Source organism: Cyrtonyx montezumae, unplaced genomic scaffold (assembly GCF_038088225.1).
Source record: "Cyrtonyx montezumae isolate F1298 unplaced genomic scaffold, pur_monq_1.0 scaffold_25, whole genome shotgun sequence".
Taxonomy (NCBI): Eukaryota; Metazoa; Chordata; class Aves; order Galliformes; family Odontophoridae; genus Cyrtonyx; species Cyrtonyx montezumae.
The window spans coordinates 11,243,969-11,532,326 of NW_027071992.1; positions in this window are offsets into that span (position 1 = coordinate 11,243,969).

Here is a 288,358-nt window from a genome sequence, read left to right on the forward strand (position 1 = left end):
GCACATTTTTAGAGCTTTTTTTTTTTTTTTTTTTAACTGTTTTTACTGTTCGTACCTGGAAGTTATGCAAGAACTTCCCAGAAATTAATCCACATAAACAGATTTCTAAAGTGGTATGTTTGGAAAACACTTGAAAATAATTGCTGTGACAACTTCAGGAGATCTGCTAAGAAACTTACCAGCATTATTCTGTAGCTGGCACTCTCTTCTGATTTATTGAAAATTCAAAAGCTCAAAATTTTGCTCAGAACAGGAACTAATCTCTTTCAGTTATTCCAACGTCTCTCTCTGAAGCATGACCATTACAAGGGCTGTGGGCAGTTTCGTCACATCTGCACTTAAGATTTTACCACCAATATCTCTATATTCTAATTTTATCTTTAGTGCCTAAAGAAATGTGGAAATAGAAGCAGATGTCTCTGGGAAAAAAATATTAGCAGGAGCTTAGGAACTAGTCCAGATTCTTCACAAATCCATGCTTTTCCCATTGAGTTGGGAAACTTTTTGCACAGTTTAGTGACAGGAAAATTACAATTGTTTTTTAACCAGAAAATGTAAATATATTTAGAACTTAATAAAAAATGATGTTGCCGTCATTAGATACATGCTTCTCCTTTAGGAAATTATATCTTGTCAGCCTCCAGGAGAAGCTGATGGCAGCTTTCTGCCACCTAGGAGAGGAACAGCTTGGAGCTGCCCTGCACCCAACCAGCAAGATGACTCGGGAATTTTGATGATGGGTTTGGGATAAAGTCATGTACATTCCTTGCTGGTAGGACAGCCCACATGATGTAGGAAACTGCAGAAGAAGGAACAAATATAATGGAAAGGGAAAGGCAGTTTAAAAGTGGCTTGACATAGAAGTATTCCTGTAAACATAAAAAAATTGTAAAGTGTCAGAAATTCCAAAAACTTGAGAGGACATTTAAGATGCCACTCCAAACGAGGAACGACATCTGCTTCTAAAATTAGTGTTTCCTTTCTTGGTGTGTATGGAGTTGGGCATACATACTTCCTCCCACACCATCTCACCTCTTTCTCGCTTCCTGACTGCATGTAAAGCCATTAAAAAGTAATGAATTAATGGAAATTACAGGGCACTGAATGAATGGAAGATCCTTCTCTGTCTCTATCACTGTATGCAAGCATGCCATGTTAGCAAGACATGAGCTATTTTGATTTTCAGTCTTCATTTTACCAATTAAAGTGAGTCCATTTAAATATAAGGATTTGCAAGTTGAGCTTCTCTGTTTATGGGTCAGAAAGTCAGTATTCCAGACAACCCTGTAAACTAGTGAGATAATGGAAAGGGATGAACTGTACAGATGAAAGATTTATCGCTAAAATGCCATTATAGTTTGTATAATTATTGAGTATAAATATTAGTTATTTTTATCTGTTTGGGTAGACAGCCCTTTCAGAGGATGCATTACTATGCTTATGTAAATTGCCAGTTTTTTCCTTCATTTGTTCTTTCCATTTCATATATAATGAGCTTTGTTCAAAACACTGCTAATCTTGCTCCCATTGGCTACAAAAATGAAGTTCTATGAGAGATTTTTAAAATCCCATTTTTGTGCAAATCATAATGAAATACAGATGTTTGTTTGTTCTCCATTTTTTATCAGTGGCTGCATTTCAGAAAGTCACATCTGCTAACAGAGCTGTTAAAAGTATAACTGTATTCCCAAGGGCAGCCACTTCCAAATGTAGCTGGTCTGAAACAATGTTTGTTTCCATTATTTGTGCACAAGAAGCACACAGTCAAAGGGCTGCTCATATTTATGTTGTATGATCATTTGACCTTTCCCCCTTGTGCTTAACTGAAGTATCATTTTAAAATTAAAAACATATTTACTCCATGTTACTAATTCCAGATGCAGCAAATAGAGTAATATATCAGTCCACCGTGTTGCCATGCATTTGCCATAAGATTTTAATTAGTAATATCCTCCTAGATAACTAAACCATCCCTAAAAATCCGCCAGCTCCCTCTTCAAGACTACATTCATCTAGACTATATTCATCTCTAATTGGCCTCAATTAAATTAGTAAGTGCCTTGTTAAAAGCTAGGCACCTGAACCTATTTCCATCATGCTGATGAGGATTTCACATCTAGCTGGGATAGGATTAGGACCAGCATGTTCCAGTCATGCATTTTCTGTTATAAAATATGTCTTAATAACAGCTTGGTTTGTAGGAAAAAGAACTTGCAGTTATTCCTGCACATCAGCTGAGTTATGGCTTTGTACACGTGTGTTATCCTTTCCTGCAGCGAGACACAGAAATGTATATTAATCATTGATTTGTTTCTCTGAAGGTGATGTACACTTACTGCAACTCAGCCAACAAATGGTAGCTTGTTGAAACCTGGTTGTCTGTGGCAACATTTCTATTTGTAGCTGTGCCTGGACTGAATTGGACTTTGAAGGGCTTGTGTCCAATCCCACGATTTATTTCTGAATCTGTAAGATAAGAGTTAAAACCTCATCACATTTCAGGCTTTGGTTGGGCTGCAGTGTCTCTGCACACAATGACTTCCCTTTCCAATACAAAATTGAAATAACTGCAACGTGTTAACCGCTCCTTGCTGTGATCAGGTGCTCCCAGCTGCAAAGTCCCGCAAGCACAGGGGCACTGTAGCAATGCCATTCCTCCACTCACTGCACAGTGGTTGGGAACAGTGCTACTGGAAAAGCACGTTCACTGCTCTTCATGAAAAATGGGAGCCTCATGCTTCAGGCAAAGAAAGTCAAGTTTACAAGACCTTGAGCCAGAAAGAATTGCAGCTATACATACTTAACACTCACACACACATATATGTATATTTAAGAGACTTTCATAACGTAAGACTGGTCCATGGTTCTACAGTGTATTAGCAAAGACAGCAACTGATTAATCTCATAACAAATCTGTAACAGATAAAACACAAAACAAATCAAAGTGACTTGCTATGTAAACCTGGGATTTTTCCATGCTTGTTGTTGGCCTCCTGTTACCCAGCTACTGCCTGATGAGAGAAACAATTACAGGTGAGTGTGATTTCATCCAGTACCTTAATTCACTATGCATATAATAAATATCACTCTTCACTTAGATACTGGCAAGCTAGCATGGTAATTGGAAGTTCTCAATGTTCTCCTATCACCCACACCTAGATACATATAATCCAGTCCAAACATATATGCTACTTCAGTGTTTTTTTGTCTTAAAAATTAATCCTTCCTAGTGCGCATCTGCTGGTGCCATCATTCTACTTATGTTCTACAAATCTGGAAACTGAACCATAAATTGTGCCTTTAAGTGCTTCTTTCTTGCCACAGTGGGTAGGAATAGGGAACTATGTTGTACACACACAGCAGGAAGCTTTGGGGTTTGCTGATGTTTATCTAATCAATAGCTGTTACCTAGGATTTATTTTCCTAGGTTTTAGGTTTTTATTTTTTTTTATTTTCCTAGGTTTCCTATATTTTATGTTTGGCTGTTACCTAGGATTTATTTTCCTTGTTGATTTTCCATGTTTCCTTGCCCTTGAAGTATTTCTGAACTTGCCAATGTTAGGTACTGTGAAGTCCCTCTGTAAAAAAAATAAAATCTACAGAATTTCAGATATTTCTGAAAGCATCCAGACATATTCCAACAGTTTTTAGATTTCTAAAGTGCAAATCAACATAAAAGCTGTAATAATTCCCTGGTGTAAGATGAAAAAAATATTAGGATATGATCTCACGTATTTTTTGTGTTCAGAGCTTGGTCTCAAAAACATTGGCAAGGTTTACTATGCTATATGCTTTTAGGTGTAGATTTTCACTGTTGATCCTCTCCCTGCTATTTTTCTTCCCCTCAATCCATTTAATTTTAAGACTCTGGATCCTCTCAATTCAGCCAAGTCAGTAAAATTTACTGCTGCTCTTCATCTATCATTGATGGACAAAACACTTAAAACATACCACATATCAGAGCTGTGTAGAATGATTTCATACATATGGCAATAATGTGATTACACTTTTAAAGCAGTTTGTTAAGAACTAGATCACTTCTATTTTGTTCCTGGACCAAACTTTAGGAAAAAAAAAAAAGTTATTCTGTATTGAAAATGAGTGGAATTCAAAATGGGAATGAAATTCCCACTCTGAAAGGCACTCTGGAAAATTTGTGGGATATACAGAGAGAGAAACCCAGGAATACATTCTGAGTCTGCACAAAATATTTCTTTTTTCCAAGAGGCAGTACAGACTCAGGCACTTGAGAAATGTTATATTGCTTGGTAATGCAAGCCTTGGAATGCCTTAATACAGTTAAAAAAAATGGACCAGTGCAGCTATAAAAAGAATAAGTAAAAAGAATAAAACCTCTTTGAATAATTACTAAGTCTGGATCACAATGAGAGTATGTAATTCCCTATGATTTCAAAGCCATAATCAAAGAATAATGATTCACCATTAGGCCATCAAGCTTGAGGTCAGAGGGTAGTTCACATGAGGAAAAAAGGATAAAGGGTAAAGAAAGTGACACACAATAAAAACAATAATCTTATTTAGTGTTTTGTGTCCTGGAGTGTGGAACACATGATACTTCAAAAATTTCAGAGTAGACAGATAAGGTGAAAGAACCCAACATATTAATTCCAGGTAATATTCTTCTTACTCAGGAAGTTCATTGCTGAGTAAAGCACCAGTCACTCTTTTTTTTCATCTTTTTTTTCAGAATGAGTCCTACTTGCTTCAGCAGAAAATTTCTTTGCCTGCAGAAAACATAGCAGGTTTGGCAGGTTTTGCATTGCCTGAAAGTTTATGACCTTTTCTGTACTTCTGAGCCTTTTCTGAATCATTGGTATACTCTGAAATCTCTCATCCCTTCTAGAACAAATATTGTTCCTGAAAAATCTGCCTGGTGTATATTCTGGCTTTTCTCTCAGGCCTCTCTTCAGGCTTGTTGAGGCTTTTTCTTTTCCCTTATGATCAACATTTCCCATTTCACAAAATCACAGAATCACAGAATTATAGGGGCTGGAAGGGACCTCCAGAGATCATGCAGTCCAACCCTCTGCCAAAGCAGCTCCCTAGCCCAGGTTGCACAGGTAGGTGTCCAGGCAGGTCTAGAACGTCTCCAGAGAAGGAGACTCCACCACCTCTCTGTGCAGCTGTGCCACTGCTCCGTCACTGCATTGTGAAGAAGTTCCCATGCACATCTGTTAGGCACTTCCTATGCTTCAGTTTGTGGCCATATCCCCTCATCCCTCCTTTATACTCTGCAGACTCTTTCTGAGTCTTCTCTTTTGAAGGCTGAACAGACTCAGGTCTCTGAGCCTCTCCTCATAAGGGAAGTGTTCTACATACTTTATCATCTTTGTCATCCTCCATTGGACACTTTAAAGATCCCTGTCTTCTGGCTCCCTGTCAGGGAGCCCAGAACTGGACACAGTACTCCAGATGAGGCCTCACCAGGGCAGAGTAGAGTGGGAGGATCACCTCCCTTGACCTGCTGGCCAAGCAGCTTTTAACGCACCCCAGGATTCCATTGGCTTTCTTGGCCACCAGGTCACACTGCAGACTCATGGCTAACTGGTTTACTTATTTCCAATGAATGCAATTAATTGGTTGAGTTTGAGGAATAAATATGTTCCTGACATGGCATTGCTGAAATCCTCTCATTATCTGTTGAATTTAATTGCAGATAACTTCTTCGATGCATGAAACATTATTTCCCATAGTTATACAGAAAGTATACAGAGTTTCAAGTCCGGACTGAAACATTTGGTACCTAACCCCTCTGTGTTACCTTAAACACAACAAATTCAAGCATTCAAATTTCTTGAAAATGATACCAATGGAAAGATACTCATAGGAAGGAAAATGTCTGAGAGTATTTGCCTGAAATTTGGCAGCAGAATGACAGTTTTTAGCAAACACTAATGGTTCATTGGAGTAATTTTATGTAGGAGTGTATTCTGGTTTCCTACATGCCTGAGCTGCAGGCTGAACTGCACAATCTGCAGAGTCCATTGGGAGGAATATGATGCCCCTGGGAGTCCTGCTCTGGTTTAGCTGAGAGCTGTGTGTAATGCAACATTTCATGCTAATATTTGAATTCTTCTTGTGTATTCAGCAGAATCCAGAACTGGGAGAATTTAATGAAAACACTAACAAGTTTGTTTTATACAATTTGGCCAGTGATTTGAAACATTTACATCTGTCAATGACAAGAGAGCACAGAGTGTGTGGAGAGGGAACATTTGTCAGGCTTGCATAACAGTCTGATATTAAGAAGAGAGGGAATGATTCAAGAGGCATTTGCAAAGGCAACCATATGCAAAGGTTTTTTTCTGTTACTGGTTACTTGTTCTCATACTAGTTTATACACCATTTATAACTTTGCCACATATAATTTGCTCCTAACAGGAAGGTGGAATATCCATTAGTAAGAATGCTACTTCTTCAGCCTATAGACACACTTCATCAGCATTCTGGAGTAAACTCTTCTCTTGTCCATTAAGACTGTTTAACTCTAATAGCAATATGTCAGCTGTCCCGTGTTGGAGGTATTTTTCTACTACCGATAAAGCACACAGTTTACCCAGTGGAAGTGGGTGTAATGAGAAGCATCTGTGATGCACTTTTGCTTGAAAAGAAGCATTCACTACTGAGAGTTACTCACTGATGCTCTGCAAAAGTGCTTTTTCTCCACAATCATGTTTTGTCACCATTTAACTACTGATTATGTTAAAGACTGGAGCTATCTTCTTTGATTGATACTGTTTAAAATGCAATGTTAACAGTTCTTAGTGGATTTAGCAAGCACGTGATGAAGATAAGAAATGAACACAATAGTTGGCTAATTGAAAATAATATGATCCATTATTGGATTTCCCAGTGGGCATCTCCTTCCAGTAAATGCACCCAGCTAAATGAGAAAGGATTTTGTCTGTGATGCCAAGCAATTGTAAGTGATTTAAAAATTCATATTTATTAAAAGAAAAAAAAAAAGGGGGTGATGATGGTATGGGAGTCAAATCTTCTGTCTGGAAGGGAACATATTTTGACCCTGCTGTCAAAGAAGTAGTTGAGAGAGAGATCAAACCATGAAGAAATCTTAATCAAGGAATTATGCTCCTTATAGGAGATTAGTAAAGACTCTTAAAAGAAGAAAAATCTCTGCAGTAATGGCTACAAATAATCATTATAAAAGCATGAGTTTTGCCAAATATTACATTTATTCCTGTATGTTAACATCATTGCTCTACTTCACAGCATGATATATTAGTTAAGTTTTTTGGAATGCGACTTCTCCCATTATGAGTAGATCCTGAGCAATGAATTCTTCTTATTTTTTTTTCCAGGGACTGAAATTATCAATTACTTATGGAGAAGCACAGGAATGAATTTCAAAACCTTCCTTTCTCTTGAGTTAATGCTAATAATCCACATGACTGGTCTCACAGACCCCAGACTGGGAGTTGATTGTCTGTTCCTTAAATGTTTCTAATGGTGTTATTCTACTCAAAGAAGCCAGCTAAAATCTACAAAATAATTGGACACATTTCTTCTATTTTTTCAATCCCATGATCTGTTAACAGAAATGACAGCTGGCCATGCTAATTTTATTTTCTAATTTTATTTTCCCTCTGAGAGAAGCCATCATGCCAGGAACAAGGATTCTATAAATCTTTTTGGGTGGGCATCTTTTTTGGTATGTTTAACACAGTGTCTGGCATGTGGGATTCTCTGTTCACATCTGTGACTCTAAAGTGTTATCATTACACCAAGTCCAAATAAGCTGAAAGGAAAGGTAATGCTCTCTGGCAGGAGAAGTGATGATGTTGGTGGTTAGAGGTGGAATCAGGGCAGTGTGAGAGGCTACTTTGCTGACCAGTTCACTCTGATTGAGACCACTGGAAGAAATGTAGTGTCATCTGTTGAGACTGTAGCTCCACATGCATCATCAGGAAGAAGTGAAGTGCAAGTAACAATATACATTCTGTTGTAGTTGTGCTGAAAACATACAGGAAAACAGGTAGCCATCCACATATAAGCAGATTTCAGGTATTCTTACAGATGACATTATAAAAGATCTGCTCTTAAAGTAATGTCTCCTTACGTTGGCCCACAGTGTAAGAGGTGGATGTTGCTGGTGTGGTAGTAGAGAATAAACCTCCCCAAGAATTTCACAGCACATTTTATTGCTGTGTGACAGATGGCAGTGGAGATATTTCACTGAACTGTACATCACTTGCAAAAATGCACAGATAATGATTGTGAGTATTCTGAGAAATAGTATTTTGTAGCTGAGAATTTGCTCTAACAATGGTCTTTGTCTCTGTTGTTTTCATGAAAATAAATAGGAAATATTCCTTTTGGAGCAACCCATATGTACGTATATGTCTGTGGATAAAAGAAAATATGGTGTTACATGTGATATGCTGAACACTCCCCCCAAAACTGCCAATTACCCTGTGAATTGGAATGCTACTATTTCAGTACTTCACATGTTAATTGCATACATCTCTTGAAACCGGTGTGACAGCCATAAACAGAATACGACAGGAAAATAAATTAAGAAATCAAGAGTTGACTGCAGCAGGTAGAATAATGAATAAACCATATGGGAAATCAAGGATATGAAATATTTGCCTGTACCTTACAGAGTTGCCTGGAAGGATAGCAATGAAACCTGAAACTATACTAAAATGATGTGTTTTTGTACCATTTAACATCTTTGAATATTTCAAATTTCTCAAAACGTGCCACAAAGAGCCTGAAGAAAATCTTGAGGTGCCATGACACTTTCAGCCAGCAGAGACCAGAAATTTAGGTTGAATGACTCAGTGCTAACTGAAGGCTGGTTAGTGTACAGTTGCATTTGCTGAGTCTGAGCTGTGAGACCTTGCTGACAGACCATGGTGCTATGTGCTCATTTCCAAAGAAGTCATGAGATATGAGCCTACAGATAGGGAAAAAAACAGAGGAATTAAATACTTGCATAAGTTTGGACATGTGGCAATAGGACAAGCTCAATGGTGGTTTTGTTCCTAGTCTAGTACACTGACATCTTTCAGTAACCTGCATTTATTGGCTTTCAGTTTTTGGCATGGCTTTCAGGCAGATTGAATTTCCTTTTCACTCATGAGGGACATTTGCTTTCTGTTGAGAGCAAAGACTACCTTTGATGGTATATTATAAATGGAAATAAAAGAAAACTCTTCTGGATAGTGAGAGCTGTCCTTACAATTCATTGTTTTCATCTTCTTATCATGTCTCTTTGAGACCTAAGTCTTACCTTTTTCAAAAGAACTCAGCAAGTGCTGCAAGGATGCAGAAAGTAGAATTCATTGTTCCTATGCTGGACTTAGAAAAGATGGAAGAAAACTTCTAAAGCTATTGTTTAGACTTTTTACTCAGAGGCAAACCAGGCACTTCCTGGGAACAATTCATTTCATACAAAAATAGGCAATCTGAAATAAGTCAAATGACTCACGGGCTGGAAGTGCCTCTTTCAATTGACTACAGAAGATATCCAATCCCAAGGGATTTTTGCAAATTAAACCCATAGCCTCTCAGTCTCTCTGATTGCATCTATACTACAAATGTAGAGAAACCTAAGCTGACTTCATGCAAACTACATTTGATTTGAAGTGTAATAGCTATACCTGTTCTTTGTTTGAAGATTTTATTTCTTCATACACAACATGTAGAGGAACAGCTGACAATGACTGACCAATGGCCTAGCTGAATGAGCTATACATTTGTATTATATGGAGACATCCTGCAGATTTTCTTTTTTTGTTTGATATTTTGGTCAAATTATCAATTTATCTTTTTTCATCTGTGTCAGTAGTTCGCAAAAATAAAATCTCAGACCTCAGTTCTCAGTTGCACTAGGTGTCCTATTAGTACTTTTCATTGGCTGATTTGATGACAAGGTTAGTCATGTAAAGAAGAGGTTACCACTATCTTCAATCATTGCTTGCTGCACTCCTAGACTGTACAGCTCTGACTCTAGCAAATTGCTTCACCTTTCCAAACATATTCCATAGAGTAGCTTTATCCTCTGGGAGCTGAGATGACAATCCAGCTGCTAGTATCCTGGATAGAGAGTTCTGAGAATGCAAGCATGATGTGTAGGGAACAGCCTAGAGTTTTCCCACCAGATCTTCAATACTATCTGCAGTGGGGGTGGAAGCAAATTGTTTGTGTGGCACCTCCATCACATGTTTCACTTAAGAGATGTGGTCCCTGAGTTATAAAATATAACTGCTTGAATGAGAGTATTACTCAGTTTACCTTACTATACTATTTACCTTGCTTTATTCTCTATATTTGCTCATTGTGAGTTTACAAAACTTCTAATTCACTCACATGAAAGCATGGAAATACCTTAAAATAGTACAATCATTTGTAGATTATTCACTTTCTGAACATCTGAGACTGAGTTACCTGAATTGGTACTTGCAATACTTTCTGCAGAAATTGTACAGATGTAGTCCCAGAAGGTCCAAACCATTCAATGTCAACATTAAAGACCCCAGCGTGGCCTTCTATAATGGAGTGACAGCATTGGTGGACAAAGGGAAGGTGACTGATGTCATTTATCTAGACTTGGGCAGGGCCTTTGACATGGACATCCACTATATCCTTATCTCCAAATTGTAGGGATGTGGATTTGATCGGTGGACAATCTAATGGATAAGAAATTGGCTGAAAGGCTGCAGACAGAAGGTGCAAATTAATGGTTTTGTGTCCAGGTGGAGGCTGGTAATGAGTGGCATCCCCCAGTGGGACCAGTGCTCTTTAAAATCTTTATCAATTACATCAACAATGGAATCGAGTACACTCTCAGCAAGTTTGCTGATGACACTAAGCTGAGTGTTTTGGTTGAGATGATGGAAGGAAGGGATGCATTCAGAGGGACCTCAACAGACTTGAAAGATGGGCCTGGGTGAACCTATAAAGTGCAAGGTTTTACGCTTGGACCAGAGGAATCTTAGGCATTTATACATACTGGAAGGAGCAGACATTGGGAGCAGCCTTTCAGAGAGGGACCTGGGGGTCGTGATGGATGGAAAACTTAACATGAGCCAGCAGTGTGCTCTTGCAGCTCAGAAAGCAAATGGTATCTTGGGCTCCATCAGAAGAGTGGTGGCCAGCAGGATTACCCCCATTTGTTACCCCATTTGTTAACCACCATTGGGTTACCCAATTGCAGTATCTTTCAGTACCTAAAGGGAGACTATAAACAGGAGGTGAGTCAACTCGTTGAGAAAGTAGATAACAGCAGGACAAGGGGAAATGTTTTTTTAAGTTGAAGGAGAGAAGATTTAGGTTGGATATTAGGGGGAAACTCTTTACTATAAGAGTGGTGAGGTACTGGAATGGGATGCCCAGAGAGGTTGTGGATGCCCCATCCCTGGAGGTGTTCAAGGCCAGATTGGATGGGACCCTGGGCAGCCTAGTCTAGTATTAAATGGTGAAGTTGGTGGCCCTGCATGTGTCAAGGGGATTGGAGATCATAGAATCATAGAATCATAGGGGTTGAAAGAGACCTCTAGAGATCATCGAGTCCAACCCCCAAGATTCATGATCCTTGAGGTCCCTTCCAACCTCTACATTCTGTGATTCTCAGAATACACTCTGTTGCTCTTTAGTTTGAGAAATAGATGTTAACAAATCTTGAAAATGTCCATCTTTTCTAAGTCCATTATGTCTTTAGTGTGACTTTAAGACCTCTGTCCCATATATAAAGGAAAGGAAATAAAAGTGAAATCTGTCCATCAGTAGTGCTCATCTATTTTCACACTTCATACAATAATACAACCAAGAAAAAATATTTTATATTTTGTGCACAACTGTTCCACACTATCATTAGAATATAAGCTTTCTACAATATCTGCTTAACAGTGCCCAAGTAGGTTCTATGTACAAATTTTATTATGTAGTATAGTTTCTATGACAGCTGATATGAGGAGGAAGAACAGCTCTGATCATGATTCCCAGTGTTCATCAGCTAATTAAAACTGCAAAAAAAAAAAATTAGCAACAGTTTATTTTGAGTGTTCTGGGTCAGATATTCTTGGTTTTGGTGATTCTTCAATTTCAAAAGGAACTTGTCTTTGAGTGTCCCTCTTTTTTTCAGAGAGAAATGAATCTTAAGACATTTTGAACAATTTTTGGCTGTAACATTCAACAAAACTTCTCAAACACTTTTTAGCCTGTGGAGTTTCACCCTTTGTTCACAACCACTGCTGTGAAGAATGGCTTGATACCAGCATCAGGAAGCATGAGATCATATGAAGTTTATATACCAGAATGGCAATAAGTGTAGGAAATTGCCTAGCTATTTCCTTTACAAAGTCCAAAACATTATATTTATTACTCATTTAATTATGATTTCTGAAATTAATTTGTAATGTTGGAGGGAGCGCAATGTTAGTTAATAATTGGGGAAGTGAAAGACCTGTGTTTATCCAAAGAAGTCCAGCACTTCTGCTTCCTGGATGACAAATATGATTTGATAAGGCATGCTATCTTATTGGGAAGTATGGGAATGTATTGTTTGAGTAGCTGTGAAAAAAAAAAATTAAAAAAAAGATTATTACATTCAGAGTTACATTGTTCTGCTTACACTGCTAACAGAAATACTGCAGCCTGGAAAGCATAGGTGTATTGATAGTGATACACTAGAGTACATGCTTATAATTTCAGCTGTAAGCATACATTACATACCCATAGCAAATGAAAGAAATGGGATAAAAACACAACTGCACCTTTTGTTCAATTGGACTTCTAGCTTCACACATTTTCTCATAAAATTTCACAGTGTTCTGGAGTGGTAAAGTTGCAGTTTTTGAGAATAAATAAATTTAATACTTTATATAGAACCTGTTGAAATTTAAAATGCCTTCTTAAACACTACCTTTTTTGACATTTACATTGTTTCTATATATGAGACATTAAAAATTACTATAGTTCAGCCACTGTTTTATGGGTGTTCTGCTTTATCCTTACTTGTTAAAATTGCTGTTTACTATCCTCGATTCTAAAAAAGTTATGCTTATCTCAATGTCTAAGTAAAGTTAACAAGAAAATAAATTTACATTTTTCTTGCTGATATGATAAAAGATACTATCAGTGACTGCATCACATCTCCGAGAAATTTAGTTCAGGTATGGAAGGTAGTTATAATTTTATACAAATACAAATCAGAAAAATCTATGTAACTAACTTGGTAACCACAAGAAAGAGTCCAGTGTATGAAGTCTCAAGAGCTTCATTATTTCTGCAGTGAATACAGGAACAGGAAATGAATGGCGTGGTTATATAAATGAATGTAATACTTTGGGAAAATGAAATTTGTATAATTAGGACAAACATTATACAAGAACTACTGACTTCATAAATGCCATACAGACGTAATTAGGATTTCCCAATCCTTGTTTATTAAACCGTCCACAAACTACAGAGCTGTAAATCAAAACTCCAAATGGTGAGATACAGTCTGGCAATATGTATTTGCAGCTTATATGTGTGTTGCAAAAACTCCTATTTAAATTTAGATTCTGAAATCAGTTTTTTTAGGAGTCGTAGGGGAAGTAAAAAAGTTTTAAAAACTTCCACATTATGTATAGTCATATCGTCTGTATATATTTTTTTTATAGCTTTATACAAAAATATAATTAATCAAATGTATATGAACACGAATCAAATGGCAACTAAACATTATTATTGCTGAAATATTTTTCTTTTCAATCTTCTGGAATTCTGTGTTTCTTTCTCTCTCTCTCTCTCTCTCTCTCTTTTTAATTAATTCAATTATGTAGTTTTTTAAATCCAATTCACAGAAGAATTTCTCCCACCTATGAGTCCATAGAAAGTACCCACTAAATAAATATATACACAATGGTATTCAGATTTTCTGTCATCTCAGGCTTGGGAACACACAGTACAAAGTGTTCATTAGATAGAACACGAGGATTCAATAAAAAAGTGGAGTTGGCCAGTGGGCAGCAGTTCCAGTACATAACAAAATGTTGCAGTTTCAAAATTTGTTTTCATTCTGGGTTAGAATTTAAAAAGAGGCTATCCAGGCATCTTGGAAGGGAACCATACTGAAACGCCCCTTTTTAAATGGGAAAGATCTGTTTTCTCAATTCCTTTTTCTTTTTCAATGAAAATGAGATTTGGATGCTGTTGAAAACTGTAGTGGACCAGTGACACCTCTGCAAAATGCAGGCATTGGCAAAAGTTTGTAATTCTATAAAAATAAAATAAAAACAACGTGCATATCATCAAGTTTTGTAGTGACTTCCAAGGCAAAGTAACCAGCAAAATCTCAGTTATTATCCTTATAAAATAACAACTGTATTACAGCATCTTGGGACAGGTCTTCAAATTAATGATGTGAAAATTAGAAACTTGGAATCCTTTTTCTGCTTTAAGGAAAGAGTAGACATATTTGAGCAATGCAAATATAATTCATAATTTCCATTTAATTATTTAGCCAAAATCTGAATGCTTTTACCATCAACTTTCCCCACACAGGGATAATACTGTTCAAATTTAGTGACAGTGTGATGAGAATAAGCTTATTTTATGACTTTCTCTAGCACTGCTAAAGTGCTTACTCTTTCTAATAGATCAAAAGCCATTAACTACACTTAGTCACCCAAATGTTCTCAGCACTAGGTATTTCTGTTCAGAATTTTCCTGTTAAGAGAACAGCTTTCTGCTAATATATGCCACCAGTCTAAATGCTCTTTATAGCATCAAAAAAATTTAGTTTGGCAGCAAATCAATTTTTTTTAAGTACTGGAGTACAGTGTCTGTGTGTACAGATTTGGCTCTAAAACCCCTGATTCTGGAGCCCTTGGTTTGTAGCAGAGATTTTCTGTATTTTCTGTGTATGATGATGCTCAGGGGTCAAATGTCAGAGTCAGGTTGTCATCATATAAATATCTCTGAGGCACCATACCAAAACTTTGAGCATGAAGTGAACACTGCACAAAGAGATGGCAAATGCCCCATCACTGGAGATGCTCAAGGTCAAGCTCAAAGGGGCTCTGAGTAATATGATCTAGCTGTAGCTATCCCTGTTCATTGCAGGAGAGTTGGACTATATGATTCTTCCAACTCAAATGATTCTGTAATTCAATGGTCTCGTGGCAAGGGCACTGTGGTTATTAGATACAATCTGATACCCATGAGCGGAGGAGGCCTCTCTTGGTGCTCCATGATCATGGGGGGATTCCCTTCAAACTTGGAACTGTAAATTAAATGCCTATACCTAACAAGTGTGACTATTTCCCTCTGCACATCCTAGCACTGAAAAAGAAAAGGGCTGCATTCTTCCTTTCTTGAAGAATTTCCTGTTGGCCACTTTATTTATTCCAAACATTTCTAAATAGAAGTGGGTTTCTATTCCCAAGCATGGGGATTAATGCTACTTTAAACTCTTTATTATTACTATTATTATTATTATCATTATTTCCAATAAATCTCCTCACTAGAATTTTTAGAATTGCCATTTTTTGTATCAGTCATGCTCTTTCTTTTAACACTGTTGTCCTTCTGACCTTGGTGACTGGCATGCAAGCATTTCAGTGTGATCACAGCTACAGCTTATGGCCTCAGAAGCTCTATGCAGCATTTAATAAGAACTGGAACTTCAGAATTATATCCTTTTCATCCTTTAGTTCAAAGAATTTAAGAGAATCAAACCTCAGCTGTTTTCTAATTTCTTTCTAATGTCATACTATTGTGGTCTACTTCCAGCATTAGTGTCTGTCTTTGAAATCAGTAGTCTCCTTAGCATGCATTTCTGTGATTAGTAACAATGACTAGATTTCATTTTTTTTTAAAACAGAAATACTTTGAAATGGTTCTTCATAGCATAAAATTGTATTGTTAACAAATTAGCATTTTTGTTGGATTGTGAAGTCCTTCTGGGACTCACCTGAGGAGGGGCACTGTAAGGTTGATTTATGGTGATTCTCTTTCAACAAAAATATTGCAGGTTTCATGCCCACACAAACCATACAAAGTACTTCATTCTGCCCATTCTACAGAACAGAAAGATATAATTTCCGTTTGTGTAGAGGTGAGGTGAGAAGTAGCCAGCACAAATGAAATTAAAATCTCAGTTTTAAACAGTGATTGAAGAACATATGGACATTCACAACTGTCACAGCATGGAGCCAACATGTAATATCAACTCTGACATAAACTCAGGTGAGTTAGGAGTATAATGGCCATACTCGCTCAGGCTGGGTTTGAAAGCAGAGTGGTTAAGATACTCCTAGAGAAATGTTTGTGGAGGGAAGGACACTGCCGGGTGTTGAAAGAGGATGAGGATAGGACCTCCTGGCTCTTCCTGGAATAATGCAATCAGCCCTTCTCCCTACTTCAAGCTGGAGCAAACAGTAAGAAAGACTGCTGGACATTCCTGGAACTGGACACATGGAATCCTCAAGAATATGTAAACTAGAAGATAATCATATAGAGAAGGTTCAGATTAAAATTAGGCATTTTTAATTTATGTGTTATTTCAGCTTTCACTTCCAATTACCACGTGATTAAGTCATTGCTAATATGACCAGATTTTTTATCTATTAAAAAAAAACAAACAACCCAAACCAACATGCATTATAAGTTCACTATGAATTCAGTTTACCCTTTTAATCCAAGTGACACTTCATTTAACTTCCCTTCATTTCTTGGTGTCACTAAATCATGGCAGGAAAAAAAAGTTTTGAAATAAAATACAGAATATAGAACTGCAAATTGTTCCCTCGTGTCTTTGTTCTATGGCTGCTTAGGATATTCGAGGAAGGAGAATTGTGCTGAAGTAGTAGTTGAGGATGACAGAGGTTGGAAGCAGCACAGACCAACAGCTCTCTGTGTGGTGGCTATCCTACTGTGCCGATTATGCACCTTAGCTCAGAGGAATTATCACTTCTGAGTCACAAGGGGCTGGTGAGCAGTTTGGCTTTGGCATTCACACCAGGTCTACATCACAAGACCAATGATAGTTCTGGCACAGATGCTGCTGAGAACTCTTGGCAATAGCAACAGATGATCCCATGAGATCTGCTGAGGCAAACACTGGTGGATTTCTCTGACTTTGGTCTATCTTTCAGGCCCCCTGCAGCTTCTGGCAGTGTATGAGTATTGCTGGATGGTACTGTCAGCAACACCAGAAGTATCTCTCCTCCTTTGCATATGGAAGGCAAAATCTGTTGTGGTTCATGGCCATTAAGTCATGTATGATGGGGCCAGAAAGGCTAGCTTTCTTGACCAAGCTTGGGTACATGTGATTCTTAGTCAGGAGCATCAAAAAAAGGGACAAAATTGTGTTAAGGAGCTACCTAAATATTACCATTAGAAGCAATAATATATATTTTTTCTAATACTCATTAAAAATTTGTGGTGCTTTAAGTCTGCAGTACATGACTAAATGACATCACAAGGTACTACCCACACAACTTGTAAAAGATCTTCCACATTATCAAAATTGCCATAAATAAGGTATAGAAATTACACTTCTATGAGTGTAAACCATATGAGAAAAATACACACGAAAAGATGAAAAAGGAAATGACACAAGGTCTTTGTTCAATCTATGCTGAATTCATGAATTTCACATATTTTGGAGCAACTAGTAGTTATATAAATAATTTTCATAGCTTAGTTTTGATGGTTTCATAATCAGTGAAGAATGAGCCAATTATAGTTATGTTAACAGACACACAAATGTCTGTTTAAGCACAGTTATTGCAGTCTTTTAGATAATAACATTAATTACACTCACTGTGAATGGAACCATGAGTGGGACTTGAAACGTGGTTAGACTCTAATAAGGCTATGTGTTCAGCTTCTCATCTGGAAGTGATACAAGCCTGTTGCTTTCTCAAAGGCATTTGGTTGAACAAGGCTTTTGGTTTTCTGCGTATGGAAAATACCAAGCTTTCCCTCAGCCTCTTTCATATTTATATTTTTCTTTAAATGCCCAAAAATGTTAGTCAAAGAATTTCCTATGTGAAAATTTCTTTTATTTCTTTTTCCAAGAAATTAAAAGTATACTTATTAAGCGCTTTTCCACTCATTTTTAATGACTAAATTAACTTGGACATTAAAAGTATACATTGTCAAAGAAAACACAGATTCTCAAAACAGGTCTAAAGCAGAATTAGATATCTACATACAGCACTGTGGCCTGGAAATCCTTCATTTAATTTCTATCTAAAGTATAATGTTTTAAACTAAGTTACCTTCATTTTAAACTTAACATTCTCCAGATGCTCAGAATTCTAAGTCTGTTCATTTCCAAGTCTACCTTTCTATCCACAGCACTAAGTACATGGACTTGAACATTTAACTGGCTTCTCTAAGTGAAGCAGTTCTCTGTGAGGCCCTGAATGGGTTTATGATCTAGGAGGTGTTTGGACATCAGCTGAACTGGACAGATGGCAAAAATATCAGAGATAGTTAACTTTATGCCTTATTGTGTTCAAAATTCAGCTCTTCTTCTGATCTTGAATGAAAGCTCTGCTAAACTAGACAGTCTCCTCCTCCCACATGTAGCAAGACATGCATTCCTTCTTACATTCAGCACTTCTATATAGAAATATATATATCTTTTCAGATTTGCACAGCTTCACCACCAGGTGTTCTTCATGCATGTTCCAGAAAAAATGATAATATTTGGTTAGGAAATATTCCTAGTCAGTGGAATAAATAGGGCTAGAGAGCCACAGGCAATGCTTGGGAATGTCAGACCTATATTTGATCTCCTACTAGGATACTCAGTAAAGGAAACAAGTGAGGATAAAGTTTTAACACTGCGAATCAGTGCAGTGCCACAGTCTTACATTAAGGTTGACAAGTCAACCATATTTTATCTGTCCAGTTTCATGGCCTGCATTTTTCTTTTTTTTTGGGGGGGGCATTTTGCCATCTGTGCCATCAATGTGGCCTTACTGGCAAAATACTGACAATTTATTTTACTATGAACAAAATCATATGTCATAATTTTTCTGAAAGTTCCACTAGAATATAACAGCAGAGATTAAATACTGCTTGATTTCTGGAAAAAAGCCTGTTTCTGCCTACACAAACAGTGCTTCTGAGTTATGAATATGCATGGATTTGGACACTTTCAAAAAACTCCAGTGAGTAGCATTCTGAGCACGGCCATTGTCATCATATGCTTGATTAGGGTGACTGCTATTTGAGAAAAAAAGTCAGTATGTTTCCTATTCTGAACACAAATCTGTACACTATCTGAGTCTCACTGAGAATTTCTATTTTAAAATTTTTATTTATTTTTTAATTAGATGGTTATGACACTTGCTCAATGTTGAGGGAGACAAAAGGAAAAATTCTTTTGTCTTACGGACACAGCATCATAAAAAAAATTAGGTTGGAAGGGACCTCTGGAGGCTGTCTGATGCATCATGCTTCTAAAATCTAACTTCAAAGTCAGATCAAACTGCTCAGGGCTATCTCCTGTAAAGTTTTGCATACCTCTGAGTGTTAAAAGCCCATGGGCTCTTAGGGAGGAATAAGGAAAGGAATACTAATCAAGATTTTTTTCTTTCATTATATTCTGCTGGCATTTTCCCAGATGCATGTTATAAAAGTTAAGACTTTTTTCTTTTTTTCTCTATCCTTTTGAGACAAATATGACTTCTCATTTCCTTAAAAACTTAATTTTATACAGCTGAATCCTTCCTTAATCTTCTGTAGAAAAGGGGTCTAAACTAAGTAAAATTCAGCACCTCCCTAACAGTGCTCCAGACTCTAATTATCCTAGTAGTCCTTTGCTGAACTTTCAGTCATTTATTCCTATCTGTCAGTATCTACTGGAGAAATCAAAGCTACACAGTGTACACCAGGTGTGACCTTAAAAATATTCCACAAAGAGGAGTAATCACTTCTCTTGATCTGCAGGCTGGATCCCTGATGATAAAGCTCAGTAAGCAGCTGACCTTCATTGCTCCAAGTGTGAACTGCTGTCTTATCTTCAACTTGCCTGTCAGGATTCAACTAGATCGTTTTTGGCAAAACTGCTTTCAATTCATATGTCCCTAAACTATGTTGTCTCTTGGGAGTGGTCTATCCCTCAGTGTAAGATTCAGCATTTCCTAATGAATGATGCCATGAATTTCTGATCAGCCCATTTCTGTATTGCTCTGATGTGTAGATTGCTCAGATGGCAAGATCTGTCCTCTTATGCATTGACCAGGCCATTCATTTTGGTGTCCTTTGCACCGTTGATAGGGTGTGTTCTGTCTTGAGGCCCAAGTGCATTATAGAAATCTTAAATGGTATTGAACTTACTGAAGCTTCTAAGCAATGCCACTCGAAACTATTGAGTCACCAGTTAAACTTTAAACCATTGAAACTACTTAAATACTTGCTGAGTTTCATAGTTCAGTTTTCAACATACTCTGTATTTCAATGAAAATGACATCTTCCCAGTCTATTTACAAGGATGTTACTGAAAAAAACTGCCAAAAGCCTTTTAAAACTTCAGATAACTGATGTGCATTGCTTTTCTCTTGTCTACAGAACCAAAGATAACTTATGGCTATCAGATTGTTGATGGTAATTAGATTACTCAGACATGGTTTGTCCTTGGGAAGTCCATGCTGGCTGTTAGTAATCGCTTTTTTCCTTTTGCTCTCACTTTAATGAGAGCAGGTTTTATATTCAAGTCATTAATATGAATATTTTGGGATGACCCTTGAAAACTCTTATTTGAAATTTTTTTTGCTATTATTTCTCTGTGTCAAGCTCAGGTAAGTTAACAAATCAGGCCTTTAGTGTGAAAAAGACATACATCAGATAGCTGTATAGACTGTTTACCAGCAGAAAATACGAGGTTCATGCTTCTGCTAGAGTCTCGCACATAAAAGGTTTTAATTCACTGTGATATAAGCAAGCATATAACGTAAGGGATAATTGAAAACCTGATTGCTCTGGCCATTCATTACTTTATGGGATGCTGGAAAAGTAAATATGAGAGAAGAAGCCCAATCAAGGTCAATATAATTACCTATTCACATTCACATATGCACAGATTTGAAAGCTGAAAAAAGAGGTTGGATGACCTTTCTGAGGGAAACTCTTGTGAGTTCATCTTTATTATGATAATTGATGTACAGAGTACTCTTCCAACGCAGGCCAGGCTGTGAAAAGATTAAGAATATCAGTAATGTAGTTTGGCTGCGAGTCAAACCATTTCATCACTCATTACCTTTAACAAATCACTGAGATATGTGCTAAGTAAATCTGCTGATAGCAGTAAGAGATTTATGGAATAGAGGGCAGAAATCTAATAGGACTTCCCCCCTTAGTACAACTATGTAGTTTAATCTATCACTGTATAAAGGAGGAGAAGCTGTGCAACTCCTTCCTTAATCAGCACTGAAATCATGCCCAGACCTCTCTGGCACCTTTCTTTAGACACCTCAGTTGTCTTTGGTCATGAAAGAAACAGTTTATTTCTGAAGGTTTTATTTTTTCACGTGGACAATTTGTATTCATGGGTCAATTTGCAGTCCCCCTCACCAATTAAGCCTTACATTAAGAGCAATACACTCTATACTATATATTTCCATTATCTGTTTCTGTTTGAGCCTCTTACCTTTGATAAGCTGTATTCTTCAGAGGAGTTCATTACAAATGCAAATATTACAAGATCTGTAGAAGTTAATATCTGAATGAAATAACAAACACCTAACTGTTGGCCTCCTGTAACTTCACATCTTTTCATCTGTCCTTCAGTTTGCTCAGCTATCTGTAGATGAAGAATTAGACAAAGGAGGGACTTATCTGTGTTGTCATTTTGGTATGCTATTTTGCCCCTTGGGAAGGTAGAAGTCAGAACATAGGGTTTGTTGAAAAAGTTTACTGCAGTCTCCCACAATAAGAACTGGCAAATACTGTTATTTTACTGCTAAGGAATGTAGAAAAGGTTGTTATTATTATTATTATTATTATTATTATTATTATTATTATTATTATTATTATTATTATTATTATTATTATTATTATTATTATTTAATTGTTCTTACTAGTAGAGGAGAATTCTATGCAATAGGACATGTGACCGTGTTGCGTTTTCTCTAATGGGATATTTTAACTCAACCTGTTTGTCATTAATTAAAGATTGCATTTGATTATATGCTCTTAAAAGTTCATCTAGGAGGGTTTGGATTTAAGACTACTTATATTGTACTCAGACTATATGCATGGGTGATCCACCTGCTTGGTGGATGCGGTATGGCTGTTGATGTACTGTACCTAGATATCAGCAGAGCCTTTGACACTGTCTTTCACAGTGTTCTCCTGCAGAAGCTGGCAACCTGTGGCTAGGAAAGGTACATTTTTTTCTGGGTAAGGAACTGGCTGGAGAGCCAGGCCCGGAGAGTGGTGGTGAATGGAGTTAAATCCAGCTGGTGACCAGTCACAAGTGGTGCTCCCAAGTGATTGGTGCTGGAGCCTGTGCTCTTCAATTATCTTTATTGATGACCTCGATGGGGGCATTGAGTGCACCCTCAGTAAGTTTACAGATGACACTAAGTTGGCTGGAAGTCTCGATCTGCCTGGGGCTAGCGCAGCTGTCCAGAGGGATCTGGACAGGCTGGATTTCTGGGCTGAAATCCAGCAATGGGATGAGGTTCAACAAGGCCAAATGCCGGGTCCTGCTCTTTGGCCACAACAACCTCAGTCAACGCTACAGGCTTGGGACAGAGTGGTTGGAAGACTGCGTAGAGGAAATGGACCTGGGGGTATTGGTTGATGATAGACTGAACATGAGCCAGCAGTGTGCCCAGGTGGCCAAGAAGGCCAATGGTATCCTGGCTTGTATCAGAAATAGTGTTGCCAACAGGAGCAGGGAAGTTATTGTCCCCCTGTACTCAGCACTGGTGAGGCTGCACCTCGAGTACTGTGTTCAGGTTTGGGTGCCTCACTGCCCAGGAAAGACACGGAGGCCCTGGAACATGTTCAGAGAAGGGCAATGAAGATGGTGAGGGGTCTGGAGCACAAGTCTTATGAAGAACAGCTGAGGGAGCTGGGGTTGTTCAGTCTGGATGAGAGGAGGCTGAGGGGAGACCTTATTGCTCTCTATAACTACCTGAAGGGAGGTTGTAGTGAGCAGGGATTGGCCTCTTCTCTCATGTAACTAGTGATAGGATGAGAGGGAGTGGCTTCAAGCTGTGCCAGGGGATGTTCAAGCTGGATTTTAGGAAATACTTCTCTAATGGAATTGTCAGGCACTGGAATGGGCTGCCCAGGGAGGTGGTGGAGTCACCGGCACTGGAGGTATTCAAGGAATGTTTAGATGTTGTGTTGAGGAACGTGGTTTAAGGAGAACTATTGGTGATAGGTGGAGAGTTGGACTGGATGATCTTATAGGTCTTTTCTAACTGTAGTGATTCTATGATTCTATGATTTACTCATAGGCAGAAGATACGTGAATTTAGGACTAAACCTATTTAAGGATTTACAAACTCATTACTTTGGTGGACTTGAGTCACATAATCAAAATATCAAGCTCAGTCTGTCTCTGATCAGAGAATGCTCAACAGCAGCAAGATCTGAGCTCACACACCACCTCCCTGTAATACTTGATCCTACCTGAAGTGCTCCAGTTCTGCTCTGGTGACTGTGCAGGACTTCCCACCCAGGGCAGCCTCATGCCTAAGCATAAATAGGATTCAAAATGCAGTGTAAAGGCGGTTTCCAAGATTCCTTCTGGGGAAGTGCCATTGATCAGAATGAGAAAGATAATATATAAAACACTGGACTGGCAGACAATGTACCAGTGGCTTCTGAATGCAGCAGAGATGGACATGGAGAAACAGGTAGTTGGATGTGAGAGAGATGTGTTTAAATCTTCCATGTCTGAATGGCAATTGGTTCATGCTTGCCAGTTTCCTCAGCTGATGCCTGGACTCAGCTATCACAGGAAAAACAAAACAAAACAAAAAACAAAACACAACAGGCTATTTCTCACTGTCTAGAAACAAAATGCATCATGTTTGTACTTTGAATGAAAATCATAATTACCAGCCTTCATAATGGGAATCAGAGCTGCTGATGCAAAGTGGGATGGGGCACTGGATGTACTCCTCAGCACTCAGTGGTTTCTGCTGCCAGCCCTGGGAGAGTTTGGCATAGTGCTCTGGACTTCGCATCACTTTGCCAAGGCTTCCATCTCTCTGTGCCCTGCAGCAGATGGGCAACTCACAGAGGTATTTACAGTCAATGTACTTAAAAGCTGCTCCACCTTTTTTTTTTTTTCGCTTCACTGGACAGTCTTTATAACCTTTGAGAATCTAAATTGCTCCATCCCGTAAATTACTCCTCACTTGAGAATGTTAATGACTTTTAATTTTAAATTGAAATTGCCACAGGTTAAGATGGAAGCGTGAGGACGCTTTGATGACTCTTGTGCCTGCTTTCCATATGCTGATAATTCTGATTCAGCAGCTGCTGGTGTCAAAGGCTTTATATGAAATTCAATTTATTAAACACCATTGTTGTAATTTTTCCTAAGATGATCTGAGCAACTCAGGAGGTTTGGATAGTTGTTTTCTCTGTATTTTTTAAAACTGAGTTTATTCTCTGACCATTAATAGGCATGTACATTTGTTTTAGGCATGCCTACACAGATGTACTAAAAGCCTTGTTTTCAGTGCTAGTCAGTCAAAACAGGTAAAAACTTAAGTAAAGACTTCTGTTATAGAGGAACAGACGTTGTTGTATTACAAGGTTACTACAGTCAATAGTTGTTTTTTTTTTTTTAAGTACTGTGACAGTGGACATAAATGATGAGTAACGATTACTTCAGTTACTTGGCACACATTGTAGCATGAATTTTAAATCTTAGAATGCTAAATACCTTATGCTGCTGTTAACTTTTACCTTGTAAATTTTTGGAACACAAAAAGTAGAAGACTGTTGTCCAAATTTATGAGGATTGTTCTGAAAGTGAAGCTCCTATTTAACTATTTTGACCCACAACATGACAGGTGGATGATGGTAGTATGGGAGTGGAGGATGAAGCTTCCTGCCAGTAGTTTGTTACTGTATGACAGACAGCAAGAGAAGGGCAGTGTGATAGAACGGCTTCTGACATCGAAGTGCGTATGAATCAAAGGTGTGTCATTGAATTCCTCCATGTGGAAAAGATGGCACTCACTGACATTCATTGACACTTACTGAATGTTTATGGAGACAAAACAGTGGAGGTGAGCACAGTGAGATGGTGAGTGGTGCATTTCAGCAGTGGTGACAGCAGCAGTGGGTCATCTCTGCTGGTGCAGGTTTTTATGAGCATGCAGGCTCTTGTACATCTCTGGTGAAAATCCATAGCTAATGGTGGTGACTACAATGAGAAAAAAGCATTTTGTATCTGAGAATTTGCTCTGCTAGATAGCATTATTGTGACCTTTTTATCTGATGCATTTTCCATGAAAATAAATAGGAGGCATTACATTCTGAGTGACACTTGTACATACTAAATTTTTCCAAGCAGATAGTGCTGCTGTGTTATAAAAAATGAGTTAGGCAATGCAGCTTTTAGTCTGAAGTTAGCAAAACACTACAGCACTCACAATCCCCTCAGAAAATACCAAAAAAGATAAAGAACATCATCAGGTTTCAAAAAATCACTTGCCAACACAGTTAACTTTATCCCTTTAAGCAGTGGTAAAATACAGTGTACTACAGATAGATCATTGAATATGCTCACATTCCCAGCTAATGGAACTGCAGTAGGCATTGGCTTTCTGTCAGCAGTTGTACAGCTTGTCTTCCAAGTCATAAGATTACCTACAGATCACAAGACCACTTTTTCTCTTGTTATTCTTCTTTCTGACTGACAGTGTCAAAAGACTAGCTCTAGCTACAGATAAACATTGTGCTATTTGTAGGTAAAAGCTGTGAAAGGAAATAGTGGTAGAGTTCTCTGTAGAGTCAGAGGTCAGGGTAAACAAATATTGCATTAATTTATTTAAGAAAAGTCCAAACTTAGTGAATCATTTCCCAGACAATACAATGCAATATTTCTCATGATAAGAAGTTGAGAAAATTTTTGTTTGATTTGAAAAGTGTAAAGCATGATAGGCATTCTCTGTGGACAGAGGTCAGGGGTTCATACACATGCATGAAACTGAGTACAAGAAAAATGCTAGGACTGCTCAGTTCAAATTAGGAGCAAATCAAGAGTCAGTGAAAGGAAGAAGGCATGATACACTGTGTATGAAGCCACGTACTGACAGAGGTGTGGATGACTCAGCCAAGTGTATCATGACTCAGGTGCTGGGAACTCTGACACTGTCTCTTCACCATGATCCTGGACAAGTCCCAGCTTTTCTTAGGGTCTTGTAACCTCTGAGTAGGCAGGCCGAACTCCCACTGCAGTCCATGCAGTTGTATTTAAATATATTGGCCTCATATTTCATGGAATCCTGGAATCCATCATTTTATACATCTGTGTTTTTATTTTTTTTTAAGAGGTGCCAGAAGACCAATTTTGAAAAGCTGGAAATACCAAGTCAAGAATGGTAGACTAACTCAAATATCACTGTCAGAAGTCATTACTCCTGATAGTAGACGTTTAGTTCTGGTTAAAAACGATGTTTAGTTCTGGTTAAAAACAGTAACTCAGTTTTCAAGTATACTGAGCTTCAATTCTCTCCTCTGAACTGAATGGGTGCTTCAGGCAGTTGATGCCTGAAGAGCACAGAGCGCACATTCTTTTCTGTTAGGTTATTAAACCACACTGTGTAGCCTCAGATCAACCAGCTACTCTGCTTTAACTATTTTCCTTGAAAAACGTGATTAGCTCAAGACCTAGCTTAAAAAAAGTGCACAGTACATCCTAAATAATACAAATAAGTCAATTTCTAGCTTTCTAGGCATAACTGAACCAGATGTAGACACATGCCAATCCAAGGCAATCCACTGGTATCTGAACTCATCTGCTTGCACGAATAGGAACAGATATATTATACTGAGGAAAGAGAATGTAAATCCACAAACTTGAAAAAAAAATCAAGAAAATAAAATCATACTGTAACAAGTTAGTATATTTTTCAGTTATCTGAGCAGCAGAGCAATTCCCAGAAACTAAGTTCACGTGGTTATAAGCAAGCCATCTCAGAAATGACTAAGCACTATCTCAGTGTGTGAATACTACAGGACAGTGATTCTCAAACCAACTATCAGGAAAAATGGATATCAGAAAGGAGTTAACTTGAAGAAACTGGAAAGCATATGTTGAACTGAACTGATATTCTTGAGGGAATGAAACACTAAACACAGCTGATTACTGTACCCAAGGGACAGCAGGAGTCTCGTCTATTCTGATGAGTCATTCACTATGTGTAAAAGGTCTACTTAGGTGGTGATTCAAGAATGTGAACATTTCTCCATCTTTTGGAAATTTTAGCATTTGCTATTTTTCATTGTCTGTTCTTTAGCACTGTGAAAACGATTCCAAACTCTAAACAGAATAGTAATCTGGCTTTTATCTCTTTAATATTTTGCCCATTCAATAAGCTTTCTAGTTTACATGAACACTACTATACACAGTATATTCAGTATATGCAATATATTCAATATATGCAGTTTATTCAGTAAACTGCTGGAATTTCAAATAATTGAAGATGACGAAAGTAAAAGATCTCATTTCCAAAATGCTAACTTCAAATAGAAATGAAGTTCATCTTCATTTTTGATAAAAACAGATCTTCAGTCCAGATGTTCTCAGATTTGAAGTTCTCATTCTTTGCAATGAATATACATTCCTCCTTGTCAAGCTCCATGTAGAACTGTGCTTCCAGGTTTAATAAACTAGTTAATGGTGCCTTTTTGTTTGTTTGTTTTTGTTCTTGTTTTTTTTCATAAATCAGCACATGAAACAACAGTTGCCCATTCTGAAATCAACAAAGATCTGTTTTTTTCCTGAGTTTTTAATTGAAAACATAAATTATTCAATCAGATTGACATTCTTTGATCAACCTAAAAAGCAACTACAATATTATGGAAGAAAGCATTATCCAAACCTGAGAGTTATTTGTGATGGATAATGCAATCCTGAATGAAACTGAGGGATATAAGGATCGAGCAGAGCCCTGCTGAAAACAGCTTGGTAGTGGGGGATGTAAAGCTGGACATGAGCCAGCAGTGTGCCCGCACAGCCCAGAAGGCCAAATGTGTCCTGGGCTGCATCAAAATAAGTGAGGCCAGCAGAGGAGGAGAGATGATCCTGTCCCTCTGCTATGCACTGGTGCGGTCTCACCTGGAGTACCACATCCAAATGTGGAGTCCTCAGTTCAGGAGTGACATGGACCTGTTTGAGCATGCCCACAGGAGAGCCACAAAAATGATCTGAAGAGTGGAACACCTCTCCTATGAGAAAAGGCCAAGGGAGCTAGGGTTGTTCTGCTTGGAGAAGAGAAAGCTCTGATGTGAGTTGAGAGTTGCCTTTCAGTATCTAAAAGGGAGTAATAAAGAAGGGGACAGATTTTGTAGCAGGATCAGTTATGACAAGGGGAAATGATCGCAAACTTAAAAAGGGGAGATTTAGATTGGATATAAGAAAGAAGTTTTTTACAGTAAGGGTAGTGAAGCACTTAAACAGGTTGCCCAGAGAAGTGGTGGATATCCTGTCCCTGGAGCCATTCAAGGTCAGGCCAGACAGGGCTCAGAGTAACCTGATGTAGCTGTAGATGTTCTTATTCATTGCAGGGGAGATGGGCCAGATGACCTTTACTGATCCATTCCAACTCAAAAGTTTCTATGATAGAATTATTCTTTATGACAGTGCTAACTTTAATCTTTTTTTCTTCTATGACCACCGATAGGGAGAGCAGACTGCTCAGAGTGTGTAGAAGACTGACTAGCATTATCAGACTATATTTATCACTGCTTGCTACATGTTGGAAATAGTCGTATGTTGTGAAAATCATATATATATATATGCATATAGATGTATTTATTTATTTATTTATTTATTTATTTTTGAGTCACTTTTACCAGGTCCACAGAGACGGACAAAGACATAGGTGAGATTTTCTGGAGTATATAAGATCCTGTCCTTGCTGCTTCACTGCGTTCATTGAAAGCCCTCTGACACCCAAAGACAGAGAAGTAGGACAGTTGTGCTCAGTATGCTAAAAATCTCACCCAGCTTTGTACATTTCTGTTCTTGATGTACTGACAGCAGCCCTCATAACAGAATGATTAAAAGAGAGGAGAGGTTGCCACTATGTTAGAAGTTTATTTGTGCAGATATTTGTTTTAAGAGGGTAAGAAATCCTGCTGGCACACTAGGAAATCACTTGCTTCATCTCACCTCATGAAATTCCCAATAGTAAACTGAAAGCTCTTTTTCTTCTGGAAGGAAGCACTTGAGGATCTGGTTTTTACACACATACACACACACACACATACACAAACATATATATTATATATACTTTTTTTTTTTTATTATTTTCTGGGACTCAGTGAAGATAATTGTTCAAATCCCAGCTGTTCTGGGTGCAGTGACTGTTCTGAGACTTTCTACTTTTATGATATTTATGAAGTGGTTTTAATATCAGATGTAAACAAGAACAACAAACCAGTCAACCAAATTAAGCCTTGAGTACTCAACTAATGTGATTCAGAAGAATTTCAGGTAGGTCGAGGTATTAGTTTGAAGACCACAGTTTGAAGTAATGTTGTTACTCAAGGGAATGTATTAGTCTGTGATAGCTAAGCTGCATTCATTTTTATGGTGTTTAATTAAAAAGAACTGAGATAATTAAATGGTGACAGAAATAGTTGCAGTCCAGGAGCAGCATCACCTTGCATATACACCACCTTGATCTCTCTCAAAACACTCAGCTAAAAGCTGAGTAAGAAGACAAAAAGAAGGTCTGGCACCTTGGCATTAAAGAAAAAATCACAGCTCTGGAAGAGGGAGTGAGCACTGATAAAGCAAACCGCAGAAGGGTCCCCAGCACTCTTACCCCCGGAGCCCTCACCTTCCCTCTCTACACCACATCCAGATCTGTAGTCAGCCCAGATCTGTAGTCAGCCCTGACAGGGATCATTTCCTGGTATTCAGCCTCTGAAAAATGGTGTCACCTTCAAAATGCCTTTAAAGAGTGATATTCTTCCTATTTACCACCTTGGATTCTAACCAGGATTTTCTGGGATATGAATTGGCTTGAGATGAAGCTGCTTCATATGTCACTGTAGTGATTTAACAGCACAGGAGTTGACAGGCCAGTGTTTTGGGTCACTTTCTAGTCTTAGAAATTCATTAGCGTAGGTATCCTAATACATCACATAGGCAGTACAGAACTTCATCAGAATTCTTTGTCAGAATAGCAAAGTGTATTCACAAAGCAGATGTGCTACATGGCTTAAGCTCTAGATTGTGCTCCCTTTACTGGACTCATTTCCATGTGAGTACTAATGGTCAATAATTCATTTTTAATAAGAAAATCAATTTAAGAGGCTAAGTCTTATTGGAAGCGGCACTTTGCAATATGCTGAGTGCCCACCACATTCTGGGTAATTCTGCAAAATTGGGAATTTAGGAAGAGGCTCTACTCTGCTTTTCTTTTTGAAAGTGACTGGAATACTGACAGGAGAATCACGCTGAAAGTCAGGGAATTCTTCAGCATTTTGGATGGTGGCAGCAACTGCAAACGTTTCTCCAACCCAGCTGGCAGAAGATCTGAATACATGTATGGAAAAAAGTGATATCCTGCATGGAAAGAAAAAGTATAGATTGCAACTGTTGAACTGGAAAAACAGTAAATGAACAGAGAAGAAAAGTTGTAAATATTTAATGTTTATTACTTGAAACAATATTATTACTAAATATAGGGGCAAAGTCAAGTAATTAATGGTTCAGTAATTGTAGCCAGAAAGCTGGGAAAAAGCTCTTATACTGAACGTGAATTAAAATGTTATACAGTGTTTTTGTTTTGTTTTGTTTTGTTTTTTAAATACAGCTAACATTACATAGATTCCAGGAATGAGAAATGTATTTTTTTTCAGTGAAAGTGAAATATAATTTTAAGATAATTTACTTGGTTATGTTACACCAAGTACAGCTCCTTCAGCATAGTAAGAGCTATTCCTCTAGCTCATTGCTGTAGAAATAGCTTAGAGCAGAGAAAAGTAAAGATACTCATCACAGGTTCTATGTAAAATAGAGAAGGTTATGGCAGGTGTTTCCCTACTTTAATTTTCTTCTTGTCTGGTGAAATAGGAAAGGGAGAACAGCTTAGTTCTGCTGAAAGTTTGCTGTTATCTTGCAGTTGGTTCAGCTCCTTATTTCCTCTTAAGACTGCTCTATGAAATTTCAGTCTGATTTTAAGTGAGAAAGCCCCATCATGTCCTGTGGTCAGGCTAACTCATAGTTCATATCCTATGGATTTTATTATTCGCATATTCAGTGTGGTTAAGGATAGGAGCTGACATTGTTCCAAACACATACACACAAATCTTGCAACAAATATGTCAAAACCATTTTAATTCAAGAGGTTTTTAAAGGAAAGTGCAGTAGAGGTGTAGGGAGGAAGCATTTTGGGAGAAAACATTTTAGTGAACACTTAGTATTTCATTATCTTTTGGCTTTTTTTTTTTTTTTACTTTGCTTTTTCTCTTCTTCTCTTTTCTCTATTCCGTTCTGAAAAAAATAAAATAAAAAATAAATGAAAGGGATCAAGCAGGCTAGAATATGAATAAAATTGAGCAAGTGAAAGAAAAATATATATCTGAAACAATCTAGCAACCTAGACCTACTGACTATATTTTCAATGGATCTATGCAGAGTGTGTTTTGTTTCTGGTAATTTGCCCTATGAAAATTTTAACTCTGTAATATTCCTGTGGATGCCTGTATGATGTACTACTCGTATGTAACTGACTCTCTAACTTTGGAAGACCTGGGGACTGCTAGCATAAAAGAACATTCTCCTTCTGAAGTATTTTCATTTATTTAATTAATTAATTTAAATTCAGTTTGTTTGTTTGTTTATTAATTTATTTTAATCTCTGTTCTCATGAGCGGAAATACATTTCAATTTTCAGAACAGGTAGTATTCAGACTCAAGTAACCTTTACCTTCAGTTTTGCAATACCTGTTAAAGAGCGGGCTTCTTGCTAGAAAACAGAGAATTTCCTCATTCTCATTCCTGATCATGGGCTTTTTTTCGATCTCACACTTATACTGGGACTACTGATGGTCAATATTCTACCATTTACAATGCCTGCAAGAGACGTCATTTATTTGTAAGATAGTTTGTGTTACTAGGCAGATTACTGAAAGCTTCAATACTATCTGAGTGCTATAAAATTTAATAGGGTGCCATTTCCTCTACATTTTCTCATGAATGTTTATGAAAGGAAGTTCCATCTTTTCAAAAGTGCAGAAAGATCACTAGACCACCTAGACGTGACACAAAGCTACAATAAACAGTTTGCAGGAACAAAATTACACAATTTTCATCCAGGTGTTGCCATAAATTACTTTATCTATTCTCTTTAGCTTACTAGAAGTTGAAAAAGACCAAAACAATAAAAATAAATCTAAGCATTACTTTACAATTATGACTGTGAATTGTTGTCCTCCTTTAATAATATCTAGGGTCAGAGTCATACTACACACATACATAAATATATGTGTTTATATACAAAAGGCTCTCCACTGAAATTAGTGGTAGCTCAGAAACAAGGCAAAATGAAGGCACTGGAAGCTCCCTTAGTTTGCATGGTGAAAACTATCTAAACAGATTTGATAAATATTTTGTATTTCTCTTGTGCTTCCTGGAAGTTAATGGCTGTTATATATTTTATATATAAGCAATCAGACTGTTGTCTTTCAAAAACAAACAAACAAACAAACAAACAAAAACAGCAATAATCTAGAAAGTCTTAGACTTTTAGTGGAGCAAAATCTGCCTGAGTTATCATCTCGATATGTTTGCCTTTCCAGAAATCTCACTGGGATGACAGTGAGACCATGAACTTAGCAGGTAAGCAGAGATTTTATCTCACAAAGGAACATAAAATCTGTGCAGGAGAGGCAGTGCGAGGCGATCAGATATGGCTATATAAGTGTAACTGGGTCAATGTGGCCATATAATGTGGCTGTAAATTAAATTCTAAAACAGGAAAAAAAACAACAACTCTTTGCACATTTTACTTTCTGACAGACTTATGAGCTTGTATTTCACTCACCCAGCCAGGCAGCTTTACTGCTTCCTTGACTCTTGCTGTGACATCTACCAGGCTGTCCATCATGCTGCTGCCAAACTAAACAAAGATAATTTATCTTCTTTGTGGTTAATGGAAATACCTTCTCTTGTTAGGGTTGCGGGAAGTCAGATGTCCAGTGAGAGCCAGCAGAGCTCTTGACCCTGCCACCTCTGGTATAGCCCTGACTGCTCCCCCACTGCTTTTGTTATTCCTAATTTCTCAAAAGAGCAATAGGTGACTTGTAAAGCAATCTGATGCCTCCAGATCCTTGGAATAGGAGAGAGCAAGAAAAGTGTGTCCTGCAGGACTGCAGAGAACAGCCAAGGAATTCCAGGTACATCACTGTCAGCACAAGATTATTTTCACATGCTATAACACTCTGTCTTAGATACTGTAACAACTCTTTTCCTACTAGCCATCCTCACAACTACTCACTCTGAATGATTTTTTAGAGGATGATCACTTTACAGTAATACATTTTTCATTGACTCACCTCCATGACAACCTTCAAAGGATTCCAGATTATTAAAAGTCAATATAAGAATCCAGTGAGACTCCCTAGTTCTGGAAGTACACGGTGCTTAAGACTGACAAAACAAGCACTGGATGAATAGAAGTGAGTAGTTAAAATTGTTACCTGTCATATCTGAATAGGTACAGAAGATTCACATTTACAACAATTCTCACTGCTCACATCATTTAACATGACCTGGGGTCTTTTACAAGAAGAAATGGAGTTCAACGCAAAAGAAACAGAGTAAAAAATTGTTTGTTGGATTCACCACATGTGGAGATGTTCAGGAAATGTGTAGATGTGTCACTGATGGATGTGGTTAGAGGGGATGGTGGGAATGGGTTGATGGTTAGACCAAGTGATCTTAGAGGTTTTCCTTAATCTGAGTGATGCTATGATTCTGTGATTCCAAATGGTGTGTTCAGGTTTCAGGAGGCTGCTAAAATTGCTTGTACACATCACCAAGTCTGTTCATCTGGAAGGGTGATAGAAATGAATCTACTAAAGAGTAAAGTTTGACAGTTCCTCTGGAGAGTGTCTGCAAATTGTTTTTGCTGCAAAAAAATATCTATGATATAGAGAAAAAAAACAAAAAAACAAAAAAACAACCAGCAACACTTCAAACTGACAGACTGTAGATATTTGTAAGATTTTGAATAACCCTGTAAATGTTAATGACTACTTAACAGGACCCAGAGTGATCTGATCTTGTGACAGCAGTTTCCAGAGATTCCTGACAATAATATGTCTATGGCTATGATTTTTTGCTCTTCCAAAGCAGATGAGAACTGTACGTCACTGTTAAATGCCAGATGTGGCAGCCATCCTACCTGTGAAAAAGAAATCAAACGTTTACTCACCTACCTTACAAGGGTATAGGGAGGAGGAGTATATTTACACAGCAGTAAGAAAATGTAAACTAGGTGTCACAGGACTATTGCTGAATAACAGCCTTTGCAGTTTGGAGGAGCTGTGGGTGAAGAAAATCATTCATCCATCCATTGCTCTTTAAAGGGTCCTTAGATAAATATAGTTAATTACTGAAGTCCAGTGAGCTATGGAGCTTCTTTGTTTGGGCAGAAACTTGTCTGGCAACCTGAAAAGCTGCTTAGGCACTTCTTTCCAGCTGTCCTAAGGCCAAACAGCAGATCACATGGAATAATGTGATATGTGAAGATTACTCATGACTGTTTTGAGCAAACAGAATTTGTATTTCTGTTCCCACAGAACCTCTCTTAGAAAAGGTTTTTCTAGGTGATTTCAAGGAGACCATAAAAGCCAGAGCACACAGCTATGATGCATTATGTTGCTGCACTTTGCTCAGCTCTCTGACATATATGTCATTTGGAGGATGGAAACAAAGTAGTTCTACACTGGAAACCAAAGAACAGGAGCACATTTCCATTTTGAAGCCTTGGACCTTGTTTACAGAGCTCTGAGCACCTCTGAGTCTGCTTCTCCCATAGCTTCTCAAAGTACTAAATAACTCTCTGAACTGACACAAACCATTGCCCTAGTTGTGTTACCACTTACAGATGAATGTTTCCCAGTGTTCACAAAGAGGATACAAGGATTGGCTCTACAGGATGTTTCCAGACAAGATGAGGAGATAATACAGGATGGTGTTGTAGAACAGATCTCCTTGTGTCCAACAAGGAAATAGAATGAGTATTCAGTGGAGGAAGGCTTATTACTGGGTATGAGGAAATACAGTTATAATAAATTCCAAATTTTAAACTCTCCTTGACTCTACCATTTCTCATGATTGTTTATTGCTTTTTAGACAAAAGGACAAATTGCTGCCATAAATATGTTTCTGAAGTGTTCTCACTATGAGAAAGTCCCTTATGTTTTTCTAATTCTCTCCGAAAGCAAGAGCTAACAAAGACTGTTAGTTCTCTGCACTAAGGCTGATTGAGGAAGTGTCGACATTAATACCTGCACTGGCTTTTTCTAGAAGGGGAGAAAATCAACTTCACATACAAAATGCCTTTCATTTCACTGCCTTTATTCTCATTTATTCATTTTGTACCAGCTCCCACAGGCCTTAACTGTGGAGAAGTCTCCATGGCACTAGACAGTGCACAAACACAGAGGAAGATACTGAAGAGCTTGCAATCAAATAAAGCAATATTATGGTGCCTTTCCTTCAGCTCCAGGAGAGATGGCTAAGGAATCAATTAAATTAAGATCATGCTTAGCCCAAATCTACCAGGTTGCACTTGCAGTCTCCTCCTGACACTCTGTCTCTTAAAGAGCGCTTGCATTAAATAAAACCATATTAGGAAGTATGAGACAATACCAACTGTGTTAATTCAACTGAAACAAACAAACAAACATACAAACAAACAAACAAAAATCCCCAATATGAGAACTAAACAAAATATTGTATACGTCTGATGATAGATCCAATTATTTGCTTAATCCTTTCAGAGAGTGAAGGTTTTTTTTTTGGGTTTTTTTTTTTTTGGTTTTTTTATCACAGGCTTTTCTTATGTAAATATTCCTTCAGAGAAAATAAAGTGAACCTGATATCAGGTAGAGGTATTCTTGACTCTGATGATGCTGGAATTACAGTGAATATTTTCAATGGTCTGCTAATCCATGTGACAGCTATTTTGATTGTATGCTAATTTGATCTGGTAATAATGTCATGAAAGCAATGCTTAATGGTGCATTTTTAACTTGAACCTTCATAATCAAAACAGGTTAGTGGGATATAGGATGTTCATCCATTTCAGAAATGTCACCACATATACTGTAATTTACAATACATCTGCCTTTGTACAGAGTATGAGAAAATCAGGGAAGCAGATTTTTGGCACAAATTACCTATTAAGCATTGCACTGTATGCATAAAAATAATCAAGTGTGGAGGAAATAGAATTAGTTATATTATCCCAGAAATCTAAATAAGAGGGAAGAATCTGTTCTGTGTAGGCCAAATAAAAGATGTGCCATAAGTGCATACAGATGAGGCTGGACATGTCACTGTCACTCTGCTGACTGATGTCCTCCCAGTTGTCAATGGGGTTCTGTGCTGTTCTTTTAACCTGTGAGGCTGGGAAGTACCAGTTACTCTTATAATCAGACCCAGCCTTTGTTCACACTGACATCCTCAGGTGCCTGTGGATAGTGAACGGGGGAAACAGCAGAGAAACATAGCAGTCATATTCTCAGTTTGGTCTCTGTCCTATTTTCTTCTCCTAAACATAATGCCATTGAGAAGGAGGCAGCTTGCAGACCTTCCAGCAAGTCTTTCATCCAACAAGTAGCAGATAAAACAGGAGGAATGACAAGCAGCCTATTTTGTGAAGTGGACAGAGCAGGGCTGACAATGCAGCAGGATTCTGACAGCCATGATGGGGAGCAGAAATACTACGAGCTATTTAGTTTTCCCTAGGAAATAGCAGTAATGTCTGGTGACTCCGAGAACAGCTGCCCGTGTGCAACCTTAATGACCCAGAGTAGGCAGGGCACATCACCTTCTTGGACATCTCCTGGAGCCTGCTTATCATTCTCTAACCTTTTGTAATGTTTGCAGCTGCTGCCACCATTGCTCAAATAGAAGGAACACAGGCAAGAAAAGTTGAGGAACAATAGACAGGTGAAGAGGTCATGATATAGTATATATAGAAACAGGCACAGTATACATTGTTGAAGCATAAGGACATGAAGCCCAAATATTCGTTTGGCCTCTTAGCTGAAGAAAGAACATGTTGATGTTGACTTGTGACTGTGTTGTGAGGCTGAAGGAGGAACTAGCTCACAAATTGCCTTGGTGGACTTAACATGTCCTACTGCTACCATTGTTTCCACGTTCCATTTCTAAATGTACCATCTTATTTTCCACCAGAACCTAAATTTTCTGCCTTTGGATGCTAAAGCTAAGTCTACGAAAGACTAGGATGACTTTACTTTGTGTTTCTATATAACAGCTGTCTTATATCTTGCTTTTGCAATGCTCCTTACTGGAATTTCTGGAGTGAATTGACTCAGCAAATACTTTTTTTTTTTTTTTTAATTGTGTTCACAAATAAACACAGCAGTATCAAGTTTCATTGGGGAGTGAACTTTCTGCTAAATCGGTAACATGGCTCTTTTGTTGCTTGATTCACTTTCTAGTTAAATCTTTGCAAAGATAAGTTGATGCTGTGAGACAGACTGTGAGCTAGGTGTCCAGATTAATCCTACTTGTTATATATTCCCCTGTAATTCTATCCCAAATTTCAAGGTTTGCTTTTTTAGCAGAATTTATTTGGAGTCAGGAGGTTTCAGTATAATGTCAAAGTGCCTATTTGATTAATGAATGCAGAAGACTCATCACGAGGTAATGATGAATTTCATTCATTTGCAGGTAAATGTCACATTTAGTTTTAATTAAACAGTAAATGAATAGCTGCTTATTCCCCCACTTTCCAATTCTTTTTTCAGTTCTCTGTGAACCTGATGTGGATATTGTAGGTCTTCAAAATATTTTATGATAGATTATGTGAATCGCAAAAATTATAGGAAACTTTATGAGTGGAATGTATACTACTCATGTAATTCTCAGCAACAGCTAAATCATCCTAAATTCAAAACATAGCAATATAGCAGCTAGTAAGAAGAAAATTAACTCTATTCTGTGATAATTAAGGGAGCAATCTGCCTACTTTTTTTTTTAAACAAATTAATTCCTTTGAAATTACTTGTTTTAAATGACACAGGTACCTTCATCTCTGTCCCTGTGATATGGAGTTGCCAACCTAGTAATTGCAAGAAAATGGTTGCTGATATCCAACATACAGAGGTTACCCAAAGCCACCAGAAGAACAGCATCAACTGGCACACCTCTTCCACAAGGATAAGAGATCCATCATCATTGAGGGGCAGTATGGAGAATTTTGCATAGAAGCTACCTCTCCTGCCTCCCTTCTGGAAACCAACAACAGAAATGTTCATAGGTTCATAGGTTCACTAGGTTGGAAAGGACCTGCAGGATCATATAACCATCAACCCATTATCTTTTCTGGAAAGTTCCCTCTTTCATTTTTTTTTTATATCTTCACCTTCTCCCATTCCAGATTACACTTTTCTGACTCAGCAGCATACATACCTAGATTCTTCCAGGGAAACTTCTAGATGTATTATTTCTTCATAATAATTGAAGAATGTTTCATTTTATATATAAAGTCCCTAAAATCCTGTAACTAAATTGTTAACTGAATTACTAAATTTACAACTGAATTATGGTGGCTGAACTTTACTACCACTCAGAAGTTTTAGGTTAACAGTGTCCCAGTGTTTCGAGAGGGATGCTTGCCTGGTGAAATCAATTGAGAACACAGCCAGAACAAGGAACAACAGCAGTTTTTGCAAATGTGTCCTTGCTTGTGAAACATAGTCTCTGCTCACCAGGTCCTAGCTCTGCTGCAATCCACGGAGCTTCATTTCCTGGCTGGAAGCACTTTGGAAATCCACTGGCTACCAAAACTTGCTTTAGTGTAAACTGAAGACAACCTATTAGGGATGGAGATATTTAGATAGTACAAAGCATTCAGTGCCTCCATACCTTATTGCCTTCCCTCCAAATCTGGCAGAATCTTTTCTAATTTCAAGAAAATACAGAGGTAAAAAATGAACAGTACTCATAAATACTGAACAGTAAGTATATTGCAAGAAAAAGAAGAAGTTGTAAGACAGAAAAAATTCTAGGTATCTTGCCACTGGTGAGTTCCCTTTCCCTTCTTGCCCTCTGCTCCCCACACACAAAACCCTTCTTACTGCTTTCCCCAGGAGAGGAATGGATCTTGCAACACTTCCTTGCTGTGGCTAGCACTTACTGACACAAAGATTTTCACTAACGTCTCACAGAGAAATTTTACTCAACCAGGGAAGCAGGAGAATAAAATCAGCTGAGCTAAGAAATGTTTGGGACGACTTCATTTCTTTGCTCTGAGCTCGTGTGGACTCCACTTTGCCAGCTGGCCATGTTTGCCCCATTTCCTAACAATTTTTTGAACAGAAGTTCAAATAATTCTCTATCCTATACTAGGTGAATACAAGTCTCCATAAGGTGAAGAGCCACCTGACAGGAATGCCACATGACAAGATGAGAATCACTAGATCAGCTGTATAATATGAGGTTAAAGCTTTGGAGGTTATGACCCAGACAACTGACAGGGGTCATAGACTGTCAGAAATGTCTATTTTCTCTTCTGATCTTCCATGCAGCATTGTGATACAGCAAAATTGTGCGGTGATTGCAGGGCTAGATGAGATCTGTCATTCATGTTCTGCACTTCGGTAAAGAATTTATGGAAGTTTTCCTCGTTAAAAACAACAGCAAACAAAACAAAACAAGGAAAACAAACAAATAAAATCACAAGACCTCAAATAAATGAAATCATTAAAGAGATTTGTCATGATTTTCTTGACATTGTTAACTACCGTTCAAAAACATGGAAAATGTCAAATAGATTGAACAGTGTACTAACCTGATAAATCTCCAGAAATTCAAAGAATTATAAGTACATTGGAGGCTACTGATAAAATTATAATCTCTTTCCTTCACTTTTCTTTCCTTATAATTCACTTTATTCAGTCAAGCACTTTGTTACCTAATGTTATATGCATATGGTCAATTTTCTGTGCATTACATTTTCCTGAGGGTACCTTGTTAAAGGCAGGACTGTTTGATTAATAGTTAGACTTCTCCAAACTATTTCTCAAAAATGTTGAAGGGTTACTGAAGTTTTGTTATAAGAAAAATAATGCAAAGAAATCTCATAGTCTGAACCAGTTAGTTTCCTATAGGCAAAACATTTAGCGAAGTGAAGGATTTTTTTGTTGTTATGAAGGAAGCTGGAAATGTTCACATGCTCTTCTCAGACATATAATAACTATCTCTTGCCAGAGAGGCTTGGCAGTGCAGCTTATGAGAATCTACAGTGGGATTTCCAGACGTTTAAATAATTAGTTTTCCCCAGTAAGCTCAACAAAGTCTTTCCCAAATTCTCTGAATTCTGATAAGTGGAAGTTATGTACTAATCTCATCATATCCAATCCCTAATTTTTTTTTATATTTCCTGTACTTAACTGGCCTGAAAATATTGTCACGAGAGATTCCATCAGAGTTTTCAACCACATCTGCACCCATCTCTTTCTGAAACAAAGAAAAGTAAGTTAGAATAGTGAGATTTTCCTCATTCTGAAGATTGTTATAATGCCCTCATTCTTGAAAGAGCAGATTTGTTGGGACTCATGAATTTTGGAAAGGTTTTATACAAAGCTGTGGTCACGCTTGGCCTTTTGCAGCTGAGTAAAGGTAAATCAGGCCAGGAAGAGAATAATGGGTGCTGCCTGGGGGCAGATGTGGACTGTGATCAGTGCCACTTCCAACATACAGTCCAGAGCAATGTCCTCTCCTTGAGCTGGAAAACTTCACATTATGGAAACATTTCTCCTGAGAGTACAGCACAGAGGACAACCACTTCCTAAGGTACAGCAGCTAGGAAAAGCAAATATATATATTTCAAAATCAGAACCTTGCCTCACTTTGTTTCATGGATTTATCACTATCTGATCAATAATGATTTGTAGGTAGTTTGGGTAGAAGTTATCTCCTGGGATTAAGAGCAAAAACAGGAAAATATCTTTTACAAAAATAACCTTTCTTCCCTCAAATTTTTATCCTCTTCAAGTCAGAGATTTTTCGTTAAACAATTCTATTAAATGCTTCTTTTATATCTCTACTTAGTTATATATTTTAAAGTGCAAGAGTCAATTCTTGAATTCTTATTACAGGTATAGTAGGTCTATTTTTAATTTCTCCATTGCAGCTAGTAACATCTAAATTATCCTCATCTTTCACCACTTGCCATGCAGTTGAAAGCGGATAATCTTCATACATCTTTGCTGCATGATATTAACTTGCAAGGAAACCACAAGATCCAACATGGACAGAAACCAGTCATTCTAAATTTAAGAGCTGATTTGTAACTTTCAGATCCAAATAATTATATTTCCTGTGCTAAAGCTTAGCCATTTTAGAGAGTTGGAAGTGTTTCTTCAGGCTAACTATAAATTTTTGAAATACCAGAAGAATTTTTCAGCCTACTTTGGTCTCACAAATGGATTTGCATTGTTCCACAGAACAGAAGAAAACCTAATAAATAGTAGTTGTAATCCACAAAGTTCTGACTCTTAAGAGGTTTTGTGGTTCCTATACACACAGGATGATAGGTGAATGGGCTGCTCCTGCACAGTGATACGTATATATGGCCTGAGTGATCATGGAGCCTCCCCTAACAACCTTCATTTGTTACATTCTAATTACATTTAGGTCTCAACTACTCTCATAATAAGAAGTGATGTTCCTCTCTGTTGAAGAAGCTATAGCCACTTCATTGTTTTGCAGTATTTCTGTATATACTGTCATCGCACATGAGAGTGCTGAAGTACTGCTGCAGTCCTTCAAGAACAAGCTGCAGTCCGGTTTCTGCTCACCCTGACTGCACAAGACAGGGAGCTGCAGGAGCACAGACAGCCTCAGGCTCTTCTCTTTGGCATTTTGAACCATCAGTTCATAGCATACTGCAGAACACCCTCAAGAAGAATGAGAGGTAAGGATTACTTCTTCCTGAGCAGTGCCCAGCATCCCACTGGGGTACGTGAATGATGGGCTACACCTCCCACAGACCAAGATCAGATCTGGAAGCTAGATCTTCCCTATTGTAAACAAAGGCCTCAAGGCTGTGCTCTGTTATAAAGTGTTAAAGGTATCACGAGCATTGTTTTTTAAATGAGAATATTTAATTTCAGTGCAAAGGTATTGCGCTGGGAGCAGATTTACAGCTGGTGATCCCAAATGAACAGGTCCCTTGGTCTCTCCTGGAACAGACAGATGTTCTCTGTGGCCACAAGCGAGAATATGCTGATTTATTGTGTCTTGATCTGCATGCCTGGAGTATACTTTGAGAGAAAAAAAGCCAAAGGTTTCTGTAAGAATTGTTTGAATCTAGGTTTTTTGGTTATTGTAGCTGAAGATATCTGCAATGTTATTTTTTTTCCATGACGTTTTCATATTAAAATCAATGCTGTATTTTGAGCCTATATTGACAATTTATCCCCGTTTTCTGTAATATTATTTTCTAGGAATAAAACAGCTTTTCAAAGTTTATTCGGGCACTTAGCACTAGGATAAATTTGTTCTGAGAGCATTTCAGATGACTGTTTCAAGCATTAGCATTAATAATATCACTCTTACACATAGCCCTGTGAAGTTCTGAAGGAAAGTGTGTCCAATCCCTTCCCTTTTTCTCCACTATCCCCTCCCCTCCCTTCCCCTTCTCTCCTGTTTTTTTTTTTTTTTCTCCCCTCCTGTTTGGTATCATTTCAAGTCTTCTACATTAAACAGTGTCTAATCCAAGAAACTTCAACAACAGGAAGCTGAAAACTTAAGGGACATATTTTGTTATTCATTGTGATGCCTTACCGTAAGTAATTAATGTCTTTTGAAAGCTTAAAATGAATGCAAAAGCATCATTTTTCATTCATCTAAAATAAAAAAAGAGGAGGAGTGAACTGACAGGAGGATATGAGATAGTATGAATTGAAGTTAATAAATAATTCTTATAGAGTTAGTCATCCCTTTACGCATGCATATCCCATATGCTGCATACTACTATGTCTTCAGACTCTTTTGAAATGATTTTATTTTATGTAGTAAAAACATGGAACAATTCATTTCAGATTAAATGGAGAGAAGGAGGTTTGAACATTATTTTCTCTCACAGTTTCTTTTTCTATTTTTATTTAATGTGATATGATTCATAAATATTTGATGAGCTATGGCCTAGTAAATGTCATTTTCTTGGCTCTGATGAGAATGTCAACTTTGAGTGTTGATCAAAATGATATATAGTCTCTCTGGAACAAGTATGACAAATACTACATTTCTGAAGGCTAGATTCTAGGACTATCAAAATAAATAAATAAATAAATAAATAAATATGGTCACTTTTATTCCAAGATTACAAGGGTCAAGCTGCCTGGGAAATTCAAGTCTAAATTTTGCATGTTGTGATACTAATAGACTATTCTGATTATTGCTTTTTTCTTCACTTGCTGATAGAAAAATAAGTTCAAGCAATAATTTCTGTAAATTATAAGAGAGTATTTTCCATTGCAGAAGACACTTAAAATGACTACATCATTTTTCGGTCATTTTAAAACTTCCGCTTGCCTAAGGCAAAAACTCTTCCTCTGAACTCAGTGATGCACTGACAATGAACTATGGTAAGCCTCCTTCATGGTTTCGTTCCCTATTCTGGACTACACTCAAAAGATGATAAAGAGCTCTAACCTTAAAGAGGAGATTGCAATGAATTGTGCATATTTTTCCAAACGTTGTTATTTCTGGTGGCCATGCAGCATGAATATAAGAGCAGCGACTGGAATTGAGAAGGTGGAGTCTGATGTAGTTCATTTCATGATATACATATCTCTACAGAGTTCAGTCAGACAAAGGAGGAAGATGAGAGAAAATGTATTCCCCTTTTTTGCTACCCTCTTTTGATTACTCTTCTCTCTCAAAAGATGCACAATCACTGTGCCAAGGGGACACACAGACTATCTGGGCAACAGGCAGTTGGCAGCTTTCCCTTATATAAATTTTTGTTTTTCAGTGCAAAAGTTTTTGACTCAGAGTTTTCTGTTTCTAAAATACCATAGCACTGATGAGGCATTTTCCCATGCAGTGACGATTGCCTCCCTATGGAAACAAGACCACTGTTCAGTAAAAGCATAGGAAGAAGAATATTAGTTATCAGCTACCATCCTCAACACAGAAATATTTTTTTCTTATATGACTTTTGTTAATATTCATTCTATGTGCTCTGAAAGCAGCTAGCGAAGGGAAAGATCTATATTTAAGAGATCTCATCTGTCACCTGAAGACATAAAGTGTTCCCTACATATAGATAACTATTACAAAAACATTTTGATTAATGCTTCCTATGAATTCTGGTTGATACTTTTGAAAGTGTTGCTGTTTTTCTTTTCTATCTACTAAGACATTCTTATGAAAATTGTCCTGTCATACTGAGAGAGGTGGATTTTAATTTATCCACCCTGAGGAAATGTTGAATCTAGGGCCCTCCATCCCTTCCTACACATTAATTACTAGACTATTATCTTAATGAAAATTAATTAGAGGAGGACACTGTGGGCACTTCCTCTTTTGCAAGTATTCTACAAAGGAAAGGAAAAGAAAAGAAAAGAAAAGAAAAGAAAAGAAAAGAAAAGAAAAGAAAAGAAAAGAAAAGAAAAGAAAAGAAAAGAAAAGAAAAGAAAAGAAAAGAAAAGAAAAGAAAAGAAAAGAAAAGAAAAGAAAAGAAAAGAAAAGAAAAGAAAAGAAAAGAAAAGAAAAGAAAAGAAAAGAAAAGAAAAGAAAAGAAAGAAAAGAAAAGAAAAGAAAAGAAAAGAAAAGAAAAGAAAAGAAAAGAAAAGAAAAGAAAAGAAAAGAAAAGAAAAGAAAAGAAAAGAAAAGAAAAGAAAAGAAAAGAAAAGAAAAGAAAAGAAAAGAAAAGAAAAGAAAAGAAAAGAAAAGAAAAGAAAAGAAAAGAAAAGAAAAGAAAAGAAAAGAAAAGAAAAGAAAAGAAAAGAAAAGAAAAAAAGAAAAGAAAAGAAAAGAAAGAAAAGAAAAATCCTACAAAACACACACGGAAAAAAGTGCCATCAGTATACTTTGTAGGGAACTTGATCCTACCATTGCACAAGGGTTGCTGTCTGGGAAAGCTGCCTGGGTTTGTGCCCTGAGGGAGCACGGAGGGAAGGAAGCCAAATTTGGGATGTGGCTGGGATTAGGCACAATGTTGGTGCCAGCCCTGTCAAGATGAAAAGCAATTCTGGACTTGCTCAGAGGCTCTACAGAAGCTGAGTGGGTTGGCTGTAAAACCATAGATTAGGGCTATGGCGCTGAAATTTTGCTGAAATCTCATTTTAATGCCCCAAAGCTTTCTGGGATCTATAGGGAAGCAGAAGAGGAAGATCTAAAACTGGATTTCTGCTACTTTTGGCTATCCCAAGACAAGACTACCTTACTGTATTAGTTGTTTTACTCGGCTTTACAAAACAATGCCCACTGGACTGGTATGTGCCTGTCAAATTCCTTACGAATGGGTGATGATATATGTTTATTAGGAGAGCATTGTATTAAATGAAACTAACTTTTCAGAATTAATGTCCTTGTGATCTGCTTATAGTACTTCACATATTTCTCAGTCCAAAGCCACTCATTCACTTTAATCCTGACATTTTTAAGCATCTATTGAGCACCGCAGTACATATCTACTGTCTATTTCAACAAGAGTTTAAACTGCAATGGTCTGCATCCAGCCTCTGGGACCTGCAAAAGACTATCTCCATCATTTTGCTTCCCTTAGTTATTAGACAAATAAATCAGTATTTCAGAATGTGATAGCTCCAGAAGTTGCTTTAGTTCTGTCTTTAATACCTCAGGAGAAAATTTTATCCCTGCAAGCCCAGAGGCAGATGGCTATAATTGAACTAAGGGGGATGTCATTAGTATTGATTAAGTGCACAATATTTCTTGAATTGTCTGTTTAGCTTTTGTACAATAGATCTTATGACAGAATGCACTTTGTGTCATTGGAGAACTGATAAACAGGACTGTCCTTTTGCACCTTCAGAATCTGTTTTGTGCCTCATTATCTGCTACTGTTTTAAGTAAATTAAATAATCCTTTCTTCTGGCTTAACCTGGAAGTCCCTGTGGCAGGCTTTGTTCTTTCCAGCGAGCGAAGCTCTAAGCTGTGGGTGGCATTATCAGAATGCAGATGGCAGAGTAATTTCAGTCCCCTTGCTCAACTCTGTGATGATACCAGCTCAACATTACCTTTAGAGCCAGGAACACGGAATGGAGAATGGCATTTTCCCCACCCCAGCCTTCTCACAACAGGTAAAAGAGTGAGAAAAAAAAGTTTCTAAAATCCCACCTCTCTAGAGAAATTTGTTAGTGCAAGCCATATGGAAGGCTGCCATGAGCCTCCCATTCAGTGAAGACATTTGAAGCTGGGCGAAGAATGTATACACTGTATCCTGGATACAGAGTATGCCAGAGGCAGGACCAATTCAAACAACACTGCAGAAATCCAGGACTGACTTGAAGCCTATAAGGCAATGTAAGGATACAGCATATTTCCATTTAGGAGAGAGACAAGTCAGTTAAAGCACACTGGCTATGCAAAATACATACAAAACTTTTCCAAAGAAGCACATTGGTGATAAGAACTAAGAGAGAAAAAATACTTGACTTGAAGAGCTATTGATGGCCTTCGAAGAGACTTGGATCAGATCATCCAAACATATTACATATTACAAGAGAAGGGATATTTATGAAAAACTTACACATAATTAATAATGTTAAGTTAAGACACAGATGTGTGAATTTTTGCTGGCTAGTGCTTTTCTGCTTGCTGGAAATTGTCAGGAAAAAAAAAATAGTTTGGCATAAAGGAGTTGTTTTGAAGTTACATTAAGTAGTTGCTGGTGATGGGAATAGTCAGAGGCACTGCTCTGGTTACTGACCAGGGATAGGTGAAACAGAGGGGCTTTGGGGATCTACTGAGATTAAGAGAAGCAGCAGCAATATCTCCAGAGCCCCAGAGTTTAGGCAGGCAAGCCACATGAGCAAGCAACTTACTCAGAGGCATATAAGGACACTGAAAGTTTACTGCTTATGAAGAAATACTAGAACAAACCTTCTAGTTCAGACCTGCTCCCAGATTGTGTATTCAAGCCTTAAGGTATTATTTAGTTTAATTATATAAATTGTTTTGTAAAACTGAACACAAAAATGGTATACACATGACTGACAGCACAGAGTATGAATGACCACGTTGTTCTGGTGGATTAGGAGTAAAGGAAAGTTTATTCTGGATAACACGTTCAAAAGAGCTATCTTTCAATTTCAGGTAAATAAGGAAGGATTGCATCTTATTTAAGTATTCTTTTAAAAAACAGTCTAAGCTTTATGGACTTGTTTCAGATCACAGGAAAGTTAATGCTATTATTTCTATTCTTATTCACGTGCTTACATAAGGTTTCCAAGTCAGCACTATGGAGCATGGTGGAGAAATATACAACAGTGTGCCAAATATTACTTTCCTACCATAAATAATAATTTTGCCTGGTGAATTGTCCTGAATTGAGAAGTGCTTTATCTCATCAGAGCTGCTAAATGCAACCCACACCCCCATTTTTTTTTCTGCTTTATTTTAATAAAATATGTTTAAAGGGAGTTTAAGGGGAGATCTGAAATGTCAAAATTTTAATTCCTCATCTTAATTCATATTATGTCATGTTTGTATGAAACTTTGAAGGTGCACTGCTTACAACTTTGGTTTGGTGATTAGCGTTTTGAAACCCTTTATCTACAGAACTTTTCAAAACAGAATTTTAAAGAGTAGAGAAGTTGACAAAAATAGTTATGCAGGCTGTCCCAAACCTCTCTCAAGAGGGGATGGTTATAGAAATGGTCTAACACCATATTTGGTTGAATCGTAAATTATATGCTGCAACTACCAGGAGAAATGAAGAAAAATGTAACCTCTCAACCCTTCCTTCTCCCCACAGCTAAAGTTCTCAAGAAAATATACAAACAGTTATAAATATTAATAATTCCCTTAGAGCCTAATTTGCTGCTGAAAATCTTATTATAAAACTTACTTTTCTGTGCATGAAAGACAGCATACGGCAAACTGAAATCAGGACTTGAAGGAATGTATCTGTTAATGTTTAAGACTTCTTGTAATAGACGATCACACGCAGACATAGGAAAGATGCATTAATTTTGATCATGGGTGTTGATTCAAAAAATGAAGAAGCGAGTTGTTATTGGTAATATTGAGAAATATATCCTCTTCCAACATCTGGATTTCATTCTGAGTTCATAAAACCAGTACAGTGGGAGGTGAGTCGAAGAGGGAAATATTAGTTTTTATGTAGTATTGTTTTGAATCAGCTAGAACCATAATGCACAGAACGCTTTTACAGCCAAGTTGAAGCCTCAAGTTAGAATTAATATTACTCTTAATAACCATTCTCAGACACACACAGTAAAATCAAAGAGCAAATTCACACTGGGCAGATGAGGGCCTGTGTTTTGATATGACACCTCTGATGACCTGACCACAGTGCTAGTAGATGACAACTAGATGCAGACAAACCCAGACAGATGGGGAAAGATTTTCTCTATGTGGGTGGCAGTAGCACAAGGGCAGTGATCTGAACTGCTGACATTTTGGAGGACATTTCTCAGAGCACTTGAACTGACAGCAAGTAGGTTGCCATTTTATGAACTACAGAACTTTGTAACAGGGAGGGACTTGGCTTAACACAGGGGTGGTAGAGTTTCTTCAAACAAAGCTAGCCATGTAAAACATGCCAGAGGGAAGATTATAAACACATATATACTTCATCAGGACCATTTTATAGCTTAAAAATGTATGTTACCCCCTAACATTTTGCTCTGTACAATCACACTCTGCATGTGCTTCCTCACACCATATTTTCCATCCATACTACTATGTTCCTTCCTTGTATCTGTGCAATACTTTATTCACTTCCAGGTTTAAAGTGTTATGCTAGTGCAGGTGACTATTTTTGTTCTTAGTATCTTACGGAATTATTTATTTCTAATGAATAGAGAAACTAACTTCTTATATCAACTATACTGCTTCATATGTATGTGAATCAAGTTACAACTATGGTACAGAAACTTGTTAACTGATATTCACATGCATTGAGATGCTTGTTTTCTCAATGAATTGATGTCTTCATTAACAGCAAGACAGAGTAGTAACTAAAGTGTCATATTTCTTGGTAGTATAGTCCTACATCTTGTAGAAGAGTTGATTATGTCATCTTACAGTCAGTTTCACCTAGAGTTTCTGAGCATTCTTAGAAAGAATGGGAAAAAATATGTAACTGGTCAGTCAACACAGAGTGGAAAGTTACAGGTATATATTTGTTATTGTTTGGGATAACTTAACTTGCAAAAGGAATTTTAGAGAATTCAAGCAATATTTATTCAGGGAGTAATGAATAATAAAGAAATTCCACATTTTTAATTGCTTGGATTTTTTTTTGAATTGGAAAAGATCAAATATAATCTTTCCATAAGATTAACTTTATTAAGCTGAGGCTGAGATAGACAAGAAATAGCTATATATGAACCCAGTAAGTGATATTGGAAATAATTTAATTTTGGATATTTTGAATCTGATATTGATGATTTATATCCTTGTTGTAGACCTAAAGTGATGATTATTAAATTAATTGAATTCAGTGTTGGGAAGAAACTATCCTATTATTTTACATTTCTTTTGTTTTAAATGACAGTGAACAAACCTCACTATTTTTCTCTCATTATGGAAAAACACTGCTTTCAAGTGTTAAAGTGTCAAGTACCAGGTATATAGATACCAGAAATTCTTGAATTCAGTCAGTGTACCCTAATGCTAATGATCCACAGGCATGTGGAAACCAGCTCGTAAAGCCTTGGCAAAAATATCCTGGAGCCTTTCTTAACTGATCTGCCCACAGATTAGAAATCATCTCTTCATAAAGCAATCCAGTCAAATTGGTCTAACTCATTGTAACAGAGAGGGACACAAGCCACATAATGAATTCGCAAGTATTTATAAGTTATCTTGAAAGGCCTTCTTTAGAGGGGTTTATTATACTGATCAGCCTGTTCTTATCTGGCAAGTTTCTCCCTTCAGCTGGCCACAGGTGGGAACATGCGACTGGACAATCTATTTGAGGGAATATGTGACTCATGGCTCTTCAATGTGTGTGGGAATCACACAATCATAGAATGGCTTGGGTTGGAAGGGACCTCAAGAATCATCAAGTTCCAACCTTCCTGCCACAAGCAGCGTTGCCAGCCACTAGATCACTAAAAAAGAACCATGTGGGCATATTCATTTTAATGTTTTTAGTATTTTAGCAAACTTCTACAATATTTACCTATAAGGAATTTAATCCCTTTTAAAAAATGTAAGTCATTCTTTTCTTAAAATTGCTTAAAATAAATAGGATGTTTCCAAAATGAAGTTAATTATATTCATCAGAAAGGAGATGAGGAAGGTAGCAAGGAACGACCATGTCATTTAAAGGCTCAGTGCAGAATTTTGGCTCATAATTTTTTTCAAAACTATCAACTAGGAGAAAAAAAATTACTTACAAATTAGTGTCACAGCAAGCTAATACCCTTAACAGTCTTACTGCGGGTTAATATTATCATTTAATCAAATCCCTCCAGCAAAATGATATACCAAGCTTTTTTGTACACTCAACTTTATTCTTGATTCTTAAAAATAGCAGTAAAAGAGAAAATATATGCCAAGTAGAAGCAACAACCATACCAACACTGAGCAATGCACTTACTACGCTGAATCAGCTGATACACACACCTACATGTAGTGACAGCATTTAAAGCTGGCCATGGCCAAAAATCAGTGAATTACTTTAATACAATAAATAAATAAATTCCAAACAAATAAAAAATAATAATAAAAAAAAGGAATAACCAAATTATTTTAGGAGTTGCAGTGATAATAACCTTAGAATTATCAAAGCACTGGAACAATATGAGAAGGACGGTAAGCAGTAGTGTTTCACACTTTTTAATGCAAAACAGTTTTTTCTTTCTGATTCAATGTGCAGACAATTGTAGATCCATATAAAATGTACTGGTAATACTTCTTGATATGCTGTCTTATCTGCAGAGGCTATTCATGCAAAATATACTAACACACCCAACACCTACTCTGAAGCAGAGACAGAAAGTTGTTCACTCCCATTCCCCAGCCTTTGAAAGGAACACCCTCACCCACCCCAGTGCACTGCTGAGCCAGGCGAGAACAAGATACCTGGCATGAGATTATTATTTATGGCTGTTGGAATCTAATTCTCATAATCCACATCTCTGTTTTTTTTTTTCTTTAGGGCCTGCAATACATTCTGGAGAAGTAAATAATGAAATAACACTAACATGACAAACCCTAACCCACTCCAGATCACTGACGAAGGGCAATGTTTTTCCCAGTTCTTCCAAAAGGCAACAAGACCAAGTCCCAGGGACAGGATTAATTACTGTCTGTAAGCATACAACAGCAATTGGTTTATCTAAAAATATATTGTCAAGCTGGCCGCTCCATTGCCTTTCTCTCTGCTTGCTGCTCCCAAGGGGGAGGATTCTTTAGATTTTCCTCCTCAGTTCAAACAAAACCCTCTGAAGCTCCAGGGCTGCATACTGCTCTTCTGAATACAGCTGAAGTGTCTTAGAGTGAAAGCACATGGGGAGGGAAGTACAAATGTTCTGCAGCACTGCATGTGCATATACACACAGTTCCTATTGGAGCAGCTGCTATGTAGAAATGAGATAGATATAAAGGGAAAAACACACTGGCAGTCTAGACTCGTACACATTTGTTTGGCTCCAACATTTTTGTGAGTGTATTAGCATAGAGCTGAAAAAAGTTTTCCACCACAAAATTGCCTAGAAAAAAATATAATTTTTTGTAAATATCAAATCACTTTTCCTTAACTGACTTCTGCAGGAGATAATTTTTTTTTATTATTATTTATTTATTTATTTATTTATTTTTATTGAGGGAAGAAAGGAAATGAAACTTCAGAGATACACTAGTTTGTCATTGTCAATGAGACACTGACAATATGCATTCCAGGAGTTCTGGGCCCAGCCTCCTTACAAATGAGCATTTCTTGTTGGGCCTACCAGATGCAAAATCTCAGGGAGGATGAACTGAATGTGTGAATGCACAAAGTACTGTTCCTCTTAGGTCTATGTCTTCATCCATAACATGGCATCTCATCACTGTACAGCAGAGAGTACCACCAGAGCTACCCAACAGAGATAACCACGTGAGAAGTTGCTACATGTAAGAGGTAAGAAAGGACACTGAAAATCCACCTCATCCCAACTCCAGAAGACAACAAGCCACAAAACACTCAACATAGTAGAAGGAAATATATGGTGCATTTCCACCCTCTCCCTAGACCTCAGCAGCTATATCAATCTACTAAAAACAAGCGGAGAGAAAACACTGCCTGAATCCTTGCAATGTCTGAGAAGACAAAACACTGATAAATCTGTAGATGGACTGTATTTGATATGATAGACAAAGTGAAAACAAACATAAACAGAACCCAGACTCAGTAATCCTTGGCATTTGGACCTGGGTAAAACATAGCAAATAAGAAAAAATCTGATTAACAAAGAAAACCAATATGGACTGAGAGGGCTTTGCATAAGTACCACTACAATCACAAATGTAACCCACACATTCTATACATATACAGCAACAGTTTTCCTATAATTCTACATGGATTAATTCCCCTTCCTCTCTGCATTTCCACTTGCTTGTAGCAAGGTCAACATGGATCTGGCAAAGGAGCTAAAGGATAATAAGAAAAGCTTTTTTAAGTAAGTCAACAGTAAAAGAAAGACTAGGGAAAATATGGATCCTCTACTAAATTAGAGGGATGTTCAGGTAGCAGGGGATACTGAAAAGGCAGTGATACTGAACGCTTTCTTTGCTTCTGTCTCTAATGTAGGATCTCCCCCATCAGGATTCCTGAACTCTAGAGGTAAGTGGGAGGGTCTGGGGAATGGAAGGCTCCCCTTTGTTGGGGAAGGAGATGGTCTGTGAATGTCTAGGCAACATCAGTGTACATAAATCCATGGGCACCAATGGGACACATCCACATGTGCTGAGGCAGTTGGAACCAGTGACTGCTGAACCTCTTTCTATCATCTTTGAAAGGTCTTGGAGAATAGGACAGGTGCCTGAGGACTGGATGATAGCACAGTGTAACAAGAAAGATCCGGGGAACTACAGGCCAGTCAGCCTCACCTCCATCCTTGGAAAGCTGATGAAACCATCTACAGGCAATTGGAAGAGAAGGTTATCAGGAATAATCAGCACGGTTTCACCAGGGGGAGGTCATACTCAACCAACCTTGTAGCCTTCTATAATGTCATAATTGGCTGGGTGGATGGGGGGAGAGCAGTGGACATAGTCTACCTTGGTTTCAGCAAGGCTTTTGACACTCTCTCCCACAGCATCCTTATAACAAAGCTGAGGAAGTGTGGAATAGATGAGTGGATGAGAGATCTGGACAGGCTAGAGGGTTGGGCAGAGGAACTAGATGAGGTATAACAAGATGCAAGTGTAGAGTCTTGCATCTACGGAGGAATAACCACATGCACCAGTACAGGTTGTAGGCTGGCTTGCTGGAGAGGAGCTCTGAGGAGAGGGACCTTGTGGTCCTGGTGTATGACAGGCTGGCCATGAGCCAGCAGTGTGCCCTAGTGGCCAAGAAGACCAATGGCATCCTGGGGTGCATTAAAATGTGTGGTCTCAAGGGAGGTGATCTTCTTGCTCTACTCTGCCCTGGTAGTACGTGGTGGTAGGATGAGAGGAAATGGACACAAACTGAAGCATAGGAAGTCCTGCACAAACGTGTGTGGAAACATCTTCACAGTAAGGGTGATGGAGTATTGAATAGGTTGCTCAGACAGGATGTGGAGTCTCCTCTTCTGGAGAACTTCAAGACCCGCCTGGACACCTGCCTGTGCAACCTGGGCTAGGGAGCTACTTTGGCAGGGGGTTGGACTAGATGATCTCTAAAGCTCTCTTCCAACCTCTACTATTCTGTGATTCTGTGATACTTGACAATGAGTAGTGAAAATTTATGCCTGTACTAACCAGATCAATTTTAGCTGCTACTACTCAGAAAAGAGATTTCTTTGTGCTGAGTCATTGGTTAAGCATCTTTCATTTGCTTGTACTTTCATATTTTGCAGAAGTTTGCAGGCATCTTCAGAGGTTTGCAAAAGTTTTCATGGCCATACTATCTGTAGACAAAAGATGAGACCAGAGGTTAAGAGAGCAATCTATATATGTTTTCTTTATTTCATTCAATTCAACAAATATGTGGTTAAAATATAGAAGCAAAAAACTCACTTGAGGCTAACCTATAATTAATTAGTTCCTTGTTCCTGTTCTATATATTATTACACACAGTTATTGTTGATTACAAACAATTAAAACAGGTTCCTGAGCACTTGCATTTTACTTGCTATGCTATCTATAGCTACATTGTTTAGATATCTCCCCCCCTTATTGCGTACTAATGTAGCTGTGGAGGTTTAGAATAGAAAAGAAAGCAGCATCCAATCAGTCTATCAAAACCAGCGTTCCAGATTAAAGTAAACTTTTCATGCCTCAGGTATCACTCACAATTCTCTTCAAGAATGTACTGAAACTTCTGTCTGTTTGGATGTTTTTTTCATTCTGAAAATAACAATAAACAAATGAAACATCACCTGGGAAACAAATCAAGCTTCCAATGTGCACTTCTGTGCACACGGCTGATTCTGCCCTACTGACTGCATTAAAGCATCTGCTAACACATATTTACTAGCACAATGAATTTGATGCATGGTTTGAGAATCTTACATGAAACTCAGTCTGGTTAAGAATCCTTTCTTGACTAGAGCATTTTATTCTCTTTTGCAAAGATTCCAAACCAGCCTCTGCAAAAGAATTCATGTGTGAGCAATAGCATGGAAGAAAGCAAAAAGGCCCATTATGACTTCTATTTTAATAATCACTTATTTCCTTTAAAATCTGAGTCACGCTTTTCATTATGTGAGTCTTATCTGATATGTTCCTATCTCCTTAATATTTTGCAGGTAAATAAGAGAAGTGGAGAGAAAACTGTTTTTCATTGGGAAAGAAATCAAAACAAATCTGTGAAAAAATGTCTTTAGATGAAAATAAAGACATACAAGCTTTAACAAAAAATCATGGTAGAATGGTTCTGAGAAAATAAAATATGAATTTGTTTGTCTGTCCCAAAATTTTTGATTCCCTAAACAACAAATAATCCAGTTATCTAGCAAGAGAAGTCAGACAGGGAAAGGGAAATTGGCCACTCAGCTAGTTGCCATGAATTGGCATTTAGACAGAATTTTTCAAAAGAAACAAGCCCACTAGTATGATCCACTCTGTTACATATTGAACACCTTTCTTTACTAGCCTTGAAAACAAACTCAGATGAAAAACAGTTTATTAACCAGTAAGAAGAAGGATATATCTATCCACTCTATTTTTTAGACCTGCTTCTAAGTTCCCTATCATTCAAACAAGTGCAAAACAGATCCTGAACTCAGTCAGGAATTCTGCCCTCTAAGAGTACCCTCTCGGTATGTGTATGCATGAGATATCTGAGTATACAGCATTACCTACATTTCATGTGGTTCCTAGAACTTTCCATACATTATGTAGATAACAATATTTTTCTCATTGTAACATCTGCTGAAAAGTACCTATTTCCTAAGGAAACCATTAGGGAACACTCAGAACAAAGTAGATTGCAGAGTATTCTAAACAAGTTCCAAGCAAGCTACAATATTCTAAAAAGCAGCATGTATGGAGAAAAGTATGTACATTTAGTATGCTTGGATGTCCCCTGAAGATGTAGTTAATTTAATGCTCATCCCATAGGTTTTGTTTGGATACTTGTGCTGCATTATTCTTTTGCTTTCCTTCTGCTTTCTCTAAGTTTTAATATCAAAGAATTACTTATGATGGTGAAGGAGGTGAAAGTCTGTCCAATTCTAGGAAATAACCAGTAGTTAGTTATCACCCACAGTTTGGATGTAAGTAGTTCTCCATTCTCCCACTGCATCTGTGGAACTGTACTGCCAACCACTTGAAGACTTTATTCTTGCTCTTACAGAATTGTAGAAGAACTGGGTTCTTCCAATCTCTCCTGATGAACTTGCTTCTTTTTCTATCTAGAATTTTGAACTGAGCCCAAACCAGAATGAATGATTATAACAATGGAAAGATTATTTCAGTTAGAGCCAAAAACATGAGAAGAAAGCAGTAGCCCAGTACTGTTGGGTATTGCTACTCTGTAATCCTAGGTGATCCCTCAGCAACAGAATTCTTCAGTTAGGTCTTCAGAAAGAAAAAATGTGTGGAAGAGGAATAAAATATTATCTAAGCAGACATCACTGAAAAGTCCTGCTGTTTTATTATTAATATAATAATATTATTAATATAATAATTATTATTATCACCTCTGTAATTATTATTATAATTATGGAGGTGAGGCATTTACAAATGCTTATTCAATACAATGTGCACAGGAAGCAAAATTTATCAGCGCTCCCATACAGCCGTGGAGAGTTGACACATGTGAGTACAGCTGGGAATATGCTGCTTTCTGCTGTCTATCACCTCTAAGAGTTTTTCAGTCATTTATTTCCATGTTTCTGTCCTTCATGAGGTACGCAAAGCATGAACAACTGCGATGTTCCATTACTCCTGGTTATAAAAGAAACTCCTGCTTTGTTGTGCATCGTACTCACCCTAGTCAAGTAATCTTTAACAAATACTGCGTTGCATACCCATGATAATTTCTAGGGAAAGTTGAGGGAAAAGTTTGAGACTTCCCAGACCTGACACAGTATCTGCTGTACTCTTATGCATAGTCAAGGTATCATGGTTGATGAATATTAATTTTTGAACCTACCGTTTGGCCTTGGGCACCGCAAGGACAGATGCTAAACATTTTTGTTAGCACACAGATATTTTTATTAAATGCTGACTTGTTCAGCCTGCCTATGTGTACTTACATGAGCTGAAATGTCCTAGAATAGGCTCCAGTACTAGAACTTGGATAAACAGAGCAGACCTCTGTCTCAAACAAAACAAGAAACAGCAGCACTAGAGATTACTGAACTACTCTGTTGATGCAAATGCAGTGTCAAAAGTTCATTCCCAATCTTGTACTTTTTACTCATTGATGAATGATTGGGCTCAAGGGAATGGAGAAATTTGCTATCCTTCAACTGACAAAGAGTAATGTAATCTTTCAGAAATAAGTAGCACATCTAGTAGGAACAACATACCCAATCAGATGCACTGGTGCATAAAATATTCTTTCTTACTGGCCCTGGGAATTCAGTGTTTTTTCCTCTTTACAGACTCTTCTGAGTGACTAAACACTGTATGGGCATACCAACATGTTGTACAGGCTTGGGATCAGTGACCCACTCAGCCTGAGAAGGGCTCATTATAATTTTCTGCCTATTTTTACCTGTTTTTAATTAATTCACACAGAAAAGATTTGGATCAGATTAAGCCTAAACAGTAATTGACTGCTTTACAGCAAAGGTAGTTAGGTAGACTTCTGCTTTACACTGCCAAATAGGATCACTTCTTATCTTAATGGCTCTTATTGTCAGACATGAGTGGTTAGCTTAGAGCCTGCATACAACAAAGACCATGACATCAGGTTCCAAATGTCAAATTTACTTCAGTTAGCTTTACCTGGCTGCTAACACTGGCAAAGTCAATACCAGTAAATTAAACAGAAAACCACGGGAGGTTCCCAGGCAGTGAAACTTGATTACCCAGACAATTACATTCTCCTCACACAGTTCTGGGTTGGGCTGAAGATTTCCCTCTCAGATGATCCCCAGATACTGTTCTGCTAAAACAGAGTCACTTCCAATACAGAGTTTGGATGCAGGTGACACATGCTGGAGTATAATTAATGTTGGGGTTGCCCAAGTCCCACATTTATTTACTTAATTTATTATAGATGACAAGAACTTTATCTAATGAACATAGAACCATGTTTTGCTTTATAAATTATTTTGCTGTTATTGAAATGTCATGAGGCCTAGAGCTAAATTGACATGTTCATAGTTGAGAGGGATGCTCAGTGCACTTAGGGACAGCATGAAAATGCAAAATAATCTTGGTATATTAGAGAAATGTATTCTGAGGAAAGAAAAAACAGAGGCAACCAACTTAGTCTAGAAGTCTCCTGTGAAGAACAATCAACTATACAAGTCAAAGGTCGAGTGCAATGGTCTAGAAAGCAATTTAGAAGAAAAGGATCTAGGCCTGACAAAAAGTGATAATCGGACATGATTCAACAGTGTCAACAGTGTGAAAAGGGCAAACAATGTCTTTATGAGCAGGAAGAAGCAAAAAGTAATTTTATTTGTCTTTGATACAACTTCACCTCAAATATTTTGCCTGTATTGGGGAAATTTAGGGATTTTCCTTCTTCGTCCTCCTTCTTCGTCTTTTCAAACAACTGTGGAGCAAGCGAACAAAGTCTGGAGGAGAAATAAAAAATGACTAGAAAATAAAAATGCCTAGAGAGATGACCTGTGTGCAATCGATAGTACTCAGCCTAGAAACACTGAACAACTAACAGTCTTCAGATATGGAAAAGCCAGCAGAAGTGGAGTAATTTATTTTACAGATTGAGTTTAAAAGGGACAAAGTGTCACAATCCTCCTGTACTGCCAAAGGAGGCTGTCCAAAGAGGATGAGTATTAGTTCATATTAAGGGCAAGTTGGACAGTAGCTGAAGGGAGTGTATGAACACCTTGCGTTTTGCTTGGAAGTGATGGTCTCTCAAGATTTTCCAATCCTACTTTCTTTGGTTTCTGGATGTTTTCCATCAATGGTGTGCAACTAAAGTAACACTAGAATTAATGACTCTCTAGTACCACTGGAGGCATTTCTCCACTTGATGATTTCTTATCATTTTTTGAGGGGGCCTTTTCAGTTTGCTAATTCTTTGAATATTTGCTATTTGCTCATCCTGAGTCATTATGGTGTGTGGCTCATACCACATAAATCACAAAATCTCTAGCATATAGCATTCACAGTTACCTTTCAGTATGACACTCAGCTTCCTCAGACAGTGCAGCCAGGCCTATAAATACAGACCTATTTTTATGAAGTAACATTCATGGCATTCAATTAATTCTAATTCTTTAATCCATCAGTAATCAAAATTCTTTTATTCACTTGTCAATTTATTTTCTATATGGTGCTTGGAATTTTGCCAACTAAGTTACCAGAGGAAAAAAAAAAACATGATGGGTTGTTCAGGCTCTTCATAGACCAAGTTTTAATTTTAGTTTCAGATAGGAGACAGGAGGGACAGAGAATACTTGATAAAGATAGATGACGGGTAGTTAGGTAGGTAGATGGGTAGGTGGGTAGGTGGGTAGATAGGTAGGTAGATAGGTAGGTAGGTAGATAGATAGATAGATAGATAGATAGATAGATAGATAGATAGATAGATAGATAGATAGATAGATAGATAGATAGCAGGACAGATGGGTAGATGGAGAGATGCATATTTTTCATTAGAAAGGAAAATCCGTGAACAATTATTTATGGTCTAAGCTGCTCAGACTTTCCATGAGTGAAAGCCGATATCCTTCTTGCTCTGCAATTTTGTCAAGCACAGAGCAGCAAGTCAAGCGCTTAGGTCTTTCTGCTCCTTATGAAACAATAAACAATAAAATGGAGGAAACCACTGAGAAACAGCTGGACTCCAAACAACTTTTTCTAACCTTACCACATCTGGCTATATTTGTTGCTATTCTGATTGACTTCTGACAGTTTCTAAAAACAAACTTTTTCTTTCTAATTAGTAAAGCTTCAGTCTAGTCCTATCAGCTAGCAGATAGAAATCCAATGTGGATCAGCCTCTGATGCAGAAAACTCATTGTATATCAGATATAATGGCCTCACTTTGCACTTTCTTGTACTTCAGCATTCATTCTATGGTTTCTGAGACAAATTACAGTCTTTTTTCAAGAACTACTTTTTGCTATTACAGTGTGTTCCAAGTAAAATTTTTGAGTTGTGGAGAAGTAGAATGATCAATTTATGATAAGATACTCAGGAGTTTCAAGCCTTACTGCTTGATCTCTCTTACATACACTGTGTCATTTGGTGCTAGATCGCATAATCTGTCATAACTGTAAAGCAGGAATAATATGAAGTCTCCTGGTTCAGGTGGATAAATTTTTTAACACGATGAAACACTCAGATGCTACAGAGGCTAGAAGTACTGCAAATATAAAGACATAAACTTTGCAATAGAAGTTGCAGGAACTAAAGGGCAGAACCATCCTTTCATTTGTCGTAGAAACTACATTCTTTTACATCAACCAGCAGCAAAGTTCAAAGTTTTTGCTCACTTGTAGTACTGCCTGTATCCTCTCTTGTAAGCCAACAAGTTTCTGCAAATTTCTTAGTACTTGTTTACAGAAGCTCTTGAGATATTTTAGTGAAGAGGCAGGAAGCATTTTGCACAAAATAAGAATGTTCTTTTGCTAACAGAATTGCTTACAGCCTTGGCATTCAATAGGAAAGGACTTATCCTCAACAAATTTGATCTCTGAAAACAGTACTACTTTTTAATTAGTATGCCCAATTCTGAAACTGCCCTGATGGAAAATGACAGACAAGGTAAAACACAGAAAGATCTTTAAGTCACCTCTATTTTATAAGAAGACTGACAACTGTCTGGCCTCATAATCATGTTCCTACTACTTTCTCTGATCAAGCAGTGAAAATTAGAGACTCCTAGGAACTGCTGAAACTTCTTGAAACTTCTCCAGAAGACTATCACCTGTCACTTCCTTATACCTCTTTCAATAAGTCCATGTAAATTGAGCAGGTGTCTAACTATGGCAGAGGCATAGTTTCTTCTCTAAGAAGCTTGTCCACCCATTGAAGTAGAGGAGGTTGAATTGGCACCAGAAGTGCCACCTCAAGCTGTTCCTACCAAGTGCCAAATGGGACAATGGGAGTTTTTGACCCAGGACTTACAGGAATGAGATGGAGAACTTGAAGGTCATTTGATACAAATGGTTGCACAATTCTTACATGGTAGCTACTTCAATACCCTTAATGTAATAGGAGATCCTAATGTAATAGGAGAACATCAGAGTTCCAAGACCTATAAACAGGCCTCACCACATCCTGATTTGTATCCAAATTTTAGAATTAACCTCTTTTCATTGTTTTTTGCTGTGGTTCCTGTCTACGGTTCTTGGAGGAAAAAAATGTTACTCAACTGACCTTATATTTTGAAAGTCAAGTCCCCAAATTGCAAGAGCTTGAGCAACATTTTGGCAAGTTTCTGTCATTTTTTTTTTGTCCCTTTTTTCCTTCATTTAACTTTGGCTAAAGCAAATACATGATTCTCCTGTCTGCACAAACTATTGCTTGGTAAGGGATTCTTCACCTTCCTTTAAATCTTTCTATGCTTTGTAGTTTGCTTTTTGTTTAGTTATCTCTTCTAGCAAATGCTTTTTTATTTTGTCCAGTCATTTTCTACTGCTCTTCTGAAGCAGTGTTTTTTTTATTACTATTGCTATTGCTATTGCTATTAATTACTATCACTATCACTATTACTATTATTATTGTCATGGCTTTTGGCATTTATTTTTGACATTCTTAATGCCTCTTTAAAATGTCTCCTAAGTGATACTTTTATAAGAATTCACCAGGCTACAGAGAAGTTAAGCAAGCATGGAGAAGATTTTCCTATCTAAAAACAGAAAATAAATTCCATTTTTTTTTCATGTAAAGAATCTATATTTCTGTATAATTCTTAGAGTGCAAGGAATTATTTCCATCTCCATCTTTCTTTGAAAATTACATCAGTACTCACCAATCTGTATTTCTTAGAGACTCTAAGGGAGCAATGCAAAGGGAAGCAGAAGAAGGAATATCATAATTACTCTGATCCTGATCAGTACAAGCTGAAATGCTTTGGAATGAATTTGTGCCACAAAAAAAAAAATGGCAGTCATTCAGTAACACTTCAGTATAAAAAACAGACCTACACACTAAAATCTCTTTTCCAGCATGTTTTGGTAGTGTGAATAACCACTGTTGAAACTGTACTTCATGGGTAAAGAATGTCCTCACTTTCCTGAAGTAGCTAACTCTCTTCCATTTCCAGCAGGAAAGGAGTAATGTCTGACATGTTGTTTGAAATAGAGAGCAAATTTAAAGGCTCACTAACCAGGCTTGTGGAAATGAAACAGATATCCTTGTTTTGTCAAACAAAGGATAAATCACAGTGCCACACTTCCACGGGATTAATTTGCGTGCACAGACATGCATATTCACATACACTTTTGAACATGCCTATCTTCACAAAGATTGCAGAAGTCTGGGTAAGAGTGCTTAGAAATTTGCTCATATTTTGATATTCTGGTTTCATTTCATGCATACTTAACAAAAAATTACCAGATTGCTTTTTATTATATCACAAAGACTCTTTAACTGCTAACATTCAGTTTGCTATTTTCATAAATCATACAGGTTTCATATATTTCTTACATATAACTTCATCCAGGAGATGTATACTGAAGTATCTAGTCTTAAACCAGAAACATTTTAAACTGTCATTACTTTTGCATCACAAAAAATGCTTTTGGTATGAAGGGAAACTTTTGATTAATTATTGCTCTGCGAAACTATTTACCTGTGATGGATCACAGATGATACCAATATAATTCAGTCTATTTATTTCTTCTTCTAAGAATTTATAGTATGTTTTAAAAGCAAAACCACAGCATGAGTAAATGATCACAAGTGCTGTTATGTTATTTCACTTCAAATTCTACTGAATATTTCTGCATATGCTTTAAACACTCTTTCACTGAAAAAGATTGAAGTGCTGTCATTGTTGAAGCTTCCATGGAAGAAGACTGAACTTACTCTTGAAATAATCAGAAACTGCAATAATGTCAAAATCACTTGGTTTGATCTTACTGAAGCAGAAGGTTTCTGAAATAGTAAGTTCAATAGACCAGTATGTTTTAATGAACAGTATGTTTCAGTAATTTTTCAAAAAGTATTTCATAGAAACAATGATTTTTTTTAATATCCATTTGAGTGAGAAATTTATTTCTTATTCTAAGATTTGATTATTTGTTATCAATAGTATGCTGTTAGCATCACAGGTATTCGGAAATGCCACCTTTCATAAGCTTGTACTGCATAACAGCCTTGATATGATTTAAAGAAAGTTTCACAGCTATTTTTACCTTTAAATATATCTCCTTGAAACTCAGCACATCATATATGTTGTCTTCGAAACTGTCACTAGGGATTTGTAGCAAAAAAAATTCCTGAAAGTATGCCAATACTTCGTGGCTAAGAGCCACAATGCACACATCATATACCTCAAAGACTCAAAAAGTTAAGCTCTGGTGATGATGAAAGTTGATAATACTTTTCCAAAATCAACCAGGACAGAATTAGTCTAAACAGGAACCCTGGAAATCTTATGACCTTGGTTTTAGCCCTTATTTATTCACATTTTTGTGTAGTGATAGGTATCAGTTACATAGTCTCTGACAGAGTACTGCTTCCTAGTACTCATGGGTTTCCTGATGCTTCAGCGTAGCGATTGCTCTCAATCTGCTAATAAGCCACAAGCAGTTTCCTCTGTGCAAATTAGCTTCAAGCAGCAGCTCTGTGCATTTACATACACACATATATAAGTTCTGCTATGTATAGAGTTTAGTGTCTGAGTTATTTGGAAACTGTACTGAACAGAACAGCCCAAGGACTCATGAAACATCCTGATTTATATCTGCAGTTGCCTTCAGCCAGAGGGAGAATGGCCAAGCCATATTGTCACAGGCTGATATTCTGCTGTAAAAATGTTACTTATGAAGAAAGTTGCAAAAAAGACTTGAAATGATTGCTAAGATGGGAGGAAAGAATATAAATCATATGAGATTTTCTAAGGGTGTGAGCATGAGGAATACTAAGTGGAGTTATGGAGTCAAGAAGGATGTTCTGTTAACATTTTGTGAATGTCCTAGCTATGCACCATCTCTAAGTATGCTCCTCCATCATTAGGAGGGGAGTTATGTGAAGTAGATTTATAGTTTCTTCACACCCTGCACAAAGACTTCTTCACAAGTGGCTCCCTGATACTTTTCTACATGTTCCCAAAGTTTACTGACAATGACTTCATGTATTGGCTTCTGTGATGTACATGCTAAATTGTTAATATTTTTGTATGATATTTTAACCTAATATTTAGAAAATTGACTGAAAGTCACAAATTATCTTACTGCAGGGTATTCATATCACACAGAAAATGGACAGAAGGGACAGCATATCTAAGAAGTACCAATGAAGTTCACCCTCATCAGAATTCACCTGCCAGGTGATAGCCACCATCTCATAATATTACTTATTATATACCTAATATATCTATATATGGATATAATCTATATCTAATATATCTTAGGTATATATAATATGATATCTATTCTTTTAACCTAACCTTATATCACAGCTAAAAAAAAAAAAAAAAAAAGCACTTAATGATTACTATTTCTTGTTCAGATGTGCAGAGATTAACAGGAATGTTTGAAAGATGTCTCACAAGGAGAGAGAAATACTTTTAAGGAAAAAGCGATATAGAATTTTGTTTTCCATCACACTGTGTTCATGTTTTATCTCTACTCTCTAAATCTCAGTTGTGTTACCTCCGTTCCTTGCCAAACTTTGGAATTAAGAAGCCAAGATAAATTATCCACTCTGAAAAAAAGTATTAACTGATTACATGTCTATTTTTTTCTTTTTTATGCTTTCATATTCTTCACTGTTGCATTTGCTTGGAGTTTTGGAAGAACGTGTTGCTGAGAAATTTCATATCTTTGCTTTTAGTGTGAAAAGCTACATTTTCCCTCCTGCCCCTGCACTTTAAAAGCAGCATTTAGACTAGCCAGAAGCATCACCACATCACACCCCCTTATTTTTATTTTTTTCCAAGGTTATGGATCAATTGAATCTACCTGAAATAGGAAAAAATGATCACAATTCCATATATAGACTAGTCTTGGATTCTGCATATCCTTACAGCCCTCACCACACAGTAAGATTGAATGCAGTTTAATGTGTTGACATTTGTACAGAGAAAGGGCAAGAGGCAACAGTCACAAGGGAAATTCCAACCAGATATACGGAAAAAGAGTGTTACACAATGACAGTGGTTCAGCCCTGGAACAAGCTGCCCACAGAAGCTGCAGAATCTCCATCTCTGGAGACCTTCTATACTCAGGACAAGACCGTGAACAGAATGATCTGATTTTGGAGTTGGTTTTGCTCTGAATGGTGTTTTGGATTAGAGTTTCTAGAAAGTCTTTCTCAGTTGGATTATTCTTTGATGCATTTATTTCTAAATCATCCTGCTCAGGTAAACAGGAAGCATTGCAGAGTTAAAGAAAAGACTGAGTGAGAGCAGGTGTGCAAGAACAGGAAAAGTAAGTTCAAGACATGACAAGGATTCTGTAGGATGAAAGCTAATATTGCAAAAGAATCTGGGGACTAGAAGGAACTTGGAGAAGGGAAATACAGAGAGAGAGAAGGGAAAAGCAAGTAGACTAGCTACCCCTTTGCCTAAATCTCTGGAGCATCAGAGTTTCTCCCATCATGGGATAAGCAGTGCAAATGCTACCAGAAATAAACTCCATGCATACTAATAACATAATGAATACCAGTTCTATATAATAAACGAGAGACTGGTGTTTTCTTGACTCAATTAAGAATAAGTGTGAACTCTACCAGGCACAGAGAAGATGCTCAGTGATACTCAGAGACAGGACCGAGGGGCAATAGGCACATACTGGAATATAGGAAGTTCCATAAAAATATATGAGAGAATTTCTTTACTTTGAGAGTGACAGAGCATGGGAACAGGCTGCCCAGAGAGATTATGGAGTCTCCTTTTCTGGAGATATTAAAAAAAAAAACCTGGGTACTTTCCTGTGCAACCTTCTGTAGGGTGCCTGCTTTAGCAGGGAGTTGGACTAAATGGAACCAAGAGGTTCCTTCTAACCCCTGCAATTCTATGGCTCTGTAATACTGAACCTGATGGTCTTTCCAACCTAGATGATTCTATGAGTCTAATAGTGAACACAGTGAAGGCCAACAAATAGTATACCTTCAGTAAGAAAACTGATGGAGAAAAAAAAACTTATATATAATAAGGTAGGGGACAAAGGGTGAAGTCAGCCTAGATGAGGAAAAAAAGAGGCTGTTTACATGGACAATATGTTTGAATTGGGTTGGGTAGGAGTGAAATCATCCCAGAGCTCTCGGGATGATTTATTGCTGGGTGAGGTACAAGAAAATGGAAAACAGCAGATGAATGGCTAGTTTTGAAAAAGGGAATGGAAGTATTCAAGCGGGTGGTAATTGGTCAGATAAATTCTTTTCAAAATAATAAAATCTCAGTCCATTGCAAGTATCCCAAAGATAACAAAGAAATTAATAACAACTAGTGCTAATTTTTGAAAATCATCAAACATAATTTATATCTATGACAAAATAAAAGTCTTTGAGAAAAAATTGTGTGCACTACACTAGCTTGGAGAATGCTTCTTTTCACTACCCAACCATAGATTCAGTATTTATTTGGAAATTGCAGAGTGCTGTCTTAATGGATTTACTGCCACACTACATAGTTATGTATGAAGTAGAATATCAAAAGAGTCTGCTGAGATTTGATACCAGATAATATTTCAGTTATTTTAAGAAACACGATTCAAATTCAAGATGTTCTTGACAAATGGATTTACATGAATAATTTTAAAATACTATTTTTCAGCTGAAAGAACTGGAAAATGAGTGGTTAGACTGCGAGTTTACAAAGGAGGGAATGAGGATAAAAGAGAATCCTAAACTGCAGAAGGAAGTGCCATGTTGTTGTGAAAAAGCCAACAAACTTACTGACATGTACAATCATATTTGAGACAGAGGAAATAATCCTTCTCCTTCACAGGCTGCAGGAAATTTCTCAGCTTTTTCCCAAGGGAAAAGAAGATCAAGTGGAGAGAGCACAGAAGAGAGTTAGAAACAGATCAGAGGTCTAGAGAACATGACCTGTGAGGAAAGAACTGCATCTGTTTATTCTTAAAGAGAAGAAGGGCTGTGGGGAGACGTTATAACAGCCTTCAAATATGTAAAAGGCTGTTGCAAAAGGGGAAGTAATAGTGTCTGCTGAGGACAGAAAAAAAAATAATGGGCTTAAATTGTAAGCTAGTACATCTAAGACACAAAGACATTCTCTAACAATGAAAATAATTAGGTACTTCAGTAGGTTATCTGAAGAGTCTGCTGAGCTTCTCTTAGTCAGTGTCTGTAAGAAAATGATCAGTACGTCTAGTACATCTAAGACACAAAGACATTCTCTAACAATGAAAATAATTAGGTACTTCAGTAGGTTATCTGAAGAGTCTGCTGAGCTTCTCTTAGTCAGTGTCTGTAAGAAAATGATCAGGGATGTTTCATGATGATGTCAGTAATAATTTATAAATAGCTGATCCTGTCTCCAGGACAGAAGGATGACCTTTCAAAATCTTTCCCAGTCTTCTTTTCACACCTTTGTTTACCACTTATTCTGTGAGAATCAAATAGCTACAGATAAACATCTTCAACAGACATGTAAATCTGCAAGACAATAATGAGAGAGAACAAAGGTAACTTGATTATTTGTTTGAAAACTGAGCCTTTAAAAAAAGGAAGTGCAATGGGTTTTTCTTCCTTGAAATGCTGGAATATCTTTTAGGGAAGATAAAAAATGTTCCCAAATGGGATTTTCTCAGGTGATCGTAGTACATGTCAGAAGCCTAGGTATACCTAGATTTTGAATAGTTAAGTATATGATTATTTATACAATGCATAGTTGCTCTCTTTTCCTGTAGGAAATCAGGTATCAGAAAAGAGATAACCATCTGATCAATATGTATAAATTGTATAAATTTTTCCATTTCTTTTAATGTCATTTCACCTCTGTTATCAGTAGCATTAAGTATGCTGAATGCCATTGAACTTTGTTTTATTCGTGGGAAAGTGGAAATACTGTTTTCACCTCTGATGAGAATTAGTTCTTAGAAGCAGTGAAGCTTTTCATCTGAGAACACAGTTAAACAGTAGTCATCTCCCTGACACAAAAGAAAGTGATCTTGCAGTCACTGTTGTTATGTTGCAAAAGAATAATGTTGAAAATAAACATCTTCAAATTTATACCTAAACATATTGGGTAACAAAGCATGTTTTTAATCAGCCAGCTTAAAAGGGGCTCGTCTACCACAGAAGAAAATAGTCTGTGTTTGTACTGTACTACTACAATTGGAATTTAAAATCAAATACTTGACTGCTTACAGGGTTATCTTTAAGCACAATATCACAGATTTTACTGAGTCTACTTGTATGTAAACAGATAACCATATCTAGCAAACACTTGCAGAATCATAACCAATGTAAGGAAACATGATTATTAGATGAAGCATAGAGATTATCATCATTTAGATGGCTATAATTGGTAATAAGTGCTTGTTAACACAAAAACCACGGTCAGCTCTGCAAATGTTTTCTGGGTCAGTAATTCGTTGCTACTAACTGTGGTCTGTGGTTTTTGGTGAAACTTATTTAACTATGCAGAGTCCTCATTTTGCAGGCAAGAAAGATGAATGACCTGTTTCTTGATGTGAGTTTTGAAGATTGAAGGCAAGTCAGCTGAGTTTATAAATCAACGTCACAGGAATAAAGCCTGCTATTTTAACAGTGGGACTCTGTGGCTTTACTGTTGTGTAGTGGAGTCATTACTGACAACAGCATATTTGTGCCTTTGGACCTCTTTCCAACCAAGGCTTTAAGTAGACACTTCGAACTGCAATCAGTTGAAAACTCAACAGACTAGAGACTCATGGAGGAAGAAGCTGGATCTCTGACCATCAAAAAAAGAAGGTATCTAAAAACAGGAAATTTGTTCCTATTAAGATAAATGGGCAAAGACAAACAATAGGTCTTAGTACCTTCTTTCTCCCTTCATGAGAACATTTTCTGCAAAACCTGAGAGAATGTGATTCCCCTAAGGACTACACTCTCCTTCCTATTGAAGCCAGAGTCCTGGAGCATCACAGAAAGGTTTAGTGCTGTAAAAAAATAGAGATTACCATGTTTTTCTGTAAAATATACATGCATGCTATAAGTAAAATGGAATATTGGGGAGAAATGCATGTAGATTAAACAAATTGCCAGGTATTGGAGGTTTGTATTTCTGAGGAGATCTCTTTCATGTCTTTAGCAGTGAATATAATTTTTCAAGTTTTCCTTAAAAAGTAGCTTAAAATTTGTTACATCACTTTTGACTGACCATTCAATTGTAAACCTTGTTTTTAGATAGCTGAAGATTTGCTGGGAATGGTAGGGGAAGAAGCAACCAGTTGCCCTCTCAATAGGGCCATATTAAAATCTTAGTTTTTAACATGGGATTTTAACATTGAGCTGAGCCTAGAGTAATTGACAGCTGTCCATCTCTCTCTCAACATTACTTTACATAGAATCATAGAATCATAGAATGGCCTGGGTTGAAAAGGACCTCAAAGACCATCAAGTTTCAACCCCCTGCCATAAGCAGGGTCACCAACCACTAGAGCAAGCTGCCCAGAGCCACATCCAGCCTTGCCTTGAATGCCTCCAGGGATGGGACATCCACAACCTCTCTGGGCAACCTGTTCAAGTGCATCACCATCTTCTGAGTGAAAAAATTCTTCCTAATATCTAACCTAAATCTTCTTTGTCTTAGTTTAAAACCATCCCCCCTTGTCTTATCACTACCAACCCACGTAAATGTTCATTCTCCCTCCTATTTATACACTTTCTTCAAGTACTTGGAAGGGCACAGTGAGGTCTCCACAGAGCCTTCCCTTCTTCGAGCTAAACAAGCCCAGTTCCCTCAACTTTTCTTCATAGGAGAGGTGCTCCAGCCCTCTGATCATCTCTGTGGCCCTCCTCTGGACCCATTCCAACAGCTCTGTATCTTTCTTTTGCTGGGCCCCCAAGACTGGGCACAATACCACAGATGTGGCCTCACAAGATCTGAGTAGCAAGGGACAATCATCTCCTTCCTGCTGATCACCTCTTTTTTAATACAGCTCAAAATATAGTTGGTCTTCTGAGTTGCAAGCACACACTGCTGGCTCACATTCGACTTCTTGTCCAACAGGGCCACCATGTTCTTCTCTGCAGGGATGCTCTCCAGGAGTTCTTCCCTCAGTCTGTATAAATATCTGGGATTGCATCTTGCACCTGGTCTTGCTGAACCTCACTAGGTTCACATGGACCCACTTCTCTAGCCTGTCCAGTTCTCTCTGAATGGCTTCTCTTCCCTCCAGTGTATTGACTACACTGCTCAGCTAGGTGTCATCTACAAACTTGCTGAGGATGCACTCAATTCCATCATCTATGTCACTGATATAGATCTGAAGAGCACTGGTCCCAGGACTAACCCTTGTGGGACACCTTTTGTGACCAGCCTCCCCCCAGACATAGAACTATTATCACAACATTTTGGCTGCAACCAGCCAACCAGTTCTTAATCTATCCAACAGTCCATCTTTTAAATCTATACCTCTACAATTTATAGAGAAGGGTGTGGTGAGAAACCATGTCAAAGGTTTTGCAGAAGTCCAGATAGATTACATCCATTGCCTTTCCCCTGACCACCAATGCCATCACTCCTTCACCTCCTTATTGCACTCTACCACTTCCTGAAGGGAGGTTGTGGTGAGGAGGGTGTGGGCCTCTTCTCCCTGATAAATAAGGACAGGACAAGAGGGAATGGCCACAAGTTGCGCCGGGGAAGATTTAGATTAGACCTGAGGAAACATTTTTTTCTGAAAGAGTGGTCAGGCACTGGAATGGCCTGCCTAGGGAGGTGGTTGAGGCACCATCCCTAGCGCTGTTCAAGAAGCGTTTAGATGAGGTGCTGAGGGATTTGATTTAGTAGTTGGGTAGGGATAGTGATAGGAGGATGGTTGGACTAGACGATCTTGTAGGTCCTTTCCAACCTTATGAACCTATGAACCTATAGAAGGCCACCAGATTGGTAAGGGAAGATCTGCCCTTGCTGAAGCCATGCTGGCTGTCTTGGATCACCTCATCTTGTATATGCCTGATAACCAGAAGAGGGCAAAGTTGAGGCCTGGTTTCCCTTTTTTCCTGTTCACTTGACAGCCATGATTTTTCAAATATGATGGAGTGTGGCTCAGCAAGCACATCAGCCATCTCTCTCAGAACCTTAGGATGCATATCAAATGGCTCCTTGGACTTACATACATTCAGGTTCATGAGGAAGGCTTGGACTTGCACAAGACTATTACAGTGGGATGGAATCTGCTCCACTCACCCACAGTGAAGGGTTCAGGATCCTGGTAGACACAGGGAGCTTGACCACCAGTGAAGACTGAGGCAAAGTACTAACTGAGCACTTCAGCTTTTTACATAGAATATGAATTTCTTGCTAGCTGAGGCGTTTGTCTCTTCCAGCAGCTTAGCTCCCGAGGTCCTATTTCAAACCCCAGCATGTTAGTCAAGGCAGTAGTTGTCTAATACAAAGAAACTTTCTGATGAATTCCATATGCAGTATCATGTCAAGATACAAGAAGTCTACTTCTCACAAGTTATGTGCTCCAAGGAACAGTCATCAGCCTCCAAGGAATGCACTCTGATTGCTATCGCGATAAATTTCAAGGGAAATCCAGATAACTTGAACATTTCATTGCCTCACAGATGCAGGAAAGAAAGGTAGATAGCTTCATTATTTATCCTCTTTATTTCCACATTTGTAAATCATTCTTGAAGGGGGCACCTTAACATTTTAAACAAGCAAATATTTAAGAATGAGACATTTTTCATTCCTATGAGGTTAAAGCAAATATTGTTAAATATTACAACAACTACTCTGGATAAAGTTACTCTTTTAATTCTGAGGTCACATTTTAAACATATATTTTTCAGGGGTGTTTACAGTCATGTATTTTATCAAAACAAAAGCAGAAGCAGGCAGTGGATGTTTGCAAATCGTCCTCTCAAAAAATGCTTTGCTCTTATAAAATTTATCCTTTCTAATTATCTCAGAGCATTTTATAATGAAACATTACTGTAACTTCAACGTAGGTTTGGTATTTTTGTTTGTTATGTCCTCTCCCTACATTAGCCTCAATAAGCACAGGACTAAAATAAACAAATATTCTTAAACTCTGACTGATGCAGATATATTAGAGATATTAATATGCTGCTAAATCATACAGCTTCTTGTGTGAAAAATGTATTTTTCAGATACATTCTAATCTCTAATTTCAATCTGGCCACATTTTTCCACCTTTATTGGTAAGCGTTCTATTTTCCCTAGCGACACCCTACAAACAAAAGGCATAAATATTTGGTTCACATTTTTCTACTAAAATACTTTATAATTAGATACTGGCCCTGCTTTAGAACAGATTTTCAGTCATCAGGAATTTGAATTTCAAGGCTTTGTAAGCGACCTCTCCTTGAAGAAAATGGTTTTGTGGCCACATAATCAAGCTATTTCTGCCTTATCATATCAATTAGAATGGCATGGGTAAATAAATGGAAGAACAAGCAGTGAAAAGAGGAAGCTTTATCAGTACAAAAGAAAAATTTAAAAAAGGTGAGGTTGGAAACGTAACTTCCTATTTAAGTAATTATTTATTAATTGGAAACATTATTAGTGGGAGAACTGAAATTCTGTCTACTGCTATTTCCCAGCATCTATATGATTGTGACAAGCCAGTACGCCACTACTTCTGTGTGCGGTTTTGCTCAGTAACCAGATATGTCACCAACTGATCTTAATAACCAAGCTGTATAACACAGTACTAGTTATTGTGTTTTCCTCAGCACAGCAGATGATTTTAATGTGGAAATTATGTAAGAAAGATATTTTAAATCATCTTCTCCACGTATGGTGAAGAACACTTATAAAACATGAAGATGCTTGACTTAAGTGGTACATCATTATACAAGGAAGATACATGGCATATACTTGCATATTATTTATTAATGTATACATTTTAAACTATATGAACACCAGTAATTATAATGGTAAGTCTTAGAAGAAGAAAATGAAAAGACATCTGTATACCTATGTGTATTTCTTCATACAGGCATATGAATTCCAGAAAAAAATAGAAGTCTCGTTACTTTCAGGCAAACAAGATCTGAGTTTTCTCATTACTTTGTGTGTACCAGTACATAACAATAAATGTTTCCTAAATAACAAATAAATAATAAATTGCAATCTTTATGTTATTAAGAACTGTTGATCATCATTACGATAAAGAAACGCTAGGTCAAGTCATAGGAAACAACAGTAGAGATAGAAAAGTTTATTCCCATCAACTGTTGCCATTCTTTCAGTTCCAGTGCAGATGTTGCCGGACTTTCTGAAACAACCACCAATTTTCTGAATCCATGCAAACACATCTTATGAAACAGTGAAAACAAGATAAAATAATCTATTTTTCTCTTGGATATGTGCCTTCATGCCTTTTATATGATCTATATAGCAACATTATTTCATTGTCCTGTATGATATTCCAGTGAGTGTTGGAAGGGTTAATCATAGAGTCATATAATAACATAGAACCATAGAATGGCTTGATTTGGAAGAGACCTCAAGGACTATCAAATTCCAACACCCCTGACACAGGCAGGTTTGCCAGCCACTAGATCAAGAGCTAGATTGGACTGTAATGGCAGTTCCTATTTTTCAGTCCCATCCAGTTAATAAAAGTCTGAGAAAATTCTTGTCTACTTGCTTTTATTTGATGCATTCTTTATCCCCAGTACTTAAAATCTGTCCTTAAAGAAAGGAGAACTAGTGATTGTCAGGCTTTCAAGATGGGATTTTGCAAAGAAAGATGATTAATGTAACTTAGAACACTGCATTGATATTTTCTCCATCTTCCCCAGTAACAGTAGAATCATGTGATACCCAGCTCACAGGACAGCTGCTCGGGGGCTCTCTGTATTCCCACAGCCTCTACGCACATCTTCCTTGTCAGAGCTTGGGGCCTAGCTCTTTACAGTCAGCTCTTGGCCTGTGGCCAGGAGCCTACAGCCCATCCTGGCTACCTACATTAGCCCAGCTCTGCCCACCTTGTAATGTGCTGTGTGGAGGGTCCCACCATCATCACCATCCCCTTGTCTCCCTCCTAGCCATTCCTGGCAGAGCATCCTGACCCCCATGCCTTGAGATATGTTACTGAGTATCTCCTGTCTCAAACTACTCTCAGAATGAATTACAAATTGTAGAGAGTTGTCTAGTTTTAAGCCAGTAAGATAATTACTCTGCTATGCTCATTATATATTTTCATGTTATTTAATACAAATAAAGATTTCTAAAGCATTATTTATGAATCTAAGTCCTATACCATGTCTTTGGTTTGCTCAATAGGAACTAGACATAACCTAGAGCAATTATTTTGATCTCCTACTAAACAGTGAAAATTTGAAATATTTCTAATGAAATGATATTATTGTGAACAGATGAGCAAGTTGTCATCTGATTTTTCTACTGTAGCTCATATAATGCTTCTCTGTATTTTCATATTTCTTCTGTGAAAGAGCTGTTTCCACATTGGGCTTTTGAGAGATGGACAACACAGTCAGTCATCTAATCTGAGTCACATAATCATTCGCTCTATCATATACAATGAGAATTTAGGCATAAAGAAAGATATGCTTTAATTCTGCTTTCCTATTTTTCTTTTTTTTTTTAATAGCAAATAAAATGTCTGGGCTACAAAAAGGTGGAAGAGAACTCTTTTGAAAAAAATAGAATGACAAGTTTGGTCTGTGAAATCATGATTTTATATCATACCTTGCTATCATTTTACGTTTCATTAGCTTTTTGAAATCCCAGTCTAAAATACACTGGGAGAAATTCTTGACAGTAACTATTATTGAAAAAAATAACATATGAGTGTAACAGTAAACTCCGTTATGTTGATTTTACAAATGACAAAGAAAAAAGCAACAAAAAAAACTAAAAAAGATTTTCCATTGAAATATGCATCTCCCAACCACAGAAACGAAACCACTAGGAACTGCAACAGTAAGAGCTTCCAGTTGCATGCAGATTAAATCTCTTCGTTGTATTTTTTTGTTTGTTTGTTTCATTTAAGAACATCCTGTACTAAAGTAGCAGAAGTGTTGATGATAATGAACCCTCCTTTTTTTCCAGTCTCACAGTGAAAGGAAGTGACATTCTATTTCCTGATTTCAACCACTGGGGGCACAGTGGTTGTCCTGCTAAGAGAGATTCTTCTTATAAACTACCCTCATCCTAAAAATAATAAATAATGGTTTATGGTAAATCAGAATGTTTTAATAATTAGCATATCACTTTTAGACTGGTTGCCTTCTACTTGGTTTTCTAACCCGTCAGTACACAGGAATTATTTTGTGTGTTGTAACTAAATACACAATTGGCAGTATTTTTGTATGTGGAATGTCTGGATAATACCAGATTATGGTGAAATTGTCATGCTGAGGACCATATCTTCCACTTTACCTATTCTTCTGTGAATCACTCTTTGTTTCCAAAAATTTTGAACACCATTATTTGATCAAGAATATCAACTTGTCCAGTGATGAAGTGCTTGTTCTAGTCTTCAGTAAACAAGAATGAGCACTAATATCAAACATGATATAAGGAAGTAAATATTCTTTATAATATAATAATAATATTCCACATAAGAACTTTGGAAAGAGCAACTAGGAAAAATCCCACTATTCATACCCTCTTCATGGTTTAAATTATTCTTTTTTTTTTAATGTGTTACATTTTTCAAAATTCTTCTCTAATCCTCCTCTCATCAGCTTTTTTGGCTTCTGAATTTCTTTTTATTTATTTTTTACCACATTTTAATCCATTTTTGCTACACACGAAAATATATGTCTTGAAATTTCTACTCCGATCTGAAGTGCATTTTTTGAGAGGTGATTAGCTAGACCACATTAAAAGGGTTCCAAGGGTAATCAAGAATATAAATGAGATAATTTCTCAAACAAAAAAGAAGGTTTGTATCAAAGCCTGTACCAGAAGTGTAAATTCCAATTTTTTCACTGGATAATTTCTTTTCTGATACAAAATAAATCTTAATTTTTATCACGATATGCACAAATTTGGTGCTTTTCAATAGAAGTTCCAGTGTAAAATACAATCACCACAAACACTTGTCGTATACCAAGGTGTGGTATGCTTTGTTGAGCACATATGATGGCTGCTGAGCTGGCATTTATTGCCCAACACGTTTTGCTATCTAAGAACACCAAGAGATTCGGGATGAGGTAAGAATCAGGAATAAAGGCACTGGTCAAGAATACCATGCATTTTTGATCATCTGAACAAATGTTTCTGATGAAAAAGAGGGACGCTCATGAAATGCCTGCTTTTTTCTCTGGAATATTTTCAGAGCTGCTTCCATTTGGTGGCTAATCTGATTGCTTCTTGGAAGATTTTCTTTCTATAATGGTTTATGGGATTGTCAAGATGAGCAAGCATTTGGTCTTTGAAATGAGGTTCAATAAGGCCAAGTGCCAGGTCCTGCACTTTGGCCACAATAACCTCATCCAATGCTATAGGCTAGGGGGAGAATGACTTGAAGAATGTAGAGAGGAAAAGGACCTGGGGGTGTTGGTTGATGCTCAGTTTAACATGAGCCGGCAGTGTGCCCAGGTGGCCAAGAAGGCCAACGTCATCCTGGCCTGTATTAGAAATAGTGTAGCCAGCAGGAGCAGGGAGGTGATCATCCCCCTGTACTCAGCTCTGGTACGGTCGCACCTCAAGTACTGTGCTCAGTTTTGGGCCCCTCGCTACAAGAAGGACATTGAGGCCCTGGAGCGTGTTCAGAGAAGGGCAACAAAACTGGTGAGGGGTCTGGAGCACAAGTCTTATGAGGAACGGCTGAGGGAGCTGGGATTGTTTAGTCTGGAGAAGAGGAGGCTCAGAGGAGACCTTATTGCACTCTACCACTTCCTGAAGGGAGGTTGTGGTAAGGAAGGGATCGGCCTCTTCTCTCAAATAAATAATGACAGGACGAGAGGGAATGGCCACAGGTTGCGCCGGGGAAGATTTAGATTAGACCTGAGGAAACATTTTTCTCTGAAAGAGTGGTCAGGCACTGGAATGGCCTGCCTAGGGAGGTGGTTGAGGCACCATCCCTAGCGCTGTTCAAGAAGCGTTTAGATGAGGTGCTGAGGGATTTGATTTAGTAGTTGGGTAGGGATAGTGATAGGAGGATGGTTGGACTAGATGATCTTTTAGGTCCTTTCCAACCTAATGTATCTATGAATCTATGAATCTTTATGCCATTTGAATAAGAGTGTCAGGAGGTCTTGAACATTTTTGGATTAAGGAATACCCTACTTTAATAAGTAGTGTTCCCAAGCATTATGTATAAACTCAAAGTAACCGCAATTTGCAACCAGAAAATATAAACTAATTTAATGTAGTCCACTATTTATTCATTTCAGGTATACTTTATCTTCATTAACTTCTGACTCCTTGTTCTGTTGGACTGCCCTTTGATTTAACTCATATTCTCTATCTCCTAGACTATGTGACATAATGTTTACACTTCTTGCAGTCACCTAAATAATTCATACTTTCTTGAACTCACTTGCCTTACATTTCCTCCTCTATTTCACGAGGTTAATGTCTCTGAATAGGATTCTTGCCACCATCATTTATTTATGCTGCCTGGGATCAATCTAGTGCATTATCCTGAAATAGCTGAAGTTCATTATGAGTAACAGCATTTTCTGTACTGGACTCATTCTAGAAGGACTGCAATGAAATACATTTTCTGATTATCAAATATTATCCTAAGGTGACTCAATGGAAAGATTTCATTTTATTATTAGTTATTTGACAGTGATATAATTTGAAATAAATGGCAATATTTTTCACTGCTCAGTCTAACAGGGACATTCGTGAAAATCTTTATGCAGACGGTCTGTTACAGTGAATGAGATATTTCTTCTTTCTAGCTATCTTTCTATCTTTCTATCTTCAGGTAGGTGCAAATGCTTTCAAAACACAGTAGTATGATTGTGAAATACAAGTGTGTTTTTCACATCACCTACACGGATAGAACCATAGGATCAGAGAATCATGGGGTTAGAAGGGGTTGGAACCTCTAGTTCCTTCAAAACCAGGGTTTGTAGGTTTACGCAGTTCCCAGCTTCATATTGTCAGCAAGCCTGCAGAGGCATACTCTATTCTTTCACCCGGGTCATTGATGAAGATCTTAAATGAGTTCAGACGTAGTATCCATCCCTGGGAAATGGTGTTAGCTACAGGCCTCCAGCTAGACTCTTTGCTGCTAATCATGATCAGTTCTGAGTTCTACCAGTCAGCTAGCTCTCTGTATACCTCATGGTCCGCTCATCTCTACTATATCTCCTAAGCTTACCTAAGAGGACACTGTGGGAAATAGTATAAAAATCTTTGTTGAAGTCAAGGTACACATATCATCCACTGCTCTCCTCTCATCTACCCAGCTGGTCATGACATTGTAGAAAGCAACCAGATTTAGCAAGCATGATTTCCCCTTAGTGAACCATTTCTGGCTACTCCCATGTCTTGGTTTCAGCAGGGATGGAGTTGACTTTTCTTCATAGTATCTGACATGATATTCTGGCTTCAGAAGAAAAAACAATGTTGACAACCCTCTGTGGACCACTTCAGCCCACTTCCATGGCAAATGGGGTGGGGGACTCATGGGGCCCATGTCCCGGGAAAGAGGAAGAGGGAAAAGGGAAAGGGGGCCTAAAAACAAGATGGGCCTAAAAACAAAACAATGGAAGTGATCTGTGGAGGAGAACTAATTTACTAAATAAGATAATGGAATGCAAAATAACACAATATAATTGGATTTGAAGCTGATAAATCAAATGAGAGAGAGAGTGTCCAAGAAATGAAGGCCTTATGCTAAAGCTAAAGGTGAAATAGCTAGGAAGCTTCCAGTGCTGAGATGAACAGCGAAAAGAGGAAGTCTTGGGATTTGCGTGCAGTTTAATCTTTCCTCATGGGTGGAAAATGGGAATGCAAAGTCCTCTGGGGTATGTAGTTCTGTTCTGAGAGACAGGTACCCAGAAATTCAGCAGTCCATGAACTGGAGCATTAACTCTTTAACTCCCAGTGCCTCACATGATGTTATGATGTGGAATACCAATAACAAAAAAAAATCTTAAAACCATGGCAAAGGTTGATAACATGTCAATGTTTTACTTATTGCTGAGAACGTTGTACATTTCAGTTTCTCAGTTTCTCATGCTGTTCTTCTAGTGAGTGGGGCTGAGGGAGCACAAGGAACTGGGAGAGGACAGAACCAGTAAATGCTAACATATGCTGGCCAAAAGAATGTTCCAAAACTTATGACATTGTGAAAAAAAGCCTTGAAAAACAGTGCAGAGTTGGCTGAGAGAGAAACCACTGCCTGGGAACTGGCTGGGCATCAGTCACTGAGCAATTGCTTGTGCATCACTTCATTTGAATTTATATATATATATATAGAATATCATTACTAATTTTTTTCTTCCATTTCTCTCTTAGTAAATAGGGATTATCTCAACTCAGAAGTTCTACTTTGTATTTTTCTTTCTGATTCTCTCCTACAACTCCTTGGGAAGGGTAGTGAGCAAATGAATGTATGGTGTTCAAATTATCTGGTAGATTAAATCAGAACATCTCAACATTCTGAAAGTCAAGCCCTCTAAAGCAAGTGTTTTAGTAGATGCCTCCATCACCTCTCTCACAGAGAATCTACTCATTGGTGTTATGGTGGGTTTTATGCAAATCCTGGAAAGAATCTCAAAATATGTTTCCTACTAGCCATTATGGGGCCCATGGAGCTTTTTGAGATCTGCTGAAACAGAGTATTTTCTGTCTGGTATTTGCACATAAGATAAGAACTGGGTGTGTACAGGACTTTGGCACTTCATTCCAGGCTGGATATCTCTTCATCCTGGACCATTTCCTGAAATACTCTACTTGACTGCTATGTTGAAGTTACTCTGTTAAGTGAATTTGTACATTACAAAAAAAAAAAAAAAAAAAAAGGAGACAATTCGGGTAATCAATTTAATAGGTTCTAATAAAATTGATTTTAAAATTACACTTTGCATTACTGTGACTGAAGCTGCAGTGAAAAGAACACGTTGCTCCTCCTGATGGAAAATTCTTACACAGAAGGTGTACTGCAGTGACAATCAATGAGGGCAGAGATCTGGACTTAAACATCTGTACAATTTTGAGGGCTTGGCACCATGGCTCCCCACTTGTCAGGCAAATATTTTGACTCTGGTAGTTATGTTAGATATGGCAAGTCATACTACTGCTGCCTTGAAAAATGGTGAGCCAAGTCTGAGTCTGTCAAAAAGTGTTAAATCCTACTCTCAGAGATAAGCCGAAGGCAGAAATCCAAAATGGATATCACTGTTATCAATATAGCAATGGCTCAGAGAACTAGCTATGGGAAGTTAAAAATGTCTTATATGTGTTTGCTTCAAAGTATTCAGATTTCTTAATTTACTTTCTCAGTCTTCCCCAACCCTGAATCCTTTTTTAAGACACTCTTTACAGAGCCAACTGTCCTGAATTTTGAATTTTTTATTCTGTGTTTTGAGCCCGGGTTTGTAAAATATTGCAGCACCTAGAATTGCATAAGGGTGTGAGGACTAGTTACCACCAGACCTCACCACGGCATGTGTCAAGGCTCAGCCAGCTCTGGCTAAACTCACTGGAGCTCTGTGTCCAGGCAAACTAGCTTTCTTTACAAACAGGTAGATTAAGATGGGAACAGCAACACTATGACTTTTGTTAACAAAAGAATAGCTTTGCTGACTTGAATATGTGAAATACAAATCAACCTTGAACCTTAACTTGTGCAAAGGCTAAAGGCACAAAACATTCAAAAGACAGCTCCAGTGTTGTTCCACACTCTCAGTATATAAGTTTTTATTTGCCATTGGTAAGATTCCTCATTATAGTTCTACTACTGGTGAGCGTGCTTTCATGATCTCATTGCAACCTGTTCCTAGAGAACATTGAAGAACCACTGTGCCAGCTGAAATAAGTAAAAGTATCTGCATTATAAGCAATCTTTCTGGTATTTAAAAACAAAGTAACTCCTACTTGCTTGGAAATGCCAATATACCTTTCAGAGAAGACAGATGGGAAAAAAATAATCTGGACTCAACTCTGTGCTGATTGCATGTAAAGGGGAGAGTGATGTGGAAAACCAGTGATGTGCTTCTGCAAGTTCTGTTTCTGCTGATGTTGAGCAGAGCTCACCCTGCAATGGAACTACAAGGCAAGAGGAGTCCAGCAGGTCTGGCTTTCCACACCCTTCAGGGAACAGAGACACACACTTCTGTCATGCTGGCATAGCTATGCTTCAGGAGCTAATGGCCAGCTTGCAATCATCACCACTTCTCACTGCTTCATGGACAAATTAGGATGGGACATGGGAGTGCAGTAGAGAAGAAAGGCCATAGGTACTGACTATTCAGTACTCCAGTTCTTTTTTCTGGGGGTAGTGAAAAACAATATAACTATGGAAACATGTGAATTCAGTGGCAACTGTAGTTTAAGCCATATATAATAAAATCTTCTAAATAATAGAGTGTACACAGAGCAGCAAGATATATGTATGTAGTGCTGTGAAAGAGTCAACCAATGTACTTAGCCCTGAGTATTAAGAAAACCATACGATTTAAAAAACAATGCTACATTTAAAGACTATCAATTTGTGAACTTTATTTTGAACGTTTAATGTGCACATAGTTGAGCTCACAGCCTTGTGACATTTGGAAGATTTGGAAGCTCTTAAGCAACATGATCCTACATTCTCTAATGAACATCTGACTAAAGATATGTATTAAGAAAAAAATCCACTAAAATATGTATTCAAATCACAGTTCTCCATTAATCAAGGCTGACTATCCTGCTACAGTGTCTCTATATATATACATATACATCAGATCTCTGCCAAAGTTAAACTCTAAACACTTCTTATGAAATGCAGTGCAGTATAAGCACTGTCCTAGTAGTGCTATTTATTCTCTCCTGTTGTTATTAGAGGAGAACATGTTTATTTAAATCTGAAAATAAATTACCTGATTCTTCTGCTCCCTACTGGCTGGTTTGTATATGAGTGCATACTGATAAGCAAAAGAAAGAAGCTTTATAAGAAAAAAAGTCCAAATAGGAAAAAAAAAAAACAACAAAAAACCGAAACAACACCCACAACACAATGCAAATAAATCTGCATCTGAAAATCTGAAGAGATAACTATATAATTCTATTTCTTTCATTTGAGTTGTTGATTTCCGAAACACAGTAACTGCTTTACACTGCTAAGTATTACTAAATGGAGCAAGTTTCAAACTTAATCTTTCCACAGGTTGTTATGTGACCTTCATTACAGGAACAGGTCCCAGTAAGTCACCTATGACATCTGACATTTATTGTTTTTCTCTGATTTATTTATTATTATTTTTTTTTTTTTGCAGTTCTAACAGTAAAACAAAAACTATTATCTACTCGGTAAATTCAAAAGAAGAAATGCATGTAACATAAAAAAACATTATACCAGTTATCCTTTCAGTCACTAATGAAATCTGAGTGAAAAAACAAGCAATACTATGTACTAAAGTCATTGCCAAATTGACAATCCAATTGAATAAATACACACAGCCCCAGAATATTGACAGAATTTTCCTACACAGTTTTATAACCAAAGACCATGTTCTGGCAGGATGCCATTTAGAAATACCAGAGACTGCACAGCAAGAACAGTTATTTTTAATATATTTTCAGCTTCTAGCCAGGAGGGAGCCTTCAGGTGAGCTGCTATGTACAGGAAAAACTACAGGGAAAGAACTCTGGGTTACAACCTGACCCAAATCCTGATACGAACTTGACTCAGCAAAAGCAATTAACAGCAGGACATTGTCTATGTGACCACTCTTCATGATCCCTTCATGAAGTAGTTAAACAGAAATAGAGTATGGACACATACTTACTTGCCAGCTTAACACTTTTTAAAGCTAAATATGAAAGGCCTCAGTATGTCCACAGTTTCTTCTTCCTCTCTTACTGAAATCATCTAATTGTCCACCGAACAAGTTCATGAGACCACAAGCATCACAGACAGCACACATAACTAATTCAAAGATTGAAAACCAGTAGACAACAGGCAGCTCAGTTTGCAGCTCTCTTTGATCACTTCTGCAAATATATCTCCACCTATTCATTTGTCTAAGCTATGGTGGGAATACTACAGGAGGGAGCACCTCTGAATGACTGCATGTCACACTTCCATATTCATATAAAGCAGTCTTTCTGTTATGACTTCAGCAGATTGCAGTTTTATCTGTAAACATAAGCCCACCTTTCAAAAATATTTCCTAATTATCTTCTGAGTTCTTCTACACAGTCTCATATAAATCTAATCCAGCTAAAGAAAACAAACTATCACACGCTGCAGACCATCAACAAATTTGAATGTACTACTTTTCTATATCTGTTCTGTATAGACACAACCACACCCCCAGCTTGCAGCTCCTCTCTAAATCAGCAACAGCATCTCAAAGCCAGATTGAATTACTGTCTAGTAAGAAAAAGTGTTACCAATCACTGAATGTCCTAGTTAACATGTTTTTATACTTCCTCACACATCTGGTTTCCCTTCCACAAGGAGTCAAGACTTTCCTTCCAGACTCTGTAATTAGAAGTGTAAAAATATCATTGAATCTAAGTGAGAAGGATAAAGATCTCTGGTATTAGTACATAAAAAATTATATTTGGTGGCAACTTGGTTGTTAATTTTGATCTGTAGCTCTTCAGATTCATTGTAGCTTAGCCATTTGCAAAAACACTTAGCCTTTTTTAGGCACCAGAGGAACAGTTAGTTGGGGCTCCTTAGTGTCAAGCCTGTGCAGTGAGTTATGTGCAGCTGAGAAGCAAAAGACTGACAGCAGTGTTCTCTTCCTCTGTAATGTACTGAAGTCAAAATTTGTCAGGGTCAAAACTTAATGATCCTCTAGTTACAGTGCAAGGTCTGCCTACTGATTCAAGTTTGTATCTAGAGTAATATACTCCTCTCTATTCTTATTTGTAATCTCTCCATGTTTCTAGAATGTGTTCCAAGAATGATAATTTGGACCAAAACAAAAAAAGCTCCACCTTCCTGAAGTCTTTTCCCTTTTCTTACTGTTTCCTTAGTAGATTGTTTGCTTGCCAGGCCAGAGACTGCTTTTATCTTATGACTGATGCAAAGGTATGTGCTTTATTGCTTCCCTGAACAATTTGAAATAAAAAAATCAATTAGTTTTTACATATATATGACTCCTCATTCATGCATATTAGAAAGAACACTGAAAAATAAATCAGAAATGCAAAAAGATTAAGATGTCTCAGAAACATCAGTCTGTAACAAAATAAAAGCCTAGGATGCTGAATAAAAATCGGCATCTTAACTACAGATTGGAAGCCATATTTAAGGTTTCAGTGCACATACCAGGACTTCAGGAGATTTTACGTCTTAAAAAGAGTAGCTCCTTTCTGGAGTTTCTGAAACTAAGAAACTGGAGTCAGTGAAAATCCCTTCAAGACTTAAAACTTTTTAGAGGTCACTCTTTTCATTTATCTATCTGTCTATCTATCTACCTATCTACCTACCTACCTACCTATTTATTTATTTTTTTATTTATTGGTATAGGACATTTTGGAATTTTTAGATTTATCCTTTTAAGTAAGAGTGGACGAGGCATGCAGAAATCAAGTTTTGGCATGCAGACGATATCAGCATTTCTAGACATTTCTCCAGAGAATCCCTCCCTGAAGAGAGCCACATCAATTTGTATAACTGAGATTTAGTCTTTACCTAACAGTTTGGTGTTATGTATCTCCTCCTTCTCCTTTCTGCTTTGCATTAGTTTGTGTTACTGAAGCTTCATTTGCACTAGTAGCACAGTGTTGACAGAAGTATCCAAGACTTCTGGTCTTGATTTTTCAATCTACCATGGGTGTCAGGGAGAGGACTTATGGAATTACCAACTTTTTTAGCTGTTAGTGACATTTGGAGACATAGGTATTCTTCACACTTCTGAGAATATGACTCTCTTCTGTATAATTCCTCATTTTGAAGATGGAGAAGACAAGTAATTTCTCATTTCTTTATTCTGTGAATTCACTTTTAAGATCAGATGAATAATGATTTCTCTTAATTTCCAACACATGGAAATCTAATGCCTCTCTTTGTTTATCTTCCATTTATCAAGTATCAATCAGGGCACATCAACGATAGTACAAAACAGTTTTAAACATCTGTTGGTGTCTTAGATAAGGTGATTTCTCTGAAGATATAACATACAGTCCCAAGCTCCCATATTACATGTGGGAAGAAGAGCAAATGGTAACAGGTGTTGATCAAAAATTACCTGTCTACCATTCAAGTCATGGGCCTGTGTCTAATAAATCCATGGAATAAGTAATTTTGAGGATAAAAATATTGATGGAATAAACAGATTAACAAGCTTATGCTTGATAATTTGAAGATGAAACAGAAGGTTAAACTTGTTGAGAAATTCAGTCTAGTGGAAGATGTCCCCATCCATGGCAGTGGAGGTGAATCAGGCTGGTCTTTAAGGTCTTTTCCAACTCAAATCACTCAATGAGTATGTGATCCTATGGTACACAATTTTAGTAGTTAATGGGATAACATGACTGTATTTCATGTCTGGGCAATTCAGTAAAAAATAATTAGCAAGATAAAAATTATTTGACTGGCCATTCTTGAGGGCTGATAGTCATAAGACGACATTTTTCTCCCTGGTAATCATTATGGGAAGTCACTTTATCACTTTGATGTTATAGAGAAAACCTCCAAAGCCCTGAAGATCTTTCATCTATACAGTTTAGTCTTCTGTTAGTACTTGTCTGCACATTCTTAATCTTACCTGCTACCTTTTCAGTTTACTGTATTTGCGTCAGTTTTATATAATCTGTCACAGGTGCTTATATATTCTACATCAGTTAGAAATCCTCACTCTCATTTGAGTTAAGCACTTCATAACAAAAAATTTCCTCATTATTTCATTTATAAAATTATTATTATGTTGGCAACTTCTGCCACTCCAGTGTCCGTAAGATTTGAACAAGTATTTATATGTAATTCCCTGCTTATGTCAGACATAAACATCATGTTTCATTGTTTTATAGATAAAAACTGCTAATTCAAACCAAGCTTTTCTTGAATCCATGTTTTTAGGCATCATTTACAATGATAAACAACTTCAGCATTACTTTTGTTCATAAGTGCTAACTAGAACCATTTGGTTTTATTGTAATTACCTAAACGTTTTGTGTTTGTCTTCCACATCTCAAAAAGATCAGTAAAGAGAGCCTAAGGTTCCCAAATAATTTCAGACTTCCTTCATGGGAAGGGAAGAAAAATTATACACATTTCCACACTTCATTTCAACCCCCAACTTATACTGCTCCCTTGGCCATGCCGTTGAAATGATTTCTAACACCTGCCTGTCACAGTCAGTCATTTTTCATGGATTTAGGGCAACAGGGAAATTTTTGCTTCTGCAGCTTAATGGTATTGTACAGCAAATATGTCAATGGAAATGTCCATCTATTTTGAAGTTAACTTTGATACATCTCTTAGCTTATTGTCTGAAAGCTAGCACTAAATCAGATAGTCTTTTGTTTCTTTCCTCACATGCAAACTTGATAACTCAGGGATCAGCTCAGGTCTACTTTTCATACAGACACTATCTCAGGAGTTTCAGAAGAATAGTTCTGTTTCCACGCAAAGAAGATCAGGTTGGGATGTATCTACGATAACATTGGACACTACCTTGATTATTTAAAATCTTGAAGTGATCCAGAAAGCTTTCTAAACAAATTGTAACTTGCCCAACAATAAACAGAGAATGTAGATACACTTGCTTACTCTTATAAAGATCCCACGACAGTGCAGCACAGGTTTTGCTCTAAAACTGAGAACTGGTCTTAGGGCTATCTTCCATAGGCTTGTCATAATCATGTTTTTAATAGTGATAAAGTAATCTTCCTGGATAAAAATATAATCAGGAAGTGCTGATCTAATTCTGCAGACAAAGATTAAATTAAATGGTTTCAATGTATGAAATTATTGTGAAGGTGAATGCATACATTCTCTTAATGGCAATCAAAAACACTACTAAAATATGTCAAACCAGGATGTTGTTTTACCATGATTTTTAACCCAGTTTTTACAGGAAAGTATTTGTATTACCCTTAGAGTTCCCTAAAATGAGATAAACTAAATTAAACATCTGCCGTCGTCAAGAAGCTCAGCCTTTGCTTCTTACTTTCTTCTCTCTGTTTTCTGATAAGGTAAACCTCCAGACCAGATAAAACTCTGGCTCCAGAGTACATTGTGTTTTTCAGTTTTCCCAGTAACGTTGCAGAAAATGCAAATTTGAAGCTGATTTCCAAAGCTCTGTTTGTGGATTCCAGTCTTACTGAGAGCTCAGATGTCCTCATCTGCTCAATTTGGCTGCAGGTGCAGAGGATATGCACTCAGGAACCCTAAATTATTTGATCCATGGATTATTGGCAAACCTAAGTGTTTAGAAAGAGGTAACAGAAAAATAAAGTTATGAAATTCTAACAGAAGAAAAATAGTCTGGCTTTTGCAATTGTCTTGCTGCTCTCATTAATGCATTAATTGCAGATAACTGCAGTGCTTTTCCAGTACTCTGCCAACTAATATGTTAGGAGCTGCCGAAACATTCTTCTCAAAACACTGGGACTGTGTATACACTGCCTCTGGAAATTAAATGTGCATGAACTTACCATCTAAGCTTCACTAATGACAGGAATATTCATGGAAGGAAAACATTGTTCTAATCTGTTCCAAAGATCTGATTTGTCCTCTTGCAATTTTTCAAATGTATTCTTAGATAGTTGCTGTAAATACATATCTGCATTTACATACCTAGAAATTCATCAGTCTGTGTTTAAAAAATGAAAGCTATTAATTTATTGATACACTGTCTGTAGCTTTCATCAAATGGACATATATTTGATATGAAAGTGAAGTCCTTTCTGTATAAACCTTATCAACTTTAGTCTCCATAAGGATAATAAATCCGAACATACTTTGTATACTAATTGTTTTTATAATAATGTTCTGCATGTTTTAATCACAAAATGGGAGTATTAAAACAAAAACAATTTTAGAAGGACTGATTCAAATATGACCATCTACTGGAATAATAGATTAATAAAACTTATTTAGCTGAAAAATATTGAAAGCATAGTTACCTAGCATGAAAAGAATAGATTATATTGCCACTTTCCCTCCTCATTCTCTCTTTAAAGAATGTTAGAGAAAAAGGTTATAGAATTTAGTACTAATTTTGATTTTAATTTAAATGAATCCAGAATTGTAGCTGAAAACTTTTCCTTTTACCTGGTCTTGATCCTTTGTATACTTCATCAAAAATGTGAAAATTTAATATTTTAATGAAAATTCCAAACCAGGTAATTTTTTCTGGCTATGGTTTCATTAAAAAAAAAGAAAAAGGAAAAAAAAAAAAAAGGTTATACGGTAAAAGCAAAATGTATATAAACCTGAATTCCTATACTATTATCACCTTACCTCTGATGCCAGATTAAAAAGCCCTTTGTATATTTTTAACTTCCTTTTTTCCTCTATTTTGGGAATTAATTCCGCCCACTATGTTAGTTAGTTTATGTATCAGAGTTTCTGTGTTATCTGAAAGATACAAGCATCTATGTTTTCTTTTTCTTTCTTTCTTTTTTTCCAACTCTATGCTTGAAAGAAGCTATTTACTGCACTAAACATTAAGTTGCCAAGTGCTTCTATCACCTGAGTGATTGGTGTGATTTTACTCTTCCCATGAATACAATGTTTGTAATTGTTCCAAAATAACTGCCATCAGCCATTTGGAAAGAATGGAGTAAATTTATGCACTGCCGCTTTTCCACTCAGCATTCTAACTGCATCCATATGCACAGTTCTGCCACTTGCTGTCATTTTGCATGAGAATCTTTGGGAATCACTTTGGGAATCTTTGGACGAGAGTATTCCTAGACACAGCACCCCAGTAAACACAATACACTGCTGTGAAACAATGAGAAACTATGTGCCATACATCAGCCAAGGCTGAATGGCTGAATTGTTAAAACTGGAAAGTGTTGACATAGGTTCAGTTGTGGTGGCAAGAAAAAAAAGGAAAGGGAGAAACATCATAAATAGGTTTTCTTTTACATAACTTTTAACACTAATTTGATGTTAGTTTCCATCTACAAAGCAACTCTAACCTGTGCTTCCTTTTTCTTATCTTAAAGTACGAACTTCTTAATGCATTACAAAATCAAAAGATCATTTCTCAGCCAAGGGAGACTGTGTGAATTACTGCTGGAAAAAAACTTCTGGTCTAGGTCCAAATACAAAAAGACCTCTTGTCAGGCACTCAAACTGAATGTACCTATCCATCCACAGCTTTATAATCCTCACCTGCCCTCTATAGTCTGAAAATAGGTTTCACACTGATTTAGCCTGTGAGGCATGAATTTGCAAGCAGTCCTGAACAACTTTGGAAAGACTATTTCTCCATTTGGAGAAGAAATAGATCATCTGTTAGTCCTGTGTTTTTAAATGACCATCTGATGTTATATGAAAATACAAATGAACTATTCAAGAATAAAAAAGATAATAAAATATGGTGGATTTATTTCTGATATTGCATATCCCCTTGGAATGTATATTATTCTCTAGAAAGAATGAAGAGGGAGTCAACTCTGTAATCAATTCCAAATCTGAGACTGGTTCACAGGATCTGAGATGAAGACAGTTGTGAACATCATCCACCTCAGCACAAACTTTCCAGGAGAATTTGTCTGGCAGGAGATGGATAGCTCAGTTTGTTACCAGTGACTTCTTGTACTAACTTGGCCTGTTGGCTTTCCATGCTCTTTTTTCTTGTTTCAAGTATCATTTACCACTCACATATCTAGATGCATCTGCATGCTTTCACTAGGTCAGTTCTGAGTTTTCATGTGGTTATGACATTTTTCAGCATGTGAGTCACTGCAAGTAGTACAGCATGTGCACTGGAGACAGACTAGGAGAGGACAGCTGCAACTGATAGGAGAAGATACCAGTTCTCATGACACTAAATGAACCATTACGGGGACCGTTCATTTAATTTCATCAAGATAAACAGTAAACAGCTAACATACGCAAAGATTAAGGCATCAGGCATGTTCATCAGTCACTGCTCCATCTCACTGAGAACAGGGTTACCATAGCTTTCTCCGGGATTCTTAATGCTTGCTGGAAGCTGGGATCTGCCAGGAGGATTCTTGATTTTCTGTAAACTGCAGCACTCGTGCTGCAGAGCCATCACTTCCTGGAAGCATCCAACTCTCTACTTTTGTTAAGCTGAGCTGGCAAAGACATGGATCTATGTGACAGTGCCAGCTTTCTGGCAGCCAGGAAGATGATACTGCTCTGACACAGCCACTGTAGGTTTCAATAAATAACTGAAAACTTCAAAGCCTTCCTGGAAAAGAAATCAGGTCTTGGGAAACTCAAATGCATGACGACACTACTTGGGAAAGGAAGCAATCCTGTGAGTAACACTGCTACACAGGACAGTTTTCCCTTTGTCAGTGTATGTGGTTATTTCACTGCTACACATGTCACTTCAGACATGTTGATGCTGTTAAATCAGAGCTGTTATCAAATGCTGAGCCTTTCTTGTTCACTTGGGTATCCCAGTCTGTTCTGTCCCATGCAAAGCCTATAAAAGCTTCTGATAATACCCCACCCTAAGGACTGCTTCCAAGACTGCATGAACAGCTTGTCTCTCTCTAAAATTTTGAATCCTCAAAGCTGCAGAGATTTAGACTAGAGGTATTTTGCTTTTATTTTTTCAGACTCTGAATAGGAAAAGAATACAGTATATAACACAATGTGGTTACACAGGACCCAGAAGAGATCCAGAGTTTATTGAATCATAGAATCCTTAGAGTTGGAAAGGACAACTATGGGCCATCTAGTCTAAATCCCTTGCAATGAACAGGGACATCACAGCTAGATCAGGTTGCCCAGGGCCTTATCCAACTCTGCCTTGTAGGTCTACAGGGATGGGGCATCAACCACAACACTAGGTAACCTGTTCCAGTACCTTACCACCCTCATTGTAAGATTTTTTTCCTAATATATAACCTAAATCTACTCTTTTGGATGGTGAGGTGGTTGAGAACTGGCTGACTGGCAGAACTCAGAGGGTTGCAATTGGTGGCACAGAGTCCAGTTGGAGGCCTGTTCCTCAGGGGTCGCTGCTGGCTCCAGTCCTGTTCAACATCTTCATCAATGTTCTCCATGAGGGGATAAGGTCTACATCAAGGACCTTGATGAGGGGATAGATCTACTCTCAGCAAGTTTGCTGACAATAGAAAGCTGGGAGGAATGGCTGCCATGCCAGAAGTCTTTGCTTCCATTCAGTGAGACTTGGACAGGCTGGATAGTTGGGCGGAAAGGAACCAGATGAGGTTTAACAAGAGCAAGTGTAGAGTCTTGCATCTACGGAGGAATAACCGCATGCACCAGTACAGGTTGTAGGCTGGCTTGCTGGAGGGGAGCCCTGAGGAATGGGATCTGCGTGTCCTGGTGGTCGACAGGTTGGCCATGAGCCAGCAGTGTGCCCTGGTGGCCAAGAAGGCCAATGGGATCCTGGGGTGCATTAAAAAGAGCATGGCCAGCAGGTCAAGGGAGGTGATTCTTCCTCTCTACTCTGCCCTGGTGAGGCCTCACCTGAGTATTGTGCCCAGTTCTGGGCTCCGCAGTACAAAAAAGACAGGGATCTCCTTTAAAGAGTCCAGTGGAGGATGACAAAGATGATAAAGGGCATGGAGCACTTCTTTTATGAGGAAAGGCTGTGAGACCTTGGTCTGTTCAGCCTTGAGAAAAGAAGGCTCAGAGGGGATCTGATCCACATCTATAAATATCTGAGGAGCGGGAGGCAAAGGGACGAGGCTGGACTCTTCTCAGCAGTGTGTTATGATAGGACAAGGGGAAATGGCCAAAAACTGATGCACAGGAAGTGCCACACAGATTTGCGTGGGAACTTCTTCACAGTGCAGTGAAGGAGCACTAGCACAGGCTGAACAGAGAGGTGGTGGAGCCCCTTTCTTTGGAGAAGTTCAAGATCCACCTGGGTTCCTACCCGTTCAGCCTGGGCTAGGGAGCTGCTTTGGCAGGTGAGTTGGACTAGATGATCTCTAGAGGTTCCTTCCAACTCTTACAATTCTGTGATTCTCTTTGAGCTTGAAGACATTTCCCCTTGTGCAGTCACCACAGACCCTGCTGAAGAGTTTGTGCCCTTCTTTCCCATAGCTTCCCTTTAGATATTGAAAGGCCACTATCAGGTCACCTCTCATACTTCTCTTTTCCAGGCTGAAAAGCCCCAGCTCTGTCAGTCTGTCCTTGTAGGAGAGGCATTCCATCCCACGGATCATTTCTGTGGCCCTTCTGCACTCAGTCCAACGGGTCTGTGTTTCTTCTGTACTGAGAACTCCACATCTAGATGCAGTACTCCAAGTGAGGCTTCACCAGCACTGAATTTGTATACTCTGGGGTTGTTATGCTGTAGGTATACAGCTATTAGCTGCAGAAACCACATAGATGCTAGTTGTAGCTCTTAGTCTCCAAATTATGTAGTACTCCCCAGTACCTTTTATATGTTTATATATTTGGAGATATGCACACCTTCCTACGCTTAGTGTTTACTTTTCATGGATTCACAAAATGATTGATACTGGGAGATGACTTTGGAGGACATCTGGTCCAACTCCCCTGCTCAAGCAAGGATACCTAGAGCAGGTTGCTCAGGAAAATACACAAATCAGTAGACTTCTCTGAGAAATACTTGTCTCCAACCCAGAGGTAAAACATTGCACAAGATTTGTCTTTATGGCTAAGCTCTCTTCCTGATTCAAACAGATGGACTTCCCCATTCTGAAAATGTCCTAGGCCCAAGTGATCCCTCAAGTAGTATGTCAGCATCATCAGGAAAATTTAGCAGCAGCCAGTGCTGTTCCAGGCAGCAAGTTAAAGGCAAGAATAATAGCATTGTTGTGCTCCTGTCCTGACCCTGCTGAGCTTGCCATGTAGCCTGCAAGGGCACTGAGCAAGCTAGGGCAGGTGTTCTGCTAAGGGGAAGTCAGGAAATCCTGTGTGCTCGGTCTTCTTCAAAGCCAGATGCTAGCTTCTACTCTGTCCGCAGGCAGATTTGGGTGTGTAAATTGATTAAGCTCAAAAATTTCATTGAGTCTTTATCTCTGCCAGTGATGAGGTGTGTGGGATGCACTTAAATGTTCTTGCCAGAGCAAATTACAGTTCAAACTCAGTCACTCATTGTCAACACAAAATATTTGGACACTTGACAATTGGAAAACCATCTGGAATGTGTTGATTTGTACTTGCTTGTTTTTAAATTTTACTTTGAATGGCTTATAACTAATGTAATCCAGGCAGTGGAATGCTGCATAGCATTCATCATGTGATTGCACACATCTAATTCTGAGCCTGGGGTAGTCTCTCAAACTATGGTAGAAAATAAACATACTAATATATCATTTAAAACTCTGTGCAGGTTCTGTAAACTCAAAAATCAAAGTCATATTAAAAAATATATGTATCTATATATATAACATAGAAAAGTCAAGAATGTAGCAGTATCTTGTTTTAATTTTTGCAGCCATCTAAAAAACGACATTTGAACTGTCATACCAAAAAGCAATTAAGTAATTTTAAAATTGGAGACATAAAAGTACAAAGACATAGGGCATAGAGGGGCCATGGGAAAACACACAGGATGTATTCTGTTGTATTTTCAAAAATATCACAACCATTTCATAAATCAACTAATCATCCTACATTACTGATAAAAATCTTCACCTGAATTATCTTTGCCTTTGACAGAGAAATACACAATCTCTCTTTAAGAACGTACCATATATCACTAGTAATTGTAACAACCATGTGAACTTTCAATCTCTAAGTTATAAAAAATGATATTTTTATGATTTACTTACATCATTTGATTTTAAGGCATCAATATGACAACCATTTCCATGTGATCCATAACATAATAATTTCCAGTTTCATTTCCAATAACTGCTTTATGTATTCTTCCCTATATTTTTTCACAGAACAATTGCTATGAATTTATGCCATTGCATCTTAGAATAAAATTTCCCCTGATTGTGCTATAATTCTACAAATAGGTTTATCTCAGATGGATATTAGTGTTATATTAGGATTTATTTCTTTTGCATTTTCTCATTTTATGGAATAAAATCAGTGGAATAAATATAGATGGTGTTTCCCTATATAATATTAAATAATCATTCAGTTTATGGGTTCGTAATTCAATAAATATAGAAATCATCCTGGTCACAGTCATTATTCAGACACAATGTTTCAGAAATACTGCTTATTTCTATTCCTTATAGAAAGGAATCTGATGAGTTTTTTTGTTTTGTTTTGTTTTTGATGTAGGGTTCAGTTCTCCTTTGGCTTGCCTTTTATGGTAATTTTTCAATATAGAGAATTCAATTAATATAAAGCATCTTTCCCTCCATTGCTTCCCTTGTTAAATCACATTAATTAACCAGAATTTTGTTTGGGAAAAAAAAAAATTGTGTGAGAACAACACACTTCAGCAGATTTGAATCATTCCTGATTTGTATTGGTAGCACAAATTCCTCACTCTAGGCAAAAAAGGCCACTGAAAAAAACAAGCCAAACCAAACCAAACCAAAACAAAAACACCATACCCCTCCTCTCACTATGCACATATTTTTCTCAAATGGGTAATGAGAGACTTGTCTTTAAAAGGTCGCATAATATGTAAACTGTAGAAGCAGTTACTGACAACCTTATTCTTCTGTTGCAATGGTAATACTACTGCAGACAGGACCTGGGAAAGGATTCATGGGAAGGGTTGAATTAATCACTGTTTAGCACAAGAGAAACTTAGAAACTCAGGTCCACACCTTCCACACCTGATGATAGCATTGTTAGTTACATTACTGGATAAATACAGCAGATATCCTTTATTTTTTCTTAGACTGTTCACTATAGGTAAGACTAAAGAATGTTTCACCTTTTTGTGTAAAGGATGTTTGCAATTTTGTTAAGTTCAGTACTTATTTGTGTTTTCCTAACTTTATGCACAACTCAACAGTTATTTAGTTTGTGTGCTACCCCCACTGGGTTCTTCAGTATTAATCTCTCTCTGATCTTTTAATGCATTTGTACTCTGATATTAGCATTGCAACATAGAATTGTTAGATATTTACTCAGACCTTAATCTGATTCCTCTTTTGGAGCTTTATTGAAGGGTTATTCAGCTACTACTGTAGTGAGAAGGGCAAATCCTCTTTGGGGAAGTCAAACAGGTAGTTATGAGAGCCAAGCAAAGTAGACTCTTGTTTACTCAGTGATGCAGCATGGACCAGCATGAAGGCTGGTTCAAACTTCGTCTTTGCCTACAGAAGATCTACACACACTGTTAACATTTACAGAGTACAGATCATTTATTAAAAAAAGAAAAGCCATGCATGCCCTCTGCTCCTGTGCCAGCACTGCAGATGGTACACCAGCAGAGGCTGGAGGAAAGCATCTAGAAGACATAGTTGACAACATATTCTGTGCTGGGTGACTGTGGGTAGAGAACTCCATACTTCCATCACTCAAACTAGGAAGTTTCACAGACATCGCTTTTTATGTCTTTGAAAATCTCCTTCAAAGTTCTTTTTACTTAACTTGCCTGTTGCTCCTTGAATTAGGTCTCATCCTAAGAACTAACAAAATCACTAATTGATAAAAGAATATCTTCTTAAGCAATTTCATCAGTCGCCACACAGAACAAATTATTGTTTCTCTATCATTTTCTCTAGGCTCTGTTTATTTCAAAAAAAGTGAATGTTCATATATATATACTTAATTGTACTGCTGCTGAACTGGTCTGTTGTGATTAGGAAATATTTCTTCAGTGTATTCAAGATAAAGACAGCATGCTTCAGTCTCTGTTTTTGGCATCTTGAAAAAATAGCTAGTTGATAACAAAACTACACTGAAATAAGTTAAGAAACTAAAGAATGCATTAAAAGACATATATTATGCAAATATATTTAATGTGATCAACCAACCCTTATATAGCAAATAGAAGAATACAGTGTTCTATTCTAAGCCAGCTCAGGGCACAAACTTGCTATACATCTACTATTTTATTAACCCTTATCTACAAGATAAGTATCTATACATTTTTAGAAGAAAACATTAACATTCTCTTTCAACTTCACCATTGTTTCTGGATAATACAGATGGTAGTAGAAGACTATGTGCAGCCCTGGTGCCAGATGAGTCACTCAAAGAACATCTGTGGAGGAGGTAAGAGAGGAGCTTTACCCACTTGGCATTTTCCCAGGGTGAAAAGAGCCTCAGCCAACCTGTGTCTACATGCATTAATGCCACAGGGGATAACACCTCAATGGTGCTGCAGAGGTATACTTCTCTGGCTTTCTATAGGCCACCAATAGCATTTGTGGAAGACAGCACCTATCAGCAGATCATTAACTATCTAGTGTCCAGATTTACTTGTTACAGATGTGGACAATTAAACAAGAAAAAAAAATCAATGAAACACATTTGCTACCCCATGACAGGACAAACAAACAACAAACCAAACCAAACAACCAACCAAACAACAACAACAAAAAACAAAACTAAAGGAATTTTAGCAATTCCTAGAGTATGGAACCAGATTATATCTCCTACATCTGAAGAAGAAATAATCATAGTCACCTTACACTGCTCTATAACAAAAAAAAAAAAATTCTAGAAATAATTGTGACCTATCTCTGGGCCACTCTCTTGTTGTAAAACCACTGCTAGGGCAAAACCAGGCAAAAATGTTATCAGGTTTTTTGTTCGTTTGTTTTTTTCAAAATTGAAGACCTGCACTCCTCTGATTCTTCCCTCATTTTTGGGTATAATAAAGTTTCAGCCTATTCTTGGATATTTTCAGAAGTCTGAGAACACATATTCTATAAATTGAGTCTGTAGGGAAAAAATGATGGGTAAGTAAGAATGTAGGGAATAGGGAAAGAGATAGAAGAAAAAGGTAAGAAGAAGAGATCATGGAGATGATGTCTCATCCATGTCTGGGATGCACTCATGACAATTGTAAGAATTCCTCATGAATATTTCTGGCATTTTCATGTACATTGATGAAGCTAGGAGTATTTATTTAACTTATTTTTCTGTGTGCCTGACACTTTTCAGGTTCTCAGTAAAGCTTTTTTCTTTGGGCACTGTGCCATCCTAAAGTTGTGACATTTCTTCTAGAAGGAAATCATCACATTTTCAGTTATATCACAAACTAAGCATCTGAAACGTCAATCTGTCTGAACAGGGGACAAACTCATAGATAACAATCTTATTTTAATTCATTTGGTTTAAACTATAAGATACTTAACACAAGATAGGGTTTTCTTTACTTACATGGTTACAGTGAACAGGTTGCTACAGTAGCATGAGTTCCTACATTAGCTCTCCAGTCTTCAGGTGATAATTTTGACTTCTCAAAGTGATAGTTCTAATCATTATCTTCCTTTCACAAACATGAAGAACACCTTGGGCCATTTTTCTGAGACTTCAGATATTTATTCCACCAGAAATTCTTTCAAATACCTACTAAATCAGTTGGAATTATTCTTTTTTGTCTGCTTTATTTCTTCATAGCAGTATCTGCCAGTACTATTCTATCAATGTGGTCATTATGTCTTTATATCAACTTAAAAGATATTTTACTATCCTATTTCACCAGACAATCATGACTGCTTGAACTCAGCAGCATGTTTCAGAAAGTAATGCATGATAATCAAGCATTTTTTTGCATCAGATCTAGGTTTTGCAGATTTTGCATCACACTAGGCATTCATTATATAGCATAGTTCAAATTAGAGATAACTAGTCACAGTTTCTGGAGTATATCTATTCTAGTATCTAGAGTTCTTTGTGTATTTTGAAAAATACCTTGAAAGTACCTTCAATGCATCCCTGAATTTAATAACAATCTGGCTTAGTTAAATTTTTCTATTTGTTTGTATTTTGTAACAAAGGGTGTGGCTGTTTCTCAATAGTTGATATTGCCTGAATGTTGGTGATTTTGAACATTCTAATGTAACTACTTTCTACACAATTAGATGCAGTTAATATGCATCTGTTGACTAGGAATCCCACAAACATAAAGCTTCTGAAAATAAATTGATTGTTTGGTTTTCCTCTAACTGCCTTGCCTCTTGCTCATGTTTCCTTCCTGTTAACATTAAGACATGCTCAGCAGCAGAAGACAGTTCATGAAAACTCTATTCAAAATGAGCTCTGGGTCTGACTATTCAGGTTGAATAGAGCACTGTAGAAGAACATTTTAGTCAACAGAGAAATGGAGAAAAACAGGAAAAATACAGTCCAGCACACCACTGAGAAGGCATTCAGTATCTCCCATTGAGCGACACAATTTTAGAAACCTGGTCCTTGTCTTTTTGTGTTTTAAATTCAGAGGACCTTTCTCTGTGGTTAGGCAACACTGTTTTGTTAACAAACTGACCTTCAATGAGCTGCCACAGCTGCTCCATGAGCCAATTCATAAATTCAGCTAAAAAATCACAAACATTCAGTTGAGAGAGACGAAATTATGGAACTGTTGTTTGCTACGTCTTAAGCCAGTTTACAAACATTATCTAGGTGATGGTTTAAACTATGTTACTTTTTTTTCTCCACTGGTTATTTGTCAGTTAGATTGTCACAGATGCAGACTTTCAGGGGCACTGAAAATCAAGAACTCAGATACAAAAATTGTTAAGTGCGACACTATAATGCAATTGCACTGATCTGGCTTCAGCTTCTAATTTGAGTATCTCAGAGAATAAAATCATCTTAAAAACTCAGTTTGTGAAGAAGTATTATGTAATGCATATTTTTTGTTTAGTACTTTTATTCAATTTAAAAGAAAATGAGAATTTTCTTCTAATTTACTTTCAGAGGCATTGCAGATCTCTGCATGTTCTTAAAGCAATCACCTTTACAGAAGTTTTGCAATCTGGATCATTCTTTAATTTGAAAACACAAGAAGTACTTTTAACACATACCTTCTTCCAGCTGTCTACTTCCAAATTCTTTGGTGATTTCTTGTTGTTGCTACTGAGCCATATATAACATAAAGATCAATATTGTGTCTTTCACATCAAATGATTGAGAAAATGTAGCTTCACCAGCATTTGTACTACCAAAGTTGATTAGTGACCTTTTTGAGAGACAAACAGCAAGTTGGATAAATACAAGTGCTGCTAAGTGAATGTTGCAATGTGGCTTGGAGTCAGTCTCTGTGACTGGTAGTCTCCATTTTTCATTCTGTTTGGTAAGGCCTAAGGAAACTGAGCTCAGGAGGTAATACCAAGTACTAAATTTCTGAAACTCCATTTGGTTCCATCTAAGCAATTTCAAGCTCTGCTTAAGAAGAAGTATGTGAAATAAATATACAAGTTATCTACTGCAGAACATTGTTGCAAGATGTAAGCATACTGAGGCTAACTCTGACCGTATGCTATCTTTTTTTAGTTAACTGACAATTATGGCCCTGCACTACCCAGGGCTACTGACACATTAGAGTTAGAGAGGCTAAGCTTCTCTCTTGTCAAAGTCCTTCTTGGAACTGGTTTCTGGAGGACAGGACTGGTGATTTTCTAGCTTGACATATTTACATTGACTATAAAAAAATGTCTTGCTACTCAAATCGAAGCAAGGAATACTACATAAAATTCAGCAAAGCTCCATTTGAGTTTAATAGGGCTTAAATTATGCTTCTGGCTTTGCCATATCTATTGCAAATAATTTATAGGCAGATTTATTTTGGTAGCAAAATAATGAATATAAAAATTTCACTCTCCATCTCAAAAGTATCTGCATCTCCACAGTAGCACTATAAAAGTATGACAAGAAATAGGGCTCAATAATGCAAGAAATAAATTCAGTCTGACATTTGAGAAGTGTGTCTGTTGACTAAGGTTTTAAATCATGTTAGATACAATGGTGTACACAACATTGCCAAAAAGTAGACTATCTTACGAGCCCTACTTTAACATCTTTCATTCAACATAATAGTCCTATCTTTAGACTTAAGTTATCAATTAGTGATGTTCTATACAAATGGGGTCAATTTAGAGAAGTAAACACAATGACTGTATACAGGAAAATACCTATGCTGAGCTGGGTAGTTAATTCTTTACAGAAATAAATAGTTGTATTTTGAAGATGAATGTTTTCTTATTTTAAATATAAAACAATATCATTAGCACTAATTGTATTTGAAATAAAACACTCTGATACAAGGAACAATATTTTATACAAAGACATTTTGCTACAGAAAAGAATGCATTCTCAAGAATATTATGCATATTCTTTACCTTACTCAGGCTTGTTTAAAAAAGATAACTGAGAAATAACTGAGAACTGCCATATTCTGTCTTTACATAAGCAAAGCAAGTAGATGAGTGGAAAAAAACCAGAATCATAGAACTGATCATTGGTAAAATTTGGGCTATGTATGGGTATCTGGTGTCAAAATTTGACCCACGTTTCATGCAGGACTCCAACATCCACTGTGTAAATGTAACACAAACAAAAATATCCAGTCTGTCCAATGACAAACACCGGAGTTTATAAAAACAGATCCAAATTATTCAGGCCAATTTCTGTTTGAGTTACAGTAATTTTAATATGCTAATGAAATTGATTCACTGACAGAATGTAGTTAATTTGTTATATTTCTTCTGCAACTGATGTCTGTGTTCCTATTTCTTCCACGGCATAGTCAGCAGGGAATTCAAGGTAAATATTCATTATCCATAACAAAGTGCCAATACAAACTGAGAAAATAATTAGTATCAGGCAAAACCCAGGAAATCTTCAGAACCAGATCATTCATAGAACAGTTTCTAGCTTTATATGAATAATTTAGGTATTAACACAGATGCTTGTTCCAAAAGAAATAAAGCACACAACAAGAAATGAGTCTATGAATCCCCACAGAGAAACAATACCTGCTCCTGACTACCTGTGTAAGAAACAGGAAAATGTTGTTTATTTAAGTCACTAAGATGTGACTGAATTGTGATTAAACTTCCACACAATATTGTAAAAGCTTAATAAGATTCTGTTTGTCAGGCTGGTTTGTACAATCAGGAATAATACATTAATTCTTCCTGAATATCCATGGGTGAAGCAATGAAACAATGAAAAATCTAGAGAGGAAAGCAGCAAGATTGGCTCAGCTGCATCAAATCCCACTCTCACTTTCCTGTTACTCAGCATCTTTTCATTGAGATATATATAAAATGTTTGACTGTAGTGGTAACTACATGGTCACATAAACAACTACAACAGCAAATTTCTTGCTCTGAAAACACAAATTCTGGTCTGTTCCTTAACTGCTTATGAAAGATGACCAAGATTTAAATGGTTATGTTAAGAGGGGCAAATGATTGTTCAAATACCTATCATTTATGCCAAAATATATCTGTTTGGCAGTTATTTCCTTCTCTGTTCCACTAGATCATTATTTCTGGCACTGTTTCCTGCAAAATTAATTCTTCTGGTAATTTCCAAAATATTTTCATAAAGGCAAAGTACTTTTAATATGCATCTTTCTCATTCCTAATCATGACAGAGATACATACTTCTAATGGGATTTCTACCAAGCTTCCTGAACTGCAGGAGACAAACTCCAGCAATTTTACACAGCAGATATTGAACTGTTTTAATTTGACTGCAGATATTAAAACAAAATTGTTCCAAATAATAAACAAATTTGACCTTCACTTAATGCATTACTTCCTTTAATTCAAAGGAGGAGTACATTTTCATAATCTGAGCATCTTTTACATGGTGATATTTTTTCACAGCATTTAAAGAGACTTCGTGTTTAGTTATCAGGTAATAAAAGGAAATTTTCATGGTGGATAATCACTATGAGTGAAACGCAAACATTTCTTATCTCATACATCTCCACAGTATTTTGCATTCTTGCCGGAGGGAGCGAATTCTGAATAATAATTGAAAACCATTATAGGAATCTTATTTATATGTTACAGAACATGATTCTTTGACTTTATTTTACAGGGCAAGATCCTAGATTCATAAAATCATACAATGGCTTGAGTTGGTCAGGACTTCAAATGTCATTTAGTTTCAACCCCCTTGATGTATGCAGTGCTGACAACAACTATATCAGGCTCTAGATGAGACTGCCGAGGGCCCCATCCAACCTGGATTTGAGTGCCTCCAGGGATGGGGCATCCACAACCTCTCTAGGCAGCCTGTTCTATCACCTCACCACCTTCTCAGTGAAAAATTTCCCGATATCTAATCTAAACCTCTCCTCTTTTAGCTTAAAACCATTCCCCCCTAGATAGCAAAGACAATATACAACAAAATTATTTGTGCTGGGAAATTAACAAATGACTACATAGAGAGAAAATGTGCTACCTCTTCGGAGTCAAAAAAATATCCTAAAACTAATGAAAATTCTGGCTCCTGCATCTGTTTTGTAATGGAATTATAAAAGCATGGCACATCAAAACCTGTGGATAAGTACAGCTACACATCTTCTTTACTGACACCAAGAGCTACTTGGACACAAGCTTGCAATACAAAGTGATTAAGCTCAATGGAAATGAGTAGCTGTCTGTGCTATGATTTGGGTAAGAGATCAGATCAAAGTATGAGTAATTGTAGCAACTCATGGAAGTTGCAAATATACACTGATTGCAAATCTACTCAACTGTTAGTCTCGATGTTCTTGCTTCAGCTGATGTTGCTGCTGAAAGGCACAAGCTGATATTATCTCTTGCAGTTCCTCATATAGCAACCTTAAGCTTTGATTTCCTTTGCTGTCTCATATCTTCAGTCTTCTCATATTCAGATAAGTTTTCTTTCATGTGCATTCTAGAACCAACCTCCATCAAAATCTGTCTCTGAACAGGCCTTATCTTCTTTTCTAGGAGACTGAAGATATAGACCGGTACTGAAAAGGGGAAAGCCCTCAGTGTATTAGTCAGCATCAAGATTAGCAGAAGCCACTCCTATATGGTAGTTGAAAAAAAAAACAGCTGTGATGTGGTCTGCATCAGGAGAGTCCTAGTAACGACAGGGAGCTGGTATGGCACTGAATGAGACACTGCTGAGGCTGCATGTACCAGGTAGCTTTAGTTGTCCTATTTAGAGAAGGATGTGATGAACCTAGGCTAGATGGATGAGTGAGCAGGTAAGATCTCAAAATGAATGAGTCCTCTCATACATGACAATGAAATATCACACAATGAGTTCTTAGTTTTCCCAGCACATCCACACTCTTTCAAGTACTCGTAAAAATTAGTTAAAAATCTGATGAACTAAACTGTGTTTCTTAACAAGCTGCTTAATTTGGACTGGTGCCACTATTGTATTCATACCATTTTCACAAATCCATCCAAGCTTGGAGGTGTCTGTTTCCTATGCCTGCGAGCCCTTGGTTTGTCATAATTTGGTCAGTGGGCTGACATAACTGCACTCTATTATAAAGTCAGAGTAAGGTAACATTTAAGAATAAACAAAAAAAAAATTTAGCTTCAAAATGGGGTTAATATAAAACCTACTGTACATCTACTATCGAGCAAAACACAAGGTGAAAAGACATACAAGAGTGCAGTCTTTACAAGCTGATGGAGAATGGGGTCATTGGAAAACTGGGGAGTTTAGAATCACACAATTGTGGGTGGAGAAAAGGAATGAATGTCCTGCAGAGATCATCATATTCTGTTCACAATACTTGGCTGCATATCTGACAAATCCATTCTTACAAAATCTCAATCACAGAATCTCTGCAGTCTTTCCATTGAATGTTCTCTGCTTCTTTGCTCTGCTCTTCAAAATCTTATTCTAGTGCACAGTCTGAAAGTCCTTTGATATGCTAGACTTACCATGCCTATCCATGTTCCCCATACCAGTCTTATACATGATTCAGTACATTCCTATTTGCTCTCAGTCTTCCCTACTTTAAGCAATTCCACTTCATTTTTACCTGGTATACCAGTTTTTGTAACTCAGATGAAGCAAGGATGATCTTGGAAATCTCCAGTTCATTCACAAATATTTTTGAAGCGCAAAGCCCAAATAGGAATGCAGCATGTTAGCTGAGGTTCTGAAACAATCCCCCCATTCTCACTAGCTTCGAGGTAAAAGAATTGTTTTGGAAGGTTTAAATGGCTTGTTTGTCTTGGATTTCAGGTAATGCTAGCATAGGTACTTTGTAACTTTTCTCTACTGTTTTCTTCTACTTGAGGGATTTAGAAAGTGTATTATTATTCACGACCTGCTGCAATTGTGAATTGCTGCTTATGTGTACCATATTTTAAAACAATTAATTTGCAAAATCAGACCATTTATTTAGTATTTTCTTAACTATCCTTCTGAAATCCACAACCTTCATTGTAGGATATAATTTGAAGTGTTTAAAGTGTTAAAAACCAATAGAACAGCTACTGAGACAATTGAATGCTTTGCTATGGAGGACAGAATCATAGAATCATGGAATCATAGACTCATAGAATTACCAAGGTTGGAAAAGACCTCTAAGATTACTCAGTCCAACTATCCATCTATCACCAGTATTTCACGCTAAACCATGTCCCTCATGGGGATGTACAACATCTATACATTCCTTGAACACCTCCAGTGATGGTGACTCCAGCTGGGCATCCCATTTCAGTGTCTGATCACTCTCTTGGAGAAGTTCTTCCTGATATCCAATCTGAATCTCCCCTGGCACATCTTGAGACCATTTCCTCTAATCCTATCATTAGTTACATGGAAGAGGCCAAAGCCCACTTTGATACAACCTCCCTTCAGGTAGTTGTAGAGAGTGATAAAGTCTCCCTTTAGCCTCTTCTTCTCCAGATTGAGCAATCCTGGCTCCCTCAGCCGCACCTTGTAATATTTGTGCTCCAGTCCACTTACCAGCTTCATTGTCCTTCTCTGAACATGCTTCAGGTCCACAATGTCTCGTAGTGAGGGGCCCAAAACTGAACACAGTATTGAGGTGTTGCTTCACCAGTGCTGAGCACAGAGAGAAGATCACATCCCTGTTCTTTCTGGCAGCACTATTTCTGATAGAAGCCAGGATGCCATTGGTAATCATGAACACTAGCATTTCTCCTTTCCAGAGTCTGCTATCTGTAACACATGCTATTGTATATTCCAATTGCTTTTTACTCTTTACAGATGTCCAGAAATTCATTGAAAATGTTTCTACCAATAGGAACGGCAATAACATTGAAAATGAAGCATTTACTTGGAACATGTTTATTAATATTTTAAAACTAATATCGTAATGACATTGCTCTTTTAGCAAGGAAAAACATCTCCCTAATATTTGACAGTGTAAGTATTTCAAGTTGACTTAATTTATTCTCTTGCTGACCGAATACTGAAAAAAAATCAAAGACAAACCCAGACAGTGGATAATCTAATTGAACTGAATATTAAACATGATCAACTTTTATCTTGCTGAAACTTCATTGTTCAGCACTGCCTTCATCATCTGATGTTTTCAAAATCAAGTGCGCCAAGAATCATAGATTTTAATGTTTGAAAGATTTATTTCTATTCCAGTATATTGGAACAATTTTGTAGAGTTTGAGTTATCCACTGAATGGAAATTTTAGTTTCCAACCACCTTAAGTACTGTGTTTTCATTAGAAACTATCTAGTAGAAAATCTTCATCTTGCCTCTTGAATATCTAGTGCCAATTATAAGGCATGGTATATATATATTTGCTCAACATTATTAATTCAACACACAACTAAGTATATTTCTATATTACCAAAATCCAGCCTTTTTATCACTGTAGATGATCATGATCCTATGAGTATCTACTATTTCAACGTCATATATCACTGAAGCTGTTGTCATTACAGAGTTTAAGAAAAGTAAGGTCTGGACTGCCTCCGGACTGCACCCTCTCTGTGTGCCAGCAACAGAATTCATGGAGTTGCAATGTAAATCAAGTTAAGGTGTTGATTTGTTTCATTTTTCTTATTGTTTTTGGGCTATGTTTCATACACTCGAGTTTCTTGAACAAAGTGACTATGCAGTCAGATGAGAATATGTTCAGTGTTAGTATTTCTGTATTTACTGTTCCTAACATTCACGTACAGTTTTGTGTTCTAGTTCTTCCCCTAAGAAACGACCAAGCCAACAGCCAAGAAATCAAGTGTGTCCTAAATCTAAATAGGGAATCTAGTCAAGATTTATTCTCATTACTTTAAATATACTTTCAGTTGCCACAATCTTCCTTAAAGGTGTGCAGATAAAACACTGGTTGCCTGGTAGGGGAGTATGTATTTTCCTGATGTGTTTCAGGACTATCTGCTAATCTGCATTCTTTCTCATTATTCTGAGAGTTTGTACACTGTTGCAGACTTCACTTAGATTCAAGCCAGTTCACATTTACATTTGCAATACTTATCATATGGTTGCACCACTTACAGTTTCACCAGTTCCTACTCTAACATCACTTCCTCCTGAGATTAAACCTATGTTCAGTTCTGCTCTACATTAGCCAAACCTCGGCTTATTTCCTATCCAGCCACTTTTATTTTTTTTTCCTTGATTTCTCTTGTCTTTTTCAAAACCATTCTATTGAATATCTGTGTTTTAAAAATTGTCTGAGCTCTGTGGATATCCTGTCCTGCTTTTCAGAACAGTTAAGCTGAAGTTAATGAGTCTACTCCTTTGGTTGACTGTTAATATGAAGCTGAAACAACTCCAGAGAACTCAGATCTCCAGCGGCACTGACATTAATACTTAATGTGCCTGTATCATGATCAATAATTGTGAAGCAGAATAAATGAGTTCTTTGCAAACCTAACATAGTAATCATTGCACTAAATCTATATGCAAGCCAGCACAGTACTGAAAGCCATTGTACCAGTACCGTGAAGTCTTCCAACATACATTTGTAATTATCCAGCTTTTTAATATAATGCAACACAGATATTGGTTCTTCACCTTATACCCAAAGGGGAAATGATGGAACATTTATTATAGTAATTTATGTCAGTTTTGTATGCACTTAAACCAATAAAATATCCTGCCAAATATTTGTCCAAAGCCAACTTAGTATTCTTGAGGAGTGATAAAAGACTATAATAAACACATATATTATATCTGTATTTTAAACAAAGCCTCTGTTAAAGAATCCAGATACTCCTTTTGATGTTATATAATACATGAGAGTTAATTATAATGACAATCTAGTTCTGTCAGTGTTTGTTATTAATCCCCTTACTAAAGGCTTCTAACTTGACTGAATTTACATTGGACAAATGCCTGGCATAACATATGAGCTCAAACATAAAGAATTTGTGTTGGTTTGATAGGGGTTGGGTGGCAGAAAGGTTTCTTTAAAACAGTTTTTTAACAGATGGTTTTAATAAGTATAAATTCACACTGGTATAGAACTTCTCAATCATAGGGGAACCAAAAAAAACATTATGATGTCAATCTCAATATTCTAACATACTGCTTTTAACTCAGAGCTTCTATTTAGCACCTGCTTTTTCCCAAAACATAGTTGACATCAGAGGAGTCTCAACTCTCAAAAGAATGCAAAATGTGAAATACATGATGACATAGTGAACATTTTTACTTCAAATAACATGTCATGCTTTGTTCTAAAATAGTAAAAACTTCTAATCATTTAACAGACAGTATAGAACTTACTGGGAAACTTCTGTGGTGTTCACATTTATAGTTTCAATTTTCCTACCATTTATGGCACATAGCATAAAATTCTAGCAGAACTAGCATTATATGATAGCTTTACTTTTCTTGGTAGTTTGCATTATGCGTGATCCACAAGCATCTAAGGGATAAAACCATTTCAGTATGCAATATTTAAGTAAACAAGACCATCACAGGAAGGCTTCCCTAGGACAGTAAACTTATTTCTTCATTGACTGCAAACAAGTGACTGACAGTTTCAGTTCCTACAGAAGAATTCTCACCATTGATGATCTTTTCTGAGGCTTTCATATTCCTTAATACTTCATGCTTTTGGGATTGTTGCTATCATGATCAGCCTCTTAGGAACTGGACTGGGACTCTCCAGAACTAACAAAATTTCTTAGTTTGAGCTTAGTTAGAGCCCACTCCTCAGCAGAGTCTTATCTAATACTTATTCAAAATGGATAGAGCCTTAATAAAGCATACATATTTGCTATTCTAGGTAATTTACACACCTTCACTCACCTGCCACATCTATCATTGTTATTTGCTTGCATTTACCCTCTGCTTTATCAGATAAATTCTTACTAGTGGAAACAAAGTCAGTGGTCTCTTGTGTCTCTTGTGTGTGAAAGTATAAGCAGTTCTATAAATTACTATCATCATGAGCTATTATTAATGTACAGTTGAAACAAGGTAGATACTTTGGTGCAACATATCATGTGCCTAAGGACTCTGCCTTCTCACCACTTATAGAGTGCATCAGTCCAATACATTCAATACTTCTCCCATTTGATGTACAAGAATAGACTTAAGAGTGCTGGTTTTATTCAGTCTGAACTTATCTAATCAGTGTTTCAGCTACCTGATCACTAAGTGTAGAAAAGATTGAGTTGACCCTTCTCAGATGGACAATGTGAATTGATGGGAAATGGACATAAACTGAAGTATATTTTTCATGTATTTAAAAAAAAATATTTTCTTACACTAGAAGATGCTGATGGACATTGATAAACATGCCTTTGCTTGAGAAGGAGAAATCCTACATTTCTAGTAACACATAAGCAACAGAACCTATGGCCCATAACATAACTGCTTTCAGAATACAAGTTCCAACATTTCTTGACTTTTCACAGAAAGCTGGAAGCCTTTACTGCAGTACATCACAACTACTGCATTGTAGCCAAGATATGAAGGAAGAGAGAACTGGAGAGCCAGAAAGGGTCATTATCTAACTAGGATAAGATGACATATTACTCCATTTATTGATAGTGCCATACAAGGACTTTGAGTCATCCAGTAACCCCAGGGAATTTGTAAACTCCAGGCTGAACAGACCAGAGTGGAGAAGTACTTCCACCAAAGAAGATATACATTTGGCTATTTCTTCTTCTCTATGTTTTCCATACTCTCTTCACTGGTATGATGCAATTTGTTCAGGCTTAGTTCACTCAGCTTACTCTTGTTTGTGAATGGATTTTATACAAGAGAAAAGATAGCAGCGTGAGAGGATGAACTATCTGGTGACTACAATGGTTACATGATAGATTGTAAACTGAACCCTTTTTTTTTTTTAATAAACAAAATGGTAATTAACATAAAAATTTCACTCATTTGTTAACAAACTGCACACTTGTACATCTTAGTTACAGTTCTGCTTACTTAATGCAAACAAAATATGAACTTTTGCTTTTAGTCAGGAATGTCTTTGAGTTAGCTGCAAACCTGAACTTCATAATTCATTTACAAAGTAATCATTCCTACCCAAGACAAGAAATTGTCTTCCAGATTTAGCTTTTTAAAAGACCTAGAAATTGTTAACTTGTTCTCTGGTTTTTATTTGATCAAATTTACTGCCAAGAGAAGAACTCAGAATGCCATTGGATGAGCATGCTAACATGTTTTCTTCCAGATAAACCATTTACATTGTTCCTGAGGGGTAAAAAAAATCTTTTGATATCCAACAGCTTCTTAACTTAGAGTAACAGTCTAAAAGATAAGTTAATGGTGTCTTCATAGATGATACGCAGTAACCTTCTACACTGCAAGATGAAACACATACCATATGAAGAAATTTGAGTACTAAACAGTCTGTATTTTTGATATCCAAGAATTATACATTTCATTTTTCCTTTTTCCCTTCTGGTTTAGAAAAAGCTGTGCACTCCAAAGATATGCAGAAATGATAGAGCATGACAGTGAAAAATTAAGAACATAAGAACTCCAAGCCTCAAATCCATCCAAACTGGTGTATTGTAACTTCACTTTCATGAATTTGAACATGGAAGAGTTAACCAAAAAAATTTGCTCTTGTTTCTCCTTTCTCAAGTCAGAGTAAACAAATCCCAGGCTCATCATAGGGGGTTTTCTATAGCTTTTGAGGAGATTGATCATCCACTCTTGACCACCTATGCACATTAGCTTTGCCTTTCCTGGGTAGTAAGGTGGCTGATGATGGGAGATGATAGGGAGATAGGACATAAGACATCTTTTGTATTCTCTCAGATCCATGGATATGCGTTTCCATGCTCTGCATTATCATACTGAGCTCAAATACAACCACATTTGAATTCATGAGAATCAAAGACAAAGTGTGGAGAACTAAATCCCAAATCAGAATGTTCTGTAATAATATCAGGATGTGAGTTTTCTTATCATAATGACAGAAACACCCTGAAATAATGATGTGAGGAGGGTAATTCTACTGTTTGTCTAGTATCTTAGGTCCTAGTGTGAAAAACATATGGAGCTACCAACAGCACACCTATGCTTCTCCCAGAGGTTTCTGTGAAATATAGAAATATTTTTAATGAGTTTTATTGACATCAGTTTCACTTTACTAAAGCATATATTAATGTACATAACTTTCAGGATGCCGGAACAGAGGTATAGTATACAAACACACTATGCTGGTGACACATTTGTGGAAATGGCACTGTACAATCAAAAAAGTTCCACTATTCCCTGGAAACAACATTCGCGGTTGGATCTTCTATGAAACACTTAGTGGGAACTTGGGGATTATAATAAGAAAATGAAGAGGAAATCAATCAATTGAGGAAATCAGTCAGTACTCTGGGGAGAGAGGAGAAGGTGATTCTCATACCATAATTTCTTGCAATCCAGCAGGCTTCTAGAATGAACACACAGTTTTGGAATGCATTCAGGCTTTAAAGTGCAGAGTCCATGTTGTTAATGTATTTCTGTTCTGCACTATAGTAGGTACATCCTCCCAGTCAGGTAACATGGATATGCTCCACAACAACTGAAAAAAAGTGTGTCCAGCACAGACACCTTCCTTTTGCCACCCAGCCACTCCATGAAAATACTGTGCCACAATCTAGCCTCAAAAAATTGCTATCTTTCATTTTGTACATTAAAGAACCTCACATTTTTCTACAGCTCATATTCTTGACTTATAACCTTGCTCACTCTGATCTTAGAGTCTCAGTCCTGATTCAGATATGTTTCAGAAACAACATTACGCAATCTCCAAACTTCATTCTCTGTTTAGCATTGGAAAATATTAATATCACTTTGAACCAGAGGTTTTCCACTTTTCTCTTGTGCTTGCCTGAAATGGCTGCATTGTTATCTCCTAATCAGAGATATAAATTACACAGCAAAAGACTGTATTTGAAAACTACAGTACGTCTTTATTTATGTGGAGTGGTCTGCAAGGTCACTGTTTCCAAGCCAAAATGCAATTCTTCAAAATGCCAAAATAGGGAATAATTTATTAAGTTGTTAAGATATAATGAAAGAACAATTTTCAAAAAGTCAGAGGTTACTTTTAATGCCTATTTTCTCATCATGGGCATAGCTATTATGAAGCCTTTAATACTATAACATTTTATTTAAGGATCTAACATTTGGATGGTCAATGATATGACAGAGGAAAAGCAGCTTTTAAAAAGATATATCAATGAAAATATCATTTACTTCATTCTCTCATTATTGTGGTTATTTGCTTTAACTGTATTAAGTCTGGTGAAGACTACAGATTCAGCTATGCAGACTATTGTACATCAAATTATTCTATTCAGATTTTTCTTGGAGGCTGTTGCTTGAGTTGAATGAATTTCATTTTCTGACCCAAAACAACTTCTTAAGCATCTTCATCAAGGATCTTAACAGAGATGTTGACAACATCCATGGAGGACATTTAAAGCCAGTAATGTTCCACAGTCATTTTCCCCCCATTATCAGTGTTGGAGAAAGGATGTGGATACCACTTTTCTCTGTATAGGATCTGTAAGGAGTGACTGAATCATCTAGATGGCAATTTTGTGCTCAGTGCTCAGATCTGTTTCGGTTACATTCAGCAGCCTGTTAAGATCTGTTTTATACTTAATTAACCAAGGCATCCTCTAGATTTTATGTGTGCTGCTCTTTGTTACCCCTTCTGTATGTATAGCACTCACACACTGCCACACACTGTGTCATCTCTTCCCTCCAAGCATGTAAAGAATGTTTATTCAGAGAATTGAATAATTTAGCTGCTGGTAGACCACAAAACAGGAAACTGATGTCAGGAAAAGTCACTTTCCATTCCTGCGAGCTTTTGTGATTATGGGAATTGGGTCATGCATACTTCTTCCCCAGTCCTTTCCATAGAATGAAATAAAAACATTTGGCTAGCTGAACATAGCACAGTGCATTCTTCTTTTAAAGCTAGGGCATTATAACTTAGGAGATGGGTTTGATTTCTCTTTTTGCAACCTGAATGTTTATTTTGGAGAGTCTAATAGGAAACATGCTAAATCTCAGGGTATTTCTGCATTTAAACAACATTCTCTATGATAAATACAGCTACTTTACACCTCCTTCATCTCAGAGGATGTTGATACATTTTAATTAGGTCAATATATCATAAACAGGTTAGATCTGTAATAAATCATTTCATAGTTTTCACATTAAGTGGTAGTTAATTATTTTTTGAAGTGAGAAAATATGGACACTTCTACTGCATTTGACAGTTTCTGATAATGAAAGTGAACATAATTCATTCTAAAAGAACAAAATGTAAATTCAATTTTGTTCCAGCCTCTAGCACTCTGAGAAATAACAAGATATAAAACATTTCCCATTTGGCTTATACGTATGAGATATCAGCAACAGATTACTTGAGCACAGCCGAATACTTCTTTCAGGAAAGTAAGTTTATTTTCAAATAAAACTGAAAGATTGTCTAAACTACTTTTCTGACTGCAGATTGTCAAGACTGGACAACCACATTTTGGCATGCAAGTGTTGATATTCAGAAACTCAACTCCCATTTATCTTTCTGTCATCTGGAGATTCTCAGGACTGAATGTTGAGAAAACTTACTAAAATGCCAACATAGACATGAGAATCTATGCATATAACTTTAGAACCCTGCATATGCAGTTTTGCCTTCTGCTCAGCAGAAAGCTTGCAGCAGTTTTAGATACTATCACCCTTTACACTTCAGTACCTCTTCCTAAAATAAAAGTCCAATGCCTTTTGAGGTTCATGCTGTGATAAAAACTCCTATTCAGTATCTATTCAAAATAACACCGCCAACGCAGAAAGATTTCCCTCCATCATAGCAATTTGTATTTCCATCTATAAAGCCAAGTCCTGCTATTTTTAATCTACAGCTAGGAAGCCATACTAGGCGTTGAGCAAGCAAGCACTGTGGTTCCACGAGCCAGATTTTTCATATTAGTGTGGATCTGTCAAAACAACACCTAATCTATTTCTCCAGCAGAAACGCCCCTCCAAAACATGGCCCAAGAAAGTCTATAATTGAGTGTTTGATTGCTATTTGGCAAACTCATTCTGGCTCTTGTGAATGTCATAATATGTTACTTAATTGAGAGAGGAAACAAAATTTATTGAACATTGAGCAATGGCCAAGTTGCCAAAAATGATTCTCAGATGTTGTAGACTGTGTTAGCATATAGCATAACGAACAAATATAATAGATGTGTCTAAAATTCCAGTCTTTATTTTTTCCAACTTTTTTTTTTAATACACAGCACTTATCTATCATAACCAATGATTCTCTGAGGACTTTCTAGAACATAGTTCTTAATCAAAGACCAGAAGGGGAATAACAGTATGCACTGAGAGTATATTAATCTAATCTACATTTGTGAACAAAGGGCAAGAAACAACACTGAAGTTATTAGTGGTAACCTACCTTATTACAGAATCACAGAGCTGTACAAGTTGGAAGGGAGCTCTAGAGATCTTCTAGTACAACTCCCCTGCCAGAGAAGGCTACCGAGCTCAGGTTGTACAGGTGGGCATCCAGGTGGGTCTTGAATGTGTCCAGAGAAGGAGACTCCACCACCTCTCTGGGCAGCCTGTGCCAGTGCTCTATCACCCCCACTGTGAAGAAGTTCCCATGCACATTTGTGCAGAACTTCCTTTGCTTCAGTTCGTGGACATTTCCCCTTGTCTTATCGCCACACACTGCAGAGAAGAGTCCAGCCTCGTCCCTTTGCCTCCCACTCCTTAGATAGTTACATATGTGGATCAGATCCCCTCTGAGTCTTCTTTTTTGAAGGCTGAATAGACCCAGGTCTCTCAGCCTTTCCTCATAAGGGTGGTGTTCCATGCCCTTTATCGTCTTTGTCATCCTTCACTGGACTCTTTAAAGGAGATCCCTGTCTTTTTTGTACTGGGGAGCCCAGAACTGGACACAGTACTCCAGATGAGGCCTCACTAGGACAGATAAGAATTATTGTTCTAGGCTTTCACATATTTTCATAACATAATGATCTACCAATACTTTGAGAAATGTAAAGAGATTAGAGTTACTAAAATGCTTTTCTGAAAGAGACTTTTAGGTTCTGTTTCATCCTTTGGGTTTTCCAGAGTCATAAGAATCTTAAGTATGATTCATGTAAACACATCTGAAGATGTCAAAAAAGTATTACTTTTTAAAATGCTGTTACAATATATCTTTATGATATAGAATTATATTTTATCCCCTGTACTTAGCACTCATTGGCTTTTATTTTTATTTATTATTTGAGAATACTTTTCTAGCTGTGCCTGAAGAAAACTCTTTCTTGAAGATGAAATCTTGCTTTGCTGGATTCAAAGCAGAGATCTGAAGATAAGAACAAAATCTTCAAAAGCTCTTCATTCCCGGAATTCTGTAAGTCAGTACTGACAGACAAAAGGGAAAACAGTCTTGTATGTGTCTCACTGTTCAGACTACTTGCTATGCTGAGAACATTTTCAAATTGTTTTTCTAGTAGTAGATGTTTTAAGTGTCAGTTGCAGCAAGAGAGAGTCAAGTTATCATGGCTAGGGTTCTACTTGGGTAAGAAGCACTCCTTTACTGCCATATAAATGCAAAAGTGTTTCTCATATGATTCTTCATGGATTTTTATAAAAGATTTCTAGAAATTTTTAAACAATGGAAAAAGTTACTATAAGAAAAAAAAATATAGGCTTTTCTTAGTACCTAGGAAGATAAATTCATATGGGTTGTGTGGTGCATAATCACTGTGGATAGCAGAGCTGAATGAATGTGAACATATCCCAAATTCTTTGTCCATTTTTGAGAAATATTTAACCTATTCTAATAATTTGTTTTCACTGCTTATATATCCAGGACACAGGAGATTTAGACACTTGAATGCTGTTGTCAGTTCTTCCCATTCCTTGTTAGTTTTTTCACTTTGATCAAATCTTCTGTTTCCCTCCCACTCTTCTTCCCTACTAAATAAATAAATTTGAAATAAATAAATAAGTTAAATATGGGATCAACTACACTTTTTACCTGCTTTTATGAAATATACTGGCTTATGTAAGTGGATTTCTGTGGTGAAAAATCTGAGGATGCACTTTGATATTCTGATATTGAAACTAACAATTTATTTTATATGCAGCACCAGCATCCTTATTTGGCAAAGACCCTGTGTTTAATAGACTTGAATAGTTTAAAGCAATGTAATTGAATTAACGTTCGTCATGGAAAATGCTCAACACAGCAATAAGTCAGAAGAAGAGGGCAATTATTTTGAAAAATTCTTTCAGTAGCAAGAATACACTACTCAACCCTGAACACTTAGCCTTGGCTGATGGCACACAAAATGAGGTACTTCCAGTTTTCTACTAGAAAAAAAAATAAATGGGCAAACAAGCTTGAAGGTTATGTGTTGTAATGCCCACATTTCTTCTAATGCATATGATATATTCTAAAATGAAGACAAAAACTGTTAAGACTAGTTGACCCAGAAAACATTACTTGCATTATTTTTCTTTGCCAGATGAATTCTCTATGGACTTTATTGTGGCTGTGCTCAGCTTCACAAAGTTGAAAGAGATTTACCATTTCTTAAAGAAAAAAAAATCAAAACAAATGCATTTCTTGCCAGGCAGAAAATTTCCTCACTGAGTTCCCACAGGTCTAATTTTAAATACTATGATATTTCTCTACAAAAATATACTGGATTATTATATTAAAGCAATTCAAAAATGATGATGAATGTTATCCTATATAGCCATTCTCATCATACTATAGAGAATTTTGCACCACTATTAAACATTTCCCTCCTCAGTGATCCTTTGACTTCATCATGACAATGTAGGAAACAAATCCCCTAGCTTTGCCCCTTCATTCAGCTCTTGGAAATTAATGCAAATGTAGCAGCTTCTTCAGTACACACAGAAAATAAGAACCTATAATTTCTGTCACTTATGCTGCCTTGATTTTATAGTGTATTCCAATAGACTGCCTAATTCCTATACATAAATCTTTGTCTAGCAGCTTCTGGAACTAAAGCAGATGGCCTAAATCACTTAGCTTGAGCCTAAAGGACATGCTAATCTGTCTCCAGATGCCCAAATTAACAATTTTTTTGTCCAAGCCCTTTGGAGGTCAAAGGGAAAGGAAGCTACATTTTGGAGAACTAATACTTAAAGGACTTCTAGTCACTGTTCTTTGATCTTCTCACTCCCATGGATATTTCAACACAGAAATACCCACGCAAACTTATAATATAGCTTCAAACACAATTGCATCTTTGTATCATTAAATAGAAATGAAGATAGAGGTGAGGCTTTGAAAATGTAATAGGAGAATTTAAAATTACTTGAGAACTTTTAACAGATAAAAAACATTTTGGGTTTTATGTAGACAAAAGCTATTGGAATTTTAATCATAGAGGAAGAAAACATTATAAAGTTGAGTCATCATTCATAAATGTGTTTAAAATACATCTGGATGTGGTGCTCAGGGACATTTAGTGGTGTGTTATTAGAGTAGTATGATTAGACTGAGATTAGACTTGATGATCTTGAAGATCTTTTCCAACCTGAGCAATTCTGAGTCTATGAATTCCAAAGCTGGACATTGACCAGAGACTTTGGGATGAATAATGCATACATATTCAACCCACATTTTTTTCCAGCCCATTAGAAGACTGTGTCCAGCCATTTTGGTTTTAAGAACATACATAAGACCTTTATAAGAGCTCAAGACAGTTTGGCTGCCTGAATAAGATTCAGCTATGTATCACCAGGTAGCACCTCACAGCCTGAAATCGGATGTAGTCTTAATTGTGTTTAATGCCTCTTAATGACTCCTAGCAAAGATCAGGAGAAACCTTGACCCTATTTTTTCAATTCTTTGGAGCCTTTTTGCTCCTCTAAAATTCAGCTCTACCTCACATCCCTTCCTACAAAAAGCTTATCTGGTCATTGAACAGTAGGAATCACTTATTTTGGAAACAGACTCCATTTTCAACTCATGTCTTAAACAAGTCACTAGTACAGATGTGACAGAGAGGTCTGGAACTTGATATAAACCTAAATATCATCCCAAATTCTTGGTCATGGCAGTAGGGTACAATGTTCAGCAGAAATATTTATTCATCTGTTTTAGCGACTGAGTAGGGAGTTTGAATATCATACTGTCATATATTTCTGTTCTGCAACAGTGAAGTGCCTTGGAGCAATAGTGCTTTGGAGAGTAGCTCTCAAAAAAACGGAGTAGAAAACCATGAAATGAGATGGGAAATTTGACATTTTTTTAATGAAACATAATTTTCCTGTTAATCTTTCAAAAGCATAGTATTGTAGAATCATTTGAGTTGGAAGGGATTCTTAAAGATCATCTAGTTCACTACCCTGCAATGAATAGGGACATCTACAGACAGATGTGTGCTCAGCGGCTGGCCCAGACTGATGTTGAATAGATGGAGCATCCAGCAATTCTCTGGGCAAACTGTTTCAGTGTCTCACCAGTTGTATCATAAGAAGCATTTTCCTTATAAAATGAAGTCAAAAAGGTAATTGTGTAGGCACAGTGTATATATAAAATTCCTAGCCAGTTCTAAACAGGTTTTCACAAGACTGGTATTTGCCTTATACGTGCAGAAAATATTTGTGCATTTTATCTACTTTGCCTATGGGATAGAGCTATAAATAGTTATCAAAGACATACTGTTAAGGCAAAATTGATTGCTTCAGCCTTACCCCTACATCTTCACAGATAGAAATATTAACTATTTTTTTCTCTTCCCAAAAGAAATCACTTTATTACCTCTCCAACATTTGTTTACTGGAGAAATATTTATACATATATATTTAGACAATTCTATAAAAATAAAACAAAATAAAACAAAGTGTCTTCTACCCATGAAATCATGATCTTTTAGGTGATGCTAAACAATGATATGAAGAATCTGAGAAGAGTTGTTCATATAGGAGCATTCATAATTTGAATTAAACTTTTATGCTATCATTAATCCTTAGAGTATCATTCTATCTAAAACTGATGATTTATCTTCAGAATTGATAGCAACATTGTCTGGAGTCACTAAAGTAAACATTAAAAATGATAGTGTGGATAGAAAAAAACAGATTCATATAGAACGAGGTTATAAATTAGTAAACACTGATCTTCACATTTTTTTCCATGAACCTGTATTGCTCACAAGTGTTTGTCATAGAATACATTAGTTAAAATGTGGTGCAATTAGCTCAGATAACTATAAACAATTTTTGTGAGACCACCTCCCTTTTTATTTCTTTCTTCCTCTGCCTTGATTTTTTCAAGACTGACAAAAAAATTAAAGAAAGAAATGCTGTCACTTGTGTAAATGGGCGGTCAATGGCACTTCAAATCACTGCAACTTTCTACTTTAAAGAGCCTCAAGCTTCAAGACCTCTTTTTTCTAGTACAAGATCTCCAAACACTTTCTCATTCAATAAAACATGCTTCAACAAAGAATGGAGCACATCCTAAGACAGCTTCCCATCAGTTTTGCTTGTAATTTTTTAAGAAATTATCATGTGGTAAACATTAAGCATCCACTTTTGCTCTAAAAATCAAACCAAATCATCTTGAAGACATTTTCTGGGCTTAGGAAAATTTAGGCCACCAAGTATGTTCTGGGTTATAAGCTTAAGCTGTAGAGTGCCTTTCAGTTTGGCAGAAATGGTAAAGACCAACACCATTAGCAGTACAGACCAGCAAGCATTTTTCTAATATTAATTCACTGGCAAAAGAGAGATGATATTACTCAGAGCTGAACTAATCCTCTGTTTATTTAGCTTGGTTTCAGATTCAAGTACACATTAATAATGAAATTTCATTGAAGAGCTTCATGTGGAGAGATGTTTATGGATACATTCTCTGGGATAAATTAAAAATACTCAAGAGCCATACACTTGGAAAAAAAAACGTGATTCCAATTGCCTCAGAGCTATTTGCAAAATTTGAAGCTTTTTTTTCCCCCCCACAAGAAAAGAGAACTTAAGTCACAGTTAAACAAAAAGAAGAGTGACTGTTGTTCAGAGACTACAACAGACTCTCTCACCCTAAAAAGCCAGAGTGGGCTAGGTAAGGAGGTAGGAATGAAGTACCTTTGTTCACAGTATTTGTACCAGAGTTGTTGCACTCCATCAATAATGAGAAGTTTTGACTTGCTATTGTCAGATATCATGAGAGCTTCTTATGTGTGATTCTTGTTCCAGAAATTTCAGTAAGAGAAATCTTTCTCCCTTTCTTGCTCTCCTCTACATCCATCTCCTGCAAGGTAAGAGATGTAGATTCACATATCTCAACTTAGGATACAAGAGGGAAGGGAATACTAGCTTTAACTGACCAATATTAAATGAGATCTTGACTTCTGTTGCTTTCTTGTGGGAAGCTGAACCTCCTTCATTCAATTTGAATCCATTTTCCTAATAAATATTTCAAGGAAATATGTGGTTTAACAGCTTTATAATTTTAGTAGTGTTCTAGCTAATAATGAGAAAAAATTTAAGATTATTACGTAGTGAAAAAGAATTTACAAAATAGGAGGTATGCTGTAGTAGACAAATATGTATTCAAGCTGGCAAGATGTCAGAACAACATGACTAAAAAGAATGAATATATTTGATGAACACATTTATGAAATGACAAAAACAGAAATTATCTTTGAATAATATTTTTCAGAATTTATCTGAAATCTTAGTGTAACATGTGGACAGGGAGCTATTTTAGAACTTTCCTAGACAACATAGGTCCACTATCGACAGGAACATTCCCTCTTAATTTGATGTGGAAGAAAAAAAAAAAAAGATTAGTGTTTCAAATCCTTTTTGATGTTTCTCAGTTCAGTAAGCATTTATTTTACAGATAAACATTTGCAAAGTATCTTACTAACACAGGAAAAACATAGAAGCTAAAAATGTTCAGCTTCTTTCAGATTAGTTGCTACTTAATCTAATTTTTAAGTTCTTATCCCATACAGAATTCCTCTTCCTTCAGTTTCCATCATAAGAAGCACCTTAGTGTGTTTTTTACATCTAGTGCTCTATCTCTGACAGTGACAATGGGAGAGACAATAGTAGAATAAGCCTAATTGCTGTAGTCATCCTCTCCCTCTGTGGCAATAGTTAGTGATGCTAGAAGGAACACTTCTTTAGCACCCGCTTCAATCCTGGTCTTTGAGAGTTTTCTACTGTTTCTTTATGGACACTTTAAAAAGCACTTTAACCTAGTCTCTAAATACATGTGCCACATTCAGAGTTGATTTTAGACCATCTTATACACACATGCATATACAGTAATTTTGTATCTATACAAGCATTTGTACATGCAGGATGTCTGGAAGAGAACTCCACAGTATCCATGTAACTAGGAAAGCAGTATTAAAAATAATTTGTTCTCTGGTCATTTTCCAGACAAAGTACCATACTATTTAAAGCAAACACAGCAGGCGTTGTTTAAAAGGTGCATAACATTTCTTATGTACTGTTGCCTCCAGCAATATATCAATCATTTTTAGTATAATAAAGGGGCATGTGTCACAACTGGCAGTTCTTCATTTGAATGTCTTTGAAATAAGATCTGAAACTGTGCTTCATTTTTAGTGGCTGCAATTCCCAACTTGACAAAGAGCAGTGATTAGTACTTTCTCTACTTTATTCAGTGTATTTTCAAGGGCATTCAAATGCTTACAAATGAGCATTTTTTCTATATTAGAGTGAAAAATCTATCTGCAAAGGTATCCTGCACACTTAGGGAAGTCTAAATATAAAGAGGAAAGAAAATATTAAATAATGAACTAAAGGAGATATAGATTTTCTGTGCCCAGAATTTTCACCTGGAACCATGTCAAATTTATTGTTAACATTTTTTTCTTACTTTACATGAATAGTCTTATTTCAAAATGAAGAGATGTGTTGGCACTGCAAGACATTACCTTAGACTTCCCTATTTGGTAGCTACAAATGACACAAATCTTTTTTTTTCCCATATTCCTGTTCTTTTAACATAATCCTAGAGCAAATTTCTCCTGCGGTATTTCTGTTACTATTTCTATAAAGAAAGCTGTATAGAAACGAACCAAAAAATCCAAACTGACACTGCAGAGAAACTGACCAGGTGCTCTGCAAGCAAGTTCAAAACCCATGCAAAGAATAGGATAGGACAGTAGGAGTGAAGAGAATGGGAAGCAGTGAGCGGTGGGGATGGCCAATACCTCACCACCTCATCACCTCCCTCGGAGCTTCAGTTTGGGAGTTGCACAATTCAGTAAGGTCAAACCAAAGCATATAAAAGAAGTAATATCGCTTCCTCTACCATGAACTTGAATCACATTCTAGGCTAAAGAATTGGGATTTTAAAATCATATCTACTTTTATTGGACTTCTGAGAATGTGCTTTTCATTCTGCTATAGTTATTGTTTTTCCACCAACATCAGGAATAAGTTTATAAAAACACAAAACAGAATCAAGATTTGCATAAGCCTAGAGAAACTAGAGGAATGATTCTTTTTTTGTGTGTGTGTGTTTAATTTTTTTATGATCAAGCTAAATATCATGAAACCTATCATGAAACACATAGTTTACAAGAATGCTCCTTCTGCTTCACATTTTTTTGCCATCAGATCAAACAAGCCAAATGTTTTTCGGTGCTGACCTTCTCAGCTGAAGACAGTTTTACCTCATATCCTCATTTGTTGAAAGCAGATGCTTCTGCAGAAAGCTGTACAAAAGAGTAGGAATAAAGGCTTGCATTTTCCTTACTTTCCATTTTTCTTCTGTTTTGCTGCTCCAAACAGTTGCATTGCTAAACAAATATATATTAACATATAATTATGATGAGTGTACAGTAGAATTCCTCTTGATTTATGTATATATTTAAAAAAATGAATATGGAGGGTATATATTTCAGGGGAAATCAAACACAAGCATGTTTTTCCTTTTAGATTATTATTTTTACAGCCTAGCCTGCAGATGGTGAACAATTGTTTGCTAGACTAAACTGCTGTTAGACAACAGCACTACTTTTTAATTACATCTTTGAACACACAGAGTATTGAAGTAGAGGAAATGAGTTAAAGCTAAAAATTATTTATTGAATGAAGCATTTAGTATGAGACTGCAGGCAATTACAACAATGTCTGTTTCTAGACTGAAATACAGAATTGGTCCATTAGCTCAGTGACAGAGAAATGATCTGAGAAAAGACTGCAGCAGTTGTCTCTGACAGCACACTTTCTTCTTTAATTAGAAAGATATCAAACACAATTCTAATGTGTATTTTCAGTGACTTAATCCAAAATTAACCTTTAACTAGCCACTAGGAAACTGTACTGGAAACTGGAGAGGAGCTGTGACCAGAGGGACCTGGGTGCCCTGGTGGATAACAGGTTGTACGTGAGCCAGCAGTGTACCCTGGTGTCCAAGGCCAATGGTATCATGGGGTGCATTAAAAAGAGCATGGCCAGCAAGTCAAGGGAGGTGATTCTTCCTCTCTATTCTGCCCTGTTAAGGCCTCATCTGGAGTACTGTGTCCAGTTCTGGGCTCCCCAGTACAAAAAGAAAAAAGACAGGAATCTCCTTTAAAGAGTCCAGTGGAGGATGACAAAGATGCCCACTACATGGGCATGGAACTCCTCCCTTATGAGGAAAGGCTGAGAGACCTGGGTCTATTCAGCCTTCAAAAAAGAAGACTCAGAGGGGATCTGATCCACATCGATAACTATCTAAGGAGTGGGAGGCAAAGGGACGAGGCTGGACTCTTCTCTGCAGTGTGTGGTGATAAGACCAGGGGAAATGTCCACAAACTGAAGCATAGGAAATTCTGCAAAAATGTGCATGGGAACTTCTTCATAGTGGGGGTGATAGAGCACTGGAACAGCTTGCCCAGAGAGGTGGTGGAGTCTCCTTCTCTGGACACATTCATGACCCGTCTGGACACCTACCTGAGCAATCTGGGCTAGGGAGCTGCTTTGGCAGGAGGTTGGACTCGGTGATCTCTACAGGTCCCTGCCAGTTCCTACAATTCTGTGATTCTGTGATTCCACGATTCCGCCTGTGATTACCTTAAACACTGTAAACACAATGCATTTTACATTGTAATCTACTAAGTGGAAAATGTAATCTAAAGCCAAGGGTTTAATGTTGGACTTTCTAGAATGTTTTGTCTTGGCACTGCCAGGGTGTGAACCTGAAATTTTATAGTATTTTTGTGGTTTTCTGCATGAAAATCTGTTTTGTTTTGTTTGTTGTTGTTTTTTTTTAACTAATAGATATTAATTTCTATATTTGTAATGACTTGAGTACCTGGATCACTCAAAATGTGAGGCTACTTTGAGAGGCAGATTAAGGAATCCAGGACAGGACCAAGTTCAGACACAGGACTTCTACTTCAACATTTTTTCTATATCTTCTATTTTAATTGTGATGTCTAAAATCTGTTATTTTCTGTCTGCATTTATTCACCCACAATTCACAGGTAACACAATTTAAGACTGAACTTAATTGCTTTATTTAATTTCATAAGTGAAAATGCACGATCAGGTGCAAAAAGCAAATTTCATTAGAGCTAGGGAAAAACTTAAAGAATCTGGAACAGTCCTTAAAGAGCAAAATACACACCTTAACAATTAATGTACTGAGAAGATACGAGACGTAGACAAGCAGGGGAAATGGTATAGTGAATCTGAGTTTACTATAAAAATCCTGTGAATATGAATATTTTCTTCCAACTTTTCATAGGAATTTTAGGAAAGATAAAGTGAAACTAATCTTAAGTTATTAGTTGAACACCTCTGAATGAATTTAAATATAATCAAATTAACTTTCTCATACAAAAATAAAGTTTGTAAAATTTTCCTGATATACTTCAGATATGTGGCTGCTAGGTACTTGTGTGTAGGAGATCCAAAATAGAACAGATGTCTTCTGAGTGCATTTGAATGTCAGGAGAGAACAAGTGGACTGTGGTTGTGGGTATTCACCTCCAGGAATAGCTCACATGGTGTATACAGTTTCTGTGCAATGCACACAAGAGCTTCTACCCAACCTAGGGAAAAAGACATTCATATTGATGGGATTAAGGCCAAGCTTCTCCCTGATTTCTGTTCAAGAATAGGCTGGAAAAAAGATGATTAAGAATTTGTTTATCATAACAGACTGGAAGTAGTATATCACTCCTCCTCCAGGCGTGATTAATTGGCTCTGCTGACCTTGCCATATGCACATGCAGGCACAACTGATCTCATCAGCCTGAGGCACTCGCTCCCAGGGCATTGTGCAGGCAGTCACGACTAGGGCCACCACTCCCCACCTTTCCCCAGGGACAAAACAGCCAATCTCCCTTTCTGTTTTTTTTTTTTGTTTGTTTGTTTGTTTCGATTTGTTTTGTTTTGTTGGTTTTTTTTGTTTGTTTGTTTTTTGTTTTTTGAATGTCAGTTTTCTTTCCCTGATGCCCAGCTGCTCAGAGGAATAATACCCTCTCTGAGAAGTTACAGAATCACAGAATTGTAGGGGTTGGAAAAGACCTCTGGAAATCATTGCATCCAAGCCCCTGTTAAAGCATGTTCCCTGCAGTAGGTTTTGCAGAAAAGCATCCAGAAGTGTTTTGAATATCTCCAGAGAAGACTTCACAACCTCACAGCAGCTTGTTCCAGTGCTCTGTCACTCTCACAGTAAAGTAATCCCCTGAGTTGGTATGGAACCTCCTGCGTTCCCACTTGTTCTGTTCCACTTGCCCTGCTGCTGCACACCACTGAAAAGAGCCTGGTTTTACTGACTTGACTCCCACACTTTACATTTGATATTTATTTTTTATATTTATTATTTTTATATTTGATATTAATAAACAGTGATGAGATCTCCTCTCAGGCTTCTGCCAGGTTTCTCAGCCTTTCCTCATATGGGATATGCTGCAGGTCTCTAATTATCTCTGTAGCCCTCTGCTGGACTCCCTCCATCAGTTCCCTGTCTTTCTTGAACAGAGGAGCCCAGGACTGGACAGAGTAATCCAGATGTGGCCTCACCAGGACCAAACAGACAGGAAGATAACCTGTGTGGTGTCCTATCGGGTCTGCAGTCCTTGCTCAGAAAGGCTTTGATGGGGGGCATAGTTACCATCATTCATTCTTCAGAGAGGCTCAGGGGGTACAACCCTCTTTGTTTTCTGCTCATTATGTGTTTGTGAGGAGAAGATGCACTGATAAACAGGAATGCAGCCCTTTACACAGTAGCATATAAGAAAAATACTCATTAAAAAAAAGTCAAAAGGTATTTCTTTCATTTCTTATGTACTGACACCGCTCAGTTTGCCCAGCTCAGATGAACACCATGTCATGTCAAGATTGTAGATTTAAGGAAGTGAAGAGAAGGTAGAGGTGGAATTTCCCTGTTTAAAAAGATAAATTATCTAATTATAGCAGTTGCCATTTGGACGAAGGAGCTCCACCTTCCAAAGCAATTTTGCAATAAAAATCTATTCCAAATGTCAACTTCAAAGTGACATTAATAAAAAATCACCACTGTTTAACTGACATGTTATGTCTTATTGAGTGTTTCTGCTTTCTCATTTCTCATATATGGGGGCTGGTGAGACTTTTAGTGAGGAAAAAAAACATGCTGCAGCAAATATCCTTAGCAGGAAGGTGTGATACAGCAACATAAAGCAAATAAAGCAGACAATAAATGTTACTCAGTCCAAGGGACAAACCAGACCACCTCTTTCACCTAGTGCTGCTTATAGCCCTACACACCTGCTAAATTCAGGGATTGAAAATCCAACAAAATTGCTCTGTTAGTCTCTGTAAACTGCGGAGTACCTCCAAGAGGTAGCAAGTACTTCCACATGCCAAAGTAACCAAAAACTGCATTTGACTGAACCTTTTGATAATAGTATTTACATATAATATATCCCTAGCAGATTCAAGTATTACTTTCAGGTAGCAGTCAAGGTTGTTCTTTACAGGTCACTTAAAAATCGTATTTCCTATCTTGAACAATACAGACACTTGTACACCAGACACTCTGCAGGAACCAGAGTGACATGATTGTTTTCTAATGATCCATGAAATTATTAGTTAAGAAGGCTGCATGGTACATGAGCCAAAATTAAAAAATAATTTAAAATACAGCAAAAATGTTCCAGGCCACATTGAATGCTTCATTCTCCAACTTCAGCCAGGAAGCTATGTAATAGGTAGAAGCATCTGCAGCCAGCCCTGTCGACATGCCCATAGAGATCATGAATCTTGTGAGGTGAAATGGGGATACATTTTTTTTTCATTCTACTGGGTTTTAAAATAAATCTAATAGGTGCAATACTTTTGTTCCTACAGACAAACCAGAATAATTCTGAGATCACTTCATTCCTCGGGGTCATATAAAAAAAAAAATCCCTTTGCATGCACTCAAAAGAAGACTTTGACCTTACTGAAGTAAGTACTGTGTTTCCAGTTGTTATCTGGGTAAACTTTCCTGTGACAGATATAAATGTGGTTAATGAGATTTTAAAACATGTTTCAGAGTAGTTCATTTAATTACATTACACTGGCTTTGAATGTGACCTTTAAAGTCCACTCCCTACAGCTGCCTTCTTTTATAATCATTTGAGAGCTACCTAACATTTCAGAAAGAGTGAACCATATGTTAAATAACACTGAGGAATCAATGGCCCTTGTTGTTTTGTCTAATGGACCTTGCTGTGGGATTTAAGGCTATAGCAACCCTAATTGAATGGACAAAACCTAAGGGTAAAGATGGTGAGAATTTTCCACAGGTCCATGTTAAGGAAGCGTAGGAGGTTTTGTCTCATAGATGTCTGCAATTAGCCTCAATGGTCTTTTTTTCTCATTAACACTTTTACTCTCTGATAACATTTTCAAAATTACTGATCGGGCAGGTTCAACTGCTTGCTTACTTAACCTTATTTATTTTTCCTACATAATCTCTGTACCAGAGCAGAAGAAAGATTAAAGGCTCTCTTTTAATGAAGCATTTGAAAGTTCCTACTCTTGGGAGACAATTTTGCTGCACTTTTCCATCCTTCGCAAGAACATTGACATCCAAACTCATGGAGATTACAGTGGGCTTTTGTCACCTTGAGATTTTACAGGACGTAGTGGAAAACAGGTGACAAAAGAGGTAACAATAATATTGTTATTTCTCTGGTCTCTTCTTTTTTATGGTTGGGAGGGCTCATAGCAGATTGTTCCAAACAGCAAGCTACAGATATATATTACTAAACAAGAGAGGAACTACGTGTTTAATTCCATTCATGATAATCTATCCTGGGGGTTGTGATAGCTGCTAGTAGAATTTTGGCCCATGACATTTATCAGTAAAGTTTTGGAAGACTCTATCCACGAAGGATTATTTGCAGTAGTGTGGACAATGCTGAAACAGCTTTTTCCTCTTTTAAAGCCATTCCTCAAGAGTATTTATGTCCCAGGGAGTGTTGCAGTGAATCCAGGAATGGTAAGTTTTCTTGCTGTTCTGCCTTGTCCTAGAAGGCAATAAAGATACATAGCAAACTAGTTTTTACATTAGGACATCTTTGACTCTGAAGTAAATGGTCAATTAATTGGTACATAACCATTAAAATAATTTACTGCAAGTGATGAAGTCATTCACGATTATTTTTTCCCCAGATCATCTGCTATCTTAAATACAACTAGTAACAATGTTTCATTGTGACCTTCCTACTACTTTTCACAATATCCGTAATCACCTGTGCTTTTAACTCATAATGGGCTGTATTCATATAGGAAGACAGCAAATCTATCTGAGAAACTGAGCTACTGATTGCGTTGCTTTTCTTCTCTGAAAAACAGATAGGTAGATCCCACATTTTTATTACTGCACCTCCAATCAATCAGACAAAGCAATACCTGGATCCATTTACATCAGGACATAATTTAATATACAAATATATGAGAGATGCTCTGAAAGTAATGCCTCCTTTTTTTTTTTTTAATGTTGGCTCACAATGTCAGAGGCAAATTGGTGGTATGACAGTAGAGGTTGAACTTTCCCACCAATATCCCATTACATTTTCTTGCTGTGCCACAGATGGCAGCAGAGGGGCAGTCTGACACAATAGCGTCTGACATGTAAGTGTAGATGAAGAAAAAGTGTGTCATGGAATTCCTCCATGAGGCAAAAATGATACCCACTGACATTAATTAACATTTGCTGAACATTTAGGGATATAAAAAAGGGACGTGAGCACAGTGAGGTGGTGAGTGGTGCACTTCAGCAATGCCAACAGTGACAGTGTGTCACCTTTGCTTATGCACATATTAATGAGCATGGCATGCAGGCTTTTGTTCATCACTGGCAAAAATATGTAGCTAATGGCAGTGACTGTGTTGACAGAGTTTTGTAACTTGAGAATTTTCTCTATTGAATAGTATTATTTACTCTTTGTCGCAGTTCCCATGAAATAAATAGGAAGCATTACTTTTGGAGCAACTGAGTACATCATCTGTGCTTGATTATCTGCTCATGATCTGCTGACATCCTCTGAACACACATGCCGGGCTTATGCCTTCCATACGTGTTTTCTGGATTTCCTGCCCAAAGCAATTGCCCTAACATGCATTACTGTACAATTTGTATAAATAATCTTTACTCAAATTTACTTCAAGTGAGATACTTTAAGAGCCTAACAATCAAGTCTTTCACAGATATTTCATTCAGTCTCACAGATCTCAGATCTCAGCAAAATGAGTGAACGCAGAAATGTAAGTCCACTCAAAAATGCTAAGTATTATAGGAAAGTCTCACACTGAGCAAACTCATCAGGAGAGGATCCTCAACCAAAATTGTACCAAAATCCAAATAAGACAGTAATTTTCTTGGCAGAGAAAAGCTATTGTCTTTCAGCCAAGGCAATTAAATAGATTATGTGATCTGACATTGTGAAAAATAATGCTTAAGTATTTTCTATTCTTCTTCTTCTGGCCTCATTGTATGTTTTGTCCCAAAGGTCTTGACTGTCTCCCCAACTCCACATACTTGAATTCTTTGATTTGTAATTTATACCTGTCTCTTGATGTTCCAAATACATTTGCACATAGTTATTGCTGCTCCTCTGTCTTTGGTAAACAGGAACTTTTTGGAAGAACAAGTCAAAAGGCATCTTTTAAATATTTAACCTTAGTAGGAATTGATTTCTTTTTAGTATTGCCTCTTTTCATGATTTTAATCTATTTTTGCCCTTTCCTCAACTCTAATAAAATTGACAGAATTCACCATGTGTACAGGACATTTATCCACAGTATATTTTGCAGTTATATCAGAATAATATACTGACATATATATGTACATACTACACTTTCAAAAATGTTAAGACTTCACCACTTGCTAGAGGCATCAGTGGAACAAATTATTTGCTACTTAGTCTCATGATCACACCCATAGTTTCTTCAATCTGAATGTTATCTTTCAGTGTTTTCAGTGATTAAAATTACTACATCTATTCTGGAAAGTTTTAATACTGTAATTTTTAAATATATTTATTTGATTCAGATATACTTGATGGGTATTTTTGGATTAAATAAGAGTATACTTAAGGGTCAGATCTATATTCTCATCTTATCTCTATATAACACTTGCTTCTTGGTGCAGCTATCATGGTGTGGATTGACTTCTGTGAATATTATACTTAATGTTTATCAACACCAGAAGATGTAATATCACCTGGTTATATTTAATTAGGCATTGCATATGAGCTGTGTTAGGTTTAGGACATATTTTCCTATAAAAATCATCATGTTTTTTGTGAAACAAGTCCTTTCTGGCAGATTAGACATTTTTACGCAGATGTTCGAGCTACAGCTTATTTTAGTTTAGAAGGCATAAAGTGTTTTTGATGCTTTGTTTTTTTGTTTAGTTTTGTTTATTTCTTTTAATTCTCCTTTTTGTGAACTATATTCTTCATTTGATTTATCAGTTCAGCTATTCCCTGACAATTTATAATCAACTTTCTTACTATTGTCAGGACAGTTGCATATTGGTATATTGAGAACAATTTTAACACTTCCACAACCCACAAACAAGAGGAGACCAGATAATATATCAAAAGCATATTTATCTGTGCATAAGCCTTGCATTTAGTTGTGCTCCTAAAAACATCAAACATTTTAAATCCACCTCAACTCAATATGACAAAAATCTCACCAAACTAGAACTATCATTCTTGTTCAGCAACAAGTAAAATGGAAACTATGCCTTTAACAGTCTAAACTCTGTATGAATAAGAATGTAGTGCTGGGAACTACCAAATGCATCACATATATTTGTTAATATGGAAATTTGGGTCTTGGTGACTTGGAATATCATGAGAACTGAGCTGAACAGCTAAACCTCAGTTCTCCCAGGCCTCAGTCTCTGACACTCAGAGCTGTCCCAGCACTCTGCAGCATCCCTTTCCAAAAGAAACAATCTGAAATTAAGTTCACATCTATAGGATGAACTGAACTTTGCTTTCTTTTCAGGAACTGTATTCAAGATCTTTCTAACTGTGGAAATGAAGGCTTTTTCTTAAACTGAATTGCTCTGATGTCATGGCATTGGCAACTGAGAAGTTATTTTCAATTTAGGACTAATATAATAGGAATGTCTGGGAGAGTCTGACTCCTGGGCAAAGCTAGGAATAGATTCAAAATAAGATCTGATAAGTGTTGTAAAGCAGATGTAGACAATTTCTGTCCCTTTTCATTTCTGATATCCACATGCATGTTTACTGCTTTCATGTTTTTGAAAGAGCTGCTCTGCAGAATAAACAGGACTTGAATAGGTTCTCAACATAAGTTCTCAAAAAGGGAACTACATACCCACCAAAAGATCCTCTTTGTGTCATATTTGGTAATTATGCATCTGTCACCTTAGAATAAGAATCCCTATACCACTACCCATAATACAACTCATTGTTTGTTAAAAACAAACAAACAAACAAACAAACAAAATCAACAGAGAATCATAGAATCCTTTGAGTTGGAAAGGATCTTACAAGATCCTTTAGTTCAGCTTCCCTGAAAGGAAAAAGGACAGACCTAGATCATGTCCATAAAAGATTTTTTTCTTATATTCAACCTATGTCTGCCATCTTTGAGCTTGAAAACATTTCTCCTTGTTCTAACACCACAGACCCTGCTAAGGATATGTACTCTACTATAGCTCCACGTTATATACTGACAAGCCACTATCAGCTCACCTTGAAATCTCTTCCCGAGAGTGAACAGCCCCAGCTCTTTCAGCCTGTCCTGGTAGGAGAGGTGTTCCATTCCTTGGAGCACTTTTGTAGTTCTCCTCTGGACAGGCTCCAAAAGGACTCTAGACACAGTACTCCAGATGAAGCCTCACTAGTGCAGAGTAGAGGGGCAGGACCACCTCCCTTGACCTGCTGTCCACACTTCTTTTGAAGCAGCCCAGGATACAGTTGTCTTTCTCGGCTGTGAGGGCACATTGCTGGCTCCTGTTCAGCTTACTATCCACCAGTACCCCCTGTGGTGTTTTTGGCAGGGAGCACTCAATTCTTCCATCCCCAAGCTTGCATTGGTAGTGGGTGTTGCCTCAACTAATGCACAAGATCTTTCATTTAGGATTGTTCGATTTCATGAGGTTCACCTGAGCCCACTGCTTATGCCTGTCCAGGTCCCTCTGGATATGCCAACTCCTGTCCCTCTGGAGTGTTGACTGCAGCCCACAGCTTGGTGTCATCAGCAAACATGCTATGCACTTAACCCCACTTTCAGTATCACTGATGAAGATACTGGTTCCAGCATTGATTGCTGTGGGACACCATTCATCACTGATCTCCATTTGGACATTGAGCTATTGACCACCACTCTCTGGCTCTCTGGACTCAATCCTGCAGTCAGTTATTTTTCCATTGAACAGTTCACCCATCAAATCTATAACCTTCCAATTTGGAGAGAAGAGTGTTATGGTGTACCAAGTCAAAGGCCTTACTAAATCCAGATAGATTACATCAGTGGCTCTTCCTGTGTTCATTCATGCAGTGACACCACCATAAAAAGGCCAATAGGTTGGTCAAAAAGGATTTGCCATTGGTGAAGCTGTGCTGGTTCTCCTTATCAACTCCCTGTCTTCTGTGTGCCTTTGCATATCTTCCAGAAGGACCTGATCCACGATTTTACCCAGTACAGAGATGAGATGGACAGGTTGATAGTTTCTGGGGTCATACTTTTTACCCTTCTAAAAAAAAAGGTATGATGTTGCCTTTTTTTCCAGTCATCAGTGCCGTCATCTAATTGCCATGAGATATCAAATATCATTGAGAATGTCTTGAGAACTGCATCAGCTAACTCCCTCAGGACTCTGGGATGCATCTTGTTGGGACCCATAGACTTAAGGATGCTTAGGTTCCTCGGGTGGTCACAAACCACTTCACTTACACCTGAGCTCCCACCAAAAATCATTTACAAGGCAATCAGGAGGCTCCCAGCAACCCCTATAGATCTCTCCATAACAAGATTTTATAGTAGAACACGTGATCAAGCCAAGTCTTACTCCTTACTTGAGGAGTATCTTACCTGTGCAGGACATAATATGCAATTAGATCACAAGACATTCCCAGAGGAAAAAAAAACCCTTGAAAGCTCTGTTATGACATTGTGTAAAGAAATAAGGCTCCCCCACTTCCCATGAATTTTTAACCTTCCTTTACATTGCTAGTTAAATTAGTCTAAATGCTGGTGTAATATATTTTCTACTTTTAGAGTCAGTGAGGTCTGTGGAATGTGCAAAAAAGTCTTGCTCCAAAAAAAGCATAATCACTATTAAAATATACAGAGAACTATGGCTCACCTATAGTCCACCATATACTGCCCGCTGGAGTTCTAAGATTTGATACAATTTGATTCTATTGAGTGCTTCAGATGGAAATCACACAAACCCTTTCCAAAAATCTAAGTTTGGTTGTTTACTCCATACAAAACCTCTGATAAAGTTGTTAAGAAGTAAATAGATACAGCAAAAGTAAAGATCTGCAAATTGTGGAGATTCAAAAGCACTTTGAAATACTGCATGGAAAGAAGAGGACAAATGGAGTTTCTCTTTCCTTAGTGTCTCTATTGGGAATCTTTCTTCTGAACAGGTATAATCTGGCATCACAACAGAATAAAAGTCTGCTTTTAATATGTCCATTTATATTCCTTCAATTAAAATATTTACAGGATCATAAAAATGGAGACCATGACACTAAAAACTACAGATGATACCAGGCAGGTTAGTTCAGAAGAATAGCACACAGTGATGTTGTGAACAAGCTCTGAAGCTGTGACTGCCAAAGCTGGTGCAGACTATCACTCAAAGACAAGGCAATAAAGGGTAACCCAGGAGCAATACAAAACACATATCAAAATATCCTTGCATCATGTTTCAAGCGACAGAGGTGAGGCTGACTGGCCTGTAGTACTCCGGATCCTCCTTCTGGCCCTTCATGAAGGCCAGAGATCATCAATTCCAACCCCCCTGCCAAAGCAGTTCCCTACACGAGGTCCAGGCGGGTCTTGAATATCTCCAGAGAAGGAGACTCCACCACCCCCCTGTGCAGCTGTGCCACTGCTCCATCACCCTCACCGTAAAGAAGTTCTTGCGCACATTCGTGCGGAACCTCCTGTGCTGCAGTTTCTGTCTGTTCCCCCTTGTCCTGTCTCCACACGCTGCTGAAAAGAGTCTGGCCTCACCACTTTGTCCCCCACACCTCAGATATTTATAAACGTGGATCAGATCCCCTCTCAGTCTTCTTTTCTCAAGGCTAAACAGACCCAGTTCAGTTGGCCTCTCTTCATAGGGGAGATCCTCCAGGCCCTTCACCATCTTTGTGGCCCTCAGCTGGTCTCTTTCCAAGAGATCCCTGTCTTTTTTATACTGGGGAGCCCAAAACTGGACACAGTACCCCAGATGAGGCCTCATCAGGGCAGAGTAGAGGGGAAGAATCACCTCCCTTGACCTGCTGGCCATGCTCCTTTTAATGCATTCCAGAATGTCATTGGCCCTCTTGGCCATGAGAGCACACTGCTGGCTCATGGTCAACCTGTCGTCCACCAGGATATCCAGGTCCCTCTTTACAGAGCTCCTCTCCAACAGCTCATCCCCGAGCCTGTACTGGTGCATGCAATTATTCCTCCCTAGGTGAGGAAACTACACTTGCTTTTGTTAAACCTCATCCAGTTTCTGACTGCCCAGCTCTGCAGCCTGTCCAGGTCTTGCTGAATGGCAGCACAGCCTTCAGGCGTGTCAGCCAACCCTCCCAACTTCGTATCATCAGAAAACATGCTGAGGGTGGCCACTATCCTTTCATCAAGGTCACTGATGAAGATGTTGAACAAGACTGGACCCAGCACGGACCCCTGGAGGACACCGCTGGTTACAGGCCTCCAACCAAACTCTGCACTGCCAATGACAACCCTCTGTGTTCTGACAGTCAGACAGTTCTCAACCCACTTCACTGTCCACTCGTTTATCCCACACTTCCTCAGCTTTGTTATAAGGATGTCATGGGAGACAGTATCAAATGCCTTTCTGAAATCATTGCAGAATCACTTTCAGCATACCCTGTTACCTGAACACTCCCCCCTCATTTAGTAGGGGACCCACATTTTCCCTAGTCTTTCTTTTACTGCTGACATACTTTAAAAAAAAAAGGTCTTTCTTAGTATGCTTTATCTCCTTTGCCAGATCCGACTTTACGTTGACTCTGGCCTTCATCATCACATCCCTGCAGGCTCTGACACCATTCCTACATTCATCTCAGGCGGTCAGACCCTTTTTCCACCTTTCATGACCTTTCTCTTTCCTTTAAGTTTATGCATGAGCTCCTTTCTCACCCACACAGGTCTCCTGCCACCCTTGCCTGATTTCTTACTCACAAGGATGCACCAATCATGAGTTTGAAAGAAGCGCTGTTTAAATGCTGACCAGCTCTCACAGGCTCCCTTACCTTCTAACACCCTAGGCCAAGGGATAGCTCCAAGAAGGTCCCGGGAGATATCAAAGTTGGTTCTCCTGAAGTCCAGGGTAGCAATCCCACTTTCTGGTTAGCTTCTTCCACTCAAGATCTTGAACTCCATCATCTCGTGGCTGCTACATCCCAAGCTGCCCCTGACCTTCACTTCCCTGACCAGACCATTCTTGTTAGTAAGAACAAGGTACATTAATACCCCACTCAACATTGGCTCCTCCATGACCTGCATTCCAAAGTTATCTTCTACTCACTGTAGGAACCATCTGGAGTGCTTGTGCTAGGCCATGCTGTTATTTGCATCCAAAATGTTTTTGCTTTTTTTTAAAGCATTACTGACAAGGTTTTCCAGCTGTTACATTAAGAACAGTCTTCTAAATCATTAAATTACTAATTACAAAAAGAAAAACAGCGAATTTCTTCTCTGTATGAAGTGTTACACAATTTATGAAAAACTGAGAGAGATTACTTTCTACATTTTTTTTTTTTACTTGTAACAGGTTATCAGCATAAGACTAATCAAATGAAAGAAAAGCAGTTAGTAATATTTTGATAAATGTGCTGTGTGCTAGTGGGGTAGATGTTTCATTTTTGTTATGCATAGGATTGGCAAAGCAGGGGCTAAGGTTTCCAGAGAAGACAAAACAAACTCTAAACAGAATAGCATGTCTAGCTCGTAAGGTACATTATTAATAGGAACAGCACTGGAAGAACAGATAAAACTCCATGTAAAATGGAAGCTATTATTTGGAAGCCACAGAAATTCCTACCATAGCGCTCTTCTGTTTTTACATTATTCCAAAACAGCACTCAAATGTAATTATATAAGAAATTAAAATGAACTAAAATTAGAATTTTTATTGTTTACATAAGAGGGTATGCAAAACCAGACAAATGTAGGTGGATGAAAGTTTATTTTCCTGTGCTCTAAATCAGATAGCTGTGGTTCAGATCTGGAATGCCCAGACAAATCTTGTCCAAATGCTGAACAACCAGGCTCATATCAGCTATTCCCCAGCTTAATATAACCTGCTCCTTTGCACACTGCTTTTAAGCTACTCACTTAATGCAAAAAAATCTGTTTTTGAGCAGATCTGCACTCATCTGCAATGGAAGCATTTACATACAAGTATTCCCCTCACTTGGGATTAATACTTTGGATCATTTTTGTGTCTTTGACTTAGAATACAGCCAAGTTTTCCATTCCCATCCTAGAATTCCTCAGTGTAGTCAGCATAAGAAAAGATCATTTGGAAATGGAGAACTTTTGCAACAGGTTGTATTCACTTTTCCATTAATATATTATGTGAACCAAGATGTTGGTCCATGGCTAACTTTTCTTGCCTGTCTGTATTTTATAGAATCATACAATCATTAAGGTTGGAAGAGACCTCCAAGATCACCTAGTCTAACCCTCAACCCACCTCCATAGTGCCCACTATGTCACTCAGTGCCACATCTACCTTTCTGTTGAACACCTCAAGGTATTGTTACTCTAATATCTACCTGGACAGCATGTTCCAATGTTTGACCATTCTTCCAGAGAAGGTTTTTGTAACATCCAACCTGAACTTCCCCTCGTACAACAACTTGAGGCCATTTCATCTCGTGCTATAACTGTCACCTGGGGGAAGAGGCCAACCCCCATGTCATCACAATTTCTTTTCAGGTTGCTGTAAAGTTTGATAAGGTCTCCCCAGAGCCTCCTCTTCTCCAGACTGAACAATCCCAGCTTCCTCAGCCACTCCTAAGACTTGTGCTCCAGACCCCTCAGCGAATTCATTGCCCTTCTCTGGACCTGCTTCAGGGCATCTCTGATTTTTTTATACTGAGAGGCCCAAAACTGAACTTAGTATTCAACGTGCAGCCTCATCAGTGCTGAGTGCAGAGAGATGATCACCTCCCTGCTCCTATTGGCAACACTATCTCAGATAGAAGCCAGGTTGCCATTGGCCATCGTGGCCACCTGGTCACAATGCTGGCTCCTGTTCAGCCAAGTGTCAACCAACACCCCCAGATCATTTTCATACTTGGAGTAGGCCAACCACTCTGTCCCAAGCCTATAGTGCTGCCTGGGGTTGCTGTGGCCGAAATGCAAAACTCAGCACTTGATCTTGTCTTATCTGAAGCAATTTAAATTACTGTTTTAAGGATGAGGCCATCAGAGAAGAGCAAGAACATGACTACAAACATCATTGCTGGTAGTTAGATATGATACATTTTTACTTGCAGTTCTCTTCTCTCCGGTTCTTATCATTTAAATCTGTCCTTCTTTCTTCAGTGCTCAGGGTTTATGTTCCAGTTAAAATTACAGTTCCACTGGGCTATTATGTCTTTGGTACTATTGTAGAATTAATAAATTATATTTCAGTTAATTCCTTTCATTTGTCCTTTTATCTCCTTGCAGTACTAAACATTTTAGTTCTTACTGACTATCCCCAATATTCTATTCTGAATTTGTATGCAGGTTTTTTTCTGCAGCATTTTCCACGACGTGTGATAATAGTTCAACTTTCTTCTGACTGCGAATCCTTCCATCCTTCAGTATTCCTCTGTCTCATGCCAAATCCTCCTTCACTTAGACTTTCCCTTCTTGTATTTAATGTCATTGGTGAACACTGCAGGAAGCAACTGACTTTCTTCCATGGCTTCTTTCAGAACTCTCCTTTTCTGAGTTTTAGAACAAGTCCAGAATGACAAGTTTCTGAACAGCGTTCTTCACTGATTCCTTAATTTCCTACCAACTGCCAGGAGATCTGCCTGACAGCAGGAATTCCTGGAGGAACTCTGAATAAGTAGAGTAAAACAACTATGGAGATACAAAACTGATTGTTAAGCTACTCTATGTGAAAGGAAGAAGATTACAACATTGTGGAATATCCCAATATGGCTCTTGATAGATTCTTTTCTTTAAAAATACATACACAATTTGGATCATTCTTATGCACTTTTTCTGTCTGTAAGACAACAGAAAGATCCCTGAGTTTTACTTCAGAAAAATAAGATAAAATATCTTACCAAGACAGGCCAAGGTGAGAAATATTCTTATGGACAATCTAAAATCTTCCATGATAATACCACGGCTTTGGACAGGTCTATATCATTTGAGAATTCTTCCTCTTTCTTTCTTTGTTTCTTCACATGTATAATAATGGCATTTTGATCAATTAGATTTTAACATCAGTATTACTACATTAATATTATGGAAATTATTTCCTTTCTTTGTCCTTTTATTTTTGGTAATCTGTAGAGCAGAGCATTTTTTACATTTTCTCCTTGTGCTCTGAATACCTTCACTGTATAGATGAATGATTATTTCCGAGCCATACCACATTCCTAGTGAAATCCTCTGTATAACAGATGTCATGGAACCTCTCTGCGGACCAGTTAAATCATCCTCTGTACTAACGTGATTCACTTTCTCTTCTGTTTCCTCATTGCATAAATATTCCAATCTCCATACTGAGAACACGTATCGGACAGTGCTCAGACAGGCTCTTGCGTAAAAGGAACTGCCTGAGAGTGGACAACTGACATTTGCCTATGGAGGGGAATCACTGCTGGTAATATGGGGCTGTGGAGAAGGGGACTCACCATGGCGTGGCCAGCGGAATGACAAATGTCCACCAAGACAGTAATTCCTGACTACCACTACAAATATTTGGGGCTTTGTCACTGAGGAGAAGGTTGAGAAATATTTGAGCAAATCTGTTTAGAACTGAAAACTGGACCCATTCCCAGCCCTTCTTTGTAACCCAGAGCTTGCAGAGATATGCCAAAGGTACACTTACCCACCCGAGGTGTGCCAGATACAAGCTGTGTAGAGCACAGAACGTTTTAACCTTGCAGCTATACAGCCGGCTTTCAACTGCATCTCTGTTTAAATATTCTCCATTATAGCACGATCTAATTTCCATACTCAGAGACAATGAATATGCAGCCTAGACCATTATCAGCAAAATATAGCTTGTAGCTGTAACGCAATTAAAGATTTCAGGATCATACCACCCTGTACTTTTTGCCAATATAAACACATCACAGTGGAGAAATACATATGTTGTTGATACTTTACAGAATACACCTCTTTGGCTGACCAGGATTGCAGGGAGGATTCAAATGTCACTATAGACATACTGAAAATGAAAAGAGGCATGGAATGATTTTTTTATTCCCATTGGTCCAGTATTTGTGGCATATTGAGCAAGATAATTTGATACTTTTAAAAAATAGATGTTTTCAACTTTATGTCTATGATTTTCTATCCAAAGAGAAATTCATATAAAACTCTTACTGGAAAATTTATCTTCTATACAAGCATACTTTGTTTAACTAAAATCATCGATGTCAATTAAGTCCTCTTAGAGGAATGGTACTGATGGAGACAAATACCATTGCCATGAAGACAAGTAAATGTAGTCACACATCTGCAGTGTTGTGGGTTTTTTTTGTTTGTTTGTTTGTTTGTGTTTTGTTTTGTTTTCAGTTGATATAGCCCCCAGTCAAGGCAACAGAAAATAATTAAGGCTTTTAACTTTTCCCATGTAGTCATTTGACTTAATAGAGCAAACCATCAATACCTAGAGACCACAAGAGGTTTGGACTGGGAAAACCCTCAGAAAGTTAGGTTTGTCCAGGTTGTCCCTGGACAGGTTTATCCCAGGTTTATGTCCAGGTTTATCCCTGTGCAGGCTAGGAAACGGACAGCTGAGCAGCAGCACCTCTCGTAATGATCTGGTGACTGGACACAGCCCTAAGCAGCCTCTGACTATTCCATAGCAAAGGAAATAAAATATTTGCTGTCTATGTCACCTCTCTGAAGTCCACATACTTCCGTGCAGACACCAAAAATTACAGTGTTTACACAGAAGTTCTTCCACAGTTGCACTACTAAGAGTGTTTACACAGAGTTTCTGTATTTTTACATTCTTTCAGCTTAGGGTTAATAATATCAAACCCAGTGAAGCAAAAATTGATCTGAGTGATCTTTCTTTCATTTACTGTCAGAAATGGATGTTACTGTGCCTGAATCTGTCAGTTTTGCCAAGGCTGTCAAGGCTTCTTCAGTTAAATGAATCAGTCATTCTACTAATTCCTCTGATTCATCCTCATCTTTGGATACTCATTTCAGTGTTCCAACCTCATATCATTAAAAGATGACACATCTTAGCACATTTCACTTTCAACAAGTACTTCTGACTCAATGAAAAATCTTTCTCCTATCCAAACAGCCAGAAATGGTAATATCTCCATACCTGACACTTATTTGTTTTTACTTTCTTTAATCGTCATCTTTCAGTAAGTATGACTAAGTGAGAAATGATGAAAAACCTTGGAAATTTAATTTACTGTACAAGTTGTTAGGGTTCTGCGCTTCATATTTATCTCAACATGTATTTTATCTGTGCATGGCATGCATGTAACAGCATGGCAGTGTGGTAAAAGCTCACACTCATGTAAATATACTATTTACTTATTTACTATTTATGACTGTTTCTACTTAATAATAAATGCAGTGAAGAGAATCCACTTTACAAAAGTTTTTTTCAAAAGTTTACTTTTTCGAAAATACAGAAATAAGAAAATGTAAAAAATGAAATGTAATTTAGTTCTCAGTGCTTCTAACTTGTGAAATACATATGTTTTTACTTTTTCTTTTTTTTTCAGTTGTACATAGGTTGCTACAAAAATGCCTTTTATTTATTTCTATGGAATCTACAGCACACAGAAAGAGCACAATAACACTATTTGATAGAGCATATCCTCAGCTATAAAACAGTATTTGTCAATATAGTCACCATCACCTGTAGCTTCACAGATGACCTGATTGAGACATTCTTCATTTTATTGTATGACTGCAGTGCCTGGAATGTGGCTTGTCTTTCACATCACTGCTGAAACACACCTCTCACCTTCTCACTGTGCTCACATACACTGTTTTATCTCCTTGAAAATTGAACAAACATCGACAAATGTCAATGGGTGTCATTTTTTTTCTGCATGGAGTAATTCAGTGGTGCACCTTTCCTTTATATGTACTCCCATGTCAGATCCCATTTTGTCATAGTGCCCATCTGCTGCCATCTGTCATGTGGCAACAAAATGTAATGGAATAGCAGTGGGAAGGTTCAGCCTCTACCTCCATACCACCAACATCTGCCTCTGATGTCATCAGACCTACAAATCCAAGAACAATACAACAAGAGCACAGTAGTGCTTTATATGCATACACAAATCTTAATTTGATCTCCAGAACACTTCAGTGATATAGCATATCCTATGCCAAAATACCATCAGCTCCAGCTTGCAGTTCAAGAGTTATATTAGGATACAAAACATGATAGAGAAGAGATATTGAGTTTAGAAGCTACCTTGACCTTGTGTCCCAGTAAAACATTTTGACACTTATTCCACTTCATAATCTGAAATGGCCCATTGCTCTTGCCATTACTGACTTAATACCTAAGGAGCTGATATAGGGACTGAAGCGCACAGACTTTTTTATAGATGTGAAAGAAATCTGTTGGCATGTCATACTTCCTTACATTGGGTATATGTGAGAATGTGTCCAGAGAAGGGCAGTGAAACTGGTGACAGGTCTGGAGCACAAGTCTTACATGGAGTGGCTGAGACAGCTGGGACTGTTTAGTCTAGTGAAGAGGAGACTCAGGGCGGGACCTCGTTGCACTCTACAACCTTCTGAAGAGAGATTTTGATGAGGAGGGGTTTGGCCTCTTCTCCCAGGCAAAAAACAGGACCTGAGGAAATGGTCATAAGTTCTACCACAGGATGCTTATACTAGACATAAGGAAAACTTTTTCTCTCAGGGATTGGTCAGGCACTGGAATGGCCTGCCCAGGGAGGTGGTGGATTCACTGTCCCTGGCAGTGTTCAAGGCATCTGGAAGAGGAGCTGAGATATGGTTGAGTAGCTTGTGTTAATAATGGTAATAGGTGGATGGTTGAACAAGATGATCTAGTAGGTCCATTCCAACCTTGTGATTCTATGATTAAAATAAAACCCATACATAGCATCTTAGCAGAATACTGAAATAGAAGCTGCTCAGTAACATGGTCACTGGCTCACAAAAGATTTGTTCTCTGGGGGCACATTTGATACATACATACAGACTGCAGCATTTATCCAGTTTCCAGGGTCACAGTACAAAAAAAACAGTAACCTACTCAGTAGTCTGACAGTAAATGTTAAGGAAGCTATTCATGAGATGAGAGAAAGAAGGAATTCAACAATTTGCACAATTGCTTATCAACCTTAAGACCAGGCCAGCAGCCTGCTTGTTTCAGCTTAGTGCTCCTTCTCATACTGAAGCAAAAATTCTGCAGTACACAGGTCTCCAGAGGAGCACAGGGAAGCTCATTCCTGGTAGGAAAGCAGCAGCTGGAGATAGAGCTGTTTGGACATGTTGCTTCACTGCAGTCAACATAGAGTGCTTGTGATCAAGATCTCCACTATGATGTCAGTCTTGTGTATGTAGAGAAGCTGAAAGCAGACAAAAATGACATGCTAAGCTGAATATGGCAGCCAGTGGGTGTGTTCTGCTCTGTGCTAATGTCAGTGAGATTTTCTTCTCCTCTGCAAACAATCCTCTTTGCTGAGTTAGTTTGGGTTTTATAACTGCTATGCAAGTATAACATTCAAACCTCTGAAATGCCACTTTTAGCTGGGAGCAGCTGCATAAACTTTGTTTACTTGTTACTCCTACAGAAAAGCATTTGTTCATCAACTGTTGCTCTTCTGTCCAATCAAATGAAAAGAATACCCTGAGGCCTACACCACAGGGACATTTACTCAGTGGAAACACAGGAAAAGTGAGGGAAAACACTACTCACCATAATACACCAGCTTTTGAGCACTGCATGCAAAGCCTGAACCAAGAGCATACCAAGAGAGGCATATGTGAAAAAGGGACAGTTTCACTGTTTTGAAAAAAGTATTGCAACTAGTATGATCAACTTGATGTCTTTTCCAATACTAGAAAACTTTTAGTCACACACTTCAGTTATAAATCATGAAAGAAAGGCTTTGTATCAGTCAAGAATGTTGCCTGCAATGCCTCCCCATGCACTAGCATCATTCTTCAGTGCACTGACATCTTCCAGAACTATAAACCTCATATGCTCCCAGATAAATACAGTAAACATTTTGCTGGTATTTAAACTCACATCTGTAGGTAAAGTGGTTAAGATGGTTTAAAAAAAAAAAAATATATATATATACATATATATCTCATTAAAACACAGTTTGTGTCAGGGACTTTCAGAAGTATTTTTTTGAAATTCAGATATCTCAGTATGGTTTTTGAGGTGCCAGTAATGAGTCAGTTTTGTAGCCTTCTAAAAACAAATAAAAACACTCTGAAAGCCCCACTGTCTTGTTCTGTTTTGTTTTTGAATAAATCAGCAACAGCCTAGGAAAACCACAGACTCATCATGCTCATATTTAAAAACAAAAATCATTAGCCCCAAGCATGTTTAATTAAAAATACAGAAGAGTATACAATGCAGAAAAAATAGGTCAGGAAGAAATAATACGAAACAAAATTACTTCTTGAAAATAGTCCAGGAAAAGCAAGGCAAGTCTGGACCCAGTCATTAATGATATCAGGGAGGAGATGGAATCGTGAAGAGTAATAGAGTCATGGGAAAAACAGGGACATCTGTTATCTAAACATAGCTGCAAAGCATTTCTGTTGGTTATTTTGTGAAGAACATTACTTTACCACGTATGATTTGTGGTACAAAGGAGAGGTTACAATCTAGTCTTGGTGCTTCTGACTGACTGTGTAGCCAATAACTCTCTGAATAATACAAATTCTCCATGCACTCTTTAAAGAGCCTAACTCACTGACATTTTGAAATAAAAGTTCCAATAAAGCATTTTCTTTGCAGTTCTGAATGCTCATTCTGTAAAACAGAGGCACAGATCACACTGATTATAACACAGAGGTATGAAGTGTAGTTATTTCTTGATGTTAGTCAGTATCAGGAATATTATATTCATTATTACTTTGTGTAATATCTAGAGGGTCTATAAAACTATAACTTCAATAACATATAACTAATGTTCATAAAATCATGGGGGTTCATCTATTCCAGTTTCTCTCTTTGATGATATCTCAGGAAGTTCAGTTACATCAGAGCAAATTTCCAGTAAGGATCCACCCCTGAACACTGGCTTTATCATATCTCATAGATTAAAACGCCATTCTTATAATAAAATGACTTTTCCTAAGGTACAGATTCTTAAGCACAACAAACTTCAAACAAAAAAGGATGCCTTCAGGGGCAATAAAATCATCATCAGACTCTGAAAATGGAAATTGATAGGAAAATATCAGAAGACTCTAGAAAAAATATGTTTGATGTTGATGTGAGCCATTCAGTCATGCAGGTCATGTTACAAAGTGCTTTCATCAATTATTTCAATTTGCATGTTGATTACTTCACTTTCTCCTGGATTTTTAGGTACAGAAATTTTTCCTTTCGAGTAACGTGGTAATAAACATTTTCCTTCTGTGCTAAACTTCTCCTTTTCATGGGTGTTGAAAATGAAACTGTTCTTCACTGCGCGCGTGAGTTCTGCTTTTGGTTTCCTAATGTTTCCACTCCTGCTGGGTACAGTGAAACTGTTTTGTTATACTTCTAGATCTGTCTCTGTCAGTTTCTCTGTATCTTTCCACTGTTTTTATTAAACCTCTCATGACTTTGCTGTCAATTTGTGAATAGATATCTAGTTTTCTACTTACTCTATGGTCCTGTCCCTGCCTTCCTGAGATGCTTAATCATTGTATGGCAATTATTTACAGAACTGCTCCACTCTCAGATTCACAGATCCTTCACAGATTCACAGCTCTGCTGCTCTTTGTCAGTCTGAGTCTGAAGTCAGAGCAGACCCTGGAAATAAACTTTCATAGTCATCACAAACCTGATGAAGGTGGACACAGCTTTCCTTGTCACTTGAGCATCGTGAACAGACAACTGATGTAGTTCAGACATCTGAAGTAAAGTTATCCAAGCAGCATAGAAGAATCTCATCCTCCTCCACAGAAATAAACGAAAAACTGCTGAGGATACCATCCCAGGCTGCTACAGAATTTAAGGAGGGTGAATTGCACACAAACATCTGAGGTGTGGATAGAGTGAGGGTGATCAGAAAAGACCAAAGTCCCCAACTTATTACCAAAAGAATGAAGGCTGAAAAAGAACGTACTGAGAACAGATTAGGGAAGACATGATGTGACTGGAAAGAACTGAAGCAGTGCTGTCAGATCTTTAGAAAGTGAAAAGTTTTCTCATATGGTCTGAAACACAGGACTTACGGTGTTTAGTCTCTTCCCACTGCCTTAGGTAAAATAGAAATAATACGACCAGTATTTTTCTTTCCTGTGTATTTCATAATTATAGTTGTCAGAAAATAAACTCTTTTATAGCTGCGAGATGGGCAGTTTTATGAAATCCAGACAACAATTTAGACTCATAACTTGAGTCATATGATACTAACCTAATACTCCCAAGAAAGCAGGTCTCTCCATCTGACTCAAGTAGGGGAAACTCATGAAGGAAGTTAGTACCACCCTGTAATCCAGCATCTCTTCTGATGGATGAAATATATCCATTAAAATGCTAGTTATTTCTCCTCCTCTGTGCTGTTCTCACAGAATAAAACATGCCTACAATGGCCTGACTTGCTGCAGTCCCCTCAGACACACTATCCTGATCTGCCTTGCATTTGAGTCTCCTCTTCAGGACACAGGAAGAAGCATGAAACAGTAGAAAACTCTTCTCTGCTAGTGCCCTATAACCTGCCCTCTGTGGACACTTTGTGGTCTCCACACATTTTTCAAAAGGAAAACACAACAGCCGTGCCTTTCTTCATACACTACTGTTCATTGCTGTTATTGCTGCCAAAGAGCATAAACATCCATTCACTGTACAAAAAATCCCCAAATGGCTAAGTTTGGCAGGGCCCTCTGAGTCCATGTGACTCAACCCTTGCTCCAGCAGGGACACCTAGAGCACAGTGTGGAGAGCCATGTCCAGGTGGCTTTTGGAGATTTCCCAGGAAAAGAGTCCACAGCCTCTGTACAACCTGGGCCAGTGCTCAGACACCTGCAGTGCACAGAAATGCTTCCTGAGCTTCAGACAGAACCTCCCTTTCTATTCAGGTTTTTGCCCACTGCCAGAAAGAAGCTGGCTTGATCTTCTTTGCATCTTCCTTTCAAGTATTTATATACATTGATAAGATCTCCTGACTGCAAGAGCTGCATGCAGGTGTTTGCCTTCCCTAACAAAACCTCATCACATAGTAAGAACAGTCTGCCCTAATGGCAGACAGCTTTTTTCACATATTTGTCTCATATCTTAACTCACAGGAATTTTGAGGGAGTACACAAACAAAATTTGTTCTCTTATCCCTCCAGCCTACTCTAATAGCTTATTTAGTAATAAAGCCATTCAAGCAGTCCTCTTCTCTTCTGGGTGAACAAACTGGCTGTAACATCATCATGTGCTCACTATGCATGAAAGATAAATTTCTGTGTTTTTTTTCTCCTTAGGTTGCCATCTAAAACACTTTCAGCCTGCAGCAACATCTCTGCGGAGATAGAATGGACTGTCCAGTTGGGATATGACTTAACAGGTTTTCATTTTCCAAAGTTGTTTTCTCACTATTTCAACCCCGTAAAAGAACAGCAATAATGAAAGTATGCAAGAAATCCCTGGAATAGCAAACAAGTTGATGTACTCTTTGATGGTAACAAGTGAACTTAGTTAGGGGCCAAACACAAAGTTTGGAGATGCCCATCTTAAAAGCTGTTGTTCTATTTGGACTGAAATACCAGACACCTATATGGATAGCCACATACACCAGAGACATTTGAGAAAAAGGACATGCCAAGTAAAAAGCATGTAAGCTGTGGATACTGCATATGTAGCTCAAGCATTGCTGTACCAGTGCAGACATTTTCAAAGACTCAAATACAGCAGTCTTGTTGCTGAGTGTCAGTGGTATTTACATCCTTAAGAGGCATGAACTTCTACAAAGTTCTGGAATTGCTAAAGTACAGCTAAAGATTTTTACCTTCTACTCTCTCAAGACTTGCCAGAATCTGCACGTCAAGAGTGATGGTTCCAGATGGTTACTGATTGCAAGGCAATACAAATCTTAGAGCTAACAGACGAGAGGATATGGTCTTTAATTACAGGACATCTGAGATGCAACAAAAATCTTGCATTCCTCCTTTGAGTTAGCAGGCTGACTACAATCATTCTTTCCTATTAATTAAACTTAATTTAGGAATAAAACAGTGTTCTGACTTCTCAATAAATGGTGAGTGCTCACATTTCCAAGCAGGTTTGTTCTCTGATTTATTTATTTCTTTTTCTTAAGCGTTTCCCAGAACACACTTCCAGGAGTGTTGACAGACTGATGAAAGAAGAGATAAAGCGTAACTACCATTCAAGTAAACCCCCAGCTGACTAAAACGTAAGGCTTCTGGCAAAAGGAATTTTTGGCAGTGTTTTGAAGATTCTTCTTGCTTCTCAATAGGTATTTTTATCAGATATTGAATAGAACAGAAATCAAATAACAAATAGTTTGTTTCTTGTTCACTATCATTTACTCTCATCGCTTTTGTGTATGTTCTTACAGTTTATAAAAAAAAAATAAAAATCAAAACACTTTCTAGAGCTGGCATGAGAAAAACATGCTCCTAGTGTGTTCTTGCAATTAGTTGCATAAAACTTCTGTTAGCTAAGGAAAATATGTCTACTGGGAACACATACCCATGGAACAGAAAAATGTTTTTGTTAAATATTATCAAATTATGCCTTAAAAGCCCCTTCTGTTTAGAATGGAATATTTATAGTAATTGAGGAAATGAACTTTATCACCTCTTCCTTTGAATCCTACTTCGCTGGGTTATGTTTCAATGATCAACGTATATGAACACACATCCACTGACTTCAGCATGTCTTCCCTTAAGTTTAAGGGTTTACCAGTGCTATGTACAAGGGCTCAAGGGCTGCTCTGCAAGTAATGAACATTCAGTTCAACCCAAACATCAGAACAGTCACAAGCAAATTTATGCAGAACATGAATAAAAACAAGCTATCTCAAAAAGATAGAAAAAAATTAATGGCACTCTACTTTTGGATTGATAAGTGCAGAATTTTGATCAATCTAGTCATAAATATTAAACTATCTGAGCACAAAATGCCATGAGCATAAGTAAAGAATATAGTTTCTCCTGCCCTTATTTATACTTCATACTCCAACAGGAACTGTTTATGAATTCATTAGCTTCTTACAGAAGAATTGATCTACCAGACAGAGTTATTCTTGTGTATAACTGTGTAAAAAAAGGTTTGTAAGATTGAGAGTCAGATGAATCATTATACAGCTAGGTCAAACTGTTCTCACATGAAGTTGTTGCTGCTATGCGTCTTTTACTTTCTACAAGTTCATGAAGATTTATGTTTCTGCATATCCAGCTGCTCCAGGAGCAGGGTCTATAATGGCATCTTGGTTAGGATCCAAGGCACACACACAAAAAAGTGAAAATGTTGATTGAGTAACTAGGTTTTATTTGTAAGCAGAGTGCTTGGACAGATGTTACTGAAAATGTAAGTTCCTTCATGCAGAATCATGGGAATACTTATATTTCTACAGCATACAAAGCAAAGAAGTTCTCTTCCCAGATGTCAGAGAATTGCCATAAGTAAATTAAGTAATGCAAAACATTGTAATAGTGTAGCTTTTATGCTATTTTAAAATCTTCCTCTTTTATATTTTTTTAATCATCTGTGTGATCTTTTATACCTATACCACAATATCCAATCTTGGCTATCTAACACTTAAATGAAATGTTTACTGCTGGTGTTTACAATGCTTCTAGCAGTCTGGAATAACAACAGTGTTAATTATAAGTGATGAATCAGAGATCAGATGTTAGTCAGCAAATTCTCCTGATATTTGCACAGAAATACTGGTTGAAAGTCTAACTTGCTCATTTCCTGCCCAGTGGTAATGAAGCATATGAACCTTGGATGAACCTTAAGTTCAAATGCAAAGGGCCATTTGTAGAAGAACCATCTTCCTCTGTACATTAGAAGATAGAATGTGTTAAAATAATAGTTTTGGAAACAAGTATTCTCCAATTATATTGAAAACATGTAATTTTCTCTGCTGTATTTCAGTGACATACACAATAAATATGATTTAAATGCTACTTATACAGTATCTGTTCTGTTAAAAATAGGAATGTTTATTTACTTGTTGGGGACTGACAAAAATTATTCTTTTAAACCACAGCTTGAGTTGTCAATGCATCTTTCTTAGAGCACAGAAAACTCACAAGAACAATTTGTTTGTATGGGGTTAGGTACTGCAAACATATGTGCAGCAATGAATAGTAACCACAAATCCAAAGAAATATCAAAATCTTTTGCACTTCTACTACAAGAGGCATAAGAATGTCAGACAGTAGTTTACAGCTTTCACACATCATTCCTGTAACATTCCAATGAGAATATTTCAAGGCAACATGCACCTTAGTAGAGAAAGGCTGCTTCAGATATGTTCAAGACAACCTAAAAATATTTCCAGTAAAGCTTTTTACTAGAGCCATTAAAGGAAATACTATTTTTTTTCACATTTGTAAGAGATAGAGGCTTTTAAATACACATAAAAAAAATAAAATTAAAAGACTGAAAATACAACACTTTTTACTTTGGAAGTGCTTCAGGCTGACAGAGAAAGGAACTCCGAAGGACTTTTAAAATTATTCATTATACAAGAGCTGCTCCAGAAGCAATATACATATAAAGAAATCACTTAATTCCTCCATGCAGAATAAATGGCACTTATTGATATTAATTTACTCTTGGTGAACATTTATGGAGACCAGACAGTGGATGTGAGCACAGTGAGGAGGTGGGTGGTGCATTTCATCATGACTTCACTCATGACTGTAACTTCTGCCGTTGCAGATTTCTGTGAGAGCATCTTGTTCAAGGCCAGCAAAAATGCGTAGATAATGATGATGACTATGCTGAAAACTACTGTTTAGAAGCTGAGAATTTTCTCTATCAAGTAATGTTATCACGTTCTTTGTACCTGTTGCAGACTCCATGGAAATAAATAGGAGGTATACTTTTCAGAACAACTTATGTAAAAAAAAATAAATAAAAAAAAATAAAAAAAGTTGTTAAAATTATCACATTATAAAAACAAAATATTTTATTCTGAAAACAAGTTAGTTTTTTTCTTTCCAACAACGCATGATAAATAGAATGATATATTTATGCAACTGTTTTGATTTCAGATCAAATTTATGGTCACACGCTATATAACTAACAAAATAGCTTTTCACCTCTGTGATTTTGTATTTACTTATCAAATATCCTATAAAATAACAATATCCTTATGCAGCTTCTCCTTCATTTCTATAAATCTAGCTGCAGAAGCATAGTTGTCTTTGCTAAGAATATTTGTGTTTAGAATTTCAAAAAACAGAATCTTCATTTATAATTGGTTCATATTTTCAGGTAATAACACAGTCTTCTCTACAAATGCCTACAATAAACAAGACTGATGAAGAGGTGACTGTAATACTATGCTTCAAATATGCATTAACTAAATAATGTAAGCTAAATTGACACCAGCCTTAGTAGTGCAGCTTACAAGACCGAAGGAAGGAGTGCCAACCATAGAGACCTGGACACGCTTTAAAATTGGGCCTGTGAAAATGCAGTGAGGTTCTACAAGGCCAACTGCAAGGGACTGCATTTGAGTTGCAACAATCCCAGATAAATCTACAGACTAGGAAAAAGAACATGTTGAGGACAGCCTTGTGGAGAAGGACCTGGGTGTCCTGGTAGATAAAAAGCTAGCTGGCAGCTTGAAAGGCCAACAGTATCCTGGGCTGCATCATAGGAGAGGTGGCCAGTGGGACAGGGAGGGAATTTCCCCATCTGCCCTTGTGAGGTCCCATCTGGCATACTTCAACCAGGCCTGGGGAACCCCAGCACAAGACAGAAGTAGAGCTTTTGGAATGGGTCCATAGGAAGGCCACAATGATGATCAGATAGCTGTGACATCTCTTCTGTCATGATAGACTGAGGGAGCTGGGTTTGTTCAGCCTGGAGAAGTGGGAGAGATTGAGGAGTTCTGATAGTGATCTTCCAGTACTTAAAGAAAGCTTATAAGCAAGAGGGGAGATCAATTTTTTACAAGGGCAGATAGTGATAGGACAGGGAATAACAGTTTTAAACAGGAAGAGAAGGAGATTAAGATTAGATGTGAGAGGGAAATTTATCACTGAGAGGGTGGTGAAGCACTGGCACAGCCATGGATGCCTAAACCTTGGAGGCATTCAAGACCAGGTTGGATGGTGCCTTGGATGGTCTGATCTAGAGCCTGATTTAGTGATTGGCATCCCTGTCCACGTCAGGGTGGTTGGAACTAAATAATCTTTGAGGCCAGAAAATCCTAGTTAAGCCAAATTGCATTGGCTTTTACAAGCAAGAAACTGCATTACTGGACAGATCACACTTTAGAAGCCACTCACAGTCTGGTCCCCTCATCTCTTCTATTTTAGACAAATTTGAGGTTTTGCCTTTTTCTGTCTATAGCTGTTGTTCTCAGGAGTATTTATTCAAAGGGAGATTTACCAGCAAAAGTCATTTGGTAATATGAAATTGGTACAATAAGTTTCACACCCTAATAACGGCAATCAAAATATCAAATTGGTCATAAAACAGTGTTAGTGAGCACAAATCACAAGTCTAGGGTGAGTAGACAGGAACTGAGAAAAAAAGATTTTGAAGTAATTTATGGTTATGTTACATGCCTTTTTTATCAAATTTATGCCTGGTACTTCATTACAGAAAAAGAGCAGAAATTCAGCTCCTATAATTGTAAGATATTTAGCTGTTACAAAAACTTTAATAAGGCCTCTATTTATAGAAGATGAATAAACAAATCTTCCAGTAAACTGTTAAATACGTTATCCCAATCTGCCATATTGTGTAGCAGTGCTGTTCCAGATGTCTTTGTCACTATGACAATCACAACAACCTACTACTTCTCCTGAGAAACCAGAGAACAAACATACATGTGAGGGGAGAGGGTGACCACCACAGCATTAGTTTGCATAGTCTGTTCCCTGTCTGGAGGTTTTTAAATGTTGTTTACATTTTTTTACACTTAATTCTCATCAAATATACAAATGCCTAAAACTTATCTCTAATTTAAATATAGCACAGGAAAGAACAACCAAATAGTCCTAACATTTGTACATTCGGAAAGCAGGGAATATTTACTACAAACTGCAATAGAAGGGCAATAAAGTACTACGAAAGGTATGCCACTGCTCAAAATTCTATGAAGTAGCTTGAAACCACCCATGACATTCTGGTTGTCCTCTTCTCCCATTCAACTAGATATAGGACTAAAGGGAATGGCTTCAAATTGTGCCAAGATAAATTCAGGTTGAATAATTGGAAAAAATTCTACTCTGAAAGAGTGGTCAGGTTCTGCAGTAAGCTGCCCAGGGAGGTGGATGAGTCATCATCCCTGGAGGTGTTTAAGAAACATGTAGATGTGGTAATAAGGAACTTGGTTTAGTGGACAAATTTGTACATTGGTGGTAGGTGGAAAGTTTGACTGGGTGATCTTGGAGGTCTTTTCCAATTTTGACAATTATATGATTCCATAAATTTGCACATTTTCAACTTTGATTGTTTATGACAGAAAGAATAGTGTTTGATATACCCAAAGACTGTGCTGCCTTCAAGAGGATTCCCAACAGGCTTGAGAAATAGTTTGATGATACCTCAAGAAGTTCAGCGAGTTCTGTACCCCATGCTCCAGAATACCAAAGTGGCCTATGGCCTTGAAAGAAACTTATTAGAATGATCCTGAGAAATCCAGTGGACATCAGATTGAATGTGAGCCTGCAAGTCAAGAGATGTAATCCTTGTTTTCTAGAATGTCCTCTCTAGAATTCTGTGTCCACCACTTCCAGGTTCTTTCCAGAGGTGTCCAATGATTGGACAAGACAATAGGCAAAAGTACAGAAAGTTCCTCCTTCATTTAAGGAAACTGTTGTTATTTAGTTAGTTAGTTAGTTATTGTGGGGAAAATTGAGAACAAAATAGAACCATAGTTTTACCCAGGGACATTGTACAGTCAATTCCATATAGATTTTCAAAATACATAGTCCTGGGCAACCTTTTCCAGGTGGCATTGTTGAAAAGGGTGAAGGATGAAAAGGGTGAAGCATGAAACCAGGTGGCCTCCCGATATCCATTCAAACTCAGTTATTGTGTTATCTATAAGGCTTTCCTACCTATGAAAATGCATGGGTTTCTCTCCTTTGACAGTCCTCAGAGGAGTTAAGTCAGGGTGTTCCATAGGCACTGAAAAGGTAACCAGTACTACCCCAATTACAATGACCTGATGATTATTCCTGGGCTGCTGTTCTCGGAGTCTACAGTGTTTCCTCACAAGAGCTGATGAGCCTGCAGTTAAAACACCTCTGGCAAGACCACACAAAAATAGCAAATGAAAAAACAAGCTTTAAAACTGCGGAGTGTAAACCAGAACTCTATCCATTCAACCCAACAGTCTCAGCCACCTGAGATCTACAAGCTAGTGTGAGATTTTGCATAGTTGTTCCAATATGTAGACTTGCTTGCTATATATCACCATCACATCATATAGGCACTAGTGTCACTTGCTGGGAGTTTTCCAGCTGCATCGCCAACAGTAAGCAGATCAGGCACAAAGTCAGAAAACAGACAGATAAATCCACATCTGAAGAGTGAAAAAAGCATTTAATTTATTACTGCTTACCCAGCTGTAACTCACCTAGAAGCATACTAGTCAATGCTATAAGCAAAGAAGGGCAAAGTCATTGTTGTCACTCACATATCAGAACCTCTCTTGGAATCTCTATTGCATCATAATGGGCTTTACCCAACCTAAGAGAAATGTATCACATCAGTGGTCTTAGCATTCAAAGGATTATTTTGCACAAGGAGGTCTAGAACAGGCTGCGTAGAGCAAATTCCCTCCACAGCTGTTTTGCAATTATTTCTGGATTAACCTGGTCACTGAAAAACACAAACACATTCGTCAGTCTTTTGCACTGTGGTTCTTTTACATTTTTTTTCCTTTTCAACAAAGGATGTTATGTTCAGAATGTCAACGAGAAGAGCAAGTGACTGTCCTTGGGATTGCAGACATTTATACTCACATATATGCACAGATGAACATACACACGATTGATATGAAATGTTATGATAATGAAACTAACTATAAGGACATCACTAATAGCACAGGGTGTTTACATGTAAAAATATAATGACACAGACAGGAAAAAATATATATATTAATTTTAAATATACAGAATATATTCATTTTTGTGGATTTTTTTTTTAGATGTATTGAAATATTTTTGACTATGGTATTAGTCTGTGCCTTGCCTTCTCCCTCTACTACATAACGATGTGATTGAGGTCACAAGTGTTTTCTGAAAAATCACTGAAATACAGCAGATTTTAAATTTAATAATATTAACAATTATTAAATTATAATATAAAAAAATATAATTTTCAACAATTATCTTGCAAATACAAAAATGTTATCCAAATTCTAACTACTGACTATAGAAGAGCTCCTAGTGATATCAATGAAGGCTGAATTTACCTGTAAACTTTGCAATTATTTCTACACAATGTCCTGTGTTTCTGTCAACGGTTTACTGGGGTGGTTCGGCCCAGTTCTGTGATGACTGGTGTGGGGGACCCACAGGCCCATGCCCCAGGAAAGGGGAAGGGGGAAAGGGAAAAGGGAGATGGGCCTAGAAACAAAACAGCGGCACTGATTTGAGGAGGAAAGCTAATTTACTAAATAAGGTATCAGAAAGCAAAATAACACAATATAATACAATATAATTGGAACTGAAGCTAATAAATCAAATAAAATGAGCAAGAGAGAGTGTCTGATAAACCGAAGGCCTTACGCTAACGCTGAAGGCGGACGGCAGCGAGCACCCACTGAGTCCATCCCAAAGGAAAGAGAGTGTCCCGTGACCGCAGACAGTTTTTATCTTTCCCTCTGACTGTAAACATGTAAAAATGCAAAGCATCGCACAGTCCTCTGGGGAATGGAGTTCTTCTCTTCTGAGACAGGTATACCTGGAACTATCGATGGTCCATGGAGCTGGAGCATTAACTCTTTAACTCCAAATGCATTACATGATGTTATGATGTGGAATAACAATATCAAAATCATAAAACCATGACAGTTTCAGAACTTCCTTTTCCCATTATCATTTTGAGATAAATTTTGAGAAATAAAACTTAAATAGAGTGAAACTTATGGGAAATGTAATGGGCCAGGTTCATATCTTCAGCAATTCTATTCTGATTGCGCTACATTTAGGATGAGTTTGACTCTTAGGGATTTTGATGAAACCAGCAAGAAAATTCATTTTCTTTACATTTACTTGAAGTTATTTATTTTTATGTAACATAAGTGAAACTGTTGTTATCACAGCCTTGGCCTCTGCTTGAGAATTTCCAGTACTTTCTAACTTAGAACAAATAAATCAGCCTCACTCTAGTTTAGCTGTTTTAATACTAACAGCTTGTTTATTTATCCACAGTTTTTTAACCCTGACATGACATAGTTAAGAAAATAAAATACAAAAGAAACCTCGCTGTTCACTTGATAACATATAAAAAATAGCAAACAGTAGAAAGATGACCTGAGGTAATGACATTTGATTGCAAATGAAATTTTGGATACAGATAAAGTAAGAATTAGAGCCTTTTATCAGAGTTTTGCACAGACAGCCTGTAGTGAAAGAATCTCCCATAGGAGTTTCTTGGGTTATTTTTACCGCCCCTCCCACAGTCTTTCTTTGTCCATGCCTCATACAAGAAAATAAGCCTTTAGAAACCACAATGAAATGGCTCTTCCTAGTCATATTGCACCCTACACAAAACATCACTATTTCCTAGAACTTCCTACTTTAAAATGAAATTACTTTCTGAGGGTAACCACCTCCCAGAGAAAAATTTTCAGTTTCTACACTCAGGGGTTCATTAATGAAAAAAGGGACCACCCAATTGCTCTTTTCCAAGAGCCTCTGAATTTTTCATGGCTAGACACCTATTGAAGCAACACACTGACAGAGAGCTTCATGTTCCTCCCAAATCAGGATTTTGAAAATAGCTATCATAGAGCATACATGCAGATAATAGTATTTTCACAGATCATTCTTTTAATTCTTTTAGACCATTGGTCAGCATTTCTCACATTAAAAGAAGTCCATAAACATAATGATTTGCAGTTTTATCCCATCTGTAGTTTTATTGCCTCTGTGTTGGTACCTAGGCCAGGCAACAGTGCAACGGGCCTGCAACCAACAGATGGACATATGAGAGGAAGGAAGTGTGTCACTGGGATATTGCCAAGGGGGCATCACCCAACTATAATGCTGAAGTCAGCTGTTGAGTTGTGCTGCATCCATAAAGGAAGTAAACAGCAGAGGATCTCCTTGGTGAAATGGAGGGAGATTGGGCTTGAGCTAGACACTTGATTGTACAGCACTGTCTTAATTTAAACGATTCTGAGTCCACCCAGCAGCGGACCATCATGCAGTTAGAAAACATTTAACAGGAACAAAATGCACTGCAGAACTCCAGATGCCTCTTCTTTTTAGGTGCAAGTTTAGAGTAGTTCTGGAGATCTGAAGATTGGACTTTGGTGGCTCCAGGACTCTAATATTAAGTGCCCTAGGCTTTTATTCATATTAAGTGTTTTTAGCATTATTGTGTGTCTGAATATCTAGTCTCACTGATGAACTCAAATTGACCTTAAATAAAAATTCCAGTACATATTTTTTTCATTTATTTATTTCCACAACTGAAAATTTGGAATGCAGTTCTTTACAATACAGTATACTTGTATCAAGTCTAAAAAATCTAAAGCTTCTATAGATGAACTCAGATTTCCCCAAAACAACAAAAAGAGCAAAAACATTTAGGATTATATTAGCCTTATTTTGACAGTTCTTGTAAAACACAACCTGCTGGTTATTACCATTTAACTGAGGAGCTTTGGTTTGGGTTTATATTATATATCATGTGATGTTTATCTCTCCGTCTGAGCTCTTGCTCTGCCAAGGAATGCTACGGAAACAACATTTCCTCTGGGAAGAGATTTACTATTAATACTATAGATACATAATGAAGTAAAACAAACAAACAACAACAAAAAAAACAGAATTACATTAACAGTTCCAAAACTTTTGTCATCCTAGTAACAAGGCAAAGGACAAGGATATTATAAAATGACACAAACATCTGAATTCTTAGGGATTTACGAGAAATGTTATACGTACTTCAAACAAATTGCAGCTGAACTGGAAGGGTGCACTCAAAGCGTTTTGAAACTATTACTCTCAAGAATGCTAATGTTACATTGCAGTTATGATATCCTGCCTGTCTTTGAAACTATAACATTCTTTTAAAAGTCATAGGCTATTGTCTCAGCAAAAATCAAATTTAAAAGTTTTTGCTTTTGTTTTATACTTTTTTTTTTAATTTAACCTTGTTACAGAAATATGCCATATAGTTTTCCCAAAGACTATTATATTAAACTAAAAACAAACAACAACAACAACAACAACAAATAGGCTGGGGGTAATTGATATGTTGATTGCATTTTCTGAATTTACAGATAATTCTATATCCTCTACTTATTAGCACCCCATAAGCAGAGCTGTCCTAGTTTTAGAATCATTACTAGTATCCTGACACTGTTAAAAGACACAGGTGTGGAATTGAGTTTACTGTAATTATCTTTAAAAGTAAAGGGAAAAAAAAAAGGAATTGATGTTGCCTATATTCATTGTGATAGGAAAAATGCTAGAGAAATAACACAAGAAAACCTATGATAGTCTGGGAAACTTTTTGAGGGCACGAGAATGAAGCTTATAAATGAATTGTGTGGGAGTTTATGGAGTTTGTCTTGGGAAGTACTTAAGAATATCTTTCAGAAATGATGTAGGTACAGTTAATTCTGCCTTGTGGCAGAGGAAGAATTAAATGAGGTCTTCTTCATCACTATTTCTTGGGAATAACAGTCTTCCCTTACAAGTTACAATCTAAAGGCCAGCATCATAAGATTGTGTAATATTATCCCACAAAGAGTTTTTATAGCATGTCCTTTCATGCAGATTTTTCAAAACTGTAAATTTAAAAATGGTTGTTTATGATATCTGGGCTATAGAAGCTAAATTCACTCTTACGCAAACTCTTCCCTCTTTCATACAAGGAAATATGAAAATTATAAAGGCTGTGGGCAGTGAGGATGATAACAGGAAAAAGATGTGGTGTTTTTGATACGATTTGCTCTTAACACATACATAAGCCTAAATTTTACTTCTCTAAGATTGGATTTGTAATAGTTTGGGATTCAGTTGTAATAAAATCACCTCTATCAGAATTCAAAAATATCTAAAGTCTTGCTAGATTTTTTCTTAAGGTTTTATAATTTAATCTGTTATCAGCCACATCCCTTTACATTTTATTTCCTTTAAAACTCTCAATTTTGAAGAAAATTGACACATTCTGTTGCACATAGTAGGCCAAATTTCTTCCTTTGCCTTTAACCATTTTCATTCCTTGAAAACACTTAAGCAAAAAGATACTATGCTAACATTACAGGCATTTTGATACTTAAGTAGAATGTGATGAATGACAATAAAAATCAAACTATGTTAAGTTTTGAGGTCTCCCACACTCTGTGATGAGAAGCAACAAAAATATATCATGTTTTAAAGCTACCTTTTTACATTTCAGGCTATTTTCTGGAAATTATCAGTTTATCACCTGAAAACTGCAAAACCTTTAGGAAAAGAAAAACTGAATAATAATTTAATATAAATTATTATTTGCCTAGAAAATCTCCCAGGATTTTCAAGTGAGTATTCAGATAAACTATCACATATAATTCTCTTGAATTCTGTATACAAGAAATTACCTATTTTTAATTTACCAATTCATAAAGTGTTGACAGTTTTCAGAGCAAAACTTTCCTGGGAATGAACTGCAAGTAATCTGTTCTCCAGGGACTGAATTTCTTGTTTTGACCCCTGTTTTTGAGAAACTGGCATTTGCATCTTCTGCCAAGAAATGCAAAATGGCCATGTACTCACTGAAGTTTCTTTTTTTTTTTTTCTTAACAGCAATATAAAACTGACCTTGGAATATACTTCAAATGGTATGCAGTTTCCAACAACATTTATGAAGCATTATTTGCAATCCTGCTAACATTGCTAACTAAAAAACACCTAGCTGTTAATTTTTTGCAGTGGCCAGCCTTCTCAGCAGTGGCATACAGCAACTGTTCCTTGTTACTCTTCCAGTCCTTTTTTGGGAAAGGTCTAGATCTATTAATGCTATTACACTTCCTCTAATAGCTGTTGGTTGTTATTAGAATGCCCCTTTGTTTCCTCCTTGCCAAATGTAGAATGAGCCCTCAAACTGTCCTCAGAAGTGATGCTTTGTAAGCTGCTGACAAGAAGCCTTTGAGAAAGAGTTTCTCATCCAGACCGGAGTCTATAATAAAAGAGTCATATCTATAGTCAAGAATTTCAGGATTCCATTTTTGTTTGTATTTTCATATATTTTATGTAAACACAATGGAGTAAAATGTACATTATCAGCATTCAAATGATACTGAAACTTGATTGCTGAGGGAGAGTGCATTTTACAGAAGGAAAAGTAAAACTGTTTTCCAGTGTTCCATGTAGCTTAGCAATAAAAGTTCATGGAGGAAGTGTAGAAACAAAAATTTGAAACAATCATGAGACAGCTGACCAGATATATCAGTATCAGTAAGAAGTTGCAAAACCACAGTGCTGGAATTCAGAAGAACAGACTTCGGACACTTAGAGATCTGCTTTAAATGGTCCCATGAGAGAAAAGGCAAGAGAGAAGAGGAAATCAAGAATGTTGTTTAATAGTTAGTATTCATCTTCTCCAAGATCAAGAACAGTTCAGCGCAATGAGCAGGAAGTCAAGAAAAAATGCTGCAAGACCTGTGCTGATGAACAAGGAATGCTTGGCAAAATTCAAACACAAAAATTAAGAATACAGAAGTTGTAAGCAGGGACAGATGACCTGAAAGTAATACAAATACACTGGTTAAGCATGCAGAGATGATATTAAGAGAACCAAAGCACAGCTGGAGCTGAACTGGTCAAGAGGAACAAGTAGGACACCTGTAGGTTCTTCAGACGCAAAAGAAAGGCTGGATAAACTGTAGGCTCACTGCTGAATTGGGAAAGAAATCTGTTAATGCAGGACACAGTGAGAGCCTTCTTTTCTTCAGTATTTGCTAAAAAGACCAATTTCAGAAAGCTAAGGACCCAAATACCAGGCAAATATCGGACCTAGGAAGACTTACCCTTTGAGAAAGACAGTCATGTTAGGGAACACTTGAGGAAACCGGATACACAGCTCTGATTTAATACACCCATGAGCACTGATGGAACTGCATTTCACATGCAGATTCAGACTTTCCAAATTCTTTAGTCAATTTTTTTTCAAGGAGACAGAAATGAACACTTCTGATAGAAAGACCACGGCATTCTAACAAATTTCAAGTCCTTGCTCCAAAGCATGGATAGTGAAAAAAGAGAAGGTTGCCAGGGTTGTTTTAACATTGGAACACAATGCATTTTCTTCAGCTTTTTCTTGTAAATGGCAAGATTATTTTGGCTGAAACTTTCTGGAAAAAAAAATTAATTTGACCAAAACCATCTAATTGCACATTTTAGCCTAAAAGGTTAATATCTGGCCAAGTTCTAAGTAAGTGAAGATGAAGATAGTGTAAAGTAAATCTCAATTATAATTGGTGCTGCCAATAGCAGCAAAATGCAGCACCATATGAAATCCAAGGAACTAGCTATCAACAAAAACACAGAGGAGCTTCAGCCAAGACACTAAGTTGAGCAGGAATGGAAACAGGCTGCAAGCTTTACATTTGAAACAGACCAGAGAGAAGGTCAGACTTGAACATCTCTCCTGTGCTTACACTACTCTGTATAATACTCAATTTATCTGCACTGCCACATAATGAACCTACGAAATGAAAGATGCACACATGAAATTCTGAGTTGACATTCATGACAGACACAGGCATTTCCTGATACACCAACCACTAAATCAAGTTCAGTTAAGGAAATACTCATATTTCAGCAACAATGAGACAACTTAATGTAGCATCCATTTGTTACTGTCTGCAAACATCACAGAGCCCCATTATTATTATTATTCAATAACAATATGTTAATATCTTTTTTCCAGAATTCATATGGAACTAGGTCAAAACATAATGCATAAATATATGAACTGTTTCAAAATGAACATATAAGTAAAAACAGTGCCATATAAGTTTTGATGCATTAGGTCATCAAATTTGCATAGTTAAGGGTGAAATTACAATGAATAAAATAATTGTGTCTTATTTTGAAAAGAAAAACAAAAAATGTTATATGTTTGTAGTGGGTGTCCCACTGTCAAAAGGCACCGAGGCTCCCCTCTGCCAGCCTGACAGAGTCTCAAGAGATATACTGCCTCTTGGGATCCAAGATCCAGAACATTGTTAAAAGGGTGCTGCAGCTTGTCAAGAGCACGGCCTATCTGCTATTGCTCTTTTGCGTTGGCATGATTGACACAGGAAGCTGGAACATGGGCAGAATCAAAGACTATAAAGCCCTCGGATGCAAGTGAAGAACACGGTGCCCAAGTTATCTTCTCTTCAGTTCTGCCAGTTGGAGGAAAGAAGGAAACTAGAAAAACAAGTATAATTCATACCAGTTCCTGCCTATATGTCTGGTTCTGGCAAAATATTTTTGGTTTTTCTATGAAGCTTATAATGTCCTCGGGAGAGATATGATTCACTTGTCTAGAACAGACAAGGCAGTCTGTGGCAGCTGACTGTGGCTGTCCAACTCAGTGAGTTGGGCTCTAATCTGAAAGACTTGGGAGAGGCTCAAACTGGCAATATTCAAACCATTGCGACCAACTGGAAAGTAATCCAGAGCAACCAGAAGAGTGATAAATATTCCTTAGCTGTTTCCCATGACATGATCCAGAAGGCCAGCCATCTGAAGGGTGTATACTGCTATAGTTAAATCTTCTATCTGTCCTAGGGAAACCTGCATCCTCTGCTCCCTGTTCATTTATAAAGTACCTGTATAGTAGTGTTTGCAGCATGAGGATTAAACAGGAAGAGCTAGAGATCTGCAGGCAGCCACAGGGCTGTGGTCACAGAGATGTGAAGGGAGAGATCACATTTCTGTGGTAATATCATGGCTGTGTTTGTGTACTTTTTAGGAAAGAGAGAATAGAAAGTTGAGTTGTTCTTTATGTGAAAGAGCAGCTGGAATGTACCAAGCTTTGCCCATATATGGATCAAAGCATGGATATCTTATGGGTGATAATGGGGGAGGCTAATAAGTGTGACAGCATTGTGGGTGTTTACTAGAGGCCACCTGATCAGGATGAGCAAGTTTATGAAGCCTTCTACAGACAGCTACAGAAAGTAGCCTTACAATCATAGGCAATGGTTCTCATGAGAGACTTCAATCACCCTGATATTTTTTGCAGAAGCAACAGTACCAGGTGCATACAGACCAAGAGGTTCCTGCAGTGCACTGAAGGTAACTTTCTGATGCAAGTAGTGAAGAATGAGGAGAGGTGTGCTGGACCTTGCTCTTACAAACAAGAAAGACTGGGGATGTGAGAGCTGGGGGCAGCCTTGATGTAGGGGAGTTCAGCATTTTACATGGAAGAAATGAGGCAATAAGTAGAACTCTAACCATAGACTTCAGAATAGCTGAATTTAATCTCTTCAAGGACCAAGTTGGAGTTATCCCATAGTTTAGAACACTGGGAGATAAGGAGACTCGAGAAATGTTGGTTGATGTTAAAACACAACTTCTTCCCCTCTCAAGATCAGTGCATCCCTAAGTATAAGATATCAGACAAAGGTGGCAGGAGATCCTCATGAATGGCTGAGGAGCTCATAGAAAAATTCAGATGAAATAGGAAAGTCTACAGAATCTGGAAAAGGGTTCTGTCCACTTGAGAGAAATATAGGAACATTGTCAGGCATGCAGAGATGAAATAAATAAGGCTATGGCTCATTTGTAATTAAATCTCATGAGGGACATCCATGACAACAAGATATGTCAATACAGAAAGAAAGAACAAGGAAAATGTGGGCCTTCTGTTGAATGAGGGGTGTGATCCAGGAGGATGCTGAGAAGGCAAATTTACTGAATACTTTCTTCTTCACTGCTGACTGCCCCTTGCTTATCCCAGATCCTGGAGATAAGAGAGAGGCTCTGGGGAAAAGAAGACTTTCCCTGTGACAAAGAGCATCTGGTCAGAGATCAGGTAGGCAAGAGGACCACAAACATGAGTAGGATCCTGCATCATGCCCGTTATAAGGAAAGGCTGAGACACCTGCGACTTTATAAGAGAAGATTAAAGGAGGGAACCTTATTGATGCTTATAAACATCTAAAAGGGGGGGGGGGAGGGGAATCAAGTGCATCGGGCCAGATTCTTTTCAGCAGTGCCCAGTGACAGAACAAAGGGCAATGGGCACAAACTGCAATACAGGAAGTTCCATGTGAACCCGAAGAAAAACTTCTTTAATGTGAGGATGACAGGTCATTAGAAAAGGCAACCCAGGACGGATGTGAACTCTCCTTCTCTGGAGATATGCCAGGACACTTTCCTGTGTAACTTACTTTAACCTTCTTTAGCAGGAGGTTGAACTAGATGATCTCCAGAAGTCCCTTCCAACCCTTTCTACTGGACATAGTACTCCAGAAGTGACCTCAGGACTACTTAATACAGAGAAATAATAACTCCCTTCAAACTGCTGACTATATTCTTGGTGATGCTCCAATACACAAGTAATTTTTAGGGCTGAATATGCACATTGCTGAGCCACATGCTGCCTCGTGTATACACACATGGAGCCCAAACAGTCCTGATGTAGCTCAGATCCACTTTGACAGTACTGGAGAAAATAGGAAGTTATCTGCTTAACTTTGGGAGAGCTGATCTAGCAGGCTTCTTCTATGCAACTGAACATAAAATACCTTGACAAGTAGGAATTCCGCTTGTTGTGAATAGATGACAGCAGCTCTAAAGTAATGCTTCCCATTTTATAACATTGGCTCAAAACATCAGAGATGGAAGCTGGTGGCATAACAGTAGAGGCTTGAATGTTCCACCAATATTCTGTTACATTTTTTTGCCATTTAACAGATAGCAGCAGAGGAGCAGTCTGACAGAACAGCGTCTAACATGGAAGTGTGCAGAAAGGACTGAATTCATTTTTGTGGAAAAAATCTCACCCTCTGACACCGCTGAGTGTTTATGGACACCAAACAGCGGATGTTGGCACAAGAAGGCATTTCAGGCAGTGCATTTCAAGAGTAGTGACAGTGGCAGTGGGAAACCTCTGCTGGTGCAGATTTTTACAAACATGGCCTGCAGGCTCTTGTTCATAGCTTACAAAAGTGCATAGCTATTGGTGGTGACTATCTTGTCAAATAATGCTTTCTAGCTGTGAGTTTTTCTCTACTAAATACTGTTATACTCTTTGTTATCGTTTCCATCGAAATAAATAGAATGCATTACTTTTGGAGCAACCTACATAATATCTTAGTGATTAGATGATTCATCCATGTGTGTTTTGGAAAGCCAGGTTCATCTCTTTTACATGTATGAGGGATTTTAAACTTGTGCATCATGATAGTAAAGCAACTTACCCTTGCTTTTCCAAGGTAGAATACCAAGAGAAGAAAAACACTAAAAGATTGTCCTTAAATTATCAGATATTTGGTGAAATAGGAACATATAGAAAAAGCTCATGGTATGTAACATCTGATCCCTAACCTCTTAGTCACTCCCATTTTCTTGCTTAAATGAAGACATAATTCTTTCAAGTTATGTGGAGCAATGTCAACACAGAACAGTAAGAAATCCTCACCAGAATTTTCTAGGAGGAAAAACAGGTTACAAATCCACAATTAAATTGGTCTAAAGATTTATAACATAATTCTCCTAAGTTTAAAGTTGCTGATTTAATTATGCCATGCCCAAGCCTGATTTCAACAGTGCAAATAGAGGGGTGCAAAGAGGAGAAAGACAGAGTAGATAATACACCAAAGTCTTACATTTGTTCATGGGGTTAGAAAAAAAAGGGGTTGAGTATGGAATAGACTCTGGAGTTTATGGGATTAGAAATATGGGTAATTCAATGTAAATTTGAAGAAGTATTTAATATGTCCTCTGAGAAATAAAGTAGACATTTGAGATGAGCAAAATAAACAAAATAAATGCTAGTTCTCTAAAATTATTTAACAAATTGTGAAGGATGGAAACTGTTCTCCTTTCTTTTGTCTCAAAGCTTGCTTTGTAAGGCCTTTTCTGGTGACAAGACTCTGACTGATAACTGCCGATTCTCTAGATGGGAGTCATGGTGACTCATTGCCTCTGCTTATGGTTGTAAAGATAAGCAGAAATAGGGGCAAATAGTCTTTTCTGGGCGGGGGGGGGAGAGGAACTCTTGTATCTGCAAATGTGATGTGAGAAAATAGTTGCAAATTGTTCTAAATCTTCTTTCATTTATTTTTTGATCTCTGAACAGTCTTGATGATGACTACAAAGTGATCAGTACAGTGGGATTTACATAAGCAGGTCTGTGCAAAGAAACAGGGGAAAAAAAAGTCTTTCATGTATTTTCCTAATGCTTGAGTTCATTCCAGTGAAAAATTCCAAAGAAAAAAAAGTAAAATTATTCAAGTGAAAATGAACCAAAGGAAAGAAGTAAAGTATGCACTAGAAGGGAAGAAAGGGAAAGGCAGCAAGGAATTATAAAACTTTTAACTGAGGTGTTTAGTTTTGTATAGGTTACTCAAAACATTTTCAAATTGACCTGTGCAACAATTCCTTGTATAGAAAGAAGTTAACCCAAATGAACAAGACAGCAGATATTTATCTTGGCATTGCATGCTCCTTGTCATTCAGTGATAGTCATCTGATAGTGGTAGAAGAGGGCTCCCTTACTTGCTCAGCACTTGCAACCTCAGCTGGAGTCAACAGATCCTTGTGGAAGTGCTCTTTATCTGACCTGGTCCTCTCAGTTACCTCTAGGCAGAGAAGCAAACCCTCTGCAAGTTATTTGCGTCTGCATTCTCTACTTAGCCTGCAAACATATAATTGACAAGACTACAGTAACATTTGTATTTCAATATAACTTTAAAGTGATATGCAAATGCTTCCAAAACCTATAGATATCAGGCTGAGCATGCTGAATAACTTGTACTGTTGCTAACAGTAGCTATACAATTGATGTGACAAAAATTACTGCTTTTTTTTCTTTGTTTGTTTGTTTTTTTAATGTTAATCCTAACCAAAGTGCTACTGATAGCTTCCAGAAGTCAGCTCTTATTTTTCCCAGGCATTTCTGGAACTCTTTTTCATTTTGGGATATTTATCTTACCTGGGGAATGTGCCTGACTTGATTCAGAATGCATAAATTTGGTCTCAATTTTGACACTTACACACATCCATTGTGTCTCACCTAACTGCCATTTTTGTTTAACTTAACAAGGCCTTATGAGTAACTAAAATAACTCCTCTGGCTCTGTCTTCTAATTTTCAGGAGAGAGACTAAATACAAGGTCTACTAAGTATAGCCAATTGCAACGATACCATTAACGATAGATCACAGTCAAAAAAATTCTCACTTGTCTATAATGATGGTGTTCATTCTATGCAAAGATGGTAATATTTGAAGAAGGTCTACAAAACTGTCAGAATATCTATTTGGCCAATGCTTACAGCTCATTGGTAGCTGCCACTTACGGAGAGGCTTTCTAGCTCTTCAGCTATTGGATTAAGAAGGATGCTGGCTGAGAAAGGGTTAACATGTTCCCTGAATGGTGATGAATTTGGGTGAATTGAGGTGAGAATTCCTCTGCGGCCTAAACTTACACATTGAGCTACTTCTGTGCTTTGCACCAACTTCATTTATGTATGTCCTCATTCAACAAGTAGATGCTAAAGGGTTAGGCATTCTCCATGTGCTGAAGATGATCAGAATAAAGCTCAACCCGTGGACTCCTTAGGTAGCCAGAAAAATAAGAGCTGAACACAGTCCTTTTTTGTGCACTATCTTCAGCTTTTACTCAGAACAAGAAGTTGCCAATTGCAACTCTGCTGATCATTGACAATAAAACTGTCAAGGATAATAGCGTGTCTCATGAGGGAAGATCGTCTTTGCATTTGGCCTGGTCAACAAAATATCTCCCACCAAGAGGCAACTGACTGCACATTTGGCACAGTGACATGATGAAAGACAGAAAAATAATTAAGTTAACAGATTATGGTGAAAGAAAAAAATGACAGCTTACAATGCTCCACAGAAGTAAGAAAAAAATTGATAGATTGATCTAACTTTATGCATTTACCTAAGAACAAAAGTTCTACAGTAATAAGCATGCCATATATACATTGACTGTATTAATCTTTAAATGAGATGGATGACATGTACAGCTCTGATCTAAATGTTTAAGAGATACTGGGTAGCTACAAGCTCACAGCTGCAAGTACCAATGCACCCCATGGTGCACTGTGGTGGCTATTGCTACAGAGGCAGGCAGCTAAATCCCTGAATAAATGCATAACTGTTTATATCTGGGAGCTCAAAATAAGTTGCCAGCTTGATCTTGTGGACTTTTGGGTCTGGGCCTTAATCTATACTGAATTATGTTTTGAACTGAAGGCAGGTTCATTTCCATTTCTGGATTAAATCTTACATGCTGAATCTGCTCATCTAGAAATCATATTTTTAGGAAGCATCTGCCTGAGTTGTCAGTGGCTCAATAGTGACTGCCTGTGCTTTTTCAAAAGAATGGTCACATCAGTAAATCAGGTTTCAGAGTCTGACAGGTAGGAACCTGTTTAAACACTTCATTTAGTAGTAGCCCATTTTTTACCTATCCTACAAGGACAGGCTAAAAGAGCTGTAACTGTTCAGCCTGGAGAAGGGGAGGCTCCAACATGACACAACAGCAGCTTTTCAGTATCTAAAGGGGAGGTACAGGATGGAAGGGGACAGACTCTTTAGAGGGGTCTGTGATGATAGAACAAGAAGAAAAAGGCTTCAAGCTCAAAAGGGTAGATGTAGATTGGACATAAGGAAAATATCTTTTACAGTGAGGGTGGTGAGGCACTGGAGCACACTGCCAAAGATGTAGTGGATGTCTCATCTCTGGAGACTTCAAAGGCAAGACTAGATAAGGCCCTGAACAGCCTAATCTAGCTGTAGATGTCCCTGTTCATTGCAGGTGAGTTGGACTATGTGACTATTAAAGTTCCTTCCAAGTCTAGGGATTCTATGATTCTATCCCAAGAAAACAAAATTTTCTAGAGTGCCAGATTCTTTCCATTAAATTAACATGAGGCCAAAAAGTCTGCCTTAGACAGGTTTGAATCTGCAGATGTACTTTGCTGCTGTAATCAAGACCAGCTAGCGGACTTAAGGTTTATGGAAGAATTGTTTTCAGACCGTGGTATACTTTAATAAATTATTACTATTTGAAAGTATTTTTACTCAAGAGTAATGTGCTACCTGATCTGTCACGCAGTTTTCCCTTGGAATAGAGGTAGCACAAGGATCTTCTTCCATAGTTTCTCTCAAACAGGTATCAAAGTTTGGTAACATGCCAAATTAGTGAGACACTTTTCATACTAAGAAGTGATCCATGCACGTTCTTGATCTTTCTGATGAAAAAGAGCAGAAATCCTGCAGGAAATCACAGAGAGAGAAAAAAAAAAAAAAAACGGGCAACAGAAACATGTGACAGAAAGGAAAACAGTGTCCAACCTGAGAAACAAAAGTAGCGAAAAAGGAGAGAGGTCAAGAAGTAAAACAGGTATAAGCACAGTAAAACTATAGCTCAGTGGCGAAACATACTGAATAAATTGTGACATTTCAGGCTGTTATCAGCAGTTATCTGAAACTTCCTGTTTAATTTAAGCTACTAGCAGGATTTCAAGTTTTATATTTTAAGCCTTCTTCAGCCGTTTCAATGTGCTATTGTTCAGCAGAGATGCTTACAGTTCTATAGTTCTATGTATTTTTTAATAAAATGAGGGAGAGAAAGAAGAAATATGGAGTTATTACTACATTTGAGTTGTTTTACTCATAACTATCTACTGCTATACCTGGAAAGAAATTAGCAATTTGCTATCATTCTGTCTTTTGTAACAAAATACAAGTTTTTATCACTACAGGAAACACCAGTAGTGTAACACATTAATCTCTGATTTCCATGGAGAAAGTAGCCTATATTAAGACTTCCTGAGCTGTGGCTCCCACATGAAAAGTCAGTAAATTTCCTACCTCTCAAAGCTATTTGCCAACTAACTTTTCACACACAGACAATCCAAGTTTTCTAAAATTAGTTTTTTTAAATTGCTATTTTTGTTCCCACAGCTATGTCTCTGTGAAAACATAGCCTTGCATTATAAGCTATGGAATGTAATTAATGCAAGTAAGACATGCTAGAAATGAAACTTGTAAGCAATAAAAAATAAGGACAAGATTTCTAAAATTATTCCAGTGAATAATGACAGTTTCGTGTACCTGCATAACATGCTACTTCACTAGTATAGCTTGCCCAGTTTGTTGAGCAAAAGAAGATATCCTTTGCTTCCCGTAGAAATCTGCATACAACAGCAAGTTAAACAAGAAAGAAATTGCATTGTCTGGAAACTTAAACAAACAGACGAAACAATAATCATAAAAAACAACAGTAACAACAACAACAAGAAATTTCTACTTAAGTTAGGGACCTCAACTAATTGTTAGAGACTACTAGAAACTAATTTGTCTCTAGAAAATTGCGAGACCATTTTAGCCACTAGCACACCTAAAGTAAATGATAGGTACGGTGATGATTCACTTTGTGACAGTAGGTCTCCCTGTCCAAGTAGTTACATGTAAGCCCTTAGCTGCATGTGAACATCCGTTTTCTGCATCCCTGAGGTGAGCACAATCTCCTCGCCTTCTCCCAGCTGAGGAAGGGAGGGGCAGGCTTATTTTCGTTGTTGTTATTTTATGAAAGAAAATATTCTGTGAGAACAGTGTGGTACAATATTATCAACTCAGATCTGTTTTACAGAAATCCAACATGGGTAAAGGTTCCCCACTCCCTTATAAACAATTTACATAAGAGCTGTTTATGACTTCTCCATACTGCACATAACCACTTCAAGCCACAGCTCATCCATTAGAGTTTACCTCAGCTCAGCCAGTTTGGCCAAAACAGCAGTAGCCAGTGGGGCTCTGGGGAAAACAGGACCTCTGCAGGACTCAGTGGTAATTTGGTGGCTTCCTTACTGAGGGTTAGTGCTGGCTTCCTTCCACAGAATGGTGCTGCACTAATACAGGTGCTTAGGTGACAAACGAAAACTAAACATTCATGATCAGCAAATAATAAAAGTGTCCCTCTTTCCATCATCCCTCAAACACAACTTCCACTACTCTTCCACCCAGCTCAGCAAAGGGGCTGCTTCCACAACCCAGCAGTACTGCCTTATAAAAACTTATGCTTCTGTGGCATGTTAATATCCATGTGCATACATACACCTGTGACAGGGCAGGCCATGTCCCAGAGCATGGCAGCAAACTAATCTGCAGTAAACTTTGTCAAACTCAGACCAGAGACTAGTATCTAGAAACAGGAAATACCACAACCAGCTCACTGACAAGTAGCTTTGCAACACTGACTAGACAATGAAGATGTTATTACCTCTGCTCATGCATCACAGGAGAAAAAACAGAAATCAAGAGCAGGCAAGAGAAGCTCAGTCAGAGCAAGCTGAGCATGTGGCACAGAAGAAGCAATCTGCATACTTTTCCTATGGCACACTGATGCTAGGCCTGTATCCTTCACACTCCTGTAAGAGCACATCACAACCTCTCTACTTCAGTGATGATAAGGAGTCTGCTATGACCCACCAGAGCAGAAAAGCCCTGCAGGTCAATGCATTGCTATGCCCTATTATCAATAGAATACATTTCCTTCACTTCCACTGGGCACATAGCCATCATGACACCTGAAGACAATGAACCCAATCAGTTTGGGATGAGGCAAACAGGCTTTCCCTCATTCTGCTTTATTTTTTGCCTCATCTTGCAAAATTCTATCTTTGTTCTTTCTATTAAGTTTTTTTCCATTTCCAGATTTTCCCACTTGACAAGACAGAATTCAAAAGTTTCTCTGTATCCATAAAAAGACAATAAATAAATAAATAAAATAAAATAAAAGAGTCAATTTCCTTTTGAGCTTTTGAGTTTTTTTCCTTTACATCACTGTCCAATCAGTCAGACACTTTCTGTCATCTTTCCTTGCTATTTTTAGTTACTAAAGCCATTTCCCTGAACAACCTGTTATGCTACAGCCTCCTAAGCTGCCATCTTTAATTTCCTGTGAGCCAGTCCACATTCCCCTCATACCTCTTCCTGGACTTCAGAGCAAGTACAAATGTTCCTGGGTTGTAATGCAAGGTCTTCTTTCCTCTCCTGTCAACCCTTTTTCTCCAGACCCATATTACTGTTTTATGCCAGACTCCAAGGGCTCTATGAAATAAACTTCTGAAGTGTAGTCAAAGAGTTTTCCTGAATAAAAAGCACAAATTTTCTAGCTAATGATTTGGACTATACTAAGCCGTATCTTTAACTACCTCCTTGTGTCTATCAGAGAAACATCCTGTCTGCAGCTTTGCTTCTGTATTATTTATTTGTTTATTTGTTTTATTCAGTACCAGCAGATATGTACTGTGTCTGATATACAGTGGAACAACAGTGACATCCATTGGCTGTAGTAAACCCTAACTAGAATTTTTCATTCCATATTAATTATTTTTAATGGAATAAAAATTTTTGACAAATTATCCTGACACATTTTTATGTGATCTATAATTACTAATATATTTAATCTCACTCTTAAATTTCATAATTTTTTCCCCTCAGGCCTTCCACAAGAAGCAATCATAAACTTACCTTTCACAGGAGATAATAAACACTGACTGGCAGATATCAACAACTAGAGAGAGATTTCATTTTCTGAATATTCCTACACCAAAACTAAAACAGTTCAAGTGAGTAATAAAGATATTTTAAAATATTAGTGAGGTACACATAAAATTATCTACGGTTTTTCTAGCTTGGAAAGTACTATCCAAATGCTAGAACTCACTCCATTCTGAACAAATGAAAACAAAGTGTTGCCTCTCTCTTCTTTGTCCTTCACTATCCAGCTCTTCATAAGAAGACAGTTTCTTTACTTGCTTCAGGAAGTTGCTCAAAACTGACAGCAGTTTAAAAGGCTGTTCACAACAAAACCAGTCACACCATACCAACTGTGCTTGCAGACACTCTAGGTACAGAGGAAGTTTCCAGACTTCTGCTGGCTCATTGAAAGTCAGCATGAGACACCAGGGATGCAGATTCTGGTGTGAGTTAATGACTACAACACTGCCCATCATGATGTTCTTTTTTTAACTCTACCATTTTCATAAGAGATACTCCTCATTTTTAAAGATATTCTCAGAGACATGGTCTTTATTCTCAGATTTTAAAACTAGTCTCATTAAAACACAGGAATTTTTGAAACCATTTATAAATCAGTTCACAGTATCCCACATTATCTTTTATGCTGCAAATTTTGAGTTTTAATTTTATCAGTAATAACATTATGGGGGGGGGGGTTGGACTAGATGATCTCTAGAGGTCCATTCCAACCCCTATAATTCTGTGATTCTGTTTTTCTCATAATATCCTCTGTCACAGGATATTAACACACTGCTGAGTTTAAACACAAAATGCAGTTATAACTCCTCAAAAAAGTTATTGCCAAATGTTTAGGTCTATTTACCAATTGATCTGTGTTAAGAACCAGAACACTGCAAACTTAAGTACATGTTGCAGGATACTACATCAGAAGGTCAGTGTTACACCCTTGTTACTGATCAAAGCTTTCATTAAAATAGAAGAAAGCACACTTGTTTTGCAATATCTTCTGTCCACAAACCCATGTTGATTAATCAAATTACATTACTCTTTGTTGTTGTCTCAGGCTTCATTAATCTAACTGTTACAGAGTAGACTAATTAACCTGGCCAGACTGCTAATCTCTTATTGAGTTTGATGCAACATTAGCTTTCTTCATTTTACCCTTTGGTAGCATTTATAAATTCTTTTTTTACAGATGGATTTCATAGAATTTTTTTTTTGTTACACTATGAAATTTGTCAATCCCTTATTTTTTTATTTACTCTAAGTGAGGGAGAGAAAAAGCCCCACAGTAGCTATACTTCTATAGCATTCCACATCACTAGAGTTTTAAATAGAAACTGCATCCTCACTTGTGATATAAATGAATATTCTTTCAATTTCTTGAAGAATGTAACAGTACCGTCCTCAGATCTTTCTCTGTCTTGCTACTCATAAATCTAATTTCCCAGCACATAAGAATAATGACTAGCATAAATCATGATATTCTCTCTGCTCTTTGCTGTCTGATTATTTATCAGAGTTTATTGAGCACAGTTTAATGTGCAGCTTTGAGTGGGAAGTTTATGTCTGAATGCTTACTGGGGAAGGAGAAGGTGTACTGTGTCACAAAGTTCTTAATCAGATGACAGTGTTCTCAGTTTATTTTGAGAAATCTACACCAATTATTGCACAGTGGAGATGTTAAATCACCTCAAAATATTACTCTTAGAATGATTAGGACTATGTTTTATTGCTTTAGCTTCTATATTCATAAACATTTTTCCTACATCCAGTGTAGTTCTGCATCTGAGGACCTGCTGACTGCTTTAGCAGTGTACATTTCTTTCTCCCTCAGTACACAAATATACATACTAATTAATTTACCTAAACCAACACTGGTTTGCCTTGAAACCAGCAGTAGTAACTGAAGATTGTGAAGGATGCTGCCACTCAAAGAGCACAACAGATCTATCTGCAATATGGCAGTAAACATTAACGTAAGCTTTACAGACAAACATCATGATTAAAAAATTTGGCTCTGGTATATACAAGCATCCAGAAAACTCCTACTTTTAACACCAGTTTTTAAGAAGTTTTGTTCTGTTTGTTTCTAAGACTACACTACCAGTTTCAAGCAAACAATACAATATTTTCTACCAAAACTGCCAGCTGCTTAAATCAAATTAGTGAGTCCAGCCAAGTACAGAAAGATGTGAAGAAAGCTGTGTGAACTGCTCCACTATGCCGAGCCACAGTTTCCAGAGGAGATAAAATAAGTATCCTGTTTACTCATTCTGGGCAGATGAGACAGAAAATTTTACAGTGCTCAGTAGCAGGCTGGAGGAACATGGTAAAGTAGGAGGTGCACATATTAAGAAAAATGTAAAAGTTTACTATTCCATAACTGTACATTTTCATTTTGGAAATCTATTTTCTGGAGTTATACTACTATACTAAGTGTCTCACAAGAAATCTACAAATTTAAAATACATAGGTAAATCTAGTGTCAGGCTGAAGCCTGTTTAAAGCCTTTTCTTAAAAATTGATAGTTATCAAGAATAAAGTGTTATAATTTATTCTACCAAAGCTTATTTGTTTAGATCCACAGGACTTCCAGCTAGTATCTTTTATGAATAAGAAAAACAGACTTTCCAATTTATATTTTAGCTCATCAGCCAATATCACAGAAAACAGTTTTTTGCATAGCATTATTTGTCTCTTATATGGAAGAAAAAGACTGTTTATGAATTCTTCATTAAATGAATTGCTGTGAGTATTGTTTCAAGCCTGTCACTTGAGAACATTACTCAGAAGGACAGACAATAGGATGATGAGCAATGTTCTCCAGCTGTCTGTCTTCACATTACATTGGAGACCTGATCTGAACCTGGATATGGCTGAGAATCCTGACGAGGTATATAGGAAGTACCTCCATTCTGGAACTGAGTTATTAATTTGTCTCTAAAAATTAGCAGGCTACTTGAATAGGGAAACAATACTCCTCAACATCTATCATTCTTCAGATAGACCTTTGAACCGCTGTTAAGTAACACAGAGCCATACAGTGGTGAGAGTTAAGCACTGCAATTCATAAGTTCTCTTAGAGTCTGCATGGACAAAGTTTATCTCCCCTGTTCAACAAAATGTGCAGAAATTCATCTCTCAGAGGAGTCTCCTGAAGTCTTGTGCACCACTTTGTATTGTGCATGTCAGCAGAGGCCTCCCCAGACTCTAGGCTCAAAAGGATGTGAGTATATTAATAAGAACTGACTTGAGCAGGAATACTTTTCTGAATTGAAGCCAGAGAGAACAAACAGTACATCCTCTCCTATTTTAAAGAGATGTTCTTTTAAATAATTTTTAATTTCCCTGATACTCTCTTTCACTCATCTATTTTCTACTTAAAAGGATAAAAAAATATTTAATGAGTTCATCTGATCCTTCTCTGATCTTTCAGTCTCCATGAGTAATCCCTGGTAAGAGGAAAAACAATAACTTTTCTACCAACTGGATGATATATTTAAGATAAGCTCACGCAACAGAGTGAAGAATAAACACAGATGTCCTCCAAACTACATCCCAGTGTCTAAGAGGTGGGAAAAGACTTCTGACTGCCATACAAGAATAACATTTTCAGGATATTTCTTTTAATTGAAGCAAATATAACAAGTGTTTATCACTCTCTCTAGCTAAATGTTTAAGAGATTTGCTTTTATACTTGCTATAAATTTACTAGTTTTTTTCCCTTTTAATCTAAATTTACTAGTTTTTTTCCCTTCTAATATAAAAGCGGGATGTATATTTTTTATGTACATTAGAATTTCTACCTCCACACGCCCCTCTACTCCCCAGCCCTTGAGATTGTTCTCCAGCAGGGTGCAGGAGCATCATCCCTAGATCAAAAGAGGAAAATATCTTTATTTAACAATGATCATCTTCAAAGACAAGAAAATTCTGGACCAGAATTATAAGGCTACTTAAGACAAAACTCTGATGTGCACTAAACTTCCAAGATTAAAAACATTTCACTGCTACATAATACTATTTCTGTGAAGATTTTAAACCTGACTTGGACTCCACAGCAAAAAGGTTCCTAACAGGGGTGAAAAGATACTGAATCAGGTTTTCAGGAGCTGCTAAGGCTGAATAAGATCTCAAACACCATCTAGGAACCTACTTCCTAATATTTCTGCTGAGAAAGAGAAGATAATAGTAATAAGTTCTTCTTATCTGAGGCCTAGGTCACTTAATGTTTCAGAGTAGAGCTAAGAACTTATCTCAGGAAATCTAAATCCAGAAGAGCACTGCAAGACAGGCTCTGTATTGGTCTAAAATGTAAGGAAGATACATTATTATGACTAAATGCTTTTCAAGCTTGACTTTTTCACCTTCATATCCTCCTGTCTTGTGAAGTCCTGCAATTTATGTGGAGTGAGGATTAATTTACTGGCTCTAAAGCAGCTGTCAGATCTGAAGCCTATTATGGAACAGTGAATAATCTGTATACACATTTGCAAGAAGTGACTAAAATAAGGTGAAATGGCAGATTTTCACCTCCTTATTTCACCCCTACACTTCCTTTTTATTCACTAGATTCTGCACAACACGGATGCACCAAGGATTTTTTCTTCAGAATTTTGTTAATTGTAACAATTCCCCCCAGAAGCTGTTTTATTCTCTAACATATATTTCCAGAAGTTTTCTCAGAGGCCTTCATCTGTGTTCCTGAAGAAGCAAAATGTTGATGTGTGCTTCTGGCACTACTAAGGTGAGTAGCTACACAGCCCTCTGCTCCTTTGTCAAAGTCTGTCTTCATACCAACAAACAAGCCAGCAGCCAAAAGATAATTGCTATTGTGGCATACTCATTTTCAACCATCTGCCATATAGAGAACATGGGTTTGAACAAATCTGTTACTTGACTCAGCTTCTAAGCAAACATGAGACACATCTCAGTCCTATCTCATGTAAAATGCCACTTCCTTGACATTTACCTCCCTGCTGACAGGTTGTTTTTGTAAGCATACTGGTACAAGCACCATTCACTGTAAACAAGAACCAGTAGTATTTATAGTGATGTAACTGAGATGTACTGAGATTCAAGTGTGTCCTTCCCACACACCACCAAAGCAAAGATACAGTCCAGTTTTGTTTTTTTTTTTGCATGGTGTCAAGCCTTTGGAAGTCAATTAGACTTATTATTTGCAGATGTCAAGAAAAGAAAGGCTGAGTAAAGATTGACAAGGTCACAGGAAATAGGATGATTTGCATGCTGACATGACTAGGGAGAAATATACCTTGATTCCATAACAGGAGTTATAACAGCAATGTAATGGCTGTGTCATGGAGTAATACGATGTATAGAATGTGTAGCTGCTGCTGATGACTACAGAAGGTTTGACTAAAAAGATGGAAAGAAGTTTGAATCTGAAATAGCTCAAAATGGGTAAGCAATCATAGAATCATAGAAGCATAGAATCATAGGGGTTGGAAGGGACCTCAAGAAATCATCAAGTCCAACCCCCCTGCCAAAGCAGTTCCCTACACCATGTAAAGGCTGCTCATGAATGTTCATTGATACAGAACATTTTTAAAGAAAAGGTCATTCTGCAGCAGATAAACTGCAAATTCCAGAAGTATAATGCTATCTTTTCTCCTCCTACCACAATCCAGTCAGGCAATTTGAGTTATGATACAAAGGTTTTCAAATAATGGCACGATGGCATCACACATTAAGTGTAATCAAGTTTTTTCATTGATATATTACAAATACAATCCTGTCTTCTGGTCTTATTCATGTTCTTTACTTTTGCAGTATCATAAACAGGCTACCTCCATAATGAGCTTTCATCCTCTGTGTGACCTCTTTTCCCTACATACAGAGTGGAGAAAGATCAATTAATCCTTTGAACGGTAACAATTTTTCCAGAAACTTCTCATTTTATTGATATGACTAAAACCAACTAAGCTCTCAGCAGCAAAAGCTTTAGAGCTTATGCAAGTGGAATGTTAACATTTCCTTCAGAGGAAGTATCAGCACTGTGTAGGGCTTTCACAGACTGTAAAGCAGAAAATAGTTCTTCAACTTTAAATACATAGAATCAAAGGGGAAAGGGTGTTCACCTTCTTTACATAGTACTGTTCTTACCAAGTAATGCATACGGTTCGCTCAACTGAGAGAATACAAGCTTAGTTGACATGTATGTACTAAGAAAAATTCTTCCTTTAAACATATGGAGTACAATTCATAGAAAAAGAAGGAGGTGAAGGTTATCAGAGCTCTCTGGCACCAGTAACAGTCAAAACTAATTATACTCTGTAGAATAGGTGACAAAGTATGATGAAGGAAACAGGAAAATGCATGAACTGGGAAATAGTCGGTGGGTTGAATGCTACTAAAAGGATCGGTTGCTTGGGTTCTAGGGAGGAGGCTTCAGATCTAACCACTACATCAGAAAGCTCTCCAACTCCAATCACACACCCTTCCCTGAGAAGGAAGAAATTTTCTATTTATCTAAAAGCTACAAGGTAAAGCAGAAAATTCAGATGAACATGAATAAGCTTGGGTCAGAAAGCTGATGTGGAGTTTAGCCAACAAATAATTAAACTTCAACATAGAATGCAATAATTTTTTATCTAATATTTTAGAGAAAGCCAAAAAGAATTTCTCTCTCATATTGTCTACATCATCCCACTGACATTTAGTTCAATTACAATTATATAGTTGGCACTAGCAACAAATTCCTTCCCATCCCTGGAGGTGTTCAAGGTGAGGATGAGAGGGGACCTGGGCAGACTGATATGGTGGATGACAACTAATCCATAGCATGGGTTAGATATGAATAGATCTTTAAGGTCACTTTCAACCTTTGTTCCCAAGCACAGCTCTTCTCTACTTTTTACAAATATGTTTCCCTGCTAATTTCTATGTGTAGTCTGCCTTCATAGTACTTAAAAAACATCAAAAATGTTATCCAGGATTACAATTCTTCTCAAGAAAAACAGAGAAAAAAGTAGCACTACCTTTTTATAGTGGTTATGCATTAGAACCCAAGATAGTTTGCAGAGGAGGCTGGGAGATTTGTGAACCTTCTTTTAGAAGTGAGGAATACCTGTGAAAGTATTTTGTGAGACTAAATAGGACCAATTGTTTTGGGAGAGAATGGTAAACTTATAGCTCGATTGGTTAAAACATATTAAAATCATTGATTTGTGGCTAATTTATATGTTTATGTTAAATTATCTCAAATTGCTTCAAGGAGAACACTAGGACTCCAGATGTTAAAGAAAATCAGAAAAGCTGTCTTAGTCAATACTAAAAACACCAGATATTTTGCAGAAAGGAAAGTACCATGAACACATGACAAAAGGTCTGAAGTTGGTGCAATCCACACAAGCATAGCAGCATTTAGCCATTGAAACAATAAATTTCCCCCAAAGTAGCAGTATTTTAGGTACTTCTTATGGGAATTTACTCCCTGTCCTACTAGCCCAACGGAACCCGTTATTAGTTGAGCATCAAGGCACGTTGCCAGGTCAGCTTTCCCAGGCTTTTCTAACAGATTAGTTCCTGCTCTTTTCAAGTCCTAACAAGCGGAAGACACGCTTTATCTACTTAAAATAATTAATAACAGGGTATCTATTTGTTATTATTTTAAGGCCTAAATCTATCAAAACAAAGTAAATAATTGATTTGCAAAAAATTTAATAAAATGATACTAACTACATAGCAAGGAATGTTTTCCTCTGCAAAGGTTATAGGGAACGTCAAGACTACATTACAGCAATCCTTTTTTTTTTTTTTTACTTCTTATGAACCAAAGAAATATGAAGTACACTTCTAACACCAGTGGTAGACAGAACTATCTACCCAACTCTTGTTGCAACCCCACCCCTTGCCAGGGAAGCAAGTGTTTTCCTGCTTCCATCCAGAGTTAGTTTGTGTTTGTCCGATAGTTAACCACACCAGTTTTCTCCACTGCCTGACATATGTGTTATCCACAATAAGACCATGTCATTTAATAAGGTGATTCTCTATCCATAACTAACAGTACCAAATTAAAGCATCTTGTTTTTAAGGTACTAAAGAAAGTACTGCAAAAACATTCCTTTTCAAGTTTACTAGCACTTAAAATAAGGACTGGGGGGTCCCACACTGCTTTGTGCTCCATCAGAGATTGCAGAACATGTTCTGTCACATTTGTTTTAAGAAAAACAAACACACAAACAAATACACCACCAACAACAAAAAATTGTTACCAATTGATGAATAACATCCTCACACAAACAAAAGGTAGTTCTCTTCATGACCAGACCTGAAAGAACATTACTCATAAAATACATTTTTTAATCAAGCCAATCTAGTAAAAAAATAATTCCTTTCAAAATAATATTATTTTCAAAATATTTTTTCCTTCTCAAGAAGTATTTGTGTCAAAATCCAGCCATTTTTAAAGAATACAAGACATCTGCAGTTTTTTAAAAAAAAATCTAACCAACACAAATTTAGTTCAACAAATCCTTTGCTTCTTCAGCTTTTTCAAGTGCATGTTAAATAGTAATTGTGTGCTCTTTCCCTACTGAAGTAAACAGTACCTGCCTTCTCCCTGCTCTGCACCTGCATTCTGGCTCAGAGTTGTTTTACCATTGCCTACTTCTTCCTGAAGCATAATCACCTCTGCTTTCACCCATCCATTGAGACCTCTGATAGTTTTTTCCCCCGAGGGAAACCTCAGCTCTGAATTTCATTTCTCTCTTATTTCAAAGACTCCTAAGTCAGTCACATGAGAAAGTGGGAGTTATCAGACAGCATTTATGTTAATCTTCAGAACATCAGGATCTGTTATTTCTAGCCAGTTAGCAGCCCACCTCATCTGTCTTCTGGCAATTAAGTACTTACTAAACTTTGAACTAAAGAGAAAATAGGAAAGGAGGTAATAATTCTTAGGCTCTCACAGCTCTAATATGTTAGTGGTATTATGAGTCAATTAGTTTATTCTCGCTGGGTTCAGTAAATGAAGTAGGAGCATGAATACACCATTTCAAGAAGCACTGCCATCATCTCAGACTGCTTTGAAACCCACACGCCAATTTAATCTATGGTGTGATCTGCTGAAGGCATTGCATCATCATTCACTGCCCTTTGAAGGCATGCAGTGTAGCAAGACCTTTCAGGAATTCTTCCAAACAAATATAGTGACTCAGATCTGCAACCTTATCAGAGATGACCACTGAGTAACCACCCAGGTTTCTGTTGTAGACCAAGCTATCAACTGTCTTTTGAATAACAATCTTCTACTGCAAAAGCTGGAAGTGCTAGAATATTCATTGTTTTGTCGAACTTCTGTAGCTACTCTTTTAGTTATTTCCTAGTACAGAACTATACAAAGCTAATGTAAAGTGTCCAAAAGTAGTTTTTCATAATTATGAGCAATGTTAAGTCTATGTTCCAATTAAAACAAAACAAAACACTGTTATTCAAAGGGCCACATTAAAGAACTGAACTTAGCAGAAAGTTTTTCATTTCAAAACCATACAAATGTCATTATTATCTCCAGTATGATTTTTGGCAAAAATGGTGGCACTGTATTTTGTCAAATGGAAATTTATCAGGTTTGTCTGGGACAAGCCCTTGTAGGTAACAAGAAGTGTTTCCTTTGCAGCTTAGGTTGCTGGAAGCAGCTATGACTTCCCCTGTTATTTTCTGACAGTGCAAGTAAGCAACATGGACTACACACTGAATGCCAGTAGTACTCACTGCACTCCACACTGAAACTCCACCTCTTGGCTATTTTCTGTTGCTGGACAGAAAACCTGAGAAACTTCATATTACCGCAGTTTTTATGGTTTATTTGTATTTAAGCCTGTAAATCCAGTGACACGAAGTCTGCTGTTTTACATTGTATATCATTCCCAGTTCTCAAGCCTGCTGATTGACTGATTCACACTGAATCACATCTAGTCATTTCAACTGTTTTTTGTCTTTATGTACTACTACTTTGCCTTTGAGCCAATTTCTCAAGCATTTTGTGTGAAGAAAACAAAGGCTTCTGCGGGGAAATATGAACTGGATTAATGCTTCAAATGAATGTCAATTCCGTTACAACAAAAATGTTAACATCTCCAATGTTTTTATTTTTTTAAACCCCACCCCATTATCTTTGGCACACTTTCCATCTTTTGATCTGCCCAGGAATAAAAGTAGTCATTAACACAGCAGTGTAACGTTCTGGACATTCTCCTGAGTTCTCATAACATCAAAATGTTTTGAGAAAACACTGCATGATGTCACTTCATTTTGTGAAAAACTTGGAGGTTGAGTGTTTATAGGAACAGTGACTGCTATTTTAGGCAAATGCGATGCTGACTGGAACAATGCAAGTCTTTCTGCAGATCTAGGCATGCACTTGCCCTTCCCAGGTAATGTTTCTGCCAAATGTGCCAAATTGTGGTGCTAGAGTTAAGATCTCAAACTGGAAGTGACAGTGGGGTAGAAAACACATTTCCCAACTCCATAACCCCAGACAACAGAGAATCATGGAAGTATTGGTTAAAACATCACTCCACATACTGCGCTTCTTTTCTTTATTTTTTTCCAGATTGGAGCAGGAGGAAAATTATGCAACACACATAAACAAGTCCCATGGTTGACACTGGGTTTTAAGGACATCTCCCACTGGTAATCTGTTCAGTGCTCTGGTGGGACCACTTTTCATGCCCTGCCAATGAAAAATCAAATCATAAGTAGGTGACAAGAGCAAATGTGCCATATGTCAGAGGAGCAGAATTTTTGTACTTTCTCTGAATAGAGAAAAATAGAAATTGCAGTTTCTGATACCATTTGAAAGCATCCTTCTTCAGAAAATAAATCAGTTTATGGATTTGTTCTTCCAGGATAGTCACAGGGGTTGGAAGACAATAACAAAGTCTAGAAGCACACCTCTTCTTGTTGGCTGCACTACCTTCTTACTGAAAAAGACTTTCTGTTTATCCAAACAGAGTTTGCCAAGCTGTAATTCACAGTCCCTGCCCCTTGTTATCTCACCTGTCGCTACCAACATTAGTGTTATCATCTTACATTTATCTGAAAAGTGGTGCTATCGGTTCACCCCTTACTATCTTCCTCAACATATTAGACTCAGTTCCCTCAAACTCTCTTCTAGACCACTGTCCAATTTGCCATTCTTCAGATCTGTTATTTTTTTCACTAATTATTCTGGAAATTGGGAGCCCAATGAAACACTATTGCAGCTGAATCTCCCCATCATCAGAAGTGAGAGCAGAGCCAGAGAAAAGGATATTTCACTCCCACAGTCATATGTGATATTGGTATAAGGCTGTGCTCACATTACAGATCAGAGAAGGAGGTGGGAAGCTTTAAGTCCTCTTCCCACCCCCAGAAGAGTGTCTACAGAATGCATTTCCATATAATTTGATTTTGACAATAATACACCATTATGAACTTATTCATTTATATTTATTATTTATTCATTTATTTATCTCAGATATCTTTCACCCCTTTTTATTCTCAGCTCCTCACACAGATAGCACTTCACTGATTATTTTCCCCTTCTAATGTGGAAATTCATGCCCAGAGAATTAAGGGAAACAAATTACTGTGTATTATGATGTTGCAATTTCTAACCACAGGATTCAGCATCAAGAAGTAAAGAACGATTATTGGAACATTAGGGCTTAACTAAACATTTCAGTATTTGGCAAGGCATCTTATGAACTGACAAGGAAGTAAACTGTACACACTTGGTAGCCAGAAAATATAATTTGAACTGAGTGTTAGGACTTCTAAGTTTAGTAACATTATGATGTTTTTTATCCTAAGCATTCTGATACTGAAATGTAACACTTCAGAAATTAATTATTTTTGGAGTCATTTCTTGTTGTTAAAACATATGCTGGTATAGACTTTATGTTTTTCAAGGATCTCCATAATGGTTCAAGACTTTTTTACTGATAAAGTTTTTATCAGTTGCTCCAGCAACTGTGCTCAGAGAAAAGCAAAAGTGCTGTCCCAAAGCACTGGGAGTTCCACTGACACCTCTTTCCAATGAGCAGAGCAGGAGAGCATCTGAAGTATTAAAGATATAAATCCCATTTGCAAGATTCAGATATCTGCCTACTCTCATTTAGCCCAGAATACGCCAATCTTAAGTGAACAATTCATGCCAACTCACGAGAAAGGACTAGTTTTTGCTGAAATGAAACGTACAGTGCCTCTGAAAGAGGAATGTGGTGTTGTTTTGGATACAAGAGGTGAGGCTTTCAAAAGATAAGACAATTTTGAAAATGAAGACATTAAAACTACACAAAATAGAGATTTCGCAAAGCAAATTCAATTCACTTTTGCAAGGTGTGAGGTTTCTAGATCAAAAGAATATGTAAACGCTGAAACTATGAATGAAATAGAATAAAGAAATCTCATCTTTGTTATTGTCCTTTGTTATCAACAAGTTTATCACCTTTTAATATTTACCACTCAAAGTGCTTATCAAGGCTAGAGATCATTAACTGCCAACCATCACATTTCAGATCTCTGTAGAGCAGATGAGACTTCTCCCAGAAGTTGTCCTTCCTGGGAGACACAGCCCACCCTTCATATACTGACTCACTCAAGGTGCAGAAGTGATTTCTAAGATTGCCTTATAATGAAAACACATAGCTTTTCAGGGTTGGCCAGCCCTTGCCTCCTCTGATGCCTGCATGACATACAAGTTGGTACCCAGGGTCACCACAGACCCAAGGAAGAGCAAGCATGAGAGTCTTGCTTCATAATGGAACCTTCATTATCATGTCTGTTCAGACACAGCAATAGATGGAGTTGAAATATCTTCATGCAGAGGTTTCAGAGCAGGCTCTCCTGTGCTAGTCATAGCTCACACTCCTCTCTGAAGACCAGTTCTGCCGCAGCATAGCCCCAGGACCTGCCTGCAGCCTTACTGCCTGCGCCCCGTCCTGGCACACCAACTGTTGCTTCCTTCCCACCCAGGCTCCTGCAAGGACAAAATGGCCTTTCACACACACACAAATTATCATGGTTTTGCTCTACCAATTCCCCTTAAGTAAAATAAATAAATAAATAAATAAATAAATAAATAAATAAATAAATAAATATTTTTGAGATATATATATCGAAATATAAATATATGAAAAATGACTAGAATTTTCTTTCACTGATAGGCATGGCACCATCTTCTCTTCTACACAACCTGAAGTAAACACAGCAGCCCAGACACACCACCTACCATTTAGGCAGGAACAACTACTGCCTCCTGTCACAGAATCACAGAATTGTAGGGGTTGGAAGAGACCTCTGGATATCATCTAGTCCAAGACACTGATAAAGCAGGTTCCCTTCAGTAGCTTACACAGGAAAGTGTCCAGGTTAAGGCTGGAATACCTCCAGAGAAGGAGACTCCACAACCTTTCTGGGCAGCCTATTTCAGTGCTCTGTCACTCTCCAAATTGTGTTTTGGAGTTCCAAATTGTGTGTTCCAAATTGTTCCCACTGCCCTTTGTCCTGTTACTAAGCAACAGAAAGTGTTCAGTCCCCTTCACTTGATTCCCACACTTCAGATATTTAGAAGTATTGGTAAAATCCTAACTCAGTCTTTTCTTCTCCATTCTCCAGGTCCCTGATAATCTCTGTGGCTCTTCGCTGGACTGCCTCCAGGAGTTCCCTGCCTATCTTGAACCAAGGAGCCCAGAACTGGACGCAGTTCTCCAGATGTGGCTTCACCAGGGCATAGAGGAGAAGGCCACCACCCTAGACCCACTGACTATGTTCTTTTTAATGCACCCCAGGATACTATTGGATTTCTTGGCCCCTGGCACAATGATGACTCATGGCTGCCAACCACCGGGGAAAATCTGAAATGGAACAGTCTCCACGAAGCAAAGGAAAAAGTGTCTTCCAAGACACTGAGCAATTTTCCAGATTTCTTCAAGAAGGTGAGGACATTCAATGCTATTTCCTAAATCATCCTTCTTCAGAGAAATTGGAGGAAGCCACTGACACCTTCCTCCTATCAGACTCTCCTCTTAATGCCTCCCAGCTGGATTTTGATAGATCTCAAGTGGGCTCCAGTTGGAGCAGAACACATCATGGAGAAAATGCTGCCCCATGGCAGGTGGTGTGGGCCAGCTTGTTTCCAGCAGCACTAGGCCTCATGGGAATCCTGCAGCCAGTAACAAGTATTTCATTAAGAATGGCTGATAGATAGGAACAGCTGTGTATATTAAATATACTATCAAAAGCAACCTTATGCAGTGCATGTTCTTCTCCATTGCATGAACAAATTTTTGGTGTCTACAGTGACAAGTGATTAGCTGACTAATATAACTTCTCGAAACAGAGTGTTTCCAATTAGAAGACTTGAGAAAAAAAACAAGTTTTTAATAAATAACAGCAAGTTCTCTATGGGAATCATCACTGAAACTGGTTTGCTGACTTTGCTGAAAGATTGATTTCGCAATTTCTCCCACCCTGTTTCCAACAGACATGTGATTTACACTGGCAAAAGGGTTACTTAAACCAGTTCCCCAGGAGGAACAAGTTGTCCAGTGAGAATGATTGTTTTATTCAATCCCTCCCTGTATTATTTGCCATCAGAACAATATTCACCAGAAGCAAACTTTTGAGCAAGTCCAATTCCTAGTTTTTACCAGTTATCACTATCTAGTTGATATTGCAATAAAATTCTATAAAATTTATAGAAGCATTATGGAATTGCAGAATTGTAGAGTCATAGAATGTCTTGGATTGGAAGAAACCTTAATGGTTAGCAAGTTCCAACCCTCTTGCTATGGGCAGAGTTCCCAATCACAAAATAAAGCACTACATCATGTTACCCAGAGCTCCACCCAATATGGCTTTCAGGGATGGGGTATTCACAACTTGTCTGGGCAGCGTGTGACAGCAGCTTGCCACTTTCTGAGCAAAGAATTTTCTCATAACATGTAATCATAATCTCTCTCCTTTTTGCTTAAAGAAACTCCCTCTCATTCTGCTGCTATCTGCCTGTGTAAAAAGATAGTTCCTTTGCTGTTTATACTCTCTCTCTAAACTGGAAAGCCCCAATGAGGTGTTCTCAGAACCTTCCAGGCTGAACAAACACAGCTTCCTCAGCCTTTCTTCACAGGAGAGGTTTTCCAGCTCTCTGATCATCTTTGTGGCCCTAAGATGGACCCACTCCAACAGCTCCATGTCTTTCTTGTGTTAGGGACCCAAGGCCTGGACACTGTACTACAGATGAGGCCTCTGGAAGAGGAAGAGCAGAAAGGGACAATCCCCCCCATCTCCCTGCTGACCATCCCTCCTTTGATGCAGCCCAGTACAATGTTGGGCTTTTGGGCTGCAAGCATACACTGCTGGCTCATGTCCAACTTTTCCAGACCAGAATCCTCAAGTTCTTCTCCACAGGGCTGCTCTGTAAGACTTCTTCAATCTTTACTCATGCCTGGGATTGCCCTGACCCAAAGGAAACACCTTGCACTCGATCTTGTTGAATTGAATTAATTTCATATGGGCCCCCTTTTCAAGCTTTTCCAGATCCCTCTGGGTGGTGTCCCTTCCTTCTATTGTATCAACAGTATTACTGAACTTGGTGTTGTACACAAACTTACTGAGGTTACACTCAATCCTATCACTTATATTAATGAAAAAGATATTGAAGAGCACCAGTCCCAAGATGAACCCCTGAAAACCTACTAGTCATTGGCTTCCATCTGGACACAGATCTGCTGACCACTTGCTATGGACATTCAACCAATTCCTTAACCACCCTTCAAGTCAACTTCTCTCCAATTGTCAAAGGTCCAGTGTAAAAACATAAATCTAGGATTTACTTATGTTTACTGGAATTCAGATTACTGCTTTTATTTGTGTTTTGTTGGCTTGGTGTTTTGGTGGTTTTGTATTGATTTGTTTTGTTTTTGATGGAGCTGAATAGTAAATTTTCTCACCTTTTTTTATTTTTAGAAATTTACAACATCATTTCTTTCTTTCAGTGATTTTTTTTTCCCTACTGGTTACCTCAAAAGTCTTTAAACTCAAAAAAATAGAGATAATAAAGATGTCTTGCAGAGGAGATTCAAGTACATTCAATTGAGTCTATCTTTCTATGTTCTTGAAAATTTTCAAGGCTAAACAGGACAAAGCTTTGAGTGGTTCAGTCTCACAGCCAACTATTCCTTAGATATTAGTCTAAAGATCTCCTGAGATCCCCTGCAACTTGCACTTTTTAATATGTAATTCTGTGTCATTTTGTAATCATAATTTCTGTGACATCTGAGTGTCTTTTCTCATGAATTAAGCAACACAGCTAACATCTGTCACATACTGTTTGTTTTCTTCCCTCTCCCCAGGGAAGAACTGGGGAAGGTCTGGTATTGGTTGAGTGTTTTTCATTTGTTTGTTTGTTTGTTTAGCATACATGTTGCTATGTGTTTACAGTGGAAAACATAAGGTCACAGTAATGCTTCATGTTACTGAAGTGGGATGAATAATGAAGATAGTGGTCCTCAGAAATAATAGGAGTTTTTTGAACACCAAGGTAAGATGTTGTCTCTTAGTTTGTAGTATAGGAACACAGATGGGCATGGTTTTCCTCTTGTATTTGTTTATCTTGGGTTTAGGAAACCTTTGAATACGGACATCAAGACTTTCAACCTGATTCAAATCTCAACAGGGAAACAGCTTAGAGAGTATGGCTAAATCTAATGTATCATAGAATGACTACCACTGTGTTCTCAGGATGTCTTGATCACAGATGATTTCACTCTTAGACACGTTACATATGTCCAAGGTTATCTGGGATGAAAAAAAGAGTTTGCAAAACTGTACAGGGTGATATACAACAATTTGGAAAACTCTTTCATTCAGATGTGAAGAAAGACTTCTCATTCACAAGGAGCAACTACCCAAGTAACATATCAAGCTTTTCCAAGAGGTGGAGTAAACTGTACAGAAAATTCAGAAATGTATATCTAGTAAATGTGGAATGACTACAAATGCTTAAAAATAACTTATTTGTACAACCCTCACAACTTATTGGCTCAAATCTAGCTTCAGGCAGCTGTTTCTCATATAATATCTATTTCTTATAGGCTTAAGACTAAGGTTTTGTTTCTTTTTTCTAACAGAATCCTTTTCTAACAGCTCTTTACGCACTCAAAAAATGTTATATATGGGGGCTGAAATGTCTCATATCTATGAGAAATATTTTGGCAAACCTTTGCACATTGAACTTGGAACAAAACAGGGAAAAATATGTTTTGCTCTTGTTGAAGATTATCTGTGAAAAAATCTTGCAACCTCTTAGATTTTATGAAGTTGCTAAGGGGTCTGTCAGGACAGTTTTGTATGTTTGTTGTTTCTGTGAAAACACAAACATAATTGAGAAGAATGTAAGCCTTTGAAGAATTTCAGTTTATATAAAAACAGTAGTTGTCATGAAATTTCTAGCTGTGCCTTGTAGCCTTATCTCATGAGACCACATACTCACCACCTTCAAATATTTGTGTTATGTGGCAAAAAAAAAAACTTCAAGCACTCACTGGTTTCTTTGGGCAGACTGAAAATGTAGGAAATAGCAATTTTCTTCTGTGCTCAGTAAGTTTTACTTTCTGGCAAGATGGATGAAGACGTTGATTCAAATAACAAGGCAATATCTGAAGATGCTGAAGTGACAAAAATCTAGATTTCAGAAATGTTTTAATTTTTCCACAGTGCAGGGAGAGAGGGAATGGGAGGCTCAGAATTTAGGTAAAGTCAGTAAAAACATGAAATTTAACATTTATCTCAAATGATTTACTTTGCATTTGGCTCTCTGAACTTTTTATTTTTATTTTTTAAATGGTACTTCATTATCCAGGCTGAATCATGCAACAGTTCTATGCTTGTAGTTATATGTCATTTGCCTATACTTGCAAGATATGAAGGTTTTTAACCGTGTTTTTATGTTTTCTTTCTGACCTTTGATTGAACCTGTCAGAATTCCCATCAAAACAAGCTGAATGTTTTAAAAAATGCTTTGATCAGGTATCTGTCAACATCAATAAGTGCTCTAGTAGAAGATAAGTTTATTAATCGTCAATCAATTTATTGTGTGGTTGATTAATATTCAGTGGAATTCTTTTTATTGAAAGGTCCTAATACATTAAATAGCATCCACATCATGAGAAAAATTGCAGTTCCATGGGAAACCTTAATTCTGGCATTCCTATTATTTCTTCATCATGTCCCAATAATAATTATTATTACAATTCACCATGCCTTATTAAGTAACAGTAGGGAAGTTATTATCTTTGGCTCATTTCCTTTTAATAAAGAGAGAATCCTTCAAAATCCTGTCTTTGCCATTTTCTTCTGTTAGTTTTTCAGTAGGCAGAAAAGAATGAAAACAAGCATATTTGATTTTTTCTCTCTTAACAGTGTAATTATCACAAACACATATTATGGTCAAACCTGACCTCGGTAGGAAGGCTGCGAAGTAGGTGTTCATTTTAATTTATTATTGACAAAAAATAAGTGCCAGTTTTGAAGTGAATGAACAATTGATGGCTAACATATTAAGCAAAAACTTTTTTGTTTTGTCATGTGCTTAACTAGACGATCTGTATGACTCAGAGAAGTGTTCTGGGAACTTCATGGCCAAAATACCCTTTAAGAATTCCAAATCTACCTTTTGAAGCCACTGGATTAAGAAAAGCAAAGAAAAACATGTTTCCAATTTGATGGATAAACAGAAGTATTCTGTTTTCTCTATAGAATATATTAAAATAGAACATTATTACTATTTAAAATATAAAAGTGCAAAGAACTGTAGTTTAAAACAGAAAAGTGTCTTAGGAATTTGGAAGTACTGGGTAAGTTATGGGAAAGTGGACAACAGTTGTGATGGAAAAGCTGGAACCCATGATGAACGGAGACAGGAGTTAGAGTGAAATTCAAGAGCAGCCTATAGTAGGTCTAAGGCTCAATTTAGAATTCTTCAGGAACTCAGAAAAGGGTTGATGGAATCCCACCTACTATGTGGAAGCTTCTTTGAACATCACATACAGCACAAGTAGGAATGGTAGAAATGGTAATAAAATGATTAAATTAATTATTAAATATTAGATTAAATAAATAATGATAAAAATTCAACAGAGGTAAAAAAAATAATCAAAGGACAATGAATGTTGCCACATAAGCAGATGTGATGACAAGAAATGTTTTACTTTTTCTCTAAGAGACCAGCACAAGTGTGCTTTACTTTAGTTCTCTTCTTCACGTCTGCAACGCTGATATTTATCATGGCAACATACTATGCCTATACTACATAGTTTAGGCCAATTGTGGTTCTTCCCATGGGTGCTTCTCACTGACTCACTTTTCACTAAACTTTGATTTCTATCATTATTCCAATCTTCAGGACAGCAATTGTAAGAAACATTTACAAAATTACAAGCTTCCCTATATTTGTGTGATAACCTCCTGGCGAAGCCAATATCCAGTAGCATAAGTTACAATAATGAAATGAAGAAGGGCATCCCAAGGCCAATTTTCATAATCTAGACTGTGGTCTGAACTACCAGTACCCTTTGGCTGAAAATCATCTCTATCTACATCCTGAGTTACACTATAGGTTATCTAATTACATCTTCATCTATATGAAATCGTGACTTTACATAAATTTCTTTATTTCAAATCTTAAAAATTCCTGATTACACTGAAGCCACATTTTGAATTTAAGTTACAATGAAATTTGAAATTATCTGTACTGCATTAAATTTGTAATTGTAAAATTAGGCAGTTATTTTTTCTATGGAAATTTGTGAATATTCTTATTTATTTTATTATTTATAGAACTGTGAAATGTAGAGCAAAGGAGTATTCACCTTTATTGCAGATTTGTCCCAGACAAAATGTTGTTTGTGCAAAACTTCAAAAAAGAAATAAGATGTTTTTCTTCCTCATTTCTAAAGATTTATAAAAGATGGTATTATGGTTATTATTATTGCTATGAACACAAGAAGAGAAGATTTTATCATAGTTTTCTGATTTCTCACATTTTACTGAGTAAAATAATTTTAACTTCTTAAAAAAAACTGTAGCTTTTCCCAAGCTACTGGGGAAAAAATTACAACGTAGTATCACCTGGAGCACCAGCACTGAACATAGTGGGAAGCCACTGACTTAACTGTAAATAATATGCATAAATGTCAACCGTACAGTTGGAAAAATGGAAATATGGATGCAATCCTTACTTGGACTAAGACAAATGGTAAACTTTCCACTGCGCTGTTATTGCTATGGCTGCTGGCTGTGATGCTGTAAATTGTGCTGAAATGAATAATGGAAAAACATATACAGAAGGTAAATGTCAGCTGCATATTTAAAGCTGCACTGTGCATTTATAAACAAGAGTACTATTTCTAAACCTCTTTCAAAATAAAAAGTCATTTCAACAAGACTTCTCTAATACTGAGAACAAAATTCTAACTGGGGTGGAGCATGAATAAAATGAAGGTCTGTTGTCAGAAGTTCATACTTACACCAAGAAAGAAAAAAAAAAGCGGGGGGGGAAGGGGGGGAGAGAGAAAATATTAGAGGAATAGCCATGAAAAGAGAGGTTTTACTAACCTCGATTCTATTGGAAAAGTCAAATGATTCTAGTCCTATATTACATTTTAATGTAAGGCTACTTTTATGAAAGAACACAAATATTCATCAAAACAAATGGTTTTTCTTATTGGTACGTTTCTAGCAGCCTCAGTTTACTTTTAGTTCAGTAAGTGCTTACCTGAGACTAAAGAGAAATGGGCATCTGGTCCAAAAATTCTTTTAAAATATTTATGATTTGCTTACTCCTTTGTACTAGAGGACAAAGGGTGATTTGATTATTACTATGATGACAACAGTGTTTTATCACAGTCAAGTTTATATTGCTTCTAACGCCAAAGAAACATTAATATAGACTTTGTATAGAAAACCTGCTTAGAAATCACAGGCTAAAAATATAATGGACAGCTAAAAATGTAATTGTCTCCTTTCTAATCGTATTATAAATTGTTTCTATACAAGCACCTACAGCTACACCTGTGTTTCTCATCTGTGCAGGTATCACACGTTGATTCACTGTCTTTAAATATCAGGGTAGTGTAAAACAGTTTGTGGTGAGCAATATAAACACTCCTGGTTTCTTTGGTTTCTACTCACACAATCTGCCCTCAAAACAGTTTATTTCTAAGAAGGAGTAGTCCCATTCATTCCAAAGTTGGACCTCAGTGTGTAAATACTTGAGGACCCATGATAATGAAAACTAGGAAGAAGTACTGTTAACACAATTGTAAATAAGTGTGTATACTTTACATTGTTCCTATTGCCATTTCAGGGTAATTGTACTGCAGTCATAGTGCCTGTCTCTTCTACTAAAGCTAAGAATCTTGTTCACAGAAAGGAATGTAAAACCAAAACCTCAGGCTTCTCATTCCTATACTGATTAGAACCAGAAGATACAAAAATATAATAAAGTAGTAACCCTTAATTTCAAGAGAGATCCTAGAGAAACAGCCGACAGTTGATTTTAGCTATAGTACTGCTGCATGATTGTAAAAACTTTAACATAATGAAAACCATACGTACGGAAAAACAAAAAGTCCTTCCTCTTCTGACAAGGGTGAGGCATTAAAAACCAAGCTAATGAGAAGTCTTGAGAAGAAGACGTTTTTCCTGAAATTACCACAATCTTTTTCAAATTCATTTACTGTAACTATTAAGCTATGGAGATAATTTTGAAGTTTTTAAGGGTCAAGACACTCAGGAGCTTCCACTATATGAGACTAAGTAATAGAGTTCCAAGTACAGTAGGCAGTCTATAAGAAAGTCATAGTTCAAGCCACCATGACAAATATTTACCTTACACAGAAAATCTCAGATTTTTTCACAGGGACAAAAATTATCTATTTTGGACTTTAATAGATAACTTTATTAAATTATAATAGCAAAAACAAAACAAAGCAAAAAACTATTTCAATTACCAACATTAATTACAGGAAAAGTACTGTACTAGATAAAATACTTCTCTCCAATTGCAAATCTATAGAAAAATTGCTAAATCCCAATCTATCCTAAAATTATTACCTGTGTAGTATTGTATATATGGAAGTTTATCTATTTCTAGCTTGCCTAATCTTATCAGATCATGTTTACAAATTTTTACATTGCAAATATAACAGGTTAATTTATTTTATTTTATTTTATTTTATTTTATTTTGTTTTGTTTTGTTTTGTTTTGTTTTTAATGGAGATCTCTTCCACAGTGTAAAGATTGAGGCTTATTAGCTTTGGCTTCGATATTCAGTAGTCTGACAGTAGGAAATACAGGTTGAGTGCTTAAAACAACAATTTAAATAGCATTGCATATCTACATAAGAATATTATACTTTCCAGAAATTGAAATTTCTGTCCCAAAATGTATTTTCAAAACTGTATCTTCTGCTAATTTACATAGACTGTACATATTCGCTCCTGAATACCAGTAAAATCCCAGATATGTCAAAAAAGTGAGTCTGAGTGATGGAACATTAACTATATTTCTGGTTTCTGTTATGGGTTTATTTTACTAGCAATATTACTCACCAGGCGCATAGAAATTGCAGTGAAACCTGGAGTGTGATGATACTGACCTTTGTAGCACCACCACAAAAAGAAAGGGGGACTATCAAAAAGACCTGTGTGGTCAAAAAATGGATTGGATATGTGTGTGTATATGTCTAAATAAAGCATTAATATGACCCAAACCAATGAAGATAAAGAATCCCATTTCGATTGAGTAAATCACTTAGATCCATTTACTCTAATGAAGTGGTACTTGATTTTACTAGCTCAAGGGCAGGTTTAAGCTACTTTTCTTGTATGGAAAAATATAGTCTGATTAAAATGGAGCATTTTGCTCTAAGTGCTTCTTTATGTATCTGTTCAAAGAGTTGAAATGCCTCCTCAGAGCCCTGTTACAACATTGTCTGTTAATGACACTAAACCCCTCTGACACCAGGAAAGTAACAGTTCAGCTATTAAACTATGGAAAGTAACATTATGTTGTGTGACTAATGAGCTGCAAATACATACCTTTTGCACTCCATTTGCTGTGTAAACATTAAGCAGCCATCCGAGCCTTTACTCTTTAGACTAACATGAATGAAAATACATCTTACACAGAGATTAAACAGAATTTATCTCAGATTTATTAGATATGGCCTTTATTTATTCACTTATGTAGTTTCTTACCTCCTAGACACACACAAAAAGAAAAAAAAGTTCAAAGATAATGGGTAAATGAGGAAATGGCAAGTAGATTTAGCAATTAGAGGATGTATCTGGAGAAAGGAAAAACACTTTGTAGCTCATATATTATTTAATAAAATAAGTGTCACATAATCCACTTCAACAAAGGCTTACACCTCAGTTAGGTTTTAAAAAAAGGAAAATGGAAGGCAAAATGTTTTCCATGGCAGTTATAATACCCCTGTGAAGTAGAAAAGATTCATCATGCCAGGGAATAAACAGAGATGACTCAGTGACTCATGTCATTCTGAATGTGCTGATTAAAACCCTGAAGTTATCAGAAGTTTTCCAGGTGTGATGTCCATTAGCTATTGCTCCAGCCAGCTCCAAGGGTGGTTTGAAATACTCTTTTTCCACTTCACCAAATATTCACCTTCCTGAAATTTACTTGTCTCACCATCTGTGCTCATATGCAGAACATGCTTACTCATCCACCCCATTGCAAGGGTTTTCACAAACTATTTCCATTTCCCAGTTTAGATAAACAGGTTTGTTATCTTCACTGTCACACATTTAACAGGACTAATTCCACGTGGATTATGCTGATGTCAGGCTTTATGATCCATAACAGTGACATCCCCTAACCCACTGCCTCCAAGTAGTACTTTCTATATTATGTAGTGTTAGTAGACCTGCTTCACTGGCATGTTACACAATAGGTACACCAACTTGCAGATACAATCACATATGGTATTATATCTGCATGCAAACATCAGGTTTATTTACTGTTGTAGACACATTTAGGAGGTATTTCAGAAAACCAGCCTCTGCAGTCACATTTTCTCTTTAGCAGAAATACGCTTTTCTAATAACTACATTATTCTAATGTTTAGAGTTCTCTAACTTCTTCAAAGCATAACCATTGCACATGTTTGTGCAATCACGACTGTGTAGTACCTCATGACTGTGAAGTAAAAGTTTCTGCTCTGAAAATCTTTACTCACCTATGAAATTTGACATCACTACCATCACACCATTTGCCCAGCCTCAGCCCTGAGGGTGCTAATGCAGTGCCTGTATTGTACCCACTTACTTTTAGCAAAAAATACTCCAGAGTCGTAGTTAGAAGTGTCATAGAGGTAAAGAAATACTAGCAAAACTTATCAGTAGGTGACCACGCCTAAAACGTCTTTAGTCCCTGCAGTAACTGCCTAGCTTCACCCTGTTGTGAGAAGAGATAATAATGAAGCTTCCTTTCTTTAATCCAAGTAATGTCAGTCTCTGTTCATTTACGCTGTTCATACCATGAAGCTTCCCAACATCCTCCATTTTCTTGAGTACAGTATGTCTCAAGCTGCTTGTTTCATGTCTTGCCAAATCAGATGAACAACTGAAACCATTCAGACAGATTTGTGCAAAACACTGAGCTGGAAGTGAGACCCTAAGGCTGAAATTCATTTGACTTCAATTTGAGATGTCTGGCAATAGACATTATGACTTCTGAGACAGCTGTACTAAACTCGCAGGTGGAGTGATTCAGCTAACCTATTTCCAGTCATCTGCCTAGGGTGAGATGACATAAGCACTAGAAGTGCTACCTGTCCCTCCACTGAGTTTAAAGGAAGCCCAGGGTGTCTACTTCAATGGAGTACACTGATGTTATCAGATCTTTTCCCCAGCAAGACTACTGAACTCAGCTCTTCCATTTGTTTCCTTTAGTAAAACATTTTAGCAAGAGCTACGTCATTTATTTTTCCCTTCTTTCTAAAATAGGTCATATTTATATTCATTTATTTCTACACTGAGCACAGTCATTTACCTCAGAGTACACTTGTTCTCCAGAAAGCCAGCTTGTCTCTGGTAGCTGTCTGCTGTTTTAAGAGGTGTTTTTATTGAGCAATAATAGGTTTGTTGTTCTTATTCATCCTCATCTATTTTTCCAAGTAAGTGATAGGTAAGGAACATGCTAGTGCTGTCTTCCTTCTGCCCCTTGTAAGGTAATTTTCTTAGTCATGTTGACTTTTGGGAAAAAGTATCTTCAAGAATGTACAAACAATCTTTTAGCCTGTAGTCCCTATATTGCCAAAATCACAATTTGTCGTAAATGATCTCCAATACGTTACTGTTTAGATACATTTCCAGCTGCAAAATACAGGAGGAATGTAAAGATGTTGGTGCATTAAAATGCTCTGGAGTGAGTAGAGTAGGGGGGTAGGAATGGGCATATCAAGGATGGCTGAACATTTTGGTTGAAAAGGGTTGGGAGATTTTTAGAGTGAATGTAAATATCTATAACAGCCTAACATACATATTAATGTATTCTAATCCTCAGTGAATTCATTCCCTCCTCCAAAACTTGGCAGAGAGTATCAATAGTGTTGTCCAAGTCCATTATGTGTGCTGTGAATGTAAGAGATTTGGGTCAGATATACAGATATTAGGAAGGGAGTAAGCAGTTCCATTTAGACTGGAAAAATGCAGACCTGGATGGGACATGGTGGGACACCAAGTTCAGTTCTTTGTTAAGTGAAAGCAACCATATAATCCCTCTGGTATACTCAAACGTAAGTCTCTTTGTAGATTGAAAAGAAAGGAAAGCTAAAGATTAAAGCCACAAAAATTCTTCAGTTTCAGAAGCAATCTCCATCTGCACTGAACACATGAGCCTAAAGAAAATGAATGGCTATTAACTTACATAGGTCTCTCATTGAAATCCATTATTTCAGGATATGTACAGCTCTACTGTCTCTGTTTATCCTTATCATGGCACGATTTAATCTATTATTAGTGATATTGGTAAAAAAAGATAAACAAAAGACCATGTCAAATCCCCGTGTAACATGCCTGGTCCATACATTTGCACTGGCAACATGAAATTTACTGCAGGGCATGATTGTTTAATGGTGATAATTAATCATGGAGAAGTGCATTTGAATTTAGATAGCCATTACACTGTCTGGTTTTCATTATTTTAGAGAACCATTTAACATCAGATGAAGACCAACTGCTCATAAATCTAGACAAAAAATGAAACTTAGTGCAATTATTACATTTTGGTATTTTTTAAATACCACTTCATATTGTTTTTATGTTATCACTCTGTTCCACTGCTGGTATTTCTAAAACTTATTAATGCAGCCTAATATATACACGCAAATTCTCATTTATTTTCTCAGTTTCTCCATTCTGTACTCCACATCTGCAGTATTTACCTGTGAGTAAAATATCTACTGAAATTAAAAGGAACATAATCACATAGATAATGAAACTGATTTACATGATGTAATTTACCTGTGAAAGGCAGTGGCTTACCAAACTATTGAAAAAACAATATAGTCCAAGAGGAGGTAACATTTCAACTACAAACAGCCCTATTTACATGCATATCTACACAGATAATAGCATATGGGAAATTGTCCTTTCCAATTCCTGCCCCATCTATCACTACAGGCATGTCTTTGCACCATACCTAAGACAATAAATTTATCTAAATGTGTAAGACTTGTAAAAAATCCACAAGATTCACTGTAGGATGCTCACATACATAATAGTATGGGTAATATAAGGACAGATTGCGTATTTTGAATGGTGTAATCGAGTACAGTCTGAAGCTACCTCAGATATATGCATCCACTGTATCAAATGTCTCTGAGAACTGTCTCAGCTTTTCCATACTGATTTTGTATTGGTTTTTTTTTCACAATAAAATATTGAACTGTCATTTCACTGCAGTTTTCCCACATGTGAAAATGTAAAACGACTTAGTTTATAACATCATTTGTTTTTAGGATTGACTATGAATTTTCCAGTCATAATTTTCCCAGAGTTTACAAGGTAAATCCATTGTAAAATACAATTTTTTAAATTAACATACACGATGGAAAATGGCAGATAAGGAAAAGAGGAGAAATATATTAGTTAGACTATTGATCTTCACATGTATTATAAGGGAATTAAGTGCATATGAAAGTTACTTATACACATGAAGATGAAAACAGAAAGCATTTCAGCTAAAAGAAAGACAGACTGTACACTGAGGGTATGATCTCTCTAACTGCTACTCATGTAAAAATTACGTTAGTCAAGACTTTGTATTGTTCATTAAAGTAGAAGGTAGCAAAACTAATCATAATTTTTCATAGAATCATAGAATCACCAAGGCTAAAAAAGACCTACAAGGTCATTAAGTCCAACCATCTACCTATCACCAATATTTCATGCTAGCACATATCCCTCAGTATAGCATTTAAATGTTTCTTGAACACGTTAAGGAATGGTGACTCAATCACCACCCTTGGCAGCTTGCTCCAGCAACTGACTGCTCCCTCAGAGAATAATTATTTCCTAATGTCCAATCTGAATCTCCCCTAATGCAACTTGAGGTCATTCCCTTTAGTCCTATTGCTAACTACATGGGAAAAGAGGCTGATTCACAGTTCATCACAACCTCCATTCAGGTAGTCAAAGAGAGCGATAAAGTCTCCTCAGCCTCCTCTTCTCCAGACTGAGCAATTCTTGTTCCCTCAGACACTCCACTTAAGACTTCTTAAGACCAGAACCCTCAGCAGCTTCGTTGGCCTTCAATGAACATGTTCCAGGGCCTTGATGCCTTTCTTGTACTGAGGGGGACAAAACAAAACACAGTATTCAATGAGCAGCCTCACCAGGGTTGAGTACAGGCAGATGATCTCTTCCTTGCTCCTTCAGGCAACACTAGTTCTGATATAAGCCATGTTGCCAATGGTCTTCTTGGCAATGACCTAGGCATACTGCTGGCTCATGTTCAGCTGAGAATTGAACAACACCCCCAGGTCCATTTCCTCTACACAGTCTTCCAGTCACTCTGCCCCAAGCCTGTAGGGTTACCTGGAGATGTTGTGGCCAAAGTGCAGGACACAGCTTTTCGTCTTGTTGAACTTCATCCCATTGGCTTCAGCCCAGCTATCCAGCCTGTCCAGCCTGCTCTGTGGAGCCATTCTATCCCCAGCCAGAATGACACTTCCTGCCAGCTCGGTGTCAGCTGCAAACTTATGGAGGGTGCACTCAGTGCCCTCATTGAGATCTAGGTAGACTATATCAACAACTTTTCCTCATTACCAGGCAAGTCACTTGAAAATAGAAAGAAATCAGGTTGCTCAAGTAGTACCTGCCCTTCATGAACCCATGCTGGCTATGCCTGATCTCCTAGTTGTACTGCACATTGCATTTGATCACCTGCAAAATGGTCTGCTCTAGTAACCTTACTTGAGTTTGGGCTCACAGGCCTGTAGTTACTCCTTAGGACCCCTCTTGTAGATGGGAGTTACACTGGCAAGCCTCTAATCCTCTGGGAACTCTCCAGTTGATGAGGAATACTGATAGATGATGGAAAGTGACTTGGCTATCTTCCACCTCCCTCAGCACCCTCAGGTGAATCCCATCCAGCTCCATGGACTTGTGTCTCTCCAGATGTAGTTGTAGAAATCTGTTTCCATCTGAATCATGGGGGATTTATTCTGCTTCCCATCCAAGACTTTCAGGTCAGAGAGCAGAGTACCCCAAAGATAACTGGTCTGACTCTTAAAGACAGAAGTGAAGAAGGCATTGAGAAACTCAGCCTTTTCCTTATCATTAGTGATCACATTCCCTGATTCATCCAGTAAAGGATGGAGATTCTCCTTAGCCTTCCTATTATTGTTAATATATTTGTTTAAAAAGTTTGTTCCCTTTTACCCCAGTGTCCAAGTTGAGTTCAAGCTGTGCTTTTTCCATTCTAATTTTCTCCCTGCACAGCCTAACAAGTCCTAACAAGTTGCCCACCCCTTCTTCCACAGTAGATAGATTATCTTTTTCTCTTGGAGTCTCAGTAAAAGCTCTTCATCCAAGCCTGTTTCTTTGCCAGCAACTCATCTTGTGGCACAGGGGAACAGCCTACTCCTGTGTCTTTAGGATTCTCTTCTTGAGGAGAAACCAGCCTTCCTGGACCCCTTTACCCTTCAGGAATGAATCCTAAGGGATCCTAACAGTGTCCTTGAACAATTCAAAGTCCACCTTCCAGATGACCAAAGTAGTAGTTTTCATGCTGCCCCTCCTGACATCACCAGTAATCAAAAACTCCACTGTTTCATGGTCACTCTGCTCAAGACAGTCCCTGAACTCCACATCTCCCAGCAGTCCTTCTCTGAGCAGCAGATCTAATGGGGCACCTCTCCTGATAGGCTCTCTTACCAAATGCATCAGGATGTTATCTTCCACACACTCTAGAAACCTCCTAGGCTGCTTCTTCTGCTTCGTCTTTTAACAAAGCATATATCAGAGAAAATGAAGACCCCCATGAGAACAAAGGCTGTTGATTGCACAGCTTCTGCCAGCTGTTTGTAGAATGCTTCATCCATCTTTTAGTCCTGGTTAGTGGTCTGTAACAGACCCCCACTAGGATGTCCCCTTGGTTGGCACTCCCTTACCCATAAAGATTCAATATTATCATTTCCAGCTCCAAGCTCAACAACATCAAAACAATCTCTAACACAGGAAGCCATGCCACCACCCCTTCTTCCTTGCTTATCTTCATCTGACCTAGATATTCCTTGATTGCCAAAAATAATACGGTGATGAAAATATTTGGCCCAAATGTCCCTGTTATACTATGAAACTGGTCTTGATATCTTTAATCTGAAGCCCACAGTTTATCCACGAGGGCCCTTTGTATCTGACCCAAAGCACTTAAATTATAACATGCCCATGTATGGCAAAACTGTAAAAAGGCTATGGGAGTGAGAACAATTGGACAACTGTATAACTTCTTTGGTTAGTATCTGTAGTGTGAACATCATAGTAAGGGCAAGAGGGCCAAACTCTGATCAAAGTTAAAAACTGGAATAAACCTGTGACAGATGACCTTCTCCAGCAATTGTGCTGTATTTAGTGTGTCACTTCTGATGAGTTTACTCTGCATTTAGAATGATAAAAGTGAACTCATGATCTATTTCTAAAAATTGATACAGAAAAAAGGTCTCTTACCCACTCTCAAAAAGTCTATTATTTCCTAGTTTTCTTATCATTAGCTGAAAAAAATACCAAAAACCTCATGAATGCAAAATAACTCAAAAGTTTTTATATGTACTGATATTCATTTGGAATGTACTAGAAATGATATTTTATCTTTAGACCCAAATTCGTGATTTGTGCACTCTGCACCAAGATTACTCTGAACAGATACGTGTAATAGCTGCACAGAAGAATTTTCATGGAAAAAAAAAAAAAAAAACCCTTATCCTAAATAACACACTCTTCTTACAGCTTTCTACATGACAATACTACCAATCGCCCATGCTGCAGTTATCTCTACCCAATGGTTGTGTGGCAAATATGTTTTTATACAATATGTAAAAATGTTGCTGATACTCCATCACCTGTGTATGAGGAACTTAGTTCAAACAATACATACAGATACACATGTCATTGTGTGATCCAATCCTTTGCAAGCAGTGCTGTTATTCCTATGGACACAGAACTGGATGTGCCTTATTCAAGGCAGTCCAAAGAAATTCCTACCTGTGGAGTGAATCTGCGACATTGGTGCTAGTGCCAGTTTTTTACAGCTGAATATATGACCAATATATTCCATATCAGGCAGTAATTTTAATTACATTTGTTCTCAAAAGCTGAAGAAGGATGTTACATGAACAACATGACAGTGGCTACTGGTGCTAAATATATTAGCATCTTTGTTTTCTATCTTAAGATGACATTAGTGTGGAATATATGCACTGTGCAAATACAACACTGGGGTGTTTAATTTCTTTGTTTTTGATGATGACTTAAAATAATACATAGGGAATTTTTCTTGGAGTAATAGGAACAATTCCTCCAATATGAAATACATTCACTGCATTCATAGCAACACATGCCTTTTCTAGTTCTTGTACAGTGTTTCTAGCTGTGTGCAAATAACAATGGCATTGCTGTGTGCCTGAGTGGCCTGATGTGCTAATATGCACAGCACTGATATGCTGTGGCCTGATTTGCACTTCTGATTCGCAATGCAAAATCTACTAAGAAAGACCATTTTAAAATATTTTAAACAGCATTTGAATGTGGGAATACAAAAAAGAATATTTGGAGCAGAAGCTGTGGAGCAAGATAAAAAGCATGAGAAAGTGAGGCTTGAGAAGCATGAGAACCAAGGACACCTCCAGAAGAAGAAAAACCAAATTCAATTAAGCCATGTGATGGCCATGTGATATTAACCTAATTGGACGAAGAGCATGTGGCTATAGGAACAACTCATTGCTCTAATGGGATAAATGTTTGCATGCACAGTTAAGGAGTGTTTGAGGAATGTTTTGTTGACATGTAAAGGCAGGTAGAAAAATTAAAGGAGAAAACTTGTGAATGGATATAAGAGATGTTAGAACCTGTAATAAATAGTATGGATCATTCGCGTCTGAGTCCATGCCTCAGACACTGCATTTGAATATTTTTGCTAGAAGAAAATACACAGGCAGTGGAAGCAGGGATAGCTACTCTGCAAGGAGTGTAGGTATGCTGCTAGGCTGCGCAGGAATGGTATTAGGAAGGCCAAGGCTCAGCTGGAACTGGACTTGGCAAGAGGTAGAAAGAAATATAAGAAAGGCTTCTGTAAGTACATCAGCTGGAAAAGGAAAGTCCTAAAAGTCCTATCAATATCCTCAGTGGGCAGTACAGGCAAGCTAGAAATAATGGACAAGGAGAAAGCTTAAGTATTCAATATTTTTTGCCTGTTTCCATTTGCAATTGCTCAACACATGGATCTCAAGAGGATGGATTGGGAAGTGGGCAGTGGGGGGTGTTGTGCCTCCCACTGTAAGAGAAAATCAAATTCATGACTGCCTGAGGAACTTGAACATCCTTAAGTCTAATGGGTCCTGATGAGATGCATCCCAGACTCCTAAAGGAATTGGCTTATGCAGTCCCCAGTGCACTTCCAGTGATATTTGAATACTTGTTGAAGTGAGGTGAAGTCCCTGGTGACTGGAAAAAAGTCAATGTTGTACCTATTTTTATGAAGAGTAGAAAGGAAATCTCAAGGAACTACTGACCTGGGAGCCTCAGATCTGTGCTGGGGAAGATCATTGAGCAGAAGCTATGCTAAGGCACATGGAAGAGAGGGAGGTGATATGGGGCAATCAGTATGGCTTCAGATGTGGAGTCCTCAGTACAGGAGTTGTGTACCTGTCAGAGAGGGTCCAGAGGAGGGCCACAGAGATGATCCAAAGGATGGAACACCTTTCCTACAAGGATAGGCTGAGAAAACTGGGGCTTTCCAGCCTGGAGAAGAAAAGGCTCTCAGGAAACCAAATAGTGGAGTTTCAGTATCTAAAGGGGGGACTATAAGAAAGAAGGGGCCAGAATATTTGGCAGAGTCTGTTGTGACAGGACAAGGAGATATGTTTTCAAACTAGAAGAGGGCAGGTTTAAATTGGATATAAGAAAAAAGCTTTTACAACAAGAGTAATGAAGCATTGGAACAGGATGCCCAGAGTCATGGTGGATGTCCCACTCCTGGAGGCATTCAAGGCCATGCTGGACAAAGCTCCAAACAGTCTAGTCTAGCTGTGGATGTCCTTGTTCATTGCAGGGGATTTGGACTAGACGACCTTTAAATGTCAACACATTCTATGATTCTGTGATTTTTGGTGGTGGAAATAAGCTATTATAGAGCCTTGTTTAAGCTCCATATTTGGAGAATGTACATGTACATGAAGATATCTGACCTGATTAAAAGGCTTTTATTAAGAGACTAAGTTCTAAATTTATATGATGAAGACTGCCTTGCCATGTACAGTGAAGGCATTGCTTCATTTATAACTATATAAAAAGCTGGTTAGTTTTGCAGAGTGATACAGTGCTCTTACAGGAAGCAGTCTAGAGATCCTCACCAATAAACACTAAATATGATATGTATCACTGACTCAGGCATCAGAGCAACCCCATAAATGAGAGTTTCAGCCTGCTAAGTTCACAGTAGAAAGAAAAAATTCCTCTGTAGTTCATACACCTTGCTCTATGTGAGGCATATGTAAGTTTACATCTCCTCCATCAAACGGGTTTAAATCCAGTCCTATAGAAAGACGGTTTTTTCATGAATGCAGGCTGTAGATCTATGATGCACATCAAAAATAACAATGAATATGGAGGAATATAGCTGAGAGTTAGGTCATAATGCTTTTAAGAAAATAATTTAGATTAATGTTCAAGTGTGTTTATGGCATTCTGTATTTCAAACATTAAAAACTCTAATAAATATGAAATATATAATAAGCCCCTTATTTGTTCAATCAGCTTTCCTATTAATAAGCCAAGGAATGTGTTGGAAACTGGTGCAGTCTAGCTCTAAGAGATAATAAATAAATAAAATGCTGACCCAGAATAACAACAAAAATACAAAGATATATATTATCGAGGTGTTTGTTTATTTTTTTAAATAATACATTGCCTTGGGACATTTTATTAAGATAATTATGTCTGTCTGTAATCAAAAAAAGGCAAACCAAAAGAAGATGGAAACATTATCCTGCCAACTTGAAGAACAATATGTGTGCTCTGAAAATACAGAACACCTGATATTTGTTTTTGTATACAACATAATGAGCTGTGGAGCCAGATGGTCTGATTTTGTTCATAGTGATGGGTTTTTTGAATGGTATACATATTTGTTCAATAAAGGCTAGAAAAACTCTGTTTAAGCAATGTGCTCTCCAAAGAAGAAGTTTAACTGGGAGATAAAGCAGTCCTAAAAGGACAATTTGTTTGTTTATAGAACTGATGCCTTCTGGAAATAGGATAAATGTAAGGTCCTTTAACAAAGCAAGTCTAATGAATTTTTCGGTACTCATACAAAAAAAATAATCAATCAAAGGAATGTGTCTAACTCTAAGAAGATGAAGAAGAAAGATGCTCCACTCTAAGATGTGCCTTATTTTTTCCCTCCATATAGGACAGCTCTGTTTTTCAAATATGTTCATGCATTCCAGCACCATCTGTTCTCTAAGAAGCAGCATAGTTCCTTATGTAACAGAGGATGGCTGTCAGAACTACATTCTCAAAGAGAAAAATTTACCCCAGAATAACAACATAAATGCCAGAAAGAGAACAGTAAAGTTGTTGAAAACTGATGCACTAGACATTTGTTTCCCAGAAAATTAGCACTTCCAAAACCCCTCAGCACAAGGTTTATTTGAATATTCTATGTATACCTGTAAGAAATATACTTACAATCCAATGTGTAAATTGCTTAAAATATCAAAGTTTGGCTTGCTTCTATTCTTGATAATCCATTAAAGGAAATTTTGTTTTCATATTTATTATCAACTCAGCTTGCTAGGACAGTTTTGTTTTGTTTTGTTTGTTTGTTTTGGTTTTTTTGGTTTTTTTTGTCTTCTATTTCTTTTAGTCTTTCCTGCTTTTAGCTTCTGATTAAACTTGTATCTGGAGTGTTATTTTATACAGAAATGTGACCACTATGATGGAAAAGAAGCTGCAATGCTACAGAAATTAAAGAGAAACAGTATTCAGGTATTTGGTTTCAACTACTTCCCTGTATATTTAATTATGGATTTCTATATTAGGACAGTTATTGGATATGGAAGGTCATTTTGGGAAGGCTGTTCTCTCCAGACTTCTAGCATTTGCTATAACAGAATATCCAACATTACTTTAACACACTGTGGTCTTGTGAACATTTCAAGGATGCATATGTATGTGCGTCAAGAGGATATGTCCCCTGACCTTTTTCTAATTCTGTCTTAAAAGGATAATATGATGAAAATGACTATCTCAGACAGCCTGTACAGAAGACAGTAATCCCACCTCTGTAAAACTTCCCTTCTTTGTGTGAAGCATACTGAAAATATCCACCAGAAGCCACTTTCTTTATATACTTCAATGTGAAAGGGTACACTTCAATGTGTAGTTCCAGAAGAGAGGTGAGATTTGGTGTTTTATGGTACTTCACCTAGCACAACTGTTTTTATAGCTGAGTTAAGCACTCTGAACATAATATCCACACTATTTTTTTTATCTTAGGTCTTATGTCATTAGTGCATCATTGACTTCTGGAAGAAAAAAGTAGTTGAAAGTATATTTCTAGTCTTCCATTGGATTTGCAGAAGTGAAGGACTCTGTGAAGCTATTCATTGAAGACACCAACAAGAGTTTCAGAGAGTTATGGACTTGAGTTTTTCCTTTGAACAGTAACTAGCAACTACTTTTATTTTTTTCTTTTTCTTGTTTGTTTTGTTTTTTAAATAAAACATAAGTTTCCAGCTATATTTGCTGTGTTAGAAGTCCCAGAGATATCTATCACAAAGCAACGTTAGTTGCAATTTCAGCGATGTTTCAGAACTGTTATTAAAATTGTTTACATTTTGGTTATGAGAAAAAAATTCCAATCAAACCTCTTCTAAAGTTGACATTTATTATTATCATTTTCCAGGCTAGTGAAGATAACATACATGCCTGTGCTGAACAACTCAACTGTAGCGATGCTATGGTTCAGGGATCCCCATCCATATTCATTTTAGCATCAGTGAACAAGTTCCACTTCCAAAGTCTAAACCATTAATTTTGAGTCCAGTATGATTATCTTTCTCATTAATTGCTAGGTGAGTAAAATGGAGAGCATTGTTCATCAGTGCTGTCAACACCCTAGAAGAGCTCACAGTGACAGAAGGAAACTAAATGGGAACAGAAAAATCAAAGCCACACAGATAGCTGGCAACTTTTGATGCTCCCTAGGTCAGACAGGAATGTACAAACACATTTATGTACAATTGATAAAGACATTTTCTAGTTTATCTCTAAATAAATAAATCCATTTTGACTTAACGCAGTTTGGTAAAGCCTAGGAGTCTCATTGCAATTGCTGATCTAGAATAAAGAGGAAGCAGGTATTAGCAAATACCTGCTTATATTTTCAAGAATTTTTGAACAGATTATTAAATTGATCCATCTTCTGTTTTTAAGGATAAATTTTCAGCTTGTATGAGTTTAGAAAAAAAAGCTTTAACATATGATTTAAGATTACATTCAGGTTAAAAATAAAAACAATTAAAACCTAAACTGCACAAATTGCTATTTTTAAGCTTCACAGAGAATTGCTGAGGTTGACTCTGAGATTTGGAGGGCATTAACATCAAACTTATTGGGGTAAAGCATTACTAAACCTTGGTTACTAGGTAGGGAGTAGGATGAAAGAAGAAAGTCAGGTGCAGAAGTAGACCTTAATACTGGATATAACTTTGGTGACTGGAATATTTATTTGGAAAAAAGTCTTAGCTGTTAATCTGAAGTAATTCTGACTGTACTGTTTGGAAACACATCCATTAAAAAATTAATGACTGGAAGAAGCTTCATTCCTCTCTCCCACCTTCATGTGATATATCTTTGGCTGGCCTCATGCCACTGGAACTATGAAAACAGGGAGCAGGCAGAGATTTGTTAACTTGAAATTACCTCTTGAGCACTACCAGAAGAAAGACAGAATATAGACCTAAGGTTTGTTTTGTTGTTTATAGACTGTAAAACTCTTGGAATGGAAAGTGCAGGAGACAGACTCTTGTTTGCTTTTGCTTTGGCTGAAGCTGAATGAAAATTCTCTATGAAATCTTGGAGAGACATTCTCTGCTGAACATGTTGCTCCCACCATTTTTATATCTGCCTGCACAGCCCTAACTCATACAAGAGGACTTTAAGAACTCCCCATCTCCATACAAAGTCCTGGTATCTGCTAAGGCAAGAAAATCCAAACATCTATCTCTGGCAGTTTACCAAGAGCCAAAGGGCTACATCATATAGCAAAACAGAAAGGATAATTCAGCTCTCATTTTTCATTCAGACAACCTCTGCTCTGAAAACAGCAGCGTTGCTAAGCTGTGAGAAGGAATACGAGTCACTGAGGAGAGACTTGCTGCATTGTATGTTCTCCAGGAGGCTCCTGTTAGAAATGGGCAGTACTGTTGGATCTTCCAGCAGGCAAGTCTTGCATCAAAGAAGGAAAGCCCAGGAGTGCTAAACTGCTAACCTATCAGGAAATACAGCCAGTCAGATGATCTGTGTTAAAAAAAAAATTATTCATTAAATTAAGCTTTTATTTGTTAAGGAACATCAGATCAACAAAAGCACTGCTGTTTTTAGCTGAGAATTTTTTCCAGGAGAATCAAGATTTTGATTTGACCCCAAACTTTTCAAAGGTCTTGTCAAGTAATAAGTAAATTATCAGAAAATCTCTGTTATTTAACTTAATCCTGGACCCCTTATATTCTTATTTTCCTTTATTCTTGCCCTTGAACTTGAATTTGGCCAGTAAGATTCTCTTTTTAAGTCTTTGTCTTATCCTGGTATGTTCACTCTCAAGCTGGAAACTACTAGCAAAAAAAAAAGTAAAATAATAATAATTAAAAAAAAAAAGTTAAAAATTCCACACAGATATATATTATCTGCAAATTCATTACCAAGCACCAGGAGCAGGCCCAATCAACTGAAGAGAAAAACACAATACATTTTTCAATTAAAAAGATAAGGAAGTGTACATTTAAAAGTAGAACATTCAAAACAACAACATAAAAAAAAGCTAATTTCAGGGATAACAGATGCTTGAAAACACTAATGAAGCTTTCTAATGTCTGTTTTAAGTTTTGGTTTTAATACTAATGAAGAAATAGGACAGCTAGTAATCAGGTTAAGGAATGTTTCAGAGGTGCTACAGCACTAACAGTGGAAGAAATACAAGATCAACTATTGCCTGATCACTGTCAAAACTTATTTCTCTCTAGAGTGTGCCTCCTTAATAGTGACGTCTCCAAAATATTCAAATATGTAGAGAACATGTCCATATTCACACCCAAATCTCAATCCCAGCTCTTTATCTGTCTTCCAATTAATGAGCTGCATAAAATAAATAAATAAATAAATGAATAAAAAGAAAGGAGAATGAGATTTGTATTTTAGCTTATACTGATAATACCTACCAAGATCGATTAAAAAACTCAAGTCAGAAATCAAGTAAAACATCTATGAGGAAAAAAACATAAAATTGTAAAACTGAGGACATGCATGATCTTAAAGGAAATATGAACATTATAGAAACAGTTGATTAAATGTCTGAACTACAATTGGAAGGAAAATTTGCTCTGTACTCATGGCAAAGTAGATCAGGAAAGTGAAAACAGAAATTGGAATTAAAAAAGCAATGCGTAGCAAAAAATAACAACAAAACAATTCAGAAGGAAAGAAAATACAGGAATAACATTAAGAAGTCAAGAAATATAAAAATACTGTAGCAGTGATATCAGTATATTGAGCAGGAATTATTCAGAAATGGAAAAATAGCTTGTGCTGTGCATGTTTCGTGGGTTAAAGATGGCAGAGTACAGGAAAAAAGATAAAAGTCGCATTCAGCTTCTGGGTTATTAAGGGGGATGTGGCATTCAGCATCATCTTTGAAGATAAATTCATTAAGATCAGAAGGAGTTGTGCTCAAGAATGAAAAACAGACAGCTAAACATATCATAGTAAGAGTAGTTTTAAATACATCTTCAAAAAGAGGGCCATCCAGAAAGTCATATCGATAGCTAATATGCAGTTATTCACAACAGAGGGAAATGACCTGAATGTTTATCACCTGATGAATCCAGGTGAAGTAGAAGATGAGTTAATATGGAATGCAAAAGATAATAGATGAAAGGATGGGAGTATTATTATTGCTTGTTAACATCATGTTACAGAGAACAGATCTTGCTAAATAAAACTGCTTTCAACAGTTAAACTACAAGTTTGGTTGGGGTATAGCAGAGAGAACTTACAAGAACATGACTTGTTACTGCATAACAGTTCAGTTAAAAATAATACCATGCAGTATCATTAACATGATAAATAAGCAGTTTAAAAAAGCTTACTAATAGGCACTGAAGTCGAGGTCACTGAGAAATAAAGATGGAATGAGGATGTTTTTTGTTCACTACAGAGACTGGGCTTGTCCAATGATAATCAGATATGTTATTAATGATTTGGAGGTAGAGTTGCAGCAGCAAAAGAATGTTCTCATAAAATGGCTACATTGGTAATGTTGAGCTATAACCAAATGATGTTTTAACTCTACTTTCCAAAGTGCAAACTACAGTGTCACCCAGAGACCACAAGCATGTGGAGTCTTCAAAATTAGATTAACAGAGCATTGGTTAGAAGGCTTCACTCTGTGGCTCTGCAAGTTTACTCTCACACCAGGATGTCACCCTGCCAGGACATCTCCCTGTTGTCTCAGCTTGAATTCTTATGGGGAAAAGAACTACTCTAAGTAAGGTTGCTTTTCAGACTGTCATTTGTGGAAAAAACACCTAGAATTATGCTGTCTCTTCTCAAATCAGTCTAAGGGATACCAAAAGTCACTTCTGTTAAAATTCTGGACTAATCTGAAAATGCAGAAGTTTAACTCAAAAACTAAATACCTCCAAGAGTAACAAAGCTCTATGTCTCAGCTGAGCTACAGTCAGAATGTTTAGGTATTAGTCTTTAACTACTCTGATTCGGACAGTCTTAAGGTCTACAATTAAGCAGTATCAGACTTCAGGAGCACAATATTTTCAACCCATTACACTTATCACTTCTGATAGATCATTCCTCAAAGAGAGACCGTACACTTTATTTTTTAAAAGGAAAAGACATCATGGGAGAAAGAAAACAAGGCACATGTTCAAGGGCTAAAAAGGCATAGTTTTACAGACCACTTTTAGACACCTTTTATGATCAGATGATTCATATTAACAAGCCAGACTACATCTTCCACAGGCCATGTCTATCTTCTCACTGTAGACGCAGGTCTGGATTTCACTTTATGAATAGAAGACTTTGGCTTGCATCTAGGTTAATAACAAACTTTTTCAAAAGCCAGCACTTTCAAAGAATGCAAAAGCTCAAACAAGATTTAGTGAGAATAGTAGTTTTGTTTCATCAAATATATTTTAAAAGAAGTAATTGATGGCTCTGTCCTACAGTGTGTGGATCCTGAGTGTGGATCTCTTATTACCTTGCTTGTTATTTACAGACACAAATGTAATTTAAATAGGTGAAAAGCTTATATTTCTTTATTTCCTCCAGGTTAATCTCCTTGTCTCAGTCTGAAACTAGATTAATTGTATTTTACAATACAAAGTACTTATCCATTTGTTCTACCTTCTGTTCTGCATCATTCAGACTAATGGGTATTATGGCAGAGCTAGATGGCTGCATCTGAAAATATTGCCTCAGGAGTCTGTCTGTTTCTTTTAAATGAAATAAAGGCAGCAAAGGATAGAACTGAAAATTGAGGCAAAGTAAATCACTGCCTTTGTGATAGGAGATGCCTTCCAGAACTCCTACTCATCAACTAATTAGTTTTCTTTATATACAAGGCCCTAAAACTTCAACAGTCCTTACGAGTGCATTTCTGTTAATCTTCATAGCATTAAATCATAGATCACTTAAATCTACTTTAAAAGCTAATACTGTAGTACAACTCGATCAGTTAAAATTCTTATCAAGTATAACAAAGATATTTCAAGTATTGTACATTTTCTATAATCTACCTCATTTCTCGGAAGAAACTTGGATATACAATTTGACATATCTGGATTTCAACAAGAGTTGGGGGAAAACGAGAAAGAGAGAAATAGTGAGCAGTACAAAGAAGCAGGAGAATAGCTCCAGCTATAACTTTTCTATGCAAACCATCCATCACACTGTAATGCTGACTTGCCAACAAGAAGCATTCACAAGTGTTTAAATACAAATTTAGCATTCAAATTGTTTTGGTATAAAGGAAAGAAACATGAGTCATTCAGGTCCCACTTCTTTATCTCATGTATTAACTTTTTAAGGTTTACAATAATAACTCAATATGTCATTATTTTATTTAAAAATTTATCTTACTAGCATACTGCACAGCAAGTTCTGATCAACTTGGAAAAAAAATTATCTTTTAGCCACCTCATTGCTGTCATTTTTCACAGAGGATATTAACATGATCTGTCTGCCTTATTTTGCCTTCAAATAACTGTTGAAAACTCATCTGCTATGCAACTCCCAACTTTACATCCTGCTTTATTACAATCCTACTACACTATGATAGCATATCTGTACACTGAAATAAATAGGAGTGTTTTTTTTATCACAATTTACCTAAAAAATGAAGCTAACACCTCATGGTTGCTAACTTTTTGCACTATGTATCCTCCTGGAGAAGACAGGCAAAGATAATGGAGAAGAGTGAGTAATGCATATTGAAACATAAGAGTTGTATTAGTCATTACAACAGGATCTATGTGGTTTTGTGGTCTCTGACGGTGTGTGGGCTAGTTGGCAGGGAAAATGGTGCTGCATTTAATCAAGATCTTCTAGATACTGCAGGGAGCTTACAGTCCAGTACAAAATATGTATTGAGTGTAAGATACTTTCCCAAGGATTGAGAGTACTGTTTCATGAGTTGCACAGATTTCCACTATGAAGCACTAACCCACACTTCTATGTCAAGAAAACAGCCTCCAGGGTGCAGAAAGTATTTTCTTCATTCTACTGTTCTCTTTCTCTTTCCCTTCACAATTACTGGTATTAAAAGTATGCTTGCAACATTAGTGCTTGCAGCTATCACTAAGCTATAGAAGGGAAGGGGAAAGGTATCAATGAAGAGAAATACACTAGATACATGCATTTGAGAGGAAGAATATCAAATAGAAAATCAAATCAAAAAACAAAAGTTTAAGAAAACATTTAAAATAATGTTAAATAATATTTGCTAAGTGCTCAAACTTCAGAGTGACTGGTGTGATACAGATGAGATTAAACACACAAGGGAGAAAAAATTGGAATAGATGTTTGATATTGAAGTTCTTTTTCTAAAAGAATATGAGTTATAAAACAGGCAGTGTTACAATTATAAATTACTATTGAAAGTGATTCATTAACCTTGAATGAGATTTTTAGACACAGAAACTTGTTAATGAAGACAAAATGCAGGGACTGGAACTTATGTTAGATAAGCTGGACTTTGAAATGAAATGCAATCTGCTAATTGTCAGAGTAATTTCAGATTTGAAGGGCTTGCTAGGGAGGTTAAAGATTCTACTTTATAGGAAGTTTCAAAGTAACTTCAGATTCACTTCAGATTCATAACCATAAGATACTGCTCATCATTAAACCAAAAGGGAATAAAAAGGGACTTCAATACAGCAGTATTGCAGAACAAGAAAACAAAATATTAATCAGATAGGTATAGAAAGGCAAAGACAGGAACATGTAGAGTAACTGAATCTTTCCCAAACCTCTTAAAAAAAAAAAAAAAACCTTCCTAAATTCTATCTTCATAAAAAGGAGGCTATTAAAAAAACTTACTAACAGCTATTAAAAGTATATTTTTAACATGACAAAATGAAAATAATACTAAAATGTGCAAATATATACCTACAACTCATACAACAATTCAGACAACACTAGTGGCATAAATGAGTCCACACATGTGCATCTCAGATTTATTTATCAAGAGATACTGTATAAGAATGAAGACATTTTCCTTCTTTGTTTTGAGAACGAAGCATAAAATACTCTGGAACTATTCTGGAGACGTGAAAAGCTGTGGAAGAGATCAATGAAGACTGTTTTAACTGAAAAAGTTGTCTTACAGTGGAAAATTCAAGGGAAAAAGCACTAGTTAAACTTAATAAAATTAATATTTAAAAAGACCTGATTACATTATAAAAATAACTTCATTACTATGCAGTAGTACAGGATTATAGTAAAGAAATAAAAAAAAAAAAAAGAGAGAGAGAAAAAGAAAGAAAAATAAAAAGAGAAAGGCATAGATACAAAACAATGCAGCTGTAGTAGATGTATTCAAATTGTAAGTTGCAGTCACTGACACAGCTGTTCTATATTCTTGTCAGGGACCTAATCAGGGTTATGTACACTTCCAGAGGTTGTGCAGTGCAGTGAACTTTGGTGTACACATATCACTAGGAGCAATTAAAAAATATGAGGGTCTTCTGGCTTAATACTAAGGCACATCTCTCATAACAATGTTAATAAATATTAATAAAAACTATATCAGTTTTAGCAAGGAACATTCCCTCCATTTGACCATGCTTCTGTTACTTACTATATAGTATCTCAAAAGCAGTTCCTTACTTTAGATTGCTCTTAAGGAGGTAGGTAATATGCATAATCAGGCAAACTGTGTTAAATGTCATTTATGTATGGAATATTTACTCCCTCAGAAAATTTTCACAATAAGAAAGCTCTAGCTGGAAGAATAAATTTTGGAGATCTACCAGATGGCTATTTGGATTACTGTACACAGAGCAGCTCTGACTGACATGTTGGACAAAATAACAAGGTCACATTGATTAACATTTATGTAATTAAATGAAAATACTTTTTAAATATCACATCAATTCTCTGTCCCATCCGTTAAATTCACGTTTTTTCATCTATCCTCCAACAGAAGTATACTGAAATGTATGCTGTCATCCTTGATTTTTTACTAAAGAATTATATGGATACATATGGTAAGATAAATCATGGAGAAGTCTTTGATTTTACAAACTAGTCATCCTGAGTGATAAGAAAACTGATCATGTCATTAAGGAACAACAAAATGGAAAAATAATTCTTTTTTATTAGCAGTCTTGATGCTTGAAGTTGTCTCACCCTTCTCCTCCTGAATTATGTATTATCTAAATTTAATAACTACAGAAACTTTCTATCTTTGCAGGTGAAACCCAAATGATCTGCCTGGAATTTCAAGCTATGGAGGAATAAAATCGTTTTCTGGCTTATGAAAGTAGGTACCTTTTAAACCATACTTTTCCAGATGTAGTGTTGTTATAAAACTGTAAACCACCAGCGCTGCTACACTATTCCAAGGAAAAGCAGTTATTAACATGGAAGAGAGTCCGCCTAGTCATAAAACATATCTGTTCTTTAAGCAATGACTACTCTCTGTTGAGTAAAACTGTTATGTCAACAAGGTGCCTTGTGCTCTAGGAACATTTTATTAAAGATTTGAAGATAGTGTAAAAACATATTGCAACATATACATTAAAATACTTTCTTATGTCCACAAACAGAAGCATAGTAAGTTCTTTACAAATGTGCAAAAGAACATCATAGTACAGGTGACAGAGCACTGGCACAGGTTGCCCAGAGGGGTTGTGGAGTCTCCTTCTTCAGAGACACTCAACACTTGCTTGGACAGGTTCACCAGATATTGGTTATATTAACTAAGTTATAGTAATTATTACAAAGTCTGTTCAGACAAAGAATCATTTTGTTCTCTCAGGTTATGAACTTCTGGTAAGTTAATGTCTCTACTAATTTATCTGAGAAAATAGCAGTATTGTCACTTGAAAAGGTTCAAGGTACCATGTAAAACATATCTCAGTATTAGACTTCATCCTTTACATCTTCAAATGGTAATTATGAAGTCTGTCTTGCCTACTATATCACATGCATTTCCATTCGATACAGATGCAGATCACAGAATCATTGAATGGTTTGGGTTGGAAGGGACCTTTAAGATCATCTAGTTCCAACCCACTGCTATAGGTAGGGACACCTTCCTTTAGACCACATTGTTCAAAACCCTATGCAGTGTGGATTGAAATGCTTCCAGGAAAGGGGCATTCACGACCTCACTGGTCAACATGTTCCAATGTTTCACCACCCTCACTAATTAAGTAATTCCTAATATCTAGTCTAAACCTGCCCTCTTCCAGTTTAAAGCCATTTCCCCACTACATGCCATTATAAAAAGTGTTTTTTTTTTTTAATAGCTGAGGTTATAAAAAGCCTCAGCTTTGTTGCAGGCCTCATTCAGGTACTGGATGGTATCTGGTGATTCTCAGCTGTAGAAATGTACCCTAATGGTACAAATGCCACAATCAGAAATGTCTACATCAGGATCCAAGAACAGTTCAGAAGAAACCTATATTAAATAAAGCACATAAGAGGTCATTGTGGTCTATCAGCTTATTTGAGATGGCAGATTTAACTCCTGGAATACAATTATAACTCTGTAGATTTCTCATTAGTATTTCTTGCTGGTTGGTACTCAAACTACAGTAATAGAATTCTCACAGCATATTCCCACATGATACTGAAATGGCATTTCCCCATCATTTTATAATGGGACTTACTACCTTGAAGTATACATTTATCTAGACATTCTGAAGTAGTCACTAACAGAAATTCACAATTTGCTCTTTTATGGTGATTTGCAGTGAAGTCTTCCAACCTTTTCCTCCAGAAGTAGTTTCATTAGACAAAATACCAGCAAATCATAAATTCATTTTGAAATATTAGGCACTATCTAAACACTTATAAGGATAGAATTATATCAAGGTTCTGAAACTCACAAATACAATTTTCTTTCTGTTGTTCTTTCTTTGTTTTTCTCTAGGGAAGAAACAACATGAATTAACATAACTCAATAATGCTGATTGTGTTTACAAATTGACCATGCTCTGTTCATTACAGTTTGGCATAATTTCTATCACAAAGCCTTGTATTTGTTACGAGCAGATATTGAGGGACATGGTAGGAAACAGACAGAATATTATGTCTTGCACTGCCATCGCTATTCCCTAACCCAAAACAAATCAACAGAGAGTATATTGGATTCTTACATTTAGAAAATACTAAATAAATATTTGAGGAATTGAATAAAATATTCAGACACATTTAAGAAGATGGGTACTTCCAAGCTACAATTGTGTCAACAGTACAAGCTGCTGAAGAGGCCAGAAGCAAGTTTTTAGTAGCAAAATTCACCAGTCTTGTCTTCATTCAGGACAAGCTCAAATGCTGCCATAGCAGTTTGTTGGGAACTCTGTTCTAGAGTAAGACCAAATGTGGCCTTTCAACACAATATTACTGAGACTCGAATTTAAAAAATCAACTTAATGCCAAAGAAAGTCAGTTCTTGGAAAAGATACAAGAGTAGCTGCTAACTTAACCCAGTAACATAATGAAAGAGTGCAGGCAAGATTAATCAGAATTTCTACAAAGCTCAACTAAAGCCTTATTTTCCTGCAAGTATTAATACTGTTAGTAAATGAAATAACCCTGGAGTAAATCCCTGATCCTGCTAGCTTGCTTGTCTTTTGCCACTATGGTTTAGGCAAGCATGTCCAACCTGTGACCCACAGGCAAACACACAGCCCAGAATAGTTTGCAGTGCAACTGCCCCCTGCCTCAGGTCACTATGGTGACAGCTCTTCCAACAGAGCATCATGGCCCATCCCCTCAGCACCAGCAAAACAGTGACACAGTTTTCAGCCAGTATAAATATATTACTTGTGTGTTTTCAAATGGAACATATAGAGTTGCAATTAAAAATTTCATTTATCTCTTTGCAGGATTTTTATAAACCTTAGCTTACCAGAGAGAATTACCACTCACTTCACAGTCATGCCTTATTAATGTCATCACTTTTTGGTGGTATGTTTATTTGTGAACAACTGTTTTCATTGATGAAGCACAGGATTTCACCAAAAATCTCTACTGAAAATCTTGAAACCTCACAACCACTGCCAGCGAACCAGATTGATGTGTTAGTTTCACAAAAACAAGGTAAAATATCCCACCGGTATTATTCACTGTTGCTCTTTTTCATGTTTTAATAAAATCGTTAAAAATTAAAATGTTTTGTTACTTTACATACATTAACTATAGTACCTTTTTAATGACACCTGCTCTGAAAGTAATGCTTCCTATTTTATAATTTTGCTCCATGTTGCAAGAGGTGGATGTTGGTGGTACTGCAGTAAATGCTGCACCTTCCCACCAATATTCCATTACATTCTGCTGTCATGTGATAAATGGAAGTAGGCTTGACAAAATGGCATCTGATTTGGCAGTGCATATGAAGCAAATGTGTGAAATTGAATTTCTTCATGCACAAAAAGTTTCATTCATTCGCCAACACTTTAATCAACACTTACAGTATTTGTAGAGACCAAACAGTGGATGTGAGCACAGTGAGGTGGTGGGTGGGGCTTTTCAGCAGCGACAACAGTGACAGCGGGTCACATCCACTGGTTCAGTTTTTTATAGGAGTGTCATGCAGGCTCTTGATCACCACTAGCAAAAAAATCGTAACTAATGGTGTTGACTATGTGGAAAAATAAGTGTTTTGTAGCTGAGAATTTCTCATTCAAACAGTATAATTATGCTTTTTGGATCTATTATAGTTTCGATGGTAATAAATAGGAGTCCTTACTTTTTGAGTGACATACATCTATGTGGCCCAACTCCATTCCTCTTTTCTCAGTGCAGCCTGGGCAAGTCAGGTTGGACACCCATGTGTTCAGCACAGGATTTTCACTCTGGAATAGATGATAAATTGTATGAGGTCAGAAAGTAAGAAGCGCATAGAGAAAGAATGTATCTGGCTAAACAGGGAACTGCTCTTGCTACATGGGGAAAAGAAGTATAAAAAAATATATAATCTCCGAAAGAAAAGTCAGGCTTCAGAGATATTACAGAGAAGCAGTTCACAAGAAAAGCCAAAGCCTATTTTAAGATTACACTCACCACTGTGGTGCCAGACAATAAAATAAAAGACTTTTTTAAGCATATCAACAAGAAGAGATTTAAGGAAAATATTTGGAGTACATGGTCACCTAACAATTAGGAAATATTTAATGCAATTTTGTTTCAGTTCTTAATAATAATGATAGGTCTTGGGCTGCCCAGTCCTCTGAGTTGGAGAACAATGACTGGAGGATCAGTGGCTGTGGTCACTAGAATTGTGAGGGAACAGTTATATAAAATTAATGTTCATAAGTCTGTGGAGCCAGACAGGATTGACAAAACTGCTGAAAATCAGCCAATGTTATAGACTGACTCCTTTCAACAATTTAACAATTTAATATTGGGAGTCTGGGGTGGTCTCTGCTAATGGGAAGCCAGGCAATATTATACCCAGCTTCAATAAGGGCATGAGAAAGGACTCAGGACACTACATACATGTTAGTCTAGCCTGGAAAAGTTATGGAAAATATTACTTTGCATGCCATTAAAAGGCATTTAAAGAACAGAGCTATTATCAGGCGTAGACAACATATGATCATCAAGGAAAATCTTGCCTTAGTAAATTGATCTTCTTCTATGATAATGTTGCCTGCTTGGTGGATGAAGGGAAACAAGAAGATGTAATCTTTCTGAAATTCTGTAAGGACTTTGTTACCATCCCTCACAGCATTCTTCTAAACAAATAGTCCAACTGTGAAACAAATAGGCTCACACTGATTTGAGTGATGAACTGGCTCAACAGTAGAGTTCCAGTGGCAGTGACTGAGGCTACATCCGGATGCTGGATGGTCACTAATGATGTTCCCCAGGGCTTAATTCCATGAACAGTCCTATTCAATATATTTATCAATGATCTGGATGGAGCAATAGAATACATTCTCAGCAGCTTTGCCAATAACACTAAACTGGGAGGAGCTGCTGACATCCTGGAGAGATGAGATGCCTTGAAGAGGGATTTAGATTAGAAGTTCTGGGCAGTCATTAATGTCATGAAGTTCAATACAGGTAAATGCCAAGCTCTGCACCTTGAACTGGGCAATGTCAGACAGAGACATAGTTAGGAGATGAGTAGCTGGAGAGAAGCTCAGCAGGAAAGGATCCGAGAGTGCTGGAGACAGCTGCACAACATGAACCAGCAATGTGCCCAGACAGCCAAAAGGGCAAACTGTGCTGTGAGGGGCATCGATTGTAACGTATCCAGCTGGTCAAAAGTGGTGGTTCTCCTGCTATATTTATTGTTGACTTTAAGTCTCATCTTCAACATTTCACACAGTTCTGCTACCCACAATATAAAAAGTGTCCAGAGTGTGCAGCAAAGCTGGTAACAGGACTAGAAGAAATGCCCTGTGAAAAGAGGTTGGGGACACTAGGTTATCTACTCTGGAGGAGATGAGACCAAACTGTGACCTTAATTCTCTTTGCAGCTACCCAGTGATTAGAAGCAGATGGAGGTTCTGGGCCCTTCTCCTCACAACAGGATGTACATGAACAGCAAAGCTACACCAAGAAAGAGTCATACCTGGGCATAAGAAATTATTTACTGTAAGGGTGGTCAAGCACTGGAACAAGCTTCCTGAAATGGTAGTTGATGTCCCACAGCTATAAGTGTTCAAAACTCATTTGAATAATGCCCTAAGTAATGTCTCAACTTTTGACAAGCCCTGAAGATGTCAGACATTTCACGATCTTCGTTGATTCCTGCCAAATGAACTATTCTTTTCTACTTATTATCTTTATCATTGTATTTATTAATGTTTTCTGTTTCAAGGTTACCCGCATCTTTGCCCTTACTCTTCAATTCAATGAACAGATACAATTCCATAAATATATATATTGGGGCTTCCTTAAAAACCCACAAAATCACACAGACTTCATGATCCTCAGCAATTATCTATTGTCTGAGTTCATTTACTGTACCCTCATTATCCCTTATCTGTGTTATGACTTGCACAGTAATAACTCTAACAAGTTGAACAGTTTCATCTATCCCATTTCTTGTAAAAGCCCACAGGGAAGCTGTCCAGAAATACTTTCATCAGTGTCAGAAATCTGTCTTGGATGAAGATCATAGGTGATTCAAGGTTAGAAAAGACCTACAAGATCATCCAGTCCAACCATTCACCTATCACCAATTGTTCTCACTAAACCATGTCCCTCAACACAACATCTAAACATTTCTTGAACACCTCAAACAAAGGTGACTCCACCACCTCCCTGGGCAGCCCATTCCAGTGTACAACTTTTGGAAAAGTAGTGTTTCCTAAGGTATAGCCTGAATCTCCACTGGCACAACTTGAAGCCATTCCCTCTAGTCCTATCACTAGTTACACAACAGAGGATGTCTACCCCCAGCTCACTAAGACCTCCCCTTAGACAGCTATAGAGAGCAGGAAGATCTTCTCTGAGCCCCCTTTTCTCCAGACTGAACAATCCCAGCTTCCTCAGCTGTTCTTCATGAGGTCTGTGCTCCAGACCTGTCACCAGCTTAGCTGCTCTTCTCTGGACACGCACCAGGGCCTTGATGTCTTTCTCGAACTGAGGGGCCCAAAACTGAACACAGTACTTGAGGTGTGGCCTCACCAGTGCTGAACGCAGAGGGACAATTACTTCCCTGCTCCTGCTAGCAACACTATTTCTGTTACAAGCTGGGCTACCATTGACCTTCTTGGCCAACTGGGCACACTGCTGGCTCATGTTCAGCTGATCATTGACCAACACTCCCAGACCTGTGTTCTCTACACAGTCTTCCAGACACTGCCTCAGGCCTGTAGAATTGCATGGGGTTGTTGTGGCCCAAGTGCAGGACCCAACACTTGGTCTTGTTGAATCTCATCCCATTGGCTTCAGACCAGCTATCCGGCCTGTTCAGATCCCTCTGTCAGGACAGGCTACCCCCAGTGTCAGATCGACACTTCCTGTCAGTTTGGTGTCATCTGCAATCTTACAGAGGGTGCATTCAGTGCCTTCACCCAGGTCATCAAGATATCGAACAGGATAGGCCCTAGTACTGAGCCCTGGAGAACACCATTCATGTTTAACTCCATTCACCACCACTCTCTGGGACCAAGACTCCAGCCAGTTCTTTACTCAGCAAAGAGTGTACCTGTCCAAGCCATGGGCTGCTAGCTTCTCCAAAGTCCTGTGGGAGACAGTGTCAAAGGCTTTGCAGGAGTCTAGGTAGAATATGTCAACAGCCTTCCCTCATCCACCAGATGGGTCTGTAGATCATAGAAGGAGAACAGGTTGGTCAAGCAGGACCTGCTCTTCATGAACCCATTCTGGCTGGGCCCGATCCCCTGATTGTCCTGCACATGCCATATTATCTTCCCCAAGACAATCTACTCCATAACCTTCCCTGGCACCAAAGTAAGGCTGACAGGCCTGTAGTTCCCCGAATCCTCTTCATGACTCTCCTTGTAGATGGCAGTCACACTGGCAAGTCTTCAGTCTTCTGGGACCTCTCCATTTGACCAGGAACACAGATAGATGTCGGAAAGCATCATGTCTGCCATTTCCCTCATCACTCTTGGATAGATCTCATCTGGCCCCATGAACTTGTGGCTGTCCAGGTAGATTAGTAGTTCTCTGTTTCCTCCTGAATTGTGGGAGGTCTATTCTGCTTCCCATCCGAGACTTCCAGGACAAAGAGAAGAGTACTCTGAGGATAACTAGTCTGACTTTTAAAGACAGGCATTGAGAAACTCAGCCTTTTCTTTACCCTCAGTGAGCATGTTCCCAGCAGCATCCAGTAAAGAATGGCAATTCTCTTTGTTCCTCCTCTTAATATTACTATACTTGTAAAGGAGTCTCTTGTTCCCTTTTACACCAGCAGCCAAGTTGAGTTCAAGCTGGGCTGTTGCCTTTCTAATTCTCTCCCTGCACATCCTAACAAGTTCTTTGTACTCTCTCCAAGTTGCCCATCCATTCTTCCACAGGAGGTAGATTTTCTTTTTTCCTGAGACCCTGTGAAAAGCTCTTTCTTCATCCACTCCGGTCTTCTTCCCCACAAGCTCATTTTGCATCTCAAGCAGATGGCTCATTCCTGCACCTTTAAGACTTCCTTCTTGAGGAATGACCAGCATTCCTGGACCCCGTTATCCTCCAAAACTGAATCCCAAGGGGCCCACCCTAACAGTTTCCTGAACAATTCAAAGTCCACCCTCCAGAAATCCAAGGCAGCAGTTTTGCTGTCCCCTCTCCTGGTTCCACCAATAACTGAAAACTATACCATTTCATGGTCACTCTGACCAAGACAACCCCTGACCTCCACATCTCCCAGTAGTCCTTCTCTGTGAACAGCAGGTCTAGTGGAGTACTTCCTGCAGTAGACTGTCTTATCAAAGGCAGGAAGTTATCTTCCATATACTGTAGAAACCTTCTAGACTGCTTCTTCTCAGCTGTGTTGTATTCCCAGCATATATCAGAGAAGTCGAAGATGCCCATGAGGACAAGGGCTGGCAACTGTGCAGATTCTGCCATCTGTTCATAGAAATACTTCATCTATGCCTTCATCCTGGTTAGGCAGACTATAACAGACTCCCCCCCTAGGATGTCTATCCATAGGGATTCTACACAGAGGCTGTAACACAGCAGTCCTTTTGCACTACTGGAAGAAGATAGTTTCAATGAACATTTTCAGATGAAAGGGACCCTTAAAGGTCACCTAGTCCATCTCCCCTGCAATAATCAAGAACATCTACAGGTAAATCAGGTTGCCCAGAACCTGGTCCAGACTGACTTGAATGTCTCCAAGGGTGAGTCATTTACCAGCCGTCTGGGCAACATATTCCAAAGACTCACCATCATAAAATATTTTTCTCTTATATCTTATCTAAATTACCCCTCTTTTGAAACAATTTCCCCTTTTCCTATTACAGCATCCTCTGATGAAGAGTCTGTCTCTTTCTCCCTTGCAGCCCACCTCCAGATAAGGAAAGGGAGTTCTCAGGTCTCCCCAAAGCATTTTCTTCTCCTGGAGATCAGTGACAAGTACTAGAACTAATACTTTTCACTATTTTCAACACTGATATCAATAGTGGGATCTAGTGCACCCTCAGCAAGGTTACATATGACACCAAGTTTGGTACTGCAGTTGACAAATCTGAAGGATGCCACCCAGAGAGACCTAGACAGGCTGAGCAGTGGGCACAGATGAACCTCATGAGGTTCAACAAATCAAAGTGCAAGGACTTGAGCTTGGATCATGGCAATGCTCATTACCTATACAAGCATGTACAGTAGGACATAGCCCTGCTGAAAAGAACTTGGGGGTTCTGGTCGATGGGAAGCTGGACATGAGCCAGCAATGTGCCCTCACAACCCAGAAAGCCAACGTTATCCTGGGTTGTATCAAAAGAAGTGTGGCCGTCAGGTTGAGGGAAGTGATACTGCCCCTCTACTTTGCACAGGTGGGACCTCATCTGGAGTAGTGCATCCAGATATGGAGTCCTCAGTACAAGAGATGTGGACCTGCTGGAGCATGTCCAAGGGATGGAATTCCTTCTCTAAGTAGACAGATAGAGAGACCTGGGGCTACTTTGCATGGAGAAGTCTTGTAATGCACAAAAAGTACACACAGATATGATACAGGCAGGATGTTGCACCAGTGAAATTGGCAGGCCACTTTGTGGTGAGAACTTCCGCCTTCATCTTAATACTTTTATTTTCATAGTTGCAGAGACATAGTTTCAGCATATGCCAAAAAAGGAAGTTTATAGTGCCTTAAAGTAAGATACTGTAAGTTTGAAACTGTACTTTCTGGAATTCTCCAGATGGACTTTGTGACAATGATACCACAGGCCCCATGGAAGCAGAACTGGGAAATTAATGTATAGTAAGCTTTAGGCCAACACTGCATGTTGACTGTAAATATTCCAAATAAGCTAGTATTAGTTTGGTTGTGATATCGAAGACAACAAACCCCACATCTCATTAAACTATTTTGAGAAATTTAACAATTAAATCTTGATTTTTTTTTATGTACCAAGATACAGCCAGTTAATTGTACATTAGCCCATGATACTCAGCTTGTTTATTTTTCATTTGCCATTGCTCAGCTTACTGAACTTATTATTCCTTTGGTTTTACCTGGATTTCTAAGCCAGTATAGACAAAATATCTATATTTCACAAGACAGTACTCAATTCTAAACAAGGTACTGAATGAATGATGAATCTCTGTATACCTAGGAGATATCTGAGATGCACTGACTTTTCTTTTGTTTTGCTCCACTTCAGAGTTCCACTCTCTGAGCTGTTGGTGCCTTTCACTGTATAATATTTCTGCTGTTGATTTTTACTTTTTTAATTAACAAAGTATGAAGTTGAAGGAGTCATTTTCTACAAGATAACTACAATCGTTAGAATTCTATGAAATTAAGAGTTAGTTACGTGTATCAGAAGCATTGTGGTTTTAGATGAGTTAGATACATAAAATTTCCCAGTGGTTGAACATACTTTTCGACTGGGAAAAACCTGAGCAAGCTAATATGAAGTATTAGAAAGAGATTAGAAATATTATTATTTCCTTCAACACTACTACAAAAAGTTATGGAGCATATTGTTCTAGTTTAATCCAGCAGGTGGCTGAGCACCATTTTGTTGTTCTCTCACTCCTCTCTTTCCAGTGGGTTGAAAAGAGACTTAATCTGCAAAAAAAAAAAAAAAAAAAAAAAGCAAACATGAATTTAAGAACTGAGATAAAAGTGTTTACTAAGATAGAGAAAAAAAAATACATTTGATATGACTACGTACATATATATATACATATATATGCACATATGTATATATGAAAATGTATTTGACAAGTGATACGCAAACAATTGCTTACCACCCTTCAAACCAATGCCCAGCTAGGTCCCCCAGCAGCAGAAAACAGAGAGTTCAAATCCCACCTCCTTCAAAACTCCTTCCACATGATGTCACGATATGGAATGTCCCTTTGACCATTTTACTTCAGCTGTCCCAATTCTGTTTCCTCACAGCTCTTTGGGTCCTTCATTGCAAATTGCCTTGGCTCTGTACAGCGCTACTTAGTAGTGACTATAAACATCAGTGGGTTATAACATTGCTTTTCTCCTATACCCAAAAGCATTGCATTGTATCAGACACTCTAAAAATGAGAGTTCCATCCCAGCTGAAATTAAGATATATGAACAGCTTAAAGAACATTTTATTTCAATCTTTTTAGTCATTTTTAGGATAAATATATCATCTGTCTGCATGTACTAGTTAACAATCTTTATGAGTAGTTCTAAAAATAAAGTTCTAAAAATAAAATTTGCTGGATGATGTCTTCCAGAGTTCACAGCAACAGAAATTCTTCTCATTTACCTTAAGTTTCCATGTTGAGTCATTTGGAAGTGAAATTCTGATCTTAGAACCATTAAGATTAGAAGTCTGTTTTTATATTCCAGTTTTCCAAAATTAATGAATATTAATTATGATTTAAATTACATAATATTTTAAAGTTTAATGCATTGTTATTATTTAAAGACATTTTAATTTTCACTGGATAAGCTATTTTCAAAAAAATGAGTGATATCATGCTTACATAATCACAGAATTGTAGGAGTTGGAAGGGATCTCCAGAGATCATTGAGTCCAACCCTCTGCCAAAGCAGCTCCCTAGCCCAGGTTGCACAGGTAGGCGTCCAGGAGGGTCTGGAACGTCTCCAGAGAAGGAGACTCCACCACCTCTCTGTGCAGCCTGTGCCAGTGTTCCATCACTGATCTGTGAAGAAGTTCCCATGCACATCTGGAACAATGTTCCTTCCAGTGCCTCAATTTGTGGCCATTTCCCCTTGTCCTATCACTGCACACTGCTGACAAGAGTCTGGCCTTGTCCCTTGGCCTCCTGCTCCTTAGATATTTATAGACGTGGATCAGATCCCCTCTGAGTCTTCTTTTTTCAAGGCTGAACAGATCTAGGCCTCTCAGCCTTTCCTTGTAAGGGAGGTGTTCCATGCTCTTTATCATCTTTGTGTCCCTCTGCTGAACTACTATTTCGAGGAGATCGCTGTCTTTTTTGTACTGGGGAGTTCAGAACTGGACACAATACTCCAGGTGAGGCCTCACCAGGGCAAAGTAGAGGGGGAGGATCACCTCCATCGACCTGCTGGCCATGCTCTTTTTATTGCACCCCAGGATACACCAGGACACCCAGGTCCCTCTCCTCAGAGCTCCTCTCCATCAGGTCACCCCCCAACCTGTACAGCTGTATGCAGTTACTCCTCCCTAGTTGCAAGACTCTACACTTGCTCTTGTTAAACCTCAACTGCTTCTTTTCTGCCCCTCTCTCCAACCTGTCCAGGTCTTACTGAAGGGTAGCACAGCCTTCTGGTGTGTCAGCCCTTTCTCCCATCTTCATATCATCAGCCAACTTGCTGAGGGTGGACTCTATCCCATCATCAAGGTCACTGATGAAGATATTAAACTGGACCAAAACTGTTAAGCAACTAAAATACAGTCTTCACCTTAGTCCATCAAAAGTGAAATTTGTAAATTTCTTGAGTATGCTACAAACTATCTTTCTTACATGACATCAAGGGCATAGGCCTTTAAATCAAACACTTGAGTCAAAATGTTTGAATATTGAATGTGGATAACATTAATTACCATTAATTTAGGGTTATCATCTTTAAGCACATGGGTTTCAAGGAGCAGCTATTTGGTGTTTCTTAATTTTATACATCTGTATTTTAACCTATATGGAGCATCTGGCCAATACTTCTGAAATATAATGAAGAGAAACTGGACAGACCAAGAAATCAGAAGTATTCTGAATGTTAAGAATATATTTCTGGTGGCACAACTTTATCATCAGTGACTGAGACTTTCACAGACTGAGTAAAGTAAGTTGGCTCTGTCTTCTGCACATCACAAAACCATAGCTGGCATCAAATTACATTGTTTTTGTCAAAGGAGAACAGGTCTGAACACTGAGCAGTCAGAAGCTCAGCATGTGGAGTAATACTGGGAAGACTGTGCTAAGCATGTCTCTACAAAGCTCTTTCTTTCAGCTTCATGTTGTGTTGATTTGTTTTTTATTGCTCATGCCATATATATCTGACATAAGATGCTAAGTTCCTTGAAGCAGGAACCTCTTTTATCTACAAAACACAAAGCATTCTACAAATTTAAGGATGTAATATGAAAAGCATCTGTATGGGTCACACTAGCAATGCTCTCTGGTTAAGTTCAAAGCAGTGAAATACAGAGACAGGAGACTCCAAACAGATCAGCAGAAATCAGTGTGCTCATTCCTTCTTCCTGGATTGCTCCAGGTCAGCTTAAGGAAGATAATCACAAATCTCTTGCTACGAAGCAGAAGGAAAGAAATAACATATGAGGCTCCTGGTTATCTATATTATGAAATCTGTATGTGTGCACAGCAGAGTGATGAGGGAAAGGTGAGCCATTACACCACAGCTACTACAAAGCACTTCTGAGCCAGCCAGTACTTCTGTTGCTTTGACGTTACTTACTAATCATGAAACACCTCTACACCCTGTAGGAAAATGCACTCTAATTCCTATGAAATTTTCGGTTCATCAGGGCTGGAGATTAAGAGTGAAAGGAAGCTGGCCTACTAGGCAGTAACAAACATGCTAAATCAAGTGCACTAAGTGGGAAATCACATTGGTTAAATTAAAATCAAGCTCAGCTAATATCAATCTTATTCTTTTTATTCAGGGGGCTGAACACAGTATTCAAAGTGTTGTGCAACACAGAGTGTAAAATCAAAACTATCAAAATAGAAACAAATAGACGAAGCATGAATTAAAGACTGACATTACAGAAATATAAACAAATAGAATATAAATGCTTAAAGTCCCATAACTTCACTGTATTCAAGTAAAGCTTCATGTACTTAGCTATGGCAGTACCTGCATGTCACACAGACATGTTGACATTAGTGACCATAGTAACCTTGGTTATTCCATAAAAATACTGCCCATATTCTCATGTTCCTTCTCCATGTTATTCTCCCAAGTCACGCTTGCCGCAGATGTTTTGTTCTTTAAATTTCCTTCATCTGATGGCATCACTATTATACCTTCATAGTCTCATTCTCCATCATGAAAAAAATATTTATTGAAGTCATCTACACAATTCTATGTCTTTACAACTGTACTTAGGAAGCGTTTAGTCACTGAGAGTTTCAGCATGCTATCTTCTGCACAGATGAAAATTACTCCTGGTATCTGAACAGTCTAAATCATAGCTAGAAAGACAGTGCCAGGAGATGACAATGGCAGGGAGTTGTGTAAACGTGGACTTTCCTGCTAATGAATGCCAGAGGCAGGCTTGGCTCGTAGTGTGTGTACTTAGGAGATAGTTCAGTTGGGCAAGGCTACAGGTGGCAAAAAATTTAGCTGAGAAGAGCACAGAAACATTTGTTGATGTGAGGGATATCTAATAGTAACTAATGTGAAGAGAATAATGAGACAGCAGTGTGGAGTTAGGGCTGTACATTATTCTACAAAGCATGTGCCTACTAGCAGTGAGGAAAAAAAGAATTAGATGGGAAACCTCTTTTTTTTAATCCATCAGGAAATCAGAGAAGTTGTAACAAAAATAAGCAAACACTGTTAAATTTTCAGTGGTTCTCTCATTTAATTAAGGAATGCTTCTAGAAGAAGATTTGAAAGGAAGCTTTTTATAACACATGCCTATACGGATGGCCATTTAGAATTTCTATTCACCTGATTGAAGGGTTACTATAGTACAGTGTAGAGTTTCAGACCTGGTCTTAATCTTTAAGAGTAGGGAAGCATTCATGATTGCAAGGAGGCTGGTGCCCCGAAAGCAGAAGGAAATCCAAAACTTGATTTCAGTGACAGTAATGGCACAGATCCTAAGGATCTTAAAGGGAGTAGGCATGACCCGCAATCTCAATCTGGATCTTCAATAATTGTTTTTGAACAAAAGCAATTGCTGTCCTCTCCTCTGCTGCATGTCTGTTGCTTTACCAAAAACAGTGAGCAGCAAGCCAAGAGCTTGGGATGCAATTTGCAAACAAAGGTTTGCAAAAGCTGATGTACTTCTTAGAAATTGAGTACTGAATATCAAGTGGCACATCCAAGATCTCCCAGCACTAAAAGCTGTTAAGATAAATGCTGTGCATCTGTAACTTCAACCTACTTTTCTGTTCAGTATTCACAGATGAGGAAGAAAGGCCTGTAGTTAAGAAAGATCTCTGGTTCACTGAAAGGGGACAGGATGAGGGTTGATGTGGCTACATATTAAACATGAGATAATAACATTTTGCTGCAGATCTGATTAGGACTCTAAGGACACTGGCAATCTGAGTGGCTTAATATAATTTCCCAGTATGAAAATGTAAGGTTCTCCTAGGCTTTAGGAACAGCATTTCTGCTGTCTTTGGTTGTTTGTTTGTTTGTTTTCCTTTCTGTCTTTTAAATAGTTGAATAAAGTAGAGTGACAAACGCTCACTCTCACTTAAACTCCACGTCTTCTGTATCATGAAACTTAAGTTAAGAAATAAGAACAAAGTACATAAAACTTTAAGGGTAAAAGTTTATCCTCCTAAATGCTCTCTGTGGAGAAACTGTGTTGAGTCATCTTCGTTATGGTACAACAGAGCATTACTTCAAACCTAAAATGATTAGTGTTATGAGTCAGTTCACCAGTTGTTTTAGATCAGAAGTCATGTTCCAGCATTGTCATGTAATGCAGTGGGCTGGACAAGTTGAGGAATCAGACAGAATGGTTAAATAAGAAGAGATCTGTAATTCTCATGGATCTTTCTTCTGAAAAAGAAGAAATACAAGTGCAACATGATTCCCAGCTTTGTGGTTTTCCCAGTTAAACATTTCTTGTATGCAACGAGGATCGGTCTCAGAACAAATAGGATCCTGTTCTAAAGAAGAAAGTGTAGTTCCAACCAAAATCGTTATATGTATTTCCTCTAGATTACTTGAATGAAATTTCTGCTAAACAAATAAAATCATTGTTATGGAATCAGAGATTCTAAGCAAAAAAAGAAACAAACACACAAACCAATGTGTATGAACAAACTCGTCATTGATATAACTATACCCACAACACTTTAGCAGGTATACTAATAGAGGGTTGCTACTCTGTGACTAACAACATCTAATTTTGCAGTACAGATTAGACTCTTTTCAGGTGTTAAATCCTGAACAAGGCCTAATTTGCAAGAATGCTCCAAGGCAGGAAAAGAGCTCTTGAGCACAGTACCTTTGAAAGTGTTGCATTTTTGTTGTAAGAGTGCACAGTGTCTTCTGACCATAGTTTTCTCCACTTCTGGTGAAAAAGTACCACCAAATTAGACATCAAAATATGTTATAAAATTTACACAATTTCCAAGAGCTCTACTTGAAAACAGGGGCAGAGAAAAGATTCCTGTCTAGAAAGCTTGCTATCTCAAATCTGGGTCAAATCTGATCACAAGTACATGAGACACAAGACTACATGGAAGGCAAGAGCATAACAGGAAATATTAAAAGACTGTTAGTGCTCAAATAATATACATATATCTCTTGATAGAATGAAGTCAGACAACTGTCTGATTAAGTCTTCTAACTTAAAAATTATGCAGTTTTTCAAGGTGGACTACACAGATTTCTGAATTATCCCCATTAGTGTTTTCCATTGCAGATGAAATTCTTTACACAACTTCACACATAACAATTTACACTTAACAAACCTCTAAAGCTTCTACTCAAGTTAAAGCTGTAGCAAATCACTGCTTATTCATAACTACACTTCCAATCCTACTAAACCAGCAAGATTATCTTTGCAACTAAACATCACTCATCTGATTTTCAGCATAGATAATAAAGTAGATCCCATCCTCTTTGGCCTTTTTCTGCATTCACTTTAAAATGAGATGTTTCGAGTTATTTCCTCATGCATAAATTCCACTCCTTGCCTACAAATCTCCACAAACTGGGGTGTGTCTCCAGGTGAGGCTGAAGATTAATGCAGGAATTTGCCAGAGCCCCAGGGCATCATGGTTGGTGAAATAGGAATGTGACACTTTGGCTGAGACCAGAGCACCACTCTCTGGGCAAACATTTCCAGCATTTCTTACTATCACATGCTTTTTCTTCTTTTAAATTGTTCCTTAATATACTCCATCATTTCAAGAATTACTAAAGAAAGGATGTACTATCTTCAGCCTGGTTACTTTTCTGCCAAATCTTCCTTTGTTTAGCAATAATCTCGAGATAGATATTGGCAGGACTGTTAAAAACCACTGCCTTGTGTTAACCAGCTTTTTTTCTTGGTAGAAAATGAGAACAATGGTAGACTCTGAAAATCTTGGCAGTCAGAATAGAAATTTAAAGAGAAAAGAAAGCTTTTCCTTCTCATCACTGAATAATGACAAATTGCTCTTAGTAGAAGCAAAATATTTTTGTTACCTCTGCTTGATCCTAAATATATTAAAAAGTCTGAAGCAATGGATGTCATATAATAAACTTCTGCCACTTTCCTCACTATATACCACTGAATTATCTGGGGCAAAAATAAACATGAATTCTCCAACACAACTTACACTGGCACTTTTTATGACCTACCAACAATGAGGGAATGGTACAAAGCAGAATTGGAAATCAGCTCAAATATCAGTTTTCTATGGAATGATATTTCTGCAACATTGTCAAAAGCCACTGAAATATTTGTGCATGAAGAGCAGTTGTGCAGCATTTTCACATGTAGCACAGCAATGTTTTCTAACAAGCTTTACTTTCAAGGATGAAAAATATGGAGGATGTCTATTCTAGTTACTTCATGCAGGATTTAAGACAATTTTCATGAGACAAAACCTTCACCTACAAAATTTCTGTAAGAGGTTAGGTGGCATGCAGTAGACTTGATGATCCTTGTGAGTCTCTTTCAACTTTGAATATCATATGGTTCTATGTACAAGTGATATAGAAAACCTGGCCCCTCTTCTCCGTGGACTGCAGACATAGTTTCTTTCTAGTGCATTCCTCTGACATAAAATTCATATAAAAAGTATTATTTCATTGCTGTGTGTAAATGGCAGCAGAGTAACACAGGAGATGTTTTCCGCCTAGCATGGCAGACCAAAATAATAAAAAGATATTTCATTTTCTATCTGTTGGCAACAAGAAGGATGAAAAATGTCTTGAAAAATCCAAGCAATGTTAGTATATGTTCAACAGAGCAACTAACATATTCCATCTATTTATGACTGCCACCTCCAAACCTTGTCCTGGTCTCATTATACCGGGCTTTGTTCAAGAATCCGAGATTGTATAAACTGGTTTCCTGGGGAAAAGTATGACTTGGGAGAGAAAAAAAAAGCAAACATAAATTAACCATTGCCAAACCATAAATGAACCCACAAATAATGGCAGAAAAAATAATTTACTTCTAAAGCTTATAAAAACCAGGATATGAAAAAACAGGGACTTAAATAAATGGTATTGAAATTGTTTTGTTTTTTGTTTTTTTTATTGAGAGTCAGTGAAAATAAGCTCATCCAAATCTCTCTCTTTTGGCAATCTTAGCTTGTGTATGACAGAAGTAATGAAAAAATATTCATATGTATACCAACTGGCATGTTTGTTTTCTTATAAACATGAAAGAAATTTAACTAAATCCTTCTGGCTCTAATGAGTTTAAAAATACTAGCTCTTCTTTTTTTTGTGTGTGTATTAACAAAGAATATATATGTTCCATTGTTCTACTAGAGCTATCTCCATGCTCTGTGTCACATGTGACTAAAACTTAAGGCATTAAGTACCCTCAGCCTGTTCTCCTCCAGCTGTATTTACCAATGGAAAGAGTATCTAGTACTAGTATCTACTAGTATCTAGTATCACTACTCTTTCTCACTGCTAAACCTTACTTTTTTCTCCATTTTCAGAACAGAACTGCTGAATACAAATCTCCTACTCCCATGTGTATCCAGACACATTTCAGATTGCTCCACTTTAGGAGCAACAAAAAAAAAATCACTTCCTGAAAAAAAGTAGTTTCACCAACAACTTAAACTTGAGGTTTAGGAAGAAAGACTCAGATAGAATGCAGAGGAAGTACACAAACAGGCTACAGCTGAAGAAGGATTATCTAACTTCATACAGCAGTACCAGTGCAAAGTCTTGCTGGTGCTGGATTCTACATTCCAATTTCTTCTCCATTTTCAGGAAGCCTCAGAATGGGATATCTCCATGCTGTTTTATTTCTTGGGTGTTTGCATCCACTATTTATGTTTATTTTGACATACAACAGTTTCATATTTCGTTTTGTTCCATAATTTTCAGGTAGTGGTCAAGAGATAGCAGGGGATAGATATTATGGCCCAATACCCAATCCTAACCTCTGTCCCTGGAAAGGTGATGGAACAGTTTGTTCTGGATGCCATCTCCAGGTAACTGGAGTATTGTGTCCAGTTCTGGGCTCCCCTGTACAAAAAAGACAGTGATCTTCTCAGAAGAGTTCAGCAGAGGGACACAAAGATGATAAAGAGCATGGAACACCTCCCTTACAAGGAAAGGCTGAGAGGCCTAGATCTGTTCAGCCTTGAAAAAAGAAGATTCAGAGGGGATCTGATCCACATCTATAAATATCTAAGGAACAGGAGGCCAAGGGACGAGGCTGAACTCTTGTCAGCAGCGTGTGGTGATAGGACAAGAGGAAATGGCCACAAACTGAAGTATAGGAAGTTCTACACAAATGTGCACGGGAACTTCTTCACAAATCAGTGACAGAGCACTGGCACAGCTGCACAGAAAGGTGATGGAATCTCCTTTTCTGGAGACATTCAAGACCCACCTGGTCACCTTCCTGTGCAACCTGGGCTAGGGAGCTGCTTTGGCAGGGGGTTGGACTCAATGATCTCTAGAGGTTCCTTCCAACCCCTACAATTCTATGATTCTGTAAATAAACAATTTGGCCATAGTCCACATTTAGCACAGGTAAAGATATGGGTGCAAACCATGCCAGGCAGAGTATTAAATGTCTTTACAGAACACTATGTTTCTTGAAGCTGATAGAACATCATGAAAATATGAGTTTTGATTATAAGAGAAATACAGTTTTTGTCTTTCAGAAGATATTTATATTGTAAGCAAAGAATAGAAAATATGAGCAATATGAACTGTTTTGCTGTTCGTTAATAAATTGATTGCCTTTTTTTTTTCTATCCAGTAGGTAAATATTCTCATTTATTATTGGCTTATAAACTGGGCAAAATCTGTAAGCAGATAAAATTGCATTAACTGCAGTAGACCTCTGTACACCCACGCTATTGATGTATTTGGACCACTGAGTCATGGCCTTTAAAAAAAAGCTCCCACACAAGCTTCTTAATTAATAAATTTAATTTAACCATCTTTATACAGTGAAAAAAGCAATTTCTCAAGGCATAACAACTATTTGAGGTATAATTATGGACACTGGCTCACTACAGACCGAATATTTCTTTGTTGGGAAAAATTACCTGCCAAAGGAACAAGTGAATTAACCTATAGACTACATATATTAAATATAATAATATGCATAAGCCTTATTCACATAACAAGCACATGTAAGCCACAGAATTTAAGGAGTTTATTCAGCAACAAATATCAGTGATGTGTCAGCGTTGTCTTTTTTCTACATCTCACAGATAAGGCAGAAAACAGGGATACATGCTTTCCCCTTCCATGTAGAATATCACTGTAAAGGCTGACATGTACCATTAAACTCAAAAGGAAACCAAATCAGTAGAACCTTAAAAATCATACTATATTCAGTTCATGCCAAAAGGCTTAACAGTGTGAGACATCCACCTAAGTAGTGAGTAGGATGTGTTCAATTTGATCTTGAACACCTGACGAAAAAAATGCCAGCAGAAACTCAGTTAATTAGCAAGTAAACTTTATTTTGAGGTATTTCTCTGAAGATAAGTACTTAACTAAACAACTTTTCATATTTTGCCCCCCGACATTCCTGCAAGGGAAGTTATCAATATAAATATCGGCATTTTACAGAAGATTTTTGGCATGTTTGCACTTCTCCCTGAGCAGTTTCAGTGTCAAAACAAAGGAACAAACAAACAACACAGAAAACGTCACTCTACTGCAGATCACTTAGGAAACGTATTTTCTTAGCCTCCTCTGAGTTCTGTGAAGAAATAAACCCCAGCTTCTATACTCACATAAACAACACCTTAACTCTAGCATTTGGAAGGGTAGCGGTGGTAGAGCTTTCCTTTGCACTCCCTCAGCTTCCTGTAAGGACAAATTATGTAAGTAGGAGAGATGATGCTGTAAGAAGATTTCTAACCTTCTTCCCTTCTAGCAGAGCCAAAAGGCAGGGCCACCTTAGGAGACAGGTTAGCAGGCAGCTCCTAAGGGCACCAGCAAGCCAGGATCAGCAGCAGAGCCACATACAAGTCCTGGTGCAGTGAGAGGCAGTGCAGTGTCAGCTGCAGCCATGACATGTTGTGTGCTACAGTACACAGAAATTTCTCAGCTTTCTTGTGACCTATCTTTCTGAGGTATCCAGAAGGAATCAGACATCATATTGGAAAGTGGCTATAAAGTTCAACAGAATACATGGTTGGACTAGATGATCTTGTAGGTCCTTTCCAACCTAATGTACCTATGAACCTATGAACATTAAATTAAGTCACAGTTGCAGCTGATCAGATCTTCAAAATTCTTTTTCAGCAATACAGTCTGAATCAAAATCAGAGCAGTGCTTCACTCATGAGAGCACTGCTCTTCTCGGTTGGTAGGCTGGGAGGAATGGATGCAAAAGTATCGCCCCTGCAAAATATTTTCCCTATGCTGCAGAGTTTCTTTGGCAATATGTACATGTCTAATTATCACATTCTTTCCTCCAGTGAATACCTTTTCAGCTTAAAAGACAGCTAACAGAAAACATAAGATTTGACTGCGATTTGGAAAAGCATTTAAAATGCATTCTATCTAGAATACCTCAGAATTTGTGATCTCAATATTACTGGACAGTGAAACTTTTAAAGAGTGTATCTAAGGAATGGATGTACCCAAAAAAATGGGTAATCTACAAGAAAAAGGATCACAACAGAAGTATGACATCCAGTCATTCCCTGCCACAGGAGTTTTTGACTGCTTCTTGGCCATACACAGGGACATACCTCAAGAAACATTCCCTGTGCTAGTGGAAGCTGTTTTTAGCTAAGCTTCACTAAGTCTAGCCATGGAGTTTCAAGCCTAACCAGGACTAGATAGAGATTTTCTGACTGAGATGTCACAGCTTCACAGTACTACAAGATGAAAGGAAGTGCAGTGTATCATTATGGCCAAGAAGACTGATGGTATCAAGGTGAGCATTAGGAAGAGTAATGCCAGCAGACTGTGGAGGGTTCTTTTTCCCCTCTACTTAGTCCTGGTGAGGCCTCACATGAAGAACTGTGTCCAGTGCTAGGCTCACCAGCAGACATGGAGCTCCTGGAGTGCATCCAGTGAAGAGCCACTGAAATGGTGAAGGGTCTGGAGCACTTCTCCTGAGAAAAAAGACTGAGGGATCTTGGACTGTTCAGCCTGGAGAAGAGAAGGCTGAGGCTCACATCAGTTTCTATAAGCTTCTGAAAGGAGAGTGATAAGAGAACCAGAACAGAATCTTCTCAGGGGTACCCAGTGACAGGACAAAAGCCAACGGGTACAAAGTGAAGCACAGGAAGTTCCATCTGAACATAAGAAAAAGGCTACTTTGAGGATGACAAAGCATTAGAACATGCTGCTCAGAGAGACTGTGGAGTCTCCTTCTCTGTAGATATCAAAACCCATCTGAACACAATGCTGGATAATGTGCTAAATGTGCTAGGGAACCCTGCTTGAACAGGATGGTTGGACTAGATTATAACCAGAGATCCCTCCCAACTTCAACCATTCTGTGAAGGTCAGCTTAGACGTCTGTTTCTGCAGTGTGACTCAGCTTTGTTCAAAAGAACAGGCAAGCATTTAAGAATTTAAAAACAAATAAACAAACAAACAAAAACTAGACTTATGATTTTAAGGATATGGTAATGTTAAGAATATATTTAAAATAATAATTAAAAACATAGAACTTTATACTTTTTATTTTAAAGACATCACATGTGCTGAGGGAGGTGACAAAGGTGACTGCTGAACTGTGCTCTATCATCTTTGAAAGGTCTTGAAGAAAGCAAGAGGTGCCTGAAGACTGGAGAATAGCCAATTGCACTCTGATCTTCAAAAAGGGCAAGAAAGAGGATCTGGGGAACTACAGGCCAGTCAGCCCCACTTCCATCCCTGGAAAGGTGGTGGAACAGTTTATTCTGGATGCCATCTCCAGGTAACTGGAGTATTGTGTCCAGTTCTGGGCTCCCCTGTACAAAAAAGACAGCGATCTTCTCAGAAGAGTTCAGCAGAGGGACACAAAGATGATAAAGAGCATGGAACACCTCCCTTACAAGGAAAGGCTGAGAGGCCTAGATCTGTTCAGCCTTGAAAAAAGAAGATTCAGAGGGGATCTGATCCACATCTATAAATATCCAAGGAGCAGGAGGCCAAGGGAGAGCCTGAACTCTTGTCAGCAGTGTGTGGTGACAGGACAAGAGGAAATGGCCACAAACTGAGGCATAGGAAGTTCCTCACAACTGTGCATGGGAACTTCTTCCCAGTGCAGTGACGGAGCGCTGGCACAGCTGCACAGAGAGGTGGTGGAGTCTCCTTCTCTGGAGACGTTCCAGACCCGCCTGGACGCCTACCTGTGCAACCTGGGCTAGGGAGCTGCTTTGGCAGGGGGTTGGACTTCATCTCTACAGGTCCTTTCCGATTCCTACAATTCTGTGATTATGTGATCATGAGAGTGGATATAAAGGTGTGAAAGGGATTGAAGATTTCTGTTTTTTTCTTAAAAAGCACAAATAATTCTTTGTCAACCAGCAAGCATTGAACAGGCTTCGGAGCACGTAAAAAACATGACGATAGTCCAAGCAGTGTCATACTTGTTCCCATAAACATAATGTTGGTGCAGAAGCCAGAAAGCTTCCAAAACCCTGCCAGATCCCATAAGGTTTTAACAAGTAGAACAAACCCTTTAAAGTGTTTAAAATTATGTTTGGGCTTTGTCTTCTTACTGAAAATATTTTTATAACATCTTTGGAAATATTTCAGCTTTTCTTTCAACTCGTAACACCATGCACAGAGCATTACTGAGGTTCTACAGTCTAAAATTAAGAAAATCTAATTTTGGCACCATCTCTCCTGCCCACACACAGAAAAGCCATCATATGCCATGGAGTGTGCTGTGGCATTCTAGGAAACACTCCATGACAAAATTCCTCTACAGAGGACTATCAATTTTCAGTTTTCCTCAGTAATCCAAGAAGTTTATGTTGCTTTTAGGATTCCGGGAAACACAGAAAAAGATGTATCTTTCTGAATATCTTTTCCAAACCAAGGAATGATATCTTCTAGTTCTTACCGAGGAAAAAGAACTTTCTAGAGATAGCTTTAGTATTCCATATCATTAATTTCTTTTCGTATTTATTATTTATTATTTTTAGTATTTATTATTTATTCTTTTAGTATTTATTACTTATTCTTTTAGTATTTGTTATTTACTCTTTTCGTAATTTATCTGTAATGCTAGAGCTAAATTAAACTTAATCCAAAAATTTCAAACTTAATGATTATGACGTTCTCTATATTGTTTATCATATTATTATATTGTACTATTTACTGCAGTATACTGTTTGCTGTCAGTTTTCTAAAAATCTCACAGAGAATGAGATTGAACTATGCAAAATTCATGGTTTTCATATTGATACTGTTCTCATACATGTTATGAGACAGAACGGTTTAAGAAAGCTTTTAATGGTCATATTAATAAATCTAGAACATAAAAGAAACTACATAATATAAATACAACAGTAAAATTCTATAAATGTAATGATTTACAATCACAAGGTTTCTTACCCAAAATCTCTGAAGTCATGTGATTCACAAGATTAGTACTGAGGTGAATCTATCATTAACAAACTTAGTTAAACACAGATCAGAAATTTTACTTAAGATTGAATGGAGGAGACTATTACGTTTTTTAAAAAGTGTGTAAAACAGATGTAGCATACTCCAAAACCCAAATAGGAGCAGATGTTTTAAACAATGCCTGATTACATGAATCTTATTGTTCCTTATTTTAGACTGTACATTGTTCTTGGACAATCTGTAAACATTAGGCTTATTTAATATTAGCTTTTAGGAAGACAAGGGAGTAAACATACAAATGATTAGTAGGACATACACAATGGAAATGCTTATTATTAAAAATTTAAGGTCCACATCTGTTTGACATCTGTCCTGCTCTCTACTTACTTGAAAAGCATGTACATTTGACAGTCATTCTTAGGCAGCTGCCTAAAGAGCAGAATTCCAGAGGATTTCAAACTCACTTTTTATTCCGACATGGGTCTTACTATTTCTTTACAAGAAGAATATTTAAGTTTGGAAGCAGCTCGTAGTACTTGCAGTACCAGAGAAAGATAAGAGCATGCTCTGTAACTGTAGATACACCCTGGAGATTGAAAAGCCTTTGTAATTAAAGCAATTAATTCAAACCTTTCAGCTTCAAAGGTGTTCTTTGTCATTGATTCCCTTGAACAGAATAACTCATAAACTTAATGCCTGTCTATATTCTTCCAATTATATTTTAGTTGTCAGACAAAAAGCAGGAAAATATCAAGCGTTATCTGCTAATCTCAACTGCTCATACATCAAATGATCCCAGAACAAATGCCTTTCTTAGGGAGTTAGGCTTCTAGCAATTAGATTTTCTAGTTTTCTTCTGCAGGCCTTGCAATTCAGAGGAGTCTGCCTCTTGCTTTTGTTTCTTGATTGCAATGACCATCTCACTTACCCATTTCCCTGTCTCCTCAGTCACTGAAGTTGACTTTATCCAAGGAATAAAACCCTTATAAATTCCACAACATTGATGATAAACCTGCAGTGCAATAATCTCTAGTTAGCTTCAACTTCTTGAGTAATTATCTTCACTTTAAGCCAGCAATAACAAAATATGTACCAGCCACATCCAGTTGAGGACAAGCTAATATCTTTTTTGCTAAAAGCCACAAGTTGTGGTTAGTGCAGTAGAACTCAACAATAGCTTTATTTACAAATTCATTATTATAAACATTCCAAAATCTAACTTATTCTTTCCCACTAAATGCTGACTCTTCCTACTGGTATTTCCCAGCAGTACTGCAGCTATTTATATTTCTCCATCATTCATTTTCTTTTGAGCAAAACACATGTCTTCCTAAGTAACTGATGGGAATATAGTCCTTTCTCAGCATTCAGCACCATGTGCATCATTGGTAGCATGGTGCTCAAGAACAGTCATTAGGGCTATAATATCACAAATGTGTAAAGAATCCACAATTGAATTGTTATTCAAACTATGACTACCAAAGCCAGCTGTTATCAGAGTTTCTCATTAATCCATGAATGAAATGTTTCAAGGAATTCCTGCCTCTGTACCTAAATAGGCCATCTCTGTTCATTCAAGAGATTACACAGAAATCACTCACTTTTTATTCCAACATGGGTCTTACTATTTCTTTACAAGAAGAATTTTACAGTTTGGAAGCAGCTCATAATACTTGCAGTACCAGAGAAAGATAAGAGCGTGCTCTGTAACTGTAGATACACCCTGGAGATTGAAAAGCCTTCGTGAGAAAAGCTAACTGGTAGTCATCAATCCTATCTGAGAAATGGGGCCTTCTACATTACTTATGAGAACTGTAAGCAGTTTTGAGGAGAGTGAACCCATCAGAATTTACATGATTTTTTTCCTAGAGTTCACTATACTCAAGCCATGTCCTTGAAGGCAGAAGTGACAGATGAGACACCTAATCCATCAGGACTACACCATATGGAAGACAGAGCTATTCACCTGAGAGTTTATTGATAGTTCTGATAAATCAGTGAGCTTTTAGGAGATACATTATATTAATTTACCTAATTTCAGTTTCCATTAATTTTGATCAATATATATAAAAAAAATGCAGGCATATATTTTTTCACACAAATTCGCATAATAACTTATTTATAAAGTTAAAAAAAAAATTCTCAACAGCCAGTGCTCTGATGTAATCTCATTAGTTAGTTGCAAAATACTTATTGTAATATTAACAATAACAAATATATCCCTTATCAAGCTGCAATAACAAAAATCTAAACTTAGATTATTCATTCAAATCTTCAAACATAATGAGTAAAGGATTTTAAGAGTTAATAAATAAGACAGGGAAGCTGTATCTCTGCAAGCTATTTCAGCATTCTCCCACCCCTCATCTGGATTGGATAGTACTGATGTATGACTCAGCTAATTATGAAAGAACTCTCTGAAATGAATTAGATGAACACAGCATCTTTAATAGAAACAGGTCTTGTGGCCAGACTAAGTTCCCACCATAATTTGATTAAAGCCCACTCAGATGTGACCACTTCCATTACTGTAATGTGAAGAATAGAACAAAATATTAGTACAAGATTTTTTCCTCAGCTAACCATCTTCCCATTGTTCATGGTGGTTAGGGAAGTAATAGTCCTACTTGCTACCCTAATGAATCATAGGTGTGATACTAGAGCCAGTGATAAACTAGTTCTCTGTTATTGGCATGAAAGTTGTGATTTTTCATTAAGATAATATTTTTATATTCCTGTTCACTATCACCTTTCTAAAAATGCCCAGGATCAATGTCAGATAGTCAATGTGTTATAAAGTGCTGTATCTGATGAGATTACCTGAGGATTTTTTTGTCTGTTTGAAGGTACCAATACCCAACAACTACTTTCCCATTTTAACACTTTTGAAACTAATTACAATTTTCCCCCTTGTGAAACTATTCTGCACTTTTGTTACCAGCTCTAATTTCTGACTCTTTTGAATGAGATGCTACTGGCTTGAATCATCGCTGAACTGAAATCCCATTGTATTTCACTGCTTTGAAAGAATGACTGGGAAAATAGGAAACTTCAGTTGGCTTTGTCTCTGTGAGCCAAGTCAGTAGAATTGGAGATTTGCTGTACAATAAGTCCAAGCAATACGATAGTTCAATTGTGGGTTTGCAAACCTAATTCCCCAGGACTAAGGCTGAGGTAATATAAGTTGCAGTCTGCCCACTAAATGAGCATTGAATTCATTCATCAAGTCACATGTGCCAGCAGAACTGGCCAGTTACGTATACAGACAAGTGATATCACTCACACCTGGTTAATATCAAGTAAAAGAGTTTGGAGAAGAAACAAAGAGAGAAATAGAGGTAGGAATGAACAGCCAACCCAAACTATTCACAGACTATTCCAAAACTAACAAAGCAGCAAAAGAAGACAAACCACTTTATCCTATACAGCTACTTATCCTGAATTAAACATACACAGATTTAGGGGAATTTGGCCCGCTAAAATTCAAAGTACACTAAGTTCAATTTCTAATGTGTAACTGAAAATTTTGCTAGGAAGTTCTTTTTTGGAAATCGAGTACTTCCGTTTAGAAGAACTAATATACTGTTTGTTATTTCTTTTCCAATAGGATACAGAAGCATGATAATACCAATTGAATAAAATCTTCTAGAAATCTAGATTACAAAATGATACTTAAATTCAGAAGAACTGGTTTTACTAACTGTACAAAATATACAGCCAAAATAATATCTACTTTATGCTAGTTAAAGCACCCTTATGCTAGTTATAGCAAATACTACAAAGGAAAGTAGAATTTGACTTCTTATAGAACTCAAAAATCAGGAGATGTTAAGAAAAGATTCTGTGTATGCTCACTTGTTTCCAATCAAGTTAGTATCACCAAATAGTAAATTATGTGTTTGTTTTAAATATGTGGCAACTTTATGTTTTTGTTTTTAACTCTTTTTCTAACTCCTTATGTTTTCTACTTGATTTAAATTTTCAAGCAGATTTCACACATTATTGAGCTCTCTGTTATGTTTTACCTGATATATAACTTTTCTGTTCCTTCAAGCTATAGTCCATGAAAATAACTGATATGATGATATACTTACATCTGGTTAAATATCAGTTTCTCTGGCCTTCAAATTACCCAAGAGAATGAAGTGCTTGTGTTGTTATGACATGATTTCCATTGAAGGTATTGAATAATATCTGTCTACTGTTTATTCCATTAATTTTTTGCAAATAAAAATAAACCAATGTTTATCTGTGCACTCCAAAGTGTAGTTAAGGTCAAATAGCTTTGATTATATGTTTACATTTTAATATGTGCAATGAATGCGTTGCTGCAAAATTTTGTTCATATGGAAAATACTGTTGATCCTTTATGTCTGTACTATATCAGGTTTCTATATGGAAACAATTCCTGGTTAACCAAACTAGAGATGAAACTGAAGCTGTTTCAAATCTGATTATAAGTATCTCTTTTACTATAAAGTGTTGAGAGCCTTGAGGACAATTAATCACCTTCCATTTGTTAGAGAAAAAATATATTTTTAAAGTATTCTTGAAATAGAATACCTAATACCTAATGTTTCTGCCAAAAAAAAAAAAAAGGAGAAAAAATCTTTTTTAGAACATTGTTTACATAATCCAGTTTATTTGGATTAGAATCTAGTATTTGAAATGAGCAGTTAGCCTTCAGGAACTTTCTATGTGAAATTTCAGTTTCCCATTGGATCTCTGGAGAACGAACTGTCTGTACCTAGACAATGCCATGTCCCCTAAGGGCTACCCCCACTTCCTGAGAAATACAGTTTTCAAGCCCTCATTCAGTCAGAGAATTTGAATGACTGGTCTCCAAGAGAACACTGGTAACCACAGGCATTCTAACACACAAGGGTGAGAACAAGAACCATCTCTTCCTTTCCAACTTTGTCAATAGCAGTAAACCCACACAGTATTATCTAGGTCCCAATAATTTAGAGACACGGAAAAAAATATCTCAGGAATGCTGAAACTTCACTGCAGTTATTTGGGCAAAACTACTGCACAAGGACAAGCCAAGCAAGTGAATACTTTTGGTGAAAAAACGCCAAATTTATTCTACAAATAAACAGTTCTCACAAAAATCCTGCCTATCCTGAAAAATGTCTTTGTGCCCCTTCATCATGCCATCCAGCTAGACAAACTTCATTCTGCATGTCAGAATCCTTCTTACATGAATTATTTGTTTTTCATAGAATGGATACAGTCCAAAAATCAGTACATGAAGCATGAAGACATTTAAAGAAGGAAAGATCTGACTTTCCAAATAAAGCTGACATTACAGAATGTTATTAGCAATAAAGATGAATCCTTTTAATACTTTTGAAAATATACTGATTTCTGTTTTATCTGTTCCTATTGGATCCACACAGTATTTCATGTTTTTATTTCTTATTATTAATCTTAGATCCCTTCTCCTAAGAACTTTCTCTTCCAACTTTTATTATTTATTAATTACATCGGGGTGGGTTTTTAAAAATCCTCATATATATCCTCAACAGTTTTTTAAATTTGTCAAAAGGTAACTAGAGAATATCATTGTTCTGACTTGTTAAACAATCACCACTAAGACAGTGCTGTAAACTAGTAACATTTGAAAATGATCCTAGTGTCCCATTAACTTTTCACTGTCAGGGCACTTAGAGATGGAGATTGGCTTGTGTAGCAGAATTCAGGGTACAAATCCATATGCCTACAGCCTAGAACAGATGTCTGTTTGCACAGCCCCTGTTCTGACTCCTCTTCCAAAAAACAGGGCTTGCAACATTTCTCCAAAGAAAAGTACCTGGCCTTTGCAAGATAGTGGAGGACTGAAATTTGATTGTCTGGAAGTTCCAGCCTTGTCTCAGAGTAGCCCTATTACCCTGAAAGAAGAGAAAGGTTCACAGCTGGAAGAAGATTAGACTGTCGAGGTTCTTGTTAATCCCAAGCATCAATGTGTGGAACCATGAGTAGAAACAGATTGGCAGAAAAAAGAGACAATATAGTCCCTGTACTCTCATGGATCTCTGAAATCAGTCAATATTTTCCAGGCCTCTAATAGTTGCCCATACAGTCCCTTCCCACGGTGTCTTGCATCTCTTCACCAAGATGCTCCATGTCACCAGCACAGTCTCGATTTTGCCTGCTGAGAAGATCTGAGAGAGCTGTAAGTTTGAAAAAAGTATACCACTCAAACCTGCCTTGGCACATGTAATACTGGCCTGGGTCAGTCCAGGATCTAAAGACATTGTTTCTAAAGAAGAATCACAGAATTATAGAATCTATTTGTTTGGAAGATACTCCTAAAGGTCATCTAGTCCAACTCCTCCACAATGAACAGGAACATCTACAGCTAAATCAGGTTGCACAGAGCTCCATCTAGCCTGACTTGAATATCTCCAAGGGCATAGTATCCATCACTGCTCTGGGTAATCTGTTCCTGTGTCTCACCACCCTCATAAAAAACCTTCTTCCTTATACTCAACCTAAATCATGTCATTCTATTTCGTACAAAATTCATAGGTATTTACTGAAGAAAGAATGGCATATTTATTAGCCCACGCATCTACTGTTATCGGAGAGAAATCTTGGAAAAGATATTTTACCTTGGCCTGTTGTCTACAACATAATGACACAGTGCAGTATCACTAGGATAGCCTCATTATTACATACAAATGGCATCAAGCCTGCAGTGTAAAGAAGCATTCACAAATTCTGGCACAAAAATCAGAGTTGTTCCCATACAACTAAAATTACTGTAAATCTTAACTTCAACACAGAATAAAGGGCAAACATCTTTGACAGACCTTCCCTAAAAAAGAGCAATACATATATTCCTATGTTCCAAAACAAAACTGCAGCAATAAACTTTTTCCCCAGAGAGTGACAGAAAAAACTGGCCATTTCTAACAGCTTCTTCTTGGTTGAATTAAAGCATTGTAGGTTGCTGATTAACAGATCACAACAAGGAAACTACTGTTCATGAAGTCAATGGTTTCAGTGTTACTCTGATTCCTTAGTGAATTATGATTTCCTTACTGTTGGTCTTCAGTTCTCACAGCAATGAGACTGGAACCCGTAACTACAACTTTATCATAGTGAAGCACCTTGATAAACTCTCATTTCACAGTCCAGACAAGAGATAAAAATAGATATATAAAGATATATTCTGTCATTAAAGATGCCCTATAGCCTGATCTTCCCATTTGCCACATTTCATAACTTGCTTTGTTATGTAACTTCCTTTTTTTACATTGGTGTACTTCTGTGTTCTGTTTGTAATGAAAACTGTAGATGTTTTCATATGCAAAAAAATATATATATTTTCCAGTATATGCATTAACTGAACTTAATTGAAAAATTCAAACCAAATCACTCTCCCTTAAACTTTTTGTCCATTGAAGACTAACCAAGGTGTGAATAGCTAGATAGTATGCTTGAAAGTAGTGGCAGTAAAGGCATACAACCATCCACCTGCCAAATAAACCTGCCTTTGGATGACTTCTGGCTATTAAGAATACAATCCATTATTTTTTACATTTCTAAGATGACAGAACTCTGTTGTCAAAAGCTTTAAATAGAAGCAAATTGACATGGGACAAAAATAAATAGCTGTCCTTCTTTTGCTCATGTAAAATAGATGCAGCATGAACCATCAGCTTTCAAAATAAAATCAAACTGGATCAGAAATCAGACATGGAAAGTTTCTGTCAACACAGTAAAATTTACGCAATATGAAAGCAAAGAGTGCAATAGCCCAAAATAAGGGCTTCTAACTGACTCTAACAGTAACTGTAACAGTTTGTATCAGTACAAATATCCATTGCAATCAACCTGACAGCATTATCTCACGGTTATGCGCGTATAAACAAAGAATTTTCCCTTTGTCATGATCATAAAAAAAGTCAGTTCTGGATGGGAAATGATGAGAGAAAAGAGACTTGACCCTGAAGAGGAAAACTAACTAAATTTAAGTATTTTTCCTTCCTCACAGTGGAAAAAACATGAACTGGTAGGGAAAATATTTCATTCTCAGAGCCCGTTTGAAGGTCAAGAAAGAAGAAGTACCAAGTAAAGAGAAATAAATCACTGGGACATATCTGAGACTGGAAGAAAAATCTTTGAGTGAAGTGATAGCAAAGACATAAGTAAGTGTCAAGGAAATCTGGGCAAGTTAAATTGATTAGATATAGGGAAGCACAGTGAATCACAACACTTTAAACCAATCAAGAGAGCCAACACAGCATAGTGATATCTTTGAGATTTAAGATTTGAGAACTTTGCTAACATTAGAACAAACCATGTTCTCAACCACAACCCCTTATCTGCGATTAAACTTGAGATTTCAGCTTTCAGTATCAAGCACCTTATCTTAAATAGCATTAGCATGCAGCTAGCCTCACTTGAAGATTCTAAACAGAGCTAACCGTGTAATAAAAGACTGAAAAGATTGCCCTGATTAACAATTTTATGTGATAGATTATGTTGTTCTTGATTTGGTGACACTTCAGTAGTTGCTGAAAAACTATGTTAGATCAAAAAGAAAACAGTATTTAAGGTTTCAGTTTATCCATCCATTCCTACTGATATATGCCTTGTTTTGTAAGCTTCAGAACAGACACATGAAGTACCTAGAGGGACAGTGTGTGATTTGTATATGAGAATAAAAGACTGTCCTAACATTATAGCCAGATTCCAGGTAGGCTGATACACTCTGTCTATTTATACTTCTTGTGCAGTATTGAGATGGTGGTTTTATTCTTTATATCCTTTTCCACACTGTTGAACTGTTTTCCATTTTTTCATACAAATTGGTACTCTAACAGCACAAGTATCCAAAACAACAAAAATGACTAATTCAGATGAATAAAGACTGATAAAAAATAATGAACAAGCAAAAAAAAGCCATCCAAATTAGCCTACATAGATTGCTTTATCAAAATATAAGGCCATGACATATATTCCAACTTACTTTGAACCCTTCAGTGGGAAGCATATACATGTGCTAGGACAGAAACTTACTCAGAAAATAAAGGGAGATTTTGCAAAGTGCAAACATCCTCTATCAGACAACCACCACCAGGAATGGTCTGAGTCTGAATATTCTTTTTAGCTAGCAATGTGCACAGGTGGCCAAGAAGACCAATGGCATCCTGACTTGTATCAGAAATAGTGTAGCCAGAGAAAGAGCAAGGAAGTTATCATCTCTCTGTACTCAGCTCTGATGAGGCTGTGCATTTGGTACTGTGTTCAGTTTAGGGTCCTTCAGTAAAAGAAAGATATCAAGGCCTTGGAGTGTATCCAGAGAAGGGCACTGAAGCTGCGAGAGGCCTGGAACTCAAGTCCAGAGAAGTGGCTGAGGGAACTGGGATTGTTAAATCCAGAGAAGAGGAGGCCCAAGGGAGATGGCATTGCCCTCTGCAACAACCTGAAAAGAGATTGTGGTGAGGTGGATGCTGACCTCTTCTCTGGTGTAAGTAGTGATAGGACTAGAGGGAATGGACACAACGTGACCTCAATCCGGGAGGTTCAGGGTGGATGTTAAGAAAAAAAATTCTCCAAAAGAATGGTGATGCACTGGAACAGGCTGCCCAAAGAAGTGGTCTAGTCACCATCCCAAAAGGTGTTTAAGGAAAATGTAAACATAGCACTTACAGATGTGATTTACTGCGCAATATTGGTGGTAGGTGGATGGTTGGACTGAGGACACAGATGATTTCAGGATTCCAGGGGCAGTCTGATGTATTCAGTAGACAAAGAGCTACAGCTCTTTTGATTTGGTATTAAATGGCAGGTAGCAAAAAGAATATGGCCAGCACTGAAATTTTCACAATAGAAAAGACAGACAACTCTTGAAGGAAATGTTGACATCAGTTACTGTTAAATTCTCCTGCATGTAATTTCTGCTTCATTTCTGTGATAGAATAATAGATACTTTCCCAAAAGTCGAACACAAAAACAGATTTTTAGTATTTCTAAAGTTATTTTAAGTCTAGGACACTACTTCTTTTAAGGAAAATAAAGAACAAGTTGCATGACACTGAACTTCTGTGCTCTTAGAGTGTGTAAGAATTCTGGCCAGCCTGTGCTGGCAATTCCCACCCCCCAGATACAATGTTCCCAGATATCCTAGCTGTTCCTGTTCCTGAGCTTGGCAGCTCCAGGGGCCTTTGGACAAAAAAAAAAAGAAGAAAAAAAAAAAAAAAGGATGGGAGCAGAGTGCCTGGCTCTGGCAACCCATAGTGCATCTGCAAGCAATCCATAGCCTTGCTGCTTCAAGAAGCCCCACAGATAGGCAGAATTCCCACACTCCCCAGAGCTTTGCTGCCATGAACTCTTTCTAACAATAAAAGATTGCAGCTTCATTGAATCCAAGATCCCATCACAGAAACATGATGGTTTCTATTTATTTTATTTTATTTTATTTTATTTTATTTTATTTTATTTTATTTTATTTATTTCATTTCATTTTTAATACCCATTCAACATCTTGAGCTGTTTGTTTTTAGCAGATAAGAGCTTTTGTCATCCCACATAAAACCCCCAAAAAAGACAGCTTTGGGAACAGTCCCAGTGTAGATTACAGATTTGCTCATAAATGTTCTCTGTGTAGCAGAGGTCTTGTTTCCAGTCATAGTAATAATAATAAGAAATCTTTGTAATAAATTCCCTTGCATATTTGAGTTCCTAAGGCATGAAGCTTAGAATTTGCATGCATAGTTTTCCAAGATCTAGAAGCTGCTACTGTTCTTATCTGTCAGTACAAACTATATAATGAGAATAAAATATTTGTAATTAAACAATTATTACATTATACTTAGAACAAATGTTATTTTGAATAAAACACATTCATGAAGTTCACATTGCAAGAAGAATAAATAGGCTGACTGAAGTGAATAAAAACTTTTTAAAAAGTCACTATAAATTTATGCCAGCTCAATTCCAGTAGAAAAAAAAAAAAAGTACTTTTGAATTCAAGCTTCTCGTGCTTATTTGAAATGATGGCCAATGTTTATACTGCCATGTTGGTATCTTTTGTTAATTTCTTTTCAAGAAGGGCCAAGAAAAGTCAGATGATCAAATACAAACTCATGCAAATATTTTCTTAATACAATTTTACTACTCAAGTTTTTCAAACAAATGTTTATTTATGCCTATTTATTCTATTCTGATTTTTTTTTCCTTACGTACAAAGCAGTCAACTTTAGAACCACATTAGAACTTTAGCTCCTAGTAAGGATAAAGTGAGTATTCCTTAGAGTTATGTTTGGAATTATGAGATTCTGAAATATCTGAAGCCTTCTCAATAGTAAGTCAGTTCTGACTTATCACAAAAAAGACGGAAGTTAAATTGATTTTTGTAACCAATATCAGACGGCACTGATATACATGTTAGAGCTTTCTCACATTTTCCTAAAGCTCTTACTCTGTAGAACTTCAAGGGAAATATTAAAATTACAAGATGAGTGAACTATGTCAAACTATGGAACAAAAAATTACAAGATGAGTGAACTATGTCAAACTATGGAACAAAAACACAGATCCCACTGTCTGCAATAGCTGTGCTGTCACCTAGTGGAATAGCAATGGCTATACAAGCAATGACTGCAACCTGCAGGACAATGGGTGGCAGGAGAGTTTCAATCCATAGCTATTGGTGAAGTTTACTTCACAAAGACCCTTTGCAAGCTCGATGGGATTTATGACAGCAGCCATTTTACAGCACTAAAGTGATTGCAACTGTGAGGAGAATTTCCACACCAAAAGGGTATTAATTACCAATGCAGATTTAGAGAAGAAAGAGAAGAAAAAATCTCCTCACCTAATCCTTAGTAAAAAGTAGTAAAAAGATTTGCTCAATCACGATACATGGGAAACATGATTACAAAGTCTATTAAGATTACAGTGAAGTGTGTGATATGTACTGCATAGGAAATAACCACTGCTGGAAAAATCAGATATTGGCAAAAAAAAAATAGCAAATTGAATCAGATCCAGAAGCAAGAGATTAAAAAAAAAATCTGTTGAAAAGAGAGCTTTGAGTTTTAGTTTCAATTTTCAAACTTATTCACAAAAAGGGTGATTATGTTAGTGAAAATTGGTAACACCACATTCTATGTAGATCTTGCATTTTGCACATTACTGGTGCATTACAGAAAACCATACCTTAAAATCATAGAATGCCTTGGTTTGGAAAGGACCTTAAAGATCACCAAGTTCCAAACCCTTTGACACAGAAAGGACTGCCTCCTACCAGATCACAGTGCTCAAGGCCCCATACACCTTGGCTTTGAGGTCCACAGCTTCTCCAGGCAGTCTGTTCCAGTGCCTTACCACCCTCTGAGTAATGAATTTCTTCCAAACATCTAAACTAATTTTCTCCTCTTTCAGATAAAACAATTCTCCCTTGCCCTATCACTATCAGATCATGTAAAGAGTCACTCCCCTTTTGTTTATAAGCTCCCAGCAAGTGCTAGAAGGCAGCAGTGAGGTCTCCTGAGAGTCTTCTTCAGGCTGAACAATCCCACCTCTCAGCCTGTTTTCACAGGAGAAGCACTCCAGCTTAGTGATCATCTTTGTGGCCCTCCTATGGACCCACTCCAACAGCTCCACATCTTTCTTGTGTTGGAGGCCCCAGGCCTGGACCAGATGGAGCCTCACAAGGGCAGAGCAGATAGGGACAATCACATCCCTCACCCTGCTGGCCACCCTTCTTTTGATGCAGCTCAGGAGACAGTTGGTCTTCTGGGCTGCAATTGCATGCTGCTGGCTCCTTTTGTCATATCATCTACCAGAACTCCCAACTCCTCCTCCATTGGGCAGTTCTCAGGGAAGAAATAGGAAAGAAAAATTCAGAAGAATAATCTAAGGATGAGAGTGTAGAATAAAGATATTTAGTTGCTTTGAGAAGTAGTTGCTGGTTCTGACGTTAGAAATGCAGTTTTATAACTTCATGGAGTTCTGCTTACAATGGTAAACTTAATAAACCTTTGTCAGGTAGGTTGCTAATTATGCTCTTCATTTATTGGGAAATAGGATAGGTTTGCCCACATTAGGCAAACCTTCTGTCATTCAGGGATTGCCTTGACCCAAGTGCAACAACTTGTACTTGGCCTTGCTGGACCTCATTAGATTCTTAGTCCAGTACTCAAGCTTGTCTTAGTTCTGTTGAATGGCATTCCTTTTATCAATCCTACCAACTGTATCTCTCAGTTAAGTGTTGTGAGCAAGCTTGCAAAGGGCAAACTTAATTCTACTATCTAGGTTATTGATAAAGATAATAAAAGCAAAAATAAGTATTACTGTAGAAGAGGAGTGGAATATGAGGAAGGTGCATGATCTCTAAAGTTGAAATGGACTGGGTGAAAATGGGCTAAGTTAAACAAGATTTGCACTTAAGACTATCTCTTTAATGTGTATGCGTCATAGAATCATAGAATGGCTTGGGTTGGAAAAGACCTCAAGGATCACCAGTTCCAATCCCCCTGACACAGATCAGATTGCACATCCAACCTGGTCTTAAACACCTCCAGGGATGAGGCATCCACAGCTTCTTTTGCAATCTGTTTCAGCACCTCATCATTCTCTCAGTAAAATACTTTCCCCAACTTCTAACCTAAATCTGTATTCCTTTAGTATAAAACCACTCCCCTTTGTCCTACCTACCTGTGTAAAAAGTTGATCTTCCTCATGTTTATAAACACCCTTTCGGTATTGGAAGACCACAATGAGGTTTCCCCACAGCCTTCTCTTAACCAGGCTGGACAAAACTGGTTCCTTTAGCCTTTCTTCACAGGAGAGGTACTCTAGCTCTCTGATGATCTCCATAGCCCTCCTCAAACACCTCCACATCTTTCCTGTGCTGGAAGCCCTGGACTCAGATGCAGTTCTCTAGACAGTCCTCATGAGAATTGAGGGGGACAATCACCTCCCTCTCCCAGGTGGCCACCCCTCTTCTGATGGAACCCAGTATACCATAGGGCTTCCAGGCTGTAAGTAGTGTCTTTAATCTAAAGAAGTAATATATTTAATATCTAATTCAGTGTCATTGACTGTAGGATTGAGTGCACCCTCAGCAAAGCTGTGGATGACACCAAGCTGTGTGGTGCAGTCAACATACCTATGGGATGAAATATCATCCAGAGAGACCTAGTTAGGCTAAGCAATTGGCACAAATGAACCTCATGAGGTTCAGTAAATCCAAGTGCAAGGTCCTGAACTTGGATCATGGCAACCCTCACTTCCTATACATACTGGGGGATGTAAGGATGGAGCACAGCCTTGCTAAAAAGGTCTTGGGGGTACTGGTGGATGAGATGCTGGACATGAGCCAGCACTGTGCTCCCACAGCCCAAAAAGCCAATGGTATTCTGGATTCCATCAGATGAGGGGTGGCCACCTGGGAGAGGGAAGTGACCCTGCCACTCTACTCTGCTGGTGAGTACTCACTTGGAGTACTGTGTTCAGATGTGAAATAGTACAAGAGATATGGACATGCTGGAGTGTGTCCAGAGGAGTGACACAGAAATGAACCAATGGACCACCTTCCCTACACGGACAGGCTGAGAGAGCTGAAGCTTGTTCAGCCTGCAGAAGAGAAGGATCTGAGGAGACCTGAGAGCAACCCTTCAGTACCTAAAATGGAGGACTATAAGAAAGAAGGGGACAGATCCTTTAGTAGTAGTTATTGTGACAGAACAAGGGAAAATAGTGTCAAACTAAAACAGGAAATTTAGATTGAATATAAGGAGAAGGTTCCTTGCAATAAGAGTGGTGAATCACTGGAACAGGTTACCTAGAGAGGTGGTGGATGACCCATCCTTGGAGACATTCAAGGTCAGGCTGGACCAAGCTCAGAAGCTCTGATCTGGCTGCAGATGTCGCTGTTCACTGTAGGGTTGTTGGATTAGATGGCCTTTAAGGATCCCTTCCAACTCAAACAATTCTATGATTTTACAATTCTGTGGTGGCATAAATGTTTTTGAAAAGTTGCATGTAATTCTGACTAGTTTGTTGAAGAAAACACTAGCATATCTGGATCAAGTGCTACTAGGATGATGTTGGAAGTAGAAATAAATGGTAGCATAAAAAAAATACAGTATTACAAGCCACAGTAGCTCTTCATGTACATGCCAGAGTAATAAAAGCAATGTAAGTAATGTAAGCTGTTGAAAGTGAGGAAGTGATGGTGAATAATCAGGCGCAAAAAATGAGTGCACTATGACTGTGAAGAAGAATGGGTCTAAACCTCAGAGGTCTGGGTTTGGAAACAACCACTCCATAGGAGTCTAACTACAAATATTTAAATAGCATTAAAATGGATCTGAAAATAATCATAGTATATAGCTGCCTATGACATAAGGAGATTGAAACTGTTGATCCAGGATATCTCTTCTCTCCTGGAGTATTATCTCCAAAGCCTTCATTTTCATTCTAGTTTTAGAATTCATCTCTAAGAAAATCCTTGAAAGCTAAAGAGAATTCCAGTTGCAGAGAGTCAGTCTACCCTGGACAGCATATAAGTCCCTGCTTCTCCTTATTAATTTCCAAGCATTCATTGATTTTTATAACACATTTGATTTTCTCTCTGTTTTTTGACATAACATACTATCTCTTCCTGTGTTCAATTTCCAGACTAACCAAGCTTCATTATGTATATATACTTAATTGAATCTCTAAGAAATTGACTAAAACTTTCTTATTTAAAACAGCATGCATGATGCTCATCCAGGATAAAAATATGATAAAATTACCAGTCACCATCAGTCTGTTTGTGATCTTCTTGTCCATGCTAAAAGTGAAATTATACGTTGTGATCAGAAAGTATAGGTAGTAATCTCATAATACACAAGTTTCATCATTAAAACCTCTGAACACTAGGAAAAATTATTCATGCAGAAGAGAAGAAAGTGTTAATACAAAGATCAGTGATGTAGCCTACATAATAATATATAATATATACTAATACATAAGGAATATTTGCATTTCTCACTACAACATTTTTGTTTCTGTAATTGAAGAAAGGAGTGCAGATGTGAACATTTACATAATTTTCTTTTGTGCACATTAATTCTGCACTAAAGTGGACTGAAATTGAGTATTATGCTGAAAACTTACCTGCACATTTATTCTAATAATTAGATGGCTATTTGTTGCAATAACTTCTATTTCATTGGAGTTTTAAAGAATGTTTACCAGTATTTTTCTTTTAGACAGCTTTACCAGATGGAAGCTAGCAAGTTTTCACTAGCTATAACATATTTTTCTTTACCGAGAAGAAATGAATACTCACTTCTACAAAATATTCTTAATTTCCTATAAATGCAGAATAAGAAACTCAAATGGTATTTCAGTACATTGACTTGTGAAGAAATAAATATTGCTTGTTTGTCATGCTCTTTTCCCTTCATCTTCTTTGTGTGCAAGAACACTGTCGTGGAGGTTTTTGGTAAAGTCTGTTCTAGCTATTTCATGGCACATTTATGAATATCCTGGGGAGCAAATTGAAGAAATATCTTTCAAAAACATTAGGTCTTGGTCTTCTGAATTTTTGCTCTTGTGAAATATCCTTGCCTTTCCCAGGATAAAAAGAGTTCAGGTCAGCTGCTTTTGTATTTCAAACCGGAATTAAAAGCAGAAGAAACAGTAATTCACAGAAGAGAATGCTGCTACAGAAATCTCCCTTACGGTTTTCTTCCTCTTCTCCCACCCACCGCTCACTGCACTTTGACAGATCCTGTAACACAAGCATTCAAGCAGAGCAGCACTTCAGTTTTCTCATCTTCTGCCGAAAAGTATCAGGTCCAGAACCTGACTGGTTTTCGGCAGAGCAGTGAGAGCTCACCTCACAGTACCATGCTGACAGCAAGTGGAGCTCATCAGCTCCATTTGGTCATGTGAAAAGACAAAACAAGTCATCCTGCACTTTGCTTGGAAGCACTTCAGTCTATTGATGCAGCCACTCCAATCAGTTCTGTCACAGCTGCAAAGATGTAATTTTCTTAATTTGCATTTTCATGCTGCTTGCTGTTGTTCCTGCAGTTCCCTTGCAATACCCGTAGATGGTATCCACGGGTAATTCAGTTGCTAGAAACTTCCCTGGGGTTTGGTGTTTAAGTTTGCCTGGAGGCGGGTAGGATAGAGCAGAACTAGCCTGAGGCACTTTTATTCTAGATGTACAAAAGTATCCACTAATGCTAAATGTTTACAACGGAAATGTTCCAGTGGAAGGAAGTTAATTACACAGCGCTAAAAGGGCTTTACTCACACTGCTTGTATTCTGTCCTCCAAATGCTGTGCTGTTGCCTTAAGTCCAAGATTTTTGTATCATTTTTCACCTTTCCCAAAATCTCACCATTGCAACCTTTGTTTATGAATCTCCATGCCTACTAATAAGCATTACAGCATAACCAGATGGGGATGAGATTCGTATAGGCCTTACCAGGTGCATTCTGAACACATACTTTTGTGGCTTTCTTTTTTTTTTTCTTTTTTTTGGGGGCTACAATCATCTCTCAGAACAATTTCTACTACTCTATAGTAACACAGGTAATCTGAAAGAGTAATTTCTCTTCACTCTCTACTAGGAATCTATGAGGTGAAGTGTGGCATAGCCCATATTGCTGACTTGATACATGGTAAGCATTACAAGATTTCTGCAAGTTGCAGACCTGAAACACACTACATTAAAGCATTTGTTCTCATTGGCTACCACTGTGCAAGGGTTAAATGTCACTGTCTTGTCCATTCACACTGAAGTCATTGAGACTAAGCCAAACTTCTAAATTTCTGATAGTTTTACAGGCATGGGGAAAAAGTGGATCAAACACTTGCTAATTTGTGCTGCCACACTGCCTTTCCACGGGCCTGCCTGCTGTGTGCCTCCCCAGCAGTGGCAGAGCTCCAAAGGCACCAGGAAAAAGAATTCATTCCAGAGAGAAGATGCTGATCTTTATGCCAGCCTGAGTATACTTTCTGTCTGAAAAGGCCAAAAACATTTCTGAAAACTGGCATGTAGGAAGGCAACACTGTGTGCTTGCCTTACCTCTTTCACAAATATCCTGGTGGCTGCTACTGGTCATTAACACACATTAGTAGATGTATCAGTGCCCCTATGCAGGACATTTTCAGGTGTCAGGAAAAAAAAAGCACAGAATTTTCTGCTCTCAGCATTAGGAAAGCAACCTGTTATCTTATGGTCCACCTTATGACAACAGCATAATTTTCTGTGAAGCACACACACCAGACTGATCAGGATCACCATTTCACAAGACAACACTGGTACACAGCAGACAGTGAGTAGAAGTAGTCTGTCATCATTGTGCAAGCTCATAGATTAATTTTGTCATCTGTAGATTTCATGCAGACTCAAAAGGCTGCAAATGTTCGACAAAACTAACAATAGCACGCTAATAAAATGCCAGTGCTCATCATACATTAGTTACAACATTATATATTGATTTATCCATATATCCTTGAAAAAAAGGAAAAAAAGTAGTCTTTCTTTCTCATCTTAAAACTCTGTCTTTGATAGGTGAGAGTATTTAGGAACTGGGAGACAAGCATTCTTCATAACAGTTACTGTTATGGAGAGTTCTACTGTAATTGTCAACAACCTTCAGAGATCTGAGCCCCCCTCACTTAATTCTCACGGGCAGTTTGAGGGCTTTGGAACTGAGGGAGTTAAGCAGAGAGGCAGTGCAACAGCCTCCCCCAGATATCAGCTGGGAAAAAGTGTCAGGAAGTATCTCTGGCCTTCATACCCTCCTGTTAGAGCTGATAGGTGCCACAAGTGTGGCCTCTCCCACCTACTACTCCATACAGGGCCAAAGGATGGAGAAGAGCTAGCACCCTGCATGGTGCTTGCTAGCTTGAAGGAATCAAAAAAAGTACAGTTAAACGTGGGCAGGGAGGCCTCAGCTGTGTCATGCAGGGCAACTTGTCAGCTACAAACCTAAGGCAGACTTGCCCTATAGTCAGAATGGGGAAACAGAGTGCTGAAACAACCCATGTGTTGACAATAGCCAAGAGCCTACTGATGAGAATCCCTCAACTCAGAGAAGTAATTTAAAGTGTTTACTAAATATTCAGAGGAGGCAGCTGGACCTTGCAGGAGGGCAGCACCTGTGTACCAACAGATACTTGCTTTTAAAGGTCAGCTGCAAGTAGATAAGCTCAGAAAGCCACACTCTTGGCTGAAAATAAAACAGTAGAACAAAGAATGTAACTACTGTAATTTTAGCACTGATTTCTGGAGCAGTAGTCAAATACTTAGATCCTAGAACTGGATTCCTTGGCTTTTGAAATTCTCGGGAGAGCTCATGTCCTGCAGCTGGTTCTGTGTAGGTAACAGCTATTGCATTATGGAGCCCTCTCCATAAAGGCCTCAGCTAGCTCTTGCACCCACACAGGACATGGTAGCCAGACTTCAACTGGCACATAACCATATAATGTTCACCACGTACTTGTGTTTATTAGTATTCACCTATTCCAAGAAATGTTCATTATCTTTTACTGATGAATTAACAGTTGGATTAGCTACATCTAAACAAATTAACTATAATTTTCTTCGTTACTTTAGCAACCAAGTTAACAGGATGAAGGCTAACTAGTAAATAAACACTTGTTTTAAAGTCTTTACTCCTTTAAAATTAAATCAAATCCATCCATTGTTCTGTAAGATTCTATGATTCTCTAAGAAGTTGAAGGTTCTTGCAAGTAAAGCTTAAAAGCAGCACTTAAGATATCTTATTTTTGCAGTCCTAAACAAATACTGGATATTCAGAGCTTCAGCCTGAATCTAGACCAAGTCTTCAGTAATGTTGTCTCTTTTCAGGACAGATCCAGCATAACTTAGATTATGGCTTTTTGGGACGCGTCACAGACACATTTGTCAGTCCTTCACTGTAAAACTTCAGCTTGGTCCTTAGTATGCCTTAGGCTGAGCAGCCAGCTGCTAAGGCAGTGATCAAAGGCATTGACCAAAACTTTGGCCAGTAAGCAGTAAGACTCAGATATATCCTGCCAATGTGATAAGGCCAGAAATTGAACACATTCCCTATCCCAGTCATGCATAAAGGTAATGATCGAGTTGGGAATTTTTTTGTGAGATGCACAGTTCTAATATTATGTACAGAAGAAAAGAGTTCTCAGTAGTTCGGAGATACACAGTTGGTATATGTCTTTGTATAACAGCATAGGAATTCTTGAGAAATAGTTTGGATTGGTGGTTAAAAAAGTGACTTTGCTGGCTTCATGAAGCCAGCAACTGGCTTCATTTCTTGGTCCTGAAGGATAAGATTTGTGAACAACAGTAAAAAATGGTGTCTCTCTGTGAGCTGAGCTCTTCAGGGGTTGATACTGCTAAACAGTATTCCATACTGATAAATATTATTCTTAATGAGTTGTCACGGCTTAATGATTTTTTGTTATCAGTATTCCACATCATAACATTACATAGTGCAGTAGGAGTTAGAGTTAGTGCTCCAGTTCTGTGGACTGTCATTATTTCTGGGTACCGGGTTCTCAGGAGAGAAGAACTACGTCTCCCAGAAAACTTATCTGTTCTGTTTTCATTTTCTAATTAGAGGGAAAGATAAAACTGCTCATGAGTCATGAGACTGCCCCTTCTTTTACTGCTTGTTTCTGCAGCATGTGCTCCCCAACCATCTTGCCTTCAGCATTAGAGTAAGGCCTTCGATTTTGAACACTCAATCTCTCAGTTATTTGGCTTATTAGCTTCAATCTCAGTTAAATTGTATTTCTAATGTTATAATTAGTAAATTAATTTTCCTCCCCAGATTGTTGCTACTGTTTGTTTCTTCCTTTCTATTCTTCTTTGTTTCCTTTCCCTTTCCATCCCCCTGCCCTCCCCCTTAGCCATTTTTGGGCTGGTGGGCCTATGGGCCTGCTGTTCCCCTGTCACAGACACAGATAGATCTAGAGATAACCATGACATGTGTACCTTGGGTTAGTCAGACTTTAAAGCCTGTTATTGAGAGTCTTACCCCAATGCCTCTTTGAACACTCACAGACACACGGCAGCAACCTCCTCTTCAGGAAGTTTGTTCCAGTGTTTTACTCACAGTAAAAAATTTCTCCTGTTGTCCAGTCCAGCAGTGGTGCTTTGTGCCATTCGCGTCCTGACATCAGTTTTCAGGGAGCAGAGCCCAACACACCCCTCTGCTTCCCTGCAGAGATCAGTGATGTCACCTCTCAGCTTCCTTGTCTTTTGACTGAACAGGTCCTCAACCGATTCTCACAGAACATGTCCTCCAGCCCTGTCATCAGCTCTGTCACCTCCTCTGGATACTTTCAAAGAGCTGTTTGTATTGTGAAGCCGAGAACTGCACACAATATTCAAGGTAAGGACACTTCAGCAATAAATATATTTGGATAATCACTGCTTATAACTGTCTGGTTGTGCTGTGTTCAGTGTCCCCAGCAATGTGGTTTGCCCATTTGGCTGTCCTGGCACACTGCTGGCTCATGCTGAGCAGCTGTCCCCTGGACACCCAGATCCCTTCCTGGTGAGCTGTTCTCCAGCCCCTCATCTCCTATCTGTGCCTGTGTCCTGCATTGCTCTCTCCCAAACGCAGTACCCAGAATTTTCCTGTGTTGAACTTCATACTGTCACTGGCTGCCCAGTGCTCCAATTTTTCAAGATACTTCTCCAAGGTTTCTCCTCTCTCCAGACAATCAGCAGCAGCTCCCAGTTTAGTGTCACTGGCAAAATCCTGCATCCAGATCAGTGATACAAATATTGAACAGGATTGACCCTGGAGAGCGTAGCTGGTGGCTGTCTGCCAGACAGATATTTCTTTATTTACTGCCGTTGGATCTCCACTATTCAGTCAGTTCATCACCAAGCTCAGTGTGAACCTTTTTATCTCACAGCTTGACAGTTTGTCCAGTGGATGCCATGAGAGACAGTAACAAACACCATGCTGAAATCCAGAAAGATTACATCCTCTGCCTTACCTTTAGCCACCAAGAAGTTGATCATATAGAAGATAACTTACTAAGGCAGGTCTTTCCCTGGATGAAATCATGTTGACTATGCTTGAAAATAACTTTAAGCACCTAGCAAGACAATCTCCCAAGACAATCTTCTTCATAACTTTTTCAGGCACTGAAGTTGAACTAAGAGGTTTTCAACTCCTGAGCCTTCTCTGATGCCCTTGTTATAACTGGGTATCATGCTGGCTAGCTTCCAGTCTACAGAGACTTCTATAGACCTTTATGAGTTGCTGAAAGGGGTCCACTAACTCCTTCAGAACTGTGGTGTGAATCCTGCCTGAAATTATGAAGTTATGAACATTTGTCTGATATGGCTGTTTCCTAACAATTCCAGGGACCACAGACGGGAAGTCACTGCTCCTCCAGTGATGGTCCTTCACCTTTGAGGTACAATATTAGGAGGAGAAGTTCAGATATCAGAGGAAAGTTATTATTCAGAGGAACTTTGAGAGGTAGTAGAGACTGGTTGACAGAAACGTCATGAAGTTCAACACAAATGCTATGAATGCATTTCTTCAGTACTGGCAACAAAATTTCTTGCATAAAGCTACCACTTAGCAAAAGTATAAGGCAACCAGATCTTGATCCTTAATTGAAGAAAACTTTTGATTATAGTTCCAGTTAGATTATATTTTATGAAGCACATAATCAATGAAGAGAAGTTTCATATAAACTCATAATAATATTCACTTAGAAAGGACAACTTGATCTAGTTCAATGTACCAAGTTATCACAGTTTAATTAAGTCCTGGCCAATAGTAGCTATTATTCAACTAAATTAAAGAGTAGTGTTTTTGTCCCCATAGGATAATTCATCCCATCTAACGAGAAAGATGTCCTGTTAAACAATAGTGGCTCATGTACAGCAATCCCTTCTGTATAGCAAGGATACTATTACACTGGAAAGCAAAGCAGAAAAGCTTGTTTTTAAAGCCTCACCACATATGCACACAGAATGAAGAAGGCCTGACCTTCAATAAATCCCTGTACAAGAGAAACATCCATGACCAAGGAAACACTGTTAAACAGTTTTGCTAAGTTATCCTATGAACTCTTCCTTCAAGTGGTAACTTTATTGTTGATTGAAGGAAACATGAATCACCTCTTTGAACGTTCCACCTGGCAAAAAGTAGAATGAGTTTTTGAGTTCCACACAAGCTCCAAGCATGGATGTTCTCTAACATGTTTTTATGTCACCTATCAAGGCTCCATTTCTTCCCTTCACAGTCAATACCTGCCTAAAGAGCTTCCTTCTAAAGATAACTTCCTTTACAGCGGTAATGTGTATACAGATAAATGTGCTTATTTTTTATTGCATAAGTATATGCTTTTATGTGCACAAGGTGTTCTTCCTTTTTCCTATAGCATAAGTGCTTCACATTTAGTTCCTTCCCCTTTCCATTTATGTAGGGGCAGAGAACACAATCTCTTTCACGTGACTTGTGTTACTGACCAAAAAGTCATTTCTGTTTTGCTGTTGCTGGCTGCTTCAATTGCAGTGTTTGGTGGACTCTTGCATGACATGTCACAAAAATCAAAGCACATCATTTTTATCCCTCTGTACACATAAACACACATACCCTCCTTCTACCTCCTTGGGTCCACAGAGTGTTTAGAAGATGCTGTGATCACCTCTTTACTCTTCTCACTGTCAGCATTCCTGTTGCATGGAAGTCCATGTTTCATCTTTGCATAATAACTTCAATTTTAACAAATGTATAGAGGCAAGTGCCCTGGTGGAAGGACCATGTGAAGAGAACCAAGGAGTCCAAGAGCTTTCGCTGACTGCACCTACAAGAAGGAAGATAGAAAATCCTCATGTGCCAAATGTAAAGGTAACTCAGCATCTCCTACATGTGATGCTTTTTGCATATTAAAGGACTGATATGGCTTTGAAGCAGCACAGCCCTTTTATTTAATTAGTAGGAAATACACTGCTAGACTGACTGCAGCAAGAGCTTGAAAGTTATTTTTTAGAAACATGTTCTGCTTGTCTTTCAAATGCAAAGAAAATATAGCAGTCCATACTCTCCACTAGCTCCTTATGACAAAGTCAGCTTCTTCCTCTCTGTTTTATTCAGAAATGGCAATTTCTGAGTTCTTATTCAGGACAATATTTAAAAATACCATTTCGTTAGCCAAAAGGCCAGAATTGTGTCTCAGCAGGCCAGCTGGGTTCATTTCAATGGTTCTTCTCTGAAAATCAGGTGGGAAAAGATTATTAATTTCAACTCATCAGTCTGGCTATTTTAAGACATGACTGTCTCCTTTTAACTATAACAACAGTTTAGTTTTGAAAGAAGTCCGTGTTATTCTGGGCACAAATACAAAGTCTTCTTTACCATTTGTGTATATCCAAGAAAGAACTGGTTCTTTGCTTCAAGTGAATGCTACCAACCATCAGTAAAAGTATACATACTCAGAGGTTAGATGTATGTACAGGTAGCTCTCTTACCCTTGCCTACATTTAATCTTCTGCTGGAGTTACTGATGAAATAGAATCAATAATGCCTGTGACACAAATAAGAACTATGTTTATTTTAGTTAAACTATATGAGAAAAAAACAGTTACCAGGGACACTTCTTCTAGGAAGGTAGAATGGATCACTTTTGGACTACTTGCACTCTGTAAACAGAAAAGTACATCCCTAAGTAATATCTACTCTGAACGAAAGAACTTGTAAGTACATGTGAATAAAAACAAAAGGATAGAAAGTTCAAGAATTGGAATGAGAAAAACAGTCTATGTCCCTACAGCGATTCAGGGAGTTAAAAGAATTAGAAATACAAATTTAGGAAAGTTGAGCTAGATGCTATTACTCAACTGCAGTGGTATGATTCACATGACTGGATATTAAAATCTTTGGTTACAGTCTACTTAAAAAAGACAGCAGAGTTATTATATGGCTTAGGTTTACAAACAAGTCAGAGAGACAGGACTTTGATTCTATGCTATTCATGTATTAAATTATACATAATAAATCACATAATGGAGTAGTGCAAAGACAATATAATAGTCTACTGAATATTATGAGGAAATTGCAGTACCCTGGTTGCTAAAATGTTAGGAAAAAAGTGTCCATCTAAAGAATGCCAACACATAAAGCCTGAGCTTTGTGTTGTATTTAAGATGAAGTAGTTGTAATTTAACTTATGCTTATGCTGTATATAAATACAATACAGTTCTGATTAATATACATCCTAGGTGCTTTAAAAGATTGAGCCACTTAAAACAGAAGACAAAATGCAGAATAAAAATGATATTTACATAGAAATGATTGGAAGAAATTACTTCTATCTTGTATGGTCTTAGGATGTAACAATCATGTTCTTGAATTAGTTGAGACTACTTCACCAAGATGTCTACTTCATATATTACGTGCTTCAAAAAATATGGAGGTTTCTATCAATCTGATAGAGGATAAATTACTTCTTAACTCCTTAGTTAGACATTAATTTAATTTTGAGTATTTGAGAAGATAGTAGTCATAGAATCACAGAATTCTTGAGGTTGGAACAAACCTTAGAGTCTATCCTGTTCTAACAAACTTCTGTGGACAGAGACAACTTTCGCTAGCCCAGTTTGCTCAAAGCTCCATCCAACCTGGCCTCCAGGGCTGGAGCTGCAAAATGGAGCAATCCTGTTACCTCCCTAGTAATGGCAAAACCATCCCACTCTGCTTGTATCATTACTTCACCGACATTTGGTGAGGTGAATTTACTACCATTCTTAAAAAATCTTTAATTTTCCCTAACGCTGAGATAGAGTGATACTAGCAAAAGAAATGCAAAACTAAGCAAGAGGAACATGAAGTTACTAGGTTTATAACATGTAGAGAAGCCCTAGGATCTCAGATTTGTAGTCAGATGACTGGAAACATAAGTAATCATAATCCATTGAGGGAAAACATAGAGAAAGCAGTCTTTTGTGGATGTCAGAATGGAAAATCCTGTAAGAAATGCTTTCTTTCATGAATTTCACACTCTTGGGATCTGAAGGCAGAGTCAGGAAATAATGGTCTAATTTGTACATCTGAACCTGAAGAAAAATTATCATCATTTTGATGACCATTTTTGCAAGAAGTATAAAGAATCTGTATTCTTACTAATCAGCTCAGAACAGAATTCTGGTTTATCAGTAGGCATTTGTTGTTCATGTACAGGATTATTTGACTCACACAGTTGTTTTTTTTCAATGCAGACAATACGCACTTCTTTGTAATTAAAGTGAACTATAATTATAGTGAATTGGATGTTGCTACAGAATACATGTAATCAGGATTAATGTACCATGAAACACAATAAGTTTCATAACTGAAGGATGAAGTAGAAATTTAAAGTTTATATGCTGAATTCACTTAGAATGGGACATTTTATGGCTATTCATGGAGTTGGTTATAATACCTTTTGAGGCATTTTTATTATAAATTCTATATAACTTAAGTACACAACTGCATTTTCCAAAATTTGTAAAAGACTAGTAAAATAATATATAAACAAATAATTGATTGATTCACAGGTTTATCAGTTCTTTAAATGCAACCATGTGTATCATCTGATCTCCTAAGTGCATGGAATATACACATTTCTTGGCTGCATCTGTATCTGTGTATCTTATTAGTACTTTTAGTCATGTTGTTTGGGTCCACTTAGATTTAATTTCAAAACAACTTTTGTAGTCTTATGACTCACCAGAATAAATACACAGTACTTGCTAAATATAACTACAAATGGAATTACTCCCACTGTCTACTACAAGACAAAGGTATGAGTCTATGACGGCATTGGCTCTGTCACTGTGACTACACAAACAAAAGAACAAAATTTGTTCCTGAAAACCGTTTCCTGTTGGAATTCACTAACAGACTATGCAACATTCTAATGTGGGCTATAAAATGTAGTTTGTTTCTGTCTTGTTAAAAACTGCAAAAATTGAGCAATTTTTCTTTTTTATGTAATGGTGTTTTTTTCTTAGTAGCTGTACTGTCTTATTTACTATTGCCCATTTTCTATCCTCTGTGAAAAAATACATCTGTGATCCTTTTTTACTTCTTCTGTAGCATGGGTTTTCAGATAAGCAATAGAAGGGAAGACATACATTTTTAAAAGCCATGTAAATGCTCATTAGTAAATTTTTAAAGTGAGATAACAGAATGGTTTTCCTGTGTAGGAAATACCTAAAAGAATCCAGGAAAAATTATCCGCTGAGAGTGCAGTCACATGGTTGTCAAAGGGAAGGAAAAAGCCTGGTTGTTCAAGGTCACAGTTCAAGGGACAGAACACTTGATGTCTGTATCTCATCAAAGCTGAGTGCCTGAACTGAGCTAGTAAGACATTCTAAAATTTTAACACAAGGACAAGGTATGACTGCGTGGTGGAGCCAGGAGACAATGAAAAGTTGACCAACATTTTGTCAGATTTCTTCCTGAGCAAATAAAATTGTAGGTAACATAGTAACTATTTTCATCATCAAGGTTTTCAAATGTTAACTGTGATACACTATTGTAAAGCATAACTTTTATGTAAGTGGTTGTGACAGCACTCTTGAAGCAGCAGTATTCATCTCCACTATTCTAAATGCAGGTTTTTAAGGAAATAGTTTCAAGAGGAAACTATACTAAGATTTAGCAATATTGATGGTGGTTTTTTGTTTGTCTGTTCGTTTCTTAATAACAACAGTCAGTTGAAGAACATGCTTGGAAAAAAATACAGTTTACATTTCCCAGATGGTGAAGACATTGTTGACACTGGAGCTTGATTTAACCATATATTGCAAACTTGAACAGTTATTAAATGAACACTTGAACAGTTACTAAATGCTATATATGAATTTTGGTAAATGAGAATTGACATTTCCATTGAAAATAAGCCAACAATCATGTTCAGATGGCTGGTAGGCAGAAATACACTTCTAGGGATGTTACTGGCATGGATTTTACTGGTTTGCGGATCCACTATCTCTCTTACCTCAAATAAAAAATGGAAGGCCTGGGGAGCTCTCTATTCACTGAACAATCTCATTTCTAGTCTCACTGCAATAATAATTTCAAAGCTTTGTTACCTTTAAAAGCTAACATTCAATCCATGCCTATTACTCAATCCTGATTACCAACACTTTATAATCCAGAGGCAAGTATTTGATTTCACTTCCTTTCTCAGCTCTCTAAAATGTTAATTAAAGACTCTCAAAGCACAGATGGAAATGAGAAAATCATTAGAGCAAGATGCAGGCAGCAGCATTTCAGCGAACATCGCAGGCCACAAAAGCCAACATCTCTCAGCCTAATGGCTTAATAGAGAAGTGTTCTTTGTCATAAACCTGACTGTTTCCATTAATTGGGAGGAAAACAAACAAACAAATAAAAAAACAATATAACTGCAATGTCAGTGCCTGAAATGAGGGATGGTGAAGAGTAATCAGTTCATGATTTTAACTGAAAGAATTATGAAGAAAGTTAATATCTGCAAGATTTGTTTTTATAACCTTCCATCACAACCAGCTACACCTTTTCTTCCTGAAACCTCATTATGAGAATCCAGTGATTAGAGTAGCACAGAGGTGTCACAACAACAGATTCACAACTCCTCCCTCTAGATTAAAGGAAGGTTTTGATTTCTGACTTGTTAGGTGAGTGCCCTACATTTTCAACTGTACAGTACTCAGTGGAGGGCCAATCACAGCCTGCCTCACCAAAAGGACAGCAAAATGAGTCTGAAGTAAAGAGGAAGAAATTCAGTAGGGTATGAGAGGAAAATATTGCCATGAAAATCTCAGATTCCACAACTCTGTTAGAAAGCTCCATTACCACCAGTGCATGCAAATGACACCGTAGTGTCATGGCACTCAAACATGTATGAATATGAAAATGAGGAGCTTCCTCACAAGGGGAAGAGATATGCATTTGAGGAAAGAATGGGGTGTAGGCCTCAAATCAACCATTGTTGTTCCTTCATTTCAGAAGCTGGCTCTAGTCTTCATGCTCAGTTGTACCTCTGTCTTTGCCTCTGACCTTTGAGACACAGAAATCACAGTTGCTTAAGTGCAGGAAATAGAGAACCATTAAGGCAAAATATTTTTAACAATGAATAGAGAACATAGCACCACCAATAACGAGGAGATTATCTAGAAATAAAATAATGAAACATCCAGAAATAACTTCCAGACGGTTTCATTTTATAAAGAAGGACTACTGGCACAAAGTCTATATCTCAATGCCTTTTGTTTAATACACACCACTAAATAAATGCTGATAACCTCTACCCTGTCAGAACAAATAGGAAAGCCTATCTAATTTGATATATTGTTCTACTTTATTTTGTTTTCTGCAGGTGTTGTTGGCAGCTTTGCCTATTCTTAGAGGAAAATTTCCAAAAGTCACTCTTTCTCTGCCAGCACAATGTTTATATTCATGCTACAACTTGTTGGCATATAATACTGAGTACTATGAATGATTATGTTCAAGTGCACTTTTTATTAATGAATGGGACACATTCACAGAGGATTAATTCTGGCCTTTAATTCTTGTCCCAAAGTTATTTTTAATTTTAACTGTGCAAATTACAGACATTTTGGTTCTTACAGCAAGATTCTTCTTTTTTATTGTTACTGTTAACTGTGTAAAAAAAATACAACGTTGATATAAACCATCCTTATAATCAGTGATGTATCCAACTACAAAGTCACATAAGGTAAATTCTCTTCTAGCAGCTCCTGTGCAACTACTCTGTTGGTAGGAAGCACAACTAGTCTAGGGTTACCTTTTAGACTGCTGAAGCTAGAGAGGTGCCAGCTCGCTAATGGCTGGGTAATAGATACAAAGAGAAAATGATAACAACATAAAAATTATATTGATTGTCTTGGGGTAAGATTGGATTTGGTTCTTGAGAATCTCTATTTCTATCAGTAAATTCTCAGTGATTGGCTAGAAGCTGAATGAAAAATGACCCTAAAATTTGTGTTCATGGGGCAGTCTCCCTAAAATTCTGCTGCTTATTTTGGGGAGAAGAGTGATTAACAAAACCACTTCTCCTGAAGTCCGGTTACTGAAGTGTTAATGTTATATTGACCGAAGTAGGCTCTGCAGTATTTCAGCACTTAGCAACAAAGGTAGTATGTTCCAGTTTGAAGAATAGCTATACATAATCTTAGAAAACACATTGTTCGTTTGAATTCTTCCATACCTTACATGAGAACAATAACCAATACTGGTTCCCTAATTCCATAGTGACAGCTGCCCACAGGAAGTGATACTACATCAAAAAGCAGATCATCTGTATAATGATTCAAATATACATGAGCATGTATATATATACATGAAAGGTAAATAAGGTAGCTAGTGATATCCGCCTTGTCCACTTCCTGTGTAACCATCTTAACAGTCACTAAGCTGAAAATGGCATTTAGGTTTGAAAATATGTTGAAGCAGTGCATGCTTTGCAAGTGCACAGGCAGTTGCACTAAGTCACACCATCTTTTCCTGGTAACTCAGAGACCATTTTGCTCTGTCATAAACTCTTCCCTTGCAGTCCAGCAGAAGTTGATGACATAAACATATCCTTTTCCCAAACACTCAGGTTGTGTGTGATTTAACCTTTAACTCCTGCTTATTGTTAAAGGTGAGATGTCAAATATTTCTTGCAAGCCTCTGGCAAGGCTTTGGGTATGTTTTCATCAGTCTTCCCCTAAGTAACATAGGCTGCAGCAGATGAGAAATGGTGCTTAATCTCCCTTCCCCCATGGTCTGGTCACTTCCTCCAAGCTCAAACAGGAAAGCGGGGACAATGCAGAAGGACCAGCCATGGGTGCACAGTAAATCTGTAATTACTTGAAATGTCACTTCCTGTTTTTACAGCCTACAAAAGAATAAATACACTTCTCCACTGTGCTGCCAGGTGGGGGGCAGGGGCCTGCAGGAACACAGAACTTGCTCAGCCACACACCCTGACACTTCCAGAAGTGACAAGCCACTTCACTCTGGAGGTATATATTTGAAATGTGTAAATGGGATTTTAACACAACAAACACTGCTAGTTCTACCTTGGAAAAATGTGCTTTGACAGGGCAGTAGTTTATACACATATTAGAGACCAATTTTCACTGATCATACAAAGTTTAACTTGTTAGAAGTCTTGTGCCATGGCAATCTCTGTGATATTGTCCTTTACAAACACCTGAGCAACTCTTTCCTGATGAAAAATAACTCCCTCACAGTGCTCACCCTAATGTATGGGATTTCTTTTTTTCAGCTGTTTGAATTCTTTAGGTTTATCACAAGAATGATAGTCAAAATAAGATTGACTGTAGGCTGTGGGAGGGACAGCAATGGGTTAAATCAACACTAGCTTAATAGAAAGCTACTTATAAAACTGTGCTGTCAGTGTAAAGGATATTTCAGTTCTGTAAGCTGTGTCCAAGCTGTTGAATAAGAATGTGCAGTAAGTTTTGGCATCACATGAATGCTTTCCCAACCCCATGTGTTCATAGACCAAGTTCTGTTCTTTAGAAGAACACAGAAAAAAGCTCCAAAATACTCCTTCACACTGCTATGAAATACAGAAAGTTGAATTTCCACTCCCAGCTTTTTGTGCCTTGCCAGTTTCAAATATATTTGATTCATACAGCATTGCATCCACACTTAGTTTCAACCCATGATCTGAGAATCTCAGATCAGGCATGAGGACTGGGCATTAGGGGGAAGCCAGGACTGCTGGTTTAGAAAGGCTGACAGTGGAAAATGTACTGTCACAGTAAGCAAATCTCGAGTAAGGTCAGGAACATTTCTATAGAATGAACGTGTCACACATTGCCCAAACTGCTAGAAAACAGAGAAAAGAAAATTGCATAAAGTTCTGTAGAAGTATTTAAAAATACATTCTTGAGGTTGTTCCTGGAGAACCCTACTTAACTCAGCAATTCACCAGAATTTCTCAATGGTTGCCATTTTCCTTATTTCCGTTTACCATTTACTCTTGTTGCTTTTACCTGTATAATGATTAAGAAAGGAGAAAAATATAGGGATGATATGAAAAATTCTAATGAATTGCTTTTTTTGGAAATAATTGCATATGGTATCTGAACATGGAATAAAACCAGTTTGATTACTGTTCCAAGGAAACTCAAACAGGAATCTTGGAGACTCCTTTTCATGGGGCAGTCCCTGGAGCACACCCCAGCACCTTCCAGCTCACCTGCCCTCTCCATGAGCAAACAGTAAGGGCTTTGCCAAGGCTACAACACTGTCAAATTCTCAAGAAATCACTCTGTCTCCCCAGGAGCAGCCTGACTGCCTGCAAGGTGGAGGGAGCTGGGATCCAAAGGGAAGGTGAGGCAGACAGGATAGCAACCTTCTAACAGCCCATCCTACAGGCCCCAGACAAAACAAGCTGGGAGGAGCTGTGTGTTCAAGTCAAGCTTCCAAACACTGATCTCCTATAATGCTGTTTTCCCCAGCTGGCTGTTTTTGCAGGTGATTGAAGCATTGAGAATTCAATGTCCTCATCTCAGGGACAGCCAGGAAGAACTGGCACAGAAGCCCAGGGCTCTTTTTCCCTTGCTGAGAGCTTCAGCATTTCTGGTTTTTAGCTGTTGCAGGAATGAAATAACATTTTAAAATACTGGATCCTCCACACCACATGTGTCTTTAGAGAAAACTTTAAATTATACAACCACTGCAGAAATTGTGAGGTTGGTTGGAAATGAAGCCACAATTCATGTTTTTCACTCACCATTTCACTTCTTATTTTCTATCAAATGATCATGTTTTATTCCACATTTTTCAAAAAAGGGTTATTTCATTCTATCTATAAGCCTCTGACATTATTAGGACTAAGTGCCTGAATAAGGCTGCTTCTTGTGGGATAGATTTTCATTTTTCAAACATATCCTTTCTGAGGATTTAGAGCAAATAAAGCCCTGCTTATATCCCTGCTCAGCCTGTGACCACAGCCATAATAATGAGAGCAGACGTGACTCCACCAAAAAATCCAGAATATTTTCAGCTTTTGCAATTCAAAGCAGTCACTTAGGAAGATAAATGGAAGTCCTAGAGACACATAGATGGCTCTTTTTTAAAAAAATGGTATAAGTTTTCAAGAACCACTAGTCCTGACAACAGTATTAGAAGAATTTTTGGAAGCCTGCAGTGTTCTTGTCAGCTCACCGATTGACTCTGAGTTTTGAGACTCCATATCATAGCTGGTAGCACAGAAAATCATAAGATTCCCAAAATAAATTTGAAAAATCATCACATTAGAAATGTCTGCTTCCCATCACAGGAACTTTCAGAAATGCAAACTGACCTCTTCAAACTTCAGGGAAGTTGTTGTTACTGTCATCAAGGTAAAAAACAGCCTACATAAGAAGATGCATTGATAATTAGGCACCCAATCTGGACTAGCAGAGTTAAATCATTCCCCCATGTTGTTCCACACCACAAACAGGACAATCATGAAATTAGTGACTCCTTTTTCATTTTGTTGGTTGTTTAAGAATAAATTATTTATCTCCAGGAAGAACACGGATTTTTAAGAAAAGCTGATTGGCTGAGTAGTTGTGTATATTAGATAGAAAAGCAAGGAACTATTTTTTCCCTCCAGTTCTTGCTATTTTTAGTACAGGTGTACAAATGCCTGAGACCTCATGGAAAACAGTAATCAGAGGATCATAGAATGGCTCATGTGGGAGAGGACCTTCAATATTATTTAGTTCCAACCCCCTTGCCCTGAGCAGAGTTGAAATACCTACAGTGATACTTACAGTGATAACATAACAGAGATAGGGTAATCCAATTCAGTAAGTTTAATAACCTGCAAACTTATGTGGACAGCAATTTGGAGCACAATAATAATAGTTACATAGCAAGTGCTCTACACATGTGCACAAACAGGGGCTGGCTGAATCCTGCCTTGATGTTACTTAGCTGTTTATACAGCTATAATGACTACACTTCTTTGTTTTTCTAGGTGCACTACTTTGTTGATTCTCTTGATAGTAAAAAATGTATTAAGGAAGAAAGGGGTCACATAAGGCTAACTTTGAAGTTGGAACTGTCCTACACAGTAACAAATATCTCTGCCAGCATGTTGCAGTAACTCATAACATAAGCAGGTATTAGGAACATTTATATACCATTTAACAGAACACCATCTGCTCTGTGGAGGAGAAAAGAACATTATTTCTTTTTCTTGAAAATACAAATTGTGGTTTGTTTTTCCTAGATATGATACTGATTTATTTCAAAATTCATATCATCTGCTGTGACATTTTCTTGCAGTTCATTAGCTAGATGCCACAGCTTGATTCAGTCACTACGTAAGCATGGCCAAAACTTGTGCTGTGCACTGCACTGCAATCACAAAATTGTGTGATTGATGTAAGACCATGCAGTGAACATCTAGAGACTGAAAATATGGTCCATATTATTCATATTACCCTAACACCCTCCTGCAGGAATGAATCCTATATCTGACAAGAATGGAACAAGATGCTTTCAAGTTCCTTAAACAAGTGCATTTGCAAGACTTTTTTTTTCTTGTATCATTGTCCGTGTGTGACTTCTTCACACTCACCAGTTACCCATCAGGTATACACCTGTTTTTTTTTTTTATCTGTGAGGAAATGCAGATCTTCATATATGGCTGGCCAATTGTTTCTGGGGATTTGGTCAAGCCTGAGTTCATACTTTCAAACAGTCCCTTATGTCTATAATATGATCATGCTTCAAAACTATAGAATTAAGTGATTTGAGTGACTTACTTTTAGATTAGTTTAATACAATTTGCACCTGCAAGGGATGTTAATTTTACTGCATTACTCCAGTGTTAAAAATCTGCAACAGAAAATGCAGTGTAATAACTACCATACTTTTCATATTAGTTTCAGTTAATGTATTTAAAGCTGTTCCTTTCTAATCCATCGGATAATTTTTCTCTAAAACACAGTGACTTTCTACATTGTCTCATAATATTTCCATGACTTAGTAAAGTTCAATTAGTTTTTAACTGAAACAATTATCTACATTTATGAAGACCAATTACATGATTGGATTTATTTATATGTACTCATCTAGACAAATGTCTCAAACTCTGCTGTGAGCTAATAACTAGGAAAAAAAAATAAAATAAAAGCCATCCTTGAATTTAATCTTCAGCTTCTATATATTCAGCTTGGAAAGGCTGTACAGATAATCAAATATAAATAAGCTCTTCTGTTTCTCTATTTACTGACTACATCAGACTTTCCTATTATAATTATAAGATAAAGCCATAGCTTTATTAACCAGTAACTCTAGTTAGCAGGTGTATTTATATTAAGTAGATATATTTTGTTTAGGTAGGCGAAAAGTTTAGCAGTATTTTTTTATGCTGGTTTGAACTGTTTTCAGAATGCAGTGGGGTGAGCTCATTGAGTTTCAACATAGTATGGAGAACATCAAAGACAATCATAAATATAAAATAGCAGAATATATTAATTCCATAAATTATTAAGTTTCATCATTATCATAGGATCACAGAGTCATAGAATTATAGAATCAGAATGGCTTGGTCTCGAAGGGACTCCAAGGATCACCAAATTCCAACCCCATGCCAAAGAGAGTGTTGTCAACCTCCAGGTCTGGTACTAGACGAGGTTGCCCAGGGCCCCATCCAACGTGATCTTGAACACCTCTAGGGATGGAGCATCCACAGCCTCTTTGGGCAGCCTGTTCCAGCACCTCACCATGCTCTCAGTAAAGAACTTCCCTCTGCCATCCAATTTAAGCCTTCCCTTCTTGAGCTTAATACCAGTGTCCCTTGTCTCATCATTAGCCAACTCTTCTGTTTGTTTCTATTTCCCTTTGACAAGAACAAGGTCTTTGTTATGAGAAACATTCAAAAATAAAGGGATGTGAAAAAAAGCTCAAATCTCTTTTTAATAGATCGGTCAAAAATTAAAGTCCAGCTACACTGTTGTTTATGGAATTGAGTTAATTGTATCAAATGTGATACAACAGATATCAACAACAGATAATCATGGGAAATAGCAAAACTTGTCTAAAATGAAACTTGTTTGTCATTAGTTCATAATAGGGTTAAACACAAAGTGCCTTAAATCTGTAAAGTTATTGAAAATCATACCTTCAGAACTATGACTGAACTCATGATCAAAACTTGCCTTTCTGTTCCTCATGTATAGCTCATCTATTTTGCAATATTTTTCACACAAAGAAATTGAAATGCAAACTCCATTCAAAACTCTTATAAAGTAAAAGACCTTATTTCTTTATTAGAACTTACTTATAGAACTTACTTATATAGCTGGGTGATATATTCTGTGGTCCGTATTTCACTTGACAACTTACTTCTACTGAAATGCATGCAATGAAACAGGAGTCATCAGTCAAGAAATGGTCTGAAAAGTCCCTGGCTAGACAGAACAGGATGGTTCAACATGGCTCAGCTGAAATCACCAGCTGAAGGCCGCTACAGCTTTGAAAATATTTAAAACAACTGTCTCGGAACACATACCTCATTTATGCAGGTTCTAATAATGTGAACTTCCTTGCAGTTTGAATCTTAATAAGTGTTTGTAATAAAGTGATTAACTCCTGTTAATGGAGTTGCATGTCTTTTTCCAGGAATGACAAATAGCTGCTGTTCTATTATGATCACCTGGAAGTGATGAACCCAGTCTACTATGAAGTTGCTCAGCTAGTAAGTTTATGGTTATACCTTTCAAAGAAGCTCATTCAGGGAAAACTACACATTTTGCTCTTGTGTTTCTTCAGTTCTGTCTCACTGGATCTCATTTCATCAAACATACAGATCACGGTGACTTGCAGTCCACTGCTAGCAGTGAATGTCAAAATGCCTGTGAAATGGATGAGGTTTCCTGGGCTTACTATTGCTTTGAAGACATGTTCAGACCAGTATGGAGAGGTGGCCTACAGTAACAGATAAAAAAAAAATTAAAGTACATATTCTATTTATTGTGGATTTTATTTCCTCAGTTCTGGCATTGGTAATATTCTTCAGGAAACTAAATGATGTCATTTCCTTTCAACAGGCAAGTTACATAAATTCTGGAATACAGCCACTTCAAACAGCCTTCAAACAGATGGCCATGTGTATAAATGCCAGAAAGTGAGAGCAGCCACTTGCAGTAAAAAACGTTACCCCACACATGGTATAATGTTTACTTTATAGCCTCTCTCATGGACTTACATCGCTCATTCTTCTAATTTTTCCAGGCACAAATCCCTTAGGAAACGGCTGTAGAATACCAAAGTAAAATAAATTACAATTTTATAAATAAAATAATTTCAGTAGAACAAAGCATAATGACTCAATAGATACCAACAACAGGAACCTGAACGACAGACTGATCTCAATATCAAATATTTTGTAAGTTTAGATTCTTCAAGAATGAAACTTGAACAACAAACCAGTGAGACATAAGAAGGCCCAGTTCAGTTTAAAGGTTTTGTGAAACTTGATGAGGAACTTTAGCTGGGGGTGTGATTGCTGGATTCCTTGAACATGAGCCTGTAATGAAAGAAATCCCATCCATGGGATGCTAAAGCCAGATACCATACCCTGCCATAGCACAAGGAGGAGCAAACAAAGCAAAGCCAGCCATGAAGACAGAAACTAGTACTTCACGATTAACCTTCCTGAAAAGGCACATACACAAGACCATGAGCAGCTGGGAACTACAATGTCACACATTAGAAAAGAGAAGGAAGATGACAGAAAGAAAGGGACCTTCCTGCACAACACACTGCCACCCATGGCAGCAGGCTGACAGTCAGTGTAGCTGATGGAGATAATGCTGCTTCCACTTTTATTTCATATTTTGCCATAGTGGGATGAATTAGCAGGCAGTATCAGGGGGTCTGACACATTACTACTCTTGCAGTGTCAGGAAGGGAATCAAAGATATCCTGTAGAGATAGGGCTAACATGAAAGAAACAGGGAATCCACCTCTGGTGTTTCAAAATCCCATGATGATTTCCAGCACCAACATTTTCTGGCTCAGTGAAACCATACACTCCAAGTCAGGTGGGATTTTTGAAGGGAGCTGGACATTGTTCTTACTGTTAAAATCTAACACAATGGGAGAAGTCCCTGACTTCATAAAGAGTGGCAGAAGGCCAAAGCACAGCACTTCTGAAGTTTCTATCCAGTCACTTCTTAGGTTATATTCTTAGTTTCCTGCCCCACAGGCAAAAATATTACTCCATAACTATGGTTCCAGTATCATGTCTCTGTCATGTGAAAATTTAGCCCTTGAATGTGGCAGATTGGTTTCCCTCAAGTGGGAAAATTCAATGGCAAGTGAGTTTGAGAACTTATTTGCTGTTTAACTGGATTCAGTTATTCTTTGCAGCCCATGAAGGCAACCACAAGGCCATTACAGGCAATTTTCTTTTTAAAAAGTTTCCACTCATACAGCAGGTTCCAGTTCCCAGGAGGCTTTTCTGTCTCAGGAGTCTCTTTCAAATACAGGAATGAAGTAAAAAGGAAAGTTTCTGCTGGATGCCACAGCTTATTTCAAGGATCTTTGCATAACAAAAACAATAAAGCATTTCTTCACTGTGGATAAGGGTACTGCTATTTGAATTCTTGGTAATAATAATAATGAATAAAGTCTCATGATATTGCCAAGCTTCATACTAAGCTTGTTGGACAAGGGTCACTGAGGTTTCCAGGGGGCTGCAATTAGAGGTGGAGATGTTTCAGTCTCTGTCCTTAATCTCTGTTCCTTGTCTATTAACAATGTCTGAAGGCTGAGCCCCATTTTCTGGGATGCTTTACTCATTTGTAGAGGTTGAAAAATGTAGTACTAGTGATGCCAGGATCCCTCCCTGTGGATTGTTGAGTGCACCCCATTGGCAGCAGCCTGGTGTGACTCAAGGGAATGAGATGCAAGGTACCTGGTGGAGCATGAAAACGTGAGAACAGCTCACATCCAGCCCCTTTGTTCTCACACTTCCCCAGGACTAAAATGGCTGCATGCACAAGCGATGTCCTTCCCTGGAGGAAGAATTGCAAGACACTAAAAGTGAGGCACAGCAGGGACAGAAGTGCTGGTCACAACTGGTTCAAGACAATGGAAGTGTAAGTTGGGACGTACGACTTTCAGGTATGTCAATTGTATCAGTGGCATCATTTGATAGCAAAATATTCTGTGTCATGAGGTTACTGTCCATCACTTCTGCAATGATGACAACAGTCAAAGCCTGTTGTGCAATTCTTGGTCCTCTTGGTCCAAATACTGGGATAGCAAAGACCAGTCTAAAGTGTATCAGCAAATAGTACCAACTTTACAATCCATGTCTAATCTCATTTGTCCAGAAAAAAAAAAAAAAAAAAGCCTCTGTATCACTTTTTGCACAGCCACACAGCAAGAGAAAATCCCTTGAATACAGATATATCAACAAAATAAAGTCCAAAACATGAGATTCCTGTCTTTTACAGGACAGAAAAAGTGATTCAAAATTCATATATACTATGTTGGCCTGCAGCACAGTGGTATAAAAAGAGGCTACATGAATGTCAACTGGCAAAGATGGCCCTACGTAAGAACAGGGTGTCCTTTTAATTCTTTGCCATAATGATCAAGGGTAGCAGTGTGGCATAACGAAGAGCTTACACAGACCACAGCTGCACACTCAGAGGGTTGGCAGGGCAAAAGGGAGGAAAGGACAGAGTGCAGGGTTGATGCGGGTTACTCCACCCCCCTCCTGCTTTCCCCAGTGCTATCTCTTGCTGTGGCTGCCAAACTCAGAACTGAATGAGTAATTTTTGCAGTTTGCTGTATTGTTTAATACTGTGAGGGGGAAGCCCTGCTTATGCTGCCATCCATCTGTGTGCCATGTGCCACAGAGATGAAGAGTCCCATGGGAAAAAGTACAAGCAGGTGCTGGAAAATGGTAGTTTACTTTTTCCTCTTTCCTGCAATGCTATCTTTTTTCATCTCTAAGGAGACTGATTGATCCTCACTGCCAATGCTCTAGAGACCCAAGAATCCACTGCAGTTAAATCATGAGTCAGAGCTCCTCGATATCACTTCAACTTAAACTGTTAGAAAGCCAAGAATCAATACACTCTGCAAAGGGAGCAAACCAAACATATCAGCCATTGCTGCAATCAAACCACTACTGTTTTACTACTATTACAAGTTCTTTACTTAGGGTCTTGTGACTGTTTGGAATGTCAAATGTCTCCATTCAGGATGTTTCTTGCCTGTATTTTGTATGTTTTTGATTGCAAAAGAACAGTTTAGAGATCCCATTACCTTAAGGTAGAATTGTGTCCTCAAATGTTTTTATACTTCTCTTGGGCCCTGCTGCCTGAACTCCACCAAATAGTCTAATAAGTTCCATATGCCCATTTTTTGAAGAACACATTTTCAAAGCAGCAAATGTTTTGACGGATTGGCTCACAGAGAGGCTGAATGCTGTTATACACATCGTTTAGCATTCCACAAGGCCCCCACTGTTAAATTCTGGGAATGCAGCCAGAGTGACCTACCTAATACCGCACTAACTAGCTTAGGAAAAGAAAGAGAGAAAGAAAGAGAGAAAGAAAGAGAGAAGGAATTGGAAGGAAGGAAGAAGGAAGGTATTCGGAAAGAAGGAATTAGGAAGGAAGGAATTGAAGGAAGGAAGGAATTGAAGGAAGGAAGGAAGGAATTGAAGGAAGGAAGGAAGGAATTGAAGGAAGGAAGGAAGGAAGGAAGGAAGGAAGGAAGGAAGGAAGGAAGGAAGGAAGGAAGGAAGGAAGGAAGGAAGGAAGGAAGGAAGGAAGGAAGGAAGGAAGGAAGGAAGGAAGGAAGGAAGGAAGGAAGGAAGGAAGGAAGGAAGGAAGGAAGGAAGGAAGGAAGGAAGGAAGGAAGGAAGGAAGGAAGGAAGGAAGGAAGGAAGGAAGGAAGGAAGGAAGGAAGGAAGGAAGGAAGGAATTGAAGGAAGGAAGGAAGGAAGGAAGGAAGGAAGGAAGGAAGGAAGGAAGGAAGGAAGGAAGGAAGGAAGGAAGGAAGGAAGGAAGGAAGGAAGGAAGGAAGGAAGGAAGGAAGGAAGGAAGGAAGGAAGGAAGGAAGGAAGGAAGGAAGGAAGGAAGGAAGGAAGGAAGGAAGGAAGGAAGGAAGGAAGGAAGGAAGGAAGGAAGGAAGGAAGGAAGGAAGGAAGGAAGGAAGGAAGGAAGGAAGAGAGAGAAAGAGAGAGAAAGAGAGAGAAAGAAGAAAGAGAAAGAAAGAAAGAAGAAAGAGAGAAAGAGAAGAAAGAAAGAAAGAAAGAAAGAAAGAAAGAAAGAAAGAAAGAAAGAAAGAAAGAAAGAAAAGAAAGAAAGAAAGAAAGAAAGAAAGAAAGAAAGAAAGAAAGAAAGAAAGAAAGAAAGAAAGAAAGAAAGAAAGAAAGAAAGAAAGAAAGAAAGAAAGAAAGAAAGAAAGAAAGAAAGAAAGAAAGAAAGAAAGAAAGAAAGAAAGAAAGAAAGGAAGGAAGGAAGGAAGGAAGAAGAGAAAGAAAGTGCAAAGGGAAAAATAAAGGAATGAAGAAAGAAATGAAGAAAGGAAGAAGGAGAAAAAAAAAGGAAAAATAAATTCTTAACTTTTGTTTTTCACTAAAGCGTATTTGAAATGTGAACACTTATTTGCTTCTCTGATAGTTTGTTTCCAAGGTGAGTGGGAATTAGGCTGACACATAACCAGATTCACAAAAAGAATGCTTTGCATAAAACTGAAAATACATTTTAAATGTAGCTCACATACTACCTAAAGCAGAAACTGGGGCCCCCATCATGGAAGAAGTTAACATTGCTGAAAAGCTGAGCCTCCCACACACATTGAGTTCAGGGAAACACGAGCCTGTCCAACACTATCTAAAGAACAAATCAATTCATTATAGAGCTTGACACTTCATTCACAGCATAGCAAAAATATTTAAGAGAATGAAACAAACCCCATATGCCACTTATTTAACTATATATTATGAGTGCATCTAGAACTAGAAGGAAAATGCTCTTGTTTACTTTGTTTTAGGAAATGTTTAAATATTTTTTAAGGATTTCAGCTCAGCTTTGATTTTTTCTACTTTCTTTTTCTTTTCTTTCTTTTTTCACATACAATTCTCAGATTAAAAGATTCTGGAAGGCAGGTGTATTTCTTCTCACAATTCTTTACATGCTGAAGAGAAGAGACTTGAGCAAACCCAGAAACAAATTATGAGTTTATTGCTGCAGCCTCTGATCCTGAGTGCAGAAATCAAATTATGTTTACAGTTTTCTACTGATAGAAAGTGGGAATTTCAACGTGTTTATTTATTTGGAAGGGGAAACTTCCTAATCTAGTATATCCCTTTTGCATGTTTAGCCCAAATAAAATGCAATACATCACACTAGGACAGAAGAGAAGACAGAAAAGCCATGAAGAGAATTATGTGTTAGGATACTCTGTGTCTCTGGACACATGATAAAAGACAAGAAAGGCTTGATGACTCAAGAGGGTTCACCAAGACCTGTGTTTGAGAGTACAATTTATTACACATTTTTAATAGTTAAAAGTGGAAGCCACTTGCATAGGTATGATGGGAAGCAGGACATACATAGCATAATTTCTTCCAAAGAAGACAATTAGACTTCACATACAAAAAGAATGAAGTGTGTGTACACATTTGTGTGTGTGTGCATGTGTTTGGGTCCAAAAGCAGCTGTTTCATGCAGAACTACATTGACCTGAAATAGTAAACTGGATTTTTAAATCTGTGTGGCTGTCACACCACAAGATTAGTGCCACAACCCTGGGCTTACTTACTTCAGACAACTTGCCTTGAAGTAATGCTTGGAAAACTCATCACCAAGATGAGTTTTAGGAAGAAATAATAACTGTATTGTAAACTGAATGGCTTACACAAAAACTGGAGATATTTTCGGGACAGATACTAATACTTGCTGCACTTGGAATGCAGGTTACAGATCTGTGTTGTAACTGTGCCGACAGTTACCCCTGAGGCTGGAATGCTGCTGGCTGTGTCTGTCACTGAGATGCTGGGGAATGGAAAAACCTGAGACCTTTGCAAGCTCTTAGCTGTCTATAATGACAAATATAATATGTCTGGGACATGCTGTCAGGAATAATACACCAGCTCTGGACAAAAATAAGTGGGGGATGTAGGTACAGGTGCTAAAGTACAAAGGTGTGAATGTGGTGTTGAAACTGTGTATTTGAATATGCACAACAGCAACAAACTAGAGGAGGCAACAAAGAAAAAAAAAGTGTAAATGTATGCTCTAATAGCTTTTGTTTGTTCAATCTTTACATTCTGCTTACAGGCCTTACAGTGCCTTATACAATTTACTATGTGGCTGTAAAGGACAAGGTCAACATTTTATCAGTAAAAAGACAAAAGTCTTCTCAGCAATACCAATGTAAAATACTTTAATCGTTCCCACCCTGTGCCAGTTATGCTGGCACAGCTTTTTGTGTTGCAATGTCATAAGACACTGTGTCTATAAACAGATTCCATTTTTAGAAACACTCCCAAAAACTGTGTTTTCTGAAGCTGATGATCTCCGTGGTCTGATTCATCAGCAGCTGCACAAACTTCTACGCTGGAACATCTGAAGGGGTGATGCATTAACTGGTATAATTAAATTAGTATAATTGCTGAAGACTTCATATTCTGAAATCACAGACTGCTTTCTATGTGCATTAAATGTTTGTTCTCCTAAGAAACTGCTTAATATTGCTCCTTTGAGAATAGTCGGGGAATTACAAAACCAAAATAGAGGGTCTACACATATAAAAAAGCTCTCAGGTTTTACTGTCATTTGCTGCTTTCTAGAAAACTCTAAGAAGAAACAATTACAACCCCCCACTGCAGCAGAGGTGTAAATTCTATATTAATCCCCAAGGGCCATGAAGTAGAACAAGATTTGAAAAATCAAGAAAAATAAATGCAGAGAGCATCCGAGAAATAAATTTGAGGGCAAAATAATGTTACCTCATTGTTTGGAACACATTAATCCCAATGAGTAATTTGTAGTTGGTTCTTGTGCTCCTGCTGCCATTACCACTGTACAACTACTTGGCTTAGAAATGTTTAAGGAATAACTTTTATATTATTCCTGTAATTTTTCAGAATATTTTTGTTTCAGAATAAAAAGGAAACTTCAGTAATATATTTGAAGAATCCATATTCCACTAACAAACTCTGCTATAAAGAAAGGTTATCCACTTATCCATGATGCAGTTCCTACTGTATTTGGTATGCTCTAGTGACATGCACAATGTAGAGAAGTGCATGTTTATTTTGCACAACTGTCTACTCACCTATGCACAGCAATATGCATTTTTCAGGTCATCCATTACTAGGCACTTTGCCTATTTGAAAAGAAGTTCAACATGAAATTATTGTCATGTAATTAAAGACTTTCTTCACACACACAGACTGCATATACAATATATATTTATTAAAAATTTCAGAATATGTTTCAACTACCTTTTGCTTTAAACACTTGTTTGTTTAAAGCTCTGCATGCCATTCTCTGAAGGAATGGGAAAGGATTTTTACTGTGTTTTGGTTGATAAGAAGCCAGTAATCAGAGCTCTCCCTAACATAGCCATGACAACCCTGGGACAGAGGGACAGGCCTAGAGATTAAAACTCCCAGGGTCTAACACTAACTCAGCAATCCCCAGTGACTGGGATCTACCTGTGGCCTCAGCTAAAGCCGAAGTCTTTACCAGTAGCAAAGAAGGAAGAAAGAAGAGAGTTCTTCATGTTCTCCATCGCCTTCTAGTGTAAATGTCACATCATGCAATTCATTGAGTACTTTGTTAAGTCCACCATAGGTTCACACACACTGTGACACAAGTTTCAGCAGGAGAGATATTTTCCCTGAGTCCAGTTTGAATGTTTTAACCATGTAATCTAGTTAGTTCTCTGCAGCTGTCCCTCCTAAGAGGTGAACAAGACTGAATGTATGCCAAATAGGTCATTCTGCACTTCCTGACAGTCAAATGTCCCTAAGTAAATGGCCCTAAGGAGACTCGCAGGTGGCTCAGCTGTGCTGTATGCTGCTGCTGGGACAGAGGCTTCACGCAGTTCAGGGGTTATATTCTTGGTGCTAGCCTTTCTGTGGTCCTAGATCTCAGTTCTGCTCAATAGGAGAAAATATGGGTCCATGTTGTTAATACAAAATATTATTTTCTTGAAACTAAGCACACCTATGATAAGCAAATGTAGTTAAAAAATATTTATGTATTAGGACAGGACAGATATGGAGCAACTATCTATGTAGTGAAGAACTTGACAAGCATTTAACTGAAATTCTATGAGTCTTAATTTCATTACACCATTTCCCATTATTCATTCAGCAAATGCTCTTGCTGTTTTGGAAAGCCCGTTACCTTTCTGCTGCTACATGTAGTTATTTGGAATAAGCCATAGCACTTAATAATAGCCAGTGGGATATTAAGAAGTAGCACTTAAATCTCCAGCATCTCCTCAGTCTTGTGGTAAATACTGTCTCATAAGAGAATTGCTGACATTCATTTGAACTGACCTAGTATGTTTAGAAGGATATTTATGTGTAGAAAGGGCAGTACATTTGTAAATGTCATTCACGCCAAAACAGAGAACCCTCAAGAAAATCCAAGCAGGATCTGTGTCCTCCATGACCTGGTTTATCAGGGCGTTCACTTGGTCAAAATTTAATGTAAATAATGGTGGCTTCCTCTCTCTGACAGTCTGAGTGTTTTTGCTTGATCAGCAGTAACAGGGAAAAGGTTGAGGGAAAGATTAAATGATCAGGCAAGAGAGGAAAACTGTAATACTGCAAAGCAACAAGGATCTACCAGGAGTAATGTTTATTTCTTGAGCCTATTTAGCGTTAGTGTGATCTTGTAAACTTTAGCAAATGGCATTACATACATCTTATCCAGCTACCAGTATGTTACCTTGCCACATAATGGTTTGAAGTGGGACATGATCTTAGAGTGCTGCAGGTGAGCAGGCCTTGCTAGGGGTTCTGGACAGATGGGAGCTGAGGCTGAAGG